The 288,358-nt window shown below is 40.5% G+C and overlaps 1 protein-coding gene across 1 annotated transcript; it reads left to right on the plus strand.

Moving 5' to 3' along the window:
• The first annotated feature begins 7,832 nt into the window (after positions 1-7,832).
• CHSY3 (chondroitin sulfate synthase 3) lies at positions 7,833-223,025 on the plus strand. Its single transcript, XM_068423665.1, has 3 exons — positions 7,833-8,547; positions 10,355-10,638; positions 221,460-223,025. Exons 1-3 carry the CDS (start codon positions 7,833-7,835, stop codon positions 223,023-223,025), a joined length of 2,565 nt encoding a protein of 854 aa, XP_068279766.1.
• Positions 223,026-288,358: the final 65,333 nt, after the last annotated feature.

Genomic DNA, 288,358 nt, shown 5'->3' on the forward strand with positions numbered 1-288,358 from the left:
CTACACGACCTGGCCACGTCCCTATAGACCTCCCAAGTTACCCGACCCTTCTTCCAGAGTGAGTAGGCTCTCTTTTTTTCCTTAAGTTCTAGCCTAAGTTCTCTGTTTAACCAGGCCGGTCTTTTTCCCGGACAGCTTGTCTTCCTACAGACTGGGACAGCCTGCTCCTGAATATTTAGCAATTCCCTTTTGAAGCATGTCCAGCCTTCCTGGACCCCTTTGCCCTTCAGGACCGACTCCCAAGGGACTCGGTCCACCAGCCTCTTAAACAGGCTAAAGTCTGCCCGCCGGCATCCTGCGGGCAGTCTGCTCACCTCTGTAGGCATCCTGCTGTTTCCTTTCTAGAGTTTCCTTCTAAGTGTTTTTTTTTTTTAAATTTAGTTTAAATTTTTATTTCCTTTGCTAGATTTCTCTTTTTAAATGGTTTGAACATCCTTCAGAGTTTTTGTCATCCACTTCTCAAGCAGTGCCCTCTGCCTTCACAAAATGACACGATGAAGTATATGCCATGCAGCTTCCTTGCATGCGTTGCTTCAGCCTGCAGATTAACCAGTAAGGTGTTTGTGTACAGAGGATATGGCTATTGCTATTAGAACTCAATCTTCTATCTTACCTTCTTTTATTTCATTTGTTTTCAAGGGGAAAAAAAAAAGACTTCTTGGGGCCAAGTTGATCAAATGGTGGTGGTACCTTTGGTATTACAACAATTAGTAAAAGCTATTTCAAAATTTTGGAAGAAAGCACTACACAGGTTCTTTTCCTACTGTAGATATTGTAGGGAAGTTATGTTAAGCAAGAAAGGTTTTTACTTTCAATCTTAATCTTTCTCCATACAGTCAGTTCTCAGAGTACCTTGAGAACCAAATGTTTCTGCTGAGGTCTTTAAAAGAGAGATTTTCTGTTGTGCTCCTTATGATTGTAGCTACTTCTTTACCAGGATAGATGTACATGGCTTTCTGTCTATCCTAAGCACATAGGGAGATGCCGCACATTGCTGACTTTCTTTGAAAGGGCAGAAATTACTCCACTTAATCCTTATACCTGCCACTAGAATAGTAGGCAATAAGGTGTGACAGAAGTGTCAATACAGGAAGCAACACTTCATTCTCTAGTATCAGAAACGTGCAAGAGCCTACAAAGAAACAGACTCCTTCTGCCAACAGTTCCCCAGAGATGAACAGGTCCTCAGTTCCCCTGCAATGTTCTCTGGATTCCCCTGCTCGGGATTCTTTCAGGAACATTATCCCAGGCCACTCAGGTAAGGCCAAAAGGACAATTCTTGGGATGACAGTTGCAGAACATGCTCAAATTTGGAAACTTCCAGGTTTTGCAGGATTATGCAGAAGTCTTTTTGCCTGCAGCCTCTACCAGTGCATGCATAATGTGGTTCCAGAGAACGCTTCCCTGCTTCCAGGTGAAAGCATCTCTGTTGGCACAACATGTTGTCCATGCACCGTACTGTCTCATTCTGTGGCTTCAAAGGAGAAGATGCTGTGCCTGTGGACTAGAAGGATGCTACAGTGCTCTCCAGACATGTGCCTGATCTAGTGTCAGGAACAAAACCTGTGCAGTGTGTTACAAAACATATCTGCATTATAGGTTAGATGGCATGAGAGTGCAATGGACCTGCAACGCTGGGAAAGATGCACCTTTCCTAACTGATCAGAATATTTCCAATGGAGGCCAGCCCCTGTGGAGAGAAATTATATACAATCTCCCAAATCTGTTGAAACCACTTGAGACTATGCCTTCCATACAAGTCCACAGCTATTGTGGCACCTGAGGAGGAAGAGAGTAAATACTGCTGTCCACCACATAGGACTGTTTAATGTGTCCCACATATATCTGCTATTCATAAGAGAGGGTGATTTAGTCTCATTTATTTGTATTCTAAGATGAGAGGGAAAACTACAAAATACAGAAAAAAATAAACAGTTTGGAAGAGGAGCAAAATAAAACAGGTTAAATAAAATTTACATGTAAATTGCCAATGTAAACTTCTGTTGTAATAATTCTTTGTAAATAAATGTCGCAAATGTTAAATCTGAAAGTATAGATTTCACAGCCTAGCCTATCGTGCATATTATTTCAATTTTATCTTTAATCCAAAAATAAATTACAATAGTATGGAGTTCCACTTTTATCTTTCATTAAATTGCAGATCAAGTACATTAATTTCACAAGTAAAAGATGGGTTTGGTAATAGCTGACGTTGCAAACTCTTCTTGAATCTAAAATTCGAGTTACTGCTGGATATTCAGAACTGCATATAATTCTGGAAGATATAAAGGTTTTGCTTTCAGTCATGCCTGTTGCCCTTCACTGATCTCAGTCTGGAGCAGAACTGAGTACCTGGAGCTTCAGGAATCGCTCTGTGGACAGTAGTGAAGGAGCAAGATACTGCAGTCAAATTCCTGCACCAGTAGCTGTCATTGCTCTACAAGGAAATGGTGGTAAGACCATAAATGTGTGGATATGACTCAATATACACAAGGAGCTGATCTCTCTTGAAAGAAAGGGCTATATTTATGCAAGATCTGGCTGGGTCCAGTGCCCAGTAAAATCAACAGAAAAGGCTTTAATCAAATTCAGTCAGATGGCTGTGAGGGTTAATAGATAGGACCTATAATTACTTTCCAAAATCAAACTGTATGTAGAAGTGCAAATGGCTATAGAGTCAGATGTTGCAATAATGCAGGCACCACATAACAATAAGTTCAGCGTAAACAGCATGCAGTTTTAGAACATAAGAATAAAAACAAAGACAATTAAACCATACCCAGATGTATCAATGAATAAATATATGCTTATAAAAATATTAAAGGAAAGTTGGCAGTTACATCTACTGCTCTGTAAGTGATGTGTGTATGCCTCCACAATAATACTGACTGCCCAAGGGGAATGTCAAGGTTAATGTTTTCAAAAGCTTGCTCTACAAGACCATTTAAGTTTCTTTGTCTTTTGCAGATGGCCGTGCTAACTCTGAGCCATTTTTGTGGGGTGGGTACATTATGGTCTATCACTTAGAGCCAAATGCTGTAAATTTTCTGTAGCTTCACTCACCTAATGGGAGCTATTCATTGCCTCCCAGTGATATTTTAAAGAACGGAAGTGAAAAAGCAGTGAAAAAAAGTTTTGGTTTGGCTTCAAAGACAGAGACTCTACCACAAAATTTTGAGACTTGTCTGATTAGTAGTACTAATAGCTCCAGTCCTTTCAATAATAAATATGTCAGTTTTGATTTCCTCCTTCCTTGCATCAAACAGATCCATTTGCCACCATTTTTTTTTAGGCTTTTTTGTTTTGCTCTGAAAATGGCATTCATGACCATCACTCTTTCTTAACGTCCTAACAGAGCTCGAGTTGATTGTAGTGGCTACTACAACATAAATTGAAGCCATCCCTAAGGCTGCTTTTTGAATTCATGCAATGCGTTACCAAGATCCTCTTAAAAAGAACACAAAATATATATTTGAAATTGTTTCCCACCTCTGAAATTCTCTAAACCTGTCCTTAGTACCTCAAAATCTAAACAGAAAACCTAATTATACATTAAAGTTGATTTTGATCTGTCTTGGAGGAACCATAATTCATAGAAGTTGGTATGACTTCCATACCAACACACATACATACAAAACTCCTATGGAAAGCTGTGACACTCATCATACCAACAATCCCAAGTAAATGGCCTCTTAGCTTGAATGGCACTAAGCTTCTTTATCAACAGATACCGTAACAGCTACTTGATCTTTTATATGTGTGCCTATATTTATGTATGTACTTAATCTTGCTATTCCATAAAGCTCTCTTCAGAGCATATCTTAGCACAGTTAAGGGTCAGGAGTTCTATCTGAAGTAACAGCTCTAATACAACTGGGGCAATTAATTTCTCTTCACAGTCGTGCTTCAGTTTTCTTTCACAGCTGACATATTGCATGTTTTAGCAACTGGTTACTAATGCAGAAAACAAATCCTGCTGTTCTAACAGACCTATTCGTTTATGTAGGATATCTGGTGTTGAGCAAAATAAAGCTGGAACAGAATTCAGTTCAGTGAGCTCCTTTCTGATGGTGGAATTAAATCTGATGCTTCTCTTCCCTCTTCAGCTCTAATCTGCTCCAGGGCTGCATCTGTTTCAGCTGATCAACCTATACTGTAAAAGTGTCATATCTTGAGATGACTGACACAGGACATGGGACCAGCAGCATAAAAGACTGTGTCCAAGGATACAGTTTCACAACTTACCCTCAGCCTCACTTAAAGTGCAGCTAGCTTTAGTCAGTGCTTTTCACCTATGGCTGCTGCGAAGAGATTGTGAACGGTATCAGGGCTATCTTGTTGTAGATGCCCTTTACACAGTTAAGTACAATGTGTAAACTGCAGCTCAAGTGTCAGCATCATATTCAGACATCTCAGCAAGCTAGTTGAGTGAAAACATCGAAGAATGCACTCAAGATTTATCTTCCTTTATTTTCTGTCCAGTGTTGAATTTGAAGCCTACTAGTAATTCCTAGCAATCTGTCACTGATGGCTTTGGACTTGCACCTGAGAAGAAAAAGTAGTTAGACTACTATGAAGGAACAGGAGAAAAGTTTTTGGAAAAAAAACAGCTCTGTTCCTCTCTGACACTGCAGATGTGTCAACCACCCCTTCAGTCCAGGCCTTTGTGCCTGTTGAAGACAAAATGACTGGGTTCTGTGCAGCCAGAGTGACTTTCAAAAAAATAAAGTGGCAGTGAGATGTTGATACGCACCCATTTGAACTCTGGCTTCTGCTGATATCATTGTTTAAGGAAGACTGGCCACTTCTTGTAGAGGTAAAACAAATATTATTTTAGTTTAAAAATATTACTAAGGACAAGAATACCCCTATGTTTCTGCAGTTCCTTCATCAAAGGACATGTGTGCAAAATTTGATCAAAGGTTGTAGAACTACTGGGGTGAAATGGGAGATTGCATTTTCCACCTTTTTCACAAGAGAAAAAACAAAAATCTCGAGTCTCCCCTGAGATTATAATTAGAAACACATGGTAAAGTGGACAGAAGGCAGATTTTCTCATTTCTAATCCAATTTTTGTTACAAAATTACCTTTCAAGTTTTTGAAGGTGTCGCCTGGCTCTGGCCTCTCCCATTCCCTCCAAGCACATGCAGTGTGACATTGGTGTGATATTCTTATCAAATGCGTTATAACATGTAACACGTAGACATGAACTCACGATCCCCAGCTTAACAAGTTGTTGTATCAAGTACTTATTTTAATTGGAAAGGCATTCTGGGTTTCACGGCTTTATTGAACACAGGCACAGGACGGGTATTACCAACCACTAGATGCCACCATTGCTCTTATAGAAGCAGTCCAGTCTATGTTTTGGTCTGTCCTAAAAAACCCCCAGACCTTCAACAGATTTCCCCACAGTTTACCGAAATACTGGTATAGGACTGAACTAACAACAGAAATGCAGGTACACACTTGTAATATTTCTGCTCCAAATATCCTTATACTCAATTCCTTTATAAACTATCTTGATAACGCACTACACCTTAAGGTCCATTTTCATCTTAGAGGTGTGCAAAAGGCTTTATAGTCACCTCTCCTGTGTCCGCCTACTCTTTTTGTGACAAAAATAAGTGCTGTCAGACCTGAGGGGCCAGCCCAGCTGACACTGACTGGAGTCATTTCAGCGTGTGCATAAGCAATGGAAGTAGCTTAGTGTTATACATTGAATCTCTGCAACCCGATAGCAGTAAATTGTCTGAAATTCTAGGACACCGTGATGATGGGGTAGGTGTAAAGGAGCCCTTACTACTGAGGTCGTACTGCACATGACTCGCTGGCACCCAGCAACCCCCAGCTGTGGGGAGTGGGGGGAAGGAGTGGGAGATATTATATTTAAGTGGAAGACTCATATGAAAAGCTGAGACACTCATAATACTGGTCATTCCCAATGCCATGGCGAAGGCTTTCTGAAGGACAGCCTTCCCCCTTAGCTTGCTGCCTGTTAGTAGCTAGGTGAAGGCAGACCCAGTATCTACCATCCTGTTGCTCATAGAACATCTTGGGTGGTATTTATGTGTCCGGACACATTGCTCGGGCTGTTTTTAGTGGTGACAGCAGAATGATTACCTGGTACCTAGTGCCTTGCTGCTCAGTGTCATAAATGCTCCAGCCTGTGTGCACATAGAGAGGAAATTAATGATGGGCTGCTTTGGAAAGGATGCTCAGCCCTGGGGAAGCTAGAGGGTATGCTTCCTGAGCCTGATGCTTGCTCATCTCAAAAAAAAAAAAGCACATAGCCTGCTCACTGCACATGGTGGATGCACAAGAAAAAGCTGAAAATTACTTCAGTAAGTGACCTCTTCATAGCTAAAGACTATGCAGAGTAGTCTTTTTTCTTCATTAGGTGGGTGAAGTAATTTTTGTCTTTTTGGAAAAAGGATTGAATTTTTTTTCTCTCATACTTATTCCATTATTTTTGCCAGCATCATACAATACCAGCTTCTATCCTTCTCCTCTCGCCTTGACATAGGTGTCTGACAATTGATAAAGTCACATGAAGTGGCAGATAATCCCATAGACTTAGCTACAAAAATGGGTGGTTTTGCTGACGAACGATTAAACATACGCTGCTGGATCTTCAGTAACTTGTATGTATTTCAGTGAACTGACAAATGGATGTGAGGAACAATTTATGGCTTTTGCTGGAGATTAGCATCTTGCACAATGAAACTAGGGATGCATATAAATATGGGGGATATGAGGGAGATCTTAAAATTCAGAATTAAAGCTATGTCTACAGGCACAGCGGGCTGAACGTTTAATTCCTGTTGTCAGTCATGCTGTGCTGTGGACCAGTCACCCTGAGGTCGGGAGGATGAGAAGGCTCTGCCCCAGCATCTTGGAGCTCGTGACAATAATAACGTACTCAGGCTGGGGGAATCCATGCCACTAGAAAAGACATGGCCAGGGAGGGCGACAGCTCTTGTCTGGGAAGTTGTGAACCGTTCGCGGCCGGGGAGCAGAGGGTAGAGCAGGGGCAGAGGAGACGGCTTCCCTCCTCCTGAAACTACATTCCTGACCTACCTTTCCATGACCGCCCTTTGGATGAGAAACCAGGGCAGGACGGTCCTACGCGGCATCCCGCGGCTGCCCTCGGGCCACGAGAAGCTGCGGCCGCGGTGAGCTCCCGGCCTCTCCCGACGCGGCGGCGGGAGCGGGGCGAACTGGTGCACTCCCGGGGCCGAGCGGCGCGGCCGGGGGCACCCGCACCCCGCCACCCGGCGGGCGGCCGGTCCCAGCGCCGGCGGGTGGAGGGGGGCGCCGGAGGGCGGCCGGGCCGGGTCAGGCGGCGGGACCGCGGCGCGAGGGAGCCGCGAGAGGCACCTAAAAAAATCGTTTCCTTCCGGAGCAGCGGCGGCAGCCGCCACTTCCCCGGCGCGGCTCGGGCACCGGCGGCGGCCTCCGGGGTGAGGCGCTCGGCAGCCGCGGAGGAAGCCGGCTGAGCGGCGAGCGCGGAGTGGGGGCCGCCGCCGCCGCCGTGTGGAGGGGGCTGAGCGGTGGGAGGGGCGGGGAGGGACCAGCCGCCGCGGTGACAAGGTGCCAGCGGAGCGGAGGGGTCGCCGCTAGTGCTCCGCCGCCCTCGCGGCCGCCCTCCCGCCCGGAGAAGTTTGACTCGGGAGCAGCGCAGCCGCCCGGGCCACCGCGGCGGGGTAGGGAGCCGCGCCGGGAGTCGCCGCTCCCGGGGCCGCCGCGGGACGGGGGTCGCCTGCAGCGGGAGGCGGCGTGGGGACGCCGACGGCGGCAGCGGCGCTCCGGGAGCCGCCCCGCCCGCGCCATGGCAGCGCGGTCCCGGAGACCCTGGTTGAGCGTGGTGCTGGGGCTGGTGCTGGGCTTCACTGCCGCCTCCTGGCTCATCGCCCCCAAAGTGGCCGAGCTCAGCGAGAAGAAGAGGCGCGGCGCCAGCCCCTGCTCCTACTACGGCCGGTCGGCGGGGACGGGGGCGGCCGGGGGCGCGGCGGTGCCGGGCGGGCAGCAGGCGCCACCGGAGGCAGCGGCGGTGCTGGGCGGCACGAGTTTCAGGAGCAGCCCCTGGGAGCTGCCGCCGGCGGCGGCGGAGGGCACGGTCTCCAGCCCCGCCGCCGGCGGGGAAGGGGAGCCGGAGGAGGAGGAGGACGACGGCGAGAAGCGGAGCGGGCGGCTCGGCGGCAGCCACAACGGCAGCGGGGACTGGGGGGGCGGCCCGGGCTGCGCCAAGCCCCGCAACTTCCTCTACGTGGGGGTGATGACGGCCCAGAAGTACCTGGGCAGCCGGGCGGTGGCGGCGCAGCGGACGTGGGCGCCCTCGGTGCCGGGCCGTGTGGAGTTCTTCTCCAGCCAGGGCTCCGCTGCGCCCCCGGGGCTGCCCCAGCTGCCCGTCGTCGCCCTGCCCGGCGTGGACGACTCCTACCCGCCGCAGAAGAAGTCCTTCATGATGATCAAGTACATGCACGACCACTACCTGGACAAGTACGAGTGGTTCATGCGGGCGGACGACGACGTCTACATTAAAGGTGACCGGGCCGCGCCCAAGCCGGCGGGAGGGAGGGCGGGGAGCAGTGGCCTGGGGGATCGGCGGCGTCCCACGGCGGGTGGGGAGAGTCGGTTCCCGCCCGCGGTGGGGGGCGCAAGGGGTACCTCGACCCACCCCCAGCCCGGCGGCGTTTGTTTATAGCCCCCGTGTGCGGGGCGTGGGGTGCCGTCCCGGCACTGAGGTCCCGGTGGGAACCCTGAGGTGCCCCCGCGGGGCCGGGTCGGGCCGCCCCTGGGGAGGCTGCGGCGGCGCGGCGCGTTGGAGGGCTGAGGCGGAGCGTTGGACCGCGGCGGGCGCGGTGAGCGGTCCCTACGTGGGCGTGGGATGCCGGTGCTGCGGTCCCCGTGCTTGCTGCGGCGGGGCCCTCCGGGCCAGGCTGTGCCGTGGATCGGCGGAGGGGGTCCGGCCCGGCCAGGCGGGGCTGGGCGTGGGCGGGGGAGCAGCGGGGTGGTGCCGGCGCCGCGTCCCGCCGCGCTGGGCTGCGCAGCCCGAGGGTGGCAGTCCCGCCTCGTCCCGCCGCCCCTGCGCAGGCGGCGGGCGGGAGCGGTGGGGAGCGCTGCCGGCTGCGTGCTGCTCCGGCCGGGCAGCCCCCGCCGCGGCTGAGCCCGAAGACTTCGATTCGGTGCTGGGAAATGATGTTTCCAGCACTAACAAAAGTTCTCCGCTGGCTGACTGACGCTTCGGCTGAGCGAACGCAGCCTCTGAAGGCCACTTGTAAAGCTGCTGTTCTCCTTTGCATCGTGTCTCTGGGAAGTACTGGCCCTGTTTCCGCGCGAGTTTTATGGCACCATTAGAAAATCATGTTCTGCAGCCCGCTTTTTTTTTTTTGTCTGCGGGTGTTGCTGCTGATACTCGTGCAGTGTCCTGCTCTTGGGAAGGAAAGAGAAGCAGAAGTTGTAAGCGTAAGCCTAGGTTGTGAGCGTGGTTGCTTACACTGTTGAAAGCGCTCTTTAAAGTTAACTGAGGGTAACTGTGTGCTTCCCTATTTGTCACTTGATTTTGAGTCGTTCAATGAGCTGCTTGCTTGTCATCTGCCATTCATCTGTGAAATACTCGCACAGGTACATATGTATATATGTATAAATATTAGTTGCAGACGTAAAAGTTGTCACTGTTTTCTTTGGGCTCATTTCGGAGTTGTGATAAACCTGCCTTTAATTGGTTTCAAGGTTCCAAGTTGAACCTATCCAGAAACTTCTAATTTCACAATTTCTTAAAAGAAATAGGTAAGGGGCTTGAAAGAAAAGTGTGTAGACATTGTAGCACTAGAAATACTTTGCAAGGAGCGTGAGTTTTATCTTGTTCTGACACCAACTCTGTAATCAAACATATTTATCTTGGTTAATTTAGATTTGCTCTGGTCTTTTCAAAAATTAAGCCTATTAAAATAATATCTGGCATTTCCCCTCCCCTCCCCTTCCTCCCCAGCCTAGAACTATATTGGCAAATTATCCTACTTTAGAGAGAGTTTTAAACTAGCAAGGGAATGCTTTCTATCAATATCGGTTGAACAGAACAAGGTTTACTGGTAAAATTAAGTTTTGATCATATTCTGGCTTTTCGCTGAATTAAAATGTCATTGTAATGTTAGTTAATAATAAAAAAAAAGTAGTCTGTGAAAGGTAATCCTTGTCCAAGGATATTTTCAGTTAGGTATAGGATACTGCTTTGGAAGTGATTTCCTGTGACAGTCTCAGGTGCCTGTTATAATTTTAAAAAAGCTTGAAGTACAATAGATGGTTGGCAGACTAGGCAGAGAAATAACAGTAATATCTTCTTTTTTTCAGGTGAAAAATTGGAGGAGTTTCTTCGCTCACTGAACAGCAGTAAACCTCTGTATTTGGGACAGACTGGTCTGGGTAATATTGAAGAACTTGGAAAACTTGGGCTGGAGCCTGGAGAGAATTTCTGCATGGGAGGCCCGGGAATGATCTTTAGCCGGGAGGTTCTCAGGAGGATGGTGCCACATATAGGTGAATGCCTTCGAGAAATGTACACCACTCATGAGGATGTGGAGGTGGGCAGGTGTGTCCGACGGTTTGGAGGAACTCAGTGTGTTTGGTCATATGAGGTAAGTGGCAGTGTAAATTGCAATGTGCTGTTTATTTACAGAGTTTTAAGTCTTGCAACGTAAGTGGCTGTATTGGCAATCTTTTTCCACCATGCTTATGTCTTAATGCATGCATCAGAATGTAAACTGCAGACTGTAAAGAAAAAAGAGAAAAACATTCACGGCATGTAGCTGCAAGCATATTTATTTCTACTTGTGGCTTTCACTTTTCATCGGTGATAATTACTGCAGCCATGTTATAAGTTCCTAAAACATTACCTTGAGTGTTTCTACATATAATCCGTGTCAGGATGCTGCTGTATTTGATGTATACTGTTCAGGTTAGATCTTTTTAAGAACTCGGTTTTGGATAAGCGTGCGGTGTATCTGTTTGTTTTGTATAGCAGGTTTTTAAGATATGTTGTGGTATTTGAAGAAGAATTGCCTGCATTTTCTTAATTACTCAGATGTACTTTAAAGGAGTTCATTACTGGCAAAAGCAACTTTGTTACAACTGCCTCTTTCTATGATACACTTCTAACAATGTTTTCCTTAGTGTAAAACAATGTTAAAATGTATTGAGGACACACATAGTGTAACAAATCTTCCTGTGCTGAAGTCATTTTAGGAGCAAATGTCTTCATTCAGTAGTAGCATTTTTTAAAGTAATAAAGATGTGTTGCAGTACCCAAAAAGTTTGTTTGCAACGCCATAACTAAAATTCAGGCCTATTTCTCTGGAAATATTGTAATTAGTGGCAAGACTATCTTTGTAGAAAAAAATAGACTAAGTGTATTAACTGCCAGAAAGGGTAAAGAGTGATAGCTAATATGATGAATGTGATCTTAGTTCTTTTGACTGGTTCTTTAATACTAATATATGCTTGCCATTGTGGCACGCCCTTGTTAAGCAGGAAAAATCATTTAAATGGGCCAGTGAAAGAGGTTATGTGCTATTAAAGATAAAAAGACAGGAAAAATAATTAATTTTGTGGATTAGTGTTTTTCTGAATGGCCTGGGGAAAGGTGACCATTTTAAAAATGGGTTTGGTAGGTTACAGTGCATGTAGAGGTGAACAAAAGTAAATTTAGAATAGTTGATGCTAACTCGGTAGAAATCTTAGAGGTAGAAATCCGATCCCTTACTTCACAACAGAAAGGTGCTTTTAGAGACTGTTTCAATACATGTTGTAAATGCCAACGTAAAATGATACACCCATTGCACTGGTAGAGCAGGGAAGGCATTTATCATGCAGATGGATATCGATGTAGTACTAGTGGTTCTTAATCAGATTGCTAAACCGCACGCTAAGGTTAGCAGCTTAATCTTACACTCTGATGTGTTTGGGCTGTGTCTGTACAAGGTCATTTTCAAATCCTTACGGGGATGTGGTGCTTGCTGTTCTGTATCAGATAGCAGCATTGTGATTCTGCCTTGACAGTCCTATCTTTGAAGGGGTTTTGGTTTTCTGGTTTGTCTTCTTGGGAAGAAATCTGGGGAAGGGAAGAAAACTGATACTACATAACATTATCGCTATGATTATAATTTATTTTGATGTTGAATGTCAGGAAATTTTGGCTCCAGACACTGAGTGTAAGTGGGTGTCCTCATTTAGCCTGCACCCAGGGCTAAACTATAAACAGTTTTTTCTATCACCCAATGTCCCTTCCCCAAATGAGGAAGTGACATTGGGAAAAGGAGGGAGACCTGTAGGTTGAAGTTAAACAGATTTAATGAAATAAAGAAATCAATATAAATGACAACACAAAAGAGACCAAACTATACTTATCTACAGAGCACCAGCAAGTTGCTCCAGGAATCACAATCATTAGAAATGAGAAAGAGGGAGAAAAGGAGAGGAGTACAAAAAGAGCCCCACCTCTTTCCTAACAAGCCCTCTCTTTTATAGTGAGCTTGATGCTAATGATATAGAACACACCTGTGGGCCAGCCTGGGTCAGCTGCCCTGGATTTAGCTGCTAATGGCCTTGATCACCATGACTGGCCACAAACTGAACCCAAATCCCAGTGAAACCAGGACAGTGGGATAGAGTGAAAAAATATGTTTACTTTCTTGTTTTAGAAACTGAGTTATATGACTGCCCAGAAGCTCAGCTTTTCATGGTAGGATTGGGGCCTGGAAACAGAAACTTTTTCGAAAAAGTGTGCGTTTTTTATGGGAACTGGAATAGAGTGACACCAGTCTTTGACTGTTAGTTGCTCTTGGAGGCCTTAGGTCTATATGGTAAGGAATGGAAAAAGAAAAACGTGTTGGGCGTTGCAATAGCAGCTGCTCATTTCTGACCAGTATTTCCGTCTGTTAGAAGAATCTTTGTTGCCAGTACAGGAGATGCTCCAGAAGATGCAGATGATTAAGACAAAGCTGCTTAGGATGTTATCCCAGTGTTAAACCTGTTTGGAAGGGAAGGAGTGAAATTGGGTGTCCGGAGAGCGAGAAGTTGCATTTGTGCTTTGGCATGGTTTATGTTGTGTAGCTGGTTGTTTCAAGCAGTCTGATAATGCACCTGAATGGATTGGCGTGTCGCGGGTTGGTAACTTAATTGGTGACAAGGGTGACTTTTTTTCTAGGGCACTGAAACTCTTGCTGAGTTCTTTTTCATTCCTGCCTTAGATCAGCAACACTCTTTATGTGCTAGAAGGGGAATTATTCCCTCAGATACATGTGTGCAAAACCTAAGATTGGGGCCAGGACTTTGTGTGTAGCCGGTTGCACTTTTGTCCTGAAGTCTCTTGTTGTATCTAAGTATTAAACCGAGTCCTGTTGACCTGCAGGATTTTTATGAACCTCATTGCTTTTGGGAAGATGCAGAATTTATATTTAGTATGTGTGGCTGAAGACTAATATGAACTCGAAACAATTCCGTTAAAATTCACAGAAGCAGAAAAGCTGTAGAGGAGTTGAATCACTGTTGCATCATTCTTTACTGGATTTATTTTCTAAGAACTGGAATGGAAAGTCTGTTTTTGGTGAGGACGAAAGAAATTGAAGAGTTCAAAAGAAAACCTGAAATGCTTAATCTTTGCTGGGTGGCTCAACTGGTGTAGGTAAGACTGGCTGCCTGTCAGGGTTTATTCTGCTGCCTTTTAGAGTTAGTAGCAAGTAAGCTGTGCTAGCTTATATGCATAATATACTTGTTGGCAAGGAGAGGGTTACAACTTTGAGTTTTTGGAGGGTCTTTTTGGCATTTTTTTTTTCCCAGAATGAGTAAGAAAAGGTGTACAAGCCTGCAGTGAACCACTCTTATTCTTGGGGCTTTCTAGAGTTTAATTCTTGTTCTGCTAGATCTGAAGCCAGGGCTGGGTCTCCCACATACCAAATGACTTATGTCTGAGGTGATTAGTCTGTCTCTCCTGATGGAGCTCCTCCACTTTAAATAAAGAATTAGTCATCGGATTGCTGAGAGACTGAATCTAGTAACAGGGTTTTTAGGGCACTTGTGTGGAATGGAGGAGACAAAAACCTGCCTTCAGGCTGCAATTTGACAGTTGCTCTAAGCCAACATAAATACAGGCTTTCACTGAAGGGTGGTTACTCCTTTCAGTTGCTGTCCTGTTCTGCAGGACTTGTGCAGCCCTGTGGTGAGCTGCAGCAGGGGCGGGATCCACTGGAAACCTAAACCTGACCAAAAGTGTTTCTTCAGCTGAATCACTACTCACAGCAAAGCTCTGCTGAGTACAAGCTTCAGAAGAAAGAAGAGTTGGTCACGTTCAGGGAGGAATGAAGGGGCAGGGGAGTGTCTAACTGCCCTTCTTGGCAGCAGTTTACATTCAAACTGTCTGGAAGCAACAGTTGAACTGCAGCCTAAATCTAATACATTTTCTTGCAACATGAGGAAATACCTGCTAGAAGCATTGTATTTTGAATGGATCATTTTCTTTCTACAGAAAATCCATTCAGATATATTTGTCAACTATATCTTAATTTATCCTCCACTTTTCATGATGCTGTAATGATTAAGGTGCAGTAAACCTGACAAATTTGTCTAAAATATCTCTGTAGAAAGCCTTTTTGGTTTTGTTCGGGGTTTTCAGCTTCTGCTTCCCCAAATCAGTAACAGCAGAGATTAAAAAGGCCCTTTTTGTGCTTTTGTCACCGAAATCGGGAATAAAACCTCTTAACACCAATGTAGCATTAAGAAGCAGGCACACCTTTATTGCAGCTGGGCGGCACGAGGAGGTAGTCCCTCCAAAAACCGTGCGCGCCTCCCTTGAGAAATCATTCTGTATTTATGTAGTAAAATGTTACATATTCCATGAATTCTTATACATATGCATAACTTTTCCGCGAAAAGGTGGTCTTTATTATAATGAGTTCCGAGAAATCATTTCCATAGTCTCCGCCTTTAACTCCTCCTAGTTGCGCATGCGTATTTTCTTCTGGTGGTCGTGGGCCGGGGTCTCTGCGATGAAGGCCGTATGTCTTCCTCGCTGTGCACTTTTCACCTCTCCTTCTTGCGCAGGCGTATTAACACCTTGGCTCTTGGTCAATCCTCAAGACCAGTTCTAGCTAGTTCTAAAGCAGGAAGTCCAGGCAACCTTATTGTATTCAACTACTGTCCATGACGGTCTCTTAGGTCCAGTAAGTCACCTAATGGGATTTCCACGGTAACCTGTTAAAATTTAACATCCTATGGCTAACTCTGCAGACTCTATAGCAAACACAGTACCCCTTTTTCCCAGTATACCTATCTTATTAAACTTATCATCTTATGATTGAAAAAATTCTTAAGTATTAGTAACATTTCCCCCCTTTGAAAGTTTTGAAAATCACTTCAAGACTTTCACTTCTATTTCTGAAATTTATCTAGTAATACAACTTATTTCATGTTGTTGGTGGGAGCCTTTAGAACATATTTTCATAATCTTCATCTTGTGGATTTTGTGGTCTGGTTACTGCCTGAATGATCATCTGGTTGAAAGCAGTTCTGCTGTTTATTTGTCTCTTCAGACAATAATAGACCAGAAAAATAGTCATAAAGACTATTAGTAAAACTAATGCAGTGTTTATCAGCGATTTGACCCATGAACTCAAGTTCCATCCTAATCCACTAAAAATTTTGTCCAACCAACTTTCTTTCATGTCTTCTTGAAGTTCATGAGTGTCAGTTTTTATTTTTTCCAGTAAATCTAAATCATGTTCTACATCCTGAGTTACGTTAGGAATATGTATGCAGCAATGATCCACTCTGTCCTTCAGGAATCCACAGACCCCATGCTCTTTAAGTAAAATCATATCTAATGCCAGCCTATTCTGCAAAGTCATTCTAGATGTTGCTTGTAGTTGAAGATTCATGTCTCTGAACCCTTTCCTGGTCACATTTGCCAACCTCTCAACTTGCCCTGTTAATCGATATATCCAATCTCTATTCCTGTAGGATGATAGAGGTGTTAACAAGGATTCTAAGAACCAGCTCACTCTTACTCCGGCTGAGGGTTCATTCCATTCATTATCACCTTCTGATCTTTTTACACGTTTTAGCTTCAGAGTTTCAAATTTGCCTTTGAAAGGAGATTTTTTCCGAATTGGGCATAATGTTGGCATACCTAATGTTATCTGTTTCACTTTTCCATCTATAGGTAAGTGAGTGGTCCAAGTTCCATCACTCATTGCCCAGACTAAATGTCCTGGACTTTGAATTGTCTCTTTTCCACAATTGAATTGTTTGCCCCTAGGTATAGTATATTTGTCAGTTAGTGGAAGGTCATTCTTAAGGCCTCGACACAGACATCCATATTTTAAGGCTGCTGCCAACGGGGGAACTTTCTGGATTGCCCAATCTATCGTGTTACAATTGTAAATTTTTTTGCAGTTCCACCAGGGTACAGAATTTTCCTTTTCCCGAATTGAGCTTCCCTTATTATCTACTGAGGGCCATGCTGTGAAGATTGTTCCGTCCCAGACAAAACACCAGGAGGTGTTTGCCATATATTGAAATTGGGATAGTATGGTCATGGACCAGACGGAATCCCAAATCATTCCTTTCTCTTGTTGTGTTTGTGTTTGATCAATCTTTTCACATTTTGTTTTTGTTATCCATGTGGTGGTGTTTTTCTGTTCCATTTTAGGGTAATAACACCATCCCCTATGTCCCGGACCTTCATATAATCCAGGTTGGGCCACGAATCGTCCCTTACATTCCCAACTGGTTGTAGATACTGGCATTCCCTCCCCAGTTTTAACATATTCCAGTTCCCATGTTTCTTTAAGTTCCTGTTTACACCTCATTGTTCTATTATTGAATTCCAAGTTAGTCAAATTCAAAGTTAAGATTCCCCATGGAATTGGCTCACCCACTGCCCTTGGTATTGGTAAACAAGCTGTAATCTGTGACACATTTTGCAAATTGGCAAATTCCTTGATCAATCCTATCATTAAATTTTCTTCTGGATTTTTTTCTTGGAAGATAAATTACCTGATCTGTTCCTGTTTGAGGGTCTGTGTTTCCATATCCTTTTGTCACACCATTTCCAATTTTTGTCTCTAACCTGGCTCCCACTAACAAAAATCCCTGAATCAATATCATTTCAAGCTGATACTGGAAATTAGACATGTTTCAGAATCAATTTCGATGTTTTGTCGTCCCTGTTAACAATTTTCCAAACTGGTGGGGCTTTCTTCACTCTGGTGTAATGTATCCACGCGTCTGCTTCTGCAATCTTTATAGCAGTAAATGTGGTTAGCAACACCTGGAAAGGTCCTTTCCAACGTTCCTTCAGAGGTTCAGAGGTCCATGTCTTTACGTATACGTAATCTCCTGGTTGGAAATCATGAACAGGATTTTCCAAAGACAATGGTCTGTTCCACACTATCACACTCCGAAGTACGGTTAGAGTTTTTCCTAGAGAAAGCAAATAATTACATACATCCTGTTTTCCTTTTAAATGCATGTTTACGTTTGGTTCAGGAGATTCATAAGGTTTCCCATACAACAGTTCGTATGGACTGATTAATGTTTCACCTTTTGGTTGAACCCGTATTCGTAACAAGGCTAGCGGGAGGGCCTGAGGCCATTTCAGATTGGTCTCCTGACATATTTTACTGATTTGTCTTTTGATTGTTTGATTCATTCTTTCTACTTTTCCACTAGATTGTGGTCTCCAGGGTGTATGCAAATCCCAAGTGATTCCCAACACCTTACTGACATTTTGCACTACCTCTGCAATAAAATGTGGACCCCTGTCTGAAGAAATTCCAATTGGTACCCCAAATCTTGGAATAACTTCCTGTAACAACCATTTGATTACCTCTTTAGCTTGATTAGTCCGACAGGGAAAGGCTTCTGGCCATCCTGAAAAAGTATCAACCCCTACCAGAATGTACCGAAACCCATTTTGTCTAGGTAATTCTGAAAAATCAATTTGCCAATAGTCTCCTGGTTCCATTCCTGATTTTAATATCCCCATCGGAAGTTTCTTTTTTATCAATGGATTGTTTTTCAGACAGATTTCGCATTTAGCGATCACCAATTTTGCCATTTCTAGCATTTTTACTGATACTAGGTGTCTCTTTAAGTAAATTACTAAGGCTTCTGCTCCCCAATGAGATTCCTTGTGTTTCGTCTGTATTATTTCCCTCATTAAAAGTGGGGGAATCACTATTTGACCCGTTGTGGTTACCCACCATCCAGCTAAATTTTTCTTTGCCTTCAGTAAATTTGCTAACTTGTCATCCTCCTGTGAATACCTAGGTTTTTCTCTGGGTAGGGTAATAGTTTTAGTAGGAACTATTGCCATCAGAAAGGCATCTTTCTTTGCTACTCTTTTAGCCGTTCTGTCAGCCAATTTATTTCCTGTTATTTCTTTTGAATTTCCAGTTTGGTGGGCTTTACAGTGCATGATTGCAACCTTAGTTGGTTTCTGGACTGCTTGTATTAGTTTCAGAATTTCTTCTTTGTATTTTATGTTTGTTCCTTGGGAGGATAGTAATCCTCTTTCTTTCCACAGAATTCCATGAACGTGTACTACACCAAAAGCATACTTTGAATCAGTCCAGATATTTACTTTCTTTTCTTTGCTCAATTCCAATGCTCTTGTTAGAGCTATTAATTCTGCCTTTTGAGCAGAGCTTGTGCAAGGTAAGGAATCTGCTTCTACTACAGTGTTTTCAGTTGTCACCGCATATCCTGCGTATCGAATTCCACTCTCCACAAAGCTGCTGCCATCTGTATACAACTCCCAGTCAGGATCCTCCAATGGTGTATCCTGCAAATCCTCCCGACTGGAGTATACATACTCGATGGTGGTCAGACAGTCATGTTCCAGTTGTCCTTCTTCCTGTACAGAGCTCAAAAAGACTGCAGGATTGGTAAGGTTAGTAGTTTTTAGAATTACATCATCCTGTTCGGTTAGGGTCACTTGATATTTCATCATTCTGCTAGGGGATAACCAATGACCCCCCTTTTGTTCCAAAACGGTAATTACCATATGTGGTACATATACCGTTATCATTCTCCCCAAAGTCAATTTTCGGGCTTCTTGTATGAGCAGTACCGTGGCTGCAACTGCTCGAAGGCAACTTGGCCATCCTTTACTTACAGTGTCCAGTTGTTTGGAGAAGTATCCTACTGGTCTCTTCCAGCTTCCCATTCTCTGAGTTAACACTCCTAGTGCAAGATGTTGTCTTTCATGCACAAACAGTTGGAAGTCTTTAGTCAAATCTGGAAGTCCTAGTGCTGGTGCAGTCATCAGGGCTCGTTTTAAATCCTGAAAGGCTTTCTGTTGTTCTGGGCCCCAAACAAACGGTGTGACTTTCTGGGCTTCATACAGCGGCTTTGCTATCAGTCCATAGTTCAGTATCCAGAGGCGGCACCACCCGGTCATTCCTAGAAAAGCTCTCAGTTCATGCACATTTTTAGGTTCAGGTATACCTCAGATTGCCTCTTTACGCCCTGTTCCTAATTGTCTCTGTCCTTGGGTAATCTCGAATCCCAAATAGATTACAGTCTGTTTCGCTATTTGAGCTTTATTTCTAGATACTTTGTACCCACTTAGTCCCAGAAAATTTAAAAGGTCAATGGTTACCTTTACACAGGCAGGTCTTGTCTCTGTAGCAATCAGAATGTCATCCACATACTGTAAAAGTAAATGTCCAGGCTTTAATTCTGGCTCACTTTGTTTCCATTGTTCAAGTTCTTTTGCCAGCTGATTACTGAAGATCGTTGGACTGTTTTTAAATCCTTGTGGTAACCTTGTCCATGTCAGCTGCATCTTTCGTCCTGTCTGTGGATTTTCCCATTCAAAAGCAAACAGCTTTCGACTTCCCTTCTCCAGGGGTATGCAAAAGAAAGCATCTTTCAAATCAAGCACTGTAAACCACCGGTAATTTTCTCTTAATGCGGTTAAGAGTGTATATGGATTTGCCACCACAGGATGTATATCCTTAGTCAATTGGTTTATTGCCCTTAAATCCTGAACTAATCTATATTCACCTGAAGGTTTCCTTACTGGTAGAATTGGGGTGTTATATTCTGACTCACATTCTTCTAAAATTCCATATTTCAAGAATTTGTCTATTGTTCCTTTAATTCCCTGTCTTACCTCTGGTTTAATTGGATATTGTTTAATCCTTACCGGTTTCACCTGATCCTTTAATTCAATTCTTACAGGTTGTGCTAATTTAGATTTCCCAGGTATGTCTGTATTCCAGACTATTGGTACAACAGCATCATCTACTTCTTTGGGTATTTCTGATTCTTTTATTCTTTCTTGTATCATCAGTATTTCCCCTGTCTTTGACTCCGGAATTTTCAGAAAAACTTCACCTTTCTCAAAAGCAATTTGTGCATTTAATTTAGATAGCAAATCCCTTCCTAACAATGGTATCGGACAGTCTGGTATATACAAAAATTCGTGTGTGATTACCTTGTTACCAAATTTTAAGTCTAAGGGTTGTAAGAACGGCCTGTTTTCCTCTTTCCCTGTGGCACCAATTATTTTTGCAGATTTATTTCCCAGTTTTCCTTTACAGACATTTAGAACAGAATATGTTGCTCCAGTATCCACCAAGAATTTAACTCCTTCATTTCCCAGCTTAATCATAACCAGAGGTTCAGCTGGGTTCCCCTCCGGTCCTCCTCAGTCATCTAAAGTCATCATTCTTCTTGCCTCTTTTTGATCTGCCTCCTGTCTTTTATTGGGACACTCTCTTTTCCAGTGTCCCTCCTCCTTACAATACGCACATTGATTGATCCCCAGAGTATTTGTTCCTCGTTCTCCAAAATTTCTAAAGCCTCCTCTTCCCCTCGCCCAGCCTCTGCCTCTAGCAACATTTCCTGTCAAGGCAGCTATAAGTCTGCTTTCCTTAATTCTCTCTCTCTTTTCTTTTCTCAGTTCCTCGTCCTTTTCTCGGTTGTTATATACCTTCCAGGCAGTTTCAAGCATTTTATTTAAATTCCTGGAATCCTCCCCCTCCAATTTTTGCAGTTTTCTTTTTATATCTGGGGCTGATTGCCCCATAAATATTAAAGCCAATTGTTGTTGTTCTGCTTCTGTTTCCAATTTCAAATCCGTATACTTTCTAGCTGATTCTTTTAGTCTCTCTAGGAACACTGAAGGTGATTCATTTTTGTCTTGTTTTACCTCATATAATTTAGACCAATTTAATGCTCTCGGCATTGCGTGTTTCACTCCGTACAGCACCCATTTTTGGTACTGGGTTAATTTTCTTCTATGCTCTCTTATATTTGGGTCCCATTGAGGGTCCCCTGCAGGAAAATTTTGTTCTAGTGTTCCAGTAAGCATATCGTTTATGAGTGCAGCTTCTGCTTGTGCTTTTCCAGTTTTTAACACCATCTGCTTTTCCGTACTATCCAGTAAATTATCCAGTATCACTTGTATATCATTCCAATCAGGATCCTGTGTCCTAACAATTGTTTCAACTACCCTTCCTACCCTCTCCGGATCCTCCCTATATGTTCCTGCTGCCTGTTTCCATGCCATCAAATCCATTACAGAAAATGGCACTTTTACATATACCGGCCCTTGTGGTCCCACTCCTTGTCTCAAAGGAGCTACTATCTGGGTTGGTTTCACTGTCCTATCTTTAGGATTTTTCATTACTAAGGGAGCCATTAATCTAGATTGTTGTCTAGTTCTCTGGGCAACTGGTGAATAAACTCCCGACAAACCTTCTCCAGGATCTTCCTCCTCTCTCTCTGTACTATCAGGTTCGACTACCCTTGGTATAAACCCATCTACTCTCCTCTCCGGGGGTGCTATTTCCAAATCTAATTCCACTTCATCTTCCCTAGGTGCAACACATCTAATACATCTCCTACCAATGTCACAAGCGGAACAACAACTCTTTTTCTTATTTTCTTCTGAGGCAAGCGTCATTACCAAATTGTCCCGGCTAATCAATTTACATTCATCTTGCCAATCAGTTCGTTGTTTCAGATAAAAGAACAAATCCACATATGGTACTTCATTCCACTTTCCTTCCCTTCGGCAAAACAGCATTAATTGTAGTATAGTATTATATTTCAGCGTTCCATTTCTTGGCCACCTTTCCTGATCTTCTAAAACATACAATGGCCACCAATTATTACAATACTCTATCATTTGATTTTTACGCAAATCCTCATGTATTTCCCCCCAATGTGACAACAAACATCCTAACGGTGAAGTTTTTGGTACCTTTTCCTCTCCTGTTAAACTCCCCACACTTTTGCTCTTAAATAGTTTTAACTTTGCAAGTCCTGATGCCATTTTACTGATCTTTTTATTTATTTAAAACACAAATCAAATGCTTCGTCCGTCTCCGACCAAGCCCCTCGCGGGACGTTGGAACTGCGGATCGGGACTCCGCACTCGCTTCGTGCTCAAGTGCACGTCTCAGACACACACCAATCACACACTTATACACCTGATAGAAACCAACAGATTTCAAATGTTTAAGCAATCAGATACCAAAGATCTAATTCAACAACAATTAAACAAAACATGTAACCCGAACCAGAACCAGATGTCCAACCCTGCAATAACTTTCGTTTATGACTGACGGGCAGACTACCAAATGTCTAATTCAGCGGCAGCTGAATAGACCCAGGACGGGCGCCCTATACCCCAACCCTGCGAAGCTTTCGCCGCGTCTTACGGGCAGGTTATCCAGAACCAGACTAGGATTTTGAAGGATGTGCCTTACCTCTCCAGGGGACGTTGCGAGGAGCTGTTGTGAGTCGAGGGTGATGCTTCCCCTCCGAGAATCCCTCGGCGCCGGCTGGAGTCGGATCAACACTCGATCTCCTTCAGTCTCGCTCGCAAGGTCCCATCTGGGTCGCCAAAACTGTCACCGAAATCGGGAATAAAACCTCTTAACACCAATGTAGCATTAAGAAGCAGGCACACCTTTATTGCAGCTGGGCGGCACGAGGAGGTAGTCCCTCCAAAAACCGTGCGCGCCTCCCTTGAGAAATCATTCTGTATTTATGTAGTAAAATGTTACATATTCCATGAATTCTTATACATATGCATAACTTTTCCGCGAAAAGGTGGTCTTTATTATAATGAGTTCCGAGAAATCATTTCCATAGTCTCCGCCTTTAACTCCTCCTAGTTGCGCATGCGTATTTTCTTCTGGTGGTCGTGGGCCGGGGTCTCTGCGATGAAGGCCGTATGTCTTCCTCGCTGTGCACTTTTCACCTCTCCTTCTTGCGCAGGCGTATTAACACCTTGGCTCTTGGTCAATCCTCAAGACCAGTTCTAGCTAGTTCTAAAGCAGGAAGTCCAGGCAACCTTATTGTATTCAACTACTGTCCATGACGGTCTCTTAGGTCCAGTAAGTCACCTAATGGGATTTCCACGGTAACCTGTTAAAATTTAACATCCTATGGCTAACTCTGCAGACTCTATAGCAAACACAGTACCCCTTTTTCCCAGTATACCTATCTTATTAAACTTATCATCTTATGATTGAAAAAATTCTTAAGTATTAGTAACACTTTCAGAATTCATATTTCAAGCTAGCTCTCTCTCTTCCATTAATTTTGAAGTTTTGAAATGTTTTTCTTTGAATGAATGAAGAGATTAGCTTGATTTTAGTGACTCATACTTGTTTTATTCTTTGGAAACAAAAATATAATTAAAAAACTGAGATGCTATGTTGCTCCTAGCTTTGCTGTTTAGAAGGGATTTGACCATAGAGGGACATTTGGAAAAAAAGGCTGATTGCTTTATTGCCCCCACCCCCTTTTTTTTTTAATTTCTGTTTGTGGTTTCAGAAGACCATTTTGAAATTTGTAACCTAAGTTTATATAACAGACCAAATAGTGTAGTTCCACAAAAGGACAAAATAAAATACAATGCATTAATTAAGTGGCTATAACAACAAACATTGTCAGGGTAAAAATACTATCAGACAAGGTTTTTCTAAAGAAAATGAAAAATGACAAATGCAGCAAAAAAGATTTACAGACCATTCATCAGTGTATTTGGGACATTTATTCTAATGTTAAGTCTGTAAAGCTTTTCTTTTTGTAGCCTTTCTTCCCTCTTCTGTGGGAGAAAATGTCATAGAATAGTAGAATATCTCATGTTAGAAGGGACCCATAAGGTTCATCAAGTACAGCTCCCTCTACATGCATTTCAAACTTAAAAACTGCATTCATACAAAAATCTACATTAAAACAAAACTCCCCATATACTTTTGATCTTTTGGTAATGCGTGTGTTTCTATTGAAAGAAAATACTGTACTTTGTACATACAAGCAGTCGACATTAATGATTGTTTTCCCATTTTTTTTTCCTTTTACAAAGTTCTATGACAACCATAGAATACAGTTTCATTACTATAACTTTTTTTTTAATAATATAGCTCTCTAATAACCTATTTGTTGCTGATTCCCAGTCATTACAGTAAATATTACAGTAAATATCCTGGGACAAGGCCTATTTAGATCAAACTGCATGCTCAAAAAGGTTCCCTTTGCAGTGCACTGGTATTGTGACTGTCTCCGAATGTGCTGGAACCTTTGTAAGTCTTCTTCTGGCTTCCTCTAAAAATACTTTATCTTTTCCTTTTTAATGCCAGTTTTCCTTCCTGATGTATTTTAATTTTTCATTTGAGGCTTTGTCTCTCTCTTTGGTGAAGATGTTGGTGGATCACAACTCCGCTTTGTGTTGAACACTACACCAAACAGAAGCATTAGATGGTGGTAGGAGGGCATTTTGCTCACTTGGGTACTGGAATGATCAGTCTTGAAGCAGCGGTACCCACCCCCACTTAAGCTGTTGGTTTTGTGCAGCTTCATTAGGTAGTTCCATCATTTTAAAAAAGCATCGAGTAAGCTATCAGTGACCCTAGAACAGAAATGCATGAAAGAGAGGATAATTAAGATTGTAGCAGGGGTCTCTGAGGGTATGTGGAGAGAAACAGGGTGGTCACAGAGGCCTCAGAACTTTTTGCATAAATGGCCAATTACTGATAGAGGATTGTGTTTATGCTCTCTTAACTGTTTGTTATTAATAGCTATCTGATTACAGCAATGTTAAAAATAGTTATCAAGCTTTTTTACTCCATTGTGATTCTCACCTGGTTAGCTAAGGGAGTTACATTTCCATACCATTGTAGTATAGTGTTTCTGTGTGTACACAATAACAAATAAAATGCAAATCATTAAATGCATATTCTATTGCAGTAACTGTGGTGCTAAAATTGGGTCATTACTCTTGCCCTGTGTGGCTCTGTCTGGCCCTCATCTGAGCTGCCTGCCCCCGTTGTGCTGGAGGCTTGATTTTTAAAAAGAGACTTACAGATGAAGAACTTGCCTGCTTTAGGGTCAGCAGTGGATTCAGTGCTTTGAGCGAATCCATGAAACAAAGCACAATGAAACCCTGATGTTTTTACTTTTTACCCTTAAATAGTTTTCTGTACTTTATCTTAAAACCAAGTAAAGCAAACCACACGGGAAGCATTAGTTTCTGTAGATATTCCCAGAATTATCTTTATTTTCAAAATTTTATATTTCCTAGGTGTTCTGAAATAAATTTCCCTTTCCTGTGTACAGATTTGATTGTGGTTATTGGTCATACTTTGACGGAGAGTTTTGTTAAACTGTCCTGCTTGAGCCTTTTTGAAGATGAAGTGTATATTGCAGATCAGCAGGTAAATCAAATAGTATAGAATTGCGCAAAATGTGTATAGTCTTCTCAAAGACACTGATAGTCCACAGGTTGTTTCCTCCTGTTCCCTCCCAACCCCCAGGGCTCATGGTGTTTCTTGCTTCTTCTGAAGTGTGCTTTGTATCTCTTCTTGTGCCGACTTAGAAAATCTCCCAGAGATAACTTTTTCCTTCACTTTCCAACTTTACATCTTTTGATGAGATCAAAAGAGGTGCGTGCTTCTACTGAAATAGAAAATGCTCACAAAGAGAGAAGCTAGAAGTTGTAAACAAGGAGAGTTAAAGAAATTATTTTAAATAAGTGCTGATTAAATGTAGTTATATTTACCTTGATATTTCATTAGGTATCAACAATAGGATATGTTTGGGGTTTTTGTAAAGAAGAATAAGCTTTCAAGCTACTCTTCCAGTTGTGTATGTTTCTTGGGAGTTTTCCACAAGTAGTCAAGTAGGTATGAAGTGTAGCTGGATCATTTTAGGTCCTCAGACTTTATTTATCTGTGGTTCTCATTACTAAACTAGTTTCCACCTATTTTCAGTTCTTGTGTGAGAATGTATGTATTAAGTCCTTGTCTGTATATGCTGCTACAGGCAGTTAGAATACTGAAGATTAAAACCTAGGTATTGACTGGACAGATTGTTTGCTTGGTTTTGTTTTTTTAATTATTAGTTTGTGATAAAATATTTGGTTTAGAAACTTGGAAGTATTCCTTTTAATAATTTTCAAATAGGATTGTGATTTTGTGCCTTGTTTTTTTGAGCACTTGATACTTTGAAGGATTTCATATTTTCAAGATTGCTTTAAAGTGCATTTGAGTCCCTAAACTTTTTTGCTTTTTGTTTCTTTATTATTATTTTTTTTACAACCATTCAAGGGCAAATTAACTTCTGAAGGAGGAAAATTTGATCACCAGGGGTGATGCTCCTTTTGACTGCATTTGCTGGTATCAGGGAGGTGTTTGTTCATGGGGCCCTTTCTGAGTGTGGCACATGTGAATGAGCTCCTCATGGTGTGGAAGCAGATGCACTAAAGAAATGCAGCATTTCTTTAGTTGTATACGTGACCACAATGCAGTGGAAACATATGTGGCCTTAACTACTACATGAGGCATACACTGTAAATCTGTATGAACAGAAATGTGCATTTGTACATACATATGCGTATATTTAAAGCTTGTACAGAGTTGATAACCAGGCTCCCAGGGGCATAAGTGAAGGTCCTTTGGAGGTTTTTAAGCTGTGATTGTACCTATTTATTGCAGTCTGTCTACTGTAAAGCTTAAGAATTTAGCTTTCAGCTTGTTTTTCATTTCTCTTCATAGTTAGATCTGTGTCCTTCTGTTCTGTATTGTCACTTAGGGGTATGAGTCTGATGTGTGGCTGTGGGGAAAGTCCCTCCTGTTGAGTCAGGAGGTTCAGAAAGGACCCCCTTGCTTTCTAAACTCCTTCTCAGAGAGGAGTCTAGGTGCGGCTGGATCCAGTCCTAGTCCCAGACTTGGTCAGTGGTTGAAGTCTGAAGGGTTGTGGGTGCAGCCACTCATCAGAATCAACATTTGCTTGTCAGAGCCCTCTCAAGGACTTTCACTGGAACAGTTTCACAAAGTTGAAACAGATGATTTATTGAAGTGACAGACAGAACAAGTTCGGGATTGCCGTTGGTAAATGCACTTACTGCAGAATTAAGCTCAAGCTAACAATTCAGTGCTTTTACTAACAATATGTTTCCAGGTAACATCCGACGTAGTCGGAGGCACAAATCTTACCAAAGAGGTGTCCCTGCCTGGGGAGGAGACAGGCCTGTTGACCTGTCCCGTAGTTGGGAGTTCTGGTCTTCAAAATGGAGGATTCCAAATACCAGATTTATACTCTCAGTGAGGTGGGACTAAGTCAAATATTGTATGACGATTAGCTCTCGGCCAGCAGTTTCAACATGGGGTGGGGGGTGCAGTGCAGAGGTATGATGGGTTCCTTGTGGTTTTGCTGAAGCAACATTGGGCTGTCAGGTCTCCGCCACACCCCGGGTGTCCCTCAGCCAGTTTGAGCGTTAGACCACCACCCGTCCCATTGTTTTGCAAGGTAAGCATGCTGTGCTTGCAAGACAAGCGTGTTGCTCAAAGCAAGCCCTGTTGCTCCCTGCTGACTCACGGTGACTTTTACATTCGGCACCAACAAATACGGTATCCCACAGTATATACGTGTATTTTGGCTTCCATCTTCAATTTAACGTAGCTTTTCAGCTTTCCATTTTCCTTGAAAGCTTTTTCTTTCCAGCTACAGGCTGTGGCACACCTGTTATCATAATAACTTTCCATCACCAAAGGGGACTCTCTTATGGACCAGCTCTTATCCTGCCAGAATTGCACAGCTTCCTATTGTTGATCAGGATAAAACACGGTGACGTTTTCTGTCACTTTTTTATTAATTTTTGGCAGAATTTTCTGAAGTGCATGAGTCTCAGTTCCAGAAGTCAGGGAATTTAATTAGAGCAGATGTAGATGATGACAAAGCTTTTAGGAAAGTGCTTAACTCGGCAAATGAAACAGTTTTGTTATGTGCTATTGATATTTGTAATTGTTGTTTTAAAATAACTTATTAGGTATAAACCTAGCCTGCTAGAACAAATGAAAGCAGATGCTAGTATTTGGGATTCTTCTTTTCTTCTACTCTAAATTTTTGTGATTGAAGATACTTGTCTTCCTGTGGTAGGGGGAAATAATTGTGCCTAACTGAGGGTAGTTGTCTGTAACAGAAAATCCTGTCAAACAGTAAAAAGTATTTTTTCTTAATATTTGGCTGTAGTAATTTTGGAAAATGTAGTATTAGTGTATCCAAGAGGGTCATGTAAGTACATATCTATTTCTTTTGTGGCATTTGATAGGACAAGGGGAAACGGCCTCAAGTTGCTCCAGGGGAAGTTTAGATTGGATATCAAGAAAAATTTCTTCACAGAAAGGGTTATCAAGCATTGGAACAAGCTGCCCAGGGAAGCGGTGGAGTCACCATCCCTGGAGGTGTTTAAAAGATGAGTAGATATGGTGCTTAGGGATATTGTTTAGTGGTGGACTTGGTAGTGTTAGGTTAATGGCTGGACTTGATGATCTTAAAGGTCCTTTCCAACCCAAACGATTCTATTCTATGCAATTCTGTTTGATGCTTGAGGTTTGCGTATAGTTGTAGAGCATGTCTGTTACATCTTTGCAAAAATTGATTATTGTTTGTACCTTCAAGAAGGAATTCTATACTGAAACTATGCACTGGGCATTCCTCCATCCTGGCTATGGTAAATGGGTGCTCACTTTCCTCTTCAAATCTGTCAGCCTTAGTTTTTACAGTACTAAATCCAAGAACAAACATACTTTCAGACTCTGTTCTTAAACTCCTATCCACACTGTGCTGTTGGCGTGTATGCTTGAAGGTGACAACTCTGTCATGGGAGAGAGGTGTAAGAGACCTATGGTCTTTATGGGGTGGAGAGCCTTGAATGAGTTAAGGACTGGTCTTTCTTCAGTATGGTTATCAACTATCCCAACCCAGCCTGACGTTCTCAACTCATCACTGGAAAAATGTTTCGAATAGCAGTGGCTTTATTATTTTAGCTGCACATAATGATAGAAACAGGATAGGGAAATGCTGGAAGAAGGTAGGTTGGAATAACAGACTGACATGCCTTTGTTCAGTTTGGTATGTTAGAAAAGAGCTACTGTGAATCAGCTGCTCGTGACTGGGAGTTGCATCCTCACAAGTAAGAATTCTTTCATGTGTTTTTGCCTCAAAATAGGATGTGGTGCTGATGTTCTCTGTGTGTATAGATGTATATATGTGTGTGGGGAGGCGTGTATGTATATTTTTAAGAATTATGCAGTGTATTGCCATTTGCCTTTTTGCTCCACTTTGAGCACTGGACAATCATAAAGACCATTACATTAATGTAATTTAGCTTGTTACCAGCTGTTTCTGGAGACTGATGCTTATTACAACAGTTGTTGTGCCTAGACCTATCTGGAATTGTAGGAACCTCACCCCCATGTGAGAATCCAGCATTATAACATTGTTTTGTTTCTATTAAACATGCCAGTTATCTTCTATAGTATTCACCTACTGACTGTGTTTTGCTAGTACATTGAGGGATGTGAAAGCACTTACTCTCCCACATTGATCTGAACAGGATTTCCATTAGCTGTGTATGCTGTTGATAAAACGCTGATAAAAGTCCATTAGTTCATAAGGGGAAAAATATAACTGAGGCCCTCGGAACAACCGTGTTAAAGTATGTTCCTGAGTGTAGGTTAGTTATTGACTTGATTAAATAGGAACTCTCAAATTTTTTGTATTTCTGAACATTGGTAATACCTATTTCAGTATCTGAAAATACACTTCAGTAGTAGCATTCCTGCAGGTAAGTCCAGAACTGCAGGAGCTTCGTGCTCATCTCAGTTTAAAATAACTTTGCTGTTGCTAATTGGAATATTTAGTTTAGTACTAAACTCATAATTTTAGTAAATAACTTCATTGTTAATTTTCCATTGCTAAATGTCATTTGAAGACCTGCTATTTTCCTTGGAAATGGCCTTTGAAAAGATTTATTTGGTGGTTCTGCCATAAATCTGTGGAGTAGCCAATGAAAACAAACTAGCTGGTGGTTTTACCAGTTTTAATATCCACACTACCTTCAATGTAGGTGGACTTTGTGTTCTTTGAAACTTGAGAGAAAATAAAACGTGATGCCCTGGGTTGGGGGGGAAGGGATTTGTGCTTTTCTTATTTATTTTTATTTAGTTGTTTCTGTTTAGCCATAATTATATTAATCAGCTTGATCAAAAATAAGTCTTTCTCTGCAGACTAGATTATACCTTGTACAAATTAAGTAACTTTTTTGTCTTTACCACATCCATTATGATCATATAGGTAAGTCACAAAAATAGTTGCTGGATTAAGTATTTCAGTTACATGGGAAGAGAATCTTTAATGGCTAGTACAAGGATAGAATCATACAGTGTTGCTCTGTTATTTTTATAACAGTTTCAAGAAAATTTTTGTGTGTTTTATAGTATAATTATTATTCTTTCTTCACTGGGGATAAATACATCGTAATGAGAGATGTCCAGTAGAGTTTTTGGCACCTGTTCATCAGTACAGATAATAACAACACTGTTGTATTTAACAGTTTGCTATTTCCATTCATTCACACACTCCAACGAGGTGTTTAAGATGCCTTCCATACTTCCCATCATTCCTTTTTATAAATGTATTGATCTCCATCTAGAGTAATGGGGTTTTCCATTTTACCTGTGCTGTGCCACTGGAATACTGTTATAAAAATGCCATTGCGGTAATAAGTAGCTTCTTTACTTACGCTTTTAACTTGGTTGAGGCAAATATGCAGATGTTTGTTCTATGTGTTATTATTATTTACTTTAGAAAGCTCTTGTTTTGTCCCTTGTACTTACCCATCCATATTGATAAATGCTACAGAGCTTCTGTTTGTCAAGGTACAAGAATCCATGCTTTCTGTTCTTGTTGTTCTCTTAATCACCCTTTCTTTCATTTGCCTCAGTCTTTTTTTTTTTTTTTTTTTTTTTAAATGTGTGACCAGCATTAGGTATGATACTATGTGAGGGAACTCATCTGTAACTTCCACAGTAGCGCTCAATGTTCAGCTTCACTACTGTAGATGAGGATTACATTTACCATTTTAAGACTTCATCACACTGTAAATTCATCACCATTTTGCAACTGATTGGTACTACTAGGTCAGTGTCATCTTCAGACATTTTCACCTGTTGAGCTTCTGACTGACAGAATATTATTTAGCTTGTGTTAAAATTTACTAGTATAGTAGTCGCATGTTTAATCCTGTTGCTATTGAAAAACTGTGCCATCCTAAACATGATGTTGCAGTATCAGATAAAAATTGCCTTTTCCTGTGTAAAGGGAGTGTTCCTGGCTAGCACAGTGACCTCCACAGCAGGGGTGGATGCTGTGGTAGTAGGAGAGGGAATGTGCTGTATTGCGTGATCACATCCCATGTGGAAAATGCTAGCCGTTGTTCCAAGTATACTTGTACCTCTTAGGAGGCAAATGATTAGTGAGTAAGAAAGATTTAATCTCTCAAAGAAAGAGCTCTATCACACATGATGTTAATTGTCGAGGGCTTTCATTCCAACGAAAGGAAGCAATTCAGTGCATCTTAGAGGAAAGTTGCCTTTTAGTCTTTAAAATTTATACTCTGTGATTTGTCATTTTCTTTTTTGTTGTTCATTGTGAAATTACTGCAAATAACCATGTAAATTATCAGAACCCCCCAAAGGAGCTCAAAGGACTATCTTTGAACACTGGACTTTCTTTTTCAAGTCAGTTATTTGAATCCAAGGCTGAACATCTGTGGAAGACAAACATGCAGGAGTTTCCAGTTTTGCTCTACAGCCACTGTAGCCAGGACAAATACTGAATGAATACTGGAGTCTGCTGGTAGAGTTGATATTTCTGGTTGAAGTATGTCGACTGTGTAGTGCAGATCTTTTCATGCTATGACTTCATACCTAATTTGGAAAAAATAAAAATCCTGTGTGTAGTGTTCATGAATGCTTTAATTCATGAAGAATTGAAGTGAAAGACTCCAATTAACTGTTTAAAGCTTGAAGAAGTGTGTATATATATGTGTGCACACACGCGTATGTATGTAAGTATATATGTACATATATACACATAAAAAATGCTAGGAGAGCATGCCAGTACTTTTTACTGTGACAGCTTGAAGCAATTTCCTTGACATATCTGCAATAAAATACAGACTTTTAAAAGAAGTTTTTGGGTAGGTTGGAAAACAAGTTCCCATGAAAACAAAGCTTGCATAAATGAAAGGATTATTTCCAGTGTTAATGCTGGAACTTCTTCAGCATTACTACTTTATGCTAACTACTTCAGCAATAAGTAGTAAATGTACGTGTGTTAAATCTCACGTGTACCTATATTCCTTAGGCAGTTCAGATCATACCTGTGTCTTCAGGTTGGCACCAGTCCTGCAGCTGACATGAAACAAATGGCTCATTCTTCGCAGTGTACAAGCAGTCTGCTCTTGCTAGCTCTGTGAGCTTTCTTGGAAGAGAGGTGTCAGCTTTTGCAGGACTCAAATTTTGCTAAGTAAATAAATTAATGCAAATTGTAGACCTGAAACTGCCTCTCGAGTCTCCTTGCAGTGACCTGTGTTACATGCTGCAACATCCTTAGGTATGAAAAAAAATGTTTTCGGTGCCCTTTTGGCATTCGAGTGATGAGAAGAGCCACAAAACTCTTGAAGGTCTGGGGGGGCAGAGCACATGCAGGTGTTAAAGCTACTGTCCATGACAGGTGGTGGGAGCTGAGGTGGAATCAGTCCACCTACCGTCTTTGCTCTGATCAAAAACCCTATCTTTTTATATCCTTTTCTTATAGCTGTAACGGGAAACCTGGGGCTTGTATGAGAGATGCAGGCCTTGCGTTTGGCGTAGGCTGTAGCGTCTTTTTTGTGTTTTGCTTTTGGCTGACACAAAACCGTGTGGTAGCAGGAAACTTCACAAAAGGGTTTGGTTAAGTGCAGGCAGTCGTCACCCAGTGAAAGTTTGGCTCCTCTCCTGTCTTACTCCATGTGCTGTCTGTATGCAGGGAGACAACAGTATCCATTCCTACATCTGATCTCTTAGCCTACTTCATGGGAAATCTTTTCCATTTAAAGTTCAGCTAAATGTTTGTTGCATACTGAATATAGTGACTTATTTTCTGCCATGAAATTGCCTCCTTGCTCAGGGTTCACACTCCCTCCATCCTCTGTCCCTCCCTTCACGTTCTGTTGCCACCTTGTCTTGTTTGCAGTAAAATTTTAGCTCTGGCTCTCATTTCTGCTTTTGAAGTGACATGAAAGCCTGTAGAACCATAAAGAATTGCTCTGTGTTACTGTGGGAATGAAACTGTTTTGATGAAAGCTACAATCTATCTATAAAAAGAAAAAAATCTCGTTAATAAGATAGATGTGCAAGGCAAACATACTAAAGGAATGATGTGGGCTGTTAAAGTTTCATTCTTGGTTTGAACATACCTAGAAAGGGGAGATGTCATTTTCAGTGCATGAAACATCAATAACTTTTGGAGGTTATTGAGGAGGAAGTACATTTTTTTTTTATAGCCATTTTTGAAACTTTTTTTTCTGAAGTCCCAGAAAAGTAGCTCTACGTTCCTCTGCTTGCTTAAATCAAGAAATAAGTGCACAGACAATTCTCAACTACATTCTCTTCATCAAATCTTCACTTCAAAAAGCTTTTTTTTAATCAATATGCACATTTTCCTAAGAATAGGGATTCTATAGTCTTATGTTTCCGGAGAAAGTGTTACAATCTTTTTAAAGGCTTTTTAGTTCTGCTGTTGTGGGAAGGTGACAACTGGGACATAATTCTCTGAGGTTGGGTGGGGATTAGATTACTGCTGTGTTGATCTGTGGTGCAGTCCATCCTTGCATGGAGGAATGTGAGTCACCAGTTTTGTGTTTCTCACACAGTGATGAAGGCATTGAAGATAGTGCTCTTCCTTCTTCCTTCTGTGTTACCATGTAGTGCTGAGCGACTGAGTGCCATTGCCTGAAGTGTTGCTTTTACACCAGGCATATTTTAAAAAAACCTCAGTTTTCTTGGGGCTTCCTGTACAGCACTATGTCTTGAGTATTTTTTTATTGTTAGTTTACCTTCAGTACAATTGTTTTTTTTGCACAAAGTCATACAAACTGCTCCTGAACTCATGAGGCCACATTGTTTATATGCACCCTTTCTGTTCACTCATTATCAAAAGTTCTTCAGCTATTAAATATTCATGATTTATAGCATACTTTGTCACAAATTCCCAAAAGCTGAAGAATGTGATCATCATGGGGCACGTCTTCAAGGTTTTGCCTAAGCTGAGGGAAGGAGCAGCTTTTAGAAAGCATTTTTAATGTTTAATAAATTCATATGCATTAACACTGTAATGTTCTTTAGATGACAAAATCGCCTAGCAATAAAAATGCTTTCAACATGGTAATGTGTGTTTTCTTAGAGATTCTCCTTGAATGCCTGCAGCCATATACTGTGTTCTAAATCTTTAAGATTTAATCAGTTTGTCCTGGTTAAATGTGGTTAGTTCTCAACATTATTTGGGTGGGAGACTTATAGAAGATTTTAGGTGTTTGAAAGAAGTTATCATGGCAATACCTCATGCAGTTCTCACTTTCCTGAATCCACACCCAGTGAATGCCTCCAGACTGTAGTGAAGCGTGGAGCTCTTGGGTAGTGCCTATTGAGATGCTGTCTCTATAAAAGATACCAAGTTGTGGTCCTGGCAACTAATGACCCAAAGAGTTCCCATGCTAATCTACTCGACAACCTTTGTCTAACTTTTGTTGTTTTATGATCAGCCTACATAAATCTCTTTGCAAAATGTTACACTATTGCCACATGTTTACAGCTCATTAATGTTCATTTTTTAGCTAGATGAATTCTTGCCCTGTAGAAGAGCTGAACTCCTTGGACTTCTATCCAGTACAAGTAATTACAAAATCTTTCAGTCTTCAAATGGTTTATAACCTTCATGCAGGTGACTTTTCTTTCACTACGTTTCTGCTCAGCAAGCAGTTTGAGTAATCGATGTATGCAAAGCTGAACAGGTTGTTTGGATTGTGAACTGCTGCTAATGCATGCCATTGGGTTGGCTGCAGAGTTTCTGTAACAGTATTGTAAAGTGTTCCTGAAATGTAGTTACAGAAAAGAATACATTAAAACCTTTATTTTAAAGCTTTAAGAGGATATACACTCTCAAGGGATGAACAAACCCAATTATTGCCTTTGAATAAAGACCATATAAGTTAATAATGTGTATGTATATTTATACACATACACAAATGTATGTATATACATAAATAAACTTCTTGAGAAAAAGAATACGTTAAGTAAATCTTTCTGCTAAAACCTATGCACTATGTAATTAAATAGTAATCTATTTTACCAAACTGATAGGTTTAGAAATAGTCATTAAAATGACAGGCACTGTCATTTGGATAATTTAGAAGCTCGTAGAGGAATTGTAGTCTTCTCACCAGAAACTGTCTTTGCATGTGTGTTTACTGCTAGTAGAGGTTATTCTCTATGCTGCTGAAAAATTGCATTGTAGCCAAGATGCAAAGAATGCTGTTATTTCCAAAGAGTTCACAGGACAAGGCCCTGACCCAGCGGGTGACTCAGTGCTGGCAAAGCCCTGCAGCAGTGAAGAGCTGGGAGGGATGCGAGCATCAAATCCGCAGCTTGTACATCTGCATGATCAGCATTGAAGACAGAAGGCGAGAAGATGAAAGGCAAGATTGCAAGATGTTGTTAGTAGGCAGAAGGAGGATACCTGTGCAGATGCTCAAATGAAAAGTTTTCTACAAGCTCTTGAGAGACAAAAAGGAGAACTCCATGCAGCTGTCTCACCATCTTCTCCTGTGTAGAACCTTCATCCCAGGAGAAGGATGTGACAAAGTGAGAGCTTGAAGAAAAAAAGCAGAGAGTAAGTAAAAAATGTGATCAGCTAGGAAGGGATAAAACCGAGTAGGTCTAGTCTAGGGTGACATGTAGAGCTTCACAGAATCACAGAATCAATCAGGTTGGAAGAGACCTCTGGGACTGAGTCCAACCATTGCCCTGACACCACCATGTCAACTAGACCATGGCACTAAGTGCCATGTCCAGTCTTTTCTTAAACACATACAGAGATGGGGACTCCACCACCTCCCTGGGCAGCCCGTTCCTATGTCTAATGACTCTTTCTGAGAAGAAATTCTTCCTAATGTCCAACCTGAACCTCCCCTGGCAAAGCTTGAGGCTGTGTCCTCTTGTCCTATCACTAGTTGCCCAGGAGAAGAGGCCGACTCCCACTCCACTACAACCTCCCTTCAGGTAGTTGTAGACTGCAATAAGGTCACCTCTGAGCCTCCTCTTCTCCAGGCTAAACAACCCCAGCTCCCTCAGCCGTTCCTTGTAGGTCAGACCCTCCAGACCCGTCACCAGCTAGTTGCCCTCCTCTGGACTCGCCTCAACACCTCAACGTCTTTCTTGAAGTGCGGGGCCCAGAACTGAACACAGTACTCAAGGTGCGGCCTCACCAGTGCCGAGTACAGAGGGACGATCACTTCCCTAGACCGGCTGGCTCCGCTATTCCTAATAGAGGCCAGGATGCCATTGGCCTTCTTGGCCACCTGGGCACACTGCTGGCTCATGTTTAGCTGGCTGTCGATCAGCACCCCCAGGTCTCTTTCTGCAGGGCCGCTTTCTACCCACTCTTCCCCCAGCCTGTAGAGCTGCATGGGGTTGTTGTGGCCGAAGTGTAAGACCCGGCACTTGTTCTTGTTGAACCTCATGCCGTTGGTCTCGGCCCATCTATCTAACCTGTCCAGATCCCTCTGTAGGGCCTTCCTACCCTCCAGCAGATCGACACTCCCACCCAGCTTGGTGTCATCTGCAAGTTTGCTGAGGGTGCACTCAATCCCTACGTCTAGATCATCTATAAAGATATTGAACAGCACCGGCCCCAGAAGTGAGCCCTGGGGAACACCGCTAGTGACCGGTCACCAGTTGGACTTTGCCCCATTCACCACCACTCTCTGGGCTCGGCCATCCAGCCAGTTTTTAACCCATTTAAGAGTCCACCCATCCAAGTCCTGGGCAGCCAGTTTGTTTAGGAGGATGCTGTGGGAGATGGTGTCGAATGCCTTACTGAAGTCTAGATAGACTACATCCACAGCCCTGCCCTCATCTACTAAGCGGGTCACTTGGTCATAGAAGGAGATCAGGTTGGTCAAGCAGGACCTGCCTTTCATGAATCCATGCTGGCTGGCCCCGATGCCCCGATTGTCCTGCATGTGCCATGTAATGGCACTCAGGATGATCTGTTCCATCACCTTGCCTGGCACTGAGGTCAGTTGAAACAGAGGGAGGCTTTCTGTGACTCAGAACTACTAAATTCTAATAACATCAAAAGGCAGTCAGTTTAAAACGTAACGGTGATGGCATGTTCTGAGCAAAATTAAAGTTTCACTAGTTAAGACATGATATATATTTGGCAGCAGCAGCTAATGTGCTGCCTCTTATTCTTTAAAAGAGCCAGTTTATTAAGAGTTTATACCTAATTTAAATGAAACTTGAATGAAGGGTTTAGTCGATTGTAGTTTTAATAATAAAAAAATCCTCTCCCTGAGTAGCTTTAACAAATGAGAAATTTTTTTACAGCTCTCCAGGTTATTTTAGTTTCTTTTTTAAATTTTTTTTTAATTTTTACGGCAGAGGTGGTAGTCACTCAAATCAACACAAAATAAATAAAACTGTACAAAAAAATCAATGATCTGTGAATGAAAGTAAAGTGTGGGAGTGAGTTTAAATGTATGAAGGTATGTTTATATTGGTTTGCCACTATTGCTATTTTCTTTTTTGTTGTTCTTTTTTTTTCCAGTTTAATGGGTCAGTGTTGTCACTCAGGCATTCTTGGTCTGTAATTTCTTGGGACTATAAATCCTCAGCCTTTCACTATTAACAATAACAACAAGAAGTCACATGAGAGTCTGTGCAGTAACTTCCGTAACGCACACATTCATCTTGTTTATTTGTTGAATGCTGGATTGAAATACCCAGCTGTAGCACCTGGATGCTTTACCGGTTTGGTGAGACAGGACTGAGGGTGTCCGTCCCACTGTGTCTGCCTGTGGTTAGGAACCGAATTTTTTCTTCTGTAAAAATTTGTGTTGTGGGTCCAGGGTAAATGGGCAGCAGGGTGAAAAAAACAAGTATAAAATTGCAGCTTTAGTGACTCCTGATGAACTTACTGCAACAATTTCTAGGTAAAAGCTCTACTGTGTAGCCCCCATTTAATACCTGGTAGGCTCATGTTTACTTTCAGTTGTTGCTTTTTAGGCATTGGATAAAAGCGAAGCTCTTTTTTTCATAGTCCAAATGCACAGTCCAAGGCAAGAGCATCTCCCTTGTCCAGAGGCTCTGGTTCCTGCCATTTCAAACAGGCTTCCCAGGCTATGGAGAGCAATATGGGGTTTGAACCCAGGATTTTAAAATTCACGTGTTTTTTTTTCTCTCTAGTCATTGGATGCTTCCCATCTTGCATGAAATAATTTTTTGTTTTCAGATTATTTATTCTCTTCCTATGGAAAATTACAACAGAAAAAATAAAAGGACTGGAAAATGTGTTCCTGTTTATTCTGTCAGTTTTACTGTTTTGCCTCATTGATGCTCTCATTATCAAACTTCAGTCAATTTTTGATTGTACATGGTGATTTCTTGGGACGCTATGTTTTATTTTTAACCCAGTATATATCTTAAGCTGAATATTTTCAGTTGAAAATGTATACCTCTACTTCACTTCTATCAACAGTTACCTTCAGTAAACTTCCTGCAGAGCAGCTCAGACTTTAATATGCTGCAGTGCAGAGCAACTTCTGCAAGTGCAAGCTAAAGGAAAATTCTGTCATCTTGGCAAGCTGTCAGTTTTTGCAGACTGTGTCCTGTGCAGTACAGAAGCAGAAAAGCAAACGAACTTCAGAACAGCTATTGTGTAGAAACAGATTAATAACAACACATTTGATCCCTGTCCCAGCACAGTTTACAGACTCGCAGGGTTTTTAGTAGCTTGTCTAAAGACAGTAGCTTTAAATAGTGTGTAAATTGTGTAGTGATTTATCTTAATCAATTTTAGCAATTCTTCTTCGGTTACAGGTAACAAAATGTGATTTCTTTCAAATGTTTGCTAGCCGTATGGTGTTAATTTTTCTGTTTTCCCTCACAACACATTTCAAGAGAGTTATACTGAAAGTAGGAATCCAACACGAAAGCAAATTACCATCTCATAAAATAAAGCCTAAATGCCAAAGGGAGGTGAATGAATTCTGAACGTTCTCATTTTTTTCTTTTGCCGTAGTCCACAACATTGCATTACGACTGTCATCTGTCAAAAAAAGCTCTTTGTGAGGAAGCACTGTGAGAAACTCTCCAACAGTGCATTTGTTAGTGTGAGGAAGTGGTGGGAGACACAGAGGGGACAGTGAAATACTGCCATCATCAGTTGGTTAAGGAATGCAAAAGAAAAACTGTGAGCCTTCCTTTTGGCAGCCAGAGAGGGGCAGGAACATGTTTTGCCTTTCTGGGTGCAACCAGCCAGGGACTGGTATGTGGGAGGTACAGTTCAGGTAGACTTTCTTATCAGCATTCTCTGAGACCCTCCATATGCATGGGAGAGTCCTCGCATTCTGGGTCGTCCTCCTTCCATAACATAGGAGGAAAATAGTGTGTCCCTGTGTGAAGGGAGTGGGGAGGATTGTAAAGTAGGGGCTTTTCTGAAAGCATTTTTCTTTATTCTCTGACATTTGCCACTTCCAAGATTCATCCCATAAAGAAAAGGCAGGTTTGACATGGTGCGATTTGCTATGTGAATTGCCAGCTCTGTAAGAATTAGGATTTTTTTTTTTAATTCTAAATTTTAATCTCTAAATATTTTAAAGTATCTAGGATGTATATGACACAACATGGCCTTGCTGTCCCTGACTGACTTTCAAACAAATATTTTTACAGACATTCATTGTGCCTTTTTGTCCCACAAAGTTTAAATGAATGAGGCATTTCTTGAATTGCAGAACATGCATGTTTCCCTTTCCTAGACTTTTTTTGTGTGAATCTGCCTGAGAAGCACAGGAGGAAAAAAAATGCAATTATTTGGTCAATTTTAAATTGTAATTGCACATTTAATACTCTGAACGCTTTTCTGCTTCATGATTACATTATCAAGACTGTTTCATTCAAGGTTTTATTTGCACCTTTTATTTAAAGTCCATACTAATTGTCACCATGTCAGCATCATACTTTGAGTTCTTCTGACAAGTAAGCCAATGTTATTTACAAGATGCAGGATGTCTATACCAAGGAATGGCAGCTATTTTATTTTGTGCAGGTGCAGAAGGAATATATATATCTATATATGTATTTACTACTTATGGAAAAGTACTTCTGTAACTGCATGTGTGAATACCTATTCTGTCATTCCTTCATATCCAACCTTTTGTTCCAAAATGCCTTTCCACAGATTTTGTCTTGAACAAGTAAGCGTAATGAGATTTCAGATTGTTCTTCATGAAAAGCCATAGTCCAACACTTTGTCTCTTAGCTAGTGAGATACATTAAAAAAAAATCTGTATGGATGACTGACTATATTGAAGAGTTTGTTCAAGCAGTAGTGTACTACAGTGGAATGACAACATTGCTCCTGTTTCATACTTTTTTTTCATTTCTTCTATTGGTCACCAGTTGACCTGGTTGATGAGGTTGATACCTCATTATACTTAGTGTTCCGAAACACGCTGTTCTATGTTGGTGCTTGTGTTGTTCTTCTGTTTGCAAGCCCTTATGTTGTATGAGCTGTGCTTCCTCTTACTAGTTATGTTACAGCTGTGCAAAGAAACCTGCTTCTTAATGAGTATTTTTAAAGTAAAGGAATACTTAAATACATGCACTTTTGATACATTTTTAGTTTGTTTACATTATTACTGGAGAAGATGGAATACTATATGGCAATTTCAAAAATGTTTAAAAAAATTTGGGAAGATCTCCAATACAGACTGAGTGTCCTTTATGTCAATATTCTCTGTGTTCAGAAAGTAATTACCAGTGCAAATAATTTGGTTTCTCTACATCAGGAAAAAAAAAAAACAAAGTTGGGGAGAAGCCCTCTTTCTTCCCAAAAGGCAGTTAATGTTTAAATTGTTTTCAAGGTATGTTATTTGTAATGTCTTCTAAGCTCTCAGCTGTAAACATATCTTTGTCTTATTCATTTGCATATACAAAGTGAGTTTTCTTTCAGTCTATTAGTATGGCACAATAGCAGGATATATCAGAAAAAAAAACCACTTTAAATATTTGGTTTCAAGTGGGACAATTCCTACTTACTGCAGGCAATACAGGAAATCCACATGACAGAAACAACAGCAAGGACAATCTCTGTATTGTATGTTTTCTCCCAGCAGTGAAGTAGTTTCAGGCAATCCTAATACAGACTGCAAAAACTCCTTTTCCATTTTGAGTTTTGAAAAAAAGGCATTTTAAACAAAAAATGTTTCTGTAATTTTATTAATTTGTCCCTTTTGCAAATTTAGGTTTCTTGATATTTTGGTTTTCTTTATTTATTTTTTAATTGCTCATGCCTCATTTAAATGGCATTGGTAGCTAAGGTGTTGTCACAGTTTAAAGCTGGGCCGGCTATTAAACCTGTGGCAGATGCTCTCTGTTAACCCTCCCCCCCACCCCAGAGGGAAAGGGAAAAGGGAGAGGGACTTACAGGTTGGAAAGTTAAAACAGTTTTAATAAACTATAATAACGAAAAAGCTAAAATAAATAAGCTAAAATAAAAACTAAATAACGATAAAATAACAATAATATTGGAATAATCAAATATATACAAATATATATACAAAAGCAAGATTGAGCTCCCCTGATGTTGGCCACGTCACCACCGGCACTGCAGGGCAGGCTCCGGGAAGGCTCAGGCTGGGCCCAGTGATGGTCGAGAGCTGTATTCAGGGATGCACGGATCGGGATCGGGGGCAGCAGGAAAATGGACAGAGTCCTCTTCGGACACCAGCCATAGCAGAAAGAGAGCGAGACCCTTGTGATCCCCCCGCTTTATACTGAGAATGACGTGTATGGGATGGAATACCTTCGATGGTCAATTTTGGGTCACCTACCCTGTCTGCTCCTCCCTGCAGGTGCGACCCCCCTTCGGCTCTTCACTCGTAAGCAGTGAGGAATTCAGCAGTGACCTTGGTTTCTCTAAGAATAAGTACAGCAAGAGCCTTTCTGCATAACATCCCTACCGGTGCCTCAGTGATAACTACAAACTTCAAGCATTATCAGTTCTGGAAGTAGACACTGTCTGCAAAACATGCAGTTAGTTTCAGAAAGTGCAGTTACTTAGAAGAGACTTAGCTGAAAGTAAAAATTACTGAAAGGAAAAATTGGCCTGGTTTAGGCCAAACCAGGACAGATGTTTCCTAATGAAAATGCCATTGTAATGAGCACACACTCAGAAATCTTTAATTTTTATACTCTGTTTCTTATGCACAAATCATTACCTTTTTTGAAAGTGAGCCTGCAATGTTTTCCTGAAGTAGGGGGAAAACGGGGGGGGCGCGCTCGCAGGTGTTGGGCGACAGTCCAGAGTAACAACACAATCTCAATGTGAGTATGGAAGTTCTCCGTTTATTAGCAAAGAAAGCAGCGGTTATATAGACTGTGTACATGCTAATCATGTGCCCCAATCGCACTTGTGATTGGTCTATAGATTTACATACTCAGAGCCGTGACCGCCTCCCGCTGAAGCAGACGCGGCGGAGCCCCCCCCGCCCTGCACCGCTCAAGGGGAGTCCAAGGTCGCTAGCTCTGGGCTTAACCCTTACTCAAAGCCTGGGTTGCTCAGACTACTCAGTGGCACAAGATCGTGCCCCTTCTCACTTAACCAAACCTCTACATTTTCCCTGGAGTTTTTTTCCCTTTCTTAAGTAGGTCTTTTGTTGGTTTGAGTAGTCTCTTTACTTATGTACTAGTTTTAAATGTGCTAAATATAAAAGGTACAAAAAAAGGGAGATGACTGAATTTACCAAGATGTCCACAGCAAGAAGGAGTTCTCCAGTTGTGTTGGGATGAGCAGGTGTTGCACACTACCCAGACAGCTCAAATCCTCAGGGATGACTGCAGTACATTCCCTACAACAGGCAAATAGCAAGGAAAACATGGAAAGGGAAAGAAGGTAATCAAGAAGAGTTGATGTTATTATGGCAAGCAATACTTGACCAGCCTTATTGCCTTTATGATGAAATGACAGGCTTTGCGGGTGAGGGGAGAGTGGTGGACTGAGTATACTTTCACTTTACAAGACTTTGATGCTCCCACGTTATTGTCGTTTGTAAGCTGAAGAAGTATAAGTTGGATGAATGGAGCGCTACGTAGACTGAAAAATGCCTGCACTGCAGCACCGAATGGGTAAAAGTGATGGTTCAACGTACAGTTAGTGTCTGGTGAAAAGTGGTGTACCCTCGGGGTCCAGTTCTGGGTGCAGTATTGTTCCGCATTTCTATTGAGAGCCTGGTTGCTGAGATGGAAAAGAAGACTGTGCCCTCAGTAAGTCTGCGGAAAACATTAAACTGGGGGAGTGACACAGATGGAAGAGGAGAGGTGCAGTACAGAGGAACCTTGAGACACCTGAGGAGTGGGCCTTCAGAAACCTCGTGAGTTAAACAAAAAATATTGCAAAGTTCTGCCGATGGAGTGGAACAGCTCCATGCTCTGTACAGTCTGGGAGGGGACTGGCTGAGGAGCAGATGCGCTGAAAAGGACTTGAGATTTCCAGTGGATGCCAAGTTGAACCTAAGGTATGCTCATGTTGTAAATAAAGCAAGCCACATGTTGGTCTGCATTAGGAAGAGCATGGTGAGTAGACTGAGGGAAGATTTGTTACCCTCTATTCCCTCCTGGAAGGATTATGCTCAATTCTAAGGGAAGTGTAATAGTGGCCTTTTAAAAATACTGCGACAGTTACAAAGATGATGGAGCTGAGCTCTTCTCAATAGATCTAGACACTAGAAGAAGGGGACAGTTGTCACAAGTTGTGGCTTGGGAGGTTCATGTTGCACATTAGGAACTTTTCCATGAGGAGGGCATGGCAGTAGTGGCATAGGTTACCCAGGGGGTTGTGCAGTCTCCATGGAAGAAGGTTTGGAAGCTGCACTTCAAGCCAGAGGCTGGACTGGGTGGTCCCCTAGACCCCTGCAAATCAACGTGTCTGTGAAGAGAGGATGCTCTGAAGAATGGGGAAGAAACAGGGTATCTTGCGTGATGGTGACATCTCAGCAAAGCTCACGTGGGCTCCAAGTCTGTAATGCAGCACGCTCTTAAGGTAGCTCTGAAGTGGAACGTAGTGGTCTTTGGGCCAGTTCTACTTGTGTAGTATCTGAAGTAGTCAGCCCCTAAAGAAAAGAGTGACACCGTGATGCATTGAAAATTGCAGACTTGTTTGTATATTTGCTGCTTCTAACGTAAAAGAATAACAACTTCATTATACATCTGCAAAACTGGAGCAGAAGCTAATCCAAACACCTAATAGAGTCTCAGTGCATCAGTACAATGAGATGGTTTCTTTTTCTCTGGAACTGTGTGTGTTAGGAAAATGCTAACCTAATTTTTGAATAAAACTTTATCTTAGTATTGCATTTCTCTCTATTAAAATATTGTTTGTGAATATCAGTTTGAAGTTAAACTTCAGGCTAGAAACAGGTGTGGAAATACGACAACAGAATGAAAAGAGGTCATGATAACTCTTAGTTTCTAAGAATTTTTTTCTTTTATTTTTCAAGCCTCTATCAAAGGTGACTTTTTTGTCAGTGCTTGACAAAACTTACATCCTTGATATCTCCTTGAAGTTTTGAAGTGCCTAATTAAGTGCAAGTATTTTTAGATTATATTTTTGTGTTATTAATATGCTGGGCTTGTGCTTCATGAGCTCTCAAGCTACAGCAGATTATATAGTTCACATGGAAGCATGGCGCTAATTTATAGTTTACATTCTTTGAATAAGAATTGTAATGTTTGTATTTGATAAGGATAATGTAATGTGATTTCTCTGAATTTCCAGGAAGCAAATTTCTTCTGAAATCTCTGCTGAAAATGGTTTTGATCTTGCAATGGCAATTTCCAGTCTCTGACAAATACATATATGAAGATGGATTTATTTGGCCAGTGGATTTCAACATGATAATTTAGGTCTGTATGCAGAAGGCAACTAATCCGAAGCACTGTCTGTTAGTTTCCTTGACCTCAACATCGCAGTAAAATACTGCTTTTATTAGTCAAGGGGTCGAGGCTTGGTGAAGGCTCTGCAGGTCTGGTTGGTCTACAGAGGCAAAATATTTAAAATAGAAAAAAATGTGTTACGATTATAAGCTTGTGTCCTGAGTAATGATATGGCTGTAGGGAACAAATTAATCTGGTAAAAAGTGGTTTTGGCTCTATGTGAAAGTAGACTTCCTCCACGTGCCTGAGGTAGGTGAATGGGGAGAAGAACAAAATAGTAAGAAAAAACTGGCGGAGGCTTGGATTATAACCTGTTTGAATAGAAATACTCCGTGTTAAGCAATATGCAGAAAAAGTGGGCAAAAATATGTACTTTTTTTTTTTTTTCTTTATAGAAAATACTAAGTAGATGGAAAAGTTCTGTTCTATTGGTTGCAAATGCAGGCTTGGTATTTACTACTTAACCAGTAAAAACTAGGAACTGAGTATTGTAGGTCAGTGATGTTTGTTTTTTATAGTCTCTGGATACCATCTCTCTGTATTCCTTGACAAAGGAAAGATGTGTGCTCTGCTTGATTACTTACTGGTCTAATAATGTGTATTTCTCTGTTTTATTTACAGTGACCAGACCTTTAGGGAAGGCAAATTAAACATCTTATATTTGCAATTGAACAATTTGCTACTAATCCTATTTAGTAATTTCAGTTATTTAATAATAAAAATAATATAACACCTCTTTTTGTCTTCTTTTAAGTGTTACTGGGAGTAGTACTGTTAAGTCTGTACATCTCAGCAGAACATTGTCACGTCTATGATGTGTTCATTTCTTCCCCATTAAATGCTCAAGAATACTATTTTTAATTTGATGTCATGTGCATCTCCAATTTTAGAATTCGTGCGATTATGTTGACTGGACAACAGATTGCGTCTAGGAACTAACTTGACTTGTGCCAAAAGTATACTAAGATGCTGATCCTTGCCAGTAATTAATCTACAATGCTGTCCAGTGCTAGGGAGATCTGTTATGAATTGTTTGAGTGAAGCGTCATCACACCAGTTTTATCTTTTGCAAGTTTGGATGACTGTTGTACAAATACAGCATGCTATACAAATATCTGTGCAGTAATAGGCATGCTTCCTTAAGTACATAGACCCTTACAAAAAATAACTATGGACTAAGACAGGAATTTACATGAAGAGAAAACAGTGGGAAAAAATGGGTTGTTTTCAGAATTTCTGCACTTTATAACAATAAAGTTATGGTACTAGAATTTCCCAAGGCATTTAAAAAAACTGAGGTTTTGGCATTCATACGCCAAAAGTAGAGAGAAGAAATAAACGTGACTTAAGTTTGAGAAAGTCAGAATGTATGTCAGTAGCTTGAATACTGTTTTTAATCAGAGTGGACCCTTGTAAAAAACACATGAAAACATCTTACTTTCCATGACCACTTCAAATGGCATACATTGTTTGGTTGTATTGATGGGCCATTTTATTTTAATTTTCATAACCTTGGTTCAGGCATAAAGCAGGACTGTAGTACCTTTCCAATACTCATATACCTCACTAAGACTCCTTGTTTCATATTTGTATCTCAAATTTTGCTAAATTTTGGTAAGGAAAAACTTGTATTAATTGTATAAACTCTTTGACTTGAACCTTTTGATAATACCAAATTACAGCAATATTCTGTCTTTAGGAGCTGAACAAGGACTTTTCTTTGTCAGATTGGCCTTAAGTCATAGAGACCTAGGGTGGCTTTTCTGCCCCTTTTTTAACCTTTTTTTCCTCATAGTGTAGAGAAGAGGCTTATTTAATTTATGAGATTGTTAGGACAGAACATGTTGTATAATAATGTGCAATTACCAAAAACAATTGTCAATATATGCAGCGAACCCAAATGTATTAAAATATGAAAATGCACAGTTGTCACCAAAATGAAATTATTTCTGTAATGGCAGTTGGTAGCAACATGCATTGACAGTCAAGGTTTGTGGTCTTGTAGTATTGATGATCACAAATTAGACTAACGGGCTGTTGTCTCTTTCTTAAAAACACGCGATCTTTTCTTTCCTGCTGATTGCACCAGAGCTGAGGTTAGCTGAAGAATGTGGGCCAGAAGACGTGGCTGCATTTAAAACAAGAAAAAAACAAACTCACAATTTTATAACAGAAATAGTTATTATTCCTTTCTTTCTTTCCTTTCCTTTTAGAGGAAGGATAACTCTTAACAGTTTTATTAAATATAAAAAAAAATATGGCAAAAGTTAGCTTATGAGACAATTAGAATCCACTTTTAAAGCTAACCTCAGCAGATTTTTGGGCGATGTCTGTGTCTGTGTGTCCCCCCCCCGCCATCCCAGCCACATTCCTCTATCCTGTTGACATGATCCCAAGTGCATGATTTCTGTATGCATATTTCCTTGGCTCCTGTTGCAAAGGAAGTGTGTACACCATGTACCTTTATTAAAGCTTTGCACCTTATTACTCAGAAATAATAATCTTGCTTATGCAAGTGAAAGATTCAAGAAAGGTGCCTGCATATTTATAATTGTATCTAGTGCATAATATGAACAAAGAAAAACGTGTGAACTGGACAATTCAGTAGAAAAATATTTTTCTTGTTACAGGAGCAAAATCTCCAAACACTAAATCATGTGCACACTTTGTTTTATGATAAATGCAGAAAAACCTCACTTGCCTGTTCTGGTTCTCCAAAGGTAGTTGTTTTTCCTCTCTGAAGGAGAGGGGGGAAAAAACGCTAAACAACCAAGAAACCAATATTCAGTCATAATTTATAGCAATAATGTAACATATAAGTTGAAATCTGTTACAGTTTGACTTCAGACACTTACAAAGCCTTGTGAGGGGTGCGTAAGCAAGAAAGCTGACTCCGTAGATGAGTCAGATTGCCTCTTTATGGAAATTTCTGTGTTACTTAGATTTATTTATACATTTTACAAATTAGTCTGAGGAAGCAAAAGCTAAGAAAGGCTTTAAGTACAGAAAACAGCAATGTTGCTGAAAATATGAGTTGTGTGTATTTAGTATGTTGCTAGAAAATTAATTAGTTGGAATCAGATTACTGCAAAAGCTTGTGCTTGAAGCTCTTTCAAGGAGCACATCAAATCAGGTTTATCTTTTTCAGAGCTGAACCCCTCTTAAATTGTTTGAAGCTGTTTATCTGTTATAGACATCATATATGCCCCAGGTGGATATTGTAAATTCCAGCTGTTGCTTTTTTAAGTACAGATGGGTGATCTAACTTCTTCACCATAGGAAATTTTTTAAAGTTACTGAATGCTTTGAGTAATACATTCTCTTTTGTAAATTCTCTGTTTTTTTATAGACCTTCACACTGTTGTCCTTGGGTGACCGATTAGTGGTCTAGGACTTGCATGAACAAAGATGCTGACCTGTTAGGCTACCGTGTGATGAGATGTTGGCCATCATCAGCTGGTGCCAAAGTCCTGAAGCTCCCTGCGATGGGCCTAATTCAGTGGTCTTGCCAGGTTCTGTGCAGGCCGAGCACACCATCTTTGTCCTATGCCTTTGTAGAAATTTTGGTCTGGCAAAGGTAGTTTATGCCCTCAGAACAAAAAAGAGTAGCCATACTGGACTGTATTTTTGAAATAAAATAAATATAAATGTATGTATATGTACTATTCATTATAAATTACTGTCTGCATGAAACTTACAATAAGTAATCTTGCTTAAGTGTAAACACGCACAGAAGCAGAGATGTGATTCTTGTACTTAGTGCTGCTATATATTTCAAACTTACAGAAGTTTTAACACTCAAATGTTTTAAGAGCTGACTCTACTGAAGCAACTTAAGTTTTTTTAAGCTTCTTGCAAATTGGAAGTTATTTGGAAGTTACAGAAAGTTGTTCTGTCCGTTCTGATCGCTTTCTGATCAGAAATGCAAAAATATGTTCCAATAAAATACTATTTCAAATTATTTCAAAAAAGCATGTAGTAGCCTGTTACAAACCCCCTGTAGACTAAATATAGCGTTGTTACTGAGGATTACTCTGGTCAATTCAATTTTTGTTAGATCTGCTGTACGACAGGGATATATGTAATCTTTTGAAATAAAGCAGAGAATACAATAGCTGTACAAACTACTGTAACTGTAGTAGTAACCTCTGTATAGAGTGTGGTGAGACAGAAGAATGGAGACCCTGCTGTGAAACGATACACTTCTGAGGACAGTAAAAAAATTAAGAGATTTCTCTCCCTTGTTATGGATTGCCTCTCCTTGTATATAGATCAATTAAAATAATCCTTCAGCATGAACTGCATTAAAAAAAGACCATTTAGTGAAATGTGATCAACTTACAATAAAAGCTGTCTGATGTGAAAACATAAAAGGAATATAAAAATATTTCAAAACATGAAGTAGCTTATTTTTGCATTTGTATATTATATAATAAAATCTGGAACCTTTTTAGGAGAGCTATATCCTCAAGTATCCTGTTTAAAAAACTGCCATTTGCCATTAAGCAAGACAATTACATGCCACTTTATGGGTCTAGAAGAGTAATAGGGTGATGTGACTCGAAGAGGCATGAAGAGACTGTGTAGTATATTATAATACAAATTCAGAATTAAAGATGTGATAAATCTTACCACCACGATCCTGCTTAGGGCTAGATAGTTCTGTTATCTGCTGAGAAAAGTCTAGACATGACTTCCACGATGGTGTTTTGTTCCTTGGTGGCAACGTTAGGTCTCTACCAACTTCTGGGACAAATCTGTGTGACACGGCTTGTGTTGTGTTGTGTTTTGTTTTGTTTTGTGGTGGGTTTTTTTAAGCTCTGCACTAGATCCAGTTATCATGATATGTTTTTAAATTATTGTCAATACAGTGAAAGGAGACAAGAAAGGGTACTTAACTGGACAACCTTCTGAAATTGTGCAGTGAAACTTGATTCTGGAAGCTGCTGAAAGAGTTATCTTCCTAAAATTATTTTCCATTTGGCAGAGAATTAAAAGCATATACACAAAGCAAACAAACCCCATGTATTTAAAAGCATTAAGGTTGTTTTGTCAAGAGCTTAAAACTTGAAGAAACAGGATGCAATTTAAATGCATCTTGCTTGTGTTGAAATAGAATTTCTAATTACAGACTTGCATGTAGGTGTTCTTTCAGTGGATGAATGTAAAATTTTGCTTCAAAGCATTTTCCCAAAATCATAAACAGGTGGAGCACTCATTGCTGTACAGTAGCATGTAGTGACCTTGATAAGGTGGTGGATCATGATTTCTTGCCTCTAATACACACCTCATCACAAATGACGACAGTCCTATAAATAGGATAGTACAATGGATAATGGATTCTTCTTTCTAATGCATATTCCTAATTTTTATGAATGTGTTTTGTAGCCTATAAAAACAGGCTTTAATAATATAACTGTGCACTCTGGTTTACATTTTATACACAAGAGAGGAAATAATGGGTAAGGTAGCCTTGTACTCTGTTTCAGCATGTGTGTAAAGTCAGAGGTCCATCCCGATTTGACAGCATACTTGACAGTTTCATAGTTCTTTAGTTAAATGATTGGCTGCGTTTCTTCCCGCTCCCCCAGTGCGGGGTGACATGAACTTTCTCCTAAGATGTATTTTGAAAGCCCTTACATTATTTTTAATGAAACTTTAATGAAAGGAATAAGGGAATAGAAGGAGAGGCAAAATGTGGCATGCGGCATTTTAGTGACACTATTTACCATAATGAAGTTTGATACTGCATTATTTCAAAACTTACTCTCGATACAGTACTATATACTAATACTGCGGTCCAAAGGGGTATTATTTTAGAAAATGGTATGGCATTAGAAGACTTTATAATGAGAAAACAAAATACTCTAGATGTAATTTTTACAGCAGTAATAGTTATTAACTGGACAGAACTGTATTACAGTGAATAGTGAATTCCAGAGTAGAAGATAGTACATAGGATAAGAAACCTTTAAAAAAAGGTTATGAGTGCAGCATGTGGAGGTATGTCTGTGCTGGTGTCACCTAGTTCCTTGTGTAGCTACTGCAGTTGGCAAGTGGGATGTGGCCCCATACTTGTTGTGTGATCTGCTGTTAGATGGCCATGCATGATCTTGTACAAAATAGACATTGCTCTGACTGATATTACAGTTACTGATATTAGTTAGCCAGCTTAACAAATCACACTAATGAATATGTAGTGAGTTCCTGGGGTGGGTTCAAGTAGCTCAGGATGCTTCATGGTAGGTAGAACAAGGCCATCTGAGGAGTGCTTGTTCTGATCTAGTGTAAACACAGCCACAATTTTGGATGAGTACTAGTAGGCAGTGGCTGACAATGCTTTGTGCTTGATGCCTTCTGAATAGGTTTGAGTAACTTAAGAGTCCATTTGTGTAGGGAAGTGTTCATATTTCCCATCTAGTTACTCTATCTGGCCTTTAAAGTTGTTTGAAATGGGAGAAATTTAGACCCATCTGTTTTGTGGACCATCGGTTATTTTGTAGTCAACTGCATCTTTGAATAAAATAGAGAATTTGTGTAGTATTATCTAAATATGTCCTGTTAATTCCCTGTTCATTTAATTTGTCATGTGATGAATGTGCATATTACATAATTCTTGGCTTTGAACTTTTGAAAACATTACAGCTTTGACACGTTGATAAATCTAAAATTACTTCTACAGAAGTATAATAGGCAATCCTTGCTGGCAGTGTAAAACTGAAGTGCTGCAGGTCTCTACATCTCAAAGACACCTGACTACAATCTGCTTTGTCATTTCTGTTTGCATTCAGGTCTACTGAGTTGCACTTCAGATAATGCTTTAAAAGTTAGTGGAAAATAAGTATTGGTTATGACAGTAGAGTACTCTCAAATGGCTGGAACCATCCATACAAAAACCAGTATCTTTAAACATGTACACATTTATTTTATTTCATTTCAGAGTTCCGTCTGTGTCCAACCTGGAACTATAAAATGATAAACTTTTTGAGTGAGGTTATAAGAGAAGCATTACTCAGAAGAGTTTAACAAGATGAAAATACATTCTCCCGTTTCCTTGCACGTGAGGTAAATGTAAAGATAGTTGGCAAGTTTAGAGTTTTATTTTCATCCTGCTCTTAAGGAATGCTCTCGGCAACCTTCAAAAACACACAATGCTAAAGGAGAAAGTTATTGATATTAACAGTCTTCGATGGAGGACTGTATAATGACTTTTCCACCTGGCTGATGTGACATGTATTGCAGTGTTAAAACAAGTCAGAATAGATAGACAGCCATAAGATATTTCTGATGAGTTGAAAATTCCTGTTACTGGATGGTAGTTTAAGTACAGATCTTTCGTTTAAGTAGGTGTCATCTTCAGTACAGCTGAATTACTTGCTTTGTTTGTCTTTGGACTGCAGCAGCAGGGGCAGCCACATGTTCACCTGCGCTTGGTGGTGTTGGCTCCTGAGAAGTGCTGGGTGCGGGAGGCTGCTGGGAGATGGCATTGGAGGGCCCTGGAGCTGCACCCTGCCTCTGTGCCTGCATCCGGAGCAGCAGCAGGGCCAACCAGGCACTTGCCTACACTCAGTAGAGTTGCCTCCTGAGAAGCACTGGGTGTGCAAACCTGCTGAGAGGTGGTGTTGGAGGGCCCTGGAGCTGCACCTTGCCTCTGGGTGCGGGTTGGTCCCCACAGGCTCCCCTTTGCCAGCTGAGGGTGGTTGGTGGTGGGCCACCTGCACAGGTTGTAGCAGTGCTGCGGTGAGCGGCTTCAGGCCCTCTCCATGGCCATCCTCCTGCGCAGGTGGGTGTGCAAGCCGTGCACATACTCCTCATAGTCATCGACTCACACCGAGTGCAGCAGCTGCTCCAAAGGCTGCCTGCAGGCATCTCTCCTGCTGGCCCACCGCCGGATGCAGGCAAAGCAGAAGCAGTGCATGCAGTAGGCCACGTAGGCAGCCTTTTTGTTGTCTCCCAGGCAGATGGGGCACTGGGAGTCTGCTGCTGCCTCCGCTGGCCCTGACTGGGGCAGCTGGCTCATGCCACCATCCCTTGCAGCAGAGCTTCTCTCCTCCATGGCTTCCTCAGTGCCTCATGTTATGTCCTGCCATGAGAGATGTGCCAAGTGCTGGGGCTTGTCTGGTGCTAGGAGCAGAAAAGCCAAGGAATCCCCACAAGGCTGTGGAAGTGGGAAGGCAAAGGCCTCCTGAGGGCTCTCCTTGCGGGCTGGAAAGCAGCTGCCGTAACCCTGGGGCAGGGCAGAGAGATGTGGGGCTGGGCTGGGCTGTGCCCATATCTCTGCGCCCCCTTGGAGGCAGACTGCAGGGAGGTGGACTGCAGGGAGAGAGTGAGGGAGGGATGGAGAGCAGGAGGGGAAGCCCCGCTCTCCTTCATTGCTTAAGCTGGGGTGGGTGAGATGCTTGGGGTGTGCTCTGGTGAGCTGCCAGGGTGCTGTGGTAGAACAGCCTCCACACTCTCCCCCAGACACCACCAGCTTAGCACCGGGTACCTGCAGTAGGTGGTCAGGAAAGGTGGAGGAACTTGCCAGGTGAAGAATCATCAGACGCTCCAAGAAATTCTCCCCTTTGGCTTTCCCACACTGCCAAGACAGTGTTGGAAAGCATTCCCTGCAGTGGATTGCTCTTTGGTCATGAAACATACACCCTGCAAAGCATCAAGGTATTGACTGGAGGCAGAAGATGTGGATGCTGAGGGGCTGCAGCTACACCATGCCATTGCATGGGCCTAGAGCAGCAGGCGGGCCTGCTTTTAGTAGATCAAAATCTAGAAGTAGTGTGTCAACTTACTACTAACATAGTTACTAATCAAGAGAACAGAAGCCGAGATTCTTTGATGTTTGCAGTAAATGATCATGCCTTATGCTTAGCTCTACCTTTTGATTGTTCTCTGTTGCCTGATGTCTATTCTGGCTGTTCAAATGAAACACGTCTTTAATAAAAAGATGGGGAACTTGCAGAGTTCAATGTCCGTTATCTCCTGATAAAATCACGATTAAAGTAGGCTTGTGCAGTCTTGCGAAGACAATCCAAGTATTTTTGAGCACTTGATATGTGGTCTGCTTCAGAAGCTGAATGTCCAAAACCTGAGGCAACCGTTTAGTGATTAGTCAGCGCACTCTTCACATAATCTTGAAATGCAAGGAAGCAAGAAAATAGACTGTGAAATCTGAAGGATAAAATAACCTTAAAACAAGCAGTTTTAGCAGGAAAATTAGATAAACTAAATACACGCTTCTTATGGACAGGCATTTAGCCATCTTTTTTTTTTTTCATTTTCATATATGTGGTGCCTCTTACCACAAATAAATTACCTTGCATTGGGTTTCCCAAGCGCTTCTACTATAAAGTGAACAAAATACTTCTTTTTAATTTATCTCCAGATCTTACAGCAGATACTATAATATTGGATTCAAATTATTTTTTAGACTTTGTGGACAAAAATATGTTTTTTGATAGTGCTTGATTTATAAGAGTACTTTGGTAATTAAAGGTACTCCTAATGTTATCTACATATCTGTATCTGTTGATGCCTAAACACTGCTATAAATCTTGTCCTAGGTATGTATCTCTAGCTGCACTGAAGTCAAGACACTCATACTGTTTGTCTGACTTTTTCTTAAGGAATTTCTTTGAACTAACTTGCCAAAAAAATACAAAGAAAATGCCAGCATCCTTGCTGCAGAGGAGTTAGAAAAAAATCTATGGAGTCTCCTCTGACTTTTCTTTCTGTCACCTTGTTATTTCAGAAAGCTAAGATGACAACAATGCATTACACTGATTAGGTTCTTCTGCTAGCACAGTGTGACTCACCTATATTTCTGGCAAGACAAATACTATTATATTAAATTGGAAGGATGTTATCTGCTGTCACATTTGTAGAACCTCTTGCATATCTATACTGAACATCTTGCATATCTATACTGTTTAATTATGTTATTTCTTGGGATGTGCACTGCAGAATTCTTTCGATCCTTCCACAAACTCTTTTCCCATTCAAGTCATCTGGGTGTCTCATTTTTTAAAACAGTATTTTTAGCTGAATTATGGAAGATGAATATTCATGTCAAATGTTGTTCAACTCAGTAACATGCTGAAATTTTCTGTCATTCGTGGAGAAGTGTTCAGATACACAGTTTTTTAACAGAGAGCAAAAATCCTGACAAATCTGGATATTTCTTGAGTTAAAATTGCCCTGAAAGTTAAGAGTGTCCTGAAAGTTGAGAGTGTCTCAACTAACTTATGATGACTGCAGCTGAACTTGGCCATTACTGCTTGGACTACGGAGATCAGCAAAGCTGTCTGCCGTGTCTAATTTATACAATCTCAGCATAGCCCTAATACTTCCATGGTATGCAAATCTTTCTTGGTAGGTGCATCACTAACTATTTAATCTGAGTATTGATTTGCATATTACAACACTGATACTTGCGATCACTGTTTTTAATATTTATGTGGAGACAATGTCATTTTCTATTCCGAGAAGTATAGTTAGTATTTTCTGGTTCCCACGTTGGGAATTTTGAAGATAGTTACCAGCAGCAAAGATTATGCTTCGGGCTTTTCTGTAGTCATCTGAGGCAGAGGCAGCGAGTTTTTGTGAGAAATTTCCTTCGAGCAGTAGGCCTCCTAAGGCAGACAGACAATTTTCCAAATGATGAAAATTGTTATGTTTAACAGAAGTGTTTTCACTTTCCTCCTCCTTAATACTGTTAAGTGCCCTGTTTGCATTGTAGAAGTATAAAATATCTGGGTATTTCAGCTGACCTGAGCAGCCAGTACCCCTTCACTGCATTTGGAGACTGGCGTGACAGACACAGAGGGGGAAAAACTGGGGACGGGAATACCAAAACACACGTGTAGAAACACGGCTGTCGCTCCCGTCTTTCTCATCGTCTTTTAAGGATTTATTGTTGATTTCTATGGCAAGTTCAAAATCATCCCAGTCACTGTACCTGTCAGTAAACAATTAAGGATCTGGTCCCTGAGGTGAAGGGGCGGGGCGTGGAGCTGCCAGCTCTCTCGAGCGAGGCGGAGGGCGGGACCAAGTGGCCGCGGCCACACCCCCACAGTATAAAAGGCTGCGCTGGGGCGTAGCAGCGGGCTGGGTGAGAGAAGGGGGGCTGGCGTGGGCTAGTGTCAGTCAGCTCCATCTGCCCCCTCTCAGTAGAACTGTGGGCGCTTCTCACAGAATCACAGAATCAACCAGGTTGGAAGAGACCTCTGCGATCATCGAGTCCAACCGTTGCCCTGACACCACCCTGTCAACTAGACCATGGCACGAAGTGCCATGTCCAGTCTTTTCTTAAACACGTCCAGAGATGGTGACTCCACCACCTCCCTGGGCAGCCCATTCCAATGTCTAATAAACCTTTCTGAAAAGAAATTCTTCCTAATGTCCAACCTGAACCTCCCCTGGCAAAGCTTGAGGCTGTGTCCTCTTATCCTATCGCTAGTTGCCCGGGAGAAGAGGCCAACTCCCACTTCACTACAACCTCCCTTCAGGTAGTTGTAGACTGCAATAAGGTCACCTTTGAGCCTCCTCTTCTCCAGGCTAAACAACCCCAGCTCCCTCAGCCGTTCCTCATAGGTCAGACCCTCCAGATCCTTCACCAGCTTAGTCGCCCTCTTCTGGACTCGCTCCAACACCTCAACGTCTTTCTTGAAGTGCGGGGCCCAGAACTGGACACAGTACTCAAGATGCGGCCTCACCAGTGCCGAGTAGAGAGGGACGATCACTTCCCTAGACCGGCTGGCTCCACTATTCCTAATAGAGGCCAGGATGCCATTGGCCTTCTTGGCCACCTGGGCACACTGCTGGCTCATGTTGAGCCGGCTATCGATCGGCACCCCCAGGTCTCTTTCCTCAGGGCCGCTTTCTAACCACTCTTCCCCCAGCCTGTAGAGCTGCATGGGGTTATTGTGGCCGAAGTGTAAGACCCGGCACTTGTTCTTGTTGAACCTCATGCCGTTGGTCTTGGCCCATCTATCTAACCTGTCCAGATCCCTCTGAAGGGCCTTCCTACCCTCCAGCAGATCAACACTCCCACCCAGCTTGGTGTCATCTGCAAATTTGCTGAGGGTGCACTCAATCCCTACATCTAGATCATCTATAAAGATATTGAACAGCACCAGCCCCAGAACTGAGTCCTGGGGAACACCGCTAGTGACCGGCCACCAGTTGGACTTTGCCCCATTCACCACCACTCTCTGGGCTCGGCCATCCAGCCAGTTTTTAACCCATTTAAGAGTCCACCCATCCAAGCCCCGGGCAGCCTGTTTGTCTAGGAGGATGTGCCACTTCTCTCGGAGCGAAACCTGGGGTTTCCACAGCGAGAGCCCCCAAGACGTCTGAGGCTTCCACCCGGATAGAAGTGCTAGGGAAGGCGTCTGTGGTGCAGCCCTCAGGTTGTGATGAGTGTCTGGGCCTTCGTCCTGAGGCAAAGCAAGCACCTGTGAAAGGTGCAAGCAGGTCAAGGGTCCAGGTGGCTGAACTACAGGAGACAGGGAGAATACTGTATGGTATTAGAGGGACTGAAGAAGAGCTAGATGAGGGGTTTTGCAACCAGTCGCTTATGGTTGATGGTACTCAGAGCAAGGCATTGTGGACCCTGGTGACCCACAGGAGCAGGACTATGTCTTACTCTCCACCCTCCTGCACAACAACCAAGGACAGATATCTTAACAGGTGAAGGCACCCGTGAGCAGGCTCCTCAGGGAGAAACTGTACCTGCAGCACACACTAGAAACAACAAAAAGAAACGATGAGTGCTCGTAGTGGGTGACTCTGCTAAGGGGCACAGAGGCACACATTTCTCAGGCTGATGGGGAAATCACATGAAGTTAGCTGCCTTCCAGGGGCTAAGGCCCGGGATGTCACTGAAGAGACATCTGTCTTCATTTAGCCCACACCCAGGGCTAAACAATAAGCAGTTGTTCTATCACCCAGTGTCCTCTGCCCAGCTGAGAAAGGGAATTGGGAAAAGGAACGAAACTCATGGGTTAAAATTTAAACATCTTTAATAAAATAAGGAAACCAATATCAATGCTAATACAAAAGACACAAAATCATACCTAGCCCACACAGTGGTGGCAAATCTCTCCAGTGATAGCAATTGTTGAGAAGAGGAGAGAAGGAGAAGGACAAGGACGGCGTGGAGGGGAGAGCCCCTATCTCTGCGTGCCCTTGGAGGTGGGCTGCAGGGAGAGAGGGAGGGATGGAGAGCAGGAGGGGAAGCCCTTATCTCCTCCACACCTCCCCAGTGCTCAAGCTAGGATGGGTAAGATGCCTGGGGTGTGCTCTGGTGAGCTGTCAGGGCACCATGGTGGAACATCCTCCACACTTTCACCCAGACCCCAGCAGCTTAGCACGGGGTACCTGCAGTAGGTGGTTAGGGAAGGTGGAGGAACTCACTGGGACTCTTCACTGCTGCCGCCATCTCTGCTACCCTGCTCTCTCCCACAGCCCTGGGACAGGCACCGATGGGACCTGTAGCACTGTGCAGCAGGGCAGAGGAGCACTGGAAGGGCTGCCTTTGCACAGTGCCCAGACCTGGTTTTCTCCCCCATGCCAAAGCTGGTAGTGCAAGTTGAAGGTCCTGATGGAACCTTGTGTGGGCACTGGGCTAAATGCAGGGGGGACTGAGGCTGTGGCTGCTGAAAAGCCATGAGGTCAAGGGCTGTCACAGCCATTCCCCACAGACATTACACGGGTGTCAGGGGCTGTCCCTGATGGCTGCCCAGCCAGGAAGGCAGACACCCCAAAGGGGGAAAGCCTGCTCCACCGGACGTTTGCCACCTTCTCATGGTCTGGCGGACAGGTTTGCGGGATTTAAACTCAAGCCTGTTGGGTTGTGCGCCAAGAGGCTGGTGCCCCGAGCACAAAGGCCTGACACTGTGCAGCCCCGCAGTGCAGGGGTGAAGTCTTCCCTGCTGCTGAGGAGGAACCTCCCTCCCGTGTTTGAGTTTGTGCACACTGGTCCTGTCCCTGGGCGCCACTGGAAATAGCCTGGCTCCGTCGTCTTTGCACCCTCCCTTCAGATACCTACAGCTTGATGACATCTGCTCAGAGCTTTCTCTTTTCCAGGCTAAACAGTGTGAGCTCGTTCCACCTTTCCTCCTATGGGAGATGCTCTGGTCCCTTCCTCATCAGCAAAGATATTGAACAGCACTGGTTCTAATATGGACCCCTGAGGGACACCACTTGTTACTTTTCTCTGTTTGGATATTGAGGCATTGACTGCAACTGTTTGGATGCCGCTGTCCAGCCAATTCCTTATCCATGGAATAGTCCATCCATCAAATCAATCTCTCTCCAATTTATCGGCAAGGATGTGGTGTGGGACAGTATCAAAGGCCTTAGCAGAAGTCCAGGTAGATGGCATCAGTTGCTCTTGCCTTGTCCACCAATGAGTCACTCCATCATAGAAGGCCATCAGATTAGTCAGGCATGATTTTCCATTGGTGATTTTCCATTTCTATGATTTTCCAGCCATTCCACAAGTTGGCTGTCTCTAATCACTTCCCTGTCTTCCGTATGCCTTGACATAACTTCCAGGAGGATCTGTTCCATGATCTTGGCATATGCTGGGCATAGTAAGTTCCCAGGGTCCTCCTTTTTACCCTTTTTAAAAATGGGAGCAATGTTTCCCTTTTCCGTCACAGGGGACTTCATCTGCCTGCCAGGATGTTTCAGATATACTTGGGAGTGGCTTGGCAACTACATCAGCCATTTCCCTCAAGACCCTGGGATGCATCTTATCAAGTCCCATGAACTTGTGTATGTTCAGGTTCCTCAGGTGGTCTTGAACCTGATCTTATACGATGAGTTCATTCCCCCGGTCCCTGCCTTAAGATACAGCGACTTGAGAATGTGGGAAGAGCACTTGCCAGTGAAGAGTGAGGCTCTTGCTGTATATTTGTGGGGTCTTCTTTCTCTTCCCTACCTTCCCTAGGTAGTGTCTGTTAATCTGAATTGATTGAAGACACAAATCCTTTCTATTTTTTGTGTTTCTCTCTATTCCACTCCCTCCCCACCCCCTATTAAATTTCATGAGCTAGCCTTATCCTCTAACTTCTTCCAGATCTGCTTGAATACAAAGTCCTTTTGTTCCTGTACTTGGGATGAGTAAAACTTGGATCTAACTAGTATGACTGCATGCTGCTGAACACCTCACTGATGCAGTCTTTGCAGCCGTGGTACTAGCTTCTGTTACGAAACCTGTTTTTGTGGTATGTTGCCAAAAAGTTACAAATATATTAATCTTAGCAGACTTTTTGTTGTGATACCTAATAACAGATTGGAGCTAGAAGTTCTTCATGCATTAGACTTTTAAAAATAAATTTTGACACGCTCTGCTCCCCTCCCCTCCCCCTGCAGTGAACAATGTTAAACTGTCTGTTGGTCATTTTTGTGATTCACAGTGGAGTATTTTCTGCAATATATCAATATTGTTATCATTAGCACAATCCTGTGTGTCTTCAAAGCAAGTCTTCTTAATATAAAAGTAGCTATCATTTCTTGAATGCTGCTGATAATGACTTAATTAGATATAAACTCACTCTTGGAAGATTTCTTCTTGAATTTATTAACTGATGCCATTTTATGATGCTTTACTTTCTGCCACCCATTACTAGTCTTCAGTTGATGTAAAATCCTTCTATTTATTAGGACAAGCCAAGTGTATTTGGAGTTCCTTAGCAAAAGGGTATTGATTGTCACTAAGACAGAATTACAGTAGAGACCTTTAACCCTTTATCTGCATGTAATTAACTAATTATGATTTTCTAGAGTGGCTATTAATTATACACAAGACACTGGGTGAATATAAAGGATGATGCAAAGACAAGCTGTCTGTACATCTGGCTTTGTCCTGAGGCATTGCACCTTTTTGCTGACAGGTCTTAATTAAACTGAATGTTTAGATTTTGCTATGATGAATGCCTAAAGCATCACACCAAAAACTGTCATTTGTATTTGGAATCCTTTTAATTTAGTCCGTTGTCAAGTCATTTATCCTAAAATCTTTGTTGAAGGCTTCTGATAGCTGGAAAGCAGCAAATATAGTTCAGGATGAACAAAATCTGACAAAAAGAGAGAGCCCTCTTAATATGAGATCCTACCCTAGCTGTAACTGATGCTGACAGGCTGTTAAAAAGTTCCACCGTGAGTTGTACTGTAATATGTTACCATGTTATAAAGACGTGTAGTTCAGGGTATAATTGCAGATTTTATGAAGATGTGTCAATAAGTGTGCAGTGCCTTGTTAACCACATCGTTTATGAGCAATTTTCTATTTTGTACTTGCCATGGTTATATAGTTAAACTTGGTTTTGACTGCATGCTTTAAAAAGGAAACAAGGTGTATTTTCAACAACCTAATAATAAAATCAGTGAAAAAATAAATTAAATGGTATTCAACTGAAATTTAGAGGAGCCATGTGTAAAAGGCAGTTTTTTATTTCCATGGGGAAGAACTGACTGATGTGATCATCACATTCTACAAATGTCTTGTAAGGCTCAAAACTTCAGATGGTATGGCATAAGGAGAGAGAGAGAGGTGAAAGATTTAAAGCAGGGGCAAAGGTAGCTTGTTACTGATTGGAAGCACTAACAAAAAATATGCTTACTTAAGGCCTTGACATGCTAGTGCTGTCCCATTCGATGTGTTTGAGGAGAGATTGAAGGAGATGTGATATAAAGTAGGCAGCAATACTAAGGAGAGAATGAATTAGTTTAAATTGTAGGCAAACTAGGTCTGTTGAGGAGACAAATGAGACAGCAGAGTGGTCTACTAAAAAGCAGTAAAATCCAAATTACTTATGTCCTAACAAAAGAAGTTAGGGAACTCACTAAATAGTGGATGATATGCTACCTCTAAGCTTGAAAGAACTCTTATTTCTTCTTCATTTCCATATTGTAAATATCTAGTAATAACGTAATCATTTATATTGCATTAAAAAAAAGAATTAATGTTTTGAAAGAAAAGTAATAATGAGAATATCCTTAAGTGAAGTTCATTTTAAAAAAAACTTTTGAATTTTAATCTATGGGGCATCCTGGCTCCTGGTGTATAAGCAAACATGTTATTTGCATTTGGTAGTGATCCTGAAGTTGGGCAGGGCAACATCAGTCAAAACTTGGAGCTGCACCCAGTGTCTCAGTTATTTCTGCGAAATACTGCATGACGGGGTGTTATTTTTGGGTGGCACATGCGCCTGCTAGGATCGCCATTTTTCTGCTTTGAATCAGGACAGAAGCTCAAAGGTGTTGGTGTAGGGGTTGGAAATTGGATCCACTAACACCAGTGCTCTCTGTAATACAGAAGCTGTGTCTGCCTGAAAGGATGAAGAATACCTGAAAATTTAGCGGAGAACTCTGGAAGCAATGTCAAGATGGAGAAATGGGACAGTGATTTTAAGGGCCTTATCTTTGTTGGAAGAAATAAATTTTTGACCCAACAGATTTGAGTGGGTTTCAGAAATGTCGCTGAGTGGGTAACAGATTTTATTTATGGTAATTCCTGAGATGGAAAGTGTCTATCTTGGCTCTGAGCCTAGTCTAAATTTGCAGTACTTTCAGTTAGGAAAGCTTTTTGTCTACCACCTGGGCAAATTTTGCATGGAATCTGTGAGACAAGATAAATAGTGAACCCCCAAATGCTTTTTGTAGAGTCTTCTTTTGGAATGGAGTCACACTTAAAGGTCATTTCTTTCTGAGGCGTGTGCCTTTTAGAGGATTGTAAGCTAAATTCATTTTTTGTATAAACATTATAATCCTGATTCACAGGGTCTTTAGTTGGAAAAGCCAATACTGGGTTTAGAAATTAGTTCTAGAATAAGGCTGATTTTGCTTTTGATATGGCAGAAATTGTTTCAGTGGGCAGAATGATGTAATTTCTGTAGTTTCAGTCCGTGTGTATATCTCATTCATATCCATAAATAGAAAGAAAAAAAAGAAAAAAATCAAGTGATCTCTTTACAATTGATGAATACCTACTGGGAAGTGTAACTGATGAAAACTTAATGAAACGCATCATTGAATCACAATCACAATCTGAAAACAACAGCTGTATGAACTCGGATTCAAAATAAGATCTAAAATCATGTCCAGAAAGAGGAAAATTTAATCAATTTGCCTAGGCAGCCAATGTATTTTTTTAATGAGAACTAGATCTCTATTAGATGATACCTATATACATATATGACTATATACAGGAACTGAAATCAAGATTCCAATATAGTTTTCTTATCTGACATTATGCAAAAGATCAGATTACTGTAATACTTTTTCTGATGCTGTTACAGTTGTGATAGTGTCAGTCTTCATACTGCATTAGGGAGTTCAAATAATAGTGTTAGTTTGTAAGATTAAAGGCATTCCCCTTCACTGACGCTACGTCCTTCCAAAACACAACCATTTTATAATTCCTGCTGCTGCCAGGGTGTTTGGGACGGGGCTTGTGTGGCTTGTGGGGTGCAGTCTTACCAATTTAGGGGGTAGTAGTAAAATGCAATACAGAGAAATTAATCTTTTTAACTGTGGATTTCCTGTGCGTGCGTGCGTGCACACCCCCCCCCCCCACACACACACGCCCCACCCCACGCCCACGCACAACACCCCACCACCACTACCACACACACTCTGCAGTAGAAGAGTAGTCAGTTCTGTGGTCCAGTGGCGGCTATTGGTTTGTTTGGTCTTTTTAATTAGATACTTGAGGGCAGGCTATTGTCCTTGCTTGTTTGCAGGGTGGTCGGAGTTGTGGCCAAAATGTATCATTCCTGCTGCTTTGTGTCATATGAGGGAAATCCTAGTGCAATCTGGATGTCATGACCTGTGGTTGCTAGGATGCTTCTATGTCAGATCATTTGTGAGCATAGCACTAATATTTGTATTGTTCTTAAAACAAAGAATTTCTCAGGCTCTATTTTATGGGCAGCTCTGAGCAATGAAACTGCCCTTTTTGTTTGGGTTTGAAGTCGTGATTTGATGATGGGAAATCTATGTAAGTACTGCAAAGGGAAGAATAGCAAAGGGAAGGATCTTCACTCTGAGGAAAAAAGTTGTTGGATGTTTTATTAAAAAACCCCTATTGTTTCAGGTACCATTGTGTAAGTGTTCATTGGCTTTTGAGCTGTGTCTTGTGGTTGCTTAGTGGAAGTAGGCACCTGTGCTGGGGTGCTGCTGCATGACAGGTGAGGGGATGGTCTCCCTGGGGGAGCCCTTGTATAGTCCTCCATGTTCTTAGCTTCACTACGTGGTGAGCCAGCAGTGGCTTCTGCCTTCCTGTGCGAGCCACAGAGAGGTTAAGCCTCAGGGAGACACCACTATTTTCCAACCTTGGAGTACTCCCAGGGTTTTCCCTCCACTTGAGTTTTGGAAGTTGTGACTCTTTAATGTATGAAGTTTTTTAATGTGGTCAGAAAGATTCACCCCCCTGTCCAGTGGCATATAAATGGTGTTGGTAAAAATGGCTTTTTTTCAGCAAATGCAATTCTCCCATTGGAAAGAAAACTGGTTTAATCCATTATGTGTCTATTTTAAGCAAGTCTCAATCTGGTCAATTGGAAGTGCATGTGAGAAACTGAGAGCAGCATGCCTGGTCTGCCTGCAGTTGGAGTCATAGGGATTGTTGTCTGACCTCACTGTGCTTTTTCCAGCAACATTGATCAACTTGTATTTCATTAGCACTTAGTGGGGGATGTTTTCATATTTTAGATTAGATCATAGTGATGTGACTTAAAGCAAAGTCTCTAACACACAGGCCATGTTTTCAATACAGCAGTGGGTCTTTGGGAGACTTGTATCGCGGACACCTGAAGAAAAATCCAATTGCAGGAACCGATTGACTTGGATCAACATGATACAGAAACTTCAGCAGATCTTTCCTGTCGTATTAATTCAAAAGCAGAGCACAGCATGCTCTGAAGAACTGAAAAGTATTTAAATATCTCCGTGTGTCAGAACTGGGCATGTGGGGTTTTTTTCAGTCAAGTAGCTTAGCCACAGGTATACAGCCTCTGGAGCATCAAAGTGGGTGGTTTTCTCTTTTGTGTGAGTTCAGATCAGTTTCACCCAGTTAACTGAGCTAGTGGGAAAGACACCTTCTTCTGCTACAAAATCAGAAAGTTGTGATGTTTTTGTTTCTTGAGTTCCCAAATGACTTTGCATTTAGAGACTAATTTCAACTTTATGTAAAAATATGTACGGTGCCAAAATAAAACTTTCAATGAAACAAGGTGTATCATTCAATCTGAAACTTATTTTCCTTGATTTGTTGTTTGTAAAACAACCCAGAGCTCCCATTGGTCCCAAAGTTATTTGTCAGTCACAGCTCTTAATGCAAAATGTTATGGTAATTTTTACTGGAATTCACAAGTTACATTTTTGTGTTTTAAATGTGCCGCAGCCACTGGATGGGCCAAGATTGGGAAGCTTCTTACCTGCCTTATCTATGTGAATAGGCATCACCAGCTTTAGGGCTACAATAGAAGAAAACTATTCTTCTATTCTTCTATTACTGTTGCTAAGAAATGGGATAGAAAATCCAGAAATAGAGTATTGTATCCGTAGGTACCTGCACGCCTTGACAGGCTCAGTGAAAGTGTCTATTGGCTATAACTTACAAAAGAAAAGGTAGCTGAAAGTCAAGAAAAACTTAAAAGTTCGCATAGTAAAAAAATCTTATTGAGACTTTTTTCTTACTATGACTGGGAAAAAAAAAGATTACCGCTGACCACTCAGCAGTCAGTATTACTCAATTTGGAGATGTGTATAGATAAAATAAAAAAACATGAATAGAATGTCAATTTTTATTATAAGCTCTTTCATGTTTTCTGGTCGAGGCCAGCAGTGAAACTGAGAAGTATCAAATCTAAAAACAATAAAAGGACTTCTCAGTGCAGTGTGTGTGTAAGCTTGGAAACACAAGCCTGTGAGAGACCATGGTCAAGAACTCAGGAAAAAAAGACAAGTTTTATGGATGAATAATATCTACAGTTACATTAAAGATAATTTTTTAAAAATATTACTCTAAAGCCTTAGCATTTATAGCATACGTTGGCTTTGATTGCCTTAGGCAATGAAGATACTTCCTTTGTCTGCATGCTTTTCATAATGTTTCAGGACTTCTGGACCTGCTTCTGAACAGTCTGATATGTCTAACATGTCTAACTGAAAGACAAGATACTGAATTACATTAATCATGGGTCTGTTGATGACAATTTATATGATCCCAAGATCCTAATTATCATTTGGAGAAAACATGACATAATAGTTGGACTATCTGCTATCACGGTCACATGGCTAGGACAGTTTGAAATAGAAGTAACAAGAGAAACTGCAAGCTCTGTGTATTTTTTTTTCTCATTTTGAAAATGAAGCTAGCATTAGTTCGATGAGAATTAAAACTGACCTTTAAAAGTATATTGCTTTTGCAATTCTTTTGACTTTGAAAATTTAATATAGCTAGGTATAAGTAGATTCAGATTTATTTGTGTGAGAGAGAGAGAGACTGAAATTATTACTTCCGTGCTACAGGTCTCCGATGTTGCCAGTTCTATACAAAACACACAGAATAATTCAGCCCAAACATATGCAGTATATGTGCACACAGACACACATCTGTTTGTTTCCCAAATTGTGTATATGTATCCATGTATTTTCATGCTTCATCTGCTTCAGCATGTAAAGTCTTTAAGATGTGCTTTCCAAAAAATTTAATTGCAGTAACAGAGCAAATGTTCTTCTCTAAGTAAGTAGGCGACATGTTGATTTTCTGTATCAAAAATCTTGTATTTTTTCACTGCATATAGGTGGATGAGTACTCAAAACATGGCATTTGTTAAATCAACACATATACTTTGTAGTGTGTATGTTGTAATTGACCAGAGAATTGTAAGGTGTGATTTTGTAATTGACCAAAGCAGTCAACTCAACTGGTGAGGCCCTCTGACTGCTACCCGCTATTAGTATTCCAGGTGGGTAGGGATGAGATTGAAGAGAGAAGTCCCACGGCAATCAAAAGGGACTTCAGGGCCCTGGGGCGTTTGGTAAAGGGGGTAGGTGCGCAGGTGATATACTCTTCAATTCCTTTGGTATTTGGTGAAAATAGGGAAAAGACTATGAAAGTACAACAGATTAATATGTGGCTAAGAGACTGGAGCCGGAGGTGGGATTTTGGGTTTGTTGACCACGGGGCGGCTTTCATGGCACCGGGCCTGCTTATGCCGGATGGGGAACAGCTGAATCAGAAGGGGAAAAGGGTTATGGCCCAGAAGTTGGCAGGGCTGATCAAGAGGTCTTTAAACTAGGTTCGATGGGGGAGGGGATAAGACCAGGGCAGCCACAAATGAACCTAGGGGTGACAGGCCTGTGTCGGGGGCAAGGCCGCTAGCCCAGCTGAAGTGCGTTTACACCAATGCACGCAGTATGGGCAACAAACAGGAAGAGCTAGAGGCCACTGTACAGCAGGAAGGTTATGATGTGGTTGCCATCACAGAAACGTGGTGGGATGACTCCCATGACTGGAGTGCAGCTATGGATGGCTATAAGCTCTTTAAGAGGGACAGGCGAAGCAGGAGAGGCGGTGGGGTAGCGCTAAATGTTAGGGAGTGCTTGGACTGTGTTGAAATTGAGGAAGATGATGAGGTTGACAAGGTTGAATGTTTATGGGTGAAGATGAGGGGGAAGGTCGGCAGGGCGGACATTACGGTGGGAGTCTGTTATAGAACACCCAACCAGGATGAGCAGGCGGATGAGGCGTTTTACAAGCGGCTGTCAGAAGCCGCGCGGTCGCCGGCCCTTGTACTCGTGGGTGAATTCAACTTGCCGGATGTCTGCTGGAAATACAACATGGCAGAGAGGAAGCAATCTAGGAGGTTCCTCGAATGTGTGGAGGACAACTTCCTCATGCAAGTGGTAAATGAGCCCACTAGAGGAGGGGCCCTGCTTGACCTGTTGTTTGTGAACAGAGAAGGACTAGTGGGAGATGTGAGAGTCGGTGGCCGTCTTGGGAGTAGCGACCACGAAATGTTATAGTTTTCGATAGTGGGGGAAGTAAGGAGGGGCAAGAGTAGAACTCCTCCCTTAGATTTCCGGCGGGCTGACTTTAGCCTGTTTAAGAGGTTGGTGGACAGAGTCCCTTGGGAATCGGTCCTGGAGGGCAACAGAGTCCAGGAAGGCTGGACATGCTTCAAAAGGGCATTGTTAAATATTCAGGAGCAGGCTGTCCCAGTCTGTAGGAAGGCAAGCTGTCGGGGAAAAAGACCGGCCTGGTTAAACAGGGAACTTAGGCTAGAACTTAAGGAAAAAAAGAGAGCCTGCTTGCTCTGGAAGAAGGGTCGGGTAACTTGGGAGGTTTATAGGGACGTGGCCAGGTCGGGTAGGGAGAAGATTAGAAGGGCCAAAGCTCAATTAGAGCTCGATTTGGCTGCTACAGTCAAAGACAACAAAAAAAGCTTTTACAAATACATCAACAGCAAAAGGAGGGTCAAGGAGAGCCTCCACCACTTGCTGAATGAGGAGGGCAGTGTAGTGTCAGGGGATGAGGAAAAGGCAGAGGTGCTCAATGCCTTCTTTGCCTCGGTCTTTAATGTCAAGACCGGTTGTCCTCAGGAGACTTGTCCCCCAGAGCCTGAAGTTATGGATGGGGGGCTGTGTGAACCTCCCAGGATCCAGGAGTAGTCAGTTAGTGACCTGCTGTGCCAGTTGGACACCCACAAGGCTATGGTCCCGGATGGGATTCACCCCAGAGTAATGAAGGAACTGGCAAATGAACTTGCCAAACCACTCTCGATTATCTACCGGCAGTCCTGGTTAACTGGAGAAGTTCCAGCTGACTGGAAATTAGCAAACGTAACGCCCGTCTACAAGAAGGGTCAGAAGGATGATCCAGGGAACTATAGGCCTGTCAGCCTGACCTCGGTGCCAGGCAAGGTGATGCAACAGATCATCCTGAGTGCCATTACATGGTACATGCAGGACAATCGGGGCATCGAGGCCAGCCAACATGGATTCATGAAAGGCAGGTCCTGCTCGACCAACCTGATCTCCTTCTATGACAAAGTGACCCGCTTAGTAGATGAGGGCAGGGCTGTGGATGTAGTCTATCTAGACTTCAGTAAGGCATTCGACACTGTCTCCCACAGCATCCTCCTAGACAAACTGGCTGCCGGGGCTTAAATGTGTGGACTCTTCAATGGGTTAAAAAGTGGCTGGATGGCCGAGCCCAGAGAGTGGTGGTGAATGGGGCAAAGTCCAAGTGGCGGCCGGTCACTAGCGGTGTTCCCCAGGACTCAGTTCTGGGGCCGGTGCTGGTCAATATCTTTATAGATGATCTAGACGTAGGGATTGAGTGCACCCTCAGTAAGTTTGCAGATGACACCAAGCTGGGTGGGAGTGTCGATCTACTGGAGGGTAGGAAGGCCCTTCAGAGGCATTTGGACGGGTTGGATAGATGGGCCGAGACCAACGGCATGAGGTTCAACAAGAACAAGTGCCGGGTCTTACACTTCGGCCAGAACAACCCCATGCAGCTCTACAGGCTGGGGGAAGAGTGGTTAGAAAGCGGCCCGGTGGAAAGAGACCTGGGGGTGCTGATCGACAGCAGGCTCAACATGAGCCAGCAGTGTGCCCAGGTGGCCAAGAAGGCCAATGGCATCCTGGCCTCTATTAGGAATAGTGGAGCCAGCTGGTCTAGGGAAGTGATCGTCCCTCTGTACTCGGCACTGGTGAGGCCGCATCTTGAGTCCTGTGTTCAGTTCTGGGCCCCGCACTTCAAGAAAGATGTTGAGGTGTTGGAGCAAGTCCAGAAGAGGGCGACCAAGCTGGTGAAGGGTCTGGAGGGTCTGACCTACGAGGAACGGCTGAGGGAGCTGGGGTTGTTTAGCCTGGAGAAGAGGAGGCTCAAAGGTGACCTTATTGCAGTCTACAACTACCTGAAGGGAGGTTGTAGTGAAGTGGGAGTTGGCCTCTTCTCCTGGGCAACTAGCGATAGTACAAGAGGGCACAGCCTCAAGCTTCACCAGGGGAGGTTCAGGTTGGACATCAGGAAGAATTTCTTTACAGAAAGGGTTATTAGACATTGGAATGGGCTGCCCAGGGAGGTGGTGAAGTCACCATCTCTGGATGTGTTTAAGAAAAGACTGGACATGGCACTTAGTGCCATGGTCTAGTTGACAGGGTGGTGTAGGGGCAGCGGTTGGACTTGATGATCCCAGAGGTTTCTTCCAACCTGGTTGATTCTGTGAAGGTAAATTCTGTGAAGTTATCTTTCCCAGAAGGACGGTTGCGGAGAATGATGTTTTTGGAGGTCTGTTCAAGACTAACAGAATCCATTAGCATAAAAAATGGAATGGTATTGTTATGCTCCAGTGCTCTCATCCAGTTCTGATTTGATGGTGAACTTAAACATGATGACAAAGTTTTAGAAGATAGCCTGTACCGCCTTCAACAGAAGCAAGTAAAGATTTTGTTTGACCTTTCAGTTATAAAATTAGCATTGGAACAAAATCAATTTACTAGGAAAAGCCTAAGCAACAGAAATAGACAATGATTTGTAATATAGCTGCATGTAGATAGCTGTCTCCCTCAACATAAATGGTTGCACTGCTTACAGTCACTTCTGTATGATGTTTGCAAGGCCTGGAGCAGCCATAAATGGGGAGATGAGTCATTCCCCTTGTTGCTGCCTGTGCTGAGCTTGCCTGCTGATCCTTGGAGTGCTTGGGCTTTCCGGACCTGAGCAAGTACCAAACCTAAGGCCCTGTTTTTTTGCAGGATACATACTGACACACAGCTGGCTTCTGATTATCTGCTTCAGTGAGGATGTGTGAAACTGTGTTAAAACTGTAAATGCAAATCCTGGATTTTGTTCCTTAGTTGCAGTTCACATTTTAAGTTAGTTAGGTGTACAAAATAAGTTTTAATGAAAGTATTTCAGAAAGGAGAAGTGCAAATACTCTTTGAAGACCCAAAAATCCGCTCCCTCAAGTGAGAAGACATGCTTGTTTTCCTTTTGTGGTCCTTTGATTTTTTTCTTAGCATTTGTGTGTGAATGCTTAGTGCTTTGCTTAGGTGCTGATAAATGGGTGGAGGCTTTTAATCTGCTATGTGATACTAATGAAAGTCACGTTAACTTGCTGGTGTTTGTAGGATATAAAAGTATGCCCCTGTCAAACCTACAAATTAACAAAAAGCTTTGCAGAGCCATGTTCTATAAAGCAAGTTAATTATAAAGCAGTGAAGTATGAAAAACAAAAACACAACCCAAAAAACCCCAAAGCCAACCACAATGAAATCTGTGCTTGCTATCCCAAATAAGTACATGAAGTGAATGGTGAGTGTACCTGCATTTCAGGTCCTAGAGAAAAACATTGAAGTGTTGATATTGATACAGTCTGTGTTTCACAGGCTTCAGCTATATATGAAGTCCAGTGTTGCACTGACATAAAACTCCCTGTCTACAATAATCATCATATTCCCTCTTCTCCATTACCCTTGGGGAAAACCACTGCTAGCCTGCAAAAGTACAAGGCGAATGGTGGTACATCTTCCATGGCATGTCCATACCACATTTGCTCTAACTTGTAGTAGCCTGCTACCCTTTTCACAGAAAAGTTGCAGGGCTGAGTTTGTTGGCTGAGAGAGGTGGATTAATGTTTCAGGCTTCTGAAATAAATCCAGACATTCCCATGGCAAAAAGCAGAGTACATTTTATCTTTGATATGATTTGGAGAATCTAGTGGTTTCTTTCAGCAATATCAGAGCGAAAACCAGAAACAAGAAATGAAATCTGAAATACATAGGAAATACGACAGTCTATTGGTGGTGTGTTTCTCACAATGAACAAAGGCATATTGTTAAAGCTCTCCTGATACTGATTTTGACAGCTAGAAGTTCCCTGAGTTTTAACGGCTTTTGCTCCAGTTTTGCTTTGCTTCTTCTCCCTAACAGTGAAGTAAGTGTATTTTTAGAACACCATGTGTTTGATCCTATGGAAATAATTGTTTCCTATCCAAAAACTGACAAAGCAGTAGACACTACCTTTCTATCAGTGCCAGCATCACCAGGCTGAGTAGAATATGAAATTTTACACTGGGAAAAGCAGTTGTAACTGTGACGAGTAGGCAGTGCTCATAAAAGGCAAGTGTATAAGACCTGGGATTTTGTTGAACTGTATGCCTGTAGAAGAGGGGGCGGTTTGGGTCTTCATGGAATTAAACTTTCCTTTAGAAATAACTGCAAAAAAAAAACCCAGTTAGCAAGCTCATTGCTGGAACAGCTTGCAGATAATTTATTTCACAGTATTGGTGTTTTGGTCAGAGGCCTGGTGACTCCACAGTCAGAGCAATTAAATGCTTGTTATATTAGACCACAAGATGAAACTGAGACAGGCATTTTATTTGCAAGCACTGGCTTTAGACAGAAAGTTTATCCTGTATAGCTGAAAAGAGATGCCTGCTCTGCAATGTCCTTGATGGGAAATTTACCTTTTGCTACTGACTTTGGAGGAGAGTAAGTTAATCCCTGTAAGTATCTATAAGCCTGTGCCCATTCTGAGGAAAACAGCTTGCCATTTCAATTGAACTCGTGTGTCTCAACAAAGCTATCTTTTGAGTATTTGTGGTTGTCCAGTGTTTGATGCTACTTTGGTTTTTAGCAAGAAGATCAAGAGAAGACTAAAATCTCTAAAGAAAAAACAAAGGAAAAGGAATGGATATGCTTGTAATTGTTTTATTGCTGAGTTGTAAGGTGCAGTAACTGCCATGTCCCCCGCAGCAAAATTAAAGTAACCTGGTAACAACTAGCAAACTTTCAGATCTGATGACAAGAGAATGTTTCCTGGACAGGAGGGGAAAGGGTATACTGCTCTTGACTAACAGGTATTTATTCCAAAATACTATAGAGTGCTTAGCTTTAAATGGTGAAAAGTACAACCGTAAGTTATGGTTTACTAACCATAACTAATGACTGACTACAGAGGCATCTTTCAGTGACATCTTTCATGAGGGTGTAGCAGTGTTCGATGCCAAAGGATCTGGGTATTCTAATTGAGATGGCAGGAAAATATTCCATTTTTGTGCGTAAAAATAAGCTAGTCAGATTAAAACAATTATGCTTGTAAGATTCTGAAGTGGTAATCTAAAGATCATTTTATGTAGACATTTCTACCTAAAATTTTGTAAGTTGTTTTTAATCTCTAGTCTACTCACTTTAATGAGTAGATGTACAATATGGAGGTAATAATACTCAGATACTGAAAAAATGACTACTGTAACATACACTACAAATACTGCAAGTGTTTGTGGCATTACAGTTCTCTTCTGACAGCCTTGAAGTGATAGTTAAACCCCTGAATAATTACTGGAAAACTGAGCAGCTGCCTGTTCTTTCTAGTAGTGCCTAACTTTACTCCAACTGATTGTTAGTGTTTAACTTTTGTGCTTTTAGAAAAGCACTTCTGAACTTAGTTTGACTAATACTTCTATGAAGCAGCTCCAGTTTATGGTGACTGACTCTTTGATTTGACAAGAAGAGAAAGAGCACTTGCCACAGAGAGGATTTGTAAAACCTCAGGATTATATAGAGGGAGATGAAAGCAGGTACATTGTTGACATTTTAGACTGATTCTAGTACGATTAGATTTCAAGCTTACCCTCTGCTTGTAAGAGTTTGGGGGCTTTGCCGCACAAATGACAATCAACCACCACCTCTCTTGCTCTTAGCCGGAATGATCTGTACTCAGTGGTCTGTAAATTGATTGTAAATCAATTGTAATCTGAGAAGTAGAATTATCTAATCCCTTACATAATTTGGTATATTCAGGAAAGGCATTATTGAAAGGTCTTTAAACCTTCATGAATCACTGAGTAAAGCACAGTATTAATTGTGTGAATCATCCATATGGCACTTGTTATCTTTTAAGTGAAGAGGTACTGTGACAGTTGTTCACTTACACTATCAAAACAGCTTTATAAGTTACTGCTTCACCAGCAGTCTTTTGGGAACCATGTCGTATATTGGTTTTCTGTGAGCTTTTATGAAGTTACACAGTAGCTTCCAGACAATATGTATGTTAAAACACAGGGTTAGTCAAGTCATATGAAAAATTGGAAGTCACTGTAACTGAATCCAAAAGTTTCAGTTAGCACGTCCTGTTCCCTCCTCTTCAAGCCGTGTCACAGGTCAGTTTATTGAACGAACTGCATGGGGTGTAATCGGAACCCAGCTTGAATTTTTTAACTTCAATACTTAGCTTTGATATCATGATGTGGAATAATAAGAGGTCAATATTTTGAAACATTTAGTCCTGAGTTAAGCGAATGTATAAACTGAAGTAGGGAGAAAATATGTAATGAGCTAGTCATTTGATTTTTGGTATTTTGTCAAACCACAATTGCTCTTCAAGTGTTAATTACAGAATGTTCATATTTGTTTATTTATTTCTTAGTTGTGAATTTTATGCTTGTCTTGCATATATGCAGTATAAAACTGTGGTATATTATTCTTTGTTACAGCACAGCTTTTTATAGAAACAAACAGAATCTCTACACATGTTGTAGAGATTTTGTTCTGGTGATCTCTGCCCATAATAAACAAACCAGTGTTTTTATGTTGAAATCCTTGGCCTTATACAGTTATTTGAGGCTTGTCTGACAACAGATATTTCACAGCTGTTGGTTTCTTCCTGAAACCTGAACACCAAACATTGGTTCTCTGACTTTCAGCAAATAAAACTGCGGTCCAGATTCCATGTGGGATAAACTTAGATGCTGAAGACAGAGATGTGCGTTCTTAGCTATCCTCCTAGGTCAGTAGAACATCATAAACACCTGGTGCCCAGGGCTTTATTGTTATTCATGTCCAGAAGCATTTATTTTGGCAGACCTTAGCAGATGTCGTTTGTATCTGAGGCTCTTTGGATTTAACAGTGTGTTTTAACGCTGCAAATTTTACATTCGTTTGAATGCCAAACCTGTCACAGAAGCACAGTTAGAGCTAACATGTCTATCGGCTCAAGTAGGTATCTCCCTCACAGCCATGGAGCTTTGATCCCTTTCTATTCTCATCAGTTTTCTGTTTTCTTACAATGACACTTCACTTGCAGCCCAAAGTCCTGGGAAACATTAAGATTTCAGGCGTATACTTCTCTTAGGTGCTTCGTTTGGCTGACTTAATCAGCATACTGAGGCAGGGAGAAGGGTAAGGATATTTTAGATGTTGTGGGTTTAAATTTTTTTTTTCTTAAGCTCTATGTGCTTTTGATGAATTGTGCAGGGAACTTAACAGGATAAATTGAGAAAACTTGTACTTTATGATGACAGAAACCCAAGAGTTAGGCACTTATATGCTCAATATCATCGTGTGTTAATATTCTTTTTTTTTATTTGATTCTAAAAGTGTATTTCTGTAAACCTGGCGACTAAAGCCTGATGTGAAGACAATTCCCCCAAGTATGTCTGTTGTCCTTCTTGTGTATGTTACTTATGTACAGCTATTGTCCAAGGGTAAGTGATCACCGGGATTGAAAGTGACACCTTCTGGCATTGGAATACAAGTCTTAAAGCCCAGAAAAGAGGAGGAAAAAAAGGTAGGCAACAGTGTAACAGCCTTCTGCAAGGCACAAGGCAGATGGCTCTTGGGTATTTTTTCCAGTAGGATAAGATACGGAAGGAGCTATTCAAAACGACAGGATGACTGTGCAAGTTCAGCATGACATGGGCTTTTAAACCCGGCCCTTGGTGCTGCTCATCAAGTGTTGCAGAAGTCATAGTTGTTTGTAACATATTTGGTTTTCCTCCAAAACTTTATTTTGTTGGTCTTCTAGCAGTGTGTTTTAGCCTGTTGTCTGCTATCTAGATTTTAGTATTGTTGTTTTAACACTTTTTAAATCTGAAACTATCCTGAAGATGTGGAACATAATGCTTTTGGTTTTCTACATTTACAGCCACTCCTGTCAGTGCTTCCACAGTTAGTCTTGTGTTTTGTTGGGAAGACTTAAATTTCTTGTTTGAACCTCTTCTGTGATGCATTTTATGAATTTCTTAATACCTAGATGTATCAACCAGATACAATCTTTTAGATAAGCAGGCTCTAAAGCAATAACTTTTTAAGTGGCAGTCTTGCAGCTATGTCTCGTGACCAATGCAACTACTGATTGCTTATGTGATGTTAAAAAGTGGTATGTGTATATCAGAAATGCAGGAAGAAATGGCAAAAAAAAATTGAAAAACAGAACATTAAAGTTGGCTCATGATGCTTGAAGGCAACTATTGAGTAACTGAGTGAAAAGTGTCACATTTTAGTTGTTCCTAAATTTGAAGTGTAGAAACACTAACACAGGCGAAAGGAGGATCAGATGAAAGGACTTTCTTGTATGTTGATGTCTACTTCCTGGATGTGATTTCTTGATTTTGCCCTGAAATATTAGGAATTCTTTTATGAAATGAGGAAAAAATTTTTACCTATTGAGTTTCGAACTGCTGTGTGATTTTTTTCTCTTGAAACCTTGTTCTTGCACAGGATAAATTTCTTGTAATGTGTGTCTTGTGCTCTCACTCTCGGTGACATTGGATACCCCTAAACAGTGCAGGGCTTCTGCCAGGAGAAGACCATGAAGTTTGGCCAGAAAACACAGATTCAGAGCAGACTCTTTTCCAAAAGTCCATAACATCCTTGGATGAAGAATAGAGGAAATTCACATAGGACAAAATTATTTTCATCTTGAAAACTGGAGACACTTTGAACTAGAGGAAACACTTTGAATTGGAAAAATAAAACATTTTGTCTTTTACTAAATACCATTTGCCCTGATGTTAAAATAGAAATATTTCCAGTGTGATTTCATAATCACAGTAGTGCAACATAGTGTGTAACTACTACTATTAATTCAATTTAATTAGATTTTTTAAAAAAAAAATCATCATGGAAGGGGATTTAGAAACATGGATTTTTTCTGTCACCTTTAATTTTAGTCCATGCTAGAGAGTGGGGCATTAGAGCACACAAATTTTAAGTCCAGCTGAAGACTTTGGCAAATTAGATTAGTATATAGTAATGGCAGATGAAAAATTAATTTTTCATTCAGTTCAAGAAACCTTAAATTGTGCTCTGAGTGCATGAGCTTAGTATTAATTTTTTAAATAAGACTTATTAAATTAACTTCTGTTTTAATGAAATATATTTAATGGAGATTGAAGATCTCTGAGTTTTTGTGTAGGGGTAGGATTTTTTGTTTTAACAGGAGTAACAGATCACTCTTCTGCTTGGATTATGGTAAAGCATAGCTCTTGACATAAAGGGACCACAAGTGTGATCCTCCTATATTCTTTTTCACAACATATAATGTCATTTTAATTAAACATAATGGTCCATCTTGTGATACAATAACGAATTAGCAATACTTGCCAATTTTTCGGAGAACTGCTTGGCTTTTTAAATCAAGATTTAATTTCTGGAATACCACCTTTTTCAAGGCTTGGCACTTCAAGCATAAGTAGAACTTACTGAGGTCAGTTTTGTAGTTGGGGTGAAGGCATAGCTCAATGGTAGCTTCTGCATCCTTTATTTAGTGCTTTTATCCATGTAAGAAGCACTGCAGTGTGGCTACTGACAATATTAGAAAAAACTAAAATGATGGGGTTTTTTGTCTTCCAGTTCAAGCATTAAGGCAGAAATTTATATGATGCTTTACTAGAAATATAGTTTATAGAATCAGAATATAGATGTGAATTGATTTGCAAAATAAGTCTTCTTATTTTAGCGCTCATGCTGGCTCACAGCATTAATAGAAATATGAGTTAACTGTCCCAGGTGAAAGAAAAGAAGCATAAATAGGAGGTCTCTGAATATTTGTCTAACAGCAAACCCCCACAGAAAAGACCGGTACTAAGTCTGTCTAGCGTTCCTCAGAATTTGTCAAGCCATTTCCCTTGTCTGTCCCTGAAATAAGTACGTGTTTTCTAATTCCCACTTTGGTAAATAGAAAGTTTTGTTTAGGTACTGAGAGTAATAATGACTATCACAGGAATTGCTGTTTGGTCTGTTTCAGAATTTTGTTGTTTACTTTCCCTTGAACTTTGTTTTGCAATTACAATCTTGCCTGCTGCTGTTGTTGTGTAAACAACTATGCTACAGCTGTGCCTATGGCATTTCTCTGAGCAGTGTAGCAGTCTCATCTATCCTAAGACAAATTGTCCTTGCTTTGCTCTTACAAATACTTATATAGATATAAAGAGGTTAATTGTTATTAGGCATTTCCTTGCTTGAAATAATTTCCCTTTTATAGTAATTAGTCATTACATTCATCAAGGGATTGCTTTGAATTTTAACATGCATTAGCAGCATTTGTAGCAAATTTTATTACTAAAAGTGGTGTGAATGACTGCAGCATTTATTATATATGTGAAGAATAGCATGATTTTTTAAAAGCATAAACGATGTTAGTAATAGGTTCCATTATTTGACATAATTGATTTATATGAATAATATCTTTGCAGTGCTGATTTATTTTTTTTTTGTTACTAGATATTTAGCATTTCTGCATTTGGAGAGGAAAAATGGAAATTGGTAGGACTGAAGACTGACCAGAATTAATTCTATTACATTGTCTCTTGTATAGAAGTGTAGTGTATAAAGGCTGGTGACATGTCAGTTTTCTTCACTATTTATTTATTTATTTCCCTTTTCAGTGTTGTAGCATGCTAAAGAATGGTTGGGTTTTTTTTTCCTGTGATGTTAAGTCCTTTGGGATGAGGTTGGATTAGATTATGGGGAATTATTTTTTCTTTCTTATGAACTATTCTCTGTTATTTGGAAGAGAATTTTGAGTGACTGTAATGACTCTGCTGCAAAGGATCACCGGCAGTGGCAGCTCACTATACATTAGTAGTCTGTGTGTTTGGAAGGTAATAAGAAGGTTAGTGTTCTGCAAGGTCCCTAGGCAGTGCTTGAAATCAGGTACTGAAGAGGTGAATTCCTGTTCTACCCTTGACTTTGCTATCTGGAAGGCAACCTCAGCAGAGGTTGTTGTCTGCACCTCCTAGACTTGACTGTCTGATCTTGTGCTCCCTGTTTCTTCAGCCTGCTGACTCTCCATACCTTTCTCTCTTGCACTGTCTTTCTTGAGAGAATCAGGTTAAAAAGAGGTCCATTGCTTTCAGAGGGGCTTTCCAGCCTGTTGTGTCTTAGTCATGGATACAGGACTCTTTAAACAGGAAGCTTCAGCTCTCTTCTGGCCTGTGTGTAGCTATGGTGGGTAGCTTATGGTGTAACACTGGTCACTGTGTTCAGGAGAATGCACTATATCTTTCAGTCAGTACACTAACTTCATCTTAATTTCTTCTGTTCTCTTCCTTTGTGTAGAAATGAATCAGTTGCTTTTATCCTCATGAGCCTTTAAATTTTAACCATGTGTTTTACTTAGAGTGGAGAACAAGTGAATAGTCCCTGACTATTTCTGTATTTATTTTTATTAAGTAGCTACTGCAGGTTCTTGAAAGGAACTAGACCTTTCCAGCATCTTAATGTTACCAGTTGGTCACTGGGTTTTCCATTTTCAGTTGTCTCATGGATTAGATGATTCTGGAGGAGAGTAGTCTTTTCTTAAAGAGCAACAAGAGAGATATTTTTTTTTTCATTCCTTTTTAAGCTTCTCTCTTTTGGCTGCCGTTCCCTCCTCTTTTGTCCCAGTGATTGGCCCAGCACCTGGAGTGCCTGACTTGACATTAAAATTTGGTCAGACATCTTTTGGGACTGGAGTTGTGGGAGGATGTTGTCTGAATTGTCTCCACACTTATTGCATTAGATGTACACATGAAGTTTCTTTTGTGACTCCATTGTGTGTATTTGGTATGAACACTTGGATTTTCACAGAATCACAGAATCACAGAATGTTAGGGATTGGAAGGGACCTCGAAAGATCATCTAGTCCAATCCCCCTGCCGGAGCAGGATTGCCTAGACCATATCACACAGGAACGCGTCCAGAGTTTTGCAAACTCTGTCAGTTTTATTTTCAGAAATCCTAAACATATCTGAGCTGCTCTCATTCATCTGGGATGTGAGCATCTTTTTCTGCTGCAAGAATGGTGTTCTCCTTTCCCTTTAGTGGTCTTTTACAGATTCCTCGGTGATTGTTATGTGCAGTTCTTTCATCTTCAGAGTTATCCTGCTTTAAATTATATCAGGGAACCTGGTGCCTCTATTGATTTTCCAAATCAATAAGGATATAACGTTGCACATTTTGATTGGTAGTAGTATAGTAACTATTACATGTTATTTCTCTGCTTGTTTTTTTTTTTTCCTTTTTTAATTTCCTTTGAATGCTCCCTAGTTGGTTTAAAGAATCTGGTTATTTTAGCCAATCAGAAAATAATTTAATTTTAATTTGTTTCATAATATTGAAATATTGTTTCTTGAATATTATTGGCTTAATTCCTATTTGGGTAACTTATCAGTAAGGAAAAGATTTAACAGAAAAATACATGAAAACATTGTTAAATATAACTTAAGTAGTCGTCTTGTTTAATCTTACTGAGGCAGAGTTCCCTTCTGACACAATTGTACAATTGCTATTTTTTGAGCATCTGAGGATTTAGATCAGCACAAAACTATATTTCTTGCAGAGCAATATAATATATATTGCAAAATTATGGTAATGACATTCCTATTCCATTCAAATACATTGGTATATGGGTTTTTCTGTACTGCAGACTTCAGGATAATGAAGAGCTACAGGAAGTAGCTTAGATAACATAGGTACCAAAGACATGGCAGCATGGAGTTTGCGTGCAGTAATATAGCCTACATCACTTGGGTTTCAGTAAATTATTGAGGGTAGCGTACAGCCTACTGTAACTGTGGAGCTCTAAGCCACAGAAAGCCTGTTATGTTTGGGGGTGATGCAATATAAAAGTAGATTTATGGTAAAATAGAGTAAGCCCTTGAGAAGAAATAGGGTAAGTATTTTTTATTCTTTATTTTTGTGATGTTTAGTATTTAACTCCTATCACCTTCTTTCACAGCCAGTTTCAGGACAGGGGGGAGAAGGAATTGAGATTCCTTCTTCTTTCCTCTTTGTTGTCAGCAGTAGTGAACTACAGTTGAAGCAAACAACAAGCAACTGGTCCATCTATAATGACGGCATGAAACTCATTGTGTTCACATCTGATTTAAAAACAGTCCTGGTAATTCTTATGGATGAGTCACTGACAAGGGTTCCCCTCAGATGTTTGTTTTGCTGCAGGGCGTGCGGTTGCAGTTGCACAGCGATGTGTAATGATGATTTGTCTCCAAAATTATGTTAGATCCGGGCAAGATTAGACTTTATTAACTTACTGCAAGTAATGAGAAGTTTTAAGCTTGGTAATAAGTTCTTGAGGTCTAATTTTGTTGTTCATAATACAAGCATAATGTTTTGGACAGTTCAGCTTTAAGAAGGGAAGTCATCATCACTCAAGTCCTCCTATCCTCAAGAAGCTGCTGATTGTGGTAGCCTCTAAACCTTGCTAAGTTTGTTCTCAGTAAGATTGTGTTGGAAAGGGGGTAGCACATCTTGCAAGCATTTTCTGTTCCATCAAGACTGGCCAAAGTGAGGCATGTTTTAGTAGCACTTTGTATTTTTCTTTTTCCATGAGCAAGTTTTAAAAGTTTTTTTCCTCAGTGAACTCATCTGGCACTTTCTAAAGCTGCAGTTCAGTGTAATGTTTTTGAAAACAGAAGACTTCAGAAAAGCCTTAGTGTTAAGAACTGACAGTCTGATCTGTTTCCGCTTCCTCTAAAAAATGCATATCATGGATTGGAGCTTCTGCATCTGAAACCGATGCTCTAATCTCTCAGTTCTGTAATTGCTTCCAGAAGGTGAGATGTAAAACTGCAGGCTATCAGTGTCTTCTTCAGTGCCTTTTTACTGGCTGCTTTGAATTTAATCCTTTTAAATATGTACCATCAGCACAGCCCAACCATATTTTCTGCTTAGACTCGGTAACAATTACCTTTTGTAGCCTCATTCATTATTGGATAAACAATATACCATTAAACATGACTAACTAGAAGTTTAAGTGTCTCCTTTATGGTCTTCACTGAACATAAAATGAGTTTTTGTGTAGTATATTTCTCTGCTGATCATATAAGTTGCCTGTATTTATTCCAAATGTGTTGCACTTGGAAGGGAAAAACATTTGGTAACATTACTTTGCCCTCTTTTGAGTCAAAATCCTAAAACACAGGAAATAAGGAATGTCTTTTTCAGGATAAACATGAAGTTTCTGAAAAATGCTAACTTTTTTATTGCTGTTACCTTAATTATTTTTTATGGTACTCAATCTCATATGCCAAGAGGCTGGTGCCCCAAGCACAAAGACCCAACAATGGGCAGTCCAGCAGTGCAGGGGAGGAGCCCTGGTGAGCTCCTCAGTGCCAACAGAGCGCCCCGACTGAGCTCCTGCGAGGGCTGTCAGGGGAGAAGGACGTGCCCCTTGTTGCCAGAGGGAAAGTCCCTGAGATGACAACGTGGTTGAGGTTGGAAGGGATCTTTGGAGGTCATCTGGTCCAATGTGCTTGCTCAGGCAGGCTCACATAGAGCACATCGCCCAGAACCATGTGCAGAAAGTCTTGAAGATCTCCAAGAACAGAAACTCCATCAGCTCTCTGGGCAGCCTGTGGCAGTGTTAAGTCACCCTCACAGTAAATAAGTCTTTGCTGATGCTGACGAGGAACCTTCCTCCCATGTTTGAGTTTGTGCGCACTGGTCCTCTTCCCGGGCGCCACTGGAAATAGCCTGGCTCCGTCGTCTTCACACCTTCCCTTCAGATACCTGTACAGCTTGATGAGATCTGCTCTGATCTTTCTCTTCTCCAGGCTAAACAGTGTGAGCTCGTTCCACCTTTCCTGCTATGGGAGATGCTTCAGTCCCTTCATCATCTTAGTCCAGCCCTTGGCTGGACCATCTCTAGTAGCTCCATCTCCGTCTTGTACTGGACAGTCCAAAACTCTACACAGTACTCCAGGTGTGGCCTCGGCAGTAGTGCTGACTAGAGGGGAAGGGTCACTACCCTCAACCTGCTGGCAACACTTTTTAATGCAATCCAGGATACCAGTAACCTTTGCCACAAGGGTATGGTTCTGGCTCATGTTCAACTTGGTGTCCACGAGGACCCCCATGTGCTTTTTTGCAGAGCCATTTTCCAGCCTCTTAGGCCCCAGCATGTATTGGTGCATAGGGTTGTTCCTGCTCAGGGGGAGGACTTTGCACTTCTTATTGAAACTTCATGAGGTTCCATTTCCATCAGCCCATTTCTCCAGCTGTTGAGGTCCCTCTGGTTGGCACAGCAGTGCTCTGTTGCAGTAGCCACTCCTCTCAATATTGTATTTTTGGCAAACTTGCTGCAGGTATACTCTGCCTCATCATCAAGATCATTAATGAAGACGTTGAACAGGATTGGACCCAGTAGTGATCCCTGGGGTAGGCTGCTGGTTACTAGCCTCCAACTAGACTTTGCGTGACTAATCACCACCCTCTGAGGCCAGACATTCAGCCGGTTTTCAGTCTCCCTCACTGTCTGCTCATTCAGCCTGTCCTTCATTGGCTTCTCTATGGGGATCTCTGTGGGGATCTCTCTAGAGGGAGGCAGTCTGAAGTGTCTTACTTAAAGTCCAGCAACATCTGCTGCTCTCCCCTTGCCTCCAGTCATTTTATTTTAGAGGTTATAAAGTTGGTCAAGCATGACTTCCCCTCAGTGAATCCATGCTGACTACTGCTGATTATCTTCTTGTCCTTCATGTGCTTGGAAATGGTTCCCAGGATTAGCTGCCTCATTACATTCTCAAGGATCCAGGTGAGGCTGGCTGATCTGTGGTTCCCTTGTTCCTCCTTGCCCTTCTTGAAGACAGGAGTAACATTTTCTTTCCTCGAGTTCTCAAGCACCTCTCCCAATTACTGTGATTATTCAAAGATTAGCAAGAGTGGCCTCACAATGGCATCAGCAACTCCTGAGTTGTTTTAGGGTCATCCTTAAAGGTATGATAAAGTTATTTCTTTAAGTCAAAGGGATTAAGTTTATTTTTCCTCAGAAAATGCAGGAAAACTGTATTCCTTTATATTTTCAACTAGAATTAGGTTGAAGCCATTAAAAACAGTCTTGTGCTTTATACTATTACAAACTAAGTGTGTGGTTGCAACAGTTGCAGAGCTTGAGATGAATGGTCAGCTCTCAGTCACCGTAACAGGACAGCAGTTCCATACCCTCCTGGTCCAGCTCATGTTCCCCTGAGTCAGAGGCTGCATCTGCACACTGAAGCAGCAACATAATGACCCCAGAAACATTAATATTTTGAAATGGCTTAGTGGAGTTCAGTAGGCTTGCCTTCTGCTTGGAAGGGCATCAGAATTAACACCAATGTAAGCAGTGGGTACGCACAGTCAGGAGGTGAGAGTGAGTCATGGAGAGGAAAGGAGAGAAAGAGCCCTTACGTTTGATGGCAGAAAACTGTTAATTCCATTCAGTAGAACAGAGAAACTGTTCTCTAATAAATGAGACTGAACAGTGATGGGATCAAAGCAGTTAAATTTAGGAAGGAAGAATATGTAGTGATTCAGAGAAGAAACACAAGTTTTAAAATCAGTAAGTTAATTACAGTGACAGTTCATTGAATATCTTGTGAGTGATTTGTGTCTTAATAAAATATAAGGCATGTATGTGAATATTTGAGCAAAGTAATAGTAATAGTTTCAGGTACGTTTCAGTTAGTTTTGCTAGTAAGTCTGTATTTAATTTTATTTTGACAATGTTTAAACATTGCTGAGATACGTTACAATGGTATAATTTACTATTTAATGAATATTAAATAACTAAGTTTTTTTTTTGTTTAATATTAAGCCAGTTTTCAGGATTACTGCTTTAAAGGCAGCGTGTTGTTCACCATATACACAGTGCAACATGAATTATTGACACATTCTGGATATGCAAATCTTCATGGCTGTGCTTGGATTCGTATTAGAATTTGAAGTAGCGGCTCTCTTGCAAGTATTCTGGTTTTGTAATGAGGCATTGGTTCACTTTGTTGTAGTTCAGTTTTACAGAGCATTGCTTTGTTCATTCAGCAGTTTAGTCTCTTGCCTGCCAAGAAGATCCTGATGACTTCCAGTTTTCCTTTTGAAGAACAGAAGCACTTGAACACTGCAAAACAAATGTGCTTTCAAAATGATTACCACTAACTGCTGGCAGGGTGTCTGTCTTCCTTTGTCTGCTTCACTCCAAAATGTAGTGTGTTTATACAGAAGGCTTTCTGTGGTAACTTCATTAATGCCAAAGATGCAGCTAATGTTTAATAAATGACTTCTCCATTTCACCACACCTGTGAACCCCTGTTTTGAAGAGAGGAGTGGTTATTTCTATCAGAGCACTGTCACCTCAGACTGCATTTCAGGCAAATTCTGCAGCTTTCAGAGCACACATATAGTAGTGAAGATTCTCAGTTCTAACAATCAAAATCATTGTATTGGTTGGTAGTCACAATGATTTCATACTTTTTGTGTTGTAGCGTTGCTGGAGAGGATTTGTAAAACACGAGGTTATATAACAAGATAAATACACTGTGAAACTTGAGACTTTGGCAATTGTAAGACAATGTAGCATTTGTATTATTGCTTTACCACATAGTGAGGTTTTATACAAACAAGAAGTAAACACAGAACTCAGTGTTCTTAAAGGTGACTGACTCAGTGGAAGCATTGGGCGAATATACATAAAGGTCAGTATAACATAAGTTTAAATGAACCTTATTTTCCAGTTGTTTAGGTTATTTGAGCAAGCACACTTACTTCCTTAGTGGTATGTTATGCAATCCCATTTGATTTACAAAGGATTTGAATGTTTTGATTATATTAGGCACACTGGGATTCTTTTGTGTGTATACTGTCAAAAGGAGCTGGCACTCCATAAGAAAATAGAGAGACAGAACAAACTAAAAATATAAAAACAATGTTTTTTGTTTTTTTCTATTTCTCCGAACTAAAGCTGTAGGAAGTTTTTAACATTAGGTTATGGCGACTTTGTTGACCAGTGCTTCCAACTGTTGCTTTAGAAAGGAATGCGTGAACCACTTTAGTCTCACAGTACATTAATCACTAACACAGGGAGCTCGTTCTCCATGATATCCCAAACAGAAATATGGCTCTATTCCCAGAGGCTATACTGTATTTTTGAAAATAACAAGATATTTGTGCATTCCCTTGGACAAAAATGCAGTTGTGTGTGAAATAATTATGGCAATTATACTGCAGTTTGTTTTCAGCGTCAAGTTTGTTGGTAATGCTGTTTCCTATGTCATCTTTAGAAGCATATATTGTTCTTTTAATTTCATCACTGTCAGATATCATGTGCCACAAGGAAAAAAAAAGCAAACTTTTTAGTTTGTCTAAGTAATTTCTATTGTGTTTTGTTCTTACAAATGGTATATAAAAATAGCTGTATTCTTAGACACAGAATTGTGGTGGTTTTGCAGTTTTATAATTCTGAGATTATAGGTGCCTGCTATTTATTTGAAATGGTAGGTGATCAGATTCAATTGATGATGCTTTCTCTTTTGAAGCTAGGCTTATATTCTTTTTTTTGTGCATTGAGTTTATTTCATTCTGCTTATTTATTAACATTTCTGCGCAGGAGAGAGAGCATTACTTTTGTTTCTGTAGCCTATGTGCTCTCTTCATCCATTCTGTCATGTAAGCTGAGTGTGTTTCTCTTACCTAATAACATTTTATAACCATTTCCTTTTTTGTCCGTGTTCAGCTGCAGTATAACAACTATGTCCATGCTGACTTCCGGTACTATTCCCCTCTGTTTTAACATATCTGGAGGTCTCTTTAGGTCCTCCATGTATCCTCCTTTACATTCTAGTTCTGTGGGTTGCTTTGGGACTTTATACCCCTCCCCATTTTCACTATCAGTGTTGTTCATCAAGTCATACTTTCTATCCATCTCTAAATTCATAGAATCTTAGAACCATAGAATGGTTTGGGTTGGAAGGGACCTTAAAGATCATCTAGTTCCAACCCCCCTGCCATGGGCAGGGACACCTTTCCACTAGACCAGGATGCTCAAAGCCCCGTCCAGCCTGGCCTTAAACACTGCCAGGGAGTTATCCTTAACAATAAGTTATCCGTATTGTTTACATTGTTGTTTTACAATGATGGATTGTTTTTATCCATCGTTGTTTTCTCCTGTGTAAAAACATAACCTTCTTTTTTTTTTCCATTTGGAGAAAAGAAACCTTCTCCTGGACCTTTTTTTTGAAAGTGATTCTTTAGTGCAATCTCAAGCGCATTTGGTATTGCATTTGTCACACTATATTGTTTTTATCAGAGACTGATGTCTGGGAAGAGCTGTTCAAAGTCATTTTTCAGGAGTCCTTTCTCCAGTCACTTTCATATGTATTTTAGGCATTACTTTCCCTATTATTCTGTGTTTATTCTTATCTTTCACTATTAATTTTTATGTAATTTTGTTTTTCTTACTCTTTCATATTTCTCTCAGTCTTTGTTAAAACCTTGTCAGTAGTCAGTGTCTTCTGATTTCTCCTCTCATCTTTCTTTAACTTGTGTTTTGGTATATTTTCTTTTGAGCTAAAAATTTGCCATTTTATATTATGGTACTGATTCTGGTGGTTTGCATCAGCATACGTTCTGCGGTTCACATTCTAGAAGGTGTCAGTCTTCTCTGATGGTGTTTGTATATACACCTCCAATTCTGAGCTGGGGAGCAAAAATAAAAGAAAGATCTGTTCCATCTATTTTTTTTCCTTTTTTTTTCGTATTTTGTAGAAGGGGAAGATTTTCTATAACTATTTAACACATTCCTTATTCTGCATACTGACTGAAACTACCCATATTCTTAGTCTATTTTTTCTTCCCTGTTTTCCTAAATACTGTGTACTCTGATCAGTCTTCTTTCAGTTCATTTCATATTATTTGTTAAGATCTATTCTAATTGTGATTTTTTAATCCTTCTATCAAGGTCCTTATTTCTACCTATGATTCCTCTCATTGATGAAGTCATCAAAGTCCTTTCTGGAATCAGGGGCTATTCTGTCTTTCACCTCTTAAGTCCTGCAAAATGTGTGTTTCTTTTTGACAATTGTCTTTGTATATGTGCATGTAAGTGCTTTGTTGAGTTACTATCTCTAGGAAGACATTTTTCTTTTTGTTTTTTTTTTCCTTCCTCTGGGAGAATAACTTTTCAGCTAAGTCTGCTGTTGTGTTTTGTGCACTCTACTAATATTCTTTCTGTAAAGTTAATGGGATCAGGAAGTGATTGTAGATTTTTCACACCTCTTTTGTGAATCTCTAATACTTTATGTATTGTGTAACGCTGACTGAGACTGATAACATGTTTAAACCTAAATTCTAATCACTGTTTGTTTATGCATGTGCTTGTTCCAACAGGAACTAGAATTTCAGTTAAGGCTCTGTAGTAGGTTGTTGCAGGGCTGCTTCTTTTAAGGGTTTGGTTTTGGGGTTTGTTTTGTTTTTTTTTTTTTTTGCTGTGCTTCATACATAATGGTAATTCCAGTTGTTGAATATTTTTCTTTTTGCTGCCTCACTTGCGGTGATTATCACTGTTGGTTGCAAACACTATCTTACAATCTGTAAAATGTTTGTTTGCGCAAAAGTATAAATTACAATGAAATGGTATTTTTACCCCAAATATATTTTGATTTTTTAGAAAAACCGTACAGCTCTCACTGTAGCTATTTAGGTGTTTTGGGTTGGTGTGGGTGGTTTTTTTTCAATCTTAGCTCTGACTCATCAGAAAAATATCATCTTACTGGCTGTTTCTTTGAAAATGTAGCTATGAGACTATTCATAGCACTGAGCATATGTGAGAGACAGAGTGATTTGGTTTTTAGGCTGCCTTATTAAGCATTCCATTCCACCCCTTCTTCTGAGTTGTCCCTTTAATCAACTCCAGCAAAGTGCTACTTATGAGAACTGAATCACAAAAATGTTGGCAGTTTTTCTTCCAGTGGCTTAATCAGGGTCATGTTCTTCCCAAATGGCTGATGTCAGAGCAACCAGACAAGAAATTTGGTGAAGATCAGGCTCAAAGTTGGTTGCCCAGATGCTTATCGAACAGTACCATTCCTGAGGATTTTAAGGGAGCTCTGAAGAAGCTTGTCAGTCAGAGCAACACATAACAGCAAAGTCATGGTTTTTAAGAGTAGTTTCTAAATATTCAAATAAGTTGTTGACAATGATTCTACATATTCTTAACACATTCTTCTATCATACATGATCTAGTGTATTACCCTGTGCAAGATAATGTAATTATACACAAATTCTGTGACTAGTCATAGGGAAAAATAAATATGCAAGTATAAAAATTAAATATGTTGCTAATAATACATGGTTTATTGAGAACTGTAGGAAATCAGAACTGCTTAAAACTTTGTGGATATAAGCAAAAAGCAAAAGTTTTCCACTGTTTCCTCTCCTATTCTCTCCAGCAAGTTTGGATTGCTGAAATATTTTGATACTTAATGCAGTGCGCAATATAGTATTATATTGCTCAGGTATTATTTAAGTAAAAAAAAATCAAATTTATAAAGATATAGTTGAAATCTCTTTAATTAGAAATGTATTAAAAACTTGCGTGTTCCACTGAAATGTTTTGAGTTGGATTTAATAGAATTTAGTGAAAGCTATATTATAAAAGGTATTTTAAACAGTTTTTTAAAGGTGTTTTTTTAACTGTTTTTTTTCTAATTGCCAATAGCCTCAAGTTTTAGCAGCAAAGTGCTTTATATTGAGGTTTCTATTGAATGGAAAAAAAGTCCAGGGAAGAGTTTTTTTAAAGCTTACTTTGTACATGTGTTTTACACAAATGTAACTTTGAATGCTGTGTCAAGTGGAAGTAAGATTTTTAGTTAATTTTCGTTGCTGGATATTAAGATACAGCTAGATTTATTTTTTCTTCCCACTATTTGTGCTTGTTTGGTTATTTTGTATGATTATCGTAGAGTAGCTTAGTTGGCAGCTGTGAGGTGTGAGATGGCAGGCATGAAGGTCATTACTAAAACAAGCACCACGTTGTTCAGGTAGGTAAACACTGTCAAGGGAGATGACTGCTCAGAATTTTCCTTAAACAGTGTGTAATTCACTTCATGGAGTTGTGAGAGGGAGCCTCTAAGCTAGGCTGAGGTGCTGCTGAGTAGCTGCAGTTAGTCATCTAATATGGTTCTAAATATTAAAAAGAGGTTATGTTTAAGGTAACTGTTAAGGAACTGTTTCTGCTGAAGAGTCTCCTCAAAAATACATGACAAAATTTGTGTTTGTACCTGTTCTAAAATTTGTGGTTCTGGAAGATTCCGTGCTTCCTTTTTCAACTATCAGAGCAGAGCAGAAACTTCAATTACTCTTAGATCATGGCAACATCTAGTCTTTTGGCTTGAATTTTAAGATTATGCTTATACCTTGCACAAAGAAATGATGAGAAGTACACTACTCCTGCTTCTGGTTTTGGGGTTTTTTTTGTGTTTTTTTTTTTTTTTTTTCTTTTTAATTTTCACGATATCTTTTAAATCACAGGGCAGGAAGAGGAAACAGAGGACTAGAAAACGTTTTAGAACAAATGAAGTATCTGTTTGAATCCAGAAGAAATAGTTTTGAATGCTAAGAATATTCTGCTTAAAATTGGGAAATTTCATAAAAAAGTAATTTCTCACTAAAGTAGTTTGTTGGAAACACTGAAACAGAGGTGTTTTTATTGTTTTGATACAAAATCCTGATGAAGTCAGAAACTGATTTGCCCTAAGTTTTCTTGTTTTTCATTTCTGAAATAGTTTTAGTTGGAAATATCATGCAATTCTTCTGAAAGTCAAAGGCTCTTCCTTGGTTTAAATTTCTTGACTGGGAGCTTTGTTAAAAGCACATCCGCATTTTTCATAAGTGTATTGAAATATCCTCTAATAGTTGTCTTATGGATGCTCATGTGGACTCCAGTATTATTTCTCAAATAGTTCTATTTCCTGAAGATTTTTAATTTCTCACACAATTTTTGATGAATTATTGCAGGATTTTTTAAAGTTTTTTTTCAAGTATTTGTTATTTGTTACTAAAGATTAACTGAATCTTCCTGTTTAGCCTGATACATTCTTAGAACCAGCTTGGCTCTTTGGCTCTTTACATGGGTTGCAACATTACAAGGTTGAGGTCTGGGCTTCATTCTATATCTCCTTTTGTCTAGTGTATTGCTTTAGCCAGATCATCTCCTTTCTTGTAATTGAGGTATCTCCTCTCTGGAGAATTATATTTCATTGTAAAGGGTTTCAAATTTTCTCTCTATATAATAAAACATTTGAAGTATGACTATTTTTACCATTTACTCTTTCTGCCCTCTTTGCTTGATCTGTCTGTATTTTTTGCAGAGAGAAGATTTATCTATCATTTTTCTTCTCACTACCAGGTTTGCTACAAGGTACGACAACTCAGTTTTGCAGCTATCACCTTTGCATTCTTCAAGTGTTTTTATTTATGAACCTGGAACTAAATGGAGTGGGGTTTCATTCATTATTAATTTATTTTGAAAAGCAGTCTGTAGATTCAGTCCTTTCTTAAATACATGACAACCCCCACTGAATTTAAACAAAAACTTCCCGTGGCTTATTTTGGCATTTCGTGAATATCTTAAAAAAAAATTAGTAAAACACTTCAGACTTTTACATCTTGTTTAAGACTGTATTAACACACAGAAGGCACACTTGAGATTTTATGGCAGCTACAGGCAAAGTTACTGTAACACTCTCCTGATAAAAAGAGTATGGAAGCAGCAGAGTTAAATCACAGAATCACAGAATCACAGAATGTTAGGGATTGGAAGGGACCTCGAAAGATCATCTAGTCCAATCCCCCTGCCGGGGCAGGATTGCCTAGACCATATCACACAGGAACACGTCCAGGCGGGTTTTGAATGTCTCCAGAGAAGGAGACTCCACAACCTCTCTGGGCAGCCTGTTCCAGTGTTCAGTCACCCTTACAGTAAAGAAGTTTTTCCTCAAATTTAAGTGGAACCTCCTGTGCTCCAGCTTGCACCCATTGCCCCTTGTCTTGTCAAGGGATGTCACTGAGAAGAGCCTGGCTCCATCCTCTTGACACTTGCCCTTTACATATTTATAAACATTAATGAGGTCACCCCTCAGTCTCCTCTTCTCTAAGCTAAAGAGACCCAGCTCCCTCAGCCTCTCCTCATAAGGGAGATGTTCCACTCCCTTAATCATCTTCGTGGCTCTGCGCTGGACTCTCTGTAGCAGTTCCCTGTCCTTCTTGAACTGAGGGGCCCAGAACTGGACACAATATTCCAGATGCGGCCTCACCAGGGCAGAGTAGAGGGGGAGGAGAAGCTCTCTCGACTTGCTGACCACACCCCTTCTAATACACCCCAGGATGCCATTGGCCTTCTTGGCCACAAGGGCACACTGCTGGCTCATGGTTATCCTGTTGTCCACTAGGACCCCCAGGTCCCTTTCCCCTACGCTGATCTCCAACAGCTCTGTCCCCAACTTGTACTGGTACATGGGGTTGTTCTTGCCCAGATGCAGGACTCTACACTTGCCCTTGTTATATTTCATTAAATTTCTCCCCGCCCAACTCTCCAGCCTGTCCAGGTCTCTCTGAATGGCTGCGCAGCCTTCCGGTGTGTCAGCCACTCCTCCCAGTTTTGTGTCATCAGCGAACTTGCTGACAGCGCACTCTAATCCCTCATCCAAGTCATTAATGAATATATTGAATAGTACTGGTCCCAGAACCGACCCTTGCGGAACTCCGCTAGACACAGACCTCCAACTGGACTCTGTCCCGCTGACCACTACTCTCTGGCTTCTTTCCTTCAGCCAGTTTACAATCCACCTCACTACCTGATCATCCAGACCACACTTCCCCAGTTTAGCTGCAAGGATGCTGTGGGAGACCGTGTCAAACGCTTTACTGAAATCGAGATAGACCACATCCACAGCTTTACCATCATCTATCCACCGGGTAACATCCTCATAAAAGGCTATCAAGTTGGTTGAGCAAGACTTCCCGTTGGTGAAGCCATGCTGAGTGCCCCTAATGATCCCCCTATCCTTGATGTGCCTAGAGACAGCACCAAGGACAAGTTGCTCCATCACCTTTCCGGGGATGGAGGTGAGGCTGACCGGTCTATAGTTCCCCGGGTCCTCCTTCCTGCCCTTTTTGAAGACTGGAGTGACATTCGCTTTCCTCCAGTCCTCAGGCACCTCTCCCGTTGCCCACGACTTAGCAAAGATGATGGAGAGTGGCCTAGCAATGACTTCCGCCAGCTCCCTCAGCACCCGTGGGTGCATCCCATCAGGGCCCATGGATTTATGGACATCCAGGTTGCTTAATTGGTCCCTGACCCAGCCCTTATCAACCAAGACAGATTCCTCCTCTATCTTGACTTCTTCTGAGGCCGTAGGGGTCCAGGGCTCCTCAGGACAGCCTCCAACAGTATAGACAGAGGCAAAGAAGGCATTCAGTAACTCCGCCTTCTTTTTATCCTCTGTCTCCAGGACCCCCACCTCATTCATCAGTGGGCCTACATTGCCTCTGATGTTGGCTTTACCTGCAATGTATTTGAAGAAGCCCTTTCTGTTGTCCTTGACCTCTCTTGCAAGGTTTAATTCCAAGGAGGCCTTAGCTTTCCTAGTTGCCTCCCTTCATCCTCTGACAACAGACTTATATTCCTCCCAAGTGGCCAGCCCCTCCTTCCACGATCTGTACACCTTCTTCTTCCACTTGAGTTTGCCCAGCAGTTCCCTGTTCAACCATGCAGGTCTCTTGGTCCCCTTCCTTGACTTCCTACTTGTTGGGATGCTCTGATCTTGAGCTCAGAAGAAGCAGTCCTTGAACGCTAACCAACTATCTTGGGCCCCCTTACCTTCTAGTACCCTGTCCCATGGGATTTCCCCTAGCAATTGCTTGAAAAGGCCAAAGTTGGCCCTCCTGAAGTTCAGGGTTGTGATTCTGCTAGCTATTCTGTTCCTGCCACATGAGATCCTGAACTCTACCATCTCATGGTCGCTACAACCAAGGCTGCCCTCAACCTTCACCTCTTCAACCAGACCCTCCTTGTTAGTGAGGATCAGATCCAGCAGCGCTCCTCTCCTAGTTGGCTCATCCACCATTTGCATCAGAAAGTTATCATCAATGCACTGGAGGAACCTCCTGGACTGAGGATGGCTGGCTGAGTAGGCCTCCCAGCAAATATCAGGGTAGTTGAAATCCCCCACAACAACCAGGCCCTGTAATTGAGAGACTGCTCTCAGCTGCCTGTAGAAGGCCTCATCACCCTCCTCATCCTGATCCGGTGGCCTGTAATAGACACCCACAACAATATCACCCCTGCCAGCCTGCCCCTTAATTCGCACCCACAAACTCTCAACTCGCTCCTGATCTGCCTCTGGACAGAACTCAATACATTCTAGCTGCTCACTCACATAAAGAGCAACTCCACCACCTCTCCTTAGTGGCCTGTCTTTCCTGAACAGGACATAGCCATCCATGACCACATTCCAGTCATGCGAGGCGTCCCACCAAGTCTCTGTAATTGCCACTAGATCATAGCCCCCCGACCGAACACGGATTTCTAACTCCTCCTGCTTATTCCCCATGCTGCGTGCATTGGTGTACAGGCATTTCAGGGAGCGAGCTGGGCACACCGATTTCATCCCAGATTCACCCCCTGACTTCACCCCAGGGGGATGGGGGGCCTCCTGGTCTACCTCAACACTAGAGCATTGCCCCAGTGGTGCAAGCCCAGCTACCACCCCATCCCCCTTCAAATCTAAATGAGCTGGCTGGAGAAGGAGAATGATTCATTCATCTGACTGTTGGATTGAGTTGTACAGCTAACTGAAGAACTTGATGTTTTTATTTTGAGGCTTTTTCAATCTAACTTCAGCTTTTCTAAATTTATGTCCTGAGAGTACCCGTTTGCTTCATCCCTTGCTATTTTCTGTTGTGTTTTTTTTTCCCTCTTATGAAAAAAAACCCAAACTTGTAAATATTGTTCCTGAAAGACTGAAAAAAGTATTCTTAGTTATTAGCTGAAATGGAATAATATTCTTATATTTTGCTTTAGAATTTGTTTTACCAGGTGCTGTGGTTGAAGAATTTCAGAAGCGTCATGTTTTGTTACTTCTCAGTGGAATTACTGATTAGGAAGTGTGCTATTGCCAGTGCTATTGCCCTTCATCTATGGCAAGACAGAACTATCACATGTTAAACTTTTATTACTCTTCACTTTACTTGTCATTTTACTATAATATTCAGATATCCTAGATTGAAAAGTGATTTTGCAGAGGAGTGAATAATCAAATGTCTTGTAGCAAAACCAAAAATGACACATCTGCTATGTACTGTGAACTTTATCTCCTTGAGGCATTCTGCTTGATCTTTAAATTTTGATTTAATTTTTATGGTATTTAATAATTTAGATTTCCTTTGCATCTTAAGACAGTATTTTAGTTCCAAAACAAGTAGAGCTTGAAAGTGTAGCTTTGCAGAAAGTGTGTGGTTTTGGTTCACAGTTCCTGGAATATGTGTAATGTTACCAATAAGAAAATACTGAAACTTGAAACTTAATATGCTATTGCTAATATTTGTTATTGCATACTTAGCCCAATTCTATTGTATTGACAGAAAATACCAATTGAAGTGAGACTTCTTATATGGTTGAGTGATAAGGTTTGAATAAGAATATGGTTGTGCAACTGAGGCCTTTGATAACAGAACTATGAAGCCAGAGCCTATGTTGTTCCCAGCAGTCAATGTTAAATAGAAGTGTTCACTGTATTGTGTGCTGGAAAACTGAATATGGACTTCATTATTTGGGATAATAATCAATCAGCAATCTGTTTCTAATACTAATGCTAACATTAACACTAACACTAATACCTGGATATTTAGGGTTTCCGCTATTCCTCATTTCCATACAGGCAGCATAAATGAGCACATATGCGCAAAATCAATTTAAGGACAAAATATTCAGAGGCAGATCCAAAATCCAATAAAATGTATAAAATACAATGACCTCCTTTCAGTCAGACCCAAATTAAATTAGCAATATTAGAAAAAAAGGAAATGCCTTCACAATGCTTCTTTTTCGTATAATCTGTTAGTTTGTCTGGTATGTTAAATAAAAAGCAATTTATAAAGCACTCAGATCTCTGTTATTGCTTGGTTCTGGTCTTTTGAAGAGTAATAGGCACAGGTACATGAATTTGATTCAGGGCAACTGAAGAGGTCTGTTAAGTGTTGGTTCATGCTTTTTAAAAAGTCCTGAAACTTCAATTTAAATAGACTTTTTAGAAAAAAAAAGGAAAAGGTTTTTTTTGCATTTTAAATAATTATTACAATTTATATTTTTAATTTTTTTCAAGTTAGTAGCTATCCAGATGAAAAAAATGTTTTCCCATTCTCTCTTCTATCAGAGACTTTATTTTTGTTACAGTCAATTTCCCTGGAGTTTCCACTGTCACTTGTGCTCATTTTGGCATGTGGTGAAATCTGAAACCCTTTCTTCATGTCATTAGGTGAAACTGATTTTTAAAATTGTATTTGCATTAAGATTTCTGTAACTGTTTTTCAAATGCAGCCCACTAGTTTGGTTAAACAATTATTTAAATGGTGATTACAAGCTTGTGACCCGATTCACTGTGACTGAGGAAACCTTATTGAATAGCAAGTCAGTGACACTGAGAAGCTTAATGTTAGCTGCATATTGCTTCTTTCCACAGGAAACATCCTCAGCAAATGTGTTATTTCTGTCTTTATTATTATCAGAATTAACTTATTAACTCAAAAATAGGTGCTTGGTTTTGCAGAGGTGAAACTGATTGAACGTATTGAACAGTTCTGTTTAAAAGGCTGGGATGGAGCAAAAAGCTATTAAACATTCATGTCCGCTGTATCAGTATTGCTGTACTGTTAATGAGACATGAACTCTGACTTGGAAAAATCTAACTTCATATCATGGATGTCAATGAATACGAAGTTTCTCCATGTAAAGCTCTCTAATTATTGTCTTACTATCCATAAAAGAATAATATATATAAAAAACTTTTAACCATATCTGTTACAACACAAAGCTCCTATTAAATGATACTTGTAGCTGAATTTTGTTTTGGGTTGTGGTAACTTAGTCCTTTGTGTTAACCATGTGGAAGATACAGTAAAGTAAGAATTTGCTTTTTCATTTTCTCAAAGGCAAATGTGTGAATTTCGTAAATCAAAGGTGGAACTCTGGACGCTGTTTGGGTGGAAACGGGAAGGGACAGCTGCTAGGTACTGACTGCTCGAGCAGCTATGTAACCTCAGGGTTTAAGAGCCACTTTATCCTGATTGTCGCCAAATAATGTGTCAGGAAATGTATACCAGAAGTTTTTAAAGGTGTTGTAGTTTATTTACTTACCTGGAAATTTTTTCTGTTGAAAATTGTAGTTGGCCTCCTGAACAGTTGCTCTGCAGATCAGTCCATATCAACTTGGCAGACTCTTTACACTGACAGAATTGCATAAGCTGCATTGTTGCATTTATTGAATTACATTATACCTTCCAAATGTTTCTGTTTTTCTTTTTTTTGGGGGGGGGGGGGGGGGGTAGGGGTTGTTGAGTTTGTGTTTTTTTCAGTGTGGATGGAATTTCAGAATATTATCTCTGAAATAATTTCTTTAATTAAGTTCCATTAGGACTTGTACTGCACGTTTTGCATTTGAATTGTGCTTGAACTCTTTATTCTGCAGAATATTGAGCATGAGTTTAAACAGTTCCTATGCATAATACTGTTCTTTGACGATTTTGCCGGTTTAATTTGGAAACAAAGATATAACTTCTATTTGACAGCATTTGTAAAAACCTTAAAGATGATGGAAGATAGTGAATCTGCTAATGAAGTCTTAGAAAAGAAGTAAGCAGTAGGAAATGAGCATAATCAGAATCAGATGATAAAGACAATACCAGTACTAGAGTAGGTACATAGAAATATATCGTATATTAACGCACCTTGAATCTCACTAACTATTCATACTCTTATCTGCTTCTGGTTCTGGAAAAATATATTATGTCATTAAAAAATTAGCTCTGGTTGTTTTAGAGTTGGGCATGTCCACAACAATGGCAATATACTGAACTTTCTATAAATAAAAAGCTAAAAAGGAAACTCTGAACAATTAATGTAAATTTACTTTTTATATTTTAGTTTTTTCCTTGATACGGTACTAGTTTAGAAGATCAGATGATGTGTATTTAGTGATCCTTCAGACCAACAGTTAATAAACTTTAAACTTTATAATTCTGACTTGGATTTGACAGAGTTCCAGATAAATGCAAATCAACAGTTTCACTTTTAACAGAAGAAAAGAAATTCGTCTTCTCTGACTGGTACTTCTGAAACTAAATACCAGGCTTTCTTACCTATTTCTGACCTTGTTCAAAATTTCAGAGCTGGACTTCATCATGCTTATCAGAAATGTACGTGGAAGAATGGTGAGTTAGGTGGTGCTGATTATATCAAGCTGTCTTTGGGAAAAGAATATGGATATACATTATCTGTGTATATGGCAAGTGTACAGGGTTGCTCTGAGGAGAAAGGGACCCTGTGGTGGGGATAGCTAAATTCTGTATCTGAAGGTATGGTTGCCATCCCTTGCCCTGACAAGCGGTATTTTTCTTGGTGTGCATGGAATTTCTGACTGCTGAGACTTTAAGCAACACATTAATTCTGAAACTGTTTAAGCTGTTTAAACCTCCTGTACACACCAAACCCTCTTGCTGTGGCAAGGGCAAGTACCAGCACAGTGAGATGAAGGATGGGTGAAGCTTCAGGAGATGTACTGACAGCGCTGGGCCCTGGTTTCCTCCCTCTCCCTCCGCCACCTTGCAGAAGAGCGCAGCATGCCACCAATCCACCACTGTTCTGGTGGATGCTTCTGAAATCTTAAGGGAATATAGCTCAGTTTTGAGAAAGACAAAGCCTAAGTAATTAATGTTAACACTTATTCCTCAGCAAAAAAAATTGATTCTTGCAGTAAGATAATGGAAAGAAATGGGTGACCCAGAAAATACTGTATAACAAAATCACTTATGACTCTTAGCCCTTTTGAAGTACACAAATGCATTTATATGGTCGAGGCTTCCCACACACGTGCATGCACAGCATTGGCACCATACACAAAATAACATCACAAAGTTTAATTATTTCTCCCACAGGCCAAATGAGAGGAAAAAAATGTTCTCAATGCTAAATACTTCTAGATGCCCTTGCAGATGCATAGGGGGCATACAGGTATATTGGTTCGCAGTTCTTGTAGTGTCTACATTGTGTACTGCTTAAGGGATAAGCTGTTTTTTAAGCATTGTCTGTTTTCAGCAGTGAAAGTGTCTTCCTGTTACCGACAGGAAACAAAACATTTCCATTCCTATTTCTGTTTTAATTAAGGGTGTTTTAATATTAATGCCAGTAATTTTTATTCAAACCATGTTTTATTTTTAAGAATGGGCTGCATTTTTTCAGTAAACTGGTCTGGTCACACTTTTCTTTCCCCCAGACTAGCTGAATGTGGAGACTGAATAGAATCTCCTTAAAAAAATATTCATAGCTCTGTGGAAATGAGTTAAAAAATCAAAAAGAAAGTTTATAGAAAGGGAAAAAGAAAAGGAAACAAAACATTGAGATGCTAGGGGGGAAATGAAAGTTAAAAAAACCCCCAAAACTCAAAGAAAAGCCACACCCAAATCCCATATTCAACTGAGGAATTTAGCTGAATATTTGTCAATAAAGCTGTATTTTTATGAAGAGACTTAACAATAACTGTGAAAAAAAAAATTACTTCCAGTATGTTTGGACAGTGCCCAGTTCAGTGAGGTTCCAGTCTTGAAGGAGATCTCTAGGTGTTACCAAAAATTACACAGTCACAGGTCTAACTTCGGAGTATATGGGGGTGCTTTGCAGAACTGTTGGCTGCAGCTGCGTTTCAATGAGTGTGGGTGGTAATAAAAATGGAGGAGGGCGGCATCTGTTAGCCTGCATATCTTTTAAAAGTGTGGTGCCTCAGTAGGGGTAAGAAAATCCAAGGAGCAGATAATTTATAACCTTATTCTGGAAATTCTGTTTAGCTGCAAAATGAAAAAAACTCCTTTGTTTTAACTGTCAACAACCAGGCTGGGAAATACAGCTTTCAATTGCACTCTTTGTTGGAGGGTTGCTAAAAATAAGATGGTAAGGATTTTGGTATAAGGAGAATTATTAAGAGTCAGGTGTGAAAGAAACTAAGGGACTTCTTAAAGTTCAAGAAGAGAGATCTGTCAGGCAAGGGCAGAATCCACATTTAGATGTCACAGTAAGTCAGAATAATAAAGTTACAGAAACTAACAAACCTGAAGGTTTTGATCATGCCATGTCATATTATTAGTATTCATTCAGCAGACTTTCAGTTTCAGTCTTCCAGAATATGGAATCATAAAATATTTTCCATCCTAACTCATTTGCTTAACTGTTCAAATGTGTGCATTATATTGACCTCAGTCATTCATATCATCAGTATGCAAGACTTATATCTGTCTTTTATTATGCTTTAATCTCTCTCAGTTTCATGCCCAGAAGTTAATATTTTTTCCTTCTTATTTTCAGGAATGCTATTGTTAAGTAACATTTTAAAATCTTTATTTTCTGATTTGTGGTAAAAGTTTTATTTCTGGCTCCAGAGTGATTCAGTGAACAAATTGTAAGGAATGTATTCATATACGTGTTGTGCATGTGTATATATATGTATATGTGTACTAGTTTACCAGCTTCTAGAGTAAGGTTGGTTGTTAGTGTACCATACAGATCTTTAGGACAGGAAATGGAAAAACAACTTTTCAGTTAAAAGCGAAAGGCTGTCTGATGCTACAGCATGTGTTGATTCAAATCAGAGTTAGGATTGGGGTACTGAGTTTGTTAGATTTAAAGGGGGAGGGCATGAAACGAGAGAATCTGCCTTTTAATAAAACCTGCTATGTAGCTGGATTAGACACACTGTAGATATACAGACATACACGATGTAGAACTTTAATGTTAGGATTTGACATGAACATAAGCTGGAATGATGCTTACTGCTGATAAAATTTAGTCAGGCTTTTGTGGCATACTTGAACCTTAATTCCTGACTTCCAACATCTGTTTGTAGAAGATACATGATTTCAACATTTTTCTGTTGTAGACAATTTTTGCCATGTGAGCATTGACTGAAGGAGGCTGGAGGGTGAGAAGGAATCCTTACATTGTAGATACATGTGTCCTTACCCTTTTACTAAAAATGCTTTGAAGCTTCCTTCAGAGAAAGCGAGATTTTCAAGATTCAGATTCAGGTTCATTGTTAGTAAGGCAATAAGAGAAGCTGCAAAGTGCAGTTCTCTGAAGAACTATTAATAATATTGTGTGTACCTCTGTGTGTATATATAGCCATATAATTAATTAAAACAAGTAACAATTTTTTATAACACGCACTAGCCAACACATGCATCTTAAAACTGATTCTTGGGTTCCTTGTTGCATACTTGCTTATTTATTAAAAAAAAATAAATAAATCAAGTATTCAATTTTTGCCTTTTAATATTGTTTGTGGATGAAGATACAATGCTTAGATATGAAATATTTAGCAATGAAATTACAGGCATTTGTTGGTGTGGAAGGAGCATAAGGAACAACTTCTTATCAAAGCAAGAAACTATGTTCAATAAAGCTCAGACTCAGGCTACACCATTTTTAAAAGAAAAACCTGAAGTAGTCCTTTCTCTTTCAAAGATGTGCCCGAGATATGTCAATGAGAAAGGATCATTAGCACAGAAAATTCAACAATTAAGATTGTTGTTTGTAATGGGAGATTGAAGATTCTTCCAGGTTTACCTGTTACACAGCCCCACAGAGCTGATGGTGAAACTGACCTTGCACGTGGGGCGAACAGGGTACTGAGCAATTTCTGCAAAGCTCAAATGCCTCAAGCAACATAATAGCTGGATTCTTTTCCATTGCTTCTGTTGAACCATTCTGTAGAGATTCATGCAAAGTATAGGTACTTTTATTAAATTTTATATATGTTTACAGGACTGTGTGGAAACGTTGCCATTTCCTGTTGAGAGGGCACGGAGTAAATGCACGCAGACCAATATGATCATTAAGCAGATCTCGTTTATTCACATATCTGAGGGTACATTTATACTATTCTATTGAGGGTACATTTATACTATTCTATTTTTGTACACGCTCTGTGTACATGTCATTTCTATTATGATTGGTTAGTATGCTTTGTTCACACGCCTCTATATTAGTTCTGATTGGCTTATGCTAAAAAGTTATATCTTGCAGGTGCTGCATTCTTTCTTATTTTTCAACTTCCCCATATCTTATTTTTCTCATAGCCAAGGTCCTCAACTTCCCCCATATCTTGTTGGTCTCATAGCCAAGGCCCTTGTTCTGTATTATGATTGGCTAGTTCATCACCACCCCATTACCACCCCCTGGACATGCCTGGACATAGCTCGTTCAGTACTTGACCGTTGTCCCGTGGGAACCCCACAAATCCCCCTTTTTGCTTTTGAACGAGCTATGTCCTGTCCTGTCCTTTTTGTCTTTGTTTCTTACTTAAACCTGGTTCCCTGTGTCTCGCAAAGTCCGGTCAGAGAATCCCAGCCTTGGTTACCCATAAATCCTGCTCTCTGTTGTTGTGCCAAAAAGGCTGTATTGACCATTCGTTGCACAGTTCTCTGCAAATATGCAAACAAACAGGGTAACACAAGTAGGATAATGTCTATTATAAACAATCCCATTAGTAGATTCTATCTACAAAACACTCAGCTTGCTTCAGAACATACTGTTATTCTCTGTTATTCTAGCTGAAAGGAAAATTACTGACAGGAAAGCTGATTCTGTGTAAAGGTAACACAGAGCAGGCCTTTTAGAGCCTACTCTGAGGCCTACTCTTGCTAAACCGTTGCTAAACCATCCGGTATCAATTTCCCCCTTTGGAAGTAGTTAGATTTATTATCTCACTACTTCCATATACTCTTCTCAATGATTGTCTCAACACAACCCACGAAGATCCCTATGATAACTATAATCACAACTACATAAACTATTCCCTCTAACAGTGTGGCTAACCATCCTTTTAGAGACAATCCACCTAATTCTTGCAGGATTTTGTTGAGCCAACTATTTCCTGCTGCATCCCTGATTGCCCTGCTGTCTTCTGCTACTCTCTGTCGGATCTCCGGATCTAGATTCCACCTCCACATATGGTTTAATACATTTGATCAGAAACCATCGTACTCCTGTGTCTGTAGAGACAGAAGCATAACCTCGACCCATTAGTAATAGTTCCTCTGGTCCCAACCACTCGTTAGTACCTGGTTCCCTATACCACACTTTGCCTTTGTTTTGCCCATAGCTTGCTCCCTGTCGAACTGCCTCCCAATGTATTACAATTGGGGGTCACTCCTTATCTCCTGCTGAAGTCAAATGGTTAAGTACATAAACAGCTTTTGCAAGTCTCTCAGAAGGTTCAGTCACCTCTCCCCCTTTTTGTTTTTGCAGAAGCTGTTTCAATGTACTATGAGCACGTTCCACAATCGCCTGACCCGTAGGCGAATGAGGAATCCCAGTGACATGTGTAATACCCCGTAGCTGACAAAATTGACAAAAAATCTGTGAACAGTATGCTGGTCCATTATCAGTCTTAAGTTGTTGTGGAACCCCAAGACTCGCAAAGCAAGCAAGTAAATGTCGTTTGACATGACGACCTGTTTCCCCAGTTTGTGCTGTTGCCCATATTACATGTGAAAATGTATCAACAGATACATGAACATATTTGAGTCTTCCAAATTCTGCAATGTGTGTAACGTCCATTTGCCACAGTTGCAACGCACTCAATCCTCGAGGATTTACCCCTATTCCAATTCCCATGCCGATTTTCTGACAACTAGGACAAGCACTGACCAATTCGCGTGCTTGTGCCATGGTGAGGTGAAATTGTTTCGCTAGCATTTTCGCTGTTTGATGAAAGAATTGATGGGATAGGCGCGCTTGTTCAAATAAATTTGGTGATATTTGTGTATAGGACACAAGTGTGTCTGCTTTATTATTTCCAATGCTCAAACCTTGATCAAATTGATGACTACGAATGTGAGTGACAAAATAAGGTACCTCTCTGAGGTTTATTGCTTGATGCAGCTGTAGCAAAATGGTGTAAAGTCGCATATTCTTCACTGGTCGTATAAAAGCTCTTTCAATTTGATTTACAATGCCTGCTGCATAAAGAGAGTCTGTTATAATATTTACAGGTAAGTCCTTCCATTTTATAAAGACCTGGTATATTGCAAAAAGTTCAAGTGTCTGCAATGAGTCCTCAGTTTGTCCTGAGAACTTGTAATGTTTCCATTGTCCATCCTCTTGCCAGGTAATAACTGCTGAATGTGATCGCTTTCCTGCATCAGTAAAAACAGTTAGTCCAGTCACAGGTATCTCTGATCTGATAGGTTGTTCTTCCCAATCCTGTTTGCAAATAAACTGTAGCTTTTTATCTTTTGGCAAATGTGTTAACAATTGTCCAGTAAAGTCCTGTAAGGCCATTTGAAAAATAGTTGACTGATTTGTTAACCGCTGTAGATATTCCTTCTTGATAGGTAAATAGATATAATCTGAGTCTAGTCCGGTAATGTCTAGTCTGGTAATGTCTAGTCCGGTAATGTCTGTAATTCTTTTACGCACTTTGACAAGCAATTGTGCTATTGCTTCCACTCCGGTATAAATTGTTTTTTTAGGATGAAAAGCCAAAGAGTCCACTCGAGCATTGCCTTCTGCAATAAACCCAGGCAAATTAGTATGATTTCTTACACATTAAACATAAAACAATGCAGTTCGGATTTGAATTTCTTGTCACAAAGCTCGCAGCAATTCAAAAATACACTGATTACATGTATTGTCTATAACAGATCTGTTTAATTGTTTTACAATGTCAGCTATATATGCTGAATCAGTAACCAAATTAAAGGGAATGGGAAAATTCTGAAATACTTCTAATACAGCTCGTAATTCTACCACCTGAGGTGAACCCTTTTGTTGTACTACCATAGATTCCTACTTGCCGTCAGAATACCAGACAAGGCCCGCCTTGCCTGTTTTCCCGGATCCATCCGTAAAAATGGTAATTCCATCCACGGGAGCGTTCGTACGCAACACTCTCGTGGTAATTGGAAGTTCTGGGAGGGCAAGTGGTAAACAACCTGTCCCGAGAAATTCTCCATAGCTGTTTGCAAAGCAAAGCTATTAGCCATACACCACTCAAAATGTTGAGCTGCAATAGGAACGGTTAGTGATGCAGGATCTCTGGCCACAAGCTCCCAACATCGCATCCGACCTTTGATGATAATCTGTGCCCATAGCTCTGCAATCATGGGGACAGTTTTCTTTGTTCTTAAAGGTAGAAACAACCATTCCAATATATGTAACGAATTTGATCATTCTGAATTCCATTGACCAATTATTGCATACGTAATTTGCCTATCAAACAAGGTGATAATTTGTATTTCCTGATTCAAATCAACACGATGTACAAATTTGGAATGTAGCCTGCTTTCTATTTCTGTAATCAGTTGCTGTACCTCTGCAGTAGTCTGTCGTGGTGCTGTTAAATTTGTGTCCCCTGCTAACAATTGGAATAGAGGCTGCAATTGTGACGATGTAAGCCCCAAGTACAGCCGCAGCCATAACTTGAGCCTTATGTTCCACACTTGCACTCGTTCCACAACGGCCGTTTGCCACAGGTCCAAGGCTTGGCAGCCGTGCAGGTTAACCCCGTGTGGAAACACCAGTCCTGCGCTCCCTGCGGTTCGGGCTGCGAGTTGACTGCTTAGGCCTGGAACTGGTTGGGAAGATTCATTTGTGTCAGCACACAGTTCCTCCCTGCTTTCTTTCTCCAGTTTCTCTGCACTCTGCAGCTGGTTGTTATCAGCTGACCTTGAGCATTATACTTAGACCTGCACAGCTTCACAAGATGCCCCAGCTTCCCACAGCAATGACACATCAAAACAGTTATCTCTCCCACTCAGCTTCGACTTCTTAAGGCAGTTTTTCTTAAAGTGACCTTCTTGCTCGCATGTATAACAACGATGAACTACCTTAACTGCCGCCGCAAAAGTTTTTGCTAAACGCTCCATCTGAAACATGGTGGTTCCTACTTCCCTGCAAGCATCCATTAGCTCAGTTAAGGTGGGGTCACGATTTGCCATCCCTGCAACAACTTTCCTACAGTCCTCATCTGTGTTTTCCCTCGCTAACTGTAACAACAACACTTCTTTTACAATTTTCCAATCTAATGGTTGCCAAATATTTCTTCCCTCAGGACCCGCACCCACTGGATACGCTTGTGGAATTATAACTCCTTCTAATAACGCATCTTGAATGATCCCTTTCCGTTTCACTCCTCCCCTCTCTTCCCCTGTATACGCAGGCGGACGCTGACTCTCTCCCTCATCTCCCACATTACCAGATGGATGCAAACCTCCCCCCCGGCCCTGATCTAAAGGTGGAGTAGGGAATTGCAAAGGAGGTTGAGGTGGCCCTAATACTTGTCCCAAACACAGAGGGGGGTTTGGGGGAGACATAGTCACGTGTCTCGAGGCATTGGCTGAACGATGCTGCTGCAATTCCTTCTTTAATTCTTCCAGTCATCTACCAAGCTCTGTCATGTCAATTTTCTCTCCATTTCGTGATGGTAACGGTCCTTTAAATCCTTGTGACTCTGGTACTGCTGACTCCGTAAATGGCGACTTTAACGGTGGTCGTTTAGCGCCGGAATGTAAACTTTGTTCAACAGACTCAGGAAACGGCGAATCCGGTAAAGGTGGATACGAAGCAGGTTTACCCTCCTTCTTATTCTCCTGCTCAGCCTCATCCGTAGAGAGATCAATGAGAGGGAGGGGGTTTTGGAGGGGGTTTCGACCAATTCTCCTGTTCAGCATCTGAATCAATTAGTCCAAAACGAGCTCGTGTTTTAGGGCGCACTACCGGCTCTGATGGATGTGTATCTATTTTTCTCGCTCCCCGCTCCTCGGCTTTTTTCAGAGCCGTCCGTACCGATGGCGATAAAGGAGCTGCCACCGGTACAGCCTCCGGAGCCGTGGGAGGTTTTGATCCCGCAAAGAGCGAGGGGGTAGTAGGCGCTTGTGGTCCTAAAGCCATAAAAGCTGTATGTGTGACTTCTCTCTCTGCTTTTATTCCTTTTAACGCTTCGCTAACCAGCCTCCATGTAGCAGACAATTTAAAGGCTTCCTTATCACCACTTGACACCGCATCCCAGAGAGAGTCACCAATCTTCTCCCATAAAGGCACTTCAAAGACATCATTAAAGGTTGTAAAATGTCCTTTATCTTTTGCCCAGGATAGTAACTGCTTTAACGCAGCTTCATCGTATTTAATTCCTCTCGCAGAGAGTATATGTTGGAGGAGTTTCACCACTGCCACTTCTGTCTTGGTCAGGGTAGACCCCATTCCTCGCCCAGCTGCCTGGGAAGCCCTACCCAGGTTTTCCTTTGCTAGCAAAACTCAGGCTTACCGCATCCGTTCCTGCCGGTGCGAAAATCCAGTGCCGGGGCAGCACTCTACAGCTGGCTTCCTCTCACCCTTTCCTTTCGTGCCGTTGTCCGCCGCTTCTCCGCAGTCACCGGCCGAAGGCCCCTGGTCCGGGGGAAAGTCCCTGTTCGGGCGCCACTTGTTGAGAGGGCATGGAGTAAATGCACACAGACCAATAAGATCGTTAAGCAGATCTCATTTATTCACGTATAAAGAATAGAGTAGAGTTCTGGTAGAGTTCAGGATCTCATGTGGCAGGAACAGAATACCTAGCAGAATCACAACCCTGGACTTCAGGAGAGCCAACTTTGGCCTTTTCAAGCAAGTGCTAGGGGAAATCCCATGGGACAGATACTAGAAGGTAAGGGGGCCCAAGATAGTTGGTTAGCATTCAAGGACTGCTTCTTCCGAGCTCAAGATCAGAGCATCCCAGCAGGTAGGAAGTCAAGAAAGGGTACCAGGAGACCTGCATGGTTAAGCAGGGAACTGCTGGGCAAACTCAAGTGGAAGAAGAGGGTGTACAGATCATGGAGGGAGGGGCTGGCCACTTGGGAGGAATATAAGTCTGTTGTCAGAGGATGTAGGGAGGCAACTAGGAAAGCTAAGGCCTCCTTGGAATTAAACCTTGCAAGAGAGGTCAAGGACAACAGAAAGGGCTTCTTCAAATACATTGCAGGTAAAGCCAACATCAGAGGCAATGTAGGCCCACTGATGAATGAGGTGGGGGCCCTGGAGACAGAGGATAAAAAGAAGGCAGAGTTACTGAATGCCTTCTTTGCCTCTGTCTATACTGCTGGAAGCTGTCCTGAGGAGCCCCGGACCCCTGAGGCCCCAGAAGAAGTCAGGATAGAGGAGGAATCTGTCTTGGTTGATGAGGGCTGGGTCAGGGACCAATTAAGCAATCTGAACATCCATAAATGCATGGGCCCTGATGGGGTGCACCCGCGGGTGCTGAGGGAGCTGGCGGAAGTCATTGCTAGGCCACTCTCCATCATTTTTGCTAAGTCGTGGGCAACAGGAGAGGTGCCTGAGGACTGGAGGAAAGCAAATGTCACTCCAGTCTTCAAAAAGGGCAAGAAGGAGGACCCGGGTAACTATAGACCGGTCAGCCTCACCTCCATCCCCGGAAAGGTGATGGAGTAACTTGTCCTTGGTGCTGTCTCTAGGCACATCAAGGATAGGGGGATCATTAGGGGCACTCAACATGGCTTCACCAAGGGGAAGTCATGCTTAACCAACTTGATAGCCTTTTATGAGGACGTAACCCGGTGGATAGATGGTGGTAAAGCTGTGGATGTGGTCTATCTTGATTTCAGTAAAGCGTTTGACACGGTCTCCCACAGCATCCTCGCAGCTAAACTGAGGAAGTGCGGTCTGGATGATCGGGTAGTGAGGTGGATTGTGAACTGGCTGAAGGAAAGAAGCCAGAGAGTGGTGGTCAATGGGACAGAGTCCAGTTGGAGGCCTGTGTCTAGCGGAGTCCCTCAAGGGTCGGTACTGGGACCAGTACTATTCAGTATGTTCATTAATGACTTGGATGAGGGAATAGAGTGCACTGTCAGCAAGTTCGCTGATGACACAAAACTGGGAGGAGTGGCTGACACACCGGCAGGCTGCGCAGCCATTCAGAGAGACCTGGACAGGCTGGAGAGTTGGGCGGGGAGAAATTTAATGAAATATAACAAGGGCAAGTGTAGAGTCCTGCATCTGGGCAAGAACAACCCCATGTACCAGTACAAGTTGGGGACAGAGCTGTTGGAGACCAGCGTAGGGGAAAGGGACCTGGGGGTCCTACTGGACAACAGGATGACCATGAGCCAGCAGTGTGCCCTTGTGGCCAAGAAGGCCAATGGCATCCTAGGGTGTATTAGAAGGGGTGTGGTTAGCAGGTCAAGAGAGCTTCTCCTCCCCCTCTACTCTGCCCTGGTGAGGCCGCATCTGGAATATTGTGTCCAGTTCTGGGCCCCTCAGTTCAAGAAGGACAGGGAACTGCTAGAGAGAGTCCAGCACAGAGCCACGAAGATGATTAAGGGAGTGGAACATCTCCCTTATGAGGAGAGGCTGAGGGAGCTGGGTCTCTTTAGCTTAGAGAAGAGGAGACTGAGGGGTGACCTCATTAATGTTTATAAATATATAAAGGGCAAGTGTCATGAGGATGGAGCCAGGCTCTTCTCAGTGACATCCCTTGACAAGACAAGGGGCAATGGGTGCAAGCTGGAACACAGGAGGTTCCACATAAATATGAGGAAAAACTTCTTTACGGTGAGGGTGACTGAACACTGGAACAGGCTGCCCAGAGAGGTTGTGGAGTCTCCTTCTCTGGAGACATTCAAAACCCACCTGTATGCGTTCCTGTGTGATATGGTCTAGGCAATCCTGCTCCAGCAGGGGCATTGGACTAGATGATCTTTCGAGGTCCCTTCCAATCCCTAACATTCTGTGATTCTGTGATTCTGTGATTCTGTATCTGAGGGTACATTTATACTATTCCATTGAGGGTACATTTATACTATTCTATTTTTGTACACGCTCTGTGTACATGTCATTTCTATTATGATTGGTTAGTATGCTTTGTTCACACGCCTCTATATTAGTTCTGATTGGCTTATGCTAAAAAGTTATATCTTGCAGGTGCTGCATTCTTTCTTATTTTTCAACTTCCCCATATCTTATTTTTCTCATAGCCAAGGTCCTCAACTTCCCCCATATCTTGTTGGTCTCATAGCCAAGGCCCTTGTTCTGTATTATGATTGGCTAGTTCATCACCACCCCATTACCACCCCCTGGGCATGCCTGGACATAGCTCGTTCAGTACTTGACCGTTGTCCCATGGGAACCCCAGAATTTCCTATTACATTGAATATGAATATTCTTTAAGGAGAAGCAGTTTACATAAAATGTAGGCTGGAATTAATTGTGCATCTTAGAGAATAATCTGCTAGATCTTTCCTCTGAGGGCCAGTGCACAGGGCTGTGAGTGTGTCAGACCAGCACTGGTTATACATTAGCTTGTGACAAAATAGCTGGCAGTCTACTGTAATATACAAAAACTTTTGCTGCTTTTCTGGCCTTCCGAAGAACTGCGGTTGGTCTCTGCTGTTTTTCCACAAAAGCAAGTGCCTGCCTGTGCCCCCCCACTGTAGTTAATGTGCTGTGAGTTGCTCCCGGTGAGATGCAGAGCCAGGCTGGTGCTGCTGGTCCCTCAGCAGCATGAGGGAGCTGTGGAAACCCTCTGCCACACCAGGCGAGGCTTGCAGCCCTGGCAGCAGCCTTTTCTGCCTCTAAGCTTCAAGAAGTGGTACCAAAGTAAGCATGAAACCACCTTCTTCAGAGAAGTAGTAGCATTTCTTCTATGTATCAACTGGATCCTATTTTTTTTTATTAAATAGGACCCATTTCAGTAACCATAAGTGCTGCATAAGCCACTTCAATGCTTTGTTGTCTCAGGGTGAGTGCATCGCCCCAGAAATGACTTAAAAAAACTGTCTTCTATCCCGTCATAATGAAATATCTGCCACAGGAGTACTGCTGATTCTCCAGGTCATCCTTGAAATGCTGAAATGTGATATGTCCATGTTCCTAACACAGTGACTGAGGAATTTCAGAGGGAAGTGATAGAAAATTCCTGGGTATTCTCTGCGTAGAGAAGTGTGAAATGATGAGTGTGTCTGTGTTTTAAGTCTGAAGAAACTATTATTGAAATCTAGTCAAATCTTGGTCAAGAACCAGTTCCAGAGCCTATATTAAGCCTGTAATTTGTAGTTGAGCTAAACTGAATTGTTCATTTCAGTTGTTCAGTATTTTTTCTGAATCAATTTTTATGGATGCCCTTCATGAGATTGCGTGACTGTAATTTGTGAATTACATTTATTTTTATCTTTGGAGTAGCCTACATATTCTCAGTAGAGATTAATGTATTTGTTGACATGTCAGGAGGATTAAATCCATTTCATGGTGGCTGTCAAGCCTTTGAAATTCAGTTTTGTTGTGCAAATAGAGGTAAATACCTAAGAATATTTCAGAAAATAGAATTGTTTGGAGGCTTGACTCTATCTGTAAGGAGTGACTACATGTCAAGTAAGTAGTGACTATTTTGCTGCCCAGTACCCGGCACCTTTTTCCACTAGTGTCTATAAATACAGTCTGTGGAGGTAGGCCTGATTAAACTTTTGTGTGGGGGCATCCCCAAGCATGGGCATGTACACAACAGAGTGGAAGAGAGGGAATATAAGATCCCTGTTAACTGTGGCCATTGATTTGAACTAGGCACCATACGTGTTTGTAGTGTTAATTCTGTCTTTAGATTCTTTACATAGTCATCTGTCCGATTGTATAGTACATATATAGTTTATAGTGTTATAGTACCGTTACATTTTAAATATCTGTGGTTACTACATTCTGTGAAATTTGATTGTAGACCAGCAATTTGTCAATATCTCAGATGTTGGAGTTTTGGTAAACATTTGCAAATGGCATCTTTTATGTAAGTTACTTTCTACCTTGTTTAGCTAACATGATGCTTCAAATCAGGACAAGACTGTCTACTCTTCACTAGATTTAGCACCTGGTCTAAACGTTATTTGCAAAAATTTAATTAATGCCTGCCATAGTAATCTCGTGATGGTTTTTTTTGTGTTTTGTTTTGTATTTGTGTAATAATGACATGTTATTTTGTGAAAATTGCCAAGAGAATTCTGAAAATGCCTACACCACATGTTCTTGTTCTCGTGCAGAATCCTGCTTAAGGCAGGAGATGGTCTGAGCAAAGAGATTACTAGTCAGCGGGTAGTGGAGAGGCTGCATTTGAAAAGCATCATCTCCGTATTTTTCTTTTTCTTTTCTTTATCAATTTCTAGTTATGATGGAATTACGTCTGCATTATTAGAGACATAAGGACAAAACCCAGTTTCTTTAAATGAGGTTGAGAGTAGCCTTGCAGACTGAAGCATCTTCATTTTAAGGAAATAGTTGTTAAAACCATACGTACTTCTTGATTATTGCTTAAGATAACTGGCCCAAAACAGTGAACAAACCAGATGTATGCTATTATCTGTCCAGAGACTGAGCCATGTGCCAGCAATGTTTATTATAGCATTAAGAAATGTATTTGGGTTTTTAGAAAGTTGCACTGTTTTGTTAAAGATAAATCACTTGTTCCATATCTGCAGGAAAGCTGAACACTGTCTCTTCAGAGAGAAAATGAAGGATATCTATTTATTTAGCAACTTGACTGATATAAAAGAAATTAAAAGTAGTCTCTCATGTAATTCAGTTTACCTAATTTGTAAGTTTAAAATCAATGGAGCACTACAACTAGCTTTTAATGTACCCGAGGAATTGAATGTGCACTCTGGTTCAACGATAAATATATACCTTCTGCTTGGAGTAGGGGAAGCCACTGGTGTTGGGGCGGCCAGAGGAGGAATAACTTGTACAAGTGCTGATGGAAGGGGGACCGAGCACATGTGAGCAGGCTAAAACATTCTGGACTCAAGCCAGCCTAAAATGCAATGGCACTGCAATCTGCAATGTTGCAGACAGTGGGGAATGCATTTACATGGGCTCCTTGACTGTTTCACCAATTTTATCACTCTACCACTTCACACTTCTCAGTTCGTAACTATCATATGAACTTACCACTGCAGCAAATTAGCTATGAATAGGTCAAAGTGCTCAGGGAAGTTTGTTGTTTTGCTCTGGTTTTGATATAGATGATACAGATTTTATTGTTAAGTTAGACCTAAATAAAAAAATAATTTATTGAGGTCAGTCCTGTTGATTCAGCCAAAGTCTGATTCAGTGGGTGTTACACGCTCAGGCCTTTGAAATCCAAATTTAAATTCCCACATGAAACGTAGTTGTCTTAATGTGCATAAGATATACTGATTAATTTAATTAGTAGCTTCCTTTAACAGGTCTTCATGGACTGTCTGGTTTTTGAATACTTCAAATGCACTTTCTTATTCATCATACAAGGATACTTTTGTCTTTTTCACTGTTTTCAGTTGTAACGGAAACAACTTTTTTGTGAACCTGCAGGTCACTTATGAACTGTGATGCATATTTGTGTACTGAATTCTAAAAGTATTACAGAATTTCATCTCCCTCAAACTACTGCACAGGCCTGTTCCAGAAAATATAGCACTGGTCTTTTAGGTGGAATTAATCAAGAATCTTGTAGGTTACCTTAAAGAGAATGAAAGTAAATCAGCTGAAGTTCCAAGCAAAGTCGATTTAAAATAAAAGAATGAAAGTATCCAGGGTTTTTCTAACTGTTCATATTTCTCCAGTTGTCTACAAAAATTTTCTTAGTGTAATAGGAAAATGGAAACACTACCTTGCATGAAGTCATGGCCAGTAATTGTAAAATTATAAATGAGCTGTTTCATGTTCTGTCCATTTATTCAGGCTTCTACAATTCTGAAAGGCACAGGCTGAACTGAGAATAAATAAAAATGATATACTTCTTCCCATTTTATTTCTGCTTTTTCAGTCTGCATCTGAGTTAGATGAGTAATTTCTGCTCCACTCAGTTAAAATGCTGCTCTCTAAAAAGAATTTTGATGACACGTAAGTAACAGGGTTTTTTTGGTAGCAAACTGAGAAGAGTTTTTCTTGAAATATAGCTGAAATTCATACAGAGGGTCTACTATGTTGCGTCATAATATCATTCTCTAATGAATTGATCTGTGAGCTTCATATTCATGCACTTGCTACATTAAATTTGTATTTTGAAATCTGTAATTGCAGAACTGTGTAAAACCCCTTAAATGCTGCATGAATAGGTGTCTTAATTCAGCACGTTCCTGCATGCTATTATAGAACAAATTTAAAAAATCGTTGTTGATGTATGTTTTCTCAGGCCCAATAACATTTGTTTTGAGTTTATTACAAAGACTTGCAATAAATTTAATAGGTTTCAGGTTGATTGCTTTTGCAATTTTCCTTAAATTGGAAAGGCTTTTGCTTTCTAAATTTATAAATACCAAAAATCAATCTCAGAGATTTTCTTCAGTTTGATTTTTAAGAATCAAGGCGTAAGCAATCCAGGAGTCTCTTGGAATGTGTTGATAATAACTTCCTTCTCCAAGTGATAGAGGAGCCAACGAGGAGAGGTGCCATGCTAGACCTTGCTCTCACCAACAAGGAGTAGCTGGTGGGGGATGTGAAGCTCAAGGGCAGCCTTGGATGCAATGACCATGAAATGGTGGAGTTTAAGATCCATAGGGCAGTGAGGAGGGCGTGCAGCAAGCTCACTATCCTGGACTTCAGGAGAGAAGACTTTGGCCTCTTCAGGGACCTGCTTGGTAGAGTCCCTTGGGATGAAGCCCTGGAGGGAAGAGGGGGCCAAGAAAGCTGGTTAGTATTCAAGGACCACCTCCTTCAGGCTCAGGAGTGATGCATCCCGACAAAGAAGAAGGCAGGCAAAAATGCCAGGAGGCCTGCATAGATGAACAAGGAGCTCCTGGATAAGCTCAGGCACAAGAAGAAAGCCTACAGATGGTGGAAGCAAGGGCAGGTAGCCTTGGAGGAATACAGGGAAATTGTCCAAGCAGCCAGGGAGCACGTTCGGAAAGCTAAAGTGCTGATAGAATTAAATCTGGCCAGGGATGTCAAGGACAACAAGAAATGCTTCTATAGGTATGTCAGTGATAAAAGGAAGATGGGGAAAATGTGGGCCCTCTCTGGAAGGAAACGGAAGACCTGGTTAGCCAGGATATGGAGAAAGCTGAGGTACTCAACGACACTTTTGCCTCAGTGTTCACCGGCAAGTGCTCTAGCCTCACCACCCAAGTCACAGAAGTCAAAGGCAGGGACTGGGAGGATGAAGAACTGCCCACTGTAGGAGAAGATCAGGTTCGAGACCATCTAAGGAACCGGAAGGTGCACAAGTCCATGGAACTTGATGAGGTGCATCCACGGGTCCTAAGGGAACTGGTGGATGAAGTTGCTAAGCCACTATCCATCATTTTTGAGAAGTCGTGGCAATCCAGTGAAGTTCCCACTGACTGGAAGAGGGGAAAAATAACCCCCATTTTTCAAAAGGAAAAAAGGAAGACACGGGGAACTATAGGCCGGTCAGCTAGCTGCAGTGCTCTATTGATTTTAAACTTACGAATTAGGTAAATTGAATTACATGACAGACAGCTTTTAATTTCTTTTACATCAGTCAAGTTGCTAAATAAATAGCTAGTCAGCGTGGCAAGATCATGGAGCAGATCCTCCTGGAAACTATGCTAAGGCATATGGAAAATAAGGAGGTGACTGTTGACAGCCAACATGGCTTCATTAAGGGCAAATTGTGCCTGACAAATTTGGTGTCCTTCTATGACGGTGTTACAGTGTTGGTGGACAAGGGAAGAGTGACTGATGTCACGTACCTGGGCTTGTGCAAAGCATTTGACACGGTCCCACACGATGTCCTTGTCTCTAAATTGGAGAGACATGGACTTGACAGGTGGACCGCTCAGTGGATAAAGAACTGGCTAGATGGTCGCACTCACAGAGTTATGGTCAACAGTTCAATGTCCAAGTGGAGACCAGTGATGAGTGGCGTTCCTCAGGGGCCCATAGTGGGACTAATTTTATTTAATTAGTGGCTTGGCAATTTTGCCATCCAGAGTTATTATCCAATTATCCAATTAAAAGCACAGTTGGCTTCTCAAGGTTAAGATTGGAACAAGGGGCATTTTGAGAAGTTGAGAAGGCTATGCTATTTAGATAGCTGCCCTGTAGGGGTGCTATTCTCTTGTTCGTGAGCCATCAAAGGGAGGTGAACTGTATATGTCAGCACTGCATCTGAAATGAAGTTACTTTGTCCTACTCAAAGTCTAGAAGATCCAAACAGTAATTTAGCTCATGGTTCTCTTCCATTAGGTCAAAAGTTGCCATTTGAAAACTTTTCTTCAGGCTTTGCAAGACCTTTCTGCACTGTTGTCTTTGTGCTGATATGTGTTGCTATTTTGAAAATCCTGCCCTTTTTTTTCCTGTCTGTGCGCATCCTAGCTTCACCCCAGTGAATACAATTTATTGACCCAGAAAGCCTCTGATGACAGCTACTGGGCATTTAAAGCGAACTGTGTGGCTGCACTGGTTAAAGCTGTGCCCCATCAAAGATGAGAGAGAAAAGCCTGACAGTATGGTGTTCATGCAAAGATAAAGGATAGAAGATAGCACTGTGTGACTTTCTGTGTTAAAGACTTCTTTCCTGCCTCTTTTTTTTTCCACAGCTGTTTTTACTAGTGTGTTTGGCTTAGGCTATTAGCATAATAAAAACAAGAACTACTTGATATATGTGAATGTTTCATTGACAGTAAACACTGGGCTTTTAAAGCCACACAGACTGATAGGTATCTGTGCTTAATAACTTATCAGATTATTTAAATGACTACATAGCAACAAAATAATAGCATTAATCACCACAGAAAATATCTGCTGTGTTTTTGCGTGTGGAAATTAATCTTACCATATCAGTATTAGAAACCTGAGCTCCCTTTTCTTGGAAACCCCATCTTGCAGACAGTTGGAGTCATATTTTTCTAATTATTGTATCTTAATTATGAACTGCTATATGCTTGATTCCACTACTGTAAGTACTCCATGAAAAAGCATACTCTCCAGTAATTTCGGCTGAACTAAGCACAGGTTTGTAGAGTGCACTTCCACTTTGATCTTAGATTTCAGCTTCTCACTGTCTACTTACCTTATTTACAATAGTTATTTTTTTTACTAATGAATTCAGTACTCACAATTGTTATAAATAAAAGTGATGATATAGCAGAAACTTTACACTGCCATACCACAGCTTCAGCCCTTGACTGCATGGTAGTGAAGCTTTTGGGATTCTTATGCTTGTCCATGTTTTCTCTGTGCAGCTTCTTTGAGATTGTATTATATTGGTTTTAAAAGGAAAGTTGTGATCTTTATAAATATGCAGGCTGAAGGCCATTGCTTCCTATTGCCGCTGTCATTCCAGGGAAGGTCACTTCTCTCTGCGACTGTTGTCCCTGGAATTGCACCCTGTCCTGTTTTAATGAAAATGAACTGGATTCCTTTAAACATTACTTTGACTTAAGTAGCCTGACTGATGAATCAAGGGGCCAGAAGTCTCTGGCAGTGGCGGGCACTTTGAAGTGGTAGTGTTATCATGTCAGCTGGAATAGCTACCCCTGAGGAAAACTGTGATCCAACCCTGAGCTGGCCATTAGCTTTGTCAGTCACCAAATACTTGACATAAAAAGCACAAGAAATGGATACATTTAATTGTACTGTTTTACAGGATGAAACTGCTTAGCAGATACTGATTTTCCTTTTGCTAGACAGTGTATAAACATTAAAAGTTTGTTCTTCACAGAAGCCGGTAATATTGTAGCTGCTAATTTCTTCAGGTTAGAACAGACGAAGAGATTTTGAGACTCTCTTAAAGCTAATTTAGCCTACAAACACTTTTGTGGACTGTAGCATTGAATAATTTTTGTGGAGAGACATTACATGTAACTTGAGGTCTCTCACTTAGAAACAGGTCTCTAGGAAAGCAGGCCTTTTGGGGCTAGCTGTATGAACATTTTAAATGTAGAAGCAATTATAGTCTTCTTCATTAGCCAGGAGCTGCAAGATAACTTGAAAAATAAACATGGAAAGTTAGAAATAACAAGCAGAAGACTTGATAAGTTAAGTTCCTACTTGCAATGAAGCCAGTTTTCTGTGAGTAGTAGGGAGGCATATGGTTCTTTTTGCCATAGGTATAGATTAGTATTTATTTGTTAATATTACAAAGGCACTTAAGCATCTCCTTGTTTAATTCTCAAATAATTTATTTAAAATCTCTGTGTAATTTAATTATTAACAGCTGTCAGCTTGGATGTAGTCCAATGCATTATTTATGATAAAAAATATTGTTGGGAATTACACAATCTCTGTATTTGACAATTAGTTTCAGTGCTAATTCTGATCATGAATGTCTGTGAATTCTGAAGTGTGGATGTAAAATATGCTTCAAGAGCTTGTCTGCAGGAGGGAAATCCCTTAATTAACTCCTTCTGCTTGGTTTAATCTAGTTCCGAAGTATTTCAGTTGGAAAGAGCATATTATTCATATATATGTGTGTGTATAGTTGTAGAAAAGTTAAGTTAGAACAGCTTCTAGTTTTTAAATTCTGTTTGATTCAATAGACTTGTGTAGGCAGGCTTCAGTTTATCATACACTGCCCTAAACTACTTCTTCATTGAAGATCTGATCAGGATCAGCAATATCCCATTTTTATGAATCATTTGGCTTTATAGTGTGGCATTTGTAAGAAGCGCAAAAATATTTTCTCATTTTATGTTATTCCTCTTCTGCTTTGTTTAGAATAGCTTATATTGCTTTCATCTCTAAACAGCAAAAAACCTGGAGCAAGTTTTGAATGTGGTTTATAAAATTACAATTATGGGAAAAGGTAGATCTCAAAAGGTAGCATTTTCTGTTATTGCCTTCCTCTGTTCTTTTGCAAACAACGTGCAGATCCTTCTCAAGTAAAGCATTTAAAGAAATAACAAAAATAAATTGCAACCAATGTCTTCATGAGCTACTCGGTTATTACTGTCTTCATAAGTATGATATCCTTGCTGTTTTTTTAAATTTTGGAATGTAACATAATTAACCAAAACATTGACAGAAATCAGTGTTTGTTATCATCTCTACTGTAACAGCTGGTTTATCCTCTTGATGTGTAAACTGCACATTTGGAACATAAAGAGCAAAAGCTGAGTAGATTGACCCCTCTGGGTGAATTAAAAGGATGATTAATCTTAAAATATTCTTAGAACTTCCTAACATAATTAATTTCTATTTTTGATACATAGTTCATCACTGTGGCCCCGGTAATCTTTAACATTAAATTAAGGTTGTATTTTTATACTCTTTTGAGAAGAGTTGCTGGAATCAAATGCCTTTCCCATCAGGACAGATATGCAAGTTTGGGCTATTTTTCTTCTACCTAGGACTTCTTTCTCAAAGACTTGTAGTTAACTACAAGCAAAATAAAAATCTGATTTTAATTGTATAATCTGTACCTTTTTTTTTCTTTTTTATTAGTAAGTATTAAAAAGGAGCACCTTTGCTCCATTAAGACCTGTCAGTTTTTTCCTCTGCTTTTATGAAAATATTAATGGTAATGATAAGCTGTTGGAAAGATAATACTCCTTGTTCTTCCAGCACTGTGGATAGTTCTGAGTTGTTTTTACAATAAAGAGAAAAGGAGAGTGAAAAAGATGAGGGTCAGACAAACCATGTCTTTATCATTTATTTTTGCTTCTGTAATGTCAGTGTGGAAGAGACAGTAAGAGCACCAGGGCTGCAATTGTTTACCTCTTTGTTTTAATGTTCTTATGGGTCAAATTGAAAAGTGCCAATTAAACTCTTAGAAAAATCTTGACTGTCGTTCAGAGGATTTTAACTTTTAATTTCATGGTGACTCTTGTGTAATGGAAATATACTGAAAATGTGTTCTTGGGATGAAATGAATATAAATGCCTGCCTGTGCTCTTACAATGCAGACTGGCAAATGGTTTTGCAACAATAATGGCTCTTTTTGAAGTTTTGCTTATTTACAGACCTGACAGTCTAAGCAGTTCTGGGCAGCAGAAGATACTTTATTAGCTGGTAGTGTAAACAGGGATACATATACCTTCCATTTCTCATAAACCAGGGAACATTGGACAGACATGCTATACAAGGCTTTTCTTTTTTGATTGATTTTCTTACTATGTGTTGTAAATATAACTTGACTTGTGTAATTTCTTTTGGTTAGCACAGATTCAGTATTTGGCTGAAAGCCATATATATGCATTCATCAGAATAAATGTGTTCTTCCTTGCATAATATTTTTTTGCATCAGGCATATTAAAATTAATATTATTTGTTTGTGAACCACAAACTATTCTGTTATTGGCTAAACAGCCTAAAACATGTGTTTAGATTATATCTGCTAAGTTCTTTGTAAAATTGTTTCATTTGCAATCTTGGAATTCTACTTAGAAAGATAAATTACTAATAGTAAATGATGCACAAATTGTTTGAGAGGGCACCATAATAAATGAAAAAAAATCATGAAAAAAGTCTTAAAATTGAGCAGTGAAAAATGTTGCATGCACCCCTTTTTTTCTCTCACCTTGTTACGTACATAATTGAAGTTAATGGAAAAATATTTTATTTGAGTGAGTTAAGTCTTCCACCTGTTTTCTGTGCTGGTATATATAAGGAAGGTTAATTGTATTTGCCAGTTGCAGAGCCATTCATTCCAGTCATGGTTTCCTGAACCATTTTGTCCTTAGACTTAAAACGTGATGTACGTTGCCTAAACTTTTCATCCCATTCATGTCACATCCCTACACATGGGACAATTTTGCTTCAGATGTCAGATTTGGGTATGTTTGCACTTACCCTTCACATCACAATTCTTTCTTGCTCAGTTACTTTCCTTTTTGTTGCAGAGTTCATTTTTGTAAGATATGCTTGTTTATAAAATGACTAGAAAGGAATATGTCTTTTACATCACTGTTTAATAAGGGATGTTAATATTATTTATGTTGCTATAACTTCCGTTGTATTGTTACTACATGGAAGGACTGACTAAATTTTGACTTCTGGAAGTGAATGTTGTAAAGTTCGGCTATTGAGTACTTCAAAGTTCTTTGCCAGAATTTCTGTGGTAATATTATAACACCTTTGTTTCACGTGCATTCTACTCAATTTTAGCTTGATGATACTAGGTAAGTACAGTGTTAAAGAAAACAGATGAACCTAGGGGAGGGGCTTCAAAAGCTAAGAAACAGTACCTTACACAGAACTGAAGAAATAATCCTGGAGTTGTACTCTGACTTGGATAATGTACTCTCTCTATAGGGTGATACCTTTAAACCTTAGGGTCCTGTAAACTACGCTTTTTAACTTTGTGCAGAAACAGATCATTGCACAGAAAAGCTTCCAGCAAGTGTAGCATAAAACGGCCACATTTTACAGGTAATGTGCTGTCTGTGATACCCCTTCATCTGAGCTTCATCTTCTCACTCTATGTATTGAGCAGTCCAATTAATATGTGCCATTAATCATATATCAGCATAGTTTAATTTGGGAACGGAAACAGCTAATTTAAAATTAAACAAAGGATAAGACAATTAATGGACAACTAGAATATTCTTGTAAGAACTTGGTTCATTGATTTTGAGCTAGTTGTTCTTCAGCTATCATATGCATCTAGGTTATCTGAACTTCTCATTACATAAAACCAGACAGAGCAGTTTGGTGTTGTATAAAAGGTATCAGCATGTCTTCTGATATATTTTTGCCTGCTTCTGGAAGATGTTTTGTATTAGTGGGGAACTTTTTTGTGTTTTCTTCTCTTTCCCCCTCCTCACCAATCTTAAAGGCCATAAAGTATTATTTATGTTATAGCAGCAGTTCTCAGCTGGGACTTGCAGAGTACTTGTGTTGCTGTTACATTGCTTCTTTTCTTCCTTTTAATTTGTGAGCATCCCTATGAGCAACCATATCTTTTATGAAGAATCATGTAGGCTAAGGAGAGACAACACATGGCTAATAACTTCTGAAGTCAAAACAGTGACAGGAAGAGACAGCTGAGAAGAGTAAGTATAAGGTACTACAAAAGCTAACAGCAGATTAGAGCAGAAACTTCAGAGCCATAAGGCTTCCAATGGTATGATGCAGCTACTGCTAGGAAATAAAAGGCCTGCAAGAGGAATTGAAAAAATTTGGTTTTAATGGTGTGTTACAAGTTTGCCGAGCTTTATAGCCCTGTAAGAGTCTTAAGTAGGTAGGAACTGTGAGAAGCCTTGTGTCTGGTATGTTAAGAGGGGAAACTTACAAGACAATCTTTTTTCAGATTATGAAAGTTGTAACAAAGCTTAAGAAGCATTTTTGCAATTTATATTTAAGAGAGATGGCTTTCAGTTCTTCTGGATTAGTTATTCCTACAGAAATAGAGAGTTTGGATAATTGTCTGCTTTACAGTCAGATTTCTCTGTATAGGCAAAGCACTCCAGCAGTCACATTTGAGGCAGCAAATACAGCCCCTCGTGTCTATTCTCTTTGCAGCTTTGAATTATGACTGTTTCTTGTAGGAAGGCACTGGGAGCTTCTTGTTCTTAAGAGAAAGATAAAAGTAGTGAAGTTGACAATATCACACAGAGAATACATCAGATATTACTGAAGAGAAGTTTTTTGAGGCTTACTAATAAATAGTATAAACCTGTATCTTTTGATGCACTACAAATTATCCTTAATATATTGACATTTGAGAAGACCACACTTTCTATGAAGAACATCATCTTTCTGGTGCGTTTTTAAAATGGAAGCTGTAAATTCTGTTAGTAAGAAGAATTCTTACTTAGAAGTAATGAAAAATAATGAACAGTAGTAACTACTACAAGAAATAAGCTGCACCTTGGTTTTGGAAAGCAAGTGTGAGAGCTTATTGCATGTCTGTTACAAAGCAGTGTGATTAAGTACAGGGACAACACGTTTGCACATGCACATGCTCTGCTTTCAGCTCGGTGGTGATCAGTGAGCGTAGCAGATTGATGATGAACTCCAAGTTGTGCAGAAGCGGAGACCTTTATTTCTTTGTTCACTCACCTTTTATCCACCCATTCGGTACTTTCCCACTTACACTGACCTTCGCATTCAACATGTGCAAACATGCCACTAAAGCTAATTGAATCTTGCAACATCCCGTAAGTTAGACACACGCAAAGCAGTCCAGTCACAATGCTGATCACGCGCTGTCCACGCGAAAACAGCTCGGTCATCTTGCTACGTTTCTTGTTCTTCAGCGAGGCTACATGCCGTCTTCTGCGTTCACAATGCCATCTTCTCTGTTACTACACCTCCTCTTCAACATCCTACACCCCCACATCTCCCCCTTCTTTGTTTAATCAAAAGCACGGTTTGCAATTGTGTTACCATTACATGATCAATGCTTGCTGCAATTAAACGTTGGATCAACCCAATAAGGCACAGTAGACAACATGCTAAAATGACAAGGACTATGAGGCAGATTAATCCCAACATCAGCAGCTTTTTAAGTCAACTTCCTAATCCTCCAAACCAATCAAACCCCGCAAATGGGTTCCATCCATCATTCACTCTCAACTGGTTTGTGAAGTCTTTTAGCTGTTTCAAGCTCTTATGAATGGATTCAGAGTGATCGCTTAAATTCATACACAGAATCACACAGAACCACAGAATCAATCAGGCTGGAAGAGACCTCTGGCATCATCGAGTCCAACCATTGCCCTGACACCACCATGTCAACTAGACCATGGCACTAAGTCAGTCTTTTCTTTAACACCACAGTCCATCAAATTCCTCACAGCCGTGTCCTTGCTCTAACAACAAAAAATCAGTTGCTGCCCTATTTTGCAATGTAGCAAGGTGAACTGAGTCTACATCTGCTAATAGTGATTCTAGCGCTAGAGAAGTAGCGTTTGTTTGTTTTGCTAGCCAACAGCCAAGTTTGTTAAGTGTGGCAAGCACATGAGCAGTCCCTATACTAGCTACTAATGACCCGGCGATCATTTCTGTTGGCGACCAAAATTCTGCATTCGAATCACGCTGGCTGTCAAACGTGTGTGTGCTTCTTTGTTCTCTTTGTGATCGCCGAGCTTGAGCTATCTTTGTGTGTATCATGGTAGTATTTGGAGTTAATAATGTCAAGTGGCCAAAAGTACAGGGCCCGCCTCGAATGTGAGCTGGCACATTAAGCCAAGCTTGGTCTCCACAGATTGAAAAGACACCGTTCATCAGTGTCAAAGGCTGATTACTAGATTTAGAAATATTAGCAATGGTGAAGTTGCACCATAATGATTTATTTCTATAAGTAGGACTAGAACTGTTGAGAGACCATGCATGGCTATTGTTTTTGCCAGTATAATTGAAATACAAACACACGTCAGCCTGCAGAGATCCTAAAAGTTGAAGCTCTTGAGGGTCTAAAGGAGTAGGGGGAAGACAGGCCTCCCAGGCACCAAAGGATGAACTAAATGTGTGCGGACAGCGGGCAGCTGCAGCAGTGTCATTGCATAGCTTAAACCATTCTGACATCCCTAAAGGAACCCCCATCAAACAGGTAGAGAAGGGATTCTTTGGAGATGCAATACTAAGGCACATGGTATCTTGACCTGTGGCATTGGCTAAAGTTACCCATACATTTTGCTTGGGTTACAAGACAACCCATCCACTAGCAACTTGAAGAAGTCCCAGCAACAGGATCATCTTCATGATGACATTCCGTGGTTTCCTGCAAGTAGGGCTTCACATTGGGCTGGTATCCAACGAGGTGTGGGACCTGCAGAGACACAAGCATATCCCCAACCCCACGTAGTTAAAGGAGAAGGCCCTTTCCATTGTCCTGTGGCCATATTTCGAATTTTGACCTGAGCTTTGCCCTGGATGACAGATTCTGTCACACCAAAATGTTCCTTAACATAAGTTTGATCATCAGTATCTCGATTTAAAAAATTAAGAACAAAGAGAGCTTTGCTTATTCGCTCTTGCGGGGTATCTCCCAAACTCCCCCTTTTTTGTTTATCCAACATATGTTTGAGTGTGCAGTGGGCACGCTGAATAATAGCTTGACCTGTAGGAGAGTGTGGGATGCCTGTAAGGTGGCGGATACCCCAATGTTGAAGAAAATGTTGTGTTTTCTGTGCAACATAAGCAGGGCCATTATCTGTTTTTATTGACTCTGGTAGGCCCATAACAGCAAAGGCTGAGAGCCAGTGGTGACAGACATCTCGGCTTTTTTCTCCAGTATGCACTGAGGCAAAGATGTATCATCTAGAACATGTATCAATGGTGACATGAACATAACGAAGTCATCCAAATTCTGTAATATGTGTTACATCTATTTGCCACAACTGCTGGGAAACTATTCCACGCAGGTTGGTCCCCAGATGTGGCAATGGAGTCAGAGCCTGACAATCAGGACAGGATAGGACAGTTTGTTTAGCTTGGTCCTGTGATATCTGATATGGCTTTTGCAATGCTTTAGCATTCTGATGGTAGAATTGATGAGCCAATTTTGCTTGTTCATGTAATTGAGGGGTTGCTAATGCTACAGTGAGTTGATCTACTACTCTATTTCCTTCTGAAATTGGTCCTCGTAAACTAGTATGTGCTTGAATATGAACAATAAAATATGGATGAGCTCATTGTGAGACATAAAACATAGGTTTTTTCAACAGGGCAAAGAGCATTGGGTTGCTCAATTCTTTCAAAAAGGCTCCTTCTATTCGCTGCACTATTCCAGTCACATAGACCGAATCAGTGACAATGTTGATTGGCTGAGTTTGGAATTGTTGAAAGGCTCTGACAACTGCTGCTAGTTCCACTGTTTGTGGGGAACCTGGTACGTGAGCTATATCCGATTGCCAAGCGCCTGACTCCATATCCCGCCAAACAATAACAGATCTGTGTGTCTTTCAGGAACCATCTGTAAAAAGAGTGAGAGCATTTAGGATAGGAATATGACTCAGCAATTGGTTTTGCTGCAAATGGAACTCAGTCAATGAATTACGTAAAACATGATGAGGGTAATGAAAAGTAATTTGTCCTGTGAACCCTGTTAAGGATACTTGCAAGGACTGAGATTGAATCAACATCCATTCCCAATGTTCTGATGTAAAAGGTGCAACAATTTGATCAGGATCTTTAGCACAGAGAGCGATGAGCTGAGCTCTACCTTTCCGAATCAGCATGGAATATAAGTCTGAAACAGAGACAACAGTTTTAGTGACGTTATGAGATAAAAAGACCCATTCTAAAATACACAAAGGATCCCTTTTTTGAGCATCCCACTGCCCCAACATAGCATATGGTTGAAATTTATGTGCAATTAAATAGAGAAAAATTGGTAAATCAAAAATGAGCCGATGGCTTTGTTTGTTCTGGATGGCTTGCACAATGTTGTCAGACATTGCTTAGCTGCGGGTGTCAAAAGTTCTTGGTGAAGATAGATCCGGCTCTCCTCTTAACAGTGTAAATAAAGGATGTAAGTCTGTTGTTGAAATTCCCAATAATGGACGAACCCAATTTATGGCACCTAGTAGTTTCTGTAGATCATTAAGGGTTTTAACAGTTACGTTGATAGTTAGAGACTCTGGTTGAATCGTATGTTGAAATACTTTCCACCCTAAATACTTCCATGATTCTGTTTGTTGCACTTTCTCATCTGCCCCCTGCAGTCCAGCACTTGTTACTGCTTGTCAAACAGCTCGGGCTCCTTGTTCCACTTGTATGGTGTCGGGGGCTGCAACCAAAATGTAGCCCATGTAGTGATATATGATGAGTGACGGGTTCTGTTGACGGACTGTCTGGAGAGCTTGAGCCACAATAATTTGACAAATGATAGGGCTATTAAACATTCCTTGTGGCAACACTGTCCAGTGATATTGCTGCTAAGGTCGATCTTGATTAACACTGGGTACTAAAAAGGCAAATCAAGGAGCATCACGAGGATGCAGAGGTATGGTAAAAAAACAGTCTTTTAAGTCTATAACAATCAAAGGCCATTGTTGTGGAAGCATTGCAGGTGATGGTAAACGTGGTTGCAAGGCTCCCATGGGCTCGATAACTGCATTGATGGCACGTAGATCATGAAGCAGTCTCCATTTTCCACTTTTCTTTGGGATCACAAATACAGATATGTTCCAGGGACTTGTCGTAGGTACGATGTGTCCGGCTGCTATTTGCTCCTGTACCAAAGAATTAAGTTGCAGCAGCTTTTCCTGTTTAAGAGACCATTGATCCACCCAGACTGGAGTATCTGTTTTCCATGTCAGGGCCGGTGTCTTCATGTCTGCAGTGAAAAATCCGTGTTAGTCTGAAGAACCAGTTGCCATTGTGTGAGGGCATCACACCCCCATAGGGTACAAGAAAGAGGCAAAATAAATGGTGTCACTTTGGCCTGACGGCCTTCAGGGCCAACAATGGTTAATATATAAGTAATTTGCTGCAGCATTTGTGGTCCTCCTACTCCCACCAAAGCAGAGGCTGGCTGTTTGGTTGGCCAATCAGAAGGTCACTCGTCGGTAACAATCACAGTACAGTCCGCACCGGAATCAACTAATCCTTTAAAAATTTTCCCATTTATGGTGCAACAGAGAAAAGGTCGATCTTTAGTGACTGGTTGCATCCACATGATGGTAGGAGAGCCGGTGCTACCAAATCCACCTTTTCTGGGCATATTTTTCTGTTGAGTAGTAGTGAAAGTTGGAAAGGGTATCAATAGCGCAATTCGCTGCCACTTCGGAACAAAACATGGGGGAGAAGGGGTCCAAACCATGATCATAATTTCCCCCGTGTAGTCAGCATCGATAACTCCAGGAAGTACAAGAAGTCCCATCATTGTAGTAGCTGACCGTCCGATCAACAAGGCACTTTTATTTTCTCCTGTCGGCCCTCTGACTCCGTTGGAATTAACTGAGGCACTGTTGTCTCTAAAGTTGCTGATTGAGAGGTGGCCAGGTCCAATCCTGCACTGCCGGCGGTGGCTGGCCGGAGGTCACCTGCCAAACATTGATTGGGTATGACTGATTCGGGATTGTTTGGCATCACATTTGATGTCTGCACGCATGCCCTCGCACTCCGCTTCCCGTTTCCCTCTTTTCTAATTGGGTTGCCCTCTACATCAAATTTGGATTTGAATTCATTGGCCCAATGTGGTCCCTTTCGGCAGTGTGGGCACAGACTTGGTGGCGAGGGAGGTCCACGGTTTCGCTGCAAGTTTGGACAATCTATTTTCACATGTCCCCGTTTACCACAGTGAAAACAATTAGCCCTCTTGGAGATGTTACAGACAGCATCGCAAGAGAACTAGCAAGCATAGCTGCACGGTGAGTCTCAGTGCCTGTGTCCTGACAAGCTTTTATCATGTCTGCTATGGTTGGATCTGCATTGTGAAGCTGTTGCAACACTTTCCGACAATCTGCATTAGCATTTTCAACAGCTAACTGCTTAAACAAAATCTCCCTAGCTGCAGAGTTTTCCACCTGACGCTCAAGCCAATTCTGTAGTTTATCCAAAAATGTTATATATGGTTCATTAGCTCCCTGATGAATAGTAGTGAAAGACACATCACTGTGACTGGAATCTGGAACTCGACACAGAGAACAGAGCACTATTTGCTTTACCTGCTCAAAGGCTTGAGCAGGCATTTAAGCTTGCGCTGCCGGTGTGGTTCGCACTCCCTCCCTCATCAGTTCATCCAGTCCTACACCTGAAGGTTATTTAGGTTTGTTATAGTTTCTGCTTGTGCCTGATATCTCCACTCAGATGTCAGCACCGTAAACTGCATTGGAGATAGAATCATTCGCGTAGGAGATTTCCAGTCGTGAGGTGTCATAACATATCCGTCGGCTATAGCTGATATTAAATTAGAGGTATCACAGAATCACAGAATCACAGAATCACAGAATGTTAGGGATTGGAAGGGACCTCGAAAGATCATCTAGTCCAATGCCCCTGCCGGAGCAGGATTACCTAGACCATATCACACAGGAACGCATACAGGTGGGTTTTGAATGTCTCCAGAGAAGGAGACTCCACAACCTCTCTGGGCAGCCTGTTCCAGTGTTTGGTCACCCTCACCGTAAAGAAGCTTTTCCTCATATTTATGTGGAACCTCCTGTGTTCCAGCTTGCACCCATTGCCCCTTGTCCTGTCAAGGGATGTCACTGAGAAGAGCCTGGCTCCATCCTCATGACACTTGCCCTTTATATATTTATAAACATTAATGAGGTCACCCCTCAGTCTCCTCTTCTCTAAGCTAAAGAGACCCAGCTCCCTCAGCCTCTCCTCATAAGGGAGATGTTCCACTCCCTTAATCATCTTCATGGCTCTGCGCTGGACTCTCTCTAGCAGTTCCCTGTCCTTCTTGAACTGAGGTGCCCAGAACTGGACACAATATTCCAGATGCGGCCTCACCAGGGCAGAGTAGAGGGGGACGAGAACCTCTCTTGACCTGCTAACCACACCCCTTCTAATCCACCCCAGGATGCCATTGGCCTTCTTGGCCACAAGGGGACACTGCTGGCTCATGGTTATCCTGCTGTCCAGTAGGAGCCCCAGGTCCCTTTCCCCTACGCTGGTCTCCAACAGCTCTGTCCCCAACTTGTACTGGTACATGGGGTTGTTCTTGCCCAGATGCAGGACTCTACACTTGCCTTTGTTATATTTCATTAAATTTCTCCCCGCCCAACTCTCCAGCCTGTCTAGGGCTCTCTGAATGGCAGCACAGCCTTCCGGTGCGTCAGCCACTCCTCCCAGTTTTGTGTCATCAGCGAACTTGCTGACAGTGCACTCTATTCCCTCATCCAAGTCATTAATGAATATATTGAATAGAACTGGTCCCAGTACCGACCCTTGAGGGACTCCGCTAGACACAGGCCTCCAACTGGACTCTGTCCCATTAACCACCACTCTCTGGCTTCTTTCCTTCAGCCAGTTCACAATCCACCTCACTACCCGATCATCCAGACCACACTTCCTCAGTTTAGCTGCGAGGATGCTGTGGGAGACCGTGTCAAACGCTTTACTGAAATCGAGATAGACCACATCCACAGCTTTACCACCATCTATCCACCGGGTTATGTCCTCATAAAAGGCTATCAAGTTGGTTAAGCATGACTTCCCCTTGGTGAAGCCATGTTGAGTGCCCCTAATGATCCCCCTATCCTTGATGTGCCTAGAGACAGCACCAAGGACAAGTTGCTCCATCACCTTTCCGGGGATAGAGGTGAGGCTGACCGGTCTATAGTTACCCGGGTCCTCCTTCTTGCTTCAATCTCGGAATTGCGTTGGGTCGATACATAACAGGAAAAGCTTGTAACATGTCTCCATCCCCCCGGCATACCGCTTCCTTTCTGCATTCTTCCAAAGCCCAAGCAGCAGTTGCTGCCTTCGGTTTGCTATTTGTTACCAATTCGCTTTGCTTCTCGTCAGGAGGATAAAGATCCAGCTCTTTCTCCGGATCCACTGCTCCCGGATCAAAGGGATCATCTTCACCATCAGATGAGTCCCTTACTAGATCAGTCACTGAGGGACTGACCGGGGGAGCACGGGGTGGTGACGGCGGCACCGAAAGCGGCAGCAGCAGCGGAGGCTGCACTGGAGGAGATTTTTTCTTTGGTGCCATGCCAGTTTCGGTTCCTAGAGAAGCAGATGGAGGGGACTTAGTCTCTTTTTTCAATTGTTTCAAGGCCTCACGGGCTTGCCGCCAAGTCAACAAATGCTTTGCCGCGTCCTTATCAACAGATATTGCTACATCCCGTAACTTTTCCCCAATAGCGTCTCACTTTTTCAAATCAAAAGTACCCGATGGTGGGAAGTCAGGCAAAGTTTTTCGTACCCAGTCCATAAAAGTTACTAATGCTAAAGTAGTAACATTGTGATTCTGAGCCTTTAAAATACGTTGCAAAACTTCCAAATTAGCTTCCTGCTCTTTGGTCATATTATTCCCCATGTTCACCTCTGTACTGCAGAAAGGCAATGGGCACGCTGTGAGATCTTCTTCTTTCTTCCTGATGAGAATTGCTTTCCTCCTGATTAGTTCAGTCAGGCTCTGCCACCAGAGCGAAGTTTATCCACTGCTGTCCTGCCCCATGTTGGGCGCCATTTGTAGTAGATTGATGACACGGAATCCAAGTCGTGCAAAAGCAGAGACCTCTATTTCTTTGTTCACTCGCCTTTTATCCACTCATTCGGTACTTTCCCACTTACACTGACCTTCGCATTCGACATGCGCAAACATACCACTAAAGCTAATTGGATCTTGCAACATCCCGTAAGTTAGACACACGCAAAGCAGTCCAGTCACAATGCTGATCACACACTGTCCGCGCGAAGACAGCTCGGTCATCTTGCTACGTTTCTTGTTCTTCAGCCAGGCTACATGCCGTCTTCTGCATTCACAATGCCGTCTTCTGTGTTACTACAACTCCTCTTCAACATCCTACCACAAGTGGGTAGAGTAAGAGCCCCACACTCAGGAGGTCTGGGTGTTGGGCTGTGAGGCACTTCTGTAGAATAGAGAAAGACATTAAGTCCTAATGCTTGCTTCTTCTATCAATAAATACCAGTTTATCCCTTCTTACTGACAGTGTTTGTTCAATGAGAGAATACCGACATTGAATTAGCAAGATGACTTGAAAGTAAATCTTTTGATTATTGTTAAAGCTTTTAAAAAGATTGTATTTTTCCTAAACAGGTTTTTAAGCAATTTAACACAGTTGCTTTGACCAGGGGAAATTGTTGCTTCTCAAATGGAAAAGGGATAACTTTGCCTCCCTGGTTCTGCTTAAAAATGGACATATGCATGTATATAAAGCCTGTTGTTAGCCCTGTGAGCTCACCCATAAGCCCTTAAAGAAGTGCATTTGTGAACCCAGCTGCTCTGTGTTAACTTAAAAGCATCCCCTCATTCAAGTCAACTCGGACACCACATATCTTGCCAACCTTCCCTATCTGCTGTGTTGGGGGAAAAGAAATCCATCCATAAAATCAGATGCAAGGTTGTACTGCATCAGTGTTACTTTAAGGATTTATCCATAGCCTTTCAGACTCCATGGCAGGGAAATGCGTGGAATGTTGATCATTCCCAGTCTTGCCGAGAGAATTTTACCACTCTGCTTTTCTGTGCAAGTTTGTCAACATTTGGTCTTAAACCCTCTTGTAGAAGGAAAGCAGAGAAGCTTGATTCTTCCTATTTTTTGGTGTTATGTATGTCAAATAAAAATAAAAATATATCTATAGAATAAGTCAGTTTCTTGTCTCATTTTGTACTGGTTTTGAATTTATATGCTCGGACGCTGTTGGAGGGAGGTAGTTTCATGCTGGCTGTTTATGAAATTGTTTAATGCCTAGAGTTGTTAACATAAGAAGTGCATTGTAGAAAAAGGATGGCATTGCTTTGTTTTTCAGTCTTATCACTGGTTAAGAAGCCTGAAGTGTTAGCTTAAAAATTTGTCTTCTTGTCTGGGTGGAGAGAAAGGATGTAATAGGGAGAGTTCATTTTGGTTTTTGTTTATGAGAAATATCACATCCATCTTTATTTGCCAATAATTTCAGGGAAACTCTGGAGGTATTAAAATAGGATGTCATCAGATTCTGAAACTTGCCAATATAAGCAGGAAGAAAAAACTAAGACTGTTTTTAAAAAGGGATTTTGTTGACCCCTTGTTTAACCTTACTTCATTTTAAAATTGCCATTGTGCTTGAGGATACTCTATCATGAAGTATTTTGAATAGTATAACTGTACCTTTTAATTTCCGTAATGTTAGTGTTAATTTCCAACATGTTCAGTGTACCTTTGGTAGCTGTGTTTGAGAGGCCTTTTTTTAAAGGTTTTCCTGAAAAGAACCAGGTGAAATTATCCTTAATGCTTTTATATTCCAGATGATTCTGTATTTTTACTGTAAAACACAAATACGGCAAATACACCTAGCAGAAGAAAGTCCTTCAGCATATTTCAGAGTACTGTTACAAATCTCAAATATCTTTTCTTCTCCATGACATCTGTAAAGGAAACAGTCAGGACGAGATTGGTTTACAATTAAGTTAGAGATACTTATTGTTGAATTGTATTGGCAGGGTTTTTCATCTATAAGCAATGTAAATGTATAATATTTTAGAAAGTAGAATTGCTTTTCTTCCATCTTGCACTATTTTGTTTATAAAATAGAGACTTTATTGAAGCTCTTTCTGAATGCTGAGCTGTTGTACTGTATCTCTTTGTTTCTTGTCTCAAGTTTCTTGTTGCATTTTCTTTTGAATATTTTTTTGTTTCAGTTTTTAGATTTAAAAAATGGCCATCTGAAAAAAAATACTCTGTGATACATCCATGGGAAGAACTTAAAGTTCTGGTTTTAGGGTGCTTGTATGCTTCGTGTTCTATTAACAGTTCTGTTTCCTTGTCTAAGAAGACTTATTACTATGGTGTTACAGATTTCTGTTGCATGAAATCCACCTGTAATGAACAGACATTTTAAAAGATGCTAAATACTTGTTAATTCTTATACAACAATTAATTATCAGGAATTATAATAGCTAAGGTTATTCCTTCTGAAGCAGAAGTGTATGCTTATTTGATAGAATTAATCTGTGTTTCCGGTGTAATGTCTATCTTACATCAGTTCCTAAGCAGTTCAGTGTGATTTCCTAAACATAACACTAATATTTATGCAGACAGTATAGCCTGATCTGTTCTCAAAGTCATCCATATGTATGTTTTCAGCATTACTGTAGAGGCCTCTGTAGGGCAGAGTGTAATTGGGCCATATTAAAAAACTGTAGGAATTTTGACAATGAGAGTTGGGTGGTCAAAACCAACAGAGGTCAGGAGAGGAATCCAATAAAATTCTGTGAAATGCTGTAGTATGCCTCAAATGGTTACTGGAAATTTTCAAAAGCTTTTAAACTTCGTAGGAGTCCTACTGTGTCTTCGCTGCTCTGTATTCATAAGATCCCACCTAAAGCTGTTTGAGATGCAGAAATCAGTTTTATGTAAACAGAATAGAGAAAATACTTATGTTGTTGCATTTTGATCAGAAGGGGCTTTCAGGCTTACCTTTACAGGACACTGAACTTTACACTGCAGTATGTGCTTAAGACCGTACGACAGACAGGTTTTTGGCAAATCCCTTTTTTGGGTGTTGGGCTTGGCATGCCATTGATTGGACCACTGGCTTTTCTGAATCCTCATCTAGCATATACCTCTGTCGCATCTGGTGTTCAAGGAACCACAACTGTAGAACATTACCTACATCATGGATCCTACTTCTGGAATCAGTCTCGTAAGTATCTCCATGTGCAACCTCCTGGTGTCTTAAGTTCAATTAGAGAGCTTGCTCCAGCATGAAGAACAAATACAAATGTATTGATAATTGTGGGTGCTATTCTCTAAAAACCTGGGATTTTTGACCACTAAAGAGTACACTGAAATTGAAAAACCATACAGCTAGACAGCTATATATTTACATACACTATGAGAGTCTTTCCTAATCCTTCCACTGTCTGAAAATCAGTGGAAAAGTGGCGATAGAAGTGCAGATTAAAAAAAAAAGTTTGTTTGTCAAAACATTAAACACAACAAGTCTATGATATTTAGGATTAGATATCCACCTTGCATGAATTCAGCTGGATTTTTTTCAATGGTACCTGCTAAAATTTTTTATATCAGCTGATAAGATATGTTAGTGGAAACCAAATGTGAAACAGCATATCTTCTTTTTCTCCTTCAGGGAGAATCTATGGTTCATTTGCAGTAATTTCTTTCTTATATCAGTTGGTCTACAGAAATAGTGAAAGAACTTTATTTCAAACATGCTGTACTAGAGCAACATAAGTTCTTGCTTCATAAAATAACTATATCTTTCTGTCTTCACTATAAGACTTGTCAGACATAATTTAAGTGCTCTATAATTTGCTGGATTTATTCTGAAACGTTTATTTGACTCTCAAATTGAATAAAGCAGACATTGAGACCTCTACAAAATAGAAGTCTATGAGGTTGAATAACACTTCCTGATTTTCCTACTGTAATGGTTAGCTTTTATTAATGTAGAGTTAAGTTTGTCATCCACAGAGCATATTCAGTCATGTAATTGTGAAGATAAGGAAGCCATAATTTTAGTTTTGAAATTGTGATGTTAACCTGATGATGGATGCCCCTTCCCTGGCAGTGTTTAAGACCAGATTGGATGAGGCTTTGAGCAACCTGGTCTAGTGGAAAGGTGTCCCTGCCTGTGGCAAGGGGGTTGGAACTAGGTAATCTTTAAGGTCCCTTCCAACCGAAACCATTCTATGATTCTATGATTAATTTCAGAAAGTCTTTGGTTCTTTAGAATACTACATTCCTTTGAGTAAATCTTCCCTCATGTATACCTGCTTATTTTATTTATTGATTTCACCTAGCTTAATTTTGTATTCTTGGCAAATTGAAAATAAAACTTTTCGGTATATTTTAAGATTTACTGAAATGGATGCTTGGGAAAGCCCACTGTTCTGAGTGGATTCTGGCACCCTTAAAAAAACAAAAATAATCAAAAAAAAATCTACTTTAGCTTTCAGCTGCGAATCCACTGCACATCCCAATGATATTTGTAGTTGCAAAGGCATCCTTAGTGAGTGTGAAAGGAGTGTCAGTTCTAGTGTCCTTGCAGTTGCTAGAATAGCACTTTAAATTTTCTGCGTCCCTCCTTTTCAAATTAATTATTCACAGCCTGCCAGTATTATCACCTTAGGAGAATGTGATCTTCTGATGCTGCTACTATAAGCTAAAGAATATCCAGAAAAAATAAGAAAGCTGAAGAAGCTGACCATTCCAAACTTTGGCCTTAGCTTACACCATTTGTCATTGAATATTGTTGTAACTCCTGTAATCTTTTATATGAATCCTTCATACTTTGTAGAAAAGCAGACAAAGAAACATTTCCACTATGTGAAGCGGCAGAAGCTTGTTCTGCTGAATTCAACAGTAATCATTGGGATTCAAGTGGAACCTGTTTTAGTGAAAAGGTATTCCCTGGTCTATTTATTTTTTCCTCTTTGAAATATAAATCACAAGAAGATAAGCCATTCAGCAGAAATTATTGTATAATGACATTTGCTTTTTTGCTACAAACGTATCCTACTTTAGATCATGCTAACCAGTGGTGTAGAGAAACAGTACATATATATAGACTTGGATGTAGAAAAAGAGTGTTGTTTCCTAATGGAAAATATTTATTCCTTCTTACTTTAAATCTGCACTTAATAGAATTTGTCATTCTTATGAAGAGAGGGAAAAAAGAGCAGGAAAATATGAAGGCAACTAGGTTTGTCTTCACCAAGTTCTATGTTCTATGCTTTGAAGTGGCAAATACACCTAAATATATGTGCACATATATATCTTTACCTAACAATAATAAAGGTGAAATATTGGAAATATGAAGCAGATAGCAACTGTGAGCTCCAGTTAGTAAAGAAAATGTGATTTAGAAGAACTTACTGAAAGAGCAGTCTTCCAGTTCTTAGGTTGTTAAACATAAGTGAAGATGATCTTCTCTAACACATACTGCAAATTAGAAATCTATACTAAGTTTTTAATTGTTTGTTGGCTGTTGTTGTTCTTGCTGCAACAGGAAAAGGCATATTGTTTTAAAGACATGTTCAAATCTTCTTCTGATAGTATTTGTTGCCAACACAGTAAAGTAAAAAAAAATTATTTTGTCCATCAGGGAACATGTTGTTAATGAAAAACACTGTAGACTGTTATGAATCTAAGAAACTTATTGGAAACAGGGCAGTTGGAAGGGAATTAGACTTTTAGAAGCTGGCTATCCAGTAGCTAGAGGATATTGTTACTTTAAAATTTGGTTAAATCCAATGTACGTTTTGTGTGTTACTGAGTACACAGGTGTATTCTGGATTCTGTATTACTGCTAGTTTTCTTGTTTGTGATTGAGTTGCTGTGTGGATGCTGCAGCTATAATGCGTTTATGACAGCAGACCTGGCTATTGCTGCAGACACTGGAGTTCAGAGGATGCACAAGAAATGTAGTCTGTGCTTATCGGTGATGACCACCTTCTGCTGAAAAGGTAGTGATGAATTCCCATATTCATAAGGTATTTGAATTTCATAATGGGAGTAGAGGAAGGAAAGTTGCTTTTTAATTTTGGGCTTCTGCAGCAATGCTTATTTTTGCCAGTAGAGCTGGGGCAGGTAGTGGGGGAGCGCTGTTTGTGTGTGATTATGTATAAGCTTCACTCCTGCTAATGTGGTGTTGCATTGGCAAGTAATTTTCGGAGATATTGGAGAATATATATAAAAAACACTAAATGGATAAAGTAGAATTTCACAAGTGTATGTATGACTGTGTCTCATTGCTTTGGTAAAATAAGATTAGTATTGCCCTTTAAAATATTCATAACTATGTTCTTGAGAAGTTGGTACTGAATTTTTCTGAGTTGAAAATTTATGCTTTAGACTTTAAGTGCTGCAAATGGAGTATTAAAAAAAAAGACAAAGTTATTCATTTGACTATGCAGATACTATATTCAAAGGTATGTTGCACAGTTAGATTTAAAAATGTGTCAAAGTGAAGATCGACCATATCATTTTAATTTGTTCCCCTCGTTCATATGCATTATGGTGCCATTTCCAGTTTTATATCCATGTGCTTTTTTATCTGGATATGGGAAAAATAATGCACAAGAAATAAATAGATGGAACTCTTGCCAGTGGAACAAAGATAGCACATAGTGAGTGACATAAGTGGCTGCAAGCATGAAATAGGTTTATACCCAAAATTAATGGAAACCTTACCATTAATTTCTCTGCCATAGTTCTTCCTTTATAAAAGATAAAATTAGCAATTTATTTTCATAAGGCATATTGAAAAACTGCAAATTTCCCCATTGTACCTGCTGGGAATAATGTGGTGTAGGTTAATAAATATGGTTTGAAAAAAAGTAATTTTAATGGTGTACCACAAGAATATATATGATTATAAATATCAAGACTCCATTTCAATGTTGATAAACAACAAGAATTTCTGTCCTCTGAGTCTTGGCACTCACATCTTAGTCAGCTTGAATTCCTCTAACAGTGGTGGTGCCATGCCAAGGAGCCAGATCCCTTATATCTTCAGATTTCTCCTTTGTACATAACGATACATATCATCCCCTGTTCTTCCCCCAATACCTCCACTTTCTTCCCTCTGTTTTACTAATAGCAATTTACTTGGTAATTCAAGCCAGGCAACAGGGCTGCAAAGCGTCAGAGGAAACTGAGATGAGTGGATAGGGTTGAGGAAAGGAAATCCAGGGGCTTGAGCAGGGGGTGAAGGAAGGGCAGGACTCTTCACGTAGGAACTGCAAGAGCTACACAGAACAGGGAATAGATTTGGGAAGCTAGAGCTGTTGTTGATGTCCTCAGCCACCTATGGGGAGAGGAAAATATTTGTCACAGATTTGCTTGCAGGGTGAACTATGGCTTGGGAGTGTCTTTAGAGATCCTTTCTAACCTACACTGGGACAATAACCTCCACTGGGGTTTTTTTTGTCTGGTTTTATTGTTTGTTTTTTCTTAGTATGTGTGAAACATGTGAGTTTTGTTTCTGTTGTGTGTACAGTAGTGTAAGTAGATGCTGAATGTAGCTGTGAGTACCCTAGCAGTAAGCATGTTCTTCTGTAAGGTGCCCCTCAGTGTGTAAAATGTATGAACATTACTGATGTACTGGCAACCCCCCTTTGCAGATTACCCACATTTGAGTGCAGTTGGCAGTCTTACTATGAAATATTTGTAATTGATGTTTTACCAGAAGATAAATTTTAATGACTTTGGAACACGACCAGGAAGGCAGTGGTGGGGTTTTGGTTCAGGTTTTCGGGGAGGGGAATACACAAAGTGTGAAGAAGGAATACGACATGTAGTAGGCATCAGAATTTATGTCATGGAGCATCCCAAGTGTTTTTGGGGAAATAATTTTTTTTATGGCATATGTAAATTAGATGAGGAAAATAACAGCTGGCTTCTTCCCAAGTATGTTGTTAGGCTTAAAGCTAATGTTTGTAAAGTGGTTTGAGATCCTCAAATAGAATTAGCAGCTTACATGCAAATAATATTAAAAGCAATGTCCGATTTATTTCTAAGATAATTAATCTAGTAAGATTGTTGGTCAGTGCTGTCTCTGGTGTCAGTAATGGTCAGTGTCTTGCTAAAGTAATGTGATGCCTCTCATCAGCATGTCATGAGAATACTCAAGTGCACATATTCTGAATAAAGACTCACACTCACTTATTACTACCTTCCCTTGAAAAGAAGTGGAGTTCATCCCAAGCTGAAAAGAAGTAGAGTTCATGCCAAGACCTAGCTTGGATTGTAGATCTCTTATGAAAGTAGACCTTCTCATAGTGCGGTTCTGTTAACATACTTAGGTTTTCATTGACATTGTTTTTACTTAATCTAGATCACTTGCTACCATTTTGAAAATAGTCAGTTAGTTGTCTGCCTGTTTTTAACTGCTGTTAAATAAAGCCTGTAGATTATCTATAGAAAATAGCCTTTTGTTTTGGGTGATTCCTTATTTCCATTGTATGAAATGCAGGGTTATAATCTCATGTAATAAAAATGGTGTGATATGTCCTATTTTGTTACCTTGCAAATGAAAGCATCCTGTGAGGTGCAGAGTACTATTTCAGTGTATATTATCATATGTATAATGACTATGTATGTACTGAGAATGGTAAAAGATCTTGCATGATAAGACCATAATAAAATTGCTTTATATTTTTGTTTTAAGATAGTTATATAATTAAGGAGTTAAATTAACTTGAAGAATGTTAAGTGAAATTAGAAATTCACATGCATTAGCAATTGTAGCCAAAGCAAATTCATATTACAGCCAGATGATAATCAAATATCTTATGAGCTCTAGCTAACTTGGCCAGATAATTCTCTAGGAACAGGCGACCTTCGAAATTCTCTCTTCAGGGTTATGTAACTTTCTCAGGATTTCATGTCACTCTCAGTCTACAGTAATAGACTTTGTTTGCAGTCCATCTTCCTTCTGTTTTAATTTCTCTCTCTCTCCTCATACCTCTGTTTCTGCTCCATTTGTTTCCTCTGTTGTTTGGTTTGCCTTTTCTCACTACTGTCCCAAGCTCTGATAAATATACTCGTCATAGCAGCAGGTGCTGGTCTTGACCAGCTAATAGTTTTTTTCATTTATCCAAATTGTTGATCTATAAACTTATTTTACCATCATTCCAGAACTCAGATTAGCCTCATTCTCTTTCTGCTTTCTGTTGATGTTGTCAAATTAATCAAAGAGTCTGTTTTATGTGGTGTTCTGTGTTTCTTAATTACCATAATTTGTAACCTCTCTTCAGTTACTTCCCTGTGCATTCTTTCCTTTGCTCTTCTATCTTCTGATACTGGAGTTAATCCAATATTTTACTACTTATCTTATTATAGGGATTATGTTATTAATTCTGCTCTATTCTATGGGTTATGTTGTCTTGAACATTACATCAGTAAGCATCAACTGGAGACAAGGAATGATTACAGCTGCATCTGAAAATTCAGTATTTATCCAGTACTTGATATCTTATTCTGCTATCTTCACAAGTAATAACTTTCCCATAAAACTTTCAAAATTGCAATACATTTTCAATGTATTAATAAAGGTCATATTATATATTAATATAATTAAGTATATAATATTATTCCTGTATTATTCAAATTATGTATTAATTAAAAGCTATATTAGATGTCTCCAGACAGGGGACTGTTTCCTTGGGAGGGGAGGCAGACGGCACTATGCTTTGCAGATCCTTGCTGCCGGATGTGAAGTAAGAAATGTGTCTCCAAGGCTAGTCACATCTGTTAACTTTCGTGTTGACTTCACACAACTACATAAGAACCTAGATTTCAAATAATGTATAGATTTTTCTGTTCCAATTTTAGTGCATAAATTTCATTTCATGTTGTATTTCCCAAATTATTTGAACGCATACAGTCCATAGGCATTATATTTTCATTAGCTGTCTCCCATTAGAATTGTCCTGTTTCTTGCACATTGTGAGGAAATTACATTTTCTTCTATGTGCCTTCTATGTATTATCTTCAGATAATACAGAGTATTGAAGGAACTGGCAAACGAACTTGCCAAACCAGTCTCGATTATCTACCGGCAGTCCTGGTTAACTGGAGAAGTTCCAGCTGACTGGAAATTAGCAAATGTAACGCCCGTCTACAAGAAGGGTCGTAAGGACGATCCAGGGAACTATAGGCCTGTCAGCCTGACCTCGGTGCCAGGCAAGGTGATGGAACAGATCATCCTGAGTGCCATTACACGGCACATGCAGGACAATCGGGGCATCGGGGCCAGCCAACATGGATTCATGAAAGGCAGGTCCTGCTCGACCAACCTGATCTCATTCTATGACCAAGTGACCCACGTAGTAGATGAGGGCAGGGCTGTGGATGTAGTCTATCTAGACTTCAGTAAGGCATTCGACACCATCTCCCACAGCATCCTCCTAAACAAACTGTCTGCCCAGGGCTTGGATGGGTAGACTCTTAAATGGATTAAAAACTGGCTGGATGGCCGAGCCCAGAGAGTGGTGGTGAATGGGGCAAAGTCCAAGTGGCAGCCGGTCACTAGCGGTGTTCCCCAGGGCTCAGTTCTGGGGCTGGTGCTGTTCAATATCTTTATAGATGATCTAGATGTAGGGATTGAGTACACCCTCAGTAAATTTGCAGATGACACCAAGCTGGGTGGGAGTGTCGATCTGCTGGATGGTAGGAAGGCCCTACAGAGGGATCTGGACAGGTTAGATAGATGGGCCGAGACCAACGGCATGAGGTTCAACAAGAACAAGTGCCGGGTCTTACACTTCGGCCAGAACAACCCCATGCAGCTCTACAGGCTGGGGGAAGAGTGGGTAGAAAGCGGCCCTGCAGAAAGAGACCTGGGGGTGCTGATCGACAGCCAGCTAAACATGAGCCAGCAGTGTGCCCAGGTGGCCAAGAAGGCCAATGGCATCCTGGCCTCTATTAGGAACAGTGTAGCCAGCCGGTCTAGGGAAGTGATCGTCCCTCTGTACTCGGCACTGGTGAGGCTGCACCTTGAGTACTGTGTCCAGTTCTGGGCCCCGCACTTCAAGAAAGATGTAGAGGTGTTGGAGTAAGTCCAGAGGAGGGCGACCAAGCTGGTGAAGGGTCTGGAGGGTCTGTCCTATGAGGAACGGCTGAGGGAGCTGGGGTTGTTTAGCCTGGAGAAGAGGAGGCTCCGAGGTGACCTTATTGCAGTCTACAACTACCTGAAGGGAGGTTGTAGTGGAGTGGGAGTCGGCCTCTTCTCCCGGGCAACTAGCGGTAGGACAAGAGGACACAGCCTCAAGCTTCACCAGGGGAGGTTCAGGTTGGACATTAGGAAGAATTTCTTTTCAGAAAGGGTTATTAGACATTGAAATGGGCTGCCCAGGGAGGTGGTGGAGTCACCATCTCTGGATGTGTTTAAGAAAAGACTGGACATGGCACTTAGTGCCATGGTCTAGTTGACATGGTGGTGTCAGGGCAATGGTTGGACTCGATGGTCGCAGAGGTCTCTTCCAACCTGGTTGATTCTGTGATTCTGTGATTCTGTGATTCAGTGTTAAATTTAGCCAAACAGTAGAGTTTATCTGTGTGCCCTTCTTTATTGGAGAAACTTTAAAAAAAAAAACCCAAACACACCTGCCTATGTGCTCTTGGAAACAATTCTGAATAGCTAGATGAGAAAGGAATGCAAAGACAGAAAATCAGATGCAGAAGGTTAAGATGAGCTGAACTTTGGAAAACTTGTAAGGTCAGATATGAAAGGGAATGGGTTTAAGGGATCTGACTGTCTTCCTACAAGTTTGCTTTACAATACTATGGGGTAAGTGGGTGAGGAGGGAGGGGGGTTGTGGGCTTTCTGGAAAAAAGGAGTTCTTGCTTTGTATTTGAGTTTTCACTGTTTGCTATGTCCATGCATGTGATGGGCGTATCAGGATGTTGAGAGCTCTGACTCTCTTTTTAGGAGGACCAGAGCTCAAGTGTTAGAAGAAGAGTTGTTTCAGAAATGCTTACACATCTTAGATAATATGAATGACTTTCTGACTTGAACAGTAGGACTGCCGTTAATAATATGGTAAACTCTTCTAGGAGATAAATATATATTTTTTTAAATTACTAATAGGATTAGCTGATAACTTCAGATCAGCTGAGATCCCGTTTTCATCTTTTGTAATTTCTGTGTGCTCACTGCTATAATTTATTGTTACTTCAGATCTTTTTTCTAAGACAGATTTGGAACCAATTATCGTTGCCTTTCTGTGCAGTGAATTTGCAGTGATATTGTGTTTTACTTTCTGAATCTACCTTTGGATTACAATTGCTTGGCTTATCTGTGCCTTTGATGAAGAAGAAAAAAAAAAAAGTTTAGTAAGTGCAGGAGCACTAATTCAAGTCTAAGAAAAGCAGAAAGGATAAATAATGTTTTCCTTTGATTCACAGTGGAAAAAACATAGATTTCATACATTAAAGGGCTGTACAACACCTTTACATTATGCTTAGACTGTAAGATTTGAACAGATTACATTAATAATAATACAGACTTCTAACACATCTGGGTTTGTTTTTCAAAATTATTTTCTCAGTCTGTGGGAATAATATTTTCCACAGCAAATAGTTCGTCACATTTATCTGCCTCAGTAAATGACAGTCTCTGCACACAGGAAAAGAAGCAGTTCATGTATGACATTTTAAGTAAGGGCTAATTTGCAGAAGGCAAAGTAGCGTTGTAAGAAAATACGAAACTGCAAACCTGAACTGCTTTGGTATTAACCAAATACTACATGTACTGTAACTTACCAAAGTATTTATGGAAATAAATTAAGGAAAGGTTTGGGGTTTGTTTGTTTTTGTTTGTTTGTTTGTTTTACTTTGAATTTGCCCATTGCAATATATATCAAAATTAAAATTATTTTCAAAATGTGGTGAAACAGAGATTAAATATCAGTGCTATCTAGCGATTTGATAAAATTATGTTGCATCTAAATTTGTCTTCTTCTGGCAAAGATTTATTGCCATGGACTCTCCTGAAGGAAATTCAATTGCTATCAAAGCAGTGTAGTTTTACGTTTGAAGCCATCTATGCTGATGAGATTTTTAGCTTGCATTATGCTAAGTATGTTATTAGAATGAATAAACATGATCACTTTGGTGGGTTAGTCACCACTTGGCAGAATTGTATCACAGGGCAAGTCATAGCTGTAAGGAGTAAATACTCTGCTGCAGTTATTCAGCTTCGTAAGACTTGATTCTTATATTTCTCATGACAGCTAATTTATTTGCAGGACTTTCTGTTCTTTTAAAAATACTGACTGAATTTACCAATATAAAAAAAAGATACTAGCAGTTCTCTTGTTGAAGGACTTTGTGAAATGCATTTGCTGTCAGATGTACTTACACATGTGAATATGCCTGAAGAATTGCAGTGCGATAGGAAACTTCTACCATAATATGCAAACTGATTGCAGCCAGTAACAAGTCTTTTTCCAAAGGGTGTTAGTGATACCACATCATACTCTTCTAGTGTAGTACATATACACATTTCACAGATTTTTGAACACTTTTAGAAAGCTGTAAGCACTTCTTTTGACGTGAATTTGTCTTTGTTTCATCTATCCATTTTGGAAGATTCATTTGGGAACAAATGTCCCCAAACACATGCTTTAAACTCTAAAAATGATTGAAATAGATCGTCTCTCTGAAGAACGATTCTTCAGTTTTCAGGATGTGACTTCCTTTTTTTTTGCGCCCTGTGACTGCTTTAAAAAAACAAACAAGGATTGAAAAAAAAAAAAAGGTATGTTCTTTTCCATCAATAGCTGTTTCCAGTTAAGCCCATCTGGATAATTGGAAAAGTGAAATATATATAATCATACAGTAAAGTCATTATTTTATTTCAAATTATGAGTACACACGGCATGTTTTACTGCAAGCAAATCCCATTAATTCAGTTGCAGGGATAGTGATGAGTACTGCTTCTGCAATCGAAAACTGCATCTGTAAATATGCTTTAAGCAATTATATGCATGTATAACTTTCTCCTGCTGTAGTCCCATGGTGCTCAATTTTTTTATTTAATTTTTAGTATAGAATAATCCTTTCATCAGTTGATAACTTTATTTGAAAAGCTCTCATGCTAGCTGAAATAAAATGGTGGAAGTCAGTGAATTTGAAACATAGTGCTCTAAGTTTTTGAAGATTTGGTGTATCTATCCAAAGCTGCTACATGGATTTAAAAGTTTAAAAGTCTAATGTAACTAGGAACTTGTCCTACAGGAATTGAACTAAATTGTGTGACCATGGATATTGAAGATTTACAGTAAGTTATGATAGCAGAAATATAATTATATCAGAATTCTATACTAGAGCCTTATTTTTGTTGTGTTCAAAATCAGTTACTATAAATTCACAGTTGCTTTGCTTTTCATTATAACTGAGTGTTTAGTTTCTCCCTAAGTAATGCCTTACCTCACCAGCTGCTTGCTTGAAATACTTGTTTTGTTTAAAGCCATGATTATGCCCTTAAAGACACTTCTGGCATCTTAATTGTAGTGCAGTGTTGTCTTGCAGTTGTTCTATTTTACTGAATTTTACTGGAGTAGTCTTTGGAGAACTTGCCTTAATATAGTACAGCATACTAAAGTCATTGAAGGAGACTGAAATATCTTCTCCGGTTTTATATTAATTTTTAAGATTTCCAAAACCTTTTCAGAGAATACATTCTCAAGGGTGTTTTACCTACTAGAAATGTAAAGTACATTACAGTTGGAACAAAATGGATTGTACTATTACTATCTAATAAGTACAGCCTTTGAAACATTAAGAGGAACAATATTTATTATTAGAATTATACCCAATATCTGTATATATGGGCAGGCAGTACACTGAATGTTTGCATACTACAGCTCTTAAGGCTGGCTTTTTCTGTCTGTTATGAATAAATACTTTCACCATTCACTAGAGATTGAACCTTGTGTATTAGGGCTTCTAACATAAATGCTTAAAATTAAATGGGAATGAATCTGGACACTGTCCTGTTTTTAAGTAAACACAAACCCTGATATTAAAAGAACAATGATGTTTATACTTCAGTATTGTAATCTCTCCCTACAACTCCCTCATATGTTCCCCAGTTTCCCAACTCTTTGATACATTTTGCTCACTTGTAATAGTTCTAAGACACCTGTATGTTGTGTATCCATTAAAGAAGAAAAAATCTTTCAAGTTCTTAAATCCTGTTTACAGTCTAAAAATAAGTTATCTTCAAATTTACTTTTTCTTTAGTTTTTATTTTATTTTCTCTGTGTTACTTTCTTCTGCACAAGTTCTGTACACATAGATGTATAAGTATGCCTGTACCAATTTTACATCCTATGACAGTGCTCTGTATCATTAGCTTACATTTAACTCATTTTGGACAGTTACTAACATTTGTGTTTAGCAATTTCAAGCTAGAACAATATTCACATTTAAGCTACAAATCCTGCTAATGGCAGGGAGTTTGGAACTACATGATCTTTAAGGTCCTTTCCAACCCAAACCATTTTATGATTCTATGAAATCTGCGAGGTTGAGATAATGTACTCTTCTAATGACAAAATACATGAGAATTTGACTTTAACACTTGATAGTAGAAGACTTGGAAATAACTTGTCTTTTTTTTTCTGTTTTCTATGTTGTTTGATAGTTATGTTTTGTTTGGTAAAGTACTGCAGAAAAAATACTGAAGAAATTTATAGATGGAACCATACCTTTGGGAAATGCAAGTCAAGGGTTGTTGTGTTACATGGGAACAGACATGAAGGGTTACATGTGAATTTAACATTGACTCACCTGGTTACCAAAATGTGACAGGTAATTAGAAACACTTTCATACATTTTTTAAGCTTAATAGAATAAATTATCATCTCCGTGTATTTTAGTTATTTTAGAGCTTCAGATGAAACTGAAACCAACCAACAAATAACCCAGCCAACCCTAAACCTAAGTTTTAGATGTTCTCAATTGCTTTTGAATTGATGGTGTCACGGTTTAAAGCTGGGCCGGCTATTAAACCTGTGGCAGATGCTCTCTGTTATGCCCCCCCCTCCCCCCAAAGGGAAAGGGAAAGGGAAAAGGGAGAGAGACTTCCGGGTTGGAAAGTTAAAACAGTTTTAATAAACTATAATAATGAAAAAGAGTATAATAACAATAATAGAAATAATCAAATATATACAAATATATATACAAAACCAAGACTGAGCTCCCCTGAAGTCAGCCACGTCACCACCGGCACTGCAGGGCAGGCTCCGGGAAGGCCCAGGCTGGGCCTAGCGACAGTCGAGAGCTGTATTCAGGAATGCACGGATCGGGATCGGGGGCAGCAGGAAAACAGACGGAGTCCTCCCTGGACACCGGCCATAGCAGAAAGAGAGCGAGACCCTCGTGATCCCCCTGCTTTATACTGAGAATGACGTGTATGGGATGGAATACCCTCGTTGGTCAATTTTGGGTCACCTGTCCTGTCCGCTCCCCCCCTGCAGCTGCGACCCCCCTTTGGCTCTTCACTCGTAAGCAGTGAGGAATTCAGCAGTGACCTTGGTTTCTCTAAGAACAAGTACAGCAAGAGCCTTTCTGCACAACATCCCTACCGGTGCCTCAGCGATAGCTACAAACTTCGAGCGTTATCAGTCCTGGAAGCAGACACTGTCTGCAAAACATGCAGTTAGTTTCAGAAAGTGCAGTTACTTAGAGGAGACTTAGCTGAAAGTAAAAATCACTGAAAGGAAAATTGGCCTGGTTTAGGCCAAACCAGGACATTCCACCCCTTATTCCATACCATTCACATCATACTCAGATCACCACTAACTTTTCATTTTAAAATATATACAGATAACATTAGTTTATGATTCATCTCTATAGAAAAAAGTTCATCAAGTTCATTTAGTTCAGGATTGTGGGTTTCCATCTGGCTAGGAGTCTCCCAGGGTAGGAGAGATGGTATGAGCTTTGTCACAGTTCGTGCCCACGGGTTGCAGGTTAAAGATGTCAGTCTTGAGGAGGTTACTGGACGCCACTTGCAGCTAGCTCCAGTCTCATCACCACTGCTTCAACCTGAAAGACACTTATGAACACTGTTAGTATTATGCAGCAATTAACATCATGCAGTTCAGAATTAAGTATTCTCACCCAGGATCAGATCACCTTCAGGGACACATCGGACTCCACCATCCTGCAGCATCACCCACCAAGTACATCCAGGTCCTTGAGCAAAAGCAATCCCATGAATGGGTTTACCTTTGCCCGTAGCAGGAAGAACCCAGACAGTTTTTCCCAACAGATTCCTTTCATGCACCACAGGGACTTTATCCCCTTCTACTGTATGTAAAAGATCTGACTGAGCAGGGCCAGCTCGGTTGATAGATCCTCTGGTGTTAACTAGCCAGGTAGCCTGTGCCAAATGCTTATCCCAGTTTTTAAAGGTTCCACCCCCCATTGCTTTTAGGGTAGTTTTTAACAGCCCATTGTATCGTTCAATTTTCCCAGATGCTGGTGCATGATAGGGGATGTGATATACCCATTCGATGCCATGCTCTTTGGCCCAGTTATCTATGAGACTGTTTTTGAAATGAGTCCCATTGTCTGACTCAATTCTCTCTGGTGTGCCGTGTCGCCACAAGATTTTCTTTTCGAGGCCCAGAATAGTGTTCCGGGCAGTGGCATGGGGCACAGAGTATGTTTCCAGCCATCCAGTGGTCGCCTCCACCATGGTAAGCACATAACGTTTACCCTGGCGGGTTTGAGGGAGTGTAATGTAGTCAATTTGCCAGGCCTCCCCATATTTATATTTCAACCACCGCCCCCCATACCACAAAGGTTTTAACCGTTTGGCTTGCTTAATTGCGGCGCATGTTTCACAATCATGGATAACCTGTGCAATAGAGTCCATAGTTAAGTCCACCCCTCGGTCACGAGCCCATCTATATGTTGCATCTCTCCCTTGATGACCTGAAGTGTCATGAGCCCACCGAGCTAAAAATAGTTCACCTTTATGTTCCCAGTCCAAATCTATTTGGAACACTTTAGCAGCCTGATCCGCTTGTGGTTGTTTCGATGTTCCTCAGTTGCCCGACTTTTAGGTACGCGAGCATCTACATGACGTACCTTCACGACTAGTTTCTCCAGCCAAGCAGCAATATCTTGCCACAGTTCAACAGCCCAAATAGGTTTACCTTTGCGCTGCCAGTTGCTTCGCTTCCACCGCTTTAACCACCCCCACAAGGCATTTGCTACCATCCATGAGTCAGTATAAAGATACAACCTTGGCCACTTTTCTCGTTCAGCAATGTCTAAAGCCAGCTGGATGGCTTTTACCTCTGCGAATTGACTCGATTCACCTTGTCCTTCTGTGGCTTCTGTGACTCGTCGTATAGGACTCCATATAGCAGCTTTCCACTTCCGATGCTTTCCTACAAGACAGCAGGATCCATCGGTGAACAGGACATACTGCTTCTCATCCTCTGGTAGTTCATTATATGGTGGGGCTTCTTCAGCACGTGTCACCTCCTTTTCTGGTGGCATTGCGAAGTCTTTGCCTTCTGGCCAGTCCATGATCACTTCTAAGATTCCTGGGCGATTAGGGTTTCCTATTCGAGCCCTCTGTGTAATTAATGCAATCCATTTACTCCATGTAGCATCAGTTGCATGATGAGTAGTAGGAACCTTACCCTTGAACATCCAGCCTAGTACTGGTAATCGGGGTGCCAGGAGAAGCTGTGCTTCAGTACCGATTACCTCTGAGGCAGCTCTAACTCGTTCATATGCTGTCAGTATCTCTTTTTCAGTTGGAGTGTAATTGGCCTCGGAGCCCTTGTATCCTCGACTCCAAAATCCTAGGGGTCGACCTCGAGTCTCCCCTGGCACTTTCTGCCAGAGGCTCCAGGTAGGACCATTGTCCCCAGCTGCAGTGTAGAGCACATTTTTAACATCTTGTCCCATACGGACTGGTCCAAGGGCTACTGCATGCACAATCTCTTGTTTAATCTGTTCAAAAGCCTGTTGTTGTTCAGGGCCCCACTGAAAATCATTCTTCTTTCTGGTCACCTGATAAAGAGCGCGTACAATCTGTCTGTAATCTGGAATATGCATTCTCCAGAAACCCACAACGCCTAGAAAGGCTTGTGTTTCCTTTTTGTTAGTTGGTGGGGACATAGCTGTTATTTTGTTGATCACCTCTATCGGGATCTGGCGACGCCCATCTTGCCATTTAACCCCTAAAAACTGGATCTCCCGGGCAGGTCCCTTGACCTTGCCTCTTTTTATGGCAAAACCAGCTTTCAGAAGAATTTGGATTATTTTCTCCCCTTTGTCAAAAACTTCTGCTACTGTATCACCCCATACAATGATGTCATCAATATATTGCAAATGTTCTGGAGCTCCACCCTTTTCTAGTGCAGTCTGGATCAGTCCGTGGCAAATAGTAGGACTGTGTTTCCACCCCTGGGGCAGTCGATTCCAGGTGTACTGGATACCTCTCCAGGTAAAAGCAAACTGTGGCCTGCACTTTGGTGCCAAGGGAATAGAGAAAAATGCATTAGCAATGTCTATAGTGGCGTACCACTTGGCTGCCTTTGACTCCAGTTCGTATTGAAGCTCTAGCATGTCTGGCACAGCAGCACTCAGAGGTGGCGTAACTTCATTTAGGCCACGATAGTCCACAGTTAATCTCCATTCTCCATTAGACTTTTGCACTGGCCATATAGGACTATTAAAGGGTGAGCGAGTCTTGCTAATCACTCCTTGATTTTCTAATAGTCTAATCAGTTTATGAATGGGGATCAGGGAGTCTCGATTGGTGCGATATTGTCGTCGGTGCACCGTGGCAGTAGCAATTGGCACCTGTTGTTCTTCAGCCTTCAGCAACCCCACAACAAGGATCCTCTGAGAGGCCAGGCAAGGTAGACAGCTGTTTAATGTCCTCAGTCTCTACAGCTGCTACACCAAAGGCCCATTTATATCCTTTTGGGTCCTTAAAATACCCTCTCTTAAGGTAGTCTATGCCAAGGATGCATGGAGCATCTGGACCAGTCACAATGGGGTGCTTTTTCCATTCATTTTTAGTTAGGCTCACTTCAGCCTCCAATACAGATAACTCTTGAGATCCCCCTGTTATTCCTGAAATACTGACAGATTCTGTCCCTTTATGATTCTATGGCATTAGGGTGCACTGTGCACCAGTGTCTACCAGGGCTCGATACTTTTGTGGTTCTAATGTGCCAGGCCATCGAATCCACACAGTCCAATAAATTCAGTTGTCCCTCTCCTCCTCCTGGCTGGAGGCAGGGCCCCTCTAATTAAAGACTGGATTCGTGCAGCTCACGGGGTTGGACCTTCATTTCCCCTATTCATATTTGGGAAATAGGGACCTGAGGCCCATCTACCGTGACTGGGGTCCTGCTCATTGGTAACTGGAGCAGCCATCCTCCTAGGAAAATTCTCTCTGGTATTTCTGTTAGCTTGCAACTCACGTACTCGTGCCTGTAGGGTACTGGTAGGTTGTCCATGCCATCTGCTCATGTCCTCCCCATAATCACGCAGGGTAAACCACAGGATACCTCATGACGTGTTCCGTTTCCTTTGAGCCGGTCCAGTAGGAAGGCGTTTCCTCCTAAAGGCTGCAACGCGGGCCTGTGTAGGTAGAGATTTAAGTTGATTCTCGATCCTGGACAGTTTGTCTGACAGCTGTTTAAATGAGTCCTTGTCTTCCTTAGTCACTTTTCCCACAGCCGGGACACGGGCCTGCAGTGGGGAAGAAATACTATCTTCATACTGTCGCATACAGTTAGCCATTTCGCCCACACTAGGTCGTGCCATAGCATCTTCTCCCCAGACTAATATTGACAACGTATGGGTATGTGTCGGTGGAGCACTCCTCACAACCTTCCGGAACATGGATCGGTTGCATTCCACTTCATCAGGATTTACAGGATCTACAATGTCCTGAGGGTGTCTATAAATGATCTCTTGCACAGCTAGTTCTCTGAGGTAGTTAATACCTTTTTCTATAGTGATCCAGTTGCTTAGGTGGCTCATAACATCATCTTTATAGGGATACCTGCTCTTTACAGCTGACAAGAGTCGCCTCCAGAGACTGATAGTGTTTGACTTTCTTGGAAGCATCTTATCAATACCACCGTCTCTGGACAGGGATCCCAACTGTCTGGCTTCTCTACCATCCAATTCTATGCTATCCACCCCATTATCCCAGCATCGGAGCAACCAGGTAATAATTGGCTCACGGTCATAACGACTAAAGTCTTTCCTTATACTTCGCAGTTCTTTCAGGGATAAGGAGTGGTAGGTTATCTCTACTTCCGAGTCCGAGTCCTCCTGTGATTGTTCTGCTTTAGAAGGATCTTTCTTCTGTGATGGGTCTGCTTTAAAAAGACGATCGAGGAAACCCCCCTCTGTGTCAGGCCCTGACTCTGACTGAGAAGGGCCCTCACCTGGGTCCTGTGCTGGCTCTGCCTTAGAAGGCTCTGAGACATCATCCTTCACTTTACTAGCTGATTTCTTTCGGTGTTTTCTCCTGGTTACAGGGGCAGCATGATACCTCCCGCTGTTGCTGCACTGACATCTAATCACATACCACACCAGAAACACATTCAGGACACACACAAATAAAAGCACGCCCTGTTCGAATTTTGCAGGAATCAGCTTGGCAAAAAAGGAGCAGATACTATCAAAATCAGTTAAAAGACGCCCGGTGTGCGCAGCTACGGATTCGCGATTAAAGCTGCCCATCATTGTATCATAGAGATAAGAGATCGGAATAATGACTGCCCAGTTTATCACGACATAAATCAGTATCAAAACCCATACCGAAATGACACATTTCGACCAGCACGCCTTGTTAAACCACATGTAAGCACTAACACACAGCGCATACGGCAAGTAAGGTATTATTACACTTAACTCCCAAACAAGCTTTATAAAGAGAAGAGGTAACACAAGGTTCACAAATGACATTATCATTTTAGCTATCTGTTTTAATTTCCAACCCCTCGTAAATCTCAAAGGAAGAAATCTGATACTCTCTTGACTGAGCTCTCCGGGTCTCCCCCCACTGGAGCTGGGATTCGACTTATCAGAGCAACCTGTCGGAGCTTCTCTCAAGCCCCACGTTGGGCGCCAATAAGTCTGTCACGGTTTAAAGCTGGGCCGGGTATTAAACCTGTGGCAGATGCTCTCTGTTATTCTCCCCTCTCCCCCCAAAGGGAAAGGGAAAGGGAAAAGGGAGAGAGACTTCCGGGGTGGAAAGTTAAAACAGTTTTAATAAACTATAATAATGAAAAAAAAAGTATAATAACAATAATAGAAATAATCAAATATATACAAATATATATACAAAACCAAGACTGAGCTCCCCTGAAGTCAGCCACGTCACCACCGGCACTGCAGGGCAGGCTCCGGGAAGGCCCAGCCTGGGCCTAGCGACGGTCGAGAGCTGGATTCAGGAATGCACGGATCGGGATCGGGGGCAGCAGGAAAACAGACGGAGTCCTCCCTGGACACAGGACACAGCAGAAAGAGAGCGAGACCCTCGTGATCCCCCCGCTTTATACTGAGAATGATGTGTATGGGATGGAATACCCTGGTTGGTCAATTTTGGGTCACCTGTCCTGTCCGCTCCCCCCTGCAGCTGCGACCCCCCTTTGGCTCTTCACTCGTAAGCAGTGAGGAATTCAGCAGTGACCTTGGTTTCTCTAAGACTAAGTACAGCAAGAGCCTTTCTGCACAACATCCCTACCGGTGCCTCAGCGATAGCTACGAACTTTGAGCGTTATCAGTCCTGGAAGCAGACACTGTCTGCAAAACATGCAGTTAGTTTCAGAAAGTGCAGTTACTTAGAGGAGACTTAGCTGAAAGTAAAAATCACTGAAAGGAAAATTGGCCTGATTTAGGCCAAACCAGGACAGATGGTGCTTTTCCTACTCATCTAGGTCAGTCAACAATGTGTTGCTTTAATCAAACCTTGCTGCAGTGTTTGTATGGGTAAAAAGTTGAACATATTATTAGTAGTATCTGAGAATCAGGGATTTTGTCATTATTGCTTCTATTCTAATGTAGGTCTAGTTTAGGCAGTGATGCATTTATGTGTGTGTTTAAATAAGACTTCTGAGTTTTGCTGCATTCAAAATGACGTTTGTCAATAAACAATCAGTATGGTTTTAGATAGCTTGATTTATGGGGTCATCTACCAGTAAAGCAGAACATACAGTGAAATAAAGCTTCCAAAACATGCAGTTTAAGTACAATTTCTCTCTGTGTAAAATCCTTGTAAATCTCAGGAATGCAGACAGCAGGCAAATGGAATAACCCTTAAGGAATCCTTTTTTACACTTCCATGTCATGTATAAAAGTCACAATAGTAATAAGGAGTTTTCTATTTATTATTCTATGATTTCTGAACGCCACTTAAGAAGTCTAACGTGATTGCCTTCTCTGTTGAAAGCATTTTATGAGAAAAGATTCAATGTAAATAAATTTAACAGACTTTCAAAAATCAGTCTCAGTCTGTAAGAATGTGGAACTGTTGATTAAAAGTAATACATGGCAAATAGCTCTTGTATGGAATTTAAAAAATTTTTTCAGGTGGCAGGAATACCAAATGTCAAATCTGAATAAAGAAATGGAGAATTTTATTTTGGGTACTGTGAACAATGTCATTGGCTTAATACAACCAGCCTGTGTTGATGAATGAAGGTTTATTTTCTCTTCCTTCGCAAAAAGAGAAGTCGTTAAATTTTAAGGGATTCACAACAGCTACATGGCTCCAATTCCTTTCAAAGCAATATTCTGGCCTGTGATTGGTGGCAGGTGAGTGGGGACATAACTGGTGTTTTCAGTAACACTTTCAAATTGAAATACTCTTTCCTTTTTTATCTTTTTTTCCTCTGATATTTTCATTTTAATTATATCCGTACTGTTAACAGGAAAGGAAAATATGGAGTCTGCGTATAAAGAGTCAAAATAGTGAATGAGTAGAAATAAATGGAAGAAGAAAATGGTTTGTCAAGTACTTGACCCAGTAGAGGAAAATCTAGTAAAATAAATATCAGAGGTAGACACAATCCATCCAGGTAGAAATAACAGTGAAAGTAGTCAAGGGTGAGCGGAACAAGCAGTAATCTGAAACAAGAAATTTGAAATGGAGAGAGTAGCCTCAGGATAGGAAAGGCAACTGGTGAGAATAGAGAGAATCCAATTAAATAAGAACACATCTAATGAATATACCAGGAACTAGTGCAGGGTGAAAATACAGCTACATACTGAAATAAATACCTTCAGATGGATTTGAATTGAATTCATTATGGTGAAATATGTGGTTTCATTCTTATATGTAAATCTTTGCTGATAGATATATCTACTGCTGACAGATACGTTGTCTGTCAACATAAACATGCCGGTCCAATAAGTCCATATTTATTATCAAGTAAATAGGTCGTATTTGTACTATTTTTCCATTCACTTTTATGTGAGAGAATTTTACAGCTGTCATAGACTGAATACTGCAATATTTTACTGTTGTTTTAGCTCAAACAATAGTCAAGCTCTCCAACATAAGGTGTGGGTTTAGGGCTTTTTTTTTAAAAAAAATCAGTGTAATCTGTATTTTCTGAAGACAATGAAGTATTTTTCTTCTAAATTATATTAGTTACATCTAGAGCTGTCACTGTTTGATAGCTGAAGTGTTTGCACTGTACGTTGACATTCTAGTAGTGATGGTTATGAACCTGATGATAGTGTTTAGCACCTTTTACTTACAGATTGCCCAACATACTCTTACAAACTCTTCAGCTACTTTACATGGCAGATTTGTTTGACAAATTATAGTTTTAAACTAGCACTTTCAAACTACATCAGCCCAAATTACTCTTGTAGAGCTGGAGTATGTCTATGGATGATTTTGAGGTGAGGACACCTGGTCAGGAGATTATTGGTGGGGAGATTGTTCTGGATTTTTTTTAGTTTTTATGTGGTTACCTTGGTATTAAATTTGGTTTGATCAAAAATGATTGATGGCATATGTTTGTTGCAGCCTCATAGGGCACTGGAGTTGCGCCTTGCCTGGAACAGTGCAAGACTCTTCTTACCTTAGGTATAGGGGAGTCCATCTGCAGCAGAACTTTGCACAACTTGCTAAAATCATTCATTTTTATTCTGCTCTAGTGGTGACATGCAGTGACAGCATGGTGCAATGGCGGTTTAAGAGAGCAGTTACACAAAACAAGAATGGTATAGGTTATTCAGCATCAAAATAATGCTAACAAGATGGAAATAGCTGTTATGTGTTTGAGAACAGAAAAATCACTCGATTCCATGTAAAGCACCTTGTGATTGTCTTCTGCATGGCTCTTTTTGGGTTCAGCCCAAGCTGACAGTGCCCATCTCTGCAAGCTTGGGGATGGCAAAGTTCTCACTGAGAACTACCTCACAGGTGTAGTGTTGTTTGGTGTGCAAACATGTCCTAATGTATGGAAAGGACAACCAAGGCTTGTCTATAGGAATTGCATTACATAGGTTTTAAAAATTTAGTTATCTGGGCACCATGAAACACAGAGAATTCTTGATAATAACTAACCTGTACTGTTCTTGGGTGATAGCGTTCTCTTCCACTGCAATGTATGCCTGTGGACATGGACAGGCACCCACGCATGCACCAGCTACAAAACTTTCAGCTGAGCTCTCCACCACTAGAAAAGCACAGGAGCACCCATGGGATCAAATTAGCTTTCTATGCATGGAAACTAAGGCCTGATTTTCCTCTCAATATGTGCTGCAATTTGTTGCAACCAGCAATTCAGGATATGCCTGTGGTTGATGTTTCCTTGAGGGATCTCTTCTGTCTCAAGTGGACATTCAGTTTTTATTCTTCAGTGATCTGTACACATGAGAAACTTGCTATTTTTAATGCCTCATTTTAGAGCAATTCCTGATTAATGATTTTCAATAATTTCATATTTTAGCAGGACAAAGTGGGATGAATTTTAGGTAGGCAACTTCAATAACAGAATAGTAGAGATTCTGTTGTATATTTAGCTATGAATAATGTGTTATATCATTGTATTATTAGTTACAATAATAAACAGACAAAATTCAGTAATTGGATTCAGATCCAATTACTTTGTTGTCCAGTTGCTGTTCCCGTAAAGAAAAGCAGGCTGATAGGTATTTCCTGGGATGCATTTATTCTGTATTTGGAGACATTAAAATGAAAAAGTTGATATGGTATGTTTCACTACAAGTTAAAGCTAATGAGGAGATTACAGTTTTCTGGGATTGGTAGTGAGATACTTACATAAATAAATTAAAAAATTAAGTGCTTACTGCGGAAGTCTAAATGTAGTTTCCATTGAAAACAATGAGCTTTTTTAAATGCAATGTGTAACCCATAATGCTTTTCAGCTATTAATTCTATAGAAGGCAATTATGATAATTTAATTATTACATCAGAACTGCAAAAAAATAAGCAAAAATAACTCATTACATTGTAAATATTTACTAATAAAGTACTATTTGTTCCCTCTTTGAGGGGATCCTTGGTTTTATTGCATTTAGAGATTTAAAAGTAATTCCTCTAAACTTTCAAAAAGCACACACAGTTTACTTTGTTATTCTTATATTTTTTATTTAGTACTACTCAACTACTATAACAGGAAAGTTATAGTCAAATAGATCTAGATTTCTTTAGTATCTGCAATAGTTAGAGAAGTCACTGTGATTTAAATACATGTTTTGGTCTGTTGGACAAGCCTTGAAGACCTATGTTAAGCCTAAAACTGTGGGAAAAATCTTCCCGTTGTCACAAATCTTGATTACATGTCTATGATTAAGAGCAAAATGCTGATTGTTAGCATTTAAAAAGACACCCCCATTCCCCTCTAGTTAGCAGTTTAACTCTGGGAAGGGTGTGCGTTCAAGTGAATCTTCCAGTCACGGCCGCTTACTGCATCATCACTCTCCTGACTGAACAGACAAAGTGAAAACACTTTGGCCTTTAAATCTGTTTATGATTTGTGTTTCACAAAGTACATGTCTTTATATGAATATTTAGCTTCAAAATATCTGACACATGTAACATAGTTTTGCCCTACTACACAGCTGAGTGATAAATATTACCTTCACTCATTACTCATCCTTACAAAAGTTGTGGGTACAAACTTTTGCCTGTGAATGCTGTCAGCCTGAGGTGACAGCCTGAACTTTTGTGTTAGCCCAGCCTGAACATACTTTTGTTCTTCTTCTGAAGGCATTTTAATTACTAGGCCAAATCATGGCATATTATTTTTTAGGTCTGACAAGCCTGTGAGTCTAATATAATGTCCTGTAGCACATAGCCAATACAGAGCTTTATGTTGAGTAATTTTCAGCTGGATAGCTCTGTGCTGTTGCCACAAGCTTTCCCATTGACTGGAAGCTTGAAAAGAAGGAGAGTTAAGTTATGCTTAGTGGTTCCATAGTGTGAGTTTGCTTGCTAAGACACTTCTCTGGATTTTAGATGGTGTAATGCTGCAGCCAGAAGCAAAGCACAGAGGCAGCAACAGGTGGGTGCAGTTGTGGTGCAGAATGAGACAGCTGGTAGCATAGTCGCTTCAGTGGCTTGAGCACAGCACTAAACATGTTCTTAGGCACTTTCAGCTGTGCGAAAGCCAAGTACCGCAGACCAGAGAAGTGTGACTGCTCTCCATGCCTACCTCAGTATCTATAGACACAAGAGTGCAGCTCTTTGAGTAACGGGATTGTCCACAGATTGAAAACAGAAATTGGTTTATTAGAGCACTGTGTTTCACCCTCCTGAATAACTCCTGTTGTCCTGTGCAACAAATAGTGCAGTTTTACAGATCTGTAGATGCAAAATATTTAGAGTTAATTTTTACCGTGAGGAAAAAAGAGTGTAACTAACATGTCTAGTTAAAATACCAGCACTAAACATTAAACTACAGTGTTATATTTTCCTGTGAATCTTCATCCACAAAACACTATTTCTACTTTTCCAAAAATACTAATGTAATTTAGAAGGTGATCATCCATGGAATGCCTGGGGACCATGTATTCTTGACCTAGAAGATTTTTTTTTCTTTGATAAACTAGTTAATTGCTTTTATTTCTTTTTTTCCCATCTGTATTTTTGTGGTACCAAACTGCTGAATTCTGGTGACATATCAACCAGAAAGTATAGCGTGCACTGTTTGTTTCAAATAAATAAGTTAGACTTTATTTCATAAAAAGAAAAAAATATAAAACCTCTTTGTCCTCCAGAAGGAAGACATAAAAAAGTTTTGAAATGAAATGCCGAAGTCTTGGAAGCATTTCACTGCAAGATACCCAGCAGGAAAAAAGAAAAAGCAGTTTATCATCAGGAGAGTAGGATACAAGTTGTTTGCCTCCATCTGCCTGTTTTCTCCCTAAAGTGAAGCTTCTCTGCAGTGCAGACGTCAGCATGTCAGAAAGCAGAAAACGGGTTATGTTTTGTATGTTTACTGTGCATGTAGGTCTCCTTTGGCAAGTTCTTCTTGCGTGACATACCATTGCAGATATCTGTTTCTGGCTGGATTAGTGAGTTTTGAATGCTGAGCGAAATAAAAAAGATGGAATAATCTCCTCAGTCTTCACTGTTAGTGCACATAGAAGAACAGTGTTCTCTGAGGAGCAGGTAATTCTGTTGCAGGTTATAAAAGAGCTACAAACAGGTCACATTAGCCATGGAGGTGTGCATATATATAGTTAAAAATTAAGAAGACAAAGACATGTCTGAGACAGGACCTTTTCTAGCCCACTCGAACAGTAAATCTCTGTGTTTCAGAATGTCAATATAGGGATATTGCTCCCTACTATGTATTTCACCCCACAGAGGCACCAAGAAACAAACTTTCCTGCTCGTAGAGTTTGCAGCATGTATGCGAAGTTGTGCATTCGATACAGAAATATTAGTTAAATGGCATAGCCAAGAATTTGTGCTCAAAACCAACTCTGCGAACATACATGATAAATATTCTCCTGTCAGACTCTCCCCACAGCCCATCTGCTGGGCTAGAGTGCTGCATGTCCACGTGCCAGCTGGGTGCCTTCCCTGTGGTTAGATCCAGGCAGCAGGGGCTTTAGATGAGTAGTTCTTCAGATGAGTAGTCAAATAGATTTTCTTCAAACTTGCAGTCGTTGATGTGATTGAAACTTAATGGCTAAGCCCAAACTGATGGTGAGCATTGATTGAACTGGGCGTAAACTTTTATATAAGGAGTGAACTCTTATTACTTAATCTATTAGCTGACAAATAATCAATTGGATGATACTCAGTATTTCAAACTGAACATTGTGTTTCTTTCCTCTCCTGATTGATTGCTTTGTTACCTTTGATATGTCAAATGGCATGCTGCGCCTGTATGTATTGTGAGAAGGGAATGATGATTTGGGTTTGGGAAAAAAAGTAGTGAGGCAGCAAATACAGTTCTGAGCTGGAAAAAAGGCAGAAAAGATGAGAGTGGGAAAAACAGTTCGCAATGAGAAAGAAACAGGAGAGTGACCAAACTTACATTCCAAAAAAGAAAAACAGGACTAGTAAGAATGAATAGCGTGAAAGCAGTAACTTCAGCATTGTTTACTCAATTTTTTGTGGTATTAGAGGGAATAATAAGTGATCAAAAAGCTTACACAAATACAAGGAATAATGACTAATTTGTCTTCAAAATATTTTTGAACAGTTCTCCTTTCTATTCCAAAAGACTTAATCTTTAGTAAATGTTCAAGTCATTATATCAGAATGTCACTAAGCCATTTTTTCATGTGGTTTTGTTTTATTTTTAATTAGTATTTAAAACCTATATTCTTATTTATAGCAATGGATTTTCATTTCACTTTTCTCATGATTGTAGAAGGTTTGGCTTTGCCTGCCTGAATTTTCATAAGAACACTATCATATCCTTAACTTTGTGATCCAGCTTTGTCTAGGTACCTTATGCCATATGTATTTTAGTTATGAATAGCAGAATCCTCTGCTAGTAACTCCTACGAGTTTTTTTTCTTTTTTCCATGTTTTCTTCATTCACATTCCTTACAACTATTTTTCTCATTCATCTCCTCCATTCCTACCTCTTATTTGTGTGTCCACGTCCCTTCTGTTCTGCTGTCTCCTTTTCTAAATTTATAACTAGAGGAAGGCTAGAAGAGCACTCACTAATTATGATAGTGACAGTTCTACTTTCTCTATCATTGTTCTTTTAGTTCCTAAAATTCTGTCTGTTGTGTTTGAACACAACCTAGTACTGAACTGAAAGTTTTATTAGAGTACCTATTAAAATGCCAAGATCTTCTTTGTAGTTGTTTAGTCATTGATTGGGAACACACCAAAGTGCATGAAGGCTCTTTTCTGTATGATTTGAACATTTCATGTTCCGTGGTGAGAAAGTCACATTATCACATTTTCACTTCATTGACAATCTCTTTATAAAAGAACTGAGTGGAAGAAACTCGGACGGAACAGTGTGTCATTATGAATCCTGAGTTAGAGTGATGGTGGCACTGAAGAAGAGTGGAAAAATTAATTAAATGGGGAGATTATAGTGCTGACTTCACAGGTGAGATTTCTGTGTTATGTCTGTTCAAGATGAATTTGACAGTACGTCTCTGAACTTGAGCTGCAAAGAGCTCTGACGGGGTGTAATCTCACTCCCTGGAAGGTTGCTGCTTGTCCTTGATATCGTTTTGGTTCTGTTCAGACCTCTGACATCTTACCATTAGAAATGTGTTAGAACATATGGCTGCTGCCCAGATGCGGGAGAGCTTGAGCTCTTCTGGGCAATGTAGTCTTACAGCCTTTTTGCCATTTGATTGTGAATGAGTTGCCACATGTTGTCTGTCCTTGGTGGCATTTTAAAAAGAAAAGCTTGGATTTCTCCTCTTTACAAGCAGTCAGTAAACTGGACCAAAAAAGCAATGAGAGTTATAAAATAAACTTTATTGCCTCTGAGCAAGAGTTCTGTAGTGATCTTCAGGAGGACAAATTTAAAGGAAAGAGACTTTATTCTGCCTGACATGTATAAAAGCTTTGGTAATTTGAAGAGTAGATACAGCACTTCTCAGTTAGTACATGAAAGGCATTGCTCTGAGAAAACCATGAAAGTTTTGACCTATCTTTGTATTTTAGAGTCAAACAAAGTACAGGCTTTGAGTTAGAACCAATTTTTTATTGCTGAGTATTGGGTTTGAGCAGTTTAGAAAACTCCAAGGTTACTGGAAGTCCTCCAGAAAGAATATGGTATTTTTCCAGGTACTGATGGTCTTACTCAGATCTTATACAAATCATTCACTGGTTTGAGGGTTTTGGTTTTTAATTATTGTTGATACTATTTAAATTCAGAAGTTTTTATAAAACTGTATCTGTATAAAAGTAGATGTTTCTGTATATAAATTATTATTTCATGAATCCTCAGACATTTTTGAAAAGGATCATATTTTAACGTAGTTCACTGTTAAAATATATTTAATTTCTGATTTGTTCCTTCTGATATGGGTACCTAAATTTCTGCTGGCTGAATTTAACATGTGGGTCTAACTTTTTCAGGGACATTTAGACACACAGAAATATAACTACGTGAAGGTCATCTGACCTCAACTGATTCAGTTCATTGAGATCTGCTTAAGTCTACTTAGACCACCCCTTATATAAATTCAAGAGCATAGAAATATGTTCGTAAAAGTCTCCCAGGCAGGACACTCTTAACATATGCTATTTAATGATGTCATATAGTTTTTCCACTCTATGTATAGCCAAAATGCCAGTTTCTAATGTGGGAGCAAAATAACCTTGCTGCAAAAGAAATCCTGTTCCTCATATGCTTTACCTGGAGGCCCAACAGACATGAAGAAAAGTTCACAACAACATTCTTGATAGTGATTTTTTTGACTACTGGAAGGTTGCTACCTTATTTTCACTCATTCTTCTCTTTGTAGTTCTTTCTGTGTTCTCCAGCTAGATCATGTTTCTAGCATGAGCTGTTTTCATGCTTTCCCCAACCTCTGTAAATTGTTGATATCTTCATGAAAAAATTATACCCAAAACTGACGATAATATTCAAGGTAAGGTGTCACCATACAGAATATGTTTCAGAATGTTCTTTTTAGATCCCTTTAGCTTCATTTAAACATGATGGTCAGCATACCACACGTGGTCTGTCTTCTGAAAGCTGTATCTGTAAAAAGCAACAACAGCATCTTATGCTGTGAATTGACTAAATTAAAAAAAATATTTACTTTTCTTTTGTCTTTTCTTAAACAAGCAACAAGGATTCTACCTATGTATTGTCACTTCTTGCATGAGAGGCGATCATCACCTATATTCACTGCTATTGGCCTTGATAGGGGAAGCTCTTAACTAATACTTGGAAAAATCAAGCTTGTGCAGACCTCTACAAGATCACTTAGTTCATGCTTGCAGGGTCACTTCCTATGTTACTCCAGATAAATTTTTGCTTAAGTTCTTTTTAGAAACCTCCTGTGAGGGAAATCCCATAACCTCATTAGAAAGTCTATTTCAGTATTAACCAAAGTTCCTTTTAGTACATTTTTTCTCCATTACTCTCACATGTTGCAGTGTAATATTAATACTTGCCCAGTCCACTATGGAGACAAGAAACATCTCTTTGCATCAAACAACATATTTCTCCTCGGTCTTTTCTAAAGTAGTGGAAAAGGCTGAAATTTAAGGATTGTGTCTCAACTAGGTTTTCTGATGGCATTTTCTGTAGAAATTATTTTCTACTCTTTCTCATTTAGGCTTTTGAAAGATTTGCTGGAAAACAGTATTGTCAATATTATCAGAAGTAGATGATTGCACCTGGATCTCCAAATTGCTTGTTGCTTTCTTCTTCCCTTTCCAGTCTATGAAAAAATTAGATAGACATTGGGTTTTAGTAGTGAGAAAGAGGAATGATGATGCATAGAGCTCATGTTATGTATTGGCATTTCTTCTCCTTTTGATGCCACGTCTGTGTAACCTGTTCTGTTTTTCCATTGTCTTCTCTGGTGGATGTCTACTACTCTTCTCATTTTTATCCTTTGATATGACTTTCAATTTTTGAGAAGCACAAAGGACCTTGTCGTCTTTCTGTTGCTACTGGCCTAAGTGACTTTCTAATTTACATGGACTGCAACATCTTGAGAAGAAAGGTGAAACCTGATTTTTGGACCTAGCTGCTCTCTGCCTTAGGCTTATATTAAGGAAAAAAAAAAAGTTAAAAGTGAAGAAGCCATGTACTCCTCACTGCCCCCAAACTCTGCATTTCTTCTTGATATCTTCACATACTCTATAATCAGCTTAACTTCAGGCTACGTACAGCTATCCTGGTGTTGGAAAGGAAAGAGTAGGGCATGTTTCTAGGGTGGTTTGTTGTTGGTTTTGTTGGCTTTTTTTTTTAAATCTTTTGATGGCCATTATGCAATAGTTGTTTTATTAGGTCTAGAGCATTGAATGCATACAAGCATTAAAGGATTTTTCTTTTCTGCTGTTTTGGAGGTGTTAAAATACCAATACTGCTGAAGTTTGGCTGAGTGAAAGCTGTTTTCTAGAAGAATTAAGGAACAACTGTTAGGTTTTTATCTGTCACTTTGTGTCACTGAATTCTGTCTCTGAAGAATGCTTTGTAGGTTTGCATATTTTCAAAATGTGAACGTCAGCCATCACTCCAAGGAATGCTGAAAAAGATGTAAATTGAAAATACCAGCTACATTTTTTACCAACTTAGATTCAATTTATTCTTTCATCCTAAAATGAGTGTTGCATTATCATTTGTCCACTAAACATATTCTATCAGCCAGGTACTCAGTGGGTTGTACTTTGTTTTCATTACATTGGGAGAAGTTTAAATCATTGCTCTGATATCGCTATTGGTCACCATCTTACATAGCTTAGTAAACCTAGGGTATATTCAGAATGAGTTTTCTGCTGGTGAAGTTTGGAATTCTGGATTCAAACTTGCTTTCAGCTCACTGGCTCAGTGTTCTTGGCGATATGTATCCTGGTAGCTCTCTCCAGACTAATTAGAAATTAGGTCATTTTAATTTTAATTAGAAAGTTAGGTCACAAACCAGCCTTGTGATGGATTATATTGTTATGCCTGGAATGTAGAAGCTTTTAATGCCAAAAAAGTGTTTGGACACTATTGCTCTGGTAGTTACCCTTGTAAAAATGGAAGCTGCTTGTTAAGCATTTGACCCAGTGGGATGGGTTAGCCTTGGCTAAGGGCCAAACTCCTACCCAGCAGCTCATTCACTCCCTGCTTCAGTGGGTTGGGGAAGAAAAGATCAAGACAGGGAGATCACTTACCAATTGCCATCACGGGCAAAGCAGACTCAGCTTGCAGAAAATTAATTTAATTTATTGCCAATTAAAATGGCACCTCCTTCTCCTCCTTCTCTGACCTTGATATTCTCTCTTCTTCTGTTTCTCACTCTTTTTGTTCCCCCTTCCTCTTTCTGTCCAGCATTTTTTGCTTTTTCTTAAATATGCTTTCACAGAGGCACCACCAATGTGGCCAGTAGGCTCGGCTGTGTGCTGCATTGGGTCTGTTGGAGGTGGTTGGAACAGACTGTACAAGGCCATGATGCAGCTCCCTCCCACCAACACGGGTCAGGAACACCCCATACATGCAGAACGTAGAGTCTGCTACGTGGTGTAAAATGCCAGCCTCGCAGGAGCTAGAAGATACCTCTTGGTACAACACTCCAAATTTAAATATTGCCTCCTCAGTGCAAATAACATTTTACTTTTTCACTTGGTAGATTCAAAGGTAACAGATAACTGGCTAGCTACTGGCCTGAACATGTAGAAATGGTAGTATTTCCACCCTGTGAGTTTATGGTGGAAAGAAGACTGCACACTGGGTGGAATTTCCCTTTAGTTTTTTTTTTTACAGCACAATATAAGTTTGTGCAGCTTTTACATGGGAGAAATGAAAACCTTTTCTGTTTATGAAGGTATGCTTGATTCTGTGCTTAAAAACTGAGCAATAATAAGCTCTTGTTTTTCCTCAACATACAGGTTATAAATTGACCTAGAGGGTTTCATGCTTTCTTCATGTAAATCTATTTGCAGTTGTGGGCATACTACTGGCAGTGGGATGGGTATTATTAGGATTTTCTCCACCAATATCATTGCTAATAATCCTATTAAGGCTTGTTACTATCTATAAGGCACTCTATAAGCCTATTTTTTAAGATTCTTTTAAAGTGTTTTTAATAGCTTAAGCTAATTGTTGTTAATAAGTGCAACCTGATTTATTGAGCGCTCTGTTCTCAATGAGTTGGACCTCTGCTTTGTACTGAAAGGCCTTTTGCTCTTCCAGAAGGCAGAGTGAGACCTTGTTTTGTCTCCTTTGTTATTTTAGTTCATTTCAATAATTGAAACTTCCATGTCCTGACTGTTTTTTTGGCTGAGAAGCCTGTAGAGAGCATACTGAAATAAGCAGCACTTGCATCTCCAGCAGGTGTTGTTAGAGCATGTTGTCATCTACTGCCAGGATCTGCAGACACAGCAGCTGCTGGTCATTCCTTCAGAGCTGCCTGCCAAGATGAATGAAATGGTGAGGGAGGAGAGCTGTGAGTGGCAGATGCTTGGAAAAGGAAATAACAGTAGGATTATGGGAGCTTAACTAAGCGGGTCCTATCCCGTGACATAGAGTTGGCAGATGTATTTAATGTCATAGATACATAGTGCGTAGGATGGGAGGATGTTATGTACTCTTAAGCCACTTCAGTGATCCATGCAAATTTCTGCTCCTTGCTCTGAAACCAACTACTTTGTCCCTGAGAGCGGAGAAATTAAAAACATCTAAGATAAACTACTACTTATCTGTTGCATAAGGAATTATCTAGGGGAACTGTATATGCCATAAATGTTGCGTGGTTTCTGTGTTCATGAAACTTCTGTTTGCTTAGATTATCTCTTGTAAAATAATTGATTTTTTGTATAAGTGATGGGTATAATAGTCATCATGTGTATTTGAAAGCAAAGCAGATATGATTAACCATGGATTTGAGATTGAGAAAAAAAAAAGAACACATAGAGTCGATCTGGTTCCTCTTACAGTGATGTTATATAAAATGTAGTGTAATTTTATGGCTAAAGTACTGTATTTGCAAAGCTCCTATATGTGTATTTATACATTTAGTATTCTAGGAGCTCTTATTCCTGGAAAAGGAGCAATGTAAAATAGGGTCATGTGTATTTTTTTTTCCCTTTGAGAGTTGAATCTCTTGTGCCTAATGATACTACCATAAAATCAGCAGGTCTTTCACTGTGCTTTCTTACCACATTAGCTATATTGTTATAGTCAAACACTTGCAGTAGACTTGGATTTTGTGGTAAGCTGAAAAGGTTAGGAAGATGAAAAGGTTAGGATATAACCTAGTCTTTTAGAGTCTGAAATCTAACCAATGCAGAAAAGCATCCGATTATATAAAGATTCGATTCCCTTGAAACAAATCTGGATGAAACAAACTAATGAACATTTTTAATGGGACTGAAAAGTAATCAGTGCAGAAAAGTAAAATAAGCATTGGAGGAAAAAAACAGCATTCATTTATTTGTTGCCACAGTCTCTGAAAAAGAAATAAAATATTTTGAAATGTGTGTTAGAGTACATTTACGCCTTTGTCATTGTTGGGTACTGACGCCACTGGATATCGGATCCAGAGGAGATGAGTTATCTTCATTTTTAAACCCAAGGAGATTTATTTACAAATTGTGGCTAGAGAGAACATTTGGTGGTAAATTCAGGCAGATGTTGCCCTAAATTCAGGCAGATGTTGCCCTAAATACTCTTGTTCTGTTTATGAATAGGGTAAACCAAGAATGATAGATTTGCCTTCAATCTTGAAAACTCTCTTGGAAATGGAAATAAGCTGAATAATATGCCAGTGTTTTCACCCCTTTCCAGAATATATTTTTAGTGAGGCTGTTTATTTTGCTGTCCTTGTTTTGTTGTGAAGACTGTTGTATACAAGCTTAAGATGTTAATATCTTCTTTACTGTAACATGTATGGGTTTATGTTATTCAAAGATGTTTACATAATGTGCAGTAAATGTTAATCTGGCTAAGCAATATTGTACCGCCTTGTTGCCTTTTCCTTAATGCTATATTCCTTTGTGCTTGACTCTTTTTTCTTTAGCATCCTTACTTTTTCAATTCCTCCAATCTTTTCTCATTTTAGAGTCTCAGAATCTTGAGTGTTCTCCATCTCTTATTTTTAAGAGTCAAGTCAAAGCCAAAAATTATAAAATATACTTTGTAGATGAATCAGTTGTATACTCTTAAACATGTAGTCACAAATAGCCCCATATTAGGCTCAGTTTCCTGAATTCAGTCAGTTGTGATCCCTGTGTTATAGCCACTGGTGACTTTGTGGTGTGTTTAATTTTTTGGGACTTCTAGTGAATGCTGTATGTAGTGTACTTATAAACAGAAATTATTCCTCTGATATAACGTCAATTGCACAAACACTTATTAATAATAGTCTTTAGAGGGAGCGGGTAGTGTGTTAGAGTCTGTTCTGGTGATCCCTTTGTGTGACCCATGGCAGACTGCTTGTATGATGACTAAAGATTATCTTTTGAGTCACACATTCCTGATAAAATATTATCTGATAAATACATTCCATGCATTTCATGTATATATTCCTGTTTCGTTGTAATTACAGTGCAATCTCTTTAAAAAAAAAGCGGCTGGCTTTTCTCTTTTCCCCCAGCTAACACAGGTAGCAAGCACTAACTGTATTTAAAACGTTTATAGTGGTTTGTTTCTTTTTTTTTTTTTTTCCTCTAGGTAGCATATATCTGACTCTAATATTTCATTATCTGAGAAAAAATGAGCTTTTATATTTTTGTATTTTACTTTTTTATAGTAGTCTGTGCATTTAATGATGAACTGTATAAGGCAGGATAAGATTTCAGGATATACCTTAGCTACAGAGTTTTTGACACTATGCTCACAATAGTAGATTTCAGCCAGGAGTTTCAAGCATTAGCTCAAAAGTATGATGTCATCTGCTAATAGGATCTACAACTGTGAAATTACGTGATTTACTGTAAAAGCGCAGTTAGTCTGTTTGGTTGTTTTGGCTGCTGGCCTCAGCCGGTTATATTCAGACAGAAGAAACTTTGTTCACTTCGGCAGTTCCACTGTTGCAGTCCAAAAATTGCATATTACCTTCTCTCAAGTTGTGGCCGTTCTGTTTGCACTTGTCTTTATAATTGCCTGACCTGGATATTTTCTGATAGTTCTTCAGCAAAAAGTATGAGTTACTATGCTTGAGATCAGCTCAATGTTGTCAGTATTTCCTGTAACCTTGTAGGTCGATTCTGTACTTAAGGGAGGTAAAGAGAGGGAGAAGCTTTGGCTGAGCAACAAAGACTGATTTTCATTTGAATTTTTTTATCAGGTCTTGCATGTCTCTCTTTCTAAAAAAAAAAAAAAAAAAAGGAAAAAGAAAAAAGATGCCATAAGTTATGCCATTAAAATAGTGGTGTGTTAAGACCTTACTTTTTTAAATTAATAACTTTATGAAATATTTTACTGTATTCGATCATATCATGTCTGTCATAGACTGGGACAGCTGTTTTGCAGTTGCCAGATATCTTTCTTGTATGTTGCTGGTGATTTCCTCTCTGTTCTGGTGATGGCTTTGTGTGACCCCTGGCAGATTGCTTGTATGATGACTGAAGGTTATCTTTTGAGTCACACTTTCCTGGTAAGATAGAAAGATTGTCTTGCTTTGTCCTTGTGTTGTGGGATGACACTAGGGAATCAGGTGCCCTGCAGCCTTTTCAGATCAAACTCATTTCAAAGTTTGGTAACATAAAGGAAATGGCTTGACCGTAGCTTGTTTTGTACTCTGTTTCAGAGGGATTCTGCAAGTCCCCACATTGGCAACTCTAAATCCTGATTTGCTCCTTCATCATAGATTGTACTTCTTCTGTAACTTGTTTCTGTAAATTCATTCTGGAACAGATCAACATCTTTAAGTTCAATAGCCCACTAGTAGTTGTAATTTTTGGAAGAAAAATTAATTAGCATTAAAAGTGAAGAATGTAGTTAACATTCATCAAAACTGTTACATGGAAAATAAAAACTATCAGCCAGATTCAGTTGCATCCCTTGATGAGATGCAGGTTTGCTTAATAAAGGTAAATTGTGTGGAACTAATGATTTTTGTTAACTCTTTAATGCTGCTTGGCATAAGTTTTCTTAATAGCATTGTATGCTATGAAGAGTACATGTTAAAGCCATTAAGACACAATTAACAATGTGTCAGATCTTTAACAATATTTGTCAACTGGGAGAGACCATCAGCAGTTGTTTCTAGGAGTTGCATTTTCATTTTCTGCTAGACCTGACACAGATGGTGAAAAGCACAATCGAAAGATAGGTTAAAAGAGAGGAGAGTGATAGTAAATTTGACCAGCATATGCTTTTAACCAAGGCAAGTGAAGAGTGAGTGCTTCAGGAACATGGGAAGGAAACTGTTCCTATAAAATGTGGTGGGAGGCTTTTTGTGGTCAGAGCAGAAAACATAGAACCTGAGCTCACAGTGTGGCCACCAGAGTTAGCTAAATCCTGGAAAATGAGGAAGAAGTAAATAGAAAGGAGGTGGATTTACTGCTACCAAGAAAAGCTGTGAATGTCACCTGAGGGTGTATAGCATTTTCATTTTGAAAAATTAGAATGATTCAAAAGGCAACATAGGAGTTCAGTGGTTTAGCTTACAGGAAAGAGATGGAGACATGACTGAATTACTTGAACACAGAAGTGAAAAAATTACTGGTCCTAAATGGTTCTTTTTCTTATAAAAAAAAAAAAACCCAAACAGAAACACAGGGCTGAAAGGTGCAAGCAGATAAACTCAAATTGAAAATTTTACAATGTTAGAGGGAACGTGTTTAATTCCTGGATCAACAATTGAGGCACACAGCAGATACTACCCCCTTTGACACCTTCAAATCAGGGCATGCCTTTTGGAAAGCTACTTCTTTGCCAAAGCTAATATATAGAATTTAGTACCAGGCTTAACGAGAAGGTATGTAAGCGCCTGTGGTTTGTAAGCTTGACTGTGTACTCTAATGGATGTTCTTGTCTATTAGTCTATGAGTCTATGAAAATGGATGACTCTTTTTGACTTACTTGCTGCCAGGTTGCTCTTGGATGTATTACCTAGTTAAAGGCATTTCTGATGTCTTCCTGCAGTGAAATGAAGAAAAAAGCAAGGGCACAATACATCCAAAAACGATGGCAGAGGAGACAGCAGGAAAGCATGCACGATACTGTGGAAAATGAGAATACAATGCTGGCCCTAAGATGGAGAGAATGGGGAGGGAGAGTGAGGCTGAGGAACTTGGGTGCAGTGCAGGGAAGGCTGGTCACCTTATAAAGGAAAGAACTTTAAGGACTAGACTAGTTCTCGGGAGCAGTGATTAAAAGAATGCAGAGCTAGCTACAGATTTGGTAACAGGAATAAGCAGGGTGATAATTTTAATATGCTCCTTTAACTGAAAGAGCATATTAAACAACTCAGCTGTGTTACTGTAACTTCCTGGTGGGCCAAAATAATGACATAAGATAATTAAAATCAAACAAAGGTTGAAAACTGTCAGCACAAAGGGGAAAAAATGAACAGATAGATTGTCACTTGAAACGCAAGGTAACTAGTGTGTGATCAGAATAAAGCAATTACGGCATGGAGAGATCTGAGACTTTGGGAATGAGACCCAAACAGATGAGGTGACATGTAACAGAAAACCTAGGGCAAGATTCTAGGTCCTTTGGGTCCTGTGTATGGCTGTGATCACCCAAATGGGCAGCAACAACACAGTGGGGAGTTCGTCAGTTGCAGCAGTAAATCTGGGTTTGCACTGGTACCTTCTTTACATGTGTTGCCCTGAGTTTATGGACAGCAGCTGACCTCCATGCTATGCCATTCACTGTTCCCACTCTGAGCTGCAAAGTGCTTAGAAGATGTAATGTGAAGTTGGAGTGAGCAGTGAGGTCAAAAGGCAGTAAAAAAAAAAAAAAAATTTGATTAAATCAGTAGAGTTCAGCCTTTCTGTTCTAGGTACACTCAGGAACTGCTCAAAACTACTGCACTCACAAGAATATGAGAGTCACCCAGTAGTGATAAAAATAGACCCTGAGTAGCAATAATGTTTTCAGTCTTTTTTTTTTAAAAAAAAAAAGAAAAAAACTAACAAACTAAACCTTTAGTTTTTTTAAGACCATGTTGTTCCAAATCAGAGTAGGTGCATTTCTAACTGAGATGGCCATTTGAATTCATGAGATATTGCTTCATTTATTGCAGCATCATTTTTGGTTGAAAAGCATTTTACCAAACTGAGGTCCAAATTATCTACAGTTCAGAAAATATACAATAGATGGTGCCGTAAGAAGTTAGTATATTCGTTAAGCCACATAAAGACTCCTGTCATTTCTTTGTCAAAACTGGTTCAGAAAATAGGGAAGTCATCCCTCCCTAACTGCCAGATTTTCATACTGACCTCATTTCATCTCAGGAGTTCTTCATTGGTTTCCATACTACATGAAGAAAGAAACATGTCAGTTTAAATACATCTGAAAGTGAGAATCTCTGGGGTTTGCTTGTCTGTGCAGATAGCAGATATGCAAGGAAATTGGTGGTCACCGTTGTGTGTACATTTTACTTAAGTAGTCTTACATTTACTGTTATTTTAAGTGGTGTTTTGGAGCGTTAAGACACTGTGGTTGGGTTTGTAGGGACATTCGAATTCCTATACGTATTCTTTCACTAACCGTGCTAAGAACTTTTATATGTTATATATTACATATAAACTATTTTACATATTACATATACAATTTTCTACAATAAGGGAATAGATCTTTCTAAAATACACAAAATACTTTATGTGTGTGAATTCTTCCATTTGCTTCTTTTATCCAATCTGGAGTATACAAAAACTCTCTCTTTTTCCCGTTCTGTGCAGTAAAAGTCTATGTCTTTTCCATAGCTTTTCCTTTAAAGGCAGGGCCATGCAATTTCTTATCTTTTGATTTAAGGAACAAACACATGATAGAGAAAAGGAAGCAGGTTTTGTTCACGATGTCTAAAGCTGTATTTTAACACCTGCTGATCTCAATTACAGTTTAAAAAGATGAAAGAAAATTATGTATTTACTAGAGATTTAGAATATCCAAGTGTCTCCCAATGAAGGCAGAAAACACAGAAATGTCTTTCTGTGTCAATACAATCTTTCTAAAGACAAAATTCCAATAAGAGACAGTTTGATTTTCCTATTATTTCTGTGACTGAGAATCCAGAAAAATCTCTTTCAGAAGAATAAAACAAACCTTTCTTACTTTTTCTTTATGAAATTGAGGCAACAAAGGGTAAAACTATTATTTCTGTGATGTAATACCTAACTACAATCAGACTCACAGATGCTGGCTTTCAAATTTTGACATCTTTCTTCTGGAGTTATATATTGAAATGGAAAACTTGATGCTGAAGGTACTATACGTGAAAAGGGTCTAAATTGTATGGGCTATTGAAATGAAATGTCAATGAAATATCAAGTTTATGCTCGTTGAGAATCAAAAGGTATTTACTTTTTAGAGCCTCATTGCACATTATTAGAATGATTTTCAAATTTTGTCATCTTGTGAAGAAAAGGGGAAAGTCGAAGGCGCGGCTCATGGGTGCTGGGCGACGGTTCCGGAGTAACGACACAATCCCAATATGAGTATGGAAGTTCTCCCCTTAATGATTACACGTACAGGATATATATAGACTCTAAGCAGAGAGCACGCTGATCACGCACCGAAGCCCGCGTTTCCATTGGTAAAGCCTTGCTGTCCACGCGTACTAGTAGCATATATGATTGGTCTATAAATTTAGATACACAGAGCGATGAGCACCCCCTCCCCTTTTCCTGTTTCTCTTATCTGTTTGTTACAACTGCCAAGTTCTTGTTTTGTTGCATTTTTGCAGTGTTCAAGGAGAGTCCAAGGTGACTCGCTCTGGGCCTAACTCTTGCTCAAAGCCTGGATTGCTCAGACGGCTCAGTGGCATGAAATCATGTCCCCTCTCACTTAACCAAGCCTCCACAATTCCCCCTTCTTGTTTTTGAGCAAGCCAGGCCTGAGTAACAATTTTCGTTACAGATTGCTGCAAGCAGGAAAACAAGCAAGGCACTATTAGCAGAATAACCATGATTATAAGCGCTCCCATAATAAGCATTTTTATCAAATCCATAAACCACCCTCCAATTCCAAAATTCCCAAGCCAATTATCCAAAAATCCATGATGTTCCTGCAATTTGTTCGTCGAACTCATCAAGTCTTGAATCTGTCTATGAATGGACTGTGAAGAGTCATTCAAATCCATGCAACACATCCCATCAAAATCCTGACATCCATGTCCATGCATAAGCAAAAGAAAGTCTATGGCAGCTCTATTTTGCAAAGTTGCATGTCTAACACTATCAACATCATTTGCCAAGGCTCCTAAGACCTTGGAGGTCTCATTGACCCTTTTTCCACTCCAACAAGTCAACCTTCTTAACTGCGCTATTGCATGCGCCGAAGCAACCCCCGGTGCAAGGAAAGACGTGAAGATTGCTTCCGGTTTTGACCATAATTCTACTTCCTCCTGACAGTCCTCATGAAAAGAGGACGTACTCCGCCTTTGTCTGAGGCGATGTAATTGAGTGTGATTTAATATTAATTTCTGGGAGGGCATTAGTAGGCTTAATTTGCCCAACGTGCATGGACCTCCCACCTTTTTACTAGGTATACCTGGCCAAGCTCTATTTCCACAAATTAGGAATAGGCCTTTTGGTAATTTTCTGGGTAGAATCGGTAATGTTTGAAGTTCAAGTCGGTCAGTTTTCTTACACCAGATTGATTCATTTCTCCATAATTGTTTGATAGGTGTAACATCCACCTTCCCTGTGAGATTGTTCCACTTCGTATGGTTGACGTATTTAAAATATCTACAAGCTTCAGCTCCCACAGTTCCCAATATATCTAATTCTTGGGGTTCTAATGAATTGACCGGTAAGAAATCCTCCCATACATCCCAATTGTCAACACATTTTACTGCTGTCTTACACTTTGTTTGTAAGGCCTCACTTCATCCTGTTAGCACCTCTTTACTCTCTGATCTGTTTAGGGGCATCCCCACTAAACAGGTGTGGAAGGGTTGTTCAGGCTGAGCTAAAGAGGCACAAAATTGTGTTTGATTCAGTGTTCTCATTAGTGTAATCCAGATATTGTTACTGCCTTCCCAAGGTGTTTTGGGATGATACACAGTATCATGTGCCACTAACAGAGGTAACAGGATTAAGAGGGACCAGACCAGTCGGAATTTCTTTTGGCCCATTTGGTCCTTTCGCTTCTCACACTCCTTTTTCGTCTTCTCCCATTTCCTTCTTTCAACTTCCCACTCCACTGGTATACAATTACCGTTATTACATTCAATAGCCATCAGTAAGACTATTTCCCCAAAAACACACGTATTATTAAACCACCCTGCTTGACAGAACTGGTATTCTTCCTCAGTTAACGGTTCTGTACCTGCTTTTAGCACTTCGTTTCCCAATCCTATCTGTTCTTTTAGACACCTCCTACACCATCGACATGCACGTGATGCTCTCTTCCAAAACCTCTCATCACACGTAAAACACCTACGCAAAACCCACAGATCACATTCAATACCCCATATATTACTCATACACACTGGACACTTGATTTCCCTCCTGTTTGTAAATAAACTGTAGCTTTTTATCTTTTGGCAGATGTGTTAACAATTGTTCAGTAAAGTCCTATAAGGCCATATACCACTCAAAGTATTGAGCTGCAATAGGAACGGTTAGTGATGCAGGATCTGTGGCCACAGGCTCTCGACATTGCATCCGATCTTTGATGATAATCTGTGCCAATAGCTCTGTAACGAATTTGATCATTCTGAATTCCATTGACCAATTATTGCATACGGAATTTGCCTATCAAACAAGGTGATAATTTGTATTTCCTGATTCAAATCAATACGATGAACAAATTTGAGATGTAGCCTGCTTTCTATTTCTGTAATCAGTTGTTGTACCTCTGCGTTTCACTGTGGTTCGGGCTGCGAGCTGACTGCTTAAGCCTGGCCTTTCTCCAGTTTCCCTGTATTCTGCAGCTGGTTGTTATCAGCTGACCTTGAGCATTGTACTTGGATCTGCACAGTTTCACAAAATGCCTCAGCTTCTTACAGCAAAGACACATCAAAACAGAGTTATCTCTCCCACTCAGCTTCGATTTCTCAAGGCAGTTTTTCTTAAAGTGATCTTCTTGCTCGTATGTATAACAACGAACTACTTTAACTGTCACCGCAAAAGTTTTTGCTAAATGTTCCATCTGAAATGTGGTGTTTCCTACTTTCCCACACGCATCCATTAGCTCGGTTAAAGTGGGGTCACGATTTGCCATCCCTGCAGCAACTTTCCTGCAGTCCTCATCTGCGTTGTCCCTCGCTAACTGTAGTAACAATGCTTCTTTTACAATTTTCCAATCTAATGGTTGCCAAATATTTCTACCCTCAGGACCCGCACCCACAATCACCAGATACGCTTGTGGAATTATAACTCCTTCTAATAACGCATCTCGAATGCTCCCTTTCCATTTCATTCCTCTCCCCTCTTCCCCTGTATACGCGGGTGGACGCTGACCCTCTCCCTCACCTCCCACATTACCAGATGGACGCAGACCTCCCCCCCCGCCCTGATCTAAAGGTGGAGTAGGGAATTGCAAAGGAGGTTGAGGTGGCCCTAATACTTGTCCCGAACACAGAGGGGGGTTTGGGGGAGACAGAGTCACGTGTCTCGAGGCGTTGGCTGAACGATGCTGCTACAATTCCGTCTTTAATTCTTCCAGTCCTCTATCAAGCTCTGTCATGTCAAGTTCGTGTCCATTTCGTGATGGTAAGGGTCCTTTAAGTCCTTGTGACTCTGGTACTGCTGACTCTGCAACTGGCGAATCCGGTAAAGGTGGATACGAAGCAGGTTTACCCTCCTTCTTGTCCTCCTGCTCAGCCTCATCCGTAGAGAGATCAATGAGAGGAGGAGGGGGTTTCGGGGGGGGGTTCTGCCAAGTCTCCTGTTCAGCGTCTGAATCACTTAGTCCAAAACGAGCTCGTGTTTTAGGGCGCACTACCGGTTCTGATGGATCTGTATCTATTTTTCTCGCTCCCCGCTCCTCAGCTTTTTTCGGAGCCGTCTGTACCCACGGCGATAAAGGAGCTGCCACCGGTACAGCCTCCGGAGCCGTCGGAGGTGTTGATCTCGCAAACAGTGAGGGGGTGGTAGACGCCTGTGGTCCTAAAGCCATAAAAGCTGTATGTGTGACTTCTCTCTCTGTTTTTATTCCTTTTAATGCTTTGCTAACCAGCCTCCACGTAGTAGACAATTTATAGGCTTCCTTATCACCACTTGACACCGCATCCCAGAGAGAGTCACCAATCTTCTCCCACAAAGGCACTTCAAAGACATCATTAAAGGTTGTAAAATGTCCTTTATCTTTTGCCCAAAGCAGTAACTGCTTTAACGCAGCTTCGTCGTATTCCTCCTTTTCGTCAGGGTCCTTATTAATAGTCTTTTTCCACGTAATATCTCCCATTTCTTTCCATTCCTCCACAGAGAATACAAGCACCGTGTCCTTAAAATGTACCCAGCGCTGTCCCAGCTTTATCAATTTAATCAGTTGTTTTATCGTTGTCTCATTTCCTCTCTTAGAGAAGATACTAATGAGCAACGCGGAGGCAGCCTCCGTCTCCATAGCTGCCCCCCGTTTCGGTGCTTGTGTGTGCCGCACAGCACCAACCGGTGTCTGCTCTACCTTTTCTTTCAAGCGGCACCTATTCCTGGGAGTGGAGTGGCCAACTCTTCCAGTGTCTGCTCTGCCTTTCCGACCCAAGCAGCACCCTCCCAGCTGTCCTTTCCCAGCACCCTCCAAAAAATTCTGCCTACCGCAGTTATGGAATTGAGCTCGCGGCGAGAAGGATGTCCTTTTGCTCCGTGGAAACCATCCTCTGCTACCAGTTGAAGAAAAGGGGAAAGTCGAAGGCGCGGCTCACGGGTGCTGGGCGACGGTTCCGGAGTAACGACACAATCCCAATATGAGTATGGAAGTTCTCCCCTTAATGATTACACGTACAGGATACATATAGACTCTAAGCAGAGAGCACGCTGATCACGCACCGAAGCCCGCGTTTCCATTGGTAAAGCCTTGCTGTCCACGCGTACTAGTAGCATATATGATTGGTCTATAAATTTAGATACACAGAGCAATGAGCACCCCCTCCCCTTTTCCTGTTTCTCTTATCTGTTTGTTACAACTGCCAAGTTCTTGTTTTGTTGCATTTTTGCAGTGTTCAAGGAGAGTCCAAGGTGACTCGCTCTGGGCCTAACTCTTGCTCAAAGCCTGGATTGCTCAGACGGCTCAGTGGCATGAAATCATGCCCCCTCTCACTTAACCAAGCCTCCACAATCTTGAGTTTCTTTGGCCTTTAAAATCTAGAAATTCCTAAAGAGACTAATGATCAAAAAATACTAGTTAGTTAAAACTTTCAGATTGTTTTATTACTTCCAGTGTTGTCTTGGCAAGGAAAAATAACTAAAACTGTAAGTATCTTAAAGTTTTCCGTAATCTAGTTATTTCTCTGTAAATTGCATTTTTTTTATTCTGGCCTGTACTGCTTTGTAGTGAATCTTAAGATGCTAAGAATGTAGAAAAAAACCCAATTGTTTTCTGTGGAAGAATAGAACAATAGTCGGTTCATGTTTCTTACACCAGCATCTTAGAGAGAAATATATAGGAACTATTTGGAAGGAAGTTATTCTAACAGCTTAAATATACTCTTATATATATACAGAGATTATATAGCTGCTATGTTTAGCATTTCTCTACTGTCTATACACTGAGAAAATCTAAAAATAGGGCATTTTGTTTTTCATATTGGAAAGACAAATGCAAAGTTTAAAAAGAAATAGATATCAGGCCCAGCTATATTCTGAAAACAAAACACCTATCACCTTATCTAGCAAAACCAAGGAGATTTTTCATTTTTTTACAGCCTACTCTCTTTTCTGGGAGTGGGTTCATGAATTCTTCTGAACACCTTGAAGCATGTTTCCAGTTTCACCCATTGCTGTTTTCTTCCTGCATTTCTTTCCCCTTCTCTTGAGCCTAATTCCTCTGCTCAACTGAGAATAGCAAATATTTAACTGTTTTTTCAATTTCAGTTCCAGATGTCTATGTGTCTTTTCTTCCTCTCTTACTCTCTTTTTTTCCCTCGTGTGGAATGCTGTCTGTGCCCTTCTTGTTGACATTGCCTTTCTTCACTTCATATTGCTGCCAGGTACTTGGTCTTGCGTGTTGCCTGTCAAAACTCAGACAAATAATGCTAATTTGAGAAGCCACTGACAGAATTTGGTTATATCCTCCTGTCATTTGGGCACCATTGGTTAACCTAGATTTGAGGTCTGAGACAGTATTTTGTACACATCTTTGATGTTTAGCAATGTGTAGGGTCTGATTAAAGATTTCATGAAACCCAGAACAGGGATTTTTTTCATAGTGATAAAAATTTATCCTTTTTTCTGGTTTGAAAACATGGCGGCTTGTTTCCTTATATTACTTCAGGAGATGGTAAAACACCGAAGACCAAAATATTGGCTGAATTAACAGTCAGCCTTTGTCTTTGATAAAATTAAAAATGTGTTGCACTGCTTCCAAGTAATCCCTTTGCAGGCTTGATTGGTTCTGAGCCCTCTTTAAAGCTGTATTAGTAAGTTCCTGGAACATTAAAGTCAGACTGATTTTCTGCCTTTCAAATTACTGTTCTGTATACTAAAAAAGGCAGACAAAAGGAGCGGTTAAATGGTAAGATAATGTATACCCAGGTCTGCTGTAAATACTGTGAATTGTATACTCACAAGAGAGAGAGAATTGGAAATACATAAGCCACAAATATGAACAGTGAAATAGAAAGTTGAACACTTCTGGTATACAGAAGAAATTCTTTTTGTCCCTTCCTTTACCTATGCACTTCTTCCTTTACCTATGCACATGCTCAGAATGTTCAGCAGTATTGAATTGTTTTAAGTACCTATAAATAATTTGCTAAAAGACACAAATGTTTAAGTCATTCTGGGTGGAAGAGCTGGAAATCCACAAATCCACCTCCATCTTACATTCCCCAGGCATTCCTAATCCCTTTTCATATTGAAAATTTTGCACAGGTAGGATGTTTTTGTTTGGTGAACACTTTTCAGTTCCAAAGGCATCACAAGATACAAAAGCAAACAAAAGTTTAAACAGGACGAATTTAGACAGGAAGCAAGGCACAATGCTTAGTAATTAAGGCAATTAACTGTTGAAACAGTTTATAAGTAGGTATGTAAGCTTTTTCTCTCCAGATCTTTTAAGATTGACAGTCTTTTCAAAAACTGTGACTTAATCAGAACTTATAGGGTTGTTTCAGGAATTTCAGCATAAAACTTGTAGAATCTAGAAAGTTAAAGTAAATTATCATAATGATGCTTGCTGGCCTCAGTATCTGTGAGCCTAATGGAGGGGTGAAATGGGGAGGAGCCGCTGAAAACTCTCCTATTAGGCTATTCAAGATACAATCTTAATAAGTTTCAGAAAAGTGGTTCCTGGATCCATTTCCTCAATTGATCATGGTACATATATTCATGTCTTTCCTTTGGGGTGCCCTGGAGCTGCATCTCAAAGTTCTTCAGCATCTGATTTGAAAATCTGTGTCATTACCTTGTTCTCACTCCATTCCCAAGACTAGTGGCAGTGATCATGATTACATGATGGTCAGGGAGATCGTTAGACCTGGCCGTGGAACCGCCTATTAGAGCACAGGGAGAACTACCTAGAAGAATGCATAAGAAAATGTCAAATTCACTCTTCCAAAAAAAAAGACTGGTTTGTTAAATATTGTCAGACAAACTGACCTAAAGAGAATGCATGAGTTTGGCTTTTGCCAACTGCTGCAAATATACAGTGAAAGCATGTCCTAGTGTTTAGTGCACTTCAAATCACTGGCTTGTGGAGCTTTCTACCACATTAGAAAAGTCTCATTAATTTCTGGTGATAACTGACAGATTTCCCGTGCTTCTAAACAAGTCTTTCCTTAATTCACTGCAAGTGTCTAATTATTTATTCTAAGTATGTTAATTCTGGTAGACTAAATGAGCTCAGAAATTAAACTGTATTTTGTGATCCTCTCACTAAAAAATACTAAGCAGTCATACAGGGGTTTGAATTTCAGATAGAGGGACATGTATCTGTCAAATAATTACTATTTAAACCTTTTAAACACTTCATTAAAAATACAGAAAGGAGGAGAACCACTAAAGCATTTGAAACACCAGGTTTTAAGGAAGGTTTACATTTTTTACCATCCCCTTTATTTTCTGTTTCTTTAACTGCAGAGATCTGTTTTGTTTTATTTTGTTCTTAATGAGAAAGACTGCTCTTAGCATTCTTTTGGGAAGTTCTGGAGGTGGAGGGAGGTGGAACTTCATTGAACTGAACTGTGTTTTAATCTTACTTCTATGAATACCCCTTTCCTCTCACTTCCAAAGAAGAGACCAGAAAGAAAAAGAGCCCTGCACAATGGAGAAGAGAAGAACAAGGAAAGACAGGAAAAGGGTAGAAAACCAGAAGTCTCACATTCCTGGAGGTAGTTTGGATTTAGCAGAAATGCTTGGACACGCTTGAGTTCATCAGATCTTTGGGATTCAGCCCAGTGACACCCAGACAGTACTGTGGTGCATCTAGACGTGTATCTGTATTTACAGTCAGTGCCTGTTGTTGCTGGTGTTATTTAGCCAGTTTACGGAATACCTTTTTTCAGTTGGCAGTGCTCCATGCAAGCACAAGGCTAGTATGTGTATCTGCCAATATTGCCTTGGGTATATGCAAGCCTTGGCATAAGCTTTAAAACTAATTTCAGTGAGACTTTGGATTCTACGTGCCCAAGTCTCTGTTCAGTGCCTTCTTGCTTGTGTCCTTTACTTTTTTCATCAAGACTCAAAGTGACTTGTCTCAGGTGTCACCAGTGGATTTATGGTGGCACAAGGAACTGAAAAGGAGTTCCTCAAACTGCAGTGGCTGAATCACGGAACTGCCATTTCTTTCTTTTTCATTTATCTACCCTTACACTCTTTGCTTAATGAACATTTGAGGTAAATGAAGAGGAAGATCATTATTTTTACAAGTATTATGTCAGTCCATTTCTGGGATGGATACATCTAATTTTCAAAATTATGAAGACAGTATTTTTTCCTGTTTAAAAAAAAAAAAAAAAAAAAAAAGACAACACTCTATGCAGCCATTAAGCCATTTATAGCAATAGATATTCCAGTAAAACATTTCTGTGGACCCAGAAAGGTTTTGCCATCAGATCTGCTGCCCAAAGCAAATGAAAGACATGACTGGCTTTCTCTCTTCACAAAAGAAGCAGAGGACCAGTAAGGAGTATGATAAAATGTGTTAACATAGCAGCAAGGTTTCATATTTTGACAAGCATTCTGCAACTGCAAGGTGTTCCCTAATGGAAACTTGAAGTTCGTAATTCTTAATCAAGTTTGGCACACAAACCAGACGTGCTGGAGAGTAGCTGCAGAAAAAGCTAACCTTAAGTAGATGTCTTGTGTTAGACAGTCTGCAGAGAAAAGCTGAAGTGTTCTCTTTCCAGTGAAAAACTTCTTAGTTCTAAGCTCAGTGTGATGGGTTTTTTTCCCCTTGCAGAATCATTGAAGCTCTTTTTCTGTATATGTTTTTGGCATGTCAGAGTAGGGCTTAGTGTTAAACAATTAGTTATTTTTCAGAATTTCCTTTGTGACACCCAGTGTTAGGGTCCTGAGGGCTGAAAAAGCAGAAGGCATTGATTATAAGGCATGATTATAAGCATTTTGGGGGGTACAAATTTTTTATATCTTTTCCTGCTGGAAATGTGAATGGAAGCAAAGGATCTTATTTACAGTACTGAAATAGTAAAACAGTATGTGGCTGTCTGTAATGGAAGTAAATTTCCATATTCTAAACGACAGTTGAGAAACTCTGTGCACAAACACTTTATATTCTACTCTGTGTTGAGAAAGCACTTGTGAACTGTAACAGAATATGACAAGTAAAATAGATATCCTCATGGTGGATTTGGTTTTATGTATTCTGCTTTTTAATTATAAAAGAACCATCTTCAGTCAGCAACCGTAATGGTTAGCCATCGCCCTCTTACATTACCTAAGGATGGGAGTCCACTAAAATACACTAGCAGCTGGGCAGAGCTAGTATTTACAAAGTGTTGTTAAATATATTTGGAGGGATAAGTGGTAACAGGAACTGTTCTAAATAGTTATTCTGCTGTTTGAACAGTGGAAGTAGATTTTGAATTGACCAATAACCTTCTATGACAACATGACTGGCTGGGCTGGTGAGGGGAGAGCAGTGGATGTTATCTACCTTGACTTCAGCAAGGCTTTTGACGCTGTCTCCCATAACATCCTCATAGGAAAGCTCAAGAAGTGTGGCTTAGATGAGTGCACAGTGAGGTGGATCGAGAACTGGCTGAATGACAGAGCCCAGAGGGTCGTGATCAGCGGTGCTCAGTCTAGTTGGAGACCTGTGGCTAGTGGTGTTCCCCAGGGGTCAGTACTGGGTCCTGTCCTGTTCAACTTACTCATCAGTGTCCCGGACGAAGGAACAGAGTGTACACTCAGCAAATTTGCTGATGACACAAAACTAGGAGGGGTGGCTGATACATCAGAAGGCTGTGCTGCCATTCAGCGAGACCTGGACAGGCTGGAGAGCTGGGCAGAGAGGAACTTCATGAAGTTCAACAAAGGCAGGTGTAGAGTCCTGCACCTTGGGAGGAATAACCCCATGCACCGCTACAGATTGGGGGCTGATCTACTGGAAGGCAGCTCTATAGAGAAGGACCTGGGTGTTCTGGTGGACAACAAGTTCACCATGAGCCAGCAATGTGCCCTTGTGGCCAGGAAGGCCAATGGTATCCTGGGGTGCATTAGGAAGAGTGTGGCCAACAGGTCAAGAGGCCCCTATACACGGCCCTGGTGAGGCCACATCTGGAGTACTATGTCCAGTTCTGGGCCCCCCAGTTCAAGAAAGATAAGGAATTACTGGAGAGAGTCCAGCGAAGGGGTACAAAGATTATCAGAGGACTGGAGCGTCTCTTTTATGAGGAGAGGCTGAGAGAGCTGGGTCTGTTCAGCTTGGAGAAGAGAAGACTGAGGGGGGATCTTATCAACACTTACAAATACCTTAGGGGTGGGTGTCAAGAGGAGGGGGCCAGACTCTTCTCAGTGGTGCCCAGTGACAGGACAAGGGGCAATGGGCACAAGCTGAAACATGGGAAGTTCCATCTGAATATGAGGAGGAACTTCTTTACTTTGAAGGTGACAGAGCACTGGAACAGGCTGCACATGGAGGTTGTGGAGTCTCCTTCTCTGGAGATATCCAAAACCCGCCTGGAAGTGACCCTGTGCAACATGCTCTAGGTGAACCTGCTTTGGCAGGGGGTTGGACTAGATGATCTCCAGAGGTCCCTTCCGACTCTTAACCATTCTGTGATTCTGTGAATTATGCTGAAAAATATATTTGCCCATTGTTAAGTTACTTTAGTGCCACATCTTGATGGTATATGTAGTTGGAGAGCAGAGTTACTGCAGCAAACCAACCAGAAAAACTGAATAAGCTCCCTCTCCAACATAAATGTAACTTTGAATTGGCAGTGGACAGAAACAGCAGTCCTTAGGGGTTTTTTTCCTGATTCCTATTCATTTTTTATGCTGGATTCTCTTCTAATGGTGGTTCATTTATAAATTGTTTTTGTTTTGAAAACTGGAATTTGAGTTTCAAAAGACAAGTCATAAAGATTTTGATTCCTTTCTTTTAGTCAGATGACATAAGAAGTATTGGAGTAATCCATAAAAGTAATAAAAAGGGTTACTTCTTTTCTTCCCTTCCACCACATCTGTGGAGGTGACTGTAATTAAAGTGAGTGTACTACTACGGTTTCATGATGAAAGCAGATGGTGAGATAGGAGGTAATGGGACGCAGTTTACTCTATGCCCATGGCTGCTCACATGTAACTGAGACCCTTTTGCTGCAGAAGGGGTGCGTAAGTGCTCACAGACACTCTGCAGAATCATTTAGCTATATTGCTGCCCAGTGCTTCAAATGGGCTGTGATTTCATCCCCAATGCTTCTTCTGGAGAAAGTCAACCTGTTTGCCAGAGAAAAATACAGTGTTTGGCCCTATAGACATAAGACCAGCTTTTTTTTTTTTTTTCCCCCTAGTGGCTCTTGTTTCTTTCAAATCATAAAATCATTCAAGCCCCCAACATGTTTCCGTCTGAGATTTTGTGAATATCCATAACCAACTATCCATGGTTAAGTTGTTAAAACAAAAAGTTTATTATGCCATGTTATTTTTTCAGACTTGAAGAATAATTTATCTGTTAGATTTAATACCTCCATTAGGTATATCTGAATATTGGAACAAAGGGTGAGGTACTCTTCCATACAAGTCTAGAAATTTGAGAACACGAAGGATCTTCAAACCAGAAAGTTTGTTTTCGTGGATCAAATGCTATTTACATCCTCCTTGGAGCAGGGGGATAGCACAGGGGTGATTATCATGCACTCTTTCAAAGTAATATCTGGTTTTCTCAAACGTTTAGCTAATTTAAAAGTCCTTAAAGGCTAAGAGGAATCCTTATTTCTGTGTAAAAGCATCATATACAAGGCACTGATTTCATCCATGGAGTACACATAGAAGGAAGGGTTTCATATACGTGTCAATGGCCTGACCTTTTGTTTTGGGGGAGCACCCTTCTAGGTTGTAGGATTCATCAGTACGTTGATGCTGTGAGTATGCAGTTAAAAAATTAATGTGCTTTTGGCAAAGACGTGCGACAGTGAAACTGGTTGAAAAGTTTGCCTGTGTGAGATAGCTTGGGACTATAGTGCTTACCGTTCTCACTTTCTATACATGTGTACGTTCCTTTTTAAGTGAAGCAAGAAATGTTTAAAAGCCATTTGCAAACTCTGTGGAAATTACAGCAAACACAGCTACACACAAGAACGTGAGTAATTGTCTCTCTAATTGTCACACCAGAAAGATCAGATAAATCACTTGCACTTTGCAGCTGGTGGATTTTGTCATTTTCATTGCTCAGGCAGCACTTAAGAAACAACTCACCTGCAAGTTTTAATATACATGTAAAAACACCTTTGAACTTGGGTTAGTAGCCTACAGTCCTTCAAAAATCAGATTTAAAATGGTCATTGCAATGAAAGGTGCTTGTGCAAGCAACAGGAGACTCCCTTGCTGCAGTTCATAGTCTTGCATGATAGATGGTGCAGCTGGCTTAGAGGTCATCTTCTCTCTGCTCCCAGCTCTTTTGCAGGTTTCTCACTTGAATTAATCAAGGCTGGATTATTTGAGCTGCAAATTGAGTGGCGCACAGACAGGCGCACAGAGCTGGTACCACGCCAAGCTGGCTCAGAGCAGGCAGGGTGTATTTGCTCCAGTGCCTTCTTCACAGATACAGCCCTGTAGCTCCCAGTTGGCGAAGTAGTACAGCTGCTTCAGGGCAATGCGGTGCTCGGCCTTATAAACCCGCAGCATGCAGCATATAGGCCCACACAGAAGCGTACCTACACAATCCCACAGGCAGTCCATTCCCATTGCTGTCTAATACTGCCATACCTGTTTTTTCCCATCACCGCAGGAATCCTCTTTCTCCTTTCTCCTCATTACTTAAGATAACAAAGGTGGACTATCATTGGTCTTGCCTTTTACCTATTTTCTATAGAAAAATCCCTTATTTGAGTTAAGTGGTGATTTAAACTAATGTCAGGCAGCCCAGGTGGAAGTGTGGAAGGGGGCCCTAAAACCTGTGTGATGCTGACAACTGAACAGTAATTTAAGGGAGCTGTGGAAGCTGGAGTTATGGAAGTGTTCAAGGTCACAATCAATTGTGCTGGCTTCAGTATTGATTCATTGGATGACTGCTTTCACTTGGGCTAAAGTAAGGAGAGTAATTGAGGTATAATAACTTGAGATAACTGCTCCAATAAAGCCCTCATCCTGACTTAACAGGACTGAATGAGGTAAATTTGCTTGATAAATTATTTATTTTTGGAAGACTTCCTAATGCTATATGATAACTTCTATGAAAGTGTGATCTTAATCTAAAATTAAGATCAAGCACAACAAGCTACAGTTTTGAAGTTTGTCCTTGGTGATGATTACAAAGAAAGGGATAATAATTTAGTTAATATAAACCCTGTGTTCTCAGTCAGTGACGCACTTCAACATGTGCAATCTGTCAGTTCCTAAGGAAGGATCTTCTCATTTTTTTCTCTTTCTAATAATATGTTTCAGCTGTCATAAGGTGGTTAGCAAGTTCTTATATTTCACAGCAGCTCTGATATAAATGAAATGCAGCAGCTGTTTACGAAGAATGGTAGCATATAGTTTTTGCTTTCTTCTATCATTATTATTATATCAGTGTGACTATTGCTAGGTCGAATGTAAAAGGTGCCTTTTTTTGGGTACAATATTAATCCCTTTTGTATCAGCCTGTTGAAAAGTTACATGTATTCTTAAAAGACTTTCAGAAGTTGGATTGAAATGCGTATTAGCCTGTGGCAATATTACTGCTTTTCTGTAGGCTTTGTGCATCATTTTACTTATACTAGAATGTCACCATTGAAAGGTAGTTATTTCTCGGCAATTGCTCTTAGAGAGGAAATTATTTATGAGCCATAGTTATAAATGCTTATGATGTTTTACACTCCATTTGGTTGGAAACATCTCACATGCGTGGAAAAGCCAGGATTAAAAGTACTGAAAATATTTCATCTGTTAAAGCAACCATGCTAGTTTTACTAATCCGGGTGATCAGTTCTACAGAGTTAACGACACCATTTTCCTAAATTTTATATATTCACGTATGTAACCTCCCAACTGTGAATTGTGAACTGAATCAGTTGTACTATTTCTTTACTGTTGCTGTGTTTCATTATGATTGTTTAAGCACCTGTGCCACTTAGACAGGGTTGTGTTAAAATCTTGAGTATCTTCATAACAGGACCCACAGTATGTTTTATCGCTTTACAAAAAAAAAAAGAAAGACACATTCTTAAGTGGTAGTGCTGCCGGTTTCTCTGTTAGTGCGGAATTACATCAAAATCAGAATGAGTCTGTCCAAGTTTGAACTGGGAATGGCACTAATTGTATCTTAGTGTTTACATTAAAAAGTAACAGACTTTTTCAGAGACCCTGAGATAGAATTTATGGTTTTGCAGAGACAATTGTAATGCAATTCTGGGCAAGCTTTGTGCAAAATGAGGTGGAATTGGACACTGAATTAGTATATATATTATTTTGTCTCATCAATAAAACTTGTTTTTACAATTAGCTGTTAAAATAAAGGGGTTAGTAAAGGGAACTGCAGTTACAATCCTATCTGGGCTGTCTTTAAAAGATTCGTCATCACTCTCATAAGGAAAATGCAGTTATTTGCATTCCTCACTGTAGACAGTAATTAAATATATGGAGATGGGTATCTTACTAAAAAGGGAAATAAATCAGCAATTAAACTGCACAGATGGAATACAGATAATTAAAATATAGATAAAAATTGGCTTTACAAGCCATAAAAAGAAACTCATCTATTTTAAAAGAAAATATAGCCAAGTATAAAATCAGCTTGACTTGTAATATTTTTCATAGCTCTTGGACATCTGTGCAAAGCACTTCACTACTGTAAGCGATGGTGGTTTTGCTTTTATCAGCAAATATTTCGTTCATATGAGTAGAAGGCTATAAATACAATACACACACTGCTGAGCCCGCAAGTGTAAGTTGGACTGCTTCCGTCAAAGGTTTGTCACAGGGGTGCTGCAGTTCTTCTTTGAGGCTTTTATTACTGCAGGCTCCTGTCTCCATGTCGCATCCTGCTGGAACCTCATCGAAACTGTCATGGTCTGCATGATCATGCCTTGTGAAGAAAATAGTATGTAGGTATTCATTCATTATTGTATCACTTTCCCTTCCGAATTTTGGATATATTTGCACAGCAACACTATTTGAACATTGCCTTCCTTATTTTTATTTTTAGATCTTTCAAGACTTAAACTTATCTGATCCATAATCCAAAGAAGTCCCCTTCCATTTTTTTTTCTTAATTGTCAGATTATGGGTTTTTCTCCTACATGTGCAGCATAGTTCAGATCTGTGGTGATACATTGCAAGAAAAATCCCTGAACTTCTATTATGTATTTAGTGCCTGCAATAACCCGTATTCACAGTTCTGAAGTACCCAGTGCACCTTTGGCTAGTTAGGTACCCAGCTGGAACCCAAAATGGCTCCTCTCAAAAAATGCCTGGCCAAAACTGAGGAGACCTAAATTTTATAGTTAGCTATTACCTGCAGTGTTGTGTCCAGAGAAAATAGTTCTTAGGGGATAGAAAGAATACTGAAGTGCCTTGGGTAAAATACAGTGTTTTCTGCAACTGGAAATCTGAAGAAGCAGTTGCAAATATCAAACTGCAAATTTTTTTATTAGCCACAAATATAAGAAGTATTGGCTAATCTTATCCAAACATACAGCAGCAGTTTCCTTCAAAATTATTAACTTTTCTAATAGAGGGAAATAAATGATGTGCTTTCCTATCAAAACTTAAAAATCTCTGATGTGAAATGAACATTAGATTGATCTAAATTTTGGTTAATGACAGGGCATATTGTTTCTCTTAATGCGGAAAAATATCTGCTATGACTATGGTTAAAAAGTGATAGAAAATAATGTAAAAAGACATAAGTATACATAAGTAAAATGATGAAAAAAGAATGAAAAATTCCAATATTTTAAATATTAAGCAAACTTTTAAATCTTAAGCAAAATATTTAAAATCTTTACACAATGAAATTAGTACTCAAACAGCTGCAAATCTAGCCACAAACCCTGAGGAGGTGAACTCATTTATCAAGCACAGATACAGTAGTAGTAGAAGTGATGGGAAATTTTGGATAAATCAGAATGCATCATGTAAACATGCATGGACTTTTGATAAAAGACATTTATTTGTCTTTTGCTTTAGGAGCAGAAGGAAAACTTCATTCTCTATAAGAAGCCCAAGGTTGCTCTTGTTCTATGGAGTGTATGCTATTATTTAGTGTAGCCTGGGCTAATTGTGCTGCTGTTAATTATGGGCCACATAAATCTTCCTAGAAAAACACTTTGTTTTCTTTGCTTATAATTTTGCCAGATTTGAACCATTTGATCTGAAATTTTCTATGCCACAAACAGATTTGTTTAAATTTTGTGAAAAATGTTGCTGTCCTTTGAAGAACAAGATTAGGGAAACTGTATTGCTGATGTGTATTAAGGAAAACAGAAATGCCTTCTTACTGATAAATTGCTTCACGTTCATACTTGGGGGTGGCTACTTGAAAGTTAACGGACTGGTGACCAAGGTGGAGAAGTGTACTTATCATCACTGTGGAAATTTACCTTCAAACTGTCTGTGGTTTTGTAGGAAAGACGGAGACAACGACACTCTCCAAATATATCATCTACTGGAAGGATGTTTTGCTATCTGACAGTTCCTGCCTGACAGAAAAGCTAGTTACTCATTATCCCACCAAAGCACGCCAATGCAGTGACTTGAAGGGGTGAAACAGAAACATCCCAATGCGGCAGAGGGATGTCGGGAGGGACACAAAAATCACACGGGAATGCGGATAAGGAAGGGAAGGGAGGAGTGGAGACTGCAGCTGGCAGAGGAGCACTGGCCAGGACCAAGACTTTAAGGAGAAAGTGCACTAGGTGTGATCACAGGTACTGATGGGGACAGAGACAGAAGAACCTGTAGGTTTTAGAGCATACACCCTTTGGAGCCGACAGCAGGACTTCTCATTCCTACACTCCTTTTTATTCAGCAGTAGCTAAAAGCAGACTGGAAATTTTTTCTAATTGGCCTTCATTAATTCAAAGGATGAAGCCTGTGCTGAGGACCTAGGAGACCAAAGTGATTTAATAGTAGCAGCCAGGAGTCAAAATGGCCCTGCCTGGCTATTTCTGGCCCAGGCTTGAACCTTTGCGCTTTGAACTCTCGAATCTTCCATCTCTAGGCTGCTATGTCCCATACCTTTGATCCTGAATTTTCTTGTGCAGTCCAAAATTGGACAAGAGCAATTATTTATGTAGTACGGATGGGATAGCAGGCACTTGTTTTTAATTTTTGTTTCTTGACCAGGAACAGGAAAATTACATCCAGAATTTAGTAAAGAATGGAAGCATTGAAATCTCCTACACTCAGAAACTGGAGAAGGTCAGGCTTAATTCTTTTCTTGCACCAATGCTTTTGAGTTTTTATAGGAGAAAAGGTGTGTAGGGAAACATAATGCTGTTTATTAGATCTACTTGATATAGATGGAAAAACAGAATTTGGACATACAAGCCCTCTTCAAGTCTGCAACACAGAATTAATTTCTAATTAAATACAACTGGAAAAGGATTATTTGGCACTTCATTAAATGAAATCACTTAGATCATCTGAGGAAAAACTGCAGTGAGTGGGAGGAAGTGTTAACAGAGTTGGAAAGGTGATTAAGTCATTTGTTCCAGTGGAATGCTATACTATGGGTGATTTTTTTGCTTGTAGAATATGGGAAGTGAACTTTAAAATACAATCACTTAATATTTTTCTAAAGGGCCCTGTGTTTCCTGAATTCTGAATCTTAATTTGCAAACTTAAAATTCTCATAAATTTGGGTTGTAATTTGTGTAGTGTTTCTGGGAAATGCCTATTTTAGCTACTTGTATTTCCCAATACTGTATTTGTACAGATCTTCATTCTTTGCAGCTCTGTTTACTTGGGGATATTGAGTTTATTGAATTTATAATCCATCTCTGGAAGGTAAATGTTTAGGTAATGAAGAGGGTTTTGAAGGTGTTGACATGCTTACTGTAATTCTCAAGTGGCTGTCAGCTTTAGAAAAATAGTGTTGGTATCGTGAGATTTAAAATTGTGTGTTCTGAAAACTATTTGTTTGATTATGGTGGACAGCCTTTACTGTAGTGTCTGAACTGATAACGTGTGGGTCATTTTCACTGATCCTAAATTGGAAAGTTACTCATGCATTTCACTGATATCTTTCCTGGCCTTTATAAAAAGAACTGTATAGTGCTTATTTGAAATAAGAACAATAATCATCTATGTTTTGTATATGCCCAAATATAGTAAAACTGGCAAGCAGATGTGTTGCCTGTACATACAATGCAATAAGCATGTAGAAAGTGTTTTCAAAGACTAATGAAGACATTACATTAACGATTCTGTATATTACTTCTCCTCTTCTGTGTTTATTTATACAGTCAGGAATAAAGCTGGCAGTCAGTGTCAGTTACAGTAGTCATGTTACTAGCCTGTGGAGAGATGGAAGGTGATAAATAGAAAAGAAATCAAGTATTAAATCAGTTCAGTTTGTATCTTAGAATACAAATCTTCCTTTAGCATATATTCTAGCCTATTTACAGAAAATGAGCACCTTTATGGATCCTGCCTTCTTAATTTTGGTGGAGATGACTGGTATCCAAGATAAAGGTAGTATTTGTTTCAACTGAGAAAGTCTGATACACTGTTTGTCTGAACTTATTAAATAAAAGTTGTCTTATTTTTTGGTGTTTGCTAAGTTGTTAGACTTAATCTTTTTAAAACTGAAGGCTTTTCCAGACACTAAGTGAAGACTTTGGAGACCAGCAAAAGCAGGGGCCTGTGGCTCTCATAGGTTAACAAAAGTCACTTAAAAAAAGCTTCCTGGGAAGTATCAAATAACGTATTTCAACTTCTTGAAGGCAGAGTTATATGCCTACTTTTGTATGCATTTGAAGGCAGCATAAAACTGTTATTCAAGAATCTCCAGAAACAGTCTTTAATAAGAAACAATGATTTTGGATCATTTCATATTTTAAGTGGTTCTGTTTTTTTCCTCTCATACTTTTAATCTAAGTCAACTGTATGAAATTAATAGATCAGACTGCACCAAAAATATACCTCGTGTACCAGAAATTCCCCACATTAAACCAGTGATTAAGCATAATTGTCTGTGGACGCTCCTTGCTGTGTGTGCTGCATCCAGGTTTTGCTTTCTCTTCCAAGTCTTGCATGGGAAGGATTTTCAGGAAGGAAATTGATGAAAATTCAGTGATTATGATTCTGAATTTATTTTATACAAAACCAGATTTCATGTCATTATGTGTTAAGGCTTCTAAAGTGAGTGTTCTAAAATTAGGGGTCAGTAAGGAATTACTTTGTAGGCACCTATCTTGGAAAGAGAAGTGAGGACCAGTTCATATGTCTACAGTTTCTTTAAGCTGAATGAGAGAAAGAATAAAAATGTAAAATGGGAACAGAGGTTTTTCAATTTGATTCAAGTATAGAAATGAGTTGATGCCACTTACATACTTCCTAATTATGTGAATACAGAAAGATCCTTTTGACTAGATGGGATTGTTTTCATTGTTGTGCTGTTCTGTCACCAGTGTAACTATAATTCAGACTGGCAATGATTGAAATGCATTAACATATAGCAGCTGTTGCATAGCTAAGCTAAGAAAGTATGAAAAAGCTTAAATCTGAGTTACTAACAGCATTATTTTTCCTTTTACAAATAGCTTGAGTACAACATGCCTGTTTGGTGAAAGGGGTCACTGCAATTCCAAGTGGTGCCATATCTGTATATTTAGACCTCTTTTTGAAAGAAACTCCTGTTGGTGATATCTGTAAGGAAAATATCTTGGTAGATGTTTTAAATGTTAACGAACCCAGCTGACACTAAAGAGAAAAGACCAAAGCTCATTTCCAAAGGGAAGATAGCTGAATCTTCTGCTTGCTTGCTGAAATCTTTCAGCAAATGATTGATCAGTTCAGCATATTCAGAATAGTGGCAGGAACAATAACCAATTACATCTCTTAATTCCTAGTCCTAGTGCATTTTAGCTTATTAGCAGGAAGTTCCAATAAATTATTTCTTTCTTCCTTTTTCATAAGATTTGTGAACTCCATATATGAGCAAGGTCATTTGCACATCATAGTATATAGTTTTTCTCAGATGGCAAAGTACCTGGTTTTGAGACAGATACAGTGACATTTCAACCCATCCTCCTAAACCCTATCTTAGTGCAACTTGAGCGTCAATACCCTTTATGCCTTACTGCTTGCATCCCCACATTCCACATCTGTCTTCAGTCACCGTACAGGACAAATAATTTTGTTGCCACATTTTTGAATTAACTTATTCCTATTATCATCTCTCTGTAAAGTTCTTTGTTATTTTCCGTGGTTTTGCTCAGTATTTTAAATGAACATTTTCTGATTTTACTCTTTATAGGAATTGATAGGCACAGTTGCTAGAGAAGTAACAGCTCCCTGTAGGCATACATCCAAGAAAACAAATGTAATAATCCTATTAGGTGAGTTTCAAACAGCTCTGTAATGTTTCAAGCTGATCATAAAATGAAATTGTGTGAGAAAGAGTTTATCTTACTATATGGTGTCGCCATCATTACGAAATAGACCTATTTGCCACCTTGACAGAAGAGTCATTTTATTAATATTCATCCCATTCAAAATTAATGTAATGTTATCCTACAGAAATAGCTCCACGTCTCTATAGTTCTGCTCTCATTCCTTCAAGGTATTACAACATTTTACAGTGAGACACAGGAGAAAATAGAAGTGAACTATTGCACCTTGTTCTGATTTTTATTCTCCTTTCCCTGTTCCCTTCTGCCCTACATCCTCCATTTAAAACACAAATCAAGCCAACCAACAATTTAATAAAAACAAGGGCCAACTTATTTCTGAATTACATAGGTCAATTGTATTGGTAAAATCTGAAGTCCTTATTTTTTTTTCTGAATTGTTTTCACCAGGAATTTGCTTCTCTTGAGTATTTCTCCAAATGTATCAATCCCAGACATCTGCTCTACCACAGTGCACTTCCCCATTTGTCATCTTTTTTGTTTTGGTTTGGTTTGTTCCAAAATCTTTATGGTAAGCATTTATAGAACTGCTTTCTGTATATTCGATTGTGCTATGATAGCTTTGGTATAAAACAGAATGATGTGATATAATGTTATACAAGACACAGTGCATATAGATTATGAATGCCTTAATGAGTTAATCACCAAGCTAGACATGCTTTTGTGATTTGTAAGAAAATTGCTAGAGTTTATTACTGAAGAGCCAATGAATGCACAGGACTTCTGCTACCTGAAAAAAAGTTAGTTTGAATTCTATGATTTGAATTAGAAATTTGAATAGAAATTAGGAGAGTAATACCACTTTCTTCATAATGTAAATCTTCAAATGTGTATGAAAAATTGTAATATTTTTAGCATAAAGACATATGAGGCAGTATAAAATCAGTTCTAAATTACCGCTCTGTAGCTGTAAGACTTTTTCTTTTTACTAATCAGCAGCACTTCCCCATTCAGAAATCCGACAATGAAGTTTCTTGTTAAGGATGTTTTATAATAGTGGAGGGATGAAGAGTCACTATTCAATGCAACATTTCCAGTCCCCATGAAGCATATAACTCAGTAGGCTTGGATTTTATTTATTTTTAGTGTAAGACTAATTCTCAGGGATGGTGTTAGAATACATTCATGTTAATTAATGCTATATTTTCATCCCATCCAATCAGAAAACACAGCTATGCCTGTGGAAAAGTATAATGACAATATAATTAGGATGTCTTCTAAGAAAAACATTGTAACAGGCATCCTGCCATGCTTATATGATTTTAATTGGATGGTTAGCTCAAGGGCAGTTCATAATTTATCATAAACTTTAATGTTAATAAGATCAGCTGGCAGGAAGCTATACTTAATCTCCTTGATTACACCATAAGAAGTAAAATCTTAATTCTAACATCCTTGTCTTTTTTTTTTCTTTTACTGACTAAGCAAGAAGGGAAAACTAGGTTGACAAGTAGACCGTGCTTTTCACTTCCTCAGCTGAGTAATGACTCAGTGTCATGCAAGTGTAGGAAAATTAAATCAAAAAGAGATTAAGTCTGGCCTATCATGCAGGCTATCAGTATGCAGACTGCTGAGCAGCCTTTATGTCAGTGGAATGGAGAAAGATAACCGAAAGTCTTACCATACTGATTTTGCCTGTTGATTCTTTGGGAGAATTCTGACTTTTTGGGTGCTCTAGTTCAGTCTTTAATTCTCCAGTGGTAACTTCTGGGAAACCCCTTTTAAGTCTACCAGCCACCAGAACCAGGTTTCAGTCACTCCCACATTTTGTAGAGGTTGCTATAAATTTTGTGTTTAACTTTACTGTAAGAAGGGAGTATTTAATCAGCAAAGATAGAATAGAGAGCCTTGGTCCATACTAAGTAGGTCTGTTGATGCTTCTGTTTTCTTACTTAACATGAGAGTTGAAAATGGGACTTTGCAATACATTTTAAGTATTCCTGAGATGTGCTTACCAAGTTCAAAAAAGAGAAGAGTTCTTTTTTCACCAGGCCATGTTTATTGTTTTGTTGTCCAAATGTACTGAAAATCCTGTTTTCAGTATGTTAATGTGCTGTGATATATGTAAAAGTGGTCAAATTCTCATTTTTTACCAAAGTACATTTATCTGGGAAGTTATTAATGTTGCATTCTGTAGGCTTGATCTTTGCAGTGACTCATGCTGAGACCTTGCAATGGGCCATTATTGAGCTACCAAATTGCTTTTGCCCCACAGCATCAAGGGTTCTCACTGCTCTTGTCCCTTAAAGTGTCATCTTGGATGTTCTTATTATCAGTATGTTTAATCCTTTTAGCTTCATGCTAAGTTTTGAGCTTCAGTAATGTTAAGAAGCGCTGGCTCCCTTACGTACTTTATCTCACACAGACTTTTTCCTTTTCTCCATTTTACATCTGCTGATTTTCTATTTCTTCGTCCTAGTAAAAAAAAAAAGACATGTCCACTTTCTGTTATCTATTATTTGTAAATTATTCCTGTATGATTGTAGCTGCATGAGTGTATGTTTCCTCTGTAAAGTTAATATTTCTAGCATTAGAAAAATCTGGCTGGAGGTAAGTTTTAGTTCCAATTACCTTCGGGTTTCTGCTGCCGGTGCCAAACTCAGTCACCTGCCCCTGCCTGGGAAGGACAGGCCCTGCACCCAGGCAGGCAAGACCTCTGCATAATGGCAATACAAAGCCCCACCACTAGTTTTGTGAGCAAAGAGGGGAACCTGGACTTACCTCTGCAGAAAAGGGCTCTGTAAATTTCCTTTCCCTTGGCGATAAGACATCAGGTCTCACTGAACGCTGTATTCACCTGAATGAGGTGCTGGAACCTGAGCGTCTTCCTGGATATCAGGAAGATACGAATCTAGGTGAAGGACCTTCTAAGGGGCTACGTAAAAAGAAGCAACCAACCAGGAGGGTCGCAACCAGCTCCAAAAATGAGAAAAGAAAAGGAATTGTTGTAGGTGACTCCCTGCTAAGGGGAATGGAGGGCCCCATATGCAGGCCAGACCCAACTCACAGGGAAGTCTGCTGTCTCCCTGGGGCTTGGGTAAGGGATGTTGCCAGGAGGCTTCCTGAACTGGTGAGGCCCTCTGAATACTACCCACTGTTAGTATTCCAGGCGGGTAGGGATGAGATTGAAGGGAGAAGTGCCAGGGCAATCAAAAGGGACTTCAGGGCCCTGGGGCGTTTGGTGAAGGGGGTAGGTGCACAGGTTATATTCTCCTCAATTCCTTTGGTGTTAGGTGAAAATAGGGAAAGGACTATGAATATACAACAGATGAATACGTGGCTAAGACACTGGTGCTGTAGGTGGGATTTTGGGTTCTTTGACCACGGGGCAGCTTTCATGGCACTGGGCCTGCTTATGATGGATGGGGAACACCTGAGTCAGAAGGGGAAAAGGGTTATGGCCCAGAAGTTGGCAGGGCTGATCAAGAGGTCTTTAAACTAGGTTCGATGGGGGAGGGGGATAAGACCAGGGCAGCCACAAATGAACCTCAGGGCGACAGGCCTGCATCAGGGGCAAGGCCGCTAGCCCAGCTGAAGTGCGTTTACACCAATGCACGCAGTATGGGCAACAAACAGGAAGAGCTAGAAGCCACTGTACAGCAGGAAGGGTATGATGTGGTTGCCATCACAGAAACGTGGTGGGATGACTCTCATGACTGGAGTGCTGCTATGGATGGCTATAAGCTCTTTAAGAGGGACAGGCGAAGCAGGAGAGGCGGTGGGGTAGCGCTGTATGTTAGGGAGTGCTTGGACTGTGTCGAAATTGAGGAAGATGATGAGGATGACAAGGTTGAATGTCGATGGGTAAAGATGAGGGGGAAGGTTGGCAGGGCGGACATTACAGTAAGGGGCAATGGGTGCAAGCTGGAACACAGGAGGTTCCACATAAATATGAGGAAAAACTTCTTTACGGTGAGGGTAACCGAACACTGGAACAGGCTGCCCAGAGAGGTTGTGGAGTCTCCTTCTCTGGAGACATTCAAAACCCGCCTGGACGCGTTCCTGTGTGATATGATCTAGGTAATCCTGCTCCAGCAGGGGGATTGGACTAGATGATCTTTCAAGGTCCCTTCCAATCCCTAACATTCTGTGATTCTGTGATTCTGTGATACGGTGGGAGTCTGTTACAGAACACCCAACCAGGATGAGCAGGCGGACGAGGTGTTTTACAAGCGGCTGTCAGAAGCCGCCCAGTCACCGGCCCTTGTACTCGTGGGCGACTTCAACTTGCCGGATGTCTGCTGGAAATACAACACGGCAGAGAGGAAGCAATCTATGAGGTTCCTAGAATGTGTGGAGGACAGCTTCCTTATGCAAGTGGTAAATGAGCCCACTAGAGGAGTGGCCCTGCTTGACCTGTTGTTTGTGAACAGGGAGGGACTAGTGGGAGATGTGAGGGTCGGTGGCCGTCTTGGGAATAGCGACCATGAAATGTTAGAGTTTTCGATAGTGGGGGAAGTAAGGAGGGGCAAGAGCAGAACTTCTGCCTTAGACTTCCGGCGGGCAGACTTTAGCCTGTTTAAGAGGTTGGTGGACAGAGTCCCTTGGGAGTTGGTTCTGAAGGGCAAAGGAGTCCAGGAAGGCTGGACGTGCTTTAAAAAGGAATTGTTAAATATTCAGGAGCAGGCTGTCCCGGTGTGTAGGAAGACAAGCCGTCGGGGAAAAAGACCAGCCTCGTTAAACAGAGAACTTAGGCTAGAACTTAAGGAAAAAAAGAGAGGCTATTTGCTCTGGAAGAAGGGTCGGGTAACTCGGGAGGTCTATAGGGACGTGGCCAGGTCGTGTAGGGAGAAGATTAGAAGGGCCAAAGCTCAATTAGAGCTTGATTCGGCTGCTACAGTCAAAGATAACAAAAAAAGTTGCTACAAATACATCAACAGCAAAAGGAGGGTCAAGGAGAGCCTCCACCACTTGCTGAATGAGAAGGGTAGTGTAGTGTCAGGGGATGAGGAAAAGGCAGAGGTGCTCGATGCCTTCTTTGCCTCGGTCTTTAATGTCAGGACCAGTTGTCCTCAGGAGACTCGGCCCCCAGAGCCTGAAGTTATGGACGGGGGGCTGTGTGAACCCCCTGTAATCCTGGAGGAGATGGTTAGTGACCTGCTGTGCCAATTGGACACCCACAAGGCTATGGTCCCGGATGGGATTCACCTCAGAGTAATGAAGGAACTGGCAAATGAACTTGCCAAACCACTCTCGATTATCTACCGGCAGTCCTGGTTAACTGGAGAAGTTCCAGCTGACTGGAAATTAGCAAATGTAACGCCCATCTACAAGAAGGGTCGGAAGGATGATCCAGGGAACTATAGGCCTGTCAGCCTGACCTCGGTGCCAGGCAAGGTGATGGAACAGATCATCCTGAGTGCCATTACACGGCACATGCAGGACAATCGGGGCATCGGGGCCAGCCAACATGGATTCATGAAAGGCAGGTCCTGCTCGACCAACCTGATCTCCTTCTATGACCAAGTGACCTGCTTAGTAGATGAGGGCAGGGCTGTGGATGTAGTCTATCTAGACTTCAGTAAGGCATTTGACACTGTCTCCCACAGCATCCTCCTAGACAAACTGGCTGCCTGGGGCTTGGATGGGTGGACTCTTCAATGGGTTAAAAACTGGCTGGATGGCCGAGCCCAGAGAGTGGTGGTGAATGGGGCAAAGTCCAACTGGTGACCGGTCACTAGCGGATTTCCCCAGGGCTCAGTTCTGGGGCCGGTGCTGTTCAATATCTTTGTAGATGATCTAGACGTAGGGATTGAGTGCACCCTCAGCAAATTTGCAGATGACACCAAGCTGGGTGGGAGTGTCGATCTGCTGGAGGGTAGGAAGGCCCTACAGAGGGATCTGGACAGGTTAGATAGATGGGCCAAGACCAACGGCATGAGGTTCAACAAGAACAAGTGCCGGGTCTTACAGTTCGGCCACAACAACCCCATGCAGCGCTACAGACTGGGGGAAGAGTGGTTAGAAAGCAGCCCGGCGGAAAGAGACCTGGGGGTGCTGATCGACAGCCAGCTAAACATGAGCCAGCAGTGTGCCCAGGTGGCCAAGAAGGCCAATGGCATCCTGGCCTCTATTAGGAATAGTGTAGCCAGCCGGTCTAGGGAAGTGATCATCCCTCTGTACTTGGCACTGGTGAGGCCGCACCTTGAATGCTGTGTCCAGTTCTGGGCCCCACACTTCAAGAAAGATGTTGAGGTGTGGGAGCGAGTCCAGAGGAGGGCGACCAAGCTGGTGAAGGGTCTGGAGGATCTGCCCTATGAGGAAGGGCTGAGGGAGCTGGGGTTGTTTAGCCTGGAGAAGAGGAGGCTCCGAGGTGACCTTATTGCAGTCTACAACTACCTGAAGGGAGGTTGTAGCGGAGTGGGAGTCGGCCTCTTCTCCCAGGCAACTAGCGATACGACAAGGGGTGATACGGTTGTGGGTGTCTATTACAGGCCACCGGATCAGGATGAGGAAGGTGATGAGGCCTTCTACAGGCAGCTGAGAGCAGTCTCTCAATTACAGGGCCTGGTTGTCATGGGGGATTTCAACTACCCTGATATTTGCTGGGAGGCCTACTCAGCCAGCCATCCTCAGTCCAGGAGGTTCCTCCAGTGCATTGATGATAACTTTCTGATGCAAATGGTGGATGAGCCAACTAGGAGAGGAGCGTTGTTGGATCTTGTTCTCACTAACAAGGAGGGTCTGGTTGAAGCGATGAAGGTTGAGGGCAGCCTTGGTTGTAGTGACAATGAGATGGTAGAGTTCAGGATCTCATGTGGCAGGAACACAATAGCTTGCAGAATCACAGCCCTAGACTTCAGTAGGGCCAACTTTGGCCTTTTCAAGCAATTGCTAGGGGAAATCCCATGGGACAGGGTACTAGAAGGTAAGGGGGCTCAAGATAGTTGGTTAGCATTCAAGGACTGCTTCTTCCGAGCTCAAGATCAGAGCATCCCAGCAGGTAGGAAGTCAAGGAAGGGTACCAGGAGACCTGCATGGTTAAACAGGGAACTGCTGGGCAAACTCAAGTGGAAGAAGAGGGTGTACAGATCGTGGAAGGAGGGGCTGGCCACTTGGGAGGAATATAAGTCTGTTGTCAGAGGATGTAGGGAGGCAACTAGGAAAGCTAAGGCCTCCTTGGAATTAAACCTTGCAAGAGAGGTCAAGGACAACAGAAAGGGCTTCTTCAAATACATTGCAGGTAAAACCACCACTAGAGGCAATGTAGGCCCACTGATGAATGAGGTGGGGGCCCTGGAGACAGAGGATAAAAAGAAGACGGAGTTACTGAGTCCTTCTTTGCCTCTGTCTATACTGCTGGAGGCTGTCCTGAGGAGCCCCGAACACCTGAGGCCCCAGAAGAAGTCAGGATAGAGGAGGAGTGTGTCTTGGTTGATAAGGGCTGGGTCGGGGACCAATTAAGCAACCTGGACGTCCATAAATGCATGGGCCCTGATGGGATGCACCCGCGGGTGCTGAAGGAGCTGGCGGAAGTCATTGCTAGGCCACTCTCCATCATCTTTGCTAAGTCGTGGGCAACGGGAGAGGTGCCTGAGGACTGGAGGAAAGCGAATGTCACTCCAGTCTTCAAAAAGGGCAGGAAGGAGGACCCGGGTAACTATAGACCGGTCAGCCTCACCTCCATCCCCGGAAAGGTGATGGAACAACTTGTCCTTGGTGCTGTTTCTAGGCACATCAAGGATAGGGGGATCATTAGGGGCACTCAACATGGCTTCACCAAGGGGAAGTCATGCTTAACCAACTTGATAGCCTTTTATGAGGACATAACCCGGTGGATAGATGATGGTAAAGCTGTGGATGTGGTCTATCTCGATTTCAGTAAAGCGTTTGACACGGTCTCCCACAGCATCCTCGCAGCTAAACTGAGGAAGTGTGGTCTGGATGATTGGGTAGTGAGGTGGATTGTGAACTGGCTGAAGGAAAGAAGCCAGAGAGTGGTGGTCAATGGGACAGAGTCTAGTTGGAGGCCTGTGTCTAGCGGAGTCCCTCAAGGGTCGGTACTGGGACCAGTTCTATTCAATATATTCATTAATGACTTGGATGAGGGAATAGAGTGCACTGTCAGCAAGTTCGCTAATGACACCAAACTGGGAGGAGTGGCTGACACACCGGCAGGCTGCGCAGCCATTCAGAGAGACCTAGACAGGCTGGAGAGTTGGGCGGGGAGAAACTTAATGACATATAACAAGGGCAAGTGTAGAGTCCTGCATCTGGGCAAGAACAACCCCATGTATGAGTACAAGTTGGGGACAGAGCTGTTGGAGAGCAGCGTAGGGGAAAGGGACCTGGGTGTCCTAGTGGACAACAGGATGAGCATGAGCCAGCAATGTGCCCTTGTGGCCAAGAAGGGCAATGGCATCCTGGGGTGTATTAGAAGGGGTGTGGTTAGCAGGTCAAGAGAGGTTCTCCTCCCCCTCTACTCTGCCCTGGTGAGGCCGCATCTGGAGTATTGTGTCCAGTTCTGGGCCCCTCAGTTCAAGAAGGACAGGGAACTGCTAGAGAGAGTCCAGCGCAGAGCCACGAAGATGATTAAGGGAGTGGAACATCTCCCTTATGAGGAGAGGCTGAGGGAGCTGGGTCTCTTTAGCTTGGAGAAGAGGAGACTGAGGGGTGACCTCATTAATGTTTATAAATATGTAAAGGGCAAGTGTCATGAAGATGGAGCCAGGCTCTTCTCAGTGACATTCCTTGACAGGACAAGGGGCAATGGGTGCAAGCTGGAACACAGGATGTTCCACATAAATATGAGGAAAAACTTCTTTACGGTGAGGGTGACTGAACACTGGAACAGGCTGCCCAGAGAGGTTGTGGAGTCTCCTTCTCTGGAGACATTCAAAACCCGCCTGGACGCGTTCCTGTGTGATATGATCTAGGTAATCCTGCTCCGGCAGGGGGATTGGACTAGATGATCTTTCGAGGTCCCTTCCAATCCCTAACATTCTGTGATTCTGTGACAAGAGGATGTAGCCTCAGGCTTCGCCAGGTGAGGTTTAGGTTGGACATTAGGTAGTGTTACGACCTGGTCGCAACTAGTTCATAAATCCCTTGGAGTAAATTAAGGTGAAACGACACCAAATAACTGGTAAGAAATTAAGAACAATTTATTAATACAGGGAAAGTTGCACGGTTGTAAGCGTCTTGGGTTTCTAAAGGCATTGAGAAAAGATAGAAAAGGAAAAAGGAAAAGAGGAAGAGGATAGAGACTATGAGAGAGTGGAAAAGAGAGATCACCACCCTTGGATCCAGCGATGTAAGTTGTCTGTAGAGTTGGTAAGTTGCTTGCAGAGTTGCTTCTCCGGTAAATTGCTTGCAGGATCGGTCCTCAGGTGACGGGCGGGAGCGCGCACCAGCATCCCAAGCGAGAAGGTCTAAATACTTTAGGTCATTTGCATGCGAGATAGGAGAGGGTGGTAACATCCCTCTTGTCTCCCCGCCTCTGCTCGCTTCTCATGCTAATTGGGACACCTGCGCTTTGTAGTCTTAGATTGTTCTCTAAATGAGTCGGTGGTCCCCCAAGGAGTGTCTGGTGGTCGTGATCCCCTAGTTGTGGTGTCCGCTGTATGACCCCGCTTCTGCACAAGCGTGTTTGAGGCCTTGCAAAGTTGTTGCACATGTAGGCTGGCCCCAAGGAAAAGATACCATCCTGCCCCCACAGGACTTATCTCTTCCTCTAGCCAGAGTTGTAAATCACAACAGTTAAGGCACAGCAGGGGTATTGTTCTGTTCCCAAGACCCTTATCTCTTGCCAGACATACCCTCCTCCAGCCAGAGTTGTCAAACAAGTTGTTTAAGGCATACAAACTCTGTCCGTCACAGGAAGCATTTCTTCTCAGAAAGGGTTATTAGACATTGGAACGGGCTGCCCAGGGGGGTGGTGGAGTCACCATCTCAGGATGTGTTTAAGAAAAGACTGGACATGGCACTTAGTGCCATGGTCTAGTTGACATGGTAGTTTCAGGGCAATGGTTGGACTCGATGATCCCATAGGTCTCTTCCAACCTGATTGATTCTGTGATTCTGTGAATCCTAAACATGAGCCTAGAATTGTAAAAAAGGTCTGGACACAGCAGGCAAACCATGTAGCATGGCCAAAGACAGGTGGAAGAAGAAAGATTTCCTCCCTCTTGCCTCATGCAGATAGAATGATATGGCACCCTGAGTGGGGCATTGCTCAGTGGCTTGCTGTAATGATGCAATTTATGCCTGGTTTTTCAATCGTATAAGAAAAGTCAGGATCACTGGTCAGCAGTATTTCCTACTGTGGACAGCGCTTTGTATTAGCTCTAAGTCTCCCAAACCACTTCCATATAAATGTATATAAATAAATTAAGTCATGGCTGAATGCTTAAACATACTTCAGTGCTTGCCTCATCTGTCATTTGTCTGTCGAGCCTGGATATACTGAAATCACATGAAGTGGGATGATATTTGTGGTATTGTATCCAGACAAATGCATGCAGAAGGGGTTATAGCTTCTGCTAGATTTAAAAATTTTGGTTTTTTTTTTTGCGGGGGTGGGAGTGTCCTCTGGATGCTGTCTTTCAGGACACCTCTGGTCCAACATTCCATAACTGAACACCTGCTCCACCCAACAGCTTTTGCAAGATGCCAGATTTTGAGGGGAGTTTGAATAAAAATGCAGGTTTCAAAGCAAATGAATTAAATTTAATGCCCTTAGAGTTTTAAACAGAAAGTTGATACTCTGCTACAAGTGGTGATTTTTATGAGATTGCCTGTGTTTGTATTAACAATATGTTCTTCCTTGTAAGTCTTAGGTACACACTTGCCCTGATCTGTTTCTCTTTTTAGTCTATTTCTGTCATCCTTTATCCCTTTTGATACCTCAGGTTTTGTTAATACGTTGCATTTATTATGAGAAAATAGAAATCCAAGGATCATGGCCTGATCTTGAAGCAAGGAAACTAGTCAGCTATCTAAGATGTCCAAAAGGCTTCCAGGCAGCTTTTTAGGTCTCTTAAAGTTTTATTCCCTTAGAGCATGTTTGTATTGTCCTTTCATGCTAGTTAGTTTTAAAAACTTATGTTACTTCTATCTCACATTCTTGCTTCTGTCCTTAGACTGCAATGAGTTTTTTTCTGGTGCTGCCTGGCTGAGTGTAATTTAAAATGGATGCTGCAGATTGAATTCTTGTTTTCCATCTTTAAAGATATAACCAAGTACCACTCCTGTGCTAAGCTTTTAAGTTTTTCAGTTATGTATGTCTCTTTATAAAGCTTGTCCTTTATTTTCTGTGGAAAATCTATCCACATGAGGCTAATGGACTGAGGAATTGAAATACTTAAACTAATTCTTTGTGAAATATTGCTAATTGTGAACAAAGATATTTGAGGCCAAGTGTTTTCCTACTCTGTTTTTGTTGTAGGTGTTTGGGCATTAATATAAACAAATGTGTAATATATTCAGACAGTTGATTTGTTTGATTGATGAAGTTTTTAAACAGAGAATTCATGGTGTTACTTAATGGAAGCTATGGATGCTGTTCTTCATACATCATTTCAACATTATCTGATAGTGCTGGAAGGTAAATCTGCACTTAATTGGTTATGCAAGCGTTTATTGAATTTTCTTCTAATAATTAAAGTCTTCAAAAGCTTCTTTAAAGGATAAAATCAGCAGTTTTCTGAAATGTATTTGCAGTAGAATGATAACCTCTTAAGATTTAAAAAAAAGAAAATTGTAGTTGGTGAACAGAAGAGAAGAAAACAAGCTGTGTGCCTGTGCCTCAAGAGAAGTAAATTTTAGATGCATAATTATGGATTGTATTGAAATACAGATAGAGTTACGGGATTTTTTTTGAGCCAGTCTGATTTTTTCCTGAGGTCCTCAATGACTTTTTAAACAATTTTTCTTGTTTCAGTGTTTATTTTTTTATTACTAACCTGATTTGCTATTACAAATATTTTTAGATATGCCTATACACATCTTTTGCAGATATGCAACAGATGTGCAGATATGCACATCTTTTCAGATGTGCCTGTACTGGGGAGAAAATATCTCTAGAAATAATCAGGCAAGCAACAATGAAGGCAAATGCAGCATTCTGTTATATTTCTTCTTTTGCAGATCCGTTCAGATCAGAGATCTGAAAAAAGTCTGTGTTGAGAAACTCACTGAAGTCCCTTCTGTTTGGTTCCAGTCCAGAGCGGATAGCAAAATTTAATCTCTTGGCATTTCAGCCAGGGACCAGCACTGCTTTGGCGACCAGTCCCAGGCCCCTTTGAGGCTGATCTTCTGTCTAGCAGCCTTTCAGTATTAGAAAAGCTGCCTTTTTCGTGAACCTAGCACTTATTTCTCATGGTCCCCTGTAGCTAAATCCCCTAATTCCAGCTGTGTGAGCATTCCTGGTACAGCTTAACTTCCCAGTGAGAGGAGATGGGTGTAGGCAAGACTTACATTGCAGTGGTGTTAGGAGCACACCATTAGTATTCACTTGTTGACATAAAGAATACACAGTTTCTGACAAAGCAAGCTCCATATGCAGTTCCCTGCCTTGTCTTTACTGTTCAGAAGCATTTTATTAGCAGAGATCTGCTGGTGCACTTCATTCTTCTATATGGAGCAAGATATGTTTGCTGATCAAGAAATTCCTTCCAGTGTATCTGACCTTCCCAGCTCTTGCTTGGTCGTGTAAGTGAATCAGTCCTCACTACTCCCCAGCATAGGCTGGCGTCCTGTCCTTGTCCTCCTCTGATGCTTTCTCTTCTGACTTTTTGTTTTGACTTTTTAGAATGTCTCTTTCTTACTGACTTCTATTCTCACCTTCATAGGCTTTTCAGAGAACTTTAGCAAACTGATTTTTCTGCTCAGGCAGTACTTTCACAGGTCTACTTTGACCAAGAAATAAGTATCAAGTATTCAGTATTAAGATGAGTATTCTCATTTGGCATTTATCTGGTAGATGTGCATACAGTCTTGTTAGCAAAAAATATCATATTCTTCACAATATGTTCTACAGCACTCTTCATGGCATCAACTGCATGCTACTGAAATACCAGCCATCTTTTTTAAGTTGCATGGAAGTTCAGCTGATGAAATTGCCATTGGTGTCATTTTGTTTAACTGGCCATGTACAACACTTTTTTGTTGAGACTATATATTTTATCTTCAGGAATATTGTGGTACTCTCCTTATAGGGCTCACGATAGAAAATTCCAACTATTATCTGTTGAAATTCCAAAACTATTTAGCTTTAGACCTACTGGGGAGAAAAAAAAAAGACTTAGATATCTGCTTAAATGGAAGTGTGTCAACTAAGCACAGGAGAATGATTATTTTTTGCTGTATCTAAATACTTTCCAGAAGTCTGTAGAAGAGAAAGACACTCTCAAGAAATGAGGTAGGTGAAAAAATTAGCTGTAAGATAAAGGGAAAAAAGGAAAAATTAAGAGGGGAGGTAGCATCTCTTTAAGGCTGAGTTACTCCAAAAAATTTTTAATCATGCTATATGTTTGCCTCTGTATATGTACCATATAACATAGGTCGTGTGTGAACAAGTTAAAAATACTCTGACTTGTCGGTTTTTCTAGTCTCCCAAAGCTTATACTTTTGTGAAAGACTTTTGGAGGATTCCAGGTGCAGATTCCCTAACACTGATAGTACAATAGAAATTTCTGCCACATGTTCCTCTTCAAATTATGTTTCATAGTATCAGAATACTTATTAATACAGAATTGTAGGACCATAGAATAATTTAAGTTAAAGAGACCTTGGAGATCATCTGGTCCAGTCCCTTGCTCTTCAAGCAGGATCAGCTTTAAGGTTGAAGATCAAAGTTACATCAGCTTGCAATGGTTTAACGTTACTTAGCAAGTCCCCAAAACTCATGAGACCCCAGCTGGAGTACTGCGTTCAGCTCTGGGGCCCCCAGCATAAGGAGGACATGGAGCTGTTGGAGCGAGTCCAGAGGAGGGCCACAAAGATGCTCAGAGGGCTGGAGCACCTCTCCTATGAAGGCAGGCTGAGAGAGTTGGGGCTGTTCAGCCTGGAAAAGAGAAGGCTGCAGGAAGACCTTCTAGCAGCCTTCCAGTACCTGAAGAGGGCCTACAGGAAAGTGGGAGAGGGACTTTTTACAAGGGCAAGTAGTGACAGGATGAGGGGGAATGGTTTTACACTGAAAGAGGGTAGATTTAGATTACATCTTAGGAAGAAATTCTTTACTGTGAGGGTGGTGGGACACTGGAACAGGTTGCCCAGAGAAGTTGTGGATGCCCCCTCCCTGGCAGTGTTTAAGGCCAGATTGGATGGGGCTTTGGGCAACCTGGTCTAGTGGAAAGTTGTCCCTGCCTGTGGCAGGGGGGTTGGAACTAAATGATCTTTAAGGTCCCTTCCAACCCAAACCATTCTATGATTCTATGATTCTATGTTTTTGCAGAAAATAAGTGTTTGAAGGTGACAGAATGATGTGGTAGAACGCTTATCGCTCTGCAAAGGCAGTTTATATTAATTAGCTGTTAATAAATAATTGTGATTATAAGCTTAAAAGGAGAACTTTTTTGGTACCTGGCTTGTATAGATAAATCCTCTAGTTACAGTAAAGACATTCCTATTATTTCTTTTAACATTTATGGAAAGTGAGGTGCTGTTTCCAAATAATTGTGGACTTTGGCGAGCATAGGGCTGTTCGTTTTTGCTGTCTTTTGTATCCAAATGGATTCTGCAGAACATGAGGTAAAACTGAGGGTAAAAAGCAATGAAACCAGCTTGAAAAAAAATCTTTTGCTTTCATTTTAGCCTCAAATTTTAGCCTCAAACAGTACTAGTTTTGAGTCCTAAAACGCAATCAAACAAGCTGAGGAAAAGCCTTTTGTGTCCCAATAATTAAGTGCACTGATACATAATACCTCAGAGCATTTTCCTTTTGTAGGCTATAATGATAAATATACTGTGAATATTAAACGCAAATAATTGCTTTCACTTAGAACTTTTCATTTAGCCAGAAATGTGACCAACTAGTGAGGCAGAGAAGCATTTCTACTTTGAAGCAATTTACCTCAGCACTTAGAACTCAGGGTTTGTAGCCCTGAAGCTTGATTTTTTAACTCTTTTTTTTCAGATGAATCAGAAGTTATAATGGCTTTTTCTCAATGTTTTCTTCAACATTAGAATTGCTGAATTACTTCAAAAGTAAGGATACTTTTGACTGAGTCAGTTGAGGAAGACCTTTCGAGCTCCTGCAGAACAATGTAAGATGTACATTTTCTATAGTGGGTAATAGGTTAAGTAAGGTACAGGCATGCAGATTCTTCAGTTAGTTAGATTTATTTCCCAAGGTAAGTCATAAATACCAGGGAATGCTTTGTCAGACTGTTATAGCTTGCAGAGATACTTATCTCCCAGTAAGGAGGATTGTGCTTTGTAAAATATCACTGCTGTAGAATGATTTTGTATGAGAAAGGAGCCTCATACTGTTTATAGCTGGTGGTGTTAGTTGGGTAGGGGCATGCAGGGGGCTGCTTTCTGTTGCTGTACAAAATTGTTCTCTCCCACTGTATTAAGATTACTCACTCAGAGTACTTGAAGCATAAAGGCTATAGAAACATAAACTTTTTGTATTGCGCCATAAAATCGAGGCACAGAAGAAAATCTCCCCATTCTTCATTTAGCGGTAGAGATTTCATGCATTGCACGTGGCACGGTTTTGAGTGAAGGGAGTTATTTTCCCAAGTCAGGCAATGAGACAGGAGTGAAGATCATGCGCTGAGCCTCTGTCCTTGTATCAGCTCTTATGATAGGAGCGAAGTCACGGCGTGAAGCACAGCCCAGCAGCACGGCCTTCAGGCCTGTTACAGGATATTTCCCTGGCTCCTACTGCAGTTGGTTAGCATGAAACAGGGCTGGATGGACAATGGATCTCAAATGCATCGTACAAGAAGGTTGGTCTCTACAAGTGAAGAACAGAAAGAATGTGCTATGGCTATTTTTTTAGGAACAGCCCTAGCCAAGTATCAGTGTAATACTGTCCTGTGCACCTTCATATAATTGTAGAACAAACTATTCTCTGGTGTAACACTGTGGAGAGCTTCAGCCTTCATACTGTGCTGAGTACATCCATGCTAAAAAATGTTGAGCTTTGGATGGTTTCTTTGGAAGTCCATTTTTTTTTTTGTGGGAGCGAGGGCTGTTGGTATGAACTGAATATAAATATATGAGCACTGCATGCTGAAAGTGTTCATTTTTATTGTTTCTAAAACGCTGAATGGAAGTTATGAAATATATCTTAAAATTTGTGAAATGCCACTTATTAATCAACTCTCCATCTGTCTCTTGCTGTATATCTAAAAGAGAAATCATTGAAATGTAGGTCTTAATAGGTGCAATGAAAATTGATTTTCTTCACCTTGATCGCAGCAAATTATTTAAGGGCTCGGCATGAGAGCATTTTACTGTACTACCTGTTGATCTTAGAACAAATGTAATTTACAGTCTGAAGACAGAATTTCAGTATGTAAAGAGTTGTATTTTCTGAATTATTTATATAGATACTACTGTAGGATGTTACACAGCTTCAAGTTCTCTGAACTGTATACAAAAAGCTATCTTGTTTTTAGGAAAACCTCTACCGAAAAGAATTGATTAGGAATAAATTTTAACTGTCAGCAAGCTCAGACAAGAAAAAAACAGTCAAAGTCAACACCTTTGACACAGTTCTTCCAGATCTGAATTTTCTTTTTAGAGCTCACTGACAAGTAGCGAACAGCTGTTAGCTCTCCTTTCTCCCAGAGGTGGAACAGTTTACTCAGAAACCAAGGCAGCAATCTCTTAAATCTTCCAACAGAGTACCGGCTATCAAACACTTGGCATATTTCTTTACTGCGGGAATAAAATCAGAATCCCTGTTTCTGTGAGAGCTTCTAGACCAAGTATCTGAGACACATCCACCGCCAGTGAGCGAGGGGCAGAGCCCCGGGGAAGGGTGGTTGTACTGGGAGCTGCAGCAGCCTTTATGGCATGGCGGGAACCCTGGGGAGATCCAGTTTGGCAGTACGCCCCTGAGGGTGTGGGAGGGTTTGGCTTGCAGGAGGGTTGATTGCCCCTACACCTGACTGGGAGGAGCCCAAGAACTGTTTTATCATTTGGCAAAGTTCTAAGCACGGACCTGTTGCCTAGGGAAGTGCATGCGTCCTGCCAAGGTCTTCAAAAGGATGTAAAGTATGTGCATGCTTAGGGCTGTTGCCTGGATGCAATAGCAGGCAGTGCTACTGTGGTAAATCACTTTCAGTAATGAGGCAAATGAATGGCAAAACTGCAGATGCATTTACCTACTGGACAGCAAGGATATTCAGTTAGTGCTGAGGAACGCATGTTCAGCTGCTAAGACTCATTTTGTAAACAGGTAGCTGGTCCCAGTGCACTTGCCAGTGTCTCACTGTGTAATTCCATGAGAATGTGGATGTGCTTTCCTCTCCTGAGCTCTCTCAGTGATGTGAGGATGTAGGAGCAACCACAAGTCTGAAGATCACTGAATTACACAAAGTTTAAGCTATGACAGGAAAATACCTATCTCCATGATCACTTCTCTTTTTTCATCCAGAATAGGAAATGAGTCAAATCTTCAGCATCAACAAAACCCCTGAGCCAGCCTTTTCCCTTTCACATGCCAATGGAAAGAAGAAAGGCAGTGAGGGGGCGGGGGGGAGGGAGGGGGATTTGTGCAATGTCACTGTTGCACTGTTACCAGTTTGTTAATCTCTCACCCCTTCCCCATCACCCGTGGTGCTCCTACTCTGAAGGCTGGTTGGTGCCAAAGAACGGGGTTAGTGACACCAGGCAGACCAAATCTGAGCAAGCTGAAACAGTGACAGCCTAGTTTCCTTAAACCTGTTGACTTCTGAAATGCAGCCTTTCCCATGATTGTTCCACTTCAATAATGCAGAGGGTAATTTAAAATATTTTGCTGTTTTCTTGCATGTATGCTGCTGAACTTGCATGTCCGTGCTGTTTCATTGGTCTGTTTATAGGCTAAATTACAAAAGTTCAAGTATTTACCATTCTTTTTCTAACATGTGCTTATTTTGCCTGTACAGATTTCCTGGATTTTATTACATTTTGTGCTTGGTGAACTAACCCTATATCAGGTTGCTAGAATCATATACAAAACAGCATGACTTTATACATCCTTCTTGTATTATCTGTCCTACATTGCAGGAAAACTTCAGGATTTGCAGTGTGTTTTTTTTTAATTTAAAGGTATTGATGAGATGTCAAAAAAAGTCTACTATTATTAACAGAGCAGCACTGTTTCGTGAGTGCTTTATTTTAGCTTTTCTTGATATCACTTGGCTTATAGCACACTGAGCTGATTTCAGTCCAATGGCTTGACTACTGTGAGAAAGGAGGTGGGGGGAAAATCGTCCAAAAAGAGTGTGCTATTAGCCTTTATTTATTAGTCTCATTAGGGTGATGGCCAGCAGAAGAGTTATAAATAATTAATGCACAGTTCTACTTTTAAAGAGTCTAAAAAAATTAGCTCTTTTTACTTTGATCACTACATATCACCTAGCTAATCTGCAAATAAGAAGTTAGATCCCATTCTATTGAGTGAACTGTCCTAATGCTGAAGAAACTATTAATTGAATTTGTGGTGTGTGCTTGTAATTTATCTGCTTGCTAACCCCTACATACCAGAGCTGAATTCAATACATCAAGATTTGTTCATCCTGGGGATGGTGTCAGCAGGAAGACTGTTGATTCTGTTGCTTAAGATATTTAATGTGTCCGTTAACTATGTGTGAAATGGAATAGTATTCAGCACTTCCTTCTGTGGCTGTGTTAGCTCAAAATTATTTCTCTAGGAAGGATTAGTGGATATGCCTTTCAATATGCAGCAAGGTGTAACTCTTGTATACATGGCATTTTACTATCACTCATGGGTTATAGTTACACTCCAGTGTTCTGTGTTGTTTCTGTGTGCATCATATGCTAAAATGATTGGCATAATATAAAGATAGCAGCAGGTTTTAATCCCTTACAATAATTTGAGTGGTGAAACATGAATCTGTGTTCTGGTTTTGTGGCAAAATCCTTCACAACATTGTTACTCAGACGCATTATAAACTATAAGCAAATGGTTGTGTTATAAAGCTATTACATTACCAGTCATTGTTTTTACAGATATAAAGCTAGTTTGTTAGGTGTCACACTAAGTGGAAACATAAGGAACTACTGTTGGCTGAGGACTGTGAATAGAAAGAGGATGTTAGGTATTTTCAATGTAATGTCTGTTTGTAGGAAGGTTAGCTGCTGCCAATTAATAATATGTAATGAATTCATAGTAAAACCAATGTATCATTAGGAAAAATTGAATGGATCTCTCATGTCATTGATTCCCCTACTCACAAGCAATCTCATTTTTAATAACATGATTAAATTGTGTGCATTGCTTGTATTGAAAATCTGATCTAAACCCTTCTTCTTGTGACAGCTAGAAATTTTCCTTTGACTTCCTGCCCAGGTAAACCTAAGGCTCGTTTGCTTTCATTATCTCTCTCTTACTTGCTTAATGTATTTAGAGACAATACGATTCTTATCCTTCATTTTGCAAGGTTAGACAAGGCAAATAACCTCTTCTCATGGGATAGTTTCTGGTCCTGGCAGATCCTTGCATTGATTTGGTCCCGCACATTTGATAAAGGTACAGGTTCAGAATTGTGTGAAATTGCTGTGTCTTTCAGAAATATGCTGACTGATGCAACACAAAATCCTGTTTTCCTTTTCTGTGGAAGGTTCACACTGATGTTTCATAATCTCTTCATGTCACTTTTCTGTCTGCTAATATTCTTGTGTTCTCCTTACTTGTCAGTTATTTCCAGTTTAAAAAGTCAACTTTTCGTAAGACGTTTAGTCACCTCTTAATACCACAAGTGTAGGATTATGTCTGTTGTATTATTATAACAACTGAATTTACGCAGTGTTGCTTCTCCAAGTTTTCTGGCACTTCCTGTGGGGTGTCTTCTCCTCTTGTGTCTTCATGATGTCCTCGACTTTGTGTCATGAGAAGTGTCCCAGATTTTGTGCTGGTGTCACTAGGTGTGATACTGTTCCTCAGAAGCTCCAAAGTGACAGTTCCCCATTTAAACATAGCTAGTTATTGCCTCTCTGTTATCCAGTTCATATGCATTTCGTAATTCCAATCTTAATCCTTATCTTCTCCAGGCTGACAGTTTTTCTCGTAGCACCATACCAAATGACTTCCTGAAATCTGTTTTCTTGTCCAGAAATGTATGATCACCCATAGCTTAATGCTGCATTTTGTTATAGTACACGTTATTGAGAGCATCCTAATGTGCCTGTAGTTGCCTGACTTTTTAATTTTTACTCGTCCTTCAATTAAGGTACTCAGCTTGCTGCTGTTCAGCCAAAAAGTATCATCTTGAGCACGGTAGATTTTACATGTGTTCTTCATATGGATGAAATGCCCCTTGAAGTCAGTGGAAATAGTGAATAAATCTTCATCTTTAGGAGAGCTAAATTCTAAAGAGCAGGGAGAAAAAAGACCATGAACAGTTCCTCTTATTTCTAAATTTATTAAAAGTCCAGTTTAGATAAAATGGTCAACAGTTTAGTACTACTGTGAGTTTAGGAAGAGCTAGAATGGATGGAGGATTAATTCCATATCTTCTCTGCTAAATGGGAGAAATTTTTCTACAATGCTCAAAGAAAAATTGTGTTAATTTAAAAAGCACCATTTGCATTCAATCTTTTAATACGTGACAGTCTTGCAATAATAAAGTAGGTTGATTTAGGCTTTTGTGTATATGTAGTAAGAACTTTCCTTTTTTATTACATGAGTAAATCACAGAGATTACAATGATTTCAAAGCTTGCAATGCAAATTACATTGTGCTTACGTATTAGCTTGTATTTCTCTGCCATGATAATAAAGCATTGCCTTTATTCCAGTTTATTTCTTCTCATTTTTTTTTGTTCCTGCTCGCAGTTCAGAGTTCCTCAGAGCATGATTAGATTATTCACATTCCTTGCCAACTTCTAGTTTCAGCTGGCATGAAAAGAGGCAAGCAGAAGTCCTTGCCAACTCTTGCATTAGTTGGGCTGTAAGAATTGTTTAGAAGACAGCAGGCTCTTCAGGGAAGTCACAAAGTCATGCAATATGAAAAAATAAAATGTTGTGCCTCCATGTGTTATATTGAATTGAAGACAACTTCTCCCATTCACTGCTTTCAGTGAATGTAGAGTGGTTGTATCATGTCAAACTAAACGTTCATTTGACAAAATATCCTCTCTCTGCAGTAACCGGTAGAAGAAGCTGAGGCAGGAGTGTAAGACAATAAAGACATATTGTGATATAGCCTCAGCTGGGGCTCCGGTTGTCTGCAGTATATCAATGTAGTGGAGAAAGTGTACCTTTGTGTTTAACATAACAATGATGGAAGTCCCCACTGAGCTGTTGGCTCACTCTTTGAAGCCATGCAAAATTTTACCATAGCAGCTTGCTGTGCCAATAAGTTCTGTGGTTCAGTTACATATTTCCTTTTTTGCTTTTGAATCTTGAGAGCATCGTTGTATGTGTCATAGTTCTTTATGTGAGAAGAGATGGTGACTATTCCTATTCCTATCCGTTTCCCTTATGGTGCTACTGACTTCATAGATCTCGGGGTTGGCCCTCTTTGGATTACTCCCTTTCGCCCTAGTCGTCTATTCATCTAAGGATCCAGGTGTGATCATATGGAGGCCTTGGTTAGTACTCTACTCATATGTTATCCATTTCAGATGGGACATCACGATATTAACAAGGTACCTGCCCACAGCTTTCAAGATTCAGGTACACTATGGACACAACCATATAATGATGTTTCTCATTCACTTTAGACTTGTCCTCATGCTATTTGCTTTCCCTTTCATCACTACTGAACATCAATGTGACATTTGCACAGAATTGCCTACTGTGTAGCTAGGTTCTCTTTCCAGAGTGCTAACAGCTTGCACACAGAATCACAGAATCAATCAGGTTGGAAGAGACCTCTGGGATCATCAAGTCCAACCATTGCCCTGACACCACCCTGTCAACTAGACCATGGCACTAAAAGTGCCATGTCCAGTCTTTTTTTAAACACATCCAGAGATGGTGACTCCACCACCTCCCTGGGCAGCCCATTCCAATGTCTAATAACCCTTTCTGAGAAGAAATTCTTCCTAATGTCCAACCTGAACCTCCCCTGGCGAAGCTTGAGGCTATGTCCTCTTGTCCTATCGCTAGTTGCCTGGGAGAAGAGGCCAACTCGCACCCCACTACAACCTCCCTTCAGGTAGTTGTAGACTTCAATAAGGTCACCTCTGAGCCTCCTCTTCTCCAGGCTAAACAACCCCAGCTCCCTCAGCCCTTCCTCATAGGTCATACCCTCCAGACCCTTCACCAGCTTGGTCGCCCTCCTCTGGACTCGCTCCAACACCTCAACATCTTTCACACAGTCTGACATTCTTCAGGTATAATTAGGATTGCCTTCTTCACATGTGCTTTGCATTTATCTATACAGAATTTAATCTGCCATTTTATTACCTAGCCATTCAAAATCATGAGAACTTCTGCAGGCAGGTTTACTTTTACAATGCTGAATAATTTTAATTTATATTCAGTAAATCTTGCCACCTCCCAAATCACCTCTTTTTCCAGATAACTTATGACTGCATTGACCAGTTCAGGCCCTTGCACATATCCATTCTCCAGGAAATTTAATCATCTTTCCCTTTGCCTCCTAGGCTTGACCACCTTGCTTAGAAATTTCAAAGCAAAGTTAGGATCACATTGAATTGCTTTCATCTAGATATTAATAATTTGAGTTGTAAAAAGACATTTTTGTCCTGCAATATTGAAAACAAATTTCTTTGTGGTACCAAGTTTAAAACCTGCTGTGTTCAGGAAGAGTTTATGATTTCAGTGTCATATTTGTTCTGAACTGTTTTCTCTATATTGAGATCTATTAAAAACATTCAGTAACATCATTTAAAATGGATTAGCACAGTTTTGTATATGTGTGATAATACTGTGTTACTGAGTTGATTCAATTTTTTTTATTGCTGCTGTTAATCTGTTGTTGATTATCAAAAGTAAAATCATTAGTATAACGGAGTACATCCTCTCGCTATGATTTCAGTGGAGCATATCTAATAAACCGAGGCGTCTGAAATAGGAACGTAATAAAAATTGGTATTTATTTTGATAGAATATTCCTGTTAAAAGAGTGCTGCTAATGAATCTGCTGTGAAGCTGAGTTTGTAATAAGTCAAGGGTTACAAAAGAACTTGCACAATAGGAGGAGAGCATTTAGTTTAACAGCAATATTTTATCATCTGTTAAAAATCTTTTGGATAAAATACATTATACTACTTTAAATAAAACTTACTGTGAAAGTTCAGGTACCATAAGTTAAATGTGTAAAGGTAGTTAATGGTTGTTTCAGTTATAATCAAACACCATTCTCCATTGTGGATGAAGAAAAACTCAAGTGATTCTTTATGATTAGAGGTCTTAAGATAAGAGCGGAGTGTCAGGGTTTGTGGGGAAGGATGCTGATATCATTCATCAACAAAACAGCCTCCCCTTCTTTCTTTTGTTTTCGATGTTATACATTTTCTTTTTCTTTATTTTCCTATAAGGGGATTTTAATGTGAAATTCTAAACATGAAAATAATGGATTCAACTTTTTCCAGAAAAAGTGGAGAATACAAAAGCAGTCACCTTGCAGAGCACATAGTAGACAGCTTTAATTAAAAGGGTACAGGGAGTGTGACTTACTACTGGAGAGACAGAAGTCTCACCTGATCAGCTGATCTTTTTTCATTCAAAAAGTAAATTGTAGAGGGAGAAGGGAAAACGATTCTTCCAAAGAGCAAATATCTTCACCCAGCCCTTTCCCAGGCACTTTTCTCTAATTCAGTCCCTAATCTGTCTGTCTCGCTAGAGTCCACCTCTTGTCCTCAAGGAAGCCATATTTCTATATTGCCAGCACTGCTGGTTAAAAGCTTACTCAGTACCAATGATGTCGGTTCCTGTTCTCTGTGATAGCAAGGAAATCGCCCAAACCCTCCTGTCCCTGGTTCATCTCATCTCATGTGACAAGCAAAATAACCACCTCCCAAGACAGAACAAATGTGCTCTGACACATTTAGGTGGGAGTTCTGTGAATAAGGAGTAGTTGAGTCATTTTGTAACTATGTATGTTTTTTCATGCTCATTCCTGCTTTAATATAACAGACATATGTGTTTTATTAAAGGCAAATTTAAGATAGCTTAAGGTAGTTCTCAGAATTAGGCTGTTGCTTTTCTCCATGTTATATGATTGTAGCCTCAAAAATGCTGACCTGACTAATAGTAGTAGCTATGTTTGCTCAAACAGAGTATTTTGGGGTCTGAATGGGGTGGGAGGGAGATTCTAGAAATTTTGTATTAAAATTCTGTTTTTCTAAATATGACAATGTGTATTTCTCATACATTGGTAATGGATTTTAAATAATTGTCCTCATTCCTAGCTTTGTTAGGAGTTATTTTGCATTTGTTGCCCTGTGCTTAATATTACTTCTAGTAGCAAAACCTCTGTTTTGGTTTGAAAGAATAGCAGTAAAATGAGCTAAATATTTTGAGTCTGAGACATTGTGTCATCAGCCCTCACCTCTCTTGATTTCCTTAGTGTATAAAAGATGAACTTCAATACCCATCTCAAAATCTGATTATAGCTCAAGCTTACAACACCTCCTTGAACAACATTTTCTATCTAATTAGCATATTTTCTTTATGTGTTAATTACAGACCAGTCTGTTTGCAGATGAAACAGAGCAGCCTCTTCTCCTCTATCTGCTACTCATGGGAAATAATTCTGTTTCTCTGGAGTTAGTAGGTGTTAGCTTAGCAAAGAGCAGTGGGTCTTAAATGTGTTTATGATGTTAACATTTTACTTCTCCATATAACTTTCCATTTAAGAATAAGTATTCATCACATTAAATTAATAATGAGCTAAGTTTTCTTTTAGGGAGGAAACTGAGTTAGAGAAATTTTTATGATTTGCTGGTAGTTTAGCTGTTAGCACAGAAAGATATACAGGCCAAACACTTTAAATGCTAGACCTCTGCTTCAGCCATAAAATGTATCTCTTCACTATTTAGAAGATATTACAATTACTAATTTGACAGAGTAGAATGTCTTTTCTTGCCACAGAAATACACTGGGATTTACTCAGGGCGAGTTATACTAGCATGATCTATAGCTTAATTGACGTACTCTATTATATGTATCCCTGCCAACACGCATATTCCAATGGTTATATTTCAGTCATTGAATTCTTTGTCCACATGGAAAAAAAATAGTTTTGTTGAAATGAAGTCCATTCAGTTTTTGAACGTTAAGTAGCACTACCTATTTGTGTGTGTCCGTAGGAAATACATGCAGTTTTTTGCTCCATAGATGTAAATCCAAGGTCCTCTTAAAAAACATCATCAGTGTTGCTAACCTTTCAGTAAGGATCTGTGCTAATAAGGGTTTAGATGTAGGTGAAGACTTAGTGTTTCATGCATAGCACCATTCAGCCTGCACCTAGGAACTCAGAAATATTACCTACAGACCTTCCGTTAAGTTTTTCATTGAGATTTGCAGTTAGATGAAGTAAGGATAGATAAATCCAAGATATCTGCCCTTCTGTTTAGTTAGAGGACAATATTTGCTTGCTGAGGACAGTACAAAGAGAGCAAAACAGTGTTCTGTGCCTAAAAATAGCCATGATGTGTAAGAACTGGTAGTGATCAGCAGTACCAATGTCAATTCTTTTGTGCATAGAAGTGCTTCCACTTAATGTCTTTCCCTCCCTCCCCCTCTCTCTCTCTTTCTAGATGCAGCAATTGTTCCATGAAAACTATGAACACAACCGCAAAGGTTACATTCAAGATCTTCACAATGGCAAGATTCACACAGCCATAACACTTCATCCAAACAAAAGACCAGCCTACCAATACAGGCTGCACAATTACATACTGAGTCGCAAAATTTCAGAACTGCGTTATCAGACCATCCAGCTCCATAGGGAAAGTGCCCTGATGAGCAAGCTCAGTAACAGTGAAGTAAATAAGGAAGATCAGCAACTGGGAGTGATGCCATCTTTCAATCATTTTCAGCCACGTGAAAGGGATGAAGTCATTGAGTGGGAGTTCCTGACAGGAAAATTTCTTTACTCAATGATGGAGAACCAGCCACCCCGGCAGAGCCTGAGCAGCGTCCTGCGGGCTGCACTGGATGACACCATGATGCAAGTCATGGAAATGATAAATAAGAACTCTAGATCTAGAGGAAGGCTCATTGATTTCAAGGAAATACAGTATGGCTACCGCAGGGTGGACCCTCTGCATGGAGTGGAGTACATCCTGGATTTACTGCTTTTGTATAAAAGACACAAAGGAAGGAAAGTTACAGTTCCAGTGAGACGCCATGCTTACCTTCAGCAATTGTTTAGCAAACCTTTCTTCAAAGAAGCAGAGGAGCTGGATGTAAGAAGTCTGCTGGAGGATACCAACACCGACACTCAATCTTTCTCTTTTCTTTCAAATTCTTTAAAGATTTTTTCCTCATCTTTTCAAGGCACCAAAGACATTGGGGGACACAGTGACAAGAAAATACATATTCTTGTCCCTCTCACAGGAAGATTTGACATTTTCTCAAGATTTATGGATAACTTTGAGAAGACTTGTCTGATTCCCAGACAGAATGTAAAGTTGGCAATAATTCTGTTCAGTTCCGAGTCGGGCCAAGACTCCAGCAAACACATAGAGCTAATGAAAGAATATAGCATTAAGTATCCTAAGGCAGATATGACCCTGATTCCGATGGCAGGAAAGTTTTCTAGAGGTTTAGGTCTTGAAATGGCCTCATCTCAATTTGACAATGGCACTTTGCTGCTGTTCTGTGATGTTGATCTGGTATTCACACCAGACTTCCTCCAGCGATGCAGAGGTAACACTATTCAGGGAGAACAGGTTTACTACCCTATCATCTTTAGCCAGTATGATCCAAAATTAATATATGGAGGCAATTCTCCAGATGACAGTAGTTTTGTTTTCACAAAAAGAACTGGATTTTGGAGGGAGTATGGATTTGGAATTACCTGTATTTACAAAAGTGATCTACTTACTGCTGGTGGATTTGATACCTCAATTCAAGGCTGGGGACTTGAGGATGTAGACCTCTTTACTAAAGTGATAACATCTGGCTTGAAGGCTTTCAGAAGTCAAGAAGTAGGAGTTGTCCATATTTTTCATCCAGTTCAGTGTGACCTCAATTTAGATCCAAAACAATATAAAATGTGCTTAGGGTCCAAAGCAAGTACGTTTGCCTCTACCATGCAACTCGCTGAACTCTGGCTGCAGAAACATTTGGGTGTCAGGTACAATCGAACCCTGTCCTGACATCTCAGCCTATTTGGCCTTTTTTAGGGGAGTTTACCTCATTATTGTTATTATTATTTGATTTTGCTGTCATGTTTTTAAACTCCCTCCTCGCTGTCTTCCAAAGACTTGTTGACCTCAAACGGGGTGAGTCTGCTGTTCACTGATGTTTCTTATACCTACTGAACTGGCGAGGTGAATTCCTTCTTATTTTGTTTGTTTGAAATTCAGTCAAGTCACAGCAATCATATGATCCCATGGAGCACATCCATCACAAGAGACTGCATCAGAAGAGTGTTCTTTTTTGGCTTTGGGGTGCAGTTTCATCTTTGTTGCATTTCTCAGATTTGATGTGATAGAAATATTTACTGGTGAGGGTACCACAAAAGTGCTTTATGCTTCTTCTGGGGATGGAACTCTACAAGATAAACTTGAGTTTTATAATTTATGTGAGGACTTATATGTATAAATGCTACTTTTCTTCATCTTTAGAATTTTTAAAGTAAATGAATAACTATGATTGTACCTTTATTTTTAAAAAAAAAAAAAAAAGAAAAACTGAGGAGGTACTTGCAAGTACAACTGGTACTGGCTACCAAGGTCCTTAAATGTCTTATTATAATAACAAACTCCTCATTGTCATTCACTCTTAAGTGTAAATGAACTTTATTTTCACAAGGAACAGTATTTAATCAAATGCTCACGTACACTTTAGAAGATTTGTGAACCAACATCCTTCATTTGCGGGCAAGAAGAAACTATCGCTTAACATGGTTATTTGTGATAAAGTTCAGGCATACAGTATTCTTTTTTTGAAACACATAGTATAAGTTAATGAGTTTCTATTACATAATTTTCTCTTACATTCCTTTCAAAAAGCTGCACTTGATACAGAGTGTTATAAGTTAATGCTGTATCTTTTTTTTTTACATTTTCCATGAATATTGGTACTTAGTAGCAATTTGTTGTCAGAATTGTAGAATAATTATTTAAGTTTCAAAATTTACTATTGCTGGTCAAAGTTCCTTGCCAATATATTTATATTAGTGGAGGTTATAAGACTGTGTTAAGATTTATCTCTCTGGACAGCCTGAAGTTGTCATATTGTGGATTCACAGAGTAAAGTATTTAAAATGATACCAACATAAAAATAATAAAATCAATTTCTGTGTTTTAGAGAAATGCTTATATAGGGATATATATGTGCGTGTATGTGTGTGCGTGTGTGTATATCCCTATATATATATATAGATATATAGAGAGAGTCATTTGAAAATATGTCCCTCTTTTTAGTTCAGCGATTTGTTACAATTGTTGTCATTATTTTTGCCACATGCTTGGAACGTTTCATGCTATACTGTGATAAGAGCTCAAAGGCATCCAAGAAACCATCAGAATTCAGCCAAACTTAAATTAATACAGTGGGTACATCTAATAACCTCAGTACCCTTGATTTCAAACTATATTTCAAATAAAGCTGGACAAGAAAAAGTAAGCAATTACTGAATTTAAGCTGGTAAGTTTTTCAGCTGTAACTGACTCCTCCTGTGTTTCCTTTCAAAGAACAACTAAGAGATTGGAATTCACTGACACATCTATTTGTATGAAGATATCCTGATAAATTTCCTAAGGGCCAAGGAGGGTGTGTAGGTCAGTCAATGTCTCTTATCTGCAGTTCTCTGTTCTGGATTTACCATGGAAAGAAAAAGGCATCCCTGAAAAGGAGTGAGTAAACTCAGAGTTAAAGGGCTGGCCATAGCTTTTTTGTATGCTTTAAAAAAGGCCATCCCCATTTCCTTGCAGAAGGTTTTAATTGTGGTAGATGAGAACAGATAAAACATAATTCATGCTTGTCTGCCTTCCCCAAGGAGAGCTCCTGGCTTGTTATTCTCCTGGAGGCTATAGCCTTCCTAGCCCAGTATTGTTAGCTCAAATGTCTGGAGAAAGTAAAATTCAGTATTACTTGTGAAATAATTCTTGGAAACAGCTCTTTAAATTGAGTGCAAAGGTCGTGCTTTGTTCAATAAGAGAGCCAAGAACAAGGAACATAAAATTTATTTGATCAATCTTAACTAACTGATGCAACTCAGATTGTAAATATCAAAAACTGAATGCCTGTTGATAAATGTTTTTGATGAATTCATAAACATGAAAAAAAATGATTTACAAAGACATCTAAGGAAATAATTGTCTGCTGGGATGTATTCCAGTGCTTATTTCAATTACCTAACTTAGTGGCCAGAAAGTATTTGCTCAACTCAAAGTAAAATAGTAGATTAGAACAATAAATGAAACCAATCATTCAGTGGGGATAAAGATGTATACAGAGGGCTTGCAGGATCAGGTCCTACATGATATAAGCAAAATGCTAGTATTTACCAGTACAAGTATTTATTTAGTGTCTGACTGATTCATTTGTTTATATGATGAATTACTTTGTAAAAAAAATGGATTATAAATGTTTATTACAAAATATTGCATTGTCTTTTGAAATAACTATCCTGAGATAACTTGAGAACTTGTCTTAGTTTGTTTGAGGAATAATATGCCTTCTAAGGAGATCATATTAAAAGAAAAAAAGCACAAAAGTGTTAGAGTAATATTATGGATGTATAGATTAAGATGGGTATGTCTATTCAACTGTTTGCTTTTGTCTAATCTGAATCATAATCTTGATTGTAAAATGAAATTTCTATGTGTATGATGTCCCTTTGTAAATGCGTAACTAATGGATTCACAATAGAACATAACGACCAATTTTTCCCAAAGACTCCTTACAATGGGAATAGGTTCCATGGTTTCATTGCATGGGCAGTGGGTTGCGAACTGCTTGTGCTTTGGCTTTTCAGACACTGCCTTTCTTAAAAAAAAAATCTTAGCAATCCCCACACAGAAACCTCAGAACTCCCTGCAGCATCCCCATCCTGATGTTTTCCCATTCACACTATTTAATTTCACAGAGCATTTGCGTCTTCTGGATGAAGGAAGAACATCAGGTTGGGCTTCCTAAGACTTGCTGAATATGCTTCTGCATCAGGGTACTGGTTCTCAAGCTGGAGAAAGGCAGTAAGTGAGCTTCGTCAGGGGCCCAAATGAAATACCTCTATACAAACGCACAGAGCATGGGGAACAAACAAGAGGAGCTAGAGACCTTGCTCATACCTGCAAGGCTATGACCTTATTGACATCACAGAGATGAGGTGGGATGGCTCTGATGACTGGAGCATTGGAATGGAGGGATACAGGCTTTTTAGGAAGGACAGGCAGGGGAGACAAGGAGGGGGTGTTGCCCTCTATGTCAGTGACCAGTTTGAGTGCATGGAGCTCTGCCTGGGGATGGAGGAGGAGCTGACGGAGAGGTTATGGGTCAGGATTAAAGGGAGGGCAGGGACAGGAGACATTATAGTGGGTGTCTGCTACACGCCACCTGACCACGAAGACCGAGTGAATGAGGCCCTCTACAGACAGATAGGTGTAGCCTCACGTTCACAGGCCCTGGTCCTCATGGGGGGCTTCAGCCACCCTGATATCTGTTGGAGGGACAACACAGCTGGGCACAAGCAATCCAGGAGGTTCCTTTAATGTGTGGATGACAACTTCCTTCTGCAAGTGATAGAGGAGCGATGAGGAGAGGTGCCATGCTGGACCTTGTTCTCACCAACAAGGAGTAGCTGGTGGGGGACGTGAAGCTCAAGGGCAGCCTTGGCTGCAGCGACGATGAAATGGCGGAGTTCAAGATCCATAGGGCAGTAAGGAGGGCACGCAGCAAGCTCACCGCCCTGGATTTCAGGAGAGCAGACTTTAGCCTCTTCAGGGACCTGCTTGGTAGAGTCCTTTGGGATAAAGCCCTGGAGGGAAGAGGGGCCCAAGAAAGCTGGTTAGTATTCAAGGACCACCTCCTCCAGGCTCAGGAACAATGCATCCCAACAAAGAGGAAGGCAGGCAAAAACGCCAGGAGGCCTGCATGGATGAACAAGGAGCTCCTGGATAAACTCAGGCACAAGAAGGAAGCCTACAGAGGGTGGAAGCAAGGGCAGGTAGCCTGGGAGGAATACAGGGAAATTGTCCAAGCAGCCAGGGACCAGGTTAGGAAAGCTAAAGCGCTAATAGAATTAAATCTGGCCAGGGATGTCAAGGACAACAAGAAATGCTTCTATAGGTATGTCAGTGATAAAAGGAAGACTAGGGAAAATGTGGGCCCTCTCCAGAAGGAAACGGAAGACCTGGTTACCCGGGATATGGAGAAAGCTGAGGTACTCAACGACACTTTTGCCTCAGTGTTCACCAGCAAGTGCTCTAGCCTCACCACCCAAGTCGCAGAAGGCAGAGGCAGGGACTGGAAGGATGAAGAACTGCCCACTGTAGGAGATCATGTTCGAGACCATCTAAGGAACCTGAAGGTGCGCAAATCCATGGAACTTGATGAGGTGCATCCACGGGTCCTGAGGGAATTGGTGGATGAAGTTGCTAAGCCAGTATCCGTCATTTCTGAGAAGTCGTGGCAGTCTGCTGAAGTTCCTACTGACTGGAAAAGGGGAAACATAATCCCCATCTTCAAAAAGGGAAAAAGAGGAAGACCCGGGGAGCTACAGGCCAGTCAGTCTCAGCTCTATGCCTGGCAAGATCATGGAGCAGATCCTCCTGGAAACTATCCTGAGGCACACAGAAATTAAGAAGGTGATTGGTGACAGCCAGCATGGCTTCACTAAGGACAAATCATGCCTGACAAATTTGGTGGCCTTCTACAAAGGGATTACAACGCTGGTGGATAGGGGAAGAGCAACTGATGCCATCTACCTAGACTTGTGCAAAGCATTTGACACTGTCCCTCACGACATCCTTGTCTCTAAAGTGGAGAGACGTGGACTTGATGGATGGACCACTTGCTGTATAAGGAATTGGCTGAATGGTCGCACTCAAAGAGTTATGGTCAATGGTTCGATGTCCAAGTGGACACCAGTGATGAGTGATGTTCCTCAGTGGTCGGTATCGGGACCGGTGCTGCTTAACATCTTTGTTGGCAACACGGACAGTGAATTGAGGGCGCCCTCAGCAAGTTTGCCAACAACACCAAGCTGTGTGGTGCAGTTGACATGCTGGAGGGAAGGGATGCCATCCAGAGGGACCTTGACAGGCGTGAGAGATGGGCCTGTGCAAACTGCATGTGCAAGGTCCTGCATGTGCGTTGGGGCAATCCCAAGCACAAATACAGTCTGGGTGGAGAATGGATTGAGAGCAGCCCTGAGGAGAAGGACTTGGGGGTAATGGTTGACGAGAAGCTCAACATGAGCCAACAGTGTGCACTTGCAGCCCAGAAGGCCAACCGTATCCTGGGCTGCATCAAAAGCAGCGTGGCCAGCAGGTCAAGGGAGGTAATTCTGCCCCTCTACTCCGCTCTTGTGAGACCTCACCTCGAGTAATGCATCCAGCTCTGGGGCCCCCAACATAAGAAGGACATGGAGCTGTTGGAACGAGTCCAGAGGAGGGCCACGAAGATTATCAGGGGGCTGGAACACCTCTCCTATGAAGGCAGGCTGAGAGAGTTGGGGCTGTTCAGCCTGAAGAAGAGAAGGCTCTGGGGAGACCTTCTAGCAGCCTTCCAGTATCTGAAGGGGGCCTACAGGAGAGCTGGAGAGGGACTTTTTACAAGGGCATGTAGTGATAGGACGAGGGGGAACGGTTTTACACTGAAAGAGGGTAGATTTAGATTAGATATTAGGAAGAAATTCTTTACTGTGAGGGTAGTGAGACACTGGAACAGGTTGCCCAGAGAAGTTGTGGATGCCCCCTCCCTGGCAGTGTTTAAGGCCAGATTGGATGAGGCTTTGAGCAAAACCTGGTCTAGTGGAAAGGTGTCCCTGCCTGTGGCAGGCGGGGTTGGAACTAGATGATCTTTAAGGTCCGTTCCAACTGAAACCATTCTATGATTCTATGAGAAGCAGAAGGCCAGGGTGAGGTGTGAGGCTCAGCTGTGTGAGTCAACACTTTCTGCCTGAGTCACCTCCTTACTGCCACCAGTGCTGCCAGTTGCCCTTCCTTGGAGCTGCATACAGGCAGTGCAAGCCAGCACAGAAGAGCTGCGCTTGCTGCCACCAGCTGCTTTTGGGAAGCAAAAAGGCCATTTTAATCAGGGCTTGGGACGAGTGAAAGGAGGATGCCGAACTGAGGTTTCATTGACTTGGGGTGGCAGGTTATCTTGTGCAGATCCTGTGCCTCCCTGTCCCTGGGTGGAAAGGGAGTCTGGTCCCACACCTCTTCCCTATTTACTCTCAAGGGACATTGTGAAAGAAGGGGCAAAATCAGCAGTCCTTCCACTCAGTGGGGCTACTGGGAGTCCTACCATATCATGTGACATGGGGGAAAAGGTGCCGAATGGTCTTCCCAAAAAGCAATACAGAGAGAGGCACCTTCTGCACTCACCAAAGACTAGAAGGATGTGCACAAAAGTGCCTTTTGGAGCGTTTGTGCCAGTGTGTGTGTAACTGTGCCTCAAGACTCTTAAAAAAATTATAATACTGCTAAAATGGCTTATAGGAGCATACTGCAGATCCTGAGGAACTGCAGAGACTTCCAAGGAGCAAGAGTTAACAACCACTTTCTTTAAATAGAGCAAATAAGCAATTTAAACTTCTTTCGTTTTCTTAAGAGGTAACTCTAGTGATTAGTTAAGACGTAGTTTACCACACAGAAGATTTTGCACCAAAGAACAATGCTAGCTTTACAATAGAAACAAAACACGTCCAGTCTACATCTGAGGAAAGTTTTGTGTTTCTGCTCTGTTTTTAGAAGAGAATCAGATGAGAAGAAAACAAAAAATGCCTATAGTAGATACACACAAAAATCAGCCATGATGTGAGGGTAGCTGTGATGATTATGGTCCTAAACTGCAGCACAATGAGATGTTTCACAAAAGTCTAACTATTTACAATAACTGAATATCACTGAAGTTTATACTCAGTCATAAGTGTTTAAGTAACATATAAAGTTAAATCAATCCATTTTTAATTATTTCATTTCTTAGAATAATTTTCTTTAGATTTTCTTCTGTCAGCATTTATTCACTTGATTAATGAGTGGGCTTTTTATGACTCACTCTCTCCTTCCTTTTTTTCTTCTCCTTGGGTCTTCCCATTTGCAGTACATATTACTACAGTATTTGAAACTTTTTGAGCAATCATTATATTTCTGTTATGGCTTTATGGTGTCACTGCCATATAAAACTGCTGAACTAGAGTATGTTGCTGAATGGGTTTCTAGTACTGCTTTAAATTGTTTTCATTTGCCTGTCACTGTAAGTTAAAAGTGTTCTGAATATTATTACTTCATCCCTTCCTCTGGTCTCCTTCATACTGGAATCCCACCAAGGCAAGGAAATGCAAAAACTTTTCAATCCTTAAGTCTAGGAAAATTAACATAATCTGTGTATTTTCTTGATCTCTTTTTTTGTTTGTTTATTTGGGGTTTTTTTGCCTTCAAATCTTTTTTTCTAGAATTCCAGAAGCATATTTAACAGTTTGATAGTTTTAATATAATAAATAATGGTTATTAAGATGTAAGACAGCACATATATGAACTGTATTATACAAACCATAATTTTGCATCTTTATTTTCTGGGCACCTAATTATTCAACAGATGTTTGCCATTTATAGGCACTTTGAAGATAAATTAAAAGCATCCTTGCTGATTTAGTGTTTATTCAGCATTAGTGGAAAGCTTAACCATGTAGGCAGAGATCAAAAGATGTACTATATACTGTAGTCTGCCAGGTTTTCTTTCTTTTGTAGTGTTGGTGGGAAGATCTCCTCAGCTCTGTGTAGGATGCCTGCAGTGTGGTAGTGTTCTTCACAAATCAGCCATATCTAGCAATAATCTTAAGTGACTGCAAAGCTATGGGCATAGCATCAAGCTTCATACAGCAGGCAAGACTTAGTGGACTTACCTAAACATGTGAGAGACTGATCATCAGATCCAGAGGGGCTCTGGTGTGGCATAATCAGATGGTAGGTACATAGGTCAAATGCATCTGCTGCCACAACTTCTGGGCACACCCACTAAAGGCATCCTTTTAAAAAGGAGGCCCCAGCAATGCAATGGACTCTGTAAAGATATTCCTAAAAGAGATCTGTTCTAGCTAACGTAGCTGCCAAATACTTTTACTTAGAGCAGGTAAATTGCCTTTATATGATTTCACTACAAAAGGACAGAAACAATAAAAGGAATTAAGAAAAAAAATTCTTGTGCTTGAGATCATAAATATTTTTATTATTGGTTATTTGGGAAGATTTCATGACTTGCTTTTGCCCTTGATCAGGGTAATATGGAGCAATAAACTATGCTTATTTTACACATTCGTCCATACACTGATGACTAAAGAAAAGATAAGCTGAATAAATGCTTTGAAGATGGTGGTTGAACCATGAGTGACCAGAGACAAAACTGCGGAGCATAGTTCAACCTCAAAACCAAAACTCAGATCTGTTCCCAGGTAAGGACAATTCTCAGAGCTGGCTGTCTTGGACAGACGTAAGAAGTAAAAGCCTGAGCTTGTACAAAGCATTATGGTATCTGGGGATCCACGTTCATGCTTCTAGTGTGTGAGTGCTGAGAGCAGGCACAAAGTCCAAACACTGGAGAAAAAAATGAGGAGTGCAATTAAGTGAGGAATGCTGTAAAAAGTGTTTCATGGGTGACAGAATGGATAGGAATGATGTAAATCCAGAGAGGTGTGTGTGTCTTTGTTATGTTAAAAGAGTGGAACACAAAACTTGTTTTAAAGCAGAACCCAGCTTTCTTCCTGAAGGCTTTTCGTCTTGCTTTACGTTCCACTTGTACATGCAGTGACAAATGCTGAAACCATCTAGAGCAATACCAAAACTATAGACCTTTCACACCTGGTTTGTTCTGACCAGCAAGCACAAATTCACTGAAGTGATAGTTTAACTAGGACTTTTTCCTGTCCTCTTTTTAGACACGACACACTTTATTGTTATTTAATGGAGAGTGAGATTTTTCTTTGACAGCTTTGTTCTATTTGTGCCTAAGATGCTCTAGTCTTTCCATTGTAACTTCATATATTGCACTGTTATGTGGTATATCACTGCTTTCAATGAGAAAGAGTTTCTTTAAGTAAAGGGTTCTGCACAGTAGTATACAGCTGGTGTAACCTTGCAACCACAGCTGCGTGGTTGAAATAAAGTATATCCACCTATGGTCTTATTTGCTGTGTTGGTACAGTGGTTTTTCTTGATGAGAAATCCAGAATGAATTGAGTTATGATTGAATAATTTATGTTGACAAAGCTGAGCAAATAACTGGGGCCAAGTGATGAGCCATGCTCCAGGTATTTGCTGATACTGGAGGAAATCCAGAGACTATAGGTGCTTTTAACAAAACAAGTTATAGGACGGTGTCTCTGATAAAAGTGAATGAGAAATGCTGTGTTTTCCGCTCCAGAACTGCCAGTAGCAGAAGACTTATATTGCTTGTAGAATTATGTCAGTCATAACTTCTTCCATGATCAACAGGTGTTTAAGGGAAGGACACAAGGGCAGGTCCCTGGATCTTGCCCTTGTGTACAAAGGAGACCAGAGAGATCAAGATTTAGCCTGAAACACCATTAGAAGAGAGCCCACTCTGAGAGAAACATGGGGCTGGGCAAAGAAGGGAGCATACAAGAAACCAAAGAGAAGATTCCCTTTCTTCTTTTTCTTTATGCTTGAGATGTTGCTGTGCTCCGCAGGGAGCTACCAGGTCTGCCTGGATTCATCTCAGCACCAGGTGGGGACACCCATTAATTAAGCCTTGTGGAAAGAAAGCATAAATGCTTGTATGTGACAGGAGCACATACTGATGGACAATGGGAAATAAAGTGCATGGGAAATCCTATAAGGAGCCAAGAAAGTGGATTTTTTTTTTCTTCTGAAGTAGAAATTCAGTGTGTGGGTAAGCAATTTCATTGGCCTTCATATGTAAGGCCAAGAGCCAGTAATAAAGAGAGGGAGAAATAAGAGGACATAAATTTGAAAGGAAGAAGACACAGACACAGTGCATAAAACAGAGTACCTATGTAAACAAAAAAATTAATTAAAGTAGATTGGAAAAAATAGCACAAGCAATAGAAGGAAAGAAACTGCAGGAAGAAAAGAACTTAGAAAGGTTTAATAAAAGAAAAAAAGGACTAGCGTAGATTTAACTTAAGGATTGGGTACAGAATTCTGTTTGAGAAACATGGGAAACATGTTATGGGAAACATTTCTGCAGCACTGCACCCCACTGCTTTACCTGGGGGTGGCTTAAGGAGCAAACACCAAGCTAGTATTAAAATATTCCTACTTTTGTTTGGTTTTTGCAGAGCCTAAGATACCTACATTTGTTTTCATGTTTCATGCCACTTCCCTGTGTGGCAAATATCTATTCTGATGCTGTGTTACTGGAATTTTCTGAACAGAGTAAATAAGATGGGAAAGCTGTCTTTAGTACTAACAGTTGAAGCTTAGTGGTAGAGAAATGACAATACCAACACTACAGTACATCTGGAAAAAAAATTTTTTTTTTTTATAATATAATGTCCTCTAATTACAAAAAGCTGGCACTCCGAGGGAGCTTCTGCAGTCTTGTCCCATCTTTCTTTCCTTCCTATTCCACCTTCAGTTTCTAGCTTCAGCTGTACTTAGATTCTGATGACAGACTTAGAGGACTAAGGAAATCTATCTCCTTTTTAGTATCGCCATAGCAAGGAATTAAATGTGGGCACAAATTTTGTTGTGAGCTTATGCAATTAACCCAAAATTATATATTCCAGGAAAAAATATTTTTCAGCAGCTTGGTAGTTTATTCATACAAATATGATTAATTTAGACAGCATAATGATGTCACTGCTGTGTAAAATTTCTGAACTAGAGCACTTTGTTGAATTAGTTCCCAGCTCTGTTGCAAGCGATTTCCGTTTGCCTGTCAGTTCTCTTTAAACTATCCTGAATTTTATTACCACTTCCCTCAGTCTCTTCTCCTGACATCTTGAGTTTCTTGTCAGGAATAAGAACACAAAACTTTTCCAGTCTTTAAAATGCATCTCCAAAATTAGGGCTGAAGCATACAAGACTCACTGATTCAGCAGATGTTAAACGGCTCAGTGACACAGAGAAGCGAATGCTTGAAAACAGAGAGAGAAAATGTAGAAGAAGTGGGAGGTGCTTAGCTTCTGAGACTGATCTCAGGCTTTGTGAGGTCACATTTTTATAATGACAACTGTGTTGTTTTATTACAGACTTAACTGCTAAGTGTTGTCTGACAGTAGTAGTTGTGAAATAAATGAAAATGTTAGGAAAGGTGTTTGGGAGAGAAACGAGGAGGAAAAATGCACCCATAGTTCTCTACTGCAAGGCTAATTCTCTTAGTGCTCCCAGAGTGGTGGGGTCAGCAAGGCCTCTGGAGGAAGCCTTCCCTTCCATAGTGGGATTGGGTTCCCTAAAGGTGAATAAGCACCTTACTAAAAACTCTCATGCTTCTGTACTGCACGTATTTTACAGAATCGCACACAATCACAGAATGGCTGAAATGGGAAGGGACCTCTGGAGATCATGTAATCCAAAACCCTGCTCAAAGCAGACTCACCTACCGCAGGTTACACATGACTGTGTCCAGTTGGGTTTTGAATATCTCCATAGGTGGAGAGTCCACAGCCTCAAAGGGCAACCTGTGCCATTTAACCAGGCCCACTGGGCACTACTGAGAAGAGTCTAGCTCTTGTCTTCTTTATTCCCCCACATCAGATATTTATACACATGGATAAGATCCCCAAGAGCCTTCTCTTCTCTAGACTCCCAACTCTCTCAGCCTCTCCTTGTATGACAGAAGCTCCAGTCTCTTAATCATCTTTTTGGCACTTCACTGGACTCGCTCCAGTATGTCCATGTCTCCCTGTACTGGGGAACCCAGAACTGAACCCAGAGTCCCAGAGGTGTCTCACCAGTGCTGAGTAGAGGGGAAGGATCACCTTCCTCTTCCAACTGGCAATGGTCTTCCTAATGCAGCACAGAAAGCTGTTGGCCTTCTTTGCTGCGTGGGCACATTACTGGCTCATGGTCAGCTTGTCCACCGGGACCTGAGGTCCTCCTCTACAATGTTGCTTTCCCGTCCTGGTCAGTTCCTAGTCTGTACTGTTGTCTGGGATTATCTCTGCCCATGAGCAGAACTTTGCATTTCCCTTTTTTGAACTTCGTGAGGTTCTTGATTGTCCGTTTCTCCAGCTTGTCAAGGTCCCTCTGAATGGTAGCACCTACCTGCTATATTAATTATTCCTCCCAGTTTTGTATCACCTGCAAACTTGCTGAGAGTGCACTCAGTCCCATCGTCCAGGTCATTAATGAAGATGTGAAACAATATTTTCCCCAGTATTGACTGCTGAGGTACAGCACTAATGACTAGCCTGAATCTGGACTTGGGCCTGGCCATTCAGATAGTTCTCAGTCCACCTCAGTGTCCATTTGTCTAGTCTGTAGATCTTCAGTTTGCCTGTGGGGATGTAATGGAAGAGTTGAAAGTCCTGCTAAAGTCCAAATAAACAACATGCACTGCCCTCTCCTTAGTCACCAAGTCACTCATTTCATTGTAGAAAGCTATATCAGGTTGATCAGGCATGATTTCTTGTTTGAAAATCCCTGCTGACTACTCCCAGTCACCTACTTGTCCTTCGTATATGTGGAAATGGTTTCCAGCTTTATTTGCTCCATTTTGTCCCTGGGATCAAGGAGAAGCTGACCAGCCTGTGGTTCCCTGGATCCTCCACGTTGCTAGATGGGGTGGCATTTGCTTTCTTCCAGTTCTCTAGAACCTTCCTTGAGTGTCGACACCTTTCAAAGATGATCAAGAGTGGCCTTGCAGTGACATCAGACAGCTCACCAAGCACTCATGAGTGTATCCTATCTGGTCCCATGGACTTGTGTATAATGAGTTGGTTCAAATATTCCTTAACCTGGTCCTCCTCCACCTAGACTAAGTTTTTCTTGCTCCAGAGTTTCCTACTGATGTCAGAGGCCTCAGATTCACAGAATCACAGAATTGTTTGAAGTTGGAAGGGACCTCTGGAGGTCACCTGGTCCAAACCCCCTGCTCACCTCAAGTAGAGACACCTAGAGTTGTTTGCCCAGAACCATGTCCAGACGGCTTTTCAATATCTCCAAGGATGGAGACTCACCACCTCCCTGGGAAAGCTGTGCCGGTGCTCAGTTTATATGGAACCTCCTGTGTTTCAGTTCGTGCCCATTGCCTCTTGTCCTGTCACTGGGCACCACTGGAAAGAGCTTGGCTCTGTCCTCTTTGCACCCTCACTTCAGATATTTGTATACATTAATAGCATCCTCCCAAGCCTTCTCTAGGCTAAGCAATCTCAGGTCACTCAGCTTTTCCTCACAGGAGAATTGCTCCACTGCCTTCATCTTTTTGGCCCTTTATTGGACTTTCTCCAGTAGCTCCATCTCTCTCTTTTTCTGGAGAGTCCAAAATTTGACACAGTACTGCAGGTGTGACCTCACCAGTGCTGAGGAGAGGGGAAGGATCACCTCCCTCAACCTCTTGGCAACACTCCTCCTAATGCAGCCCAAGATACCATTAGCCTTCTTTGCCACAAAGTCACAGTGCTAGCCTATATTCAATTTTGTGTCCACCAAGACCCCTAGGGCCTTTTCTGCGAAGGTGATTTCCAAGTGAGTGGCCCCCAACATACATTGGTGCATGGGGTTGTTGCTCTCCAAGGGCAGGAATTTGCACTTCTCCATGTTGTACTTCAGGAGGTTCCTGTTAGCCCATTTCTCCAGCCTGTTAAGGTCCTTCTGGATGTCAGCATGACCCTCTGGTGTATCAGCCACTCCTCCCAGTTTTGTGTTATCAGCAAACTTGCTGCGGATATGCTCTGAGCCTGGCCATTGAGACAGTGCATGTGTCTGTAGTACAAGAGAACAGGAACGATGGCTGCCAACAGCCCACAGCAGGGTTGCAAGAGCTTTTTAGGGCCTGTCTTCAGGTTTTTTTCTGAATGGGATGGAGTTAGCAAAACTCTATGAAGACATTCACAAAGGATTGCTATACTAGTCTCACACAGTCGGTGACCACACAATGCAGCAACCCTATACCTGCTCTAATTTATACCAGGACTGGTTGGGACACATGAGGTTAACTGACAGTCACTACTTGCACTGTTGATATCCTACAGGCAACTATGGCACTACCTTTGCAAATAGGCAACTAGTGCTTCCAGGCCTGGAGAGAAATACAAGACATCTTGAGGAAGCACAGGTTGACACAGAGAAATAACTGCTGTGGAGATGTTGTGCCACCTCTTCCTTTACCTAGAAAAGAAAAGGATTATTTCATATGGCCAAATGTCACACAAAGAAAGGATGGTCTAACTTTCAGGCTTGCACATCAGTGAGTGCAAGAAAAAAAAGGAGAGTGGAAAAGATGCTGGAGGTGAGTTTTCAGATTAAATTCCCAGTGGCTGGAGAAGCATAATGACAGGGTGCACATAGTGCCTAAGCCTGTGGGGTCCATCCCCAGACCCCCTGCATGCCATGGTTATATAGATAAGAATGAGAAGTCAGGAAGAAATTTACTGCTTACCCTGGAAAATAGGTTGTTAACTTGTTCACAGGAAAAGGTGAGCATACAAACACCACTGAAGCTAGGGAACTGTCTGAGAAAGGCCATGCCGGCAGAGCTGAAATGGCTCAAAGTCCTTCCTGGCATAAGCTGGCGGAAAACCTCCAATCACAGGAGTTTTTCTTGAACAAATGCCTAAGGAATCAAACGTGACTTGCTTTGTCAATTAGCATATTTTCGATCATGGGAACAATCGGTTTGCAGCTCAAAGTTTAATCAAAGCAATACAATTTGACAACCTGCTAAAATCTGTGAGATCAAGATGCCTTTCCTAGAAACAGGATGCCATTAAACGTCATCATCACCATCACCACTGACTCTCTATAAATCCTTCCAGTTTCAGCATTATCAGTTTCAGTTAACCGTAATGTTTTGTGGAGGGTACCTGTCTGGCTTGAATAACCTTTGACTGATGGACAACATATGCTTCATTTTGCATAATGCATTTTCCTGAAGTTTTATTAAAGACATTGTAACTCACATAAAGTGTACATTTTTGACAAGGGCAATTATATTTATTGTGTGAGGAAAAATTTGGTAATGTCTTATTTTTTCCTTGAGAAGCTTAATAAATTTGGTGGAAGCCATGCTAGATCTCAAAGTTAGGATGAGAACCATTAGAAACCCAGTCAAATCCAAAACAGAGTATGCAATAATATATTTTTAATTATGTACATTGAGTAAACATAAATTATGAACTCAGCACCACACCAGGCAACCATCTTCTGTATTCCCTAAAATTAATGCTGCTTTTCTGCACTTCTGGAGCTGAGCTCGCCTCCATGCACACCACCTCTCTTTCATCACCAACATAAGATACTGCTGCCAAACTCTGTAGTTAGGTTTTTAAACAAGCATCTTATACAGATGTCTTGAGTGGATTCTGGTTGCCATTGCTGACTAACACATCTTCATTTTGCTCCCTTCCTCTCTTATTTGACTCATGGCTAGTAGGTCTCTGTGGTTCATTCTACTTCTTGGCCTGTGTTTGTACTGTATACACAGGCCACCAAGTCCATTTGTGGGCTTCAGTGCAGCCCAGTAACAAAAAAGCCTCATGTGTTTTTTGCCTTATATTGTGTTTGTGCTTCACCCTTTAATAAAATTATATACTGATTTAGGATCGCATGAGGCCAGCTTTGCAGAGATAATGCTTTTATCTGTAATATGATAGCATACAATCTCTTGCAAGGTATGGAAACACTAATCATAGAAATACAAACTTGAAAGTTACAGAAATTTCTGTTATAGTAACTTCCTGTTGCTTTAGTTCACATATAAATACTTCAGGCAGTAGAAATACTATATAACAAAACATGACTGAACAGCTATACACATATTTGCAAAGAAACATATAGTTTCTAGCCATGCATTTTGCGTTAAGATCAATGAGTTCTGCAGCTAAGTCCCCTTTCAACTCGAAGTTCAATTGAATGGTTTTGGGTTTAGAAGCTTATAGCTAGGGCACTCAATGGCAAAAAATGTATGTTCCAGAAAACCATTCTCTGTGTGTGCTTACAGAGGCTTACCTCTGCCACTGTATAGATGTTCCGCTTTAAGTGCCCCTCTATCAGGCTCAAAAGTGCAATTAATTTGGTCATATAAAACCTTTACACACTTTTGTCTTTGATGTCTCTTGCCCGAAAAAGAAGGGAGAGAAACAGTGCCAATAAGGGGGAATTTGTCTTCATGGATCAGCAAAAAGAAAAAAAAACGAAAATGAAAACACAGTCCCCTTATAAAGGCTGTCTTTAGATAGGGCTACCCTACCTTTGAACATACTTGTTCTGAAGCTGTCAGCTGGAAGTTATCCTCAGAACAGTATTTGTGTTTGTAACTCTGTTCAGCATTTTGCTTTTGTCAGCTGGGAGTGAGCAAAGTGTATCACTCTAGTCCATCCTTGTAAGTGTTGCACAGCTAAAGCCTATTCCTGCTGCCCACTGGCACTGTCAAGCAAGAAGGGACATCCGATGCCTACTGAGAAGCAGGCAGCAAAGACCTGTATAGGAAATTGGACTGAAGCCACAACCAGGTCCAGATAAAATGTAATGAAATCTGGTTTGTTCTCCTTCCCTTCCACACGTGCTGGACATTGGCCTTTCTTTAACTCACGTTAAAGCCTTCTCTCATTAAATAACTGCACGAAAGCAGGAGCCATGATGTAGGTACCTAATCATTGGTGTGTGGTGGGGTATTTTAGTTCTGTATTCCAGTTGCAACTGCTGTAGTCATTGCCTTCAATTCAACAGGATGAAAACATGAAAAAGAGACAGTGCAGGAGTTTATCAAAGACTGGAGAATAAAATTACAGTAATTAAGAGCCACTGATGAGAGAACAAAGTGTAAAACTAATGACAGGTTGATGGGGAAAGGCAGATTGAAAGTATTTCCATAATCTGAGTTGAGCTGACAACTATGACAAAGTGAAAGGCGGAAGGGGAAACCTGTTAATGAGCACAGTTCCCTGCTCTGTCCAGAGTCCCGTCTTTGTCTCATGTCCCACACATTTTCCATGCTTTTAAAGTGCAGAAACTGCACAGGTAATGCAACGTAGCATATCATCATTGTGTTGTAGTTCTGGGCCACTGTAAGCGACCAGAAACTCTGATGGGTTTTCATTATGAAAATTGATGGACTACGGTTTTCATCTTTGTTTGCATGAACCAGTAACTTTCCCCCAGCTTTCTCACTGCTCTTGCAGTGGTTTTTGAAGCCAGTAAAAATGTAGTTGCATTTGATTGCTGGCTGGTTTTAAGAGAACAAAGGCATAAAATCCCTGACCATTTCAGTACTGAAGTTAACTGTTCGTTGAGCTGTATCTGACTACATAAAAATGAGGGAGCTCTTTTCTTGTCACTCATGTTCATCTTTTTTTGGTCAAAAATTCTCTCTCTGTCAAGAGATGTGTATGCTTTGGCCCTACTAAGAGACATTCAAGTATGGGACGAGTATGTCTTAAACCTAACCACATAGTATTAAGACTTGAATCAGGTACCTAGACCAAGTGAAGCAGAGGTAATTTCTATTGAAGTCAGGGGTCTTCAGTATTATTTTGGGGTTTGATTCTGACCCAGCTTACACTCTGGGCCTTTGGAGCATCTCCTATCTCTAGAAGGATATTCAAGCCCTCTCCCAAAATCCAGTGCAAACAAGATTTATGCATGCAGTGGTTCCCCTTCCACCTTCACCTGCTGGTGGTGGGGGTGAGCCATGGGGCAGTCTGAGAGGGTCCCTCCAGGGACCAGCTCAAGCTGTGATGTGTGTGAGGAAAAGCAACACTGAGTGCAAGGCTGCCCTTTCCTCCAGTCATCTTAACCATCTCTGTGAACACAGCAGTTACAGCCGGCAGCATCACTGGTGCCCTCTTCTCTACCCTGCATGTCTTGATGCTTTATCAGTCTTCATTTCACCATTCATTTAAACTAGTGGAGAAGGCTATCCAAAAGTGGCTAGCAACAAAAATCTGTAATGTTTTCTAATTCTATTATTTTTACATTCCCTCTTAGATACTAGAATAACTCAGAGTTTTAGTTTAAGCCATGGCAACTTCAGCTGAAGTCTTGTCAAGAAGGGAATCTCAGTGTATGTTCTTCCATTTGATTTTAAATTTTTATTTCCCCTTTACCCAGATAAACCTTTCTTAAAATCAATGTTTTTAATCCTAGACCATCAAAGAACATGTTCTGTGCCTCCTAAATGCACCCTTGACATTCCTCTGGTTGTTTCAGTGGATGACATTTTACAAGCTTTTACTTCTCCACATAGAGCGTTGCTGTTTGCTGTTTTGGAAATATAGCAAAAAAATATTAATAACTGGTGAGATAAGCATGAGTTTAAGATAATTACTGTCTGCTTCCCAAACTGCATTGCTCAATTCTACCTGCAAAGCATATCTGTAGAATATTTTAGCTTCATATTTGCAGTCTTTCACGGATTTCAAATCTGAATCAGTTTGTGTTTGGGATTCCTATTTGGATTTAAAGATTTTCTGTGAAAAGAATGTAGACACGTTTAAATATTTTCATTATAAGTAAGATATGTGAAATGTTATTAAGCGGTGTTTTTTCCTCCAAAGAAAAGGGGGAATGTAAACCAAAGAGTCTAATTTTAACATCAGACTTTTCAGAGTTGCCATAGTAATTAGTGCTAGCATTTTTAGTGTTCGCATATTCTCCTTCAGTTTGACAGCCTATCACTTCTTGTATGTGTTTACAAGAAGTGACTCCTGAAAAGAAATGTGGTTACAGCATCACAGCGTCAGTTGACTGGCAGTGTCTGATAGCATTTGGTATAGTTAGAAAACAGGCCCTCAGAGGAGTAAGGGTGAAGGGGACACCTTCAGCATACTTTTTCTATGACCATTTTGTAACTAATTCTGAACTTATTTATGCTTTTGCATTCATATGCTGGTCTTAAGTGATAATGCTGTGTCATATTTTGCTCACAAAGTGAATAGAAATTATCATACTGATTCAGGCATGTATCATATCTAGTATGGTGCTTTGACTGGACTCCTTGAGGGGAGGGTTCAGAGCTCCTTGTAATGGGAACTAGGGAAAAAATAGAGACATAATAATCTCTTTAAAATTCAGAATGTCCTGGCAAATCCTTACAGTCTGACAAATTTAAAGTTACCTTTTCCCATTTTAGGAATCTAACTGTAATTATATTAGAGCCTTTGCATGTGTAATTTTCCAGTTAATAAGAACATAAGAAAATGTGTCAAGAGCACTCATTTGCAAACTAGATTGATATATCCCTGTTCTCTTCTACTTTGACTGGAATGCTGTGAAGCAGCCTATGCAATTTTTTTTCATCATGGAGCAATGCATTTAGCAGTGAGCACGTACTAGAGGGTCTGCGAAAAACACAGTATTTCCATATGAAGGATAAAAGCATGTATCTTGAAATGAGAAGGACAAAGGATGACAGGAACAGGTGCTTCCAGATGCCCTTGTTGCTAGAGTCCACAGTCCCTCGTCATTTTAAGAACAACGGCTTGAAGAGGATTAGCCCTCCAGGTACTCATCAGCACACTTCTTTGTATGACTAGAGTAACATTCATGGCTCAGCTTTCATGCTTTTCACTATATTGCACTGCCAGAATGCTAGATTTCCTGGAGATAAAATATAACAAAAAAAGACTTTTGAGCTGCCCTACATGCAGTGCATAGTCTTACTGAACTGAGTGATGGTCACATTTCTAAACCATGCTGGATTCATTTTTAGGACTCGAAAAGAGCTAGGTAACATGACTCAAAATTCATACTCATCCTTTTAAGCTTGAAACCCCAGCATAAGTAATTCTAACGAAAACAGTAAATTAATCAGCATATATAAGCTATATATATTTGCAATACCATTGACCAAAAAAAGGAAAAAAAACCTTACAGACACTGACTTGAGTTCAAGCAAGAAAATGTGGGCAAATAGATAAGGGGTTGCTCAGCACTGGTTTTGAGTGTTCAACAATATTTATGCCTTTTTTTCCTGGAGGGAATGGCTCTATGAGAGAATTAAAGGGAACTAAACCATCTTTCTATCTGCTCATAAAAAAAAGCAACTGTGGGGAGAATTTGTGATCAAGCCAGCAGGAGCCTGCTACAGTGGGCTTAAACTCTGATTACCAACAAACAGAGGCTTCTGACATGTATTATGCAGACAGGGACTGTATATGTTAGTTTCACTTTTGCCACATTAGGAAAATTTGAGAAAATCTAACACATTATGAAAGAATTTTTAATTAATCTCCCATTGTTTAACTATTATGAATTTTTGCATGCCATGCAATAGAGAGTGGAAGGAGTAATATTGATTTCGTTTTATGTATTGCCTTCACAACACTTTATCTTGCTTCCATATTTCTATTTTCCTAACTGCATACTATGCCTTGATTGTACTGAAAAAGTAGCTTTGTACTAAGATGTTGTGTACATATTACAGGGACTCAACATAAAGTCTTAGAATTGCTGGGATACTCCTGCTCACCATCAGTTTTTTTCTGCCTCATGCTGTATCCTGAGGGTGCACATGTTTGGACCATGGAGACCAAAAACACTCTGCAGAGCAGGAAGTTCTGGATCTCCAAATTCAGTGGAAGAATATCACAAAAGAAAGGTAAGAAGAAAATATCAGCTTCTTCAACCCATACACCCTGAAACCAATAGGACTTATTATTTCTATTGTACATAGCTGAAAGCCAAGGGATTAACCCACTTGCTCTATTGCGGTTGATAGAAGAAGAAACTAAAAGTAATACAATACAATAACCTAATCACTGTTGATTAATTTGGCATCTTCAATTTTTCAAGTTCAACATAGTTTACAGTCTTTTAGCCCATGTGAGATGTCTGAATAATCTTGCAAGCATGTTGGAGATCTTCAGTCTCATGTCATTCCTTAGAAAACTGCTGAAATTTTGTGAACTCTCAACCTTCCTTGATTTAGTGATCTTTTTTTAGTTAGCTAGATCTTCTTAAACTACTTTCTATCAATGCAGAATTACTTATAAAGATTCGTGAAGGGCAGACCTCAAAAGGATTATTAGTTTAGGTGAAGTGCCCTGAAGTTTAGATTCTTATCAAAGCTCTTTGATTGGGAAATTGGTCAGAAAAATCTCCCCAAGAACAGACTTTATCCTGAAAGACTCAAAATTTCTGGGCAGGAAATGTTATGGCATCATGTTATTTTGCTATCTTACATTATCTTAATTTCTCTGAATTCAGGTATATGAAAATGGACATAATTCACAGAGACTGAAAGAAATTATTTAGAACCACCAGTAGAAAGCAAAGATAATAATTCATTGCAAAAATCAGATGCAATCAGAACATCCTTTAACTACATCCTGTATCAGCAGATGAGAAGATCCTAAATTAGTTTCAGCACTAAGGCTCAGAAGTAGACAATAAATAAAGTGACTAACAAAAGGATATAACTTCTGAAACGTGTTTGTATTGCTTGAAACTAATTACATTTCTGTTCTTGATTCATGGAACATTGAGTATGACTGGAGAAACAACAGATGAACACTGTCCTGATTTTGGCTGGAATAGAGTTAGTTGTCTTCCTAGTAGCTAGTATAGTGCCGTGTTTTGAATTTAGTATAAGAACAATGTGGATAACACACTGATGTTTTAGTTGTTGCTAAGTAGTGCTTACACTAGTCAAGGCCTTTTCAGCTTCTCATGCCCTGCCAGTGAGAAGCTGGGAAGGCGCACAGCCAGGACAGGTGACCCAAAGTGGCCACAGGGGATTCCATAACATATGTCATCATGCTCCATATATAAACTGGGGAGAGTTGGCTGAGGGACAGCATGGCTTGCGAACTAGCTGGGCATCAGTCAGCAGGTGGTGAGCAATTGCACTGTGCATCACTTGTTTTGTATATTCTTTTATTATTATTATTTATAATTATTATTATTATTATCTTCCTTTTCTGTCCTATTAAACTGTCGTTATCTCAAAGCACAAGTTTTACCTTTTTTTTTCCAATTCTCTCCCCCATCTCACTCAAGGGGGCAGAGAGTGAATGGCTGTGTGATTGTTTTAGCTGCCTGCCAGATTAAACCACAACAAACACGCATTTCTTTGTCTTACCAGTGAACTCAGTTTACTAATGAGGAAGGTATGTTCATTCTTTTGCATTGAGAAAAATGTGATCCTTCTTCTCATATAGCACATCAGCAACATCAAATGGAAACATTTGCAAACCCTAAGGCTCTCAGGAGCAAGTTCATACTGATGATGTCAAATAAATTCCATATAATGTTTCAAGTAGAACAATACCAAAACTATTGTCTGGCAAATAACACATCCTGCTTTCCTTGAAGGTGTAAATGTTACAAAGGAAATCGCTTAACTTTAATTGCTCTGGGTCAGACAACGAAGACCTGGGCTTATGACGTTTAAAGTTTAAGAGTAAATTTTTGTGGTAGATTTTCATGCACAAACTCTCACCAGCTACAGATGAAATATGGGACACTCCAGGTTTAGTTTCCTCAGTACCAGAACTAGCTGGGGATCCAAAACTGAGGCGGTACTAGCATGTGCTTCCCCTTGAAACAAAACTCTGCAAGAGTCTTTTGTGGAAATGGGGCTTGCTGTCCTTTCTCTTGCACACTTTTAGTTCTTTACATTGCTTAATTGTTAATTACTTTCTATATAAGGAAACACAGTAAAGTGTGAAATAGTTAAGAGGTATGTGACAGGCATGGAGCTTTTGCATTGGCTGCCGGTGATCTCATATTTATGTCATTAAGATCTCCTAAGCTCACAGCCAAGTCTGAATGCTCCACTTCTTTTTATGTATAAGGTCATTTTCATAAGGCGCTCCACGTAGCATTTTTCTGAGCCATTTGGCTATGCTCCCCTGCCTTTCAGTGCTACTGCAGGCTTGTAGCAGTCACATTGTAGCAATGCATTTCTTTGCCCAGAAATGCATTGCCTGATTACTGTTTTATTTCTCTTCAAGATGTGACACACGTTGTTTTTCCTTGTATGCAGATTTTCTTGTGCTATAAACAAAATTAAAATTAAGAGGAATGGAAATGGGAAAAAAGAAGAGAGTGTTTGCCAGTTTGTGCTCTCAGTTTACAGGAGAGCTGGACCTGAAGTGATGTTTCCTATGTTTTTACTTAGTAGTCATTCTGGGCTGTTGATTAATGAGCCAATCTCATTTCAAAATAGTAGGATGTACTATATTATACATAAATTATTTTAAAGCCATCTGTTGGAAAAAAATGAATAATGAAATGTAGCAAGTAAAAGCTCCACATAAAAGATGTCCCACTTAAAAATAATATTACAATATTGTGATGACAATGATTTTAAAACTGTGTATTTCCATTGTTTGGGTTCTTTATACCAGTATAAGGTCAGGCGTAAAACTCCAGTCACACACAATTATGTAAAAGCTATGCCTCAGCTGCTGACTATATATTTACATTTAGGAAACATCATCAAAATCCTAAAGAAGAACATTATCAAAAACCAAAATTTATTTCTATTATTGAATTAGTCATTTGTAGTTAATTTCAGTTCTCAAAGTTTGCATATCTTCCTTTGATTAAATTGTGTGTTGATTTATAAATAATATTTGTCAAATCTACATACATGGTTTTGAAAGCTTTGTGTTTGTGAAAGACCAATTTGAGTCTTTAAAATCATTGAAGGGAAAACATTTCTACTTCAACTACACAGAGAGTAAAAAATTTTATGGTGTTTCTAGGCGAGTGTTAATCTGCTCCAATCATTTTGGTTGAAAGAGGGAGATGTCACCCTTTCATCCAAAACATTTGTGCTAGAAGAATAATCATTTGAATATTGCAAAAACAACAAAAATGTCTACTTTTTAATGGCATTTTTTGATGAAGGACTCTGTTAGCATACTGGCAAATGCTAGCCCCCTTGAATGGAGCCTCGCAATACTTTTCCTTAAAGAATTAGTCACCACGTGTGGCTTCTGAAGAGAACACAGCAGGAGAAAAATTATTAATAATAGAGTTTACTCAGAGACCTCATACTGTATGTCAGAAGTACTTTCTAGAGCTTTTGACAGTCATGGTGCCCTGCTCTGCAATATGTGAAGAACTTTTAATCCAACAATGTTCGGTGAGATAAAGTGGTGTAGTCTCCAGGTTACGCTACCATGAAGCACTGCATGACAGCCAGGTCCCGCTGCTGGAGCAAGCAGACAGGTGAGAGTGAGGTGCTCTATAGTTCAATAGCTCTGAAATGACCTCTGTGAATGTAGGGAGAAGGAGTAACTTTAATTCAGAATTCCAGGAGAACCTTTATAATGAAATATTTAGGCTGAAAGGATGACAAGTGGCTTAGTTCAGATGCTGTATTGTCTTTGAATCATGCAGAAGATATGTGGTTTCACGTAACTTTTTTTTTTAAGACTGTCATTTCTTATGTTTTAAAGCATTTTTCTTTCTCAGTGTGAAAGATTCAGTTAAACAGCAAAGAAACTGAATAATTCATTGCTTTATGAAGACAAGTTTATGAAATTCACTGAATACACACTGAAGTAAAATGGTAGAAGTTCCGTAATATCCCTTAGTTTTAGCTCCTCAGTGTAAGAAGAAATGTGCCAGAAAAGTGATGATTCAAATGTGTGCCAGACCTTTGCAAAGTGGTGTTTCCAGGTACTCTTCAGGTATATTTCTGGGACACATAAGTAGCTTAAGCCCTTGTGCCCCCAGTACTCTGTAAGGTTTATATTATTCAAATTGAACAGTCCCACAAGGAAGAACAGCAAATACTGGATGCGAAGTATTCTGTATTTTTGAATGCAGCATCTTAGCAGATTCAGTCCTTGTTAAAATGTTACCATATTTTTCTGGGTACACATCAGAGGCTGTTTGTATGTATCACTGATGATATGATATTCTCATGATGACATGATATTCATAAGCTCTACAATTCTTTTAAAATTTATTCCAGTCTGAAACGAGTAAATTTTAAGTTGTTTTGCAGCTGCTCTGGACAGAGATCCTGCACAGGATTTCTAGATAAATTAACTATTTTCACAGTCATGGTTTCATTTAATATGTAATCATAAGGAACAGAGAGCAGTGAAATTACTGGAAGAGATTCATATTGAAAGAAAATTTTGGCACAGACGACTAGGAAGTATTAATTAATATTCTTTGCTTACATTGTTCACTGCTGCGAGTCTACAGTGAGGTAAAGCAGGCTAATGTTAAAGCTTAGATCAACTGAAAGGTACGCAAAGAATCCAAAACGTTCTTGTGTCCTTAGTTACTCTGCTTATACAGTAAGAATGACAACTTTGGGACTCAGCTATAAAACACTGGGCATATGCAAGATCTCGAGGAATTATCCTGTGCATACAGAGATTTTCTGTCTAGTTTAGCCTCATGTTCCCTCACCTGAACAGCAGCAGAGCTCACAAGCCTTTCTTATCTCATCCAAAGGAAATAAGTTTCAGGGAAACAACTTGTGCATCTTTGAATATCTGAGACAATCACACAGCTCTCTTTGTCAGAGAGAAGCAGAGAAGAGAGCTAAGTTAAAAGCAATTGCAGAGTTAAAGAGAAAGAAAAAAAAGGAGGGACAGCTCAGCTTCCCACATCAGTCCTACAACATGTACCTGCTTAGCAATGAGCAAATACCAGTCACATTCTCTGAGGTGATGCGGACGACGTTCTGAACCAGAGAAAGGGAAACTCTTCTTTTGGTGTGCCCTGCTCTGCAAAAGGCAATCACAATTTTTATGCAGGTTGACTGATGCGGAATGAGTGATGCCTCATATCATAGGGCAACATCTTGTCAGGACAGGAAGGCACTGGCTTTTACACCTTATATCATCTGCATTCACATGCTGGGGTAAAGTATCAATTACACCTTTTAAGAAGTGTCAGAAACAAAATCCACTATGTGCAATACAGACAAATATAGACAAATAGGAATAATACAAATCAGCCCCAGCTATTGGTGGATTCACACCAGTTCAGTGCCTAAGTCCGGCACACCCTCATTACCACTATAGCCTCAGTTTCTAGCCATTAACAGCTTAAGGACTCCTGGGCTGCAAAGGAGCTAAAATCCTGTTGAATTTAGGATGTGAACTGTGGGATTCACAAGCCTGACTATTAAGCCATGGATGGTTCTTAATGCTCTCGGGAAGGCAAGGATGACTTAGGGAAACAGTTTGGAAAAGTGAATATAAAAGGAATGAGTTTACAAAGATGAACTTACTGTTAAGATAAAGTAGAGCAGAGGAAAGATGCTACAGTTGCTCATTAAGGGTAAAAGGACAAGATGCTAGTTATTCACAGTATTCACTCACCGACTATTTTAAAAAGTGGTAAAATGTGATGAACAGCTTTCTGGAGAAATACAGAAACTAGCTATCCCATATTTGTCCATCTTCACATCATTGTTCAGAGCTCCAGGAAACTTTATAGAGTTTAGCACAGACCGAAACTGGACATTAAAGACTGAACATGGCACTTAGTGCCATGATCTAGTTGACAGGGTGGTGCCAGGGCAACGGTTGGACTCGATGATCCCTGAGGTCTCTTCCGACCTGGTTGATTCTGTGATTCTGTGATTCTGTGAAACACCCACAGAATCACAGAATCACAGAATCACAGAATGTTAGGGATTGGAAGGGACGTCGAAAGATCACCTAGTCCAATCCCCCTGCCGGAGCAGGATTACCTAGATCATATCACACAGGAACGTGTCCAGGCGGGTTTTGAATGTCTCCAGAGAAGGAGACTCCACAACCTCTCTGGGCAGCCTGTTCCAGTGTTCGGTCACCCTCACCGTAAAGAAGTTTTTCCTCATATTTATGTGGAACCTCCTGTGTTCCAGCTTGCACCCATTGCCCCTTGTCCTGTCAATCGATGTCACTGAGAAGAGCCTGGCTCCATCCTCGTGACACTTGCCCTTTACATATTTATAAACATTAATGAGGTCACCCCTCAGTCTCCTCTTCTCCAAGCTAAAGAGACCCAGCTCCCTCAGCCTCTCCTCATAAGGGAGATGTTCCACCCCCTTAATCATCTTCGTGGCTCTGCGCTGGACTCTCTCTAGCAGTTCCCTGTCTTTCTTGAACTGAGGGGCCCAGAACTGGACACAATATTCCAGATGCGGCCTCACCAGGGCAGAGTAGAGGGGGAGGAGAACCTCTCTTGACCTGCTAACCACACCCCTTCTAATCCACCCCAGGATGCCATTGCCCTTCTTGGCCACAAGGGCACATTGCTGGCTCATGGTCATCCTGCTGTCCACTAGGAGCCCCAGGTCCCTTTCCCCTACGCTGCTCTCCAACAGGTCTGTCCCCAACTTGTACTGGTACATGGGGTTGTTCTTGCCCAGATGCAGGACTCTACACTTGCCCTTGTTATATTTCATTAATTTTCTCCCTGCCCAACTCTCCAGCCTGTCTAGGTCCCTCTGAATGGCTGCGCAGCCTTCCGTTTTGTCAGCCACTCCTCCCAGTTTGGTGTCATCAGCGAACTTGCTGACAGTGCACTCTATTCCCTCATCCAAGTCATTAATGAATATATTGAATAGTACTGGTCCCAGTACCGACCCTTGAGGGACTCCGCTAGACACAGGCCTCCAACTGGACTGTGTCCCATTGACCACCACTCTCTGGCTTCTTTCCTTCAGCCAGTTCACAATCCACCTCACTACCCAATCATCCAGACCACACTTCCTCAGTTTAGCTGCAAGGATGCTGTGGGAGACCGTGTCAGATGCTTTACTGAAATCGACATAGACCACATCCACAGCTTTACCATCATCGATCCACCGGGTTACGTCCTCATAAAAGGCTATCAAGTTGGTTAAGCGTGACTTCCTCTTGGTGAAGCCATGTTGAGTGCCCCTAATGATCCCCCTATCCCTGATGTGCCTAGAGACAGCACCAAGGACAAGTTGTTCCATCACCTTTCCGGGGATGGAGGTGAGGCTGACCGGTCTATAGTTACCCAGGTCCTCCTTCTTGCCCTTTTTGAAGACTGGAGTGACATTCGCTTTCCTCCAGTCCTCAGGCACCTCTCCCGTTGCCCACGACTTAGCAAAGATGATGGAGAGTGGCCTAGCAATGACTTCTGCCAGCTCCTTCAGCACTCATGGGTGCATCCCATCAGGGCCCATGCATTTATGGACGTCCAGGTTGCTTAATTGGTCCCTGATCCAGCCCTCATCAACCAAGACAGACTCCTCCTCTATCCTGACTTCTTCTGAGGCCTCAGGGGTCCGGGGCTCCTCAGGACAGCCTCCAGCAGTATAGACAGAGGCAAAGAAGGCGTTCAGTAACTCTGCCTTCTTTTTATCCTCTGTCTCCAGGGCCCCCACCTCATTCATCAGTGGGCCTACATTGCCTCTAGTGGTGGTTTTACCTGCAATGTATTTGAAGAAGCCCTTTCTGTTGTCCTTGACCTCTCTTGCAAGGTTTAATTCCAAGGAGGCCTTAGCTTTCCTAGTTGCCTCCCTACATCCTCTGACAAGAGACTTCTATTCCTCCCAAGTGGCCAGCCCCTCCTTCCATGAACTGTACACCCTCTTCTTCCACTTGAGTTTGCCCAGCAGTTCCCTGTTTAACCATGCAGGTCTCCTGGTACCCTTCCTTGACTTCCTTCCTGCTAGGATGCTCTGATCTTGAGCTCAGAAGAAGCAGTCCTTGAATGCTAACCAACTATCTTGGGCCCCCTTACCTTCTAGTACCCTGTCCCATGGGATTTCCCCTAGCAATTGCTTGAAAAGGCCAAAGTTGGCCCTACTGAAGTCCAGGGTTATAATTCTGCTAGCTATTGTGTTCCTGCCACATGAGATCCTGAACTCTACCATCTCATGGTCACTACAACCAAGGCTGCTCTCAACCTTCACTGCTTCAACCAGACCCTCCTTGTTAGTGAGAACAAGATCCAGCAGCGCTCCTCTCCTAGTTGGCTCATCCACCATTTGCATCAGAAAGTTATCATCAATGCACTGGAGGAACCTCCTGGACTGAGGATGGCTGGCTGAGCAGGCCTCCCAGCAAATATCAGGGTAGTTGAAATCCCCCATGACAACCAGACCCTGTAATTGCGAGACTGCTCTCAGCTGCCTGTAGAAGGCCTCATCACCCTCCTCATCCTGATCCGGTGGCCTGTAATAGACACCCACAACAATATCACCCCTGCCAGCCTGCCCCTTAATTCGCACCCACAAACTCTCAACTCGCTCCTGATCCGCCCCTGGACAGAACTCAATACATTCTAGCTGCTCACTCACATAAAGAGCAACTCCACCACCTCTCCTTAGCGGCCTGTCTTTCCTGAACAGGACATAGCCATCCATGACCACATTCCAGTCATGCGAGGTGTCCCACCAAGTCTCTGTAATTGCCACTAGATCATAGCCATTAGTGAGAAAAGCGTCACCATGTAGTCGTCACTTAAACAGCATCATTCCTCTAATGAAGGGACAACTGAAGTTTGCAGTACACTGAATTTCATAAGTGATGTATGCTTGATGCTATGCTTCTATGGTTTCCATTGAGGATCTGTTGGCCAGGGCTGAGCAAATGACTGAGACCTTTGGAGGGTATCTGGAAGGTCATAGTGGGGTACTGGAGGAGTTCTCTCGGGGGTATTATGCACAGAAATGAATGCCTGATCTTTTATAAGCTAAATGTGTGGCAAAAGAGTATAATATGTGTGAAAAAGAGTATAATAACAATAATAGAAATAATCAAATATATACAAATATATATACAAAACCAAGATTGAGCTCCCCTGAAGTCAGCCACGTCACCACCGGCACTGCAGGGCACGCTCCGGGAAGGCCCAGGCTGGGCCTAGCGACGGTCGAGAGCTGTATTCAGGGATGCACGGATCGGGATCGGGGGCAGCAGGAAAACAGACAGAGTCCTCCTTGGACACCGGCCATAGCAGAAAGAGAGTGAGACCCTCGTGATCCCCCCGCTTTATACTGAGAATGACGCCTATGGGATGGAATACCCTTGTTGGTCAATTGTGGGTCACCTGTCCTGTCCGCTCCCCCCTGCAGCTGCGACCCCCCTTTGGCTCTTCACTCGTAAGCAGTGAGGAATTCAGCAGTGACCTTGGTTTCTCTCAAGAACAAGTACAGCAAGAGCCTTTCTGCACAACATCTCTACCGGTGCCTCAGTGATAACTACAAACTTCGAGCATTATCAGTCCTGGAAGCAGACACTGTCTGCAAAAACATGCAGTTAGTTTCAGAAAGTGCAGTTACTTAGAGGAGACTTAGCTGAAAGTAAAAATCACTGAAAGGAAAATCGGCCTAGTTTAGGCCAAACCAGGACACAATAATAATTCATTTACCAGAAAAAGCCATTGAAATTAATGTGTTTCTCTATCCCCCACTTACCCCACACTTTGTACGTTTGCAATGATGTTAGAAGGCAATAAAAACCTGTTTTCTTCTCTTTACAACCCTGGCATCCACACAACCTGACGTGCAGTGTGCTTGGAGAAGAGACATTGTCAGATGCTCCTGCTGCTTCTACCCAGAGCAATGCCTTTGGACATCACTCATGTTGATCAGGGCCAATCCCACCTGTTTGTTGGTCTAGCTGTTTTCTTGAAGCAGAATTATTTAAGACTCCCAAACCACTCCAGGGATGGATCTAATATTAATTAAAGATGTGGAACAGATGGTTAAGACCAAACTCTGCTATCTGAAACATAGCCTCATCTTCTATTTGTTTCATAGCCAAAATTCAATTTCTACAGAAGTTTTTCTAGGCTGTAGTTTATCACTGGATTTAATCTGCATTCGCACCTTCCAGTTTGAAAGCTTGATGACAATAGGCCTTCCCTAAAGGGAGATCAAAACTCAAAATGTCTGAAGATTGTAACTGATACATATTCAAATTCTCTTCATGTTTTAATATATGCTTGGTTTTTAAGATACTTATTTTATTTGCTCTGTCTTTTTCTTGATCAACTATTCTGTCAAGTATATGCCAATTTCCTGTTTCCCATTGCTTTGATTTCCTTTCTTCTTTCCTTCCTCCTTTTGCCTTTTCTCCAGACAATGACTTGGCCTCCAATCACTGACTTTCTGCCTTAGTGCAAGGAAGATATTTATACTCTGCATGTTAACAGCGAGACTTCACTCTTTCACCCTTCCCTTCTTTCCTCCTACAAAGTGCTGTCACAAGAGTACCTGAGCAACTATCCAGAGTTAAATTCACTTTGCATGTCCTGCTTGCTGGAGCATGAAGGGAAAAATTGGGAATAGAGTGAAAGTCTATATTCTAGTGCAGCAAAGCCTTTTGTTCAGAATGTAAACTCAAGCAGCTACATATTTCTGCCTTTTTTCCCCTTATAGCAACGTTCTTCTCAAAGGACATGCAGTCAGTGGCCATCTTGTGTTATGTTAATAAGTGATGTGGTGTGCCAGGAAATGATACTGAGATGCAAATCAGTGTTTCATAAAATAACTGCTGTATATCACTTCAGACTACCTCAGGATATATAATAGACTATTAAATATGCTACATGCTGGCTGAAAAGAAGAAATTGCACTTAGGCAGCTAGAGAGGTGCAACTTGTAGGGCTGGGAGAATGGTTTAAAAGTGGCTCAAATATGCAGCTGCTTAGTATATTAAAGGCATCTGAAAGAGCCCTTGAACAGTCCTAGGATTACCATAGCTATTCATCTAGAGGCCACCCAAATGCCTTGTCTCTTTATCCTTCCTTTATCAGTTTGGCTGATACAGCTGGCATGACTTAACTTCAGTTGCATGCCCAGAATCTGTGTAAAATGCTCCTGTAATTAATTGAGAGGATTTTGAGAGGGATTTGCAAGAAAGAGTCAAAAGCAGCTACTGTGACTTTGAGGGCGCTGAGATACCTATTTGCTGAGTAGAGACTGATGATAAAAAGCGATATAAAAAACTAATGTCCATGCCAAAGTGCTTCGTCTCTGACCAATTACATGCTTCTGAAAGTGATTTACTGTCTGCCCATGGCATTTCACTTGGGTAGCAGAGGTGGAGCACCTCTACTCAGCTAGGCCTTACTGGGGACTACAAGTGTTTGCTTTATGAAGATAGAGGATGGGGCAAGAGAAGGAGCTACCAAGCTCCTCTGTCATTACCTGCCTTCCAAGACAATGAAGCAGTTAATGGGGTAGTTTAGCTTGCAAAATTGGGAGAGGCTAGGCATACAAAATATTTCTAGAAAAACTTCAGGAAGCTCTTGAAATGTAAATGACTTTTAGTTTATTTTTCTTTTCCCAGTTACACAAGCACTGCAATGAATGAATAGAAGATGCAGCAGTCAGTGAGCTGATTAGCTTTACCAATATAGAGTAAGGGCACAAGAAGAGAAAGGATGCAAAATGTAACACAGATGTCAGGAGTTCGTTTAGTTTTGTATTTATTGGCTAGACACTAAGCTTTTGTTGTCACTCACCTGCCTCTGGGTAAGCAGCACATCAGGACAAAGGGAATTATGAAATGGAAAACTAAGGTTTTGTTCAGGTGAAGAACAGATGATTTCCTAGGCTAGACAGGATTTTTTGTGGTCTGTATGATTCCTTCACGTGGTCATGTTTTTGGTTTTTTTTTTTCTCAAAACTGAATATTAAGATCAAAAATGAAAATCATCCTGCTGTCTCTTTATTTAGTGAGAGTACAAATGAAATATGCCATCATGGGAAGCCTTCAGTACCTTTAATCTCATTTGTTCTCTAATTTCTTTCCACACTCTCAGCTGGATTTTTTTTTAAAGAGGAAAAAGTGACATTGGTAATTGCTACAATTAGAGCTACTGCTGCTAAAGCAATTATCCCTATAAATAAAAAAAAAATCAAAACAAACCCCAAATGGCATTAACATTTCAATTTCAGTAAGCCAAGAAATTAAATTCATACAAAAGCTGCTACTCTGTCCTGAAGCTGCACCTTTGTATGTTCCATATAGATTCTGTGGGTCTGACATAATTCACTGGCCCTGTACACATCTTGTCCATGTTGAAATGAAAAGCCAAACTCCTATTCACTTCATGGAGAAAAGTGTATTCTCTGCCTTAATTCCATACATCTTTTATCACAGTTTATTTCAGATTTTTGTTATTACATGAGAATAACAAAACCTGGACTTGCATTATTAATGATCTGAGATCTCCAATTTATTGTATTTTGTTGGTGTATGTGGTGCTGATAGTTAATGATATTGAGTGTGGCTAAGCTGATGGATGAAGCTGATGTGAATTGTTTAAACTGTCAGTCCTACAATTACAGTATCACATAGTGGTTGATGCTGGAAGGAACCTCTGGACATTGTGTAGTCTACCCCCACTGTGCTCAAAGCAGGGTTGCCTAGAGCAGGTAGCTCAGGGCTCTGTCCCATCAGGTTTTGAGTATCTCTAAAGAAAGAGAGACCACAAACTCCATGGGCAAACCGTTCCAGTATTTCAACACTGTCATAGTAAAACCAAAAGTGTTCCCTTTTGTTTGGATTGGACTTTATGATTTGTTTGGTTGATTTTTTTCGTTTTGCTTGTTGCCTCCTGTTCTGTTGGTTCTTGCCACTGGGAAGAGTCTGTCTCTGTCTTCTTTATTCCCCGCTACGAGGTATTTATACACATGGATAAGATCCCCATGAGCCTTCTCTTCTCCAGGCTGAACACACCCAGCTCTCTCAGTCTCTTGTTCTATATCCAGTCCCTTAATCATTTGTGGCCCTTCACTGGACTCACTCCAGTATGTCCATGTCTCCCTGTACTGGGGAACCCAGAACTTAACCCAGAGTCCCAGAGGTGTCTCACCAGTGCTGAGCAGAGGAGAAGGATCAGCTCCCACTTCCAACTGGCAATGGTCATCCTAATGGAGCACAGAAGGCTGTTGGCCTTCTTTGCTATATGGGCACATTGCTGGCTCATGGTCAGCTTGCTGTCCACCGGGACCTGAGGTCCTCCTCTACAATGTTGCTTTCCAGTCCTGGTCAGCTCCTAGTCTGTACTGTTGTCTGGGATTATCTCTGCCCATGAGCAGAACTTTGCATTTTCCTTTTTTGAACTTCATGAAGTTCTTGTTCGCCCATTTCTCCAGCTTGTCAAGGTCCCTCTGAATGGTAGCAATGGCATATTAACTATTCCCCCCAGTTTTGTATCACCTGCAAACTTGCTGAGCGTACACTCAGTCCCATTGTCCCGGTCATTAATGAAGATGTTAAAAAGTGTTGATCCCAGTATTAACCCCTGAGGTACACCACTAGTATACCACAGACTGGACTTTGTGCACTGATCACCACCCTCTAGGCCCAGACATTCAGCCATATTTCAATCCACCTTACTGTCCATTTATCTAAATCATAGTTTTTCATAGCGTCTATGAGGGCGTTATGGAAGACTGTCAAAAATCTTCCTAAAGTCAAGGTGAAAAATATCCACTGCTCTCCTTTCATCCACCAAGCTGGTCACCTCATTGTAAAAGGCTATTTCATTAAGAATAATTTTAAATCCCTGCTGACTAATTGCAATTACATTCTTACCCTCCATGTGCCTGGATATGGTCTCCAGGATCAGTTATTCCATCACCTCTCCGGGGATCAAGGTGAGGCTGACCATCCTGTAGTTTCCTAGGTCTTTCTTTTTGCCCTTTTTGGAGCTAGGAGTGGTATTTTCTTTCTTCCAGTCCTTGGGCACCTATACCAGCCACCATGATCATTTAAAGATTATCAAGAGCGGCCTTGCAATGAAATCAGACAGCTTCCTCAGCACTCATGTGTGCATCCCATCAGGCCCCATGGACTTATGTATGTCCAATTTTCTTAAGTGTTCACCAAATTGATCTTCCTCTATGAAGGTTAAGTCTTCCTTGCTCCAGACTTTCCCTGTGATCTCAGGGGCCTGGGATTCCTGAAAGCCATTTTTACTTATAAAACTGAGTCAAAGAAGATGTTGAGTACCTTGGCCTTTGTGGGGAACTGGTCCTCGATACACCTTGTTTCCCCCTTCTGGATTGCCTCAGAAACCATCCTGTCCCATGTGCTGAGACACCATTTTCTGGGGTGAAGGACTGCCTGACTTGGACACCATTTTCTGAAACGAGGAGGTGCCTACCGACTGGTGATGTATGGTGTCTTCGCCTTACAGTCCACCCCCTTCCCCTGAGAGACCCATCGGGGATATTGGCCGACACCCTGGTGACAGGCCAATCCTACGGCGCAGGAACCAGACATGTGGAGGGAAGACTTGAGTGCTTTGGCCCAGCTCAGGATAAAGTGAGCTGGAAAAGTGTTTATGCAGCTCTAGCCCCTGCCCCAAACCTATGCATAGTCTTCCCCATGTCTCCAGCAAACCCTTCTGCCAGAGAAGGACAGTGAAAGGGAGAGGGCTTTTCCTCTACATCTCTGTTGTCCTCCTCTGGGGAAATGTGTTAAGTTAGTTAAATTGGCTTAATGTCTTTCTTTGAAGAAAATGCACCAAATTACTTGCACCATAGTAAGCAGATGAACTGAGGCTGGCAGATTCATATGAAAATAAACCAGATCCTTTTGCCATAGGAATAAGAGAAATATCCTGTCAGGTCACCTGAGCAGCTCTTGAAGAAAGGAAGAGGGAGGGGAGGAAGAGAGAGAGGGTATTCATTGATCATTCAAGGTGTCAGTCTCTCTGACAGCTCAGGAGCCTGAAGCTACACGGTTATCCTTGGAAGAGGAACACAGCGGGGCGCAGCCGTGCAGGGCCACAGTCTGACCGCCAGCCAGGAATGCCCAGGAAGCATTTTGCCTCCTGTGCAATGACCCTGAGGGCAGCATTGGAAATGTAACATCGAGTCATTATGTTTCAAAATACCAGAAATATTGCTAAGTCAATCGCTTGGAAATTACGAACTATGAGAATTAAAGTTCCCAATGTAATTGATTCAGCAAGTCTGTCTTACTTTGAAGTGCTGTCTTCATGACATGGTTACATGTTACTTTTTTTCCCACTGGAACCCTTTCTACATTTTTCTTGCACTTTCAGTCATTTTTTATGTCTCTCCTTCTGCCTTTTCTACTTAAAAAAGAAATAGAATGTGGCAGGAGAAATTTGCAGGTGCAAAAATAGAAAGGTTAAAAGTTGTAAATGAATACAGTCAGATAGTCTAAGCAACATATTTGTAAAGTTGGAATGAAAGAGTGAGTTACCTATTCCCATTCTAGCAACCTGTTTCCCCCACCTGGTGGGATCGTCTGTTCTGAAAAGCGAACAGTACTTATTTCTAGGTCTACAATTCCAGTACTTAGGCGGATGGGCACTCTGAGTCTTTGAACGTTCATTGTTGTGTTGCCATTATTTTCCCATAAGCAAATCCAGTGTTGCTAGGGTGAGATAACTGATTTCACTGAGGGTCTCAGCACTTAAGCTGGCTTGTATCTGCTGGTTTAGGCACTGAGTTAGACCAGTACCACCTCAGTTAGAGAAGAGGGTAGACCAGTCTATGTTAAGCTGGATGCTTATCAGAACATGAGTTGACCATTTTAAAGCTGCTGCTGGAATGTAGGGATAAGAATAATATAATGAAGCATTTGTGATATATAAAATGGTAACCTTACCATTTTAATTTTTTTTATTTTGCCCTTTTGTTTTGGCTTTTCTGGTAAAATTTTCAGTTTTGTTGTATTGTACTATGGTTCTTAGGATTTTTTGACACATCTTATGCAGTTCATTTTGTGTATAAAGCAAAATAAATCATTCTGTTTCCCCCACCTTTTATAAAAGAAGACAGTTTTTTAGTTACTCTAAATTACATATTAAGAAAAAAGTGGAAAAAAAGCAAAAAAAAAAAGCCTCTAATAGCTAATTGCTTTCCAGCAAGTACTGGAGAATTTAATGTAAATCTGTCAGAAACACAGTGGGTTTGTAAACTTTTGATATTCCATTAAGTTGAAGATAATGAAGATTCTTCTTGTTTACAAAAGGGCTTTTAAATCTGTTAGATGTGTGCCTTTTACTTTCTGTATGCTTTTTACAGGTAGATTGATTCGCTTTGGTATCAGCTCCATCTATCTATTTTATAAATTGCAAGAACTTCCTTTCTTCGTGAAGTGTGATGAGGTTGTTTGGAGTAATTATCTCAATGTTAATGATGTAAAGTCTTCTTTTCTTCTTGAAATGCAAAGAACTAGTGTGATGCTGAGCAGCAGGTAGACTTTGTACTCGAAGCTGCCACGTAATATGTCAAGCTTTGCAGTGGGAAGGAAATGGCTTTTTGGGAGTAAGGGAGGGTAATATGGAATAACTAAGGTATTTTAGCAGTCCCATTAAAAATTAGTAGGAGATAGAATGCTCTGTACTTCTTGTTCACAACCAAAGCTGTCCAGAGATGAGGTTATGGTGCTGTCTTCTTTTAACTTTTGTGTGGTGAAAGCTTCAGAGTCCTGCCTTGTCCTTACAACGCTGAGTGATAAAGTTCAGGATATAATCCCTTCAGGCATGCTGTATTTGGCAGACTAGGGTGATTTTGTGGACGTGCCACAGAATTACTTTTTCTGGAGGTTAATAGATGCTTCCCTACCAGGGAGCTGCAGCATCCACCACTATCACACAGCCTAGGAACAAAAAAAGCGGTTTTAAAGTCCTTGTGTTTTTATTGTTTTAAGAGTGGCCACAGAAAGAATGGAAATCTAGGAGAATGCAGGAACAGAAAGGAAAAGAAGAAAAGTGTGTGGATATTCCGTTGCCTGTTTATTTATTTTTGCTGAATTTTTTTAGGCTTGTCTTAAGTCAGTATTTACACCACCCTATTACAGCTGTGTCTGCTTCCAGAGGTAAGCACATTATGACATACGAAATGCTCTTAGAGCCTGAGTACTTTCCCTTCACTATCTCTTTCTGTATAAATTACAAATAACTGAGTGAGGAGCTAGCCAAGTTGCTGGGAAGGACTTCATACCACTTCCCTGCACACAAGCCCATTAAATGGGGTCCACTGCAGTTCAAAACAGCTTCTTGCAGACCCAAATAGAAAGGGAGCTTCCCTCCCTGAGATGAATACCTCATGGTGGCACTAATACTGCATTGCCAGTCTCTTAGTTGCCTCGTCTTTCAAACTGAACACTGCCAGGACAGCACAAGTGCTGGGGAGGCATCTCTAAAGCTTATCATTTTAGGTCTTTAGCTTGTATCTGAGTTTGCTGCTGAGTGGTTGGTGCTGGCAGAGAAAGAGGGGAAGGAGAGGACCATGGTGGCATAGCCCTTCCTGGGATGGCAGGTTGGCCATAGTTGCACTTGATCACTTGCAATTGTGGAGATCCTAATGGTGAAAAACAACACTTCATTTTTTCTGGGCTCTTGCTGCATCAACATTCAGTTAACTTGTTAAGATTTACCTTGCCACTTAGGAGATAATTGGGAAGTGCAAGGGAGCACTGATTATACCAGTAACAGATGTGTCATATGGAAGTAAATAGGAGCACTTCTAACATGCTGTTGTAATTACGGCACTGATGACAGGTTTTGGCAGGTTATTAAAGTCAAAGAAATGTCTGGGTACAGTAAAGATATCCTTAATTTGTACATATTTGTTTTCATTACCAACTTCTACTGAGGCAGTAAAAAAAAAAAATTATTGCCTCAAATGTATGAAAAGGAATACAGACACTCAGTTCAGGTCATAAAGATCAGTTCATTATCATCTGAGACCCCTGTAGAGAAAAGCAAACAACACAGGGACCTGAGAGCCTCTGAAGAACAATTTTGCATATATACCTTTTTACAGGAAAGTAGAAGGAAGAGAACAGAGGAATTCTGCCAAAAGAGATTTTATGAAATCGATCCTGAGCACATTCAGATGCACTGAAACAGGAGAGAGCAATAAATACAGACAGACCATTACATGTGCCTTTAATTTACTATGCTTAATTTCACTGAGTGGCCCAGCTGCTTTAGTGACTCAGCTGTAGCCATGAAAATTGCCTTAAGGTCTGCACACTAAGGTATTTGATTTCAGCATGGCTCTGTTTGGCTTACCACCTTTCAGGATTCTGGAATACATAAATTAAAACATGAATGAGTTTCGTTTTTCCAACCTCATTTCAGCGGGTGTGCAGCAGAGGTCTGAAAACATGAAACTGAACCCTGCATAACAATTGAATGTCCATGTTTGCTTTGAACAATGTCTTAAAGCATCTTGGTATTTTTCTTGGTTAACTTTTATTGCAACTTTCTTATCTTTGTTTTCAGCCTTTTTTTGTTGGGGCTGTGACCATATGTTAAACCGAATGTGCTGAAAATGTCTGCTCCAAAAGTGAGCACACTCTTTCATTGAAAATTCAGTGCAGCTCGCCTTGCTCTCATTGCTTGTCAGATTTTCTGGGAATAGCAGTGGTTAGATTTAATTCATAGGGTGCTATAATTATTCCCTTGAATTGCTCTCAGCCAGCTTTTGCAGTCCTTCATCAAACAAGAGAGGCTGGCTGGCGCACCATTAATGCAAAAAGCCAAGGACTATGCAGTCTGTTTTTAATCAAAATCATGTCTAAAATGTCCAAAAAACATTTCTATTTGTTTACTAATATAATATTTTCAGAAATTCCACTGAATCATCTAAGACAGTGAGATGGGATAATAATTTTTTTTGTTTTGCTTTTTTTTCTTTATAACCAATCATTTCCTTCCCTTGATGGGATTTTGGTGTAAACAAAGCTCATACGAAACAAATCTAACCTTTCACACTGTGGTCCCTAATTCTGCATGACAGATAATTATAGAGGTTTCCCAAATGAGTGTCAGAAAGTATATCTGAGAACATCTCATGTAGCTGGGAGGTATGAACTAAGCTGGTAACAATAAACTAAAACTCAGGCCAAGCAAGGAAGTGGGAGCATTAAAAAAACTATAAATCATGTTTTGACATTTCCTCAGAACATTCTTGTATGTTCACCAGACATTATCACGGGGGGGAATCCTTCCCCTTCTGAAAGTGTTGGCTGAACACTTATAACACAAGTGAGGAATAAAATCCTCCTCTCCCTCTTGCAGTTCAGGACTTCAAACAATTTCATACTGTAGGATGAAGCCTTCTCAGTGAATGATTATCTCCAAATCTCCCTCCTCCGTGGATGTCGTGCCTTAACTCTGAGGCTATAGTAAGCCATCTACAGACAACTGGTCTGACTGCTTCTTCCCTGAATTCTGTTCAGTTGTTTTGGGGTTTGTTTTTTGAGCTTTTTCTTTCCCTACAACACTTCTGAAGCCAAATAGCTGACCTGGCAATAATTAGTTTGTTTTACCTACATCACCACTATTTGTCAAAAACAAATTTCCTGAAAACTCTAGTGGAAGCCTACATTGAGTGCTTGACATTTCATCAGAGTAGCAATATATGAATTCTTCCTGGGCTCTACATCTCTGAGGTTTTTAAAATTAAGGGGTGCAGGGGGGGGGATAAAAAGAAAATGAGAGGAAATGATTTTGCTATGTTTTGTTTTGAAATCCATTTGTGCTTTTTTTTTTTTTTTAAATAATCCTTCTGCTTGCTAAAGGCTCTTTGATCTCATAGCTCTACTGGCAGAATTTATAAAAGCTGGAAACTCCAGGTCATTGGCAGACTTATACCTTTCCACCTCACATAAAACTGTAGTCTTTCCGCTGAATTTTGTTTGGTTGGGTTTGCTCCATGAAGCTGAACACCTCTGGCTTCTCCAACCAGTAAGCACTGAGCCTGAAAATGCCTTGAATCACAGAAGAAAACTTTTGTCCATAGTGAAGCAGATGATTTAAATAATTATTATGCTGAAAATACTACACCCTTGATAACAGCAGCCCCTATGAAATAAGGTACTTTCGTTTTTGTTGCAGTTTCTAGTTTCTGAATTATGGGTTTGTCTGAAGATGACATTTCTGTTTGGAATATACAAGGAGAGAAATGTTTTCCCTGTCACATACCAAAAAACAACTACTTTTGCTCATACTGTAGAAAAACATTCATGTTTTAAACAGACACCAAGTATGGGAAATGTTGGTCCCAAAGACATGTATTAGGGAAAATTAGGATAAACTGAAAAGGGACAAATAGAGTGAAAGCATCACTTCAGCCTTGGTTGCTGTGATCTGCTTTAGAACATTATAATGATGTGCACAAAAGAACAATAAAAATATGTTTTTCATTTATGCATAGGAGAGCTACTCTTCAGCAGGCTATTGTACTTTATGTCAATGCATTTCACTGTATAACAAAGAACAATAACTGTTACTGTCACAGAATCATCGATACTGTAAAAGAAAGATGAACAAGACTTGTGTGATTATAGTTTTAATTGCTATGTGGTTACGGGATTTTCACCTGCAGTAAACAGAAACTGGAACAGCATCAGCCTCCTCGGTCTGAGGACACACTTTATGATAAACTTAAAATTAAGAAAACTTCATATGATGAGCTATTTCTTTTATTTTCGGGTTATGTTTAATATTGCATAAAGTCATGTTCTGCAGTTCAAAGTGTGTTATAAAACTATAATGCATTCTGACAAGTGTATTATCTTCTGTCAAAGTGCTGCTGTGCGCATTGCCTTTGTCTTTACTAAAATTTCTTGTGTTACGTGCTGTTCTTGAATAATACTTCTTGACACTGCTCTTCCTCAAAATATTAAAATGAGGTGAAAATTATGATTTAAAAGTGCATAAACTGCTTGAAAACAGCAATTGCAGAAACATAGTGTGGTTGAGGTTGGAAGGAATCTCTGGAGATCACATAGTACAACTCCCCGCTTAAAGGAGAGTCAGCTACAGCAAGTTGCTCAGGACTGTGTCCTGTCAGGTTTTTCATATCTCCATAGGTGCAAACTCCATAACCTCTCTGGCCAACCTGTGCCAGTGTTCAACCACACTCACCGTAAAGAGTTCCTCATGTTTAAGCAGCTTTTCCCATATTTCAATTTGTGTGTCCATTACCTCTGTTCCTGTCAGTGGGTACCACTGAGAAGAGTCTGGCTCCCTCATTTTCCTTCTTCCCATTAGGTATTTATACACACGTATAAGATGCTCCTGAGCCTTCTCTTCTCTAGGCTGAATAGTTCCAGCTCTTTCAGCCTCTCCTCATATGGAAGATGCTCCAGACCCTTAATCATATTCATGGCCCTTCACTGGACTCTTGGCAGTTCAGCCACTTGTCTAGTTTGTGCTTCATAAGTTGATCTATGAGGATGTTATGGGAGACACTGTCAAAAGCCTTACTAAAGTCCAGATAAAGAACATCCACTGCTCTCCTGTTGTCCATCAAGCCAGTCATCCCATTGTGGAAGGCTATCAAGTTGGTCAGGGATGATTTCTCCTTTTTAAAATTCATGCTGACTACTCCAAATCACGTTTTCCTTCATGTGTTTAGAAACAGCTTACAGGGTTTTGCCCCAACACCTTCCCAGGGATCAAGGTTTCCTGGGTCCTTCCTTCTTGCTCTTTTTGAAGACAGGAGTGACACTTGCCTTCTTCCAGTCCTCAAGAACCATGTCCCTACTCTGATCCCTCCATTGCTGTCACCTTTCAAAACCAATCAAGACTGGCCTCATAATGACATCAGCTACCTCCCCAAAAATTCATGGGTGCATATTGTTCATGGGCTTATAAATAAAATGTCTAATCTGTTTGTATGGTCCCTAACCTGATCCTCCTACATCAACAGTAAGTCTTCCTTGCTCTAGACTTCCATACTGGTCTTGGTCCTGGGATTCCTGGAAGCAAATCTGATATGTGACGGAGTAGGCAAAGAAGGCATTCAGTACCTTGAGCTTTTCAATATCCTCTATTGTCAGGTCCCCTGCCCCATTCAGCAACGGGCCCACATTTTTCTTCTTCTTACTTATGCTGCTGATATACCTGTAGAAACCCTTCTTGCCCTTCACATCACTTGTCAGGGTAAAGGCCAGGTGGCTTTAGTTTTCCTAGCCACATCCCTGCACTCTTGGACAGTGTCTGCTTATTTCTCCTGGGTCATCTGTCTCTGCTTCTAGCTCCTGTATGCCTCCTTGATATGTTTGAGTACAGCCAGGAACTTCTTATTCATCCATGCAGACCTCCTGCCACTTTTGCTTGATTTCTTGCCCATGGGGCTCTTGAACATGGATAAAGTGATCCTTGAAAATCAACTAGTTCTTCTGAATCCTATGTTCTCCATGACCACCTCCCATGAGATTCTTCCAAGCAGGTTCCTGAACAGGCCAAAGATTGTTCTCTTGAAGTCCAGGGTTGTGATCCTGCTATTTGCGTTGTTCCCTCCTCTCAGGTTCCTGAACTCCAGCCTCCCTTGGCTGCTGCAGTGCATGCTGCCCATGCTGCCCTTGTATCCCTGAGTAGTTCTTCTTGCTGTAAGTATCAGGTCGAACAGAGCACCCTCCCTCATCCACACCTCAGTCACCTGTTTTAGGAGATTATTGATCAATTAACTTCAGATACCTCCAGGACAACTTGTGTCCTGCTCTGTTGTCCCTACAGCAGATTATCTGGGTGGTTCAAGTGCCCCATGAAGACCAGGGTCTCCACATGTGAGGCTTCTTCCAGCTGGCTGAAGAAGCCTTATCTACTTCTCCATGATCAGTTGATCTGTAGCATACACCCACCACAATGCTGCCCACACTGGTTTGCCCTCTAATCCTGACCCATAAACTCCCAGCAAGCTGAACACTTGTCCCAGCAGAGCTCCATGTGTTCCTGCAGCTCTCCCACATTCAGGGCAACTCCTTCTTCTGACAGTCTCAGCCTGTCCTTTGCAAAGGGCCTGTACCCATCCACTGCAGCACTCCAGCCATCTGAGATTTTACACTGTTTTTCTGTGATCCCAGTGAGACCGTAGCCCTGCAGTGGCAACAGACCTCCAATTTCTCTTTTGTTTGTTCTCCATCCTGCCTGCATTAGTGTGCAGACACTGCAGAGAGGCACCCGGTCATGATGATTTCTCACTTTATCTAAGTGTGAGAGCTTCCCTCACAATGCTCTGTAATTACTGTGAAAATAGTGAAACAAATTTAAAACTAATTTGTTTTTCATTTAGTTTAGAGGATCACTCTTGGGTTTTACTTATTGGTATGTATTCCAAATGATGCTTTGAAAGTCATGCGAGTTAATTCATGGAAATTAATTAAGCTTTCTGTTTGTTAGATAGAAGCTATTCAATAAATCTTAAGAGAACTAACTGTTCTTCTTGACGGTCTTCAGGGGAAACCAATTTTGATAATTATATCTACATGTATATATGTATATTTTTATCCGTAAGACACACACACACACACGTCACAGAATCACAGAATGGTTGAGGTTGGAAGGCACCTCTGGAGGTCATCTCCTTCAATCCCCTGCTTAAGCATGGGAACCTAGAGCTATATACACATAAAAGTATTTATATATCTTTGTTCTGGCTTCTGATGAAGCTACTTACACGGCTATTGCATTTAAATAGGAGAAATGAGTGCTTAGGAATGAAGGCACTTGAGCAGATTATGACTAAAATTCTTATTCTACAGAAAATCTACTAGCAACATTAGGGAAACAAATCTCTAGGATAGTAACAGAAACAGGAATAGTATCTGGGTATAAAGTGATTTACACAAAATGTCACCCAGACTGCTGATGGATTTAACTTGTGTCTGATTTTTCCTAAGTAATGTCCTTCCTTATTGCAGGAATGGAAAGTACGTCACAACTCCCTGAAGAATAAAAAAGACAATAAAGAGCACATACAATAAATAAATGAGACTAAGAATGATTTTCCATTGACTTCTGTAGAAGCTCCCTCAGTTTCATGAAAATCCTTCATCTAGTGGGTTCAAGATCTTCATATCCAGGAGATCCAGGCTATCCAGCTATAGCAAATGTTAGACAAATACAAAATACAGATTTGGTAACAAACGGTTACTAAACTTATGTATCTAACTGGAGTGATAGAAACATAGGAAATTTTTTCATCTGGAATTTACTATAAAGAAAGCTTTAAAGAAAATTAGAAATATGAGAGTAAATCGTATGATACAAAAGGCACAATATACATCCTTGAAATAAAAATCTGAAGTCAGAGACAAAATCACCATCATTTCAGCACAGTTAGGAACAGAACAGACCTAGATTTACAAATTCCTCTGAGACATCTTTTTCAGGGCTTGCATTCCCCTATAATATAATAAGCTTTCTTAGTCAAGTTCAGTGTCTGACAGGGTCTAGGTTTGTGCTTGGGCAGAGAAACCTGAGATGCTGGGAAAACAACTAGATACCTTCTACACTAGTTCTTTGAAGGCAGTACTAAGTTATCCAAAATAGATGAAAGCTCCCAGGAAGAGCTGCAGAAAGTTCCTTTAATGCTGCATGACTGCCGATGAGAGGGCAAATGTCATTCAGTATCAGTAAGTGCAAAATAATACATGCAGGAAGAGCTAATCTTATCTTCACTTCATAAGGTGCTCTAATTATTTGTTACCTTTAAGAAAGAAACCACAGGTCCATGATGAACAGTTTTCTAAGGACTAGCTGCAGGGATGGTTAAAAGGATGAAGGGAGCATAGGGGAAAGAAGAACAACTAAGTGAAGAATACTGTGGTGCTATATACACCTACAGGTCCTACAAGCCTAGGACAAAATTTTCAGTCATCAGGCTGTGGAGGGAAATAGTACAGAAGAGTTTGGAATAGCACTTACGCAAAGTCATGGAGGACAGATGTTAAGTATTAAGTGTTTGGATCTATCTGTAATTTCCCAACTGTTAGAGCCTTGGAAAATATACCTTATGCCTCTCCATTCAAGCCACATTTTTTAGGCTTTTTCACAAAAGTCATCATGGTCAGAGGCAGGGTACAATAACACAGTTCATGCGTTTCTATTCACAGTAGCTCCAGAACCGTTTTACCTCACATACCAAAGAGGGAAACTCAGTATTATCTTCTCAATGAAGAGAAGGCCAGGTGCCACATAATGAGCCCACTTTTTCTTCTCTTCAAAGATACAAGGCTTGTGGGTTGTCTGCAGGGACAGACACACTTGCCCTCTTCATTCTGTCAAAAATGAGGTGAATGACTAGAAGTGTACCTGTGAATAACTTATCTTTTCTGTACAAGAAAAAGGAAGGACAGTAAGTTTAGAAAGCACAGCAAAACATAAACCAGTACATCAACCATATATAAGGAAGAACATACAAAGAAAATGTCTGTTATCACTTTAGTACATTTTTGTGATGAAAAAAGACAAGATATCAAGGATTTTTATTTGGGAAGGCCATTTCCTTCCATGGCTTCCAAGTTGTTAGTTTACACATTCCTTCCCTAAAACATCACATTTGTTTCTGAAATGGCTTTGCTGTGGTACATTGTCTGGTTGTTTTTTTTCTGTATTATGGTAGGGTACTTCATTTAACGTAACTGTATCTTGTGATCTACTGTGATTTTGCATAATTTTATTAGCCACAGAGTAAAACCGTGGAATTAAAAAAAAAGAACTTTTGTTAGTGCTGATGTTGTCTATGGAAGTTATTGGTATTTTGAATATAATACCATGCCTGCAATGTTCTGCAATACAGACTTGTATTACATTGGTATGGATTGAGTGCCATACAGCAAATGAAGACTTGATCCACTTCAATGCAGATTTTAAAATGGTAATTAAAAAAGTAATTTTTCTGACCTGCTCATCTGAAAAACAAAACCCAAAAATATGCTGTGTGGGGGCATTAGCGTACTTAATACAACACTTAAGTGATTGTTCTGCAAAGGAAATGGCAAAATGGCTCTTCAAATGCATCAGACCCTGCAGAGGGAGTGATTTTTTAAGTTCTTTAAAGGGTAGCTCTGGGTGAATAATAACCGGAAGGATTAGTGACTGCTTAGTAAGTTAGAGCAAGTGTATATTGAAAATAAGTAAAACACTTGCAGTTCCCCATGTCTGTGGTGTCCTTGCTGGAATTTCGATACTTCATTCTTATTTTGCACTAAATAGTCCTAAGAAATGAAAAACAAGTTCTGTAATATATAGCCTTTGCAACACATAAAGGATGGAAAAATCCCCGAACACTGCTACTAAACCCCTTAACACTCTGAAATTCTTTTAATTTAATAAGGTATTTTCCTGGCAAAAAACTCAATTTGTGTTTCATTGTTGTTCTTTTTACCCCAAAGTCATACACTGCATATGGATACCTCTTAGACCAAAATTATGTCCCCAGGAGACTGTCATTCTTCTCTGCAAAGGAAAGTCCCCCTAAGCATATATATTACTCCTTTACACCATCTATGTGTTTGGGGCATCTGCACTGGGAAATCCAACAGGAGTACATCCTGAGCATTTTAAAGGCAATGCCTAGTGAAAATAAAAGATGTGCTGAGGGTAGATTCGGTAGACATTTTTTAAGTCTCTAACCCTTTAGAAATACAGTTTATATCTTATGTCCTATGATGAGCTGAATCCCATATATAACAGCTTTGTGCACATTTGGCAATAACCCTCTGAAGCAAGTGGCTCTGGCCCCCCCATGGCTTTGCAGTGGGATGCTAATCCACCCAGGCAGACAGTGCACTCACTTTCAAGAATCTTAGCATCTAGGGTAAGCAGCATGATTTCACACCGTTAGAAGAGAGATAACTTTCTGCATGTGAAATCAGGTCACTATCTATACCTGCAGTTACACTTGGCTATATTTGCAGCAATAGCCTGATAACAGAGATACTGAAATATATCAAGCTGGAAATAAAGCAGAACTCCCTGAAGCGCTGTGGCTAATGTTACATATGAATAAATAAAACTTAACTGAGAAAAAATTTTAGGAAGATGCCATCTCTACAGCTGAAAAAGTCTTTAGTTGTGAGGAAGGGACAGATGCTGGAGATCTAGTCTTAACATTGATTTAGAACACTAAATTATACAGATTAGTTACGTGCAGTTTCATAAATATTTAAGTGTTCAAGTGCAGTAGCAGTTCTTGTCTATAATTTTGCCAAATAAATTCATATAAAAGATACACAAATGCAGTGTATAGTGCTTGGCTGGCTTCCTAGTGAAAATCTTGGACCTTTGAAGTATTGTAAATTCTTACACCTGGGAAAAACAGGTATTGCTTTGAGACCCTTACAGTAATGCCAGCCTGGGCCTGTTTATTGTGAGTTTCACTGCATGTGAGGGGTTTTCTTCCTTCAGCTGCCATTCATGGATTCATGAATATGAGAATCTTGGCAATGAATTAATACGAAATTAGGTTTGCAGCCAACAAAAAAGAACCACAAATATACACGAAATGCTGAGTTTGACAATTCTGCCTTCTAATGACGGACCAGATCTTTTGCTATATCAATCATCTGTTCTCTGTGAAATCTTTGTGAAACTATTCCCAGTCCCAGTGAAATAAGTGAACGTATGTGAAAAGTTGTGGTTTTCTTCTTGTCTTCATTAGTGCACTATGTTGTGCCACTTTTTCTTCTTTGTCCTAAGTTGTATGTTCAATGTTCCGTAAGAAACAGATCTTGCTGTAATATTCAGCTCACATTTGGTAAGCATAGAGAATAGTTTACATGGTTGCCTGTTTATGACTAATAGTAGTTAATTATCACCATACGTTTCATTGGTGTTTAATAGTGTAAAACAGCTACTTCTAGTTTTCACAGAAAACAAAGCAGAGGCTGGTGCATGAAGATTTAACAAGGCTAGAGCAAGCATCAAAAGGCCTGAAATTTGTACTCCACTGATGCAGTCTTCCATATCTAGAAAATACCCTTTATAACTTTGCCCTTCTCTTCTTATTCTCATTGTTGCCTCATAAAGCTTTGCGAATTATAGCTTACATACCATAAGAAAGCAAATTCTCTCCTGGCTCAGTGGCGCTGCTCAAAACCTGAGACCGAGTATTTTGTTCTGTTTAAGGAAGGAACTTTATCGCAGTTTGGTTTCAATATGAAGTAAAAGAATACCTGCAGTGTATTACAGTACTGATGTCTTCACCAGTTAAGTGTCTAATCTAAAGTAATAAAATATTTCTTTTCTTCTTATTAATATATTGAATTTCTCCTTATTTGTATATGCATATAGTAAATTAGAGTCAAACAGGTAACTGCTAGACACTTTTTATCAGCCCATTCATATACCTCGAAGCAGCTAGGGTAAATTGCTATGTATTTGTTGAGGATGATTTATATTGTTTAAAAGCACGTTGCAAATAATTTCCAAATAATTTCCCCAAGCTTCACCTAGTATCTGAAAAACAAAGTCTCCAGGCATGTTCATATTAACACATCATAGCTTGCCAGCTACCAAAACTGCTGTGAAAAATCCCTGTATTATCAAAATCCAGGTCAGAATGGTTTTAGAATCTCAAAAAGAATAGCCTAAATCTAACAACTTAGTAGCAATATAGAATCCTGAATGTTTCAGACAACTTGGATTTTAGGGAGAATTAGGGTCTTTCTACCAATCCTATGTATTTTCCAATTTCAAACTCTCAGAGAAAGAGTTCATTTTCCAATGGAAGAGCAAAAGTACATGCAGTAAATAATGACAATGATCAAAAGACCTTTTGTCTCAAGAGTTCGACCAGTCCCAGAGAGGGAAATGAGATAATCTATTTTTATTAAAATTGGAGGGCTCCATTTATGGTGAAGAAATTATTAAATGAAATAAATGACAGTGCTTCAGACGTCCTTGTTTGTACACCTGTACATTTGTTACTGTTTGAAAGAGAGAGTGTTAGGTCTGAGAATGATGTCTAATCTTCACATGGCTAGCTCACGGACAGCTAGAAAATACTATAATAAATTACATCCATGGGTTTTTTCACCCAGCTTGGGCAAAATCTGACCGTTGTGTTGCAGTGATTTGGGAGCAGAGCAACGAACAAGTTTCCTTTTCTCTTTCACCACATGAAGTGCCCAAACCCAAAACATGGTATGTGCTTATTTTGCACTTGTGGCTGCTGGTGAAGAAGGTGGGCAAAGCATCCTGTGTCATCAAGGATTTGAGACCAGTGATCTCACTTACAGCCTCTGCTCTTCCTTCCTACTGCATGGTGAGTGAACAACAAAACGGAGACCACACACTGCTCATTTTGGAGCAGCAGTGGGGACTGATCGTGTATAGGATGCACTCTGCCATGCTGTGACCCTGCTGTCCCTCTGCACAGGCATCTGCCCTTCTGGTCACCTGTTGCTGTTCTCTTCTCGTATTTTATTTCGTCTAAGGGGGTTGTATCTTGTTTTAATACACAATTAACTGACGCTATAAAGGGCAGAAGCTGTGAAGATTTGAGGCATCGGATTTTGTATTTGAAAGACTGTTAGAGAATTCAAAATTGCGAGAATGTTAGCAAAGATTGCATTTTTGCATCCCTTGTAGTAAAATAAGTCATGTGGGGAAGAAGTCTGTTTAGTTGTTATCTCTGATAAAGCTAGCTCTTGCTCAAGGCAGCTACTTAGGTTTTCTCCAAACGTCTTAATTTATAGTTGAAGCAAATACTTAAGCAGCTATTTGAAGAGTAATCTTGCTACAGTGCTTACCTGAGTGTGTGTACGCATTCAATGCTCTGCTATAAGCAGAGCATCTGAGAGCTACTTCCCACTTAAATAAGCTGAAGGGGACACTTCAAGGGTAAGTTGTCCATTATTTCATGTAAGATATATTCAAGCAAGAGATGCAGAGGAGCTCTGTTTTAATAGAGAGATGCCAAAGGAGAAAGAAGATATCATGATTACAGAAAAAACAAACTGGTTTTGTGTTACAGTTTGTAGGACACGAAACAGATGCCTAGCACACAGGGCTTCTGCCATTCTTTTTCATTTTGGCCTTAGTTGTTTCTGTAGCTCCGAAGCAGCAAATAAAGCTCTCATACAATAGAGTGGCATTCTACATAAGCAGGAGTGGCACACTGTACTCTATATGGAGTTAAAGCACTGAGTAATCCACATTTTTATGTATCACTACTAATCTGTGATAGCACCAAGGAGAGAACATGTCCCTCAAGTTAATACACTGAAATAGAATTACAATGGTGCTTTTATAAATATGAAAAAATAAATCCATGGATGAGACTGTGTTGTTAGGCTGCGGTTCTCAGGCCAGAGGAGTCACCCAGTGACAATATTTTTTAAACAATCTTCACTCTGATATTTCCCATCTTTCACACAGCATCTATCTTTAGCTTAACAAAATTAACTTTTTTTAAAAAAGCCAGTTTCTGTATTGAGTAACAATTGTGTGCACCAAGCTCTAAAATCTAAAACAAAGTCTATCCAAATTTTGTAAAGCTACCCAATGTATTTATACAGAAGACTAAGGAAATATTTACATAAAAGGAGAATATCACACCTCTTGACAGTGAAAGTAACAGCTTTATCAAAAAAAAAAAAAAAGAAGAAAAGAAAAGAAATTAAGCAAGCCATTTTAAATGAAAACTAGATGTAAATTTAGGTCAAGTTGGTGGCTGTATGGATATTACAATTTGGTATTTTCAGTAAGAGAAAATTCAGGATCAAATATGTTCTCTTTATATAAAGGGGGTTGCATATCAGTAAAGAAAAATTACCACAAATAATGCTGTTTAATTGGCAGACATGATTGACATCTTTTTCACGAATTTTGATTTGGTGTCTATTGTTTGTATTTTTTCCTTTCTTTCATTTCCACCATTTATTTAACATGAAATGCTAGTCCAGGCCATGTTACAACTCAACATGCAATCAGCCACTGGAACACCATTCAAGTTCTGAAACTCTTCTAGGAAGAAAGTTTGAATTAATATCAAGCTTCATCTGTCTTCTGCAACATTGTGTAACCGTGCAAAATTTAGTCAAAGCTTTGTGCTGACTGATCTTTGATTTTTGTTTTTTATTACAGATGTCCAGAACTGCAGTGTTGAAATACAATATACAATATTGGAAGTGGAGAGAATCATATTTTACCCATCCTTGAGGATTAAAATCTTAAATAACATAAGATTAGCATAATAACAAATCAGTATTAATTCTCAACTACATCATGTTATCTGTGACACCGTAATTAAATCCCACGACATCTGCAGAAGTTTCCAGCTAAGTATTCACTATCCTCCCTTCTACCAAAGTGAGCACATCCCAAGAGGCATTTGGCATTTTCAAGGCCAGGACTTTGATTTTCCAATCTGGTCCAATCTTTGAACTGAAGTACCTTATTTCTGTAAGAGAAATTAGATGCCATTCTGCCTTTAAGAAACTGATTTATGTATATGTGTACACATTGTACACAAATGTACATTGTACATATACATATGTCAATGTATATATGTGAAAAATATGTGAGGATAATTGCTCCAATTCTCTCTACATTATAGTTTTCTTGGCATAACTTGCAGAAAAATTTCTCTTACTGCTTATTGATTGTTTTGTGTGTATTTCTGATTGTAGACACTGCCTTTGGATTTAAGAAACATTTCCTATAATTTTTAAATATATTTTTTAGTTCTGTGGGTTTTAAAAATATTAGATATGTTGATCAATGATTCTCCATGTATAAAAGCATTTTCTGTGTATGGCAACTAGAGAAAAATGTTCTTAATTTCTGCAATCTCATTTTATGTGCTACAGCATAAAGCGCATTTTGCTTAATTAGAATTCCTGTTATTGTTAAATGCTTTATTATGTGGTTGTATAACAACAATGCTTTGAAAATTAGGATCTAACTGAGACTTGGGAACCGTGACAAGGAAATTTTTCTGTCTCTGGCTTACCTCCATTCCTATTCAGAAATGTGTATGAGGAGCTGGTTAACTTAAAATCCAGCAAAATGATCCACCTGAAAAGTTTTTTTTTCTTTTTCCTCTTCTTTTCTTTTTTCTCTTTTTTCTCTTTTTTCTTTTCTTTTCTTTTCTTTTCTTTTCTTTTCTTTTCTTTTCTTTTCTTTTCTTTTCTTTTCTTTTCTTTTCTTTTCTTTTCTTTTCTTTTCTTTTCTTTTCTTTTCTTTTCTTTTCTTTTCTTTTCTTTTCTTTTCTTTTCTTTTCTTTTCTTTTCTTTTCTTTTTCCTCTTCTTTCCTTCCTTTCCTTTCCTTTCCTTTCCTTTCCTTTCCTTTCCTTTCCTTTCCTTTCCTTTCCTTTCCTTTCCTTTCCTTTCCTTTCCTTTCCTTTCCTTTCCTTTCCTTTCCTTTCCTTTCCTTTCCTTTCCTTTCCTTTCCTTTCCTTTCCTTTCCTTTCCTTCTCTTTCCTTTCCTTTCCTTTCCTTCTCTTTCCTTTCCTTTCCTTTCCTTCTCTTTCCTTTCCTTCTCTTTCCTTTTCTCTTTCCTTTTCTTTCCTTTTCTTTCCTTTTTTCTTTTTCTTTTTCTTTTTCCTCTTCTTTTTCTTTTTCTTTTTCTTTTTCTTTTTCTTTTTCTTTTTCTTTTTCTTTTTCTTTTTCTTTTTCTTTTTCTTTTTCTTTTTCTTTTTCTTTTTCTTTTTCTTTTTCTTTTTCTTTTTCTTTTCTTTTCCTTTTTCTTTCCTTTTTCTTTTTCTTTTTCTTTTTCTTTTTCTTTTTCTTTTTCTTTTTCTTTTTCTTTTTCTTTTTCTTTTTCTTTTTCTTTTTCTTTTTCTTTTTCTTTTTCTTTTTCTTTTTCTTTTTCTTTTTCTTTTTCTTTTTCTTTTTCTTTTTCTTTCTCTTTCTCTTTTTCTTTTTCTTTTCTTTTTCTTTTTCTTTTTCTTTTTCTTTTTCTTTTTCTTTTTCTTTTTCTTTTTCTTTTTCTTTTTCTTTTTCTTTTTCTTTTTCTTTTTTCTTTTTCTTTTTCTTTTTCTTTTTCTTTCTTTTTCTTTTTTCTCTTTCTCTTTTTCTTTTTCTTTTTCTTTTTCTTTTTCTTTTTCTTTTTCTTTTTCTTTTTCTTTTTCTTTTTCTTTTTCTTTTTCTTTTTCTTTTTCTTTTTCTTTCTTTTTCTTTTTCTTTTTTCTCTTTCTCTTTTTCTTTTTCTTTTTCTTTTTCTTTTTCTTTTTCTTTTTCTTTTTCTTTTTCTTTTCTGCCAAAGGGTGATCTTAAAATATCAGTAGGAATAGCAGATGGTATCAAAAAAGTAGTTAAAACTTCTTGTAGTCAAAAACTTCAAAAGAAAAGCTGGTTTAGTTGCCTCACATGCTCTTCACAAAGAGCATGACACACGTTTAGAAGAGTGCATGGGTGAGAGAGCCAGGCTGCTCCCATAGCAAAATCTAAACAGATTATTAGCCTTTCCTCAGGTGAAGAGTAATAACATTTGAGCATCATTAATAATGTTATAATTGCTACTGGCACTCAATTCTTAAAATGATAACAGTTATGTTACAAGTTATTAAATGTCATTTATAAATAAAATGTGGTTTTGGTGTGGAGTAGGATTTTTTTGTTGTTTTTTTTTTATTATTAATTTTCAATCAATGGGCTTAATTTGTTATGATATCTACTTAAGACAAAGAAAACCATCTTTGAAAATAATTATTTATCTATTTTTTTTTGATGGCTGAAGGGTAAGCAAAAGAAATACTTGTGATGATATTAACGTATCATAAATTTGTAACAGCTGAATAAAATAAATCATGACTTTTACCTAATGGTGAAAGAAGGGATGAGTCAAAACAAGATGTTATGGAGAATGGATTGCTCTTTGCAGTGTGGTTTTGGAGTGAGTTTTCTGTATTTCTTCCTGCTTGTCATGTCTCTCACAGTTTACCTAGGCATGTTAGTCACAAAACATTGCCTACAGACACCACAGACTGACTATATTAACTACATTTATAGGAGGAAGTTCAGTTACTGTCAAAGACTGTGGAGAAGTTAAGGCACATCCTTGTTTTGTCCCTTGATGATATACTGAACATTTGCAAACCTGAAACAACAGTTATAGAAGATTCACAAATACATCACAGGAAATATGTTGTGGGATAAGACACATCCCACACATCCTGCTTGCTCGGGATATGCATTTCTTAGGAAGTCTTTAAAACTTTTTTGTAAAAATATTGCTAGTCTAAAGTATTAAATACTTTTTCATCAACAATTGGAATTTATTCTTGTGTTGTTGGCTATTACCATTTAAAGGTGATGGGGCTATATTATTCATATAGATAGACAGGTATCGATATATGGATATATATAAAAGGAGACATATTTCATAGAAATGAGACAGAATCAAACCTAGAATTTAGAAAACACTATGAATGAGTTTAGACTCTTTCTTTACATTTTTTTAGTGCCTGACTTCACAGAAATGGCAACTGCTTTACAAATAGGTTCATAAACTTGGGCCCAGAACTGGAATTTTTCTTTCTAAAATGTGAGCTTGAGTCAGTGTTCCTGTATGTAGAAGGATGGGCAAACTGTGGTCCTAAGATCTCATTAATAACTCCTTTCTCATTTCCATGGAGTTAGTAGATAAATATGCACCTCTTGGTTTATGTTAATAAAGTTGAAGGGTTTGGATTAAGTGAATAAGAAAAGACATAGTGCATTAGAAGTTTTGCGACTCGATCTGAAATTTTATTATTTAATGTTTTTTAAAATTAAAAAATGACTATACTTTTATAATTTATAATTTCAGATATGATATATCTGGGAAAAAATAGAAATACATTTTAGGTACTGAGGAAGTTACATTTTATCTCAGTCAAATTATCAAAATATCTGCACGACTGCATAATCCACATTGCATATTGTTTTGCTTTGTATTGTTCAGTGGCTCTTAAGAACAAAATAGTGTAGATCTAAAGGCAAAACTTTTTATTTTATGTTGAAGCCACACTCGTAAGAAAGTGCTATTATGACAGTATCTTTTGTACAGAGGCATCTTACATTGGGAAAATAATTTGTGCACTTGTCTGGGTGATGTATTTGGCAGTGATTTAGAATGTTTTTCTGTTACTTTATGCTGTGTTTCTGCTTGAGTCAGGGTTTTCCAGCTCAGCTTGTTCAGGTGATGCCACCTAGAACAGCAATGGCTCTGGGTGCTTTTCTCTGTTAGACAAGCACTGCTGAAAATGTAGGTTATAGCTTTCTGTTAGGTAAATGAGGTGATGTCTTTGAAAGTCTAGTACTCCAGAGTGCTTTGGGTCCAGATAATAGACATCTGAGGGACAGAAAACACAGGCTCCACACACTATTTTTGTCTTTCATAAAGACAAGAAAACCAGTCTACCTGTAGTCGTGCCTTCACTCGCCATTTTACACCCTATTGGAACTGCTGGGGAGCCCACAAAACAAGAAATGTCGGGAGCTGACGGTATAGGACTTAAACCTCATGTGACAGCTGTGATCAGATACAACTTTACCTTCTTTTTTTAAGAAAAAAATATCAAGTAATTCAGCTCTCTTTCAAAGATACTTACAAATTGTTCAGGCACTGACTCTCTGATACCTACATATAATCATCTACCGAGTCTGGGAACAGGAAGAGGTATGTCTCATTGGAAAGCCGGTTCGCCTAATAATAGTCATGGTCTGGTCTCCACTGTTTTTGTTTTTACCTTTCATTCTGTATATGCCTTTCTGCTATTTTTGGCCCCTTCTGATAGATCGCTAAGGGCAAGTCAGGTGTCCCTTTTCAGTTCTCTCTTTTTCTTCTCAGGTACAGACACACATGTTTGGAAGAATATGAAGTTCTGTTTCAATATTGTGCACTTGTCAATATTTCATGGGGTGTTTTGAGGGTGTGGGTTGTTTTTTTTCCATTTCCTTAAGGAGCAGTAGTGTTAGAAATCAATCCAGAAGATTTTTCTTCTTTTTTGAATCATAGATAGGCTCCTATTTTTGAAAGCTTTTCAGCTGAAATTTGATAGGAGTCAGTAGGTGACTAATAATTCAGGATATTTTTTTTGCTGAGCACACCTAGATTCAGGGGCTTTCCTCTCACATCCATTATAGAATGCATTTCCACTAATCCCCGAACTGACCTGCAATAGTAGAAAACAAACTTGGCCTTCCAGGCTTCCCAAAATTGCTTTTGCATGCAGGGACCCAAAGGGATTATCTGTAACGCTGCAAAGAATCCCAGCAATACTTACTATATTTGACTGAGTTCAGATTAAGCCAATTTCTTATTTTGAATCTTGGTATGTATCTAGTCTAGCAAAAGAGAGGGTTAAGTTCTTGATTGTAAATTTGGAAACTGTTTTGTATAAAAAAGCAATAAGGTCTTTCACAGTGAGATCACCTCTTAGCTGGTATAGGACAAAGTCTGGCAGGGAGTGGGGGCAGAAAGCATGATGAAAAACTACCTTTTCTTATCCTTCTTGTATTTGTGGTGGAAACTTTTTTCTCACCTATGTCTTCTTCCACAGAACTCCTCTCTCCCTCGTGAGACCCCCACCTAGAGTACCGCATTCAGCTCTGGGGCCCCCAGCATAAGAAGGACATGGAGCTGTTGGAACAAGTCCAGAGGAGGGCCACGAAGATGATCAGAGGGATAGAGCACCTCTCCTATGAAGGCAGGCTGAGAGAATTGGGGCTCTTCAGCCTGGAGAAGAGAAGGCTGCGGGGAGACATTCTAGCAGCCTTCCAGTACCTGAAGGGGGCCTACAGGAGAGCTGGAGAGGGACTTTTTACAAGGGCATGTAGTGATAGGATGAGGGGGAACGGTTTTACACTGAAAGAGGGTAGATTTAGATTAGATATTAGGAAGAAATTCTTTGCTGTGAGGGTGGTGAGACACTGGAACAGGTTGTCCAGAGAAGTTGTGGATGCCCCCTCCCTGGCAGTGTTTAAAGCCAGATTGGATGAGGCTTTGAGCAACCTGGTCTAGTGGAAAGGTGTCCCTGCCTGTGGCAGGCGGGGTTGGAACTAGATGACCTTTAAGGTCCCTTCCAACAGAAACCATTCTATGATCCTATGATCATTCAGCAAGTTCCTTCTAGCTTAAAGACCCTTTATGCTGTCAACAGTAGTTTCAAGACTGTTCCAACACTTTATAAGTCATGAGAGAGATTCACTGTATTTACATCTTATTAAATTGACAACCTCCATCTTGCCATTTTTTCTTTGCGCAGTTCATGTGTGACATAGTGATGATAAAAATGCTGTATCTGTCATTTGTATTACTTTCTAAAACTTCCTACCCCTCTTTTCCTACCTGTCCTTGTCAGGAAGCCATGAAATTATATTTTATAATCTTAGCCTCAAGTTATTAACTGAAATTAATGTGAACTATTAGCACAATTAAAACCAGAATTTTTTCTTTAACATGAAAAATCAAAAAACATATAATATGCAGAGTGCACCTATCCGAAGTATCTTCTACAAAGATGCTCCCCCTGCATTTCCAGATTTGTTATTAGAGATGAAGTTAATTTATTCTGTCACTGACTTCAACATTTTTCATTGAATTAGTTGAATTTGTAATTAGATAGCTTAACTTCACTGCATGGCTAACGTTTCTGAAGTGCAAATATATCTTAGACTTAAGAGCTAAGCAGAGTGGATGACTGTATCTTTCTATAGTTTCTAGCAGAAAGATGCTCACCAACAGGTCTGACAGGTGGGTCAGTTTCCACCTATGATGTTTATTGATCATCTATAATAACTCTTCACACTCTGTTTTGTTTCTTTTGGGGGGTGGGAGGGGCAGGGCAGGGCAGTGTTTAATGCAAATTTAATGCAAGTTCAGTTCACAAATTAGTTACTGTATTTTCAAGACCCTAAACATACTGAGAATGAATAAGCTACAGATCCTAGAAGACACATCTGAGTAAGAAATATCAAATACTTTTTTTTTTTAAATAGCAGATAGGATATTTTTGTTCTTTTAACTAGTTCATTTCAAAACCTTGCTCTCAGGCGTAACTGTCAAAGCTGATAAAGCATTTTGTTTATTGGTGCTACCAAAACCAGTACAAGCATTGACAAGGTGAAGCCCTTACTCACATGAATACCAAGGACAATTAAAGTCCAATGGCAGTCAGTCTTAGCACTGAATTTTCAGCTGTTTTTAAGCTCACTGCTGGAAGGTCAGCATGACTGAATTAAAAGTGCTTGTAATCTTGCAATGATGCATGCTGTCTCTACTGATCTGGTCATACTATGCTTATTAGTGGTTGAGATGCTTCAAGGGTATTAGCAGATTAACATTTAGAATTGATGTATCATACAGCAAATCTGTAATAACCACTGTACTTGAATACTGTAGGGAATCATAGTTGCAGGCGAGGTGATAATTCTTTTATTATAGACCATCAGCTTACTAGTGTTAACTTACTTTTGTGTTACAGTGGATTAGAAAAGTAGAGTCTCTAAAGAGAAAGGGTTGCTGTTAGTAATCGTAAATGCTCAGGGATTTTTTGGCTTTGTCCCATTCGGAACAAAGGTACTTAGCTCTCACAACAGGTCTCCTTTTTTGCATTTGCTTCTTGTAGGAACTGATCAGCTCTCATGGTGAAGCTCCACCTCATGTAAGATTATTGAATTTATACATCTTCTTGATGTGTCAAAAAGTATTAATGGATAGCTTTCTAATGGCTTGAATCTCTGTGCAAACAAGATGCCAGATTTTAGCATGGAGTTTCTGTGAATCTCAGGCTGCAGCCTGCCAGAAGCACAAAGTCTGCCTGCAGTGAGGGTTGCATGGTGGTGTGGTATTTTCCCAGGAGCTATTGTGTGACCTTGGTGGTATGTGTGTGTGACCAGAATTAGGGATAGGCTAATGCACTTTTCAGGGCACATGCATTTTACAAATGTCTGTAGTGGTGGTATTTGCTCTCCTGGAGAGACTCCTTTAGTGCACCTCTGCCTTTCCAGGTAAGCACTACCTCCTCCCTGACAAATTCTCTCTGTGCAATCTTTTGATGGAGTCTGATATAAATATTGAGATGGGGGAGGAGTAAGACAGACACCAGTAGGACTCTTGCCTGCTATGTAAGGTGCAGCTGGACAAGTTTTAGCAAAGCCGTCTTGCAAAAAGATTGTGCATCAGTCCTCCAAAACAGCTTGGCATATGACTCCTTCTGCCATGCATACAGGAACAGGAGATTATGTAAAGAAGGCAAAGGTATAGTTGGGAAAAAACCTTTACTTCCCTGCTCCTGAAGACATACTTTTGTTTGACAAAAGCAATGGATGAGTTATTCAAAAATAATTAATCTTCTAGAGATATTACCCATATAATGCGACCAATGGTGTTGTATATTTTAACCGCCGTCATTCTGAATTGATGATAGTCAAAACGAATTTGAAGTGAGCTAAATTCGCCCTCTGTATTTAGATTTTGCATGACATAAAAACTATTCAGTGACTTCAGAGAGATTATGCCAAGTTTGTACAATATTTTGGATTTGAGAGCTAAAATCATTCTATAAAATTACACTAATATAGATTTATTAAGCCCTATTAGGGTTAATTAAGGCATTTATTAGCATTAACCCCTCTTTTCCTTAAGGACACAGTAGACACAAATTACATTGTCGGTCTATGAAGCTTCTTGTTTTCTCTACAGAGTACACCTTGAAATAACATTCTTGAGAATAAGATTAGAGCATGTACTGAACAAAACCACATGATCTTCTGCCTAGATGCCATGGATGGAAAATGTTGAGTGTGCTGCATTTTTTTTTCTTCTTCTAGTCTCACATAGAACCACATTGTGTTAGCTCAAATGTACTTTCAACAAGATGCCTGTGAAGTTATACTGCACATACAAGGTGGTAAACAATTGGGTACTTCTTCTGAACGAATCATTCACTTTACAATATATGCTCAGGAGTTAAGCACCAGTCTTTTTTTTTTTTTTCTGGGAACTATGAAGTTATCTATCAGCATTGCATATTTATATAGGGTAAATCAAAATCAAATAATTGTTTTGGGGTTAAGACCTGAGCAAATAAGAACAGCAGCAAAAATGGTTCTGTGAAAATGAACTGCACAGTATGTGTGTTCCTCAGCTTGTCAGGATGAATTGACAAGAAACAGAAAACACAGCTAAAATATGTATCTGAACAAAAATAATCACTTAAACTCAGATGCAAAGTACTTTATGCTTCCATAGCCAAGTAGAAGCAAAGTGCTTGTTTAATATTAAATGACCTGTCAGACTAGGGTTCAGTGAGCTTCTTGGTGTTGTCTATCATGTTGTCCTTCCTGCAAAGTCCAAGGGCAGGGTTATGTTGTGCCCATTTCTGATAAAAGATATCTAAGTATGCAGTGCACAGGCACATTCTAGCCTCTGTAGTCTGCACCAGCCACTTGCTAAACTGTTACTGAACAGAGGACAATAAACCCATCCACGTACAAGCCAAACAAATTACGCAAATTCAGTGACTACCCCCATCTGTTTCTTTAACATATGTCATGCAGCATATAAAGTTGACTGACAAATAAATTTTGCAACCAGAAATTATGTCATCTGGATCCAGTTATAAGGAAATTACTGCCTACATGCTTCTGCGTCCATAGTCTGCATTTGACTACTCAGGTATAAAATGTGAAAAACTGAGGCAATTGTCAGTGTTAAAGACTTACAGAAAACTGATAGATAGTTATAATGGCAACATTTTACAGGTTAGTCTTGTCACGTCAGACTATTTTAGTACAATCCATTTTATCTAGTATCTCTTAACCACCTCTGCTTCATCACCCTGATATTTGCTGGGAGGCCTACTCAGCCAGCCATCCTGAGTCCAGGAGGTTCCTCCAGTGCATTGATGATAACTTTCTGATGCAAATGGTGGATGAGCCAACTAGGAGAGGAGCATTGCTGGATCTTATCCTCACTAACAAGGAGGGTCTGGTTGAAGAGGTGAAGGTTGAGGGCAGCCTTGGTTGTAGTGACCATGAGATGGTAGAGTTCAGGATCTCATGTGGCAGGAACAGAATAGCTAGCAGAATCACAACCCTGGACTTCAGTAGGGCCAACTTTGGCCTTTTCAAGCAATTGTTAGGGGAAATCCCATGGGGCAGGGTATTAGAAGGTAAGGGGGCCCAAGATAGTTGGTTAGCATTCAAGGACTGCTTCTTCTGAGCTCAAGATCAGAGCATCCCAGCAGGTAGGAAGTCAAGGAAGGGTACCAGGAAACCTGCATGGTTAAACAGGGAACTGCTGGGCAAACTCAAGTGGAAGAAGAGGGTGTACAGATCATGGAAGGAGGGGCTGGCCACTTGGGAGGAATAGAAGTCTCTTGTCAGAGGATGTATAGGGAGGCAACTAGGAAAGCTAAGGCCTCCTTGGAGTTAAACCTTGCAAGAGAGGTCAAGGACAACAGAAAGGGCTTCTTCAAATACATTGCAGGTAAAACCACCACTAGAGGCAATGTAGGCCCACTGATGAATGAGGTGGGGGCCCTGGAGACAGAGGATAAAAAGAAGGCAGAGTTACTGAATGCCTTCTTTACCTCTGTCTATACTGCTGGAGGCTGTCCTGAGGAGCCCCAGACCCCTGAGGCCTCAGAAGAAGTCAGGATAGAGGAGGAATCTGTCTTGGTTGATGAGGGCTGGGTCAGGGACCAAGTAAGCAACCTGGACGTCCATAAATGCATGGGCCCTGATGGGATGCACCCACGGGTGCTGAGGGAGCTGGCGGAAGTCATTGCTAGGCCACTCTCCATCATCTTTGCTAAGTCGTGGGCAACGGGAGAGGTGCCTGAGGACTGGAGGAAAGCGAATGTCACTCCAGTCTTCAAAAAGGGCAAGAAGGAGGACCCGGGTAACTATAGACCGGTCAGCCTCACCTCCATCCCCGGAAAGGTGATGGAACAACTTGTTCTTGATGCTGTCTCTAGGCACATCAAGGATAGGGGGATCATTAGGGGCACTCAGCATGGCTTCACCAAGGGGAAGTCATGCTTAACCAACTTGATAGCCTTTTATGAGGACGTAACCCGGTGGATCGATGATGGTAAAGCTGTGGATGTGGTCTATCTCGATTTCAGTAAAGCGTTTGACACGGTTTCCCACAGCATCCTCGCAGCTAAACTGAGGAAGTGTGGTCTGGATGATTGGGTAGTGAGGTGGATTGTGAACTGGCTGAAGGAAAGAAGCCAGAGAGTGGTGGTCAATGGGACAGAGTCCAGTTGGAGGCCTGTGTCTAGCGGAGTCCCTCAAGGGTCAGTACTGGGACCAGTACTATTCAATATATTCATTAATGACTTGGATGAGGGAATAGAGTGCACTGTCAGCAAGTTCGCTGATGACACAAAACTGGGAGGAGTGGCTGACGCACCGGAAGGCTGCGCAGCCATTCAGAGAGACCTAGACAGGCTGGAGAGTTGGGCGGGGAGAAATTTAATGAAATATAACAAGGGCAAGTGTAGAGTCCTGCATCTGGGCAAGAACAACCCCATGTACCAGTACAAGTTGGGGACAGAGCTGTTGGAGACCAGCGTAGGGGAAAGGGACCTGGGGCTCCTACTGGACAGCAGGATGACCATGAGCCAGCAATGTGCCCTTGTGGCCAAGAAGGGCAATGGCATCCTGGGGTGTATTAGAAGGGGTGTGGTTAGCAGGTCAAGAGAGGTTCTCCTCCCCCTCTACTCTGCCCTGGTGAGGCCGCATCTGGAATATTGTGTCCAGTTCTGGGCCCCTCAGTTCAAGAAGGACAGGGAACTGCTAGAGAGAGTCCAGCGCAGAGCCACGAAGATGATTAAGGGGGTGGAACATCTCCCTTATGAAGAGAGGCTGAGGGAGCTGGGTCTCTTTAGCTTGGAGAAGAGGAGACTGAGGGGTGACCTCATTAATGTTTATAAATATGTAAAGGGCAAGTGTCATGAGGTGGAGCCAGGCTCTTCTCAGTGACATCGATTGACAGAACAAGGGGCAATGGGTGCAAGCTGGAACACAGAAGGCTCCACATAAATATGAGGAAAAACTTCTTTACGGTGAGGGTGACCGAACACTGGAACAGGCTGCCCAGAGAGGCTGTGGAGTCTCCTTCTCTGGAGACATTCAAAACCTGCCTGGACGTGTTCCTGTGTGATATGGTTTAGGTAATCCTGCTCCGGCAGGGGGATTGGACTAGATGATCTTTCGAGGTCCCTTCCAATCCCTAACATTCTGTGATTCTGTGATTCTGTGATCAAACTAATGGGAAATAAGATTTACCTGTCCTTGTTCTGGTATATTCTGTAAACCTTTTTTAGCTCCATTATCACTTTTGCGGTTAAAAGTCTTACTGATTTTAAGTTTTTAATATACACTATTTTAAGCTGAATGGAAAACTGGTTAATTCTATTGCATAATCTGACTTAATAGCAATATTTTATTCCTAGCAGAGGTTTTAGACCAAAAGTCAGCTTAGAGTTGGTGACTGAAGTAAAGTCAAAAGGTACCAGTTATTTCTGCTTTTTGTTATATTTTCTTCTTAGGGTTTGTTAATATGAAAAGAGGAGGAAAAAAGCTTATTTGTTGTGCGTAATAAGGTTTTAGTGTGTTATAAAGTTTGTTGTTTTATGCAGTCATATGTCATGACCAGGAGACACTCGAATTTTTTCCTTACTGTAGCTTTTAATATGTAAGCCACGAATGAGAGACTGCCTGGCCTAAAAACACAAAAATCCCTTTGCCTTCAACAGGGGTTACTCCTTTACTCTTGACATTTTAGCTTTAAAACTTGGGAAGTGCATATATAAGGATGAGTTACCTGCTTGCTGATGTCAAGACAATTCATAATCTCTATAGTTTTATACCACAGAAACAAGGTAAACTACATTGTAGCCTGAATTTACTAGACTGGTGAGAGCTAGTTCAAGTCACAGGCTTGCTAGGGTTTTGATTGTTTGTTTGTTTCTAATTATGTGGATGGTAAGTCAAACCAGATTGACATCCCTTTCTGACACTTAAAGGCTTAAACGATCCACATATTGCTTTTGTAACCATCAGGGCTATGCATAAGCAAACTGTGTCAGCTACACAGTAAATGTTTAAAGACGTAGCCTGGTGGAGTCCCTCTAGATATCTTATCCTTGAAAGACATTTGTGAGAAGTGTGTTCCAAAGGGGAGCGTGTGTGCGCATGAAGAGATAAAGATGTTAAATAGGAAGTGACAGGAGGAAGAAAAGACAGAGGACATCACTAAGGTGCGATGGAGAAATTTGCTGAGAAGACCCTTTGAGGTAATGTTTAAAATCGTTGACTTACTGGTAGAGTAAGCATCCTGCAACTGGATTTGCAGCAGAAGAGTGAAGGTCGTAAATCATATTAAGTAGGGTTTACAAGAAAAATCATTAGACAAAACTGTACAAAATCAATAAAAGCAATTCAGTCTGGAAACAAACAACACAGCAATGAGGGACAGAAAGCATGCAGCAGAAATACTGCTACATGTTAAAATAAACTGTGCACATAATGGAGTTTCAGTTGGAAGACTG

Source organism: Nyctibius grandis, chromosome Z (assembly GCF_013368605.1).
Source record: "Nyctibius grandis isolate bNycGra1 chromosome Z, bNycGra1.pri, whole genome shotgun sequence".
Taxonomy (NCBI): Eukaryota; Metazoa; Chordata; class Aves; order Nyctibiiformes; family Nyctibiidae; genus Nyctibius; species Nyctibius grandis.

Coding starts and splice junctions, on each gene's coding strand:
- CHSY3 (XM_068423665.1), top strand. CDS start 7,833: ATGGCAGCGCGGTCCCGGAGACCCTGGTTGAGCGTGGTGCTGGGGCTG. Junction 8,548..10,354: donor CGACGACGTCTACATTAAAG/GTGACCGGGCCG, acceptor TCTTTTTTTCAG/GTGAAAAATTGGAGGAGTTT. Junction 10,639..221,459: donor AGTGTGTTTGGTCATATGAG/GTAAGTGGCAGT, acceptor CTCTCTTTCTAG/ATGCAGCAATTGTTCCATGA.